Source organism: Balaenoptera acutorostrata, chromosome X (assembly GCF_949987535.1).
Source record: "Balaenoptera acutorostrata chromosome X, mBalAcu1.1, whole genome shotgun sequence".
NCBI classification, from domain to species: Eukaryota; Metazoa; Chordata; class Mammalia; order Artiodactyla; family Balaenopteridae; genus Balaenoptera; species Balaenoptera acutorostrata.
In genome coordinates this window covers 35,442,624-35,729,700 of record NC_080085.1, presented here as the reverse complement: position 1 = coordinate 35,729,700, position 287,077 = coordinate 35,442,624, and the positions used below count along the sequence as shown (strand labels likewise).

The 287,077-nt window shown below is 49.9% G+C and overlaps 1 protein-coding gene, 2 long non-coding RNA genes and 1 other non-coding gene across 13 annotated transcripts; 2 read left to right on the top strand and 2 right to left on the bottom strand.

The window, feature by feature from the left end:
- Positions 1-61,001: 61,001 nt before the first annotated feature.
- Positions 61,002-71,042, bottom strand: LOC130706437 (uncharacterized). Its single transcript, XR_009006700.1, has 4 exons — positions 70,480-71,042; positions 65,878-65,948; positions 64,798-64,951; positions 61,002-62,980 (listed from the first exon to the last, which is right to left on the bottom strand). It is a non-coding gene; the product is annotated as an uncharacterized LOC130706437 (long non-coding RNA).
- Positions 71,043-85,002: 13,960 nt separating this feature from the next.
- On the bottom strand, positions 85,003-141,605 carry LOC130706388 (uncharacterized). Its single transcript, XR_009006667.1, has 3 exons — positions 141,411-141,605; positions 139,140-139,377; positions 85,003-85,286 (listed from the first exon to the last, which is right to left on the bottom strand). It is a non-coding gene; the product is annotated as an uncharacterized LOC130706388 (long non-coding RNA).
- On the top strand, positions 89,758-89,864 carry LOC114237703 (U6 spliceosomal RNA). Its single transcript, XR_003623215.1, has one exon. It is a non-coding gene; the product is annotated as a U6 spliceosomal RNA (small nuclear RNA).
- Positions 140,404-255,467, top strand: BCOR (BCL6 corepressor). Of its 10 annotated transcripts, XM_057538177.1 has the most exons (16): positions 211,149-211,921; positions 228,647-228,710; positions 230,870-230,995; positions 232,311-232,389; positions 233,333-236,173; positions 236,834-236,887; positions 237,359-237,545; positions 243,038-243,298; positions 243,614-243,958; positions 244,562-244,887; positions 245,204-245,458; positions 250,394-250,560; positions 251,767-251,912; positions 252,328-252,405; positions 252,608-252,764; positions 254,297-255,467. In XM_057538177.1, the coding sequence occupies exons 3-16, from the start codon at positions 230,910-230,912 to the stop codon at positions 254,586-254,588; spliced, it is 5,274 nt and encodes a 1,757-aa protein (XP_057394160.1). In that variant the 5' UTR covers positions 211,149-211,921; positions 228,647-228,710; positions 230,870-230,909; the 3' UTR covers positions 254,589-255,467. The 10 variants fall into 10 exon arrangements, with proteins under 10 accessions (XP_007180185.2, XP_057394162.1, XP_057394161.1 ...); XM_007180123.3 differs by lacking the exons at positions 211,149-211,921; positions 228,647-228,710 and adding an exon at positions 140,404-140,584; XM_057538179.1 differs by lacking the exons at positions 211,149-211,921; positions 228,647-228,710 and adding an exon at positions 169,339-169,440.
- The last annotated feature ends 31,610 nt before the right edge of the window (positions 255,468-287,077 follow it).

The window sequence follows — 287,077 nt, the reverse complement described above, 5'->3', positions numbered from 1 at the left end:
ATTTTATTGGCATAAAATTGTTCATAATATCCTTTTATTATCTTTGTAATATCTAAAGGATCTATAGTGAGCCTTTTTTTTTTCATTCCTGATATTGATAATGTGTGTCTTTTCTCATTTTTTCTTGGTCAACCTTGACATGGATTTATCAATTTCATTAATCTTTTTGGAGAACCAGCTTTTGGTTTTGTTGAATGCTTCTATTATATCTTTACTTTTTATTTCATTGATTTCTCCTCTTATCTTTATTATTGCATTTTTCTACTCTCTTTGGTTGAAATTTGCTGTTCTTTTTCTACCTTCCTGATATGGGTGCTCAGCTCATTAATTTTCAGGCTTTCTCCTTTATTAATATATGTATTTAAGGTTCTACATTTCTTAGCTTTAGTACTGCTTTAGCTGTGTCTCCCAAGTTTTGGTGTATAGCATTATCATTCAGTTTAAAATATTGTTTTCTTTTCACTCTAATGTCTTATTTAGTCATTTAGAAGTATATTTCTTAATCCAAACTTGTGAGGATTTTAAGTTATGTTTTTATTATTGAGTTCTAGCTTATAAGCATTATGGCCAGAGAACATACTCCATTTCTTGAAATGTGTTGAAACTTGCCTTATGGCCCAGTCTAGTTAATTTTTGTAACTGTTTCATTGGAGCTGATAAAGAAGCTATTTTCTATAGTTGTTGGGTACATTGTTCTTTATATGTCTACTAGGTCACGTTTGATAATTGAGTTCTACAAATGTTCTGTATCTTTACTGATATTTTTGTCTGCAATGTACTAAGCAGTTACTAAGAGAAGTATGTTAAAATTTCCCACTATGATCAAGGGTTGGGTTTTCCCTTTGTAATTATAATTTGCTTTATTTGGGGGCCTTCTGATCAGAAGCATACACACTTAAAATTGGTATATCTTCTTGGTGAATCAAACATTTAAAAAATCATTATGAAATCTCTTCTATCTCTAGTAATACTTTTTCCCATAAAGCTTATTTCTTTGAGAACATAGTTACATCTTCTTTCCTTTGGTGAATATATATATATATATATCTTGTTACTTTACATGTAATATAATTAATGATCTATTTAATTTTAAGTCTATCATTTGCTGAAGACATTCTGTTTGTCCTGCAAGTTCTGTATTTCCTTTTCTCTCCTTTTGTGACTTCATTTGAAATACTTTGGTAGTTTTTAGTATTATTGTATTTTTTAGCATTATTATGGAAGCTCTCTATATAGCTTTTACTTTTTGCTTTTAATTGGTGATTTGTCATCCACAACGTTTTATTGTTTTTCTCCAATGAATCAATTGCTCCCAGAAATATCCTTTCAATTCTATAGTCTTTATAATTATTATTTCCCCTGTATCTCTTAAATGTCTGAGACATTGCACCAGGCCAATGAATTCCTTTCCATCAGTGTCCCATCCCAACTGCATTAAAAGAGACTCTTATCTCCTGCAGCCACCAGATAGAAAAAGCTGAGAGTCAGGCCCAGGACTTAATTATAAGAGTAGCAGAGCTCTAGAGAAAGTAAAATTCTCAACTCCAGCAGGTGTGCTGTACCAAGATCATGGCCCTGATTGGGAAGGAGCGGGACCCTGAGATATAAAATAGGGACATCTGGATCAGTGCAGTCAACAAAATCTTAACCTGCCATATACCCCTAAACCCTCTGGACCTTCAGAAGTGGCCTACTTCTCCATATTAAAGGCTAATGCTAGCAAAAATGACAAAGTAACAAATGCCAAAAGTCCATCCTTCCATGAAAGCAATGAAAAAAACTGGCAAAAACTGTCACAATCAACTTTTTTAGAACTCTGGAAAGTAACAAAAACGTTGTAGCAACGAGGGGAATGCTTAGTCAAGAAAAACAGGTTGAATCTCAATAAGAACAGTGAGCTTTGTGACATTTTAACTAACCCTGGTCCTATCACCTACTCCCCATTATGGCAGTGGCCTTGATGATAACAGCCTACATTCCCAGTATTAGTGTTGGTACTGGAGGGAGAAGAATGGACCTTACTCACAAAGAACTGTGGTTGTTTATTTTGACCTGTCTGATGGCTTCCTGGAGGACCAGCTCAAAGGGCTTGCCTTTATCTCATCTAACTCAGAACTCTCCCACTGTTGAGATGACTACCAGAGGCATTTGTTGAAAACATTTACAGGCAGCTATGTTAGTCACTGCTGCCTGGGGCAATAGATAACAGTTGGGGCAAACAAACAACAGACTAACTAAAAAGCATGGGAGGAAAAAGCTGTGTAATGAGGTGCTTTGGGAGTAAGGGCTTTGAAAAGCTCTGACGTATTCCTAGGATGCTAGAAGGCCACATGCCTGCCCAGGGCTGTATGCATGCTCAGGAAAGACCTACAAAGGCTCTAAGCTCTGATCTCTGAGTGACCTTCAGGCTCTGTGCAAGCAGGAAGTGAAGGCTAAGGCAGGGTTGTAAACTACTGATACCTGGCTGAGTGTTGAAGGTGTACTCCAACATACACACAGAGCTTTTTTTCCCTTTTATTGGTTTCTTGGTTCTAGGAGTTTGAAGAAATCTTTCTCCAATTCTAGTTGACAACTAAGCTAATGGAACAGTGACCTCAATGGCCACACACAGCAAAGTATACAGACTTTAAAAAATTAGTTCAAAAAAGTCTGTAAACAAGCAAACAACTACTACTACTACAACAAGCAGCAACAAAAAATCCCAGGGTGAAAGAGAGTCTAATTTCAGAGTTGCCACATTATAATATTCAAAATGTCCAGTTTTTAACAAAAAAATTTATGAGGCATGTAAAGAAACAAAAAGTATAACCCATACACAGAAACAAAGCAATAATAGAAACAGTCCCTAAGGAGGCCCTGACATTGGACTTACCAGACACAGATTTTAAATCAGCTAGTTTAAATCTGTCTAAAGAACTAAAGGAAACCATGAAAAAACATCTCACCAAAAAAAAAAAAAAGAATGTCAATAAAGAGATAGAAATTATAAAAAGGAATCAAATAAAAATTCTACAGTTGAAAAGCACAATAACTGAAATGAAAATTTACTAAGGGGCTTAACAGCAGATTCAAGCAGGTGGAAGAAAGAATCAGCAAACGTAAAAATGTGTCAAGTCAGATTGCCTAGTCTGAGGAACAGAAAGAAAAAAAGAATAAATAAAAATCAATAAAGCTTAAGAGAACATTGGGACATCATCAAGCATACTAACATGCATAATGGAAGTCCAAGAAGGAAAGGAGATAGAGAAAGAGGCAGAAAGAATATTTGGAGAAATAATGCCCAAACTTCCCAAATTTGATGAAAATCATTAATATACACATCCAAGAAACAAAACAAACTCCAAGTAGGATAAACTTAAAGATATCCACACATAGACACATAATAATCAAATTGTTGAAAGACAAAGAGAGAGTTTTTGATAACAGCAAGAGAGAAGAAACTCATCATGTACAAGGAATCTTCAATAAGATTACTGTGGTCTGAATGTTTGTGTCCCCCTGAAATTCACATGTTGAAATCTTAGCCCTCAAGGTGATGGTATTAGAGATGGGGCTTTTGGAGATGATTAGGTCATGAGAGTGGAACCCTCATGAATGGGATTAGTATCCTTATAAAAGAGACCCCAGAGAGCTCCCTCACATCTCTACCATGAGTGGAAACAGTGAAAAGACATCTGACTATGAAGAAGGAATAGGCCCTCACTGGGTGCTGAATCCACTGGCACCTTGACCTTGGACTTCCCAGACTCCAGAACTGTGAGAAATATATTTCTGTTGTTTATAAGCCACCCAATCTATGGTATTCTGTTATAGCAGCCCAAATGCACTAAGACATAGATTAACAGCTGACTTCTCATCAGAAACCATGGAGGCCAGAAGGCAATGAGATGGCACATTCACATTCAAAGTGCTGAAAGGAAAAAACTACCAAACAAGAATTCCATATCCACCAAAACTATCCTTCAAAAACGAAGGGCATTCCAAGCCTACCTGAATTCTGTGTTTTCTCTCACAAATAGAATTTATACTCAAAAATTAGTGCTCTAAATTTCTTCTGAAATAAATTCTTGTGAAAAAGAACAAATAAAAATAATTGATATAATTTTTTAATGAAGGAGAAATTAAGATACTCCCTGATAAACAAAAGCTGAGTGAGTTTGTCACTAGCAGACCTGTCCTACAAGAAATGCTAAAAGGAGTCCTTCGGGTTGAAATGAAAGGACACTAGCAGTAACTCAAATCCACACAAAGAAGTAAGAATACTGGTGAAGATAACTATACAGATTAACTCATTATTGACCAGGGGATTTTTGCAGAAAGTAACGCCTGTGCCTAGCAATTTTTATTTTGGCCAGCCAAAAATTAATTCTGTTATTTCACTAACACTTTGTGGGTTATTACATTCAACAGTTACACCTGCCACACCTGTAAAGTCTTCTAATTTTCGTGAAATGTTTTCTTCAATCCACTCTTCTGTAGAAGCAAAGGACCATTCTCCAGCACCATGAGTTTCGTTTTCACTTTCCGTATAAGAATCAATCACTAAGGTTTTCTGTTTTGTTGGTCTAATATTCACATCGTCTGAATTAGAACTATATTCTGAAGAACTATCATCTTCTGAGACACTAGTATATATGTGACTCAGACAATCAGAGAAAGTATATGCATAAAATTCACCAAAAAATTCTTCTTCACTCAAAATTTCACAATGCATCATTTTTTTTTTAATAATTCACTTTTTTTTTTTAAATTAATTTATTTATTTATTTATGGCTATGTTGGGTCTTCGTTTCTGTGCGAGGGCTTTCTCCAGTTGCGGCGAGCGGGGGCCACTCTTCATCGCGGTGCGCGGGCCTCTCATTATCGCGGCCTCTCTTGTTGCGGAGCACAGGCTCCAGACGCGCAGGCTCAGTAGTCGTGGCTCACGGGCCTAGCCGCTCTGTGGCATGTGGGATCTTCCCAGACCAGGGCTCGAACCCGTGTCCCCTGCATTGGCGGGCAGATTCTCAACCACTGCGCCACCAGGGAAGCCCAATGCATCATTTTTTAAAAGTTATTTATTTATTTATTTATTTTGGCTGCATTGGGTCTTCATTGCGGTGTGCGGGCTTCTCATTGCAGTGGCTTCTCTTGTTGCAGAGCACAGGCTCTAGGCACGTGGGCTTCAGTAGTTGTGGCACATGGGCTCAGTAGTTGTGGCTCACGGGCTCTACAGTGCAGGCTCAGTAGTTGTGGTGCACGGACTTAGTTGCTCCACGGCATGTGGGATCTTCCCGGATCAGGGCTCAAACCCATGTCCCCTGCATTGGCAGGCAGATTCTTAACCACTGCACTACCAGGGAAGTCCCTAACAATGCATCATTTTCAAAAATTTTATGTTTATAATATACACAAGGTTGGAACAAAAACCTAACGGAGCAAAATGTGAACGACAACAACAATCATAAGTTGTATAATGAACCCTTGCTCAATTTTAAGCTCTAACAACTCCGCACAGTGATGTTAATTGTATCACTCTATAAAAATGTATTGATACATCTCCGGTCAATAAAGTTCGGGTAACAAAAGACGTATTAATATGTCTCCGGTCAATAATGTGTTAATATAACAGTGAGTATTAATGTATTTTTTCAGTTATATACATATATATTCTTTTTCATATTCTTTTCCATTATGGCTTATTACAGGATATTGAATATAGTTCCCTGTCCTATACAGTAGGACCTTGTTGTTTATCCATGTACTTTGTATTTGTAACTCCTCTTTTTCCTATCTGATTTAAAATACATCTGCATAAAAAAAATTATAAATCTACTGACTATATTGATGGGCACATAATGTATAACTATGTACTTTGTGACAATAACGATATAAGAGGGAACGGAATTCTATAGAGAAAAGTTTTTCTATACTATTGAAATTAAGCTGGCATTGATCTATACTGGATTGTTATAAATATAACATGTGAATTGTAATCCCCAGGGCAATTGCTAAGAAAATAACAAAAATATATAGTGTAAGAAATGACAAGGGAATTTAAGTGGTACACTAGAAAGTATCCATTTGATATGAAAGAAAGCAGTAATAGAGGAATTGAGGAATAAAAAAATTAGAGACATACAGGAAAGCAGGTAACAAGAAGAGTCACTTTCCTGGTAGGTTTAATTGGCCTTGATCTTCAAGAGGAGGTAGGGCTGTGTTACACAATGGAGACAGGGAGGATTATATTTGGCATTCAGATGATAATCTTGGGCACTTCTTGGTAGTTCCTTGGCCAATTTTGATAGGATAGGGACAAACGTAGCCACCCTGGCCTAAAAAGGGCATAGTGACCAGGGCTCAGACCCCTCAGGGATGAGACTCTGCATCATGTTAACAGATGAGTCACCTACACTGACAGAGTTGCTCTCAAAGCATGGAGAGAATCTAGAATAGGTAGTGGAGAAAGGAGACAGTGAATATCAGTTGAGACCTTGAGGCCAGTTGCAGTACCTGGGTCTGTAGTTCGTCTCACTAACCTTCTTCTGGTAAGTTTTTCCAGGAAATAAAGCCCCCCTGAATCTTGGAGGAGTTGCTCCCCAACTTGATTCTATGAAGCAAGTGGATCTGAGTGGCACAAGGGGTGGACTGTAGTGGGTGCCATGTCACAATGCCCAAATGTCCCACTTTGGGACTGAAGCACTCATCCCCTCTGCTGCTGGGAGTGTTGGCAGCTAACAGCTGTCTGCTTTCCCTCACTGGGGACTGCCTTCAGCTGAAAATACCTATCTCATGTTCCCTTCCCAGGGGCAAGCCCATATCCAATGACCAGTCAATGTGGAAATACAAAGCCCTGCCTCCCTCATCTCAATTTGGAATAATTCTGAAGAACCATCCCAGCTTCAGAGCTCCCCATGGGATCTTCTGGGCCTTGGTTGCAACCAACCATCACAGTTAAATTTCCTCTGCCCAATTCTGCATCCCTCATGCCTCTCAGGTGGAGATGCTGAGAGCATTGCTCAATAAACTTCCTGCATGCAAATCTCAGTCTCAGGGTGATTTCCCAGGAAATCTGAACTGTGACAAACTGTTTTGCAGTACTATTCTCGGGAAGTACCCAAGTAAAATACTGGGTATATTTTCAGTGACTGAAAAGTTATTGCTTCCATCCTTACAGCTTTGAGGAACCCTCATGAGTCTGAAAAATCAACACCAGTGACTCTGAAGGACACATTTCTATTCGTCTGTTTTTCTCAAGTAATAACTGAGAGGGATATTTTACCATTGATCAACCGGACAATTCCACACTGACCTAACTGCACTCTGAGGTCATTAATTATTCTAGCAGCAGACCCCACCCCTGGCTTAACCCCACAAGTCTTTGCAAAGACTAACTCATAGGGTAAAAATAAGTGAAATATAGTTACAGACAGAATGGTATTCAGACATCATACTTATTTTATCTGTGTGGAGACAGCTGAGACCATTCTTGTTGGATGGTCCCATGGTAATTCAGCAGGACTGACTGTAAAGGTTGAATAGTGTGTGACATATGGGGCAGTGACAAACATGGCATGTCTTATGGCTCATCTTTCCAGTAATCTGCTTTAGAGCATCCTTAGCACACTGTACCAGCTTTATCATCTGCCCATTTATCTGGGGGTATGGGGGAGGATGGCCACAGTGGGATAAAGTTCCTGTCCATAAATCCTCTATACTCAACTGATGCAAAGGCAGACCCATTACCAGAGATAAGTGACTTGCAATGCCCGTGCTATAAATTGCCCATTGAAGATCTGAGCGTGTGAGAGCAGGGGTCTGAGCTAGAACAATGAGCTTATCAAGTGATTCTGCAAAGGAGCTTATCACAGTCAAAAAGTCCTGTCTCTGGATTGGTCCTGCAAAATTCTTGGCCAGGATTTCATGACCTTCTCAAGGAGAAGGTGGTGCATTTGCTGAATAGATCACAAGTCCTGGAAAGTCCAGGCATGTATCATCAATATTACTGTCTTTCCAATATTAGACTCTATTTTCATGTTTTCCTGTGAACAGTTCCCTGATATATGTACTGTGGCCAAGGTAACAATTTGACCATCTTCCTAGAATAATTGCAACTTTGGTGAGAGAGTATATTGTGACAGATATAGTTACCAATTATTGATACATTGAAACTGGAGTTGACCTTCTGCTTGCATGTTCAGCTCTTATTGAAAACAACTGCAAATACTTGGCTCGATTCTGGCAGAACTCTATGAAATAGAGAACAGCAGCAAAAACCATAGGCATTATTTTAAAAGTCAAGAGCTGGTTCTGTAAAAAGACTTTTAAAAAGACAGACCTCTGGCAAGCATTAATTAATTACTAATTAATGCTTAATTAGTAACAGTTCTTTACCTCCCATTCTTTTTAAGAACGAAAGGGAGAAGATGCGAATAAATAAAATACAGAAATATAAGGAAGAAATAACTACAGACAGAAAAGTGAGGATTAAAAAAGAGAAAAGCATTATGAATAACTCTGTACTACTAATACTGAAAATAAAAACGAAATAAAGTTCTAGAAATATATAAAATGTCAAAATTTAATCAAGGAGAAGATGACTAATTCCAGGCCAGTACGTCTAAAGTGATTGAAATGGCTGTCAAAGACATCCCCTCCCCCAAAACTTCAAGCCCTGGTGGTTTTATAGGTGAGTTCTATGAAATTTTTAAGAAACACTTAATTCCTATTTTACAGAAATTGTTTCAGGGAATTAGAAAAAGAGTGAAAGCTGTCCAGCTCATTTTATGAGGCCAGTATAATCTTAACTCCAAAATTAGTGACAAAATTTTTAAAAGATACTTATAGGACTTTTTCATTTATGAATACAGATGTATAAATCCTGAACAAAATATTAGCTAACTGAATTCAACAGGTTTTTTTTAATCCATCATAATAAAAGTTTTATCCCAGAAATTCAACTAAGGTTCAATATCAGTAAACCTAGCAAACTAGGAATATAAAGAAACTTTGATAAAGATTATATATCAAAACCTATAGCAAATACACTCAGCAGACAAACTTTAGACACATTCCTTTTAAGACTGTAAGACAAGGATGTCCTCATCACTACTACTGTTTGATATGGCGTGAAAGTCCTGACCAATGTTAGAAAATGAAAATTATTAAGAGGTTATATTAGTCTAGGTACCAATAGGATGTAGATAGATAGATGAGAGAGAGAGAGATGGAGATTTATTTTAAGAAATTGGCTCATGCAGTTGTGGGGGTTGGAAGGGCTGAAATCTGCTGAGTAGGCTGGTGGGCTAGAGACCCAAGGAAGAGCTTATGTTGTAGCTCAAGTCCAAAGACACTTTGCAGGCAGAATTCCCCCTTCCTTGGGAATGTCAGTCTTTTTATTCTTAAAGCCTTCCACTGATTAGATACAGCTCACCCATATCATTCTACTTTATTCAAAGTCTACTGATTTCAATGTTAATCATATCTAAAAAAAAACATTCACAGTAACAGCTACATTGGTGTTTGACCAATAAACTGTGCACCATAGTCTAAGCAAGTTGACACATAAAATTAACCATCACAGAAGTATTATTTTTGGAAGGAAAAAAGATTAGACTGCTATTTGCAGGTGATATGATCATCTATCTAGAAATCAGAATGCAATCAACAAACTCTTAACTCTAATAGGAGACATACATAAGTTTTCCAGCTAGAAAATCAACCTACAGAAATTAGTAACAGTTCTTTACCCCCCAGAAATAACTAGGAACTATAAAATGTAATAAAAATAAAACATCATTTATAATAGCTACAAAACTATAAAGTGTCTAAGAATTAACTTAATCAAGAATATATATAAGCCCCCTCTAGGGAATACAATGAGGTACTAGCACAAGGATAAACTGATCAATGGAAAAGAATAGAAAACCCAGAAGCAGACATACATTCAGATCATTATGACAGTGTGACTCTGGTGTACAGTGGGGAGAAAAATGATAGCCTTTTAAATAAATGGTACTGGGTTAATATTGTACCTAATGGAAAAAAAAAAAAAATCTGGATCCCTATCTCGTACCATACATATAAATCAATTTTGGAAGAAGTGCAGATCTAAATATGAAAGATAAAATAATAAAGCTTTTAGAGGAAAACATCTTCATGACTTGGTGTGGGCAAAGACGTCTTTAACAGAACACAAAAAGGGCTATTGGACTATTTGAAATTAAAAGAATTAAAAGGCAACCTACAGATTGAGAGAAGATATTGTCAGTACATATATCGGAAAAAAGACTCATATCCAGGCTATATAAAGAACATTCAAAAATTAATAAGAAAAAGACATAAACAACACGAAAGAGAAACAGGCAAAAGTCTTGAGCAGACACTTCAGAAAAGAAGATATTCAAGTGGCAATTAAATATTTAAAAGGCATTCAACTTCATTAGGCATTAGGAAAATGCCAATTAAAACCACAATGAGATACAAGTATATTCCCACCAGAATGGCTAAAATGAAAAGAAGATGGAAAATACCAAGTACTAACAAAGATGTGGAGCACCCAGAACTCTCAAACCATTCTGTCAGAGTGTAAATTGGTACAACCACTCTGAAAAACTGTTTGGCAGAAAATACCAAAACTGAACATATGTATAGCCTATGGCCCAGTAGAAGTGTATACATAAGTTCGACAAAAGATGTGTACAAGAATTTTCATAGCAGCACTATTCCTTATCCCCCAAAACTGGAAACTCCCCAAATGCCCATTAACAGTGGAATGAATGGGACTTCCCTGGTGGTGCAGTGGTTAAGAATCCATCTGCCAATGCAGGGGACACAGGTTCAAGCCCTGGTCCGGGAAGATCCCACATGCCGTGGAGCAACTAAGCCCGTGCGCCACAACTACTGAGCCTGTGCTCTAGAGCCTGAGAGCCACAACTACTGAGCTCATGCACCATAACTACTGAAGCTCGCACGCATAGAGCCTGTGCTCCGCAACAAGAGAAGCCACTGCAATGAGAAGCCCGCGCACCGCAACGAAGAGTAGCCCCCGCTCGCCGCAACTAGAGAAAGCCTGTGTGCAGCAACGAAGACCCAACGCAGCCAAAAAATAAATAAAATTTAAAAAAAAACAACAACAGTAGAATGATTATGTAATGGAATACCGTACAGAAATAAGAATGAACAAACTGCAATTAGACACAACAATATGGATAAATTTTACAAACATAATATTGAGTGAAAAATGCCAGACACAACTGAGAACATAAAGTATGATTCTATTTGTATGAAGCAAAACAACAACAACAACAAAAAACAAAAGCAAAACTAATCTATGATAGGTAGTGATTGGAGGGCTTCTGGAGTGCAGGCAAGGGTCTGTTTCATGGTGTTTTCACTTGGAAGTTCACCAAATCATTTGTGATTTGAGAACTTTTATGTATGTATGCCATACCTTAAGAAAAAGTTCAAACAAATTCTAAATAAGAGATTTCTTTTTTCAAACTACTCATGTCAGAGCCAAGGCTTTGGAGATCACCTGTGTGGAGATAAGGAAAAAAACTGATATACCAAAGAGGAAAAAATTAAAACTGGGTCCCAATCCTTTGGATTAAGAACCTTTGATATTGTGATTTATAAGAAATGTATATCTTGTTTTTGCTTTTTTTTTTTAGTTTAAATAAGTTGAATTTTTAAAAAAGAATACATTTTAATTTGTTTATAAATTCAGAAATAAATGTTGGAAGGATAAACAAACAATGACAATGACTATCTGAGAACAGCGATTGCAAGGTAGAGTCTACTCGGATGTTAAATAAGTATGAGAAGGAGACAGTCACTTAATTATGTTTAAAAAATGATAAAGAAAGAAAGAGATAGAGAAAGGGAGAAAGGAAGGAAGAAAGAAAGAGAAAGAAAAAGAAGGAGGGAGGGAGGGAGAGAGAGAGAGGGAGGGAGGGAGGGAAGGAGGGAGGAAAGAAGGAAGGAAGGAAGGAAGAAAAGAGAAAGAAAGAAAGAAAGAAAAAGAAAGAAAGAAAGAAAGAAAGAAAGAAAGAAAAAGAAAGAAAGAAAGAAAGAAAGAAAAAGAAAAAGAAAGAAAAAGGAAGGAAGGAGGGGAGGAAGGAAGGGAAAGAAAGAGAGAAAGAAAGAAAGACTTGGTCATTCAGATGATCAAAATATATTTCTCATATATATTTGGTCTTCACAGTTTCTGGCTCACAGCTCCTAAAACACTTGGAATTTCCTGTGATAAGGACAATAAAGCTCTCTTTTGTGATGTTAATGAGGTGACTTTTCGAAAGCCCTTAGGTAACCAAAGGATGGGGGCTGGTTGCCAAAAGAAAAAACCAGGTGATTAGAAGTTGCAACTTTAAGACCCACCGCGCCCCTCCCCCCACCTCTGGGGGGCGGGGTGGGGGGAGGCGCTAGAGATTGAGTTCAGTTGCCAATGGCCAATGATTTAATCACTCCTGCCTATGTAATGAAGCCCCCATAAACACCCAAAAAGACTGGGTTCGGAGAGCTTCCCGGTTGGTGAACATGTGGAGACATGGGGGGAGTGGTGAGCCCAGAGAGGGCGTGGAAGCTCTGTGCCCTTTCCTCACACCTTGCCCTATGCCTCTCTTCCATCGGGCTGTTCCTGAGTTATAGCCTTTTATCATAAACCAGTGATCTAGTGAGTAAAATGTTTCTCTGAGTTCGGTGAGCCGCTCTAGCAAATTAATGGAACCTGAGCAGAAGGTCATTGGAAGCTCCAATCTATCTGGTTGGTTAGAAGCACAGGTGACACCCTGGGCTTTTGAATGGCATCTGAAGTAGGTAAGGGGGGGCAGGAGAGGGAGGCTCAGGCAGTCTCGTGGGACTGAGCCCTTAACCCGTGGAATCTGATGCTGTTTCCTGGTAGATAGTGTCAGAATTGAGTTGAATGGTAGGACACCCAGCCGGTGTTGCAGCGAATTGCTTGGTGTGGGGAAACAATCTCCACACATTTGGTGACCAGAAGTGTCAGAAGGGACGTGTTTTGTGTGAGTAGGAAAGGAGACTCACAGGGAAGACACACACAGTTGGGAAGAACTGGGTTTTTCCCAACACAGGTGGAAAGCTGAGGGTTTTTCCTATTTAGAACCAAAATGTGAACGTTAAAACCATAAAGTTAATAAAAGAAAATGTAGAAGAATATATTTGTGATTTATGGGCAGAGAAAGACTTCTTAAATAAAGCTTCAAAGGCACAAACCTTAACACGAAAGAAGAAATGTGATTGTTTCAAAATCAATAGTTTCTGTTTATTGAAAGACACCACAAAGTGAATAGATAGCAAAAATGGAAGATGTTTGCAATCTCTAAAAGCAACAAGAGATCCACATGTCAACTATACAAGAAATACCTGCAAATTAACAAGAAGAAAAACAGCACCCTCAATAGAAAACTGGGCGAAAAAATACCTACAGGTGGTGTAGAGAAGAGGAACCCACTTGGAGAGGTGTTCAAAATCATTTGCAGCCAGGGAGATGCAAATTTTTAAAAATTAGATATCCCTTTTTGTGCATTAGATTGCAAAAATTAGCTGCATGATACCGAGTGTTATGGGGCTGCGGAGCTGTAAGAGCCTTCTGGCCCTGCTGGCAGGAACATAGACTGGTGTAGCCATTCTGGAGTATAATCTGGCACCTCTGACACAAATAAGTAAACACACAGAGAAAGACCCAGCAATTCCCCTCCTGGTATATATCCCATGGCAACTCAGAGGTCCATAGGGTATATGTAGAAGGATGTTCAATGCAGTGTTTTTTGTGGTGGAGAGCAACGCTGGGTACTCAGCACTGTGGGGTTAGGTAAAACCTGGGGGCTGCCCACAGTGGAATAAACAGAAGCATTTAGTAGCAGTGGATCAGATGTACATTTAGCCACATGGGTGAATCTTAAAGCTTATGCTTAGTGAAAAAGCTAAGAAACAGAAGGAGATACGTAACGTAAATTTAATATACATAAATTTAAACTATATACATAAATGTACATAATGTATATAATAATGCAAAATATACCTAAATTTAAACTATATCAATGGGAGAATAAATTGTGGTATATTCATACAATATAAAGAAACAAATTATTGATACATGCAATAACATGCATGAGTCTCAAAAACACATTGAACACAAGCCAGACACAACAGAGTACGCACTATACGATTCTGTGTCTATTAAATTCTAGAACAGGTAAAACTAATATCTAGTTAGAAAAAGCAGATTCGTGTTGCTTAGGGCTGGGGTTGAGGGAGAGGAGTGGCTGCAAAAGGATACGAAGGAACTTTTTGTGGTGATGGAAATGATCAATATCTTGATTAAGGTGTGGTTAAATGGGTATATACATTTGTCAAAACTCATAGAACTGCACACCTAAAATGGGTAAATTTTTTACATGTAAATTATACTCCCATGAAGCTGATTTTCAAAGTAAAAGAAACATACACATACCCAAAGCAATATACATATTCTAAGAGAAAATACAAATTAAATATTCACATTAGAAGAAAAGAATGAAGGGCTTCCCTGGTGGCACAGTGGTTAAGAATCCACCTGCCAATGCAGGGTACACGGGTTCGAGCCCTGGTCCAGGAAGATCCCACATGCCGCAGAGCAACTAAGCCCGTGCACCACAACTACTGAGCCTGCGCTCTAGATCCTGTGAGCCACAACTACTGAACCCTCGTGCCACAACTACTGAAGCCCTGGTCCAGGAAGAGCCCTGGTCCAGGAAGCCCCCTGGTCCAGGAAGATCCCATATGCCGCAGAGCAACTAAGCCTGTGCACCACAACTACTGAGCCTGCGCTCTAGAGCCTGTGAGCCACAACTACTGAACCCTCGTGCCACAACTACTGAAGCCTTCGCACCTAGAGCCCATGCTCCACAACAGAAGCCACTGCAATGAGAAGCCCACTCGCCACAACTAGGGAAAGCCCGCTCGCAGCAACAAAGACCCAATACAGCCAAAAATAAAATAAATAAATAAATTTATAAAAAAAAAAAGAAAAGAAAGATTCACCATAGAGAGGGGCAAATAATGAAAGTGAGGTATACAAGTTAAAACAAATTGATAAATTTAAAACAATAATAACAAAAACACTTGGCCCACAAGTGGGTGGGGGGAGGGAAGAACTGGGAGTTTGGGATTAGCAGATGCAAACTATTATATAGAGAATGGATAAACAACAAGGTCCTACTGTATAGCCCAGGGAACTATGTTCAATAGCCTGTGATAAACCAGAACGGAAAAGAATATATAAAAAAAGAATGTATATATGTATAACTGAATCACTGTGCCGTACACCAGAAACACAACACTGTAAATCAACTATACATCAATAAAATAAATTAAAAAACAAACAAACACTTGGCCCAGTCCCTCTGAATAAGTTACAACAAGGATTCAATGTCTTGGACCAGTCAAGGTAATGTGACCAGCTGCCAGCTTCACAGCTGCCACTACTGTCACTGCCGCCACTACCAACTTTATTGTCCCCACCACTACCACCACCATCTCATCCATCCCCACCATCTCTGGCAGCACTGTTTCATAGCGAGTAACAACTATATGCCAGATGCAGCGCTAGACATTTATATATATATATATATATATTATCTTTAGTTCTTAACCCCAAAAGGTGGATAGTGTAATTCTCGTTTTGACATGGGAAAATTGCTAATCAGAGGGATTGTCTAGTCACCCTAGAACACAGCTAGTAAAGAAAAGTTTCGAGTTCCCACCTGGCTGGCCATAAAGCCCGTGCTCGTTTAACCCCTGGCCCCTCGGCCCTGCCATCACTTCCTGGCCCCAGCCTGGTGGATTTGAGGACCATGATGTCTCAGGTATGTCATGAACCTGCCCTCCATCCTCTTGAATCTTCCAGATGGGCACAGGCATGGCCAGGCCACAGGGCTGGAATAATGGGGCCGGTTTTGCAAAGGTGGGGTGGGAGCCACCCCTGCCCTGAGTTCCCACCAGCAGGGTCTCCAGCCTTTGACCCAAAGGCTGCTCCTTTAATTGCTGCACCTCCTGGGGCTGGGACATCACTAACAGGGCCTAGCCATGGGTCACTCTGTGTGCCCAGAGTTCAGGTTCATCAAGAGGTTCTGTTACATCAACCTGCATGCGTCTCAGAACATATGTAGATCCTAAGCATCAAAGCCCTCCCCATGCTGGATCCCATCTCTGATGGTTCCATTTCTAAATAAGGTCCAAGCCCTCTTGAAACAGGAGGGAAGAGGGCAAGGCACAACTTTTAAAAGAATGACTTGGTCACTGAGGATATGATATAACTGGTTAAAACTGATTAGGCCCAAGATGGCAGAAGAACTGACTTCCAGTGGACCTTGAGCCTCATTATACGCTCATTGTAATGCATTAGCATATGCTATATGACACACAGGCGCCATGACAGTTCCAAGGCCAACCATAAAAGGCCAAAAACTGGGCAGTAGCCCAATTCCTGGAAACCCCCGCCCCTTCCTCCAAATAGTTGGAATAATCCTCCCACTCATTAGCCTATGAAATTACCCAGCCCATAAAAACTAACCACCCCATATTTCAGGGCCTCTCGCCTTCCGAGATGGCCCACGCTCGGTCTGTGGAGTGTGTTTCTCCCAGGGCTGTTCTCGCCTTTTGAGACAGACCGCATTCTGTCTATGGAATGTGCATCTCTCTCAATAAATCCACTTCTTACCTATCACTTTGTTTCTCACTGAATTCTTTCTGCATCGAGACATAAAGAACCTGAACTTCATTAAGTCCTGAGACCAGGTGTGTGATTTCAATTAAAAGACGGTGGGTTCAAGTCCCAAATCTGGGTTTCGGCTGGGTTCGAGTCCCACCCTGTGGGTTCAAGCCCTAGTCTGTTGTGCGGTTTCACTCTGACTCTAAGCCCAGAGTCCTTCACTTTACCTAACAACTACTTCACTATGATGAGGATCACGATTTCCAGGACACAGACTGAAACCAAACAGCAGGTCCAAGAGGGAGGGGATATATGTACACATATAGCTGATTCACTTCGTTGTACAGCAGAAACTAACACATTGTAAAGCAACTATACTCCAATTAAAAAAAAAAAAAAAAAAGGGCATAGGCCTTGAAGCCAGAGGTGAGAAGTCCCAGCTGAGTAGCCCTGGGTGAGTGGAAAATGAGATCAGCCATCAGTGCAAAAAGAAAATGAAGGCTGTGAGCAAACACATCCCATTCAGGGGAACTATTTAGAAGAGGAAAGCAAAATGGCATTGCCATTATGAAAACTCAAACATAATCAGCTACTTGGGGGGTCTGTTAAAGAAAGAATGTGCTGGCAGAAGGGGTTTACTTAGCAGCATTTATAAAAGGGGAAGCTCAGAGAGGCCACACGTGGCTTGGGACCAGCACTGCTCAGGGAAGTGGACCCCCTGACCTTCAGAACACTTGGGTTTGTCTGAGCAGGCAGAAGGAAATGGATGAGTCCAGCACGGAGCCTAGAACTATCTCACCCTCCCGCCGTGACTGATCTACACCCACCAAGCTGAATCCTGCCCCGTTTGACTTTCCTTCTGGCTTTGCCTAGAAGTCAGTTCACCAGATTTAGCAAATAAAATACAAGTACTTATACTAAAAAATTATTTGTTGTCGATCTGAAATGCTAATTGAACTGGGCATCCTGTAGTTTATATGGTAACTCAAACTACACAGCGGGTTGGCTGACAGTTGAGTGAAAGAACCTCCCATGTTTTCACAAAAGTGCCCAGACCGTGCTAGCATCTCGTCGTCGGCACACTTCACACATGCTGCAGTTGCCTGTTTATCTTTTGCCTCCAGGCCACGAGTTCCTTCAGAGCAAGGACGGTGCCTGATCCACCACCAAATCCTGGAGGCGCCTGGTATAAACAGAACTTTTTATAATGTCTGCATTTTATTTTTGAAATATTTCCACCTGAATAGTGTGACATTATGTCTGTGTTAGTTAAAACTTCAATTCTGGAGGTAGTCATTTGCCCTCCATCGAAAATCCCCTCTCCAGCTAGTCAGCTAGCTTTGCATCAGAAAGGCTATATCTAAATGCAAGATCACAAGGGCTTCATCAATACCTGAGGCTTCGCTAATTAGCAAAGTGAAAGTCAGAAATAGGTTTTCATTGATGAAACTGGTGCCTTGTTAATTAGCATGACGGATGTTAGAAATAGGCTCTTGCTGGTGAAATTAAAGGGATTCAGGATCTATGGATTTGCTTACGTATGTTTGAGATACTCTCCACCTTTACATGAACAGGTTTTCAGAATCTAGGAAGACCTGTAGGCTGCACCTTAGAGATGGCACCTGAGGCTTGGTCCAACCGTTAGTTTTGGAGGATTTCTGGTTCCCTGATGCTTCTGGAATGTTGCATCTGCCTCTAATGGACGTTTCGTGCAAAGAGTAGGCTGAGAGCTGGGGCTTCTCAAGCCTAGAGAATAGGTTGCAGGGACTTTTTTGTGCCTGGTTGCTAATGAATGCCTGTTTAATAAACGTTTCCGTGAACTTCCCTGGTGGCACAGTGGTTAAGAATCGGCCTGCCAAGGCAGGGGACAGGGGTTCGATCCCTGGTCCGGGAAGATCCCACATACCGTGGAGCAACTAAGCCCCTGAGCCACAACTACTGAGCCTGTGCTCTAGAGCCCGTGAGCCACAACTACTGAGCCCGCGAACCACAACTACTGAAGCCCGCGAACCACAACTACTGAAGCCCACGCACCTAGAGCCCGTGCTCTGCAACAAGAGAAGCCACCACAATGAGAAGCCCGCACACCGCAACAAAGAGTAGCCCCTGCCCGCCGCAACTAGAGAAAGCCTGCGCACAGCAACGAAGACCCAATGCAGCCAAAAATAAATAAACAAATAAATTTTAAAAATAACAAATAAACGTCTCCATGTGTGATGTTTGGGCAGAGACTTGCTTTTGTGTGAACTGGTAGTGAGGTTACGGGGAGGCGCTTAGCTCACCCTCACTCAACCTCAAACTTTTCGGAGATGTGTCAGTTATTAAGATATTGTGTCTCAGCTCCAAACCCACCCTTCTTTATGATGCCGGGGCTCTGCAGACCACGTTTCTGCATTGCCAGCTGCTCCTTGTTAGGCTCTGCCTGTAGGAGGTGCTAGAGGAAGACTCACAGCTAGAGGACGAGGAAGGGAATTGTTTCTTCCTTTGGGCATCTGCTGGCTTCCTGTTCGCTTCCTGACCCTGTGAGCTGCATCGTCCATGTTTCTTCACTCCGGCAGCAGCAGTTTCTTCCTGTAGCAGCAGCTGAATCCAGTTTGCAGTTTGCCTGACATCCACAGAACCGGCCAGCATCCCCTCCTCAGAGGTCTGGGTCCAAGCTCCATCAGATTGCCTTTCTGAGCTCAGAGACATCAAAATCAGCTGGCTAGCATGCCCCCCTCAGGGATCTGGGTCCCACCTCTATGGGCCGCCTCCTCTGAGCTCAGACACCAGCACCAGCCAGCAGGTGCCCTTCCCTCAAGCATCTGAATTTTAGCCCCATGTGATCCCCACTCCAAGCTTCTAGGTTTTAATCATTCCAGCTTTCTCCTTGTTCCCCCAGGAGTGGTAGTTACCGCCTGAAATTACAACCTCCGTGACGCCTTAGAGCTCCCTTTTTGCTTTTTTGGTTCTTTGGTGACTAGTTAATAATTCCTTATACAGGCACACCTTGGAGATATTATTGCAGGTTTGGTTCCAGACCATTGCAATAAAGTGAGTATTGCAATAAAATGAGTCACATGAAGTTTTTTGTTTCCCAGTGCATATAAAAGTTATATTACACTATACTGTAGTCTATTAAACATGCAATAGCATTATGTCTAAAAAAATAATGTACATACTTTAATTAAAAATAACTTTATGGCTCAAAAATGCTAACCATCATCTGAGCCTTCAACGGGTGGTAGCAGGAACATCAAAGATCACTGATCACAGATCACCATAACAACTACAGTAATAGTGAAAAAATTTGAAATATTGCAAGAATTACCAAAATGTGACACAGAGACACGAAGTGAGCAAATGCTGTTGGAAAAATGGAGCCGATAGACTTGCTAGAACAGGGTTGCCACAAACCTTCAATTTGTTAAAAACGCAATAAAGCGAAGCTCAATAAAATGAGGTATGCCTGTATCTAGCTAACAATTCTCTATATTAAATTTCTCTCTGTTAAAATAACCAGTGTGATTTTTGTCTCTGGCCTGAAGGCTACGTAACCTTTCAGAAAGAACTTTTGGGTTATGCATGACCAAACTGCCTTAGGTCAGCACTCAGATATTCATGGAATAAATAAATGAGTAAATGACTGGATTTCTCACTGTAAATTAATAATAACTTTCCAGGTTTTTTATACCAATCTCCAGTGATTTTAATTACCGTGAGTCAGTCCCCTGAGCCCTCCTGCTTGTGAAGGAGAGTAACAATCAGACCTAAAAAGAATAAGATACCAAAAGTTTAAAGGAATAGGAAGTGCAGGAAGCCAGGGCCACAGCAGAGGTAAGTGGACCCACCACAATCCTCTTCCGGCGATTTTCAGTTGATTCAACTGATTGAGCTCTGCACTGGAAACTTCTCACCTAACCTAAAAGTCCGCTTCCCTCTGGCCCAGACGTCCTGCTTTTCTTTGATCTCACTCTTCTCTAAGCTCAGAACCATCTGGGCTCTTTTGGGGGAAGCAGAGGGGCACCTTTATTCACCAACCCTCCACCCCATCCACACACACAAAGCTGACATCCTCAGAAGGCATCACTCATTCAAGGGAACACGTTGGTGGCTGAGAGGCTGCCCAACTGGCCTCAGGATCAAAACGATCATTCCAGAGCCGGCTAAGACCCTAGTGTATGCCTTGACTTCTGCCTTGTTCCCAGACAGCCATGGTTCAGTCTTGATCCTCTGCATTAGTGGACATTCTATCTTCCATCCCTTTGGCAACGGTGATTTAGGTGGGTTATATACTGGGCCTTGAGCTGAAGTCTGGAGATACGAAGTTGTTTCCATGGAGCTCACGGCAAGAGCAAAGATGATTGTAACAATGGCCAGAGAGGCACAGGGGAAGAGCAGCCATCGTGCTCTGGAAGGGGTGAGGAAGTCATAAAAACTGCTTGTTCTTTACTAAGAATCATTGTTGCCAATGTCAATGTTGGCCCCGGCTTCCTCTGGATACTTCTGTACTGTTTGGGGGCACCCACTGGCTTCAGTGAGCTTCTGTTACCAATAAGGAACACTTGTGTGTTCTTTAGAGTTCCTGCCCTGGGCTCCTGGAGCAGCTTTATTCAGGAGAGCTGGAAATGGCTGGAAATGTATCTCTCCCAAGGGCAGGGCAGCCTCTGCCCAGGACTGATGGGTGGGGGGAGTATGATAGCCCAGCTCCCTCACCATGGGTGGGACCACCCTGGGGTGTAGCAGGCTCCGGAGCCCCAGCCCCAGGGTCAGGCTGAATGGAGCCGCAGGACTTTATCTGAAATGGACCCCTGGCTTCTTCCCCCAACCTAAGCTGCCCAATCATCCGTGTCTGTCCCTGGGGGCTGGGGGCCTCCTTTGTTTCCCTCCCTAGGTGTCCATCCAGTGCCCGCAGGGAGCGTGAAGAGCCTTTGTTCTCAATGCATGTATTCAGCAGCAGCTCTTCTGAAGCCACTGTGTTGCCAGCCTACTTGTGTCAACTGAGGGAGGAACTCTCAAATTCCTCATGGATCCCGCCCTGACACCCCCCTTCCCTGTCCACCGGCCCCTTTCACCAGGCAGCTCTCAGCAGAAGGGGGGCCCCCGACAGACTCCCCCCTCCCCGTGCAGCGCCTACCCTCATCCGGCATCTGCAAGTGAAACCGTGCAACTCAGATTGGGACTTCAACCCACGCACTGGGACTCGAACCCAGCCAGAACCCAGATTGGGACTTGAACCCATGGTTTTTTCATTGAGGTCACACACCTGGTCTCAGGACTTAATAAAGCTGGATTTTTGATGTCTCGTCGCAGAAAGAATTCAGTGGGAGACAAAGTGATAGGTAAGAAGTGGATTTATCGAGAGATACACATTCCACAGACCGAGTGTGGACCATCTCAGAAGGCGAGAGAGCCCCGAATATGGGGTGGTGTTTATGGGCTGGGGAAGTTCATAGGCTAATGAGTGGGAGGATTATTCCAATTATTTCTGGGAAGGGGCCCACTTTTTGGCCTTTTATGGTCTGCCTGAGAACTGTCCCGGCGCCTGTGGGTGTGTCATTTTGCATATGCTAATGTATTACAATGAGCGTATAATGAGGCTCAAGGTCCATTGGAAGTCGAATCTTCCACCATCTTGGACCTAGCCGGCTCTAACCAGTTTTTGTCATGTCCTATGGCTGTCATTCTTTTAAAGGTTGTGCCCTGCCCCCTTCCCTCCTGTTTCACAAGCACTGGGGGCCCTCCACCAGCAACCACTCCCTTCCAAGCCCTCACTCCTGAACCTCTCTCAGCCTTTCCCCCTCAACTATTTCACCTGTGCAGATGACTCCGGAGCAAATCTCACATATTTAATTCAGCTTCAGGTACTGAAGGCCATTACTGTTCCCAGGAAATAGTCAACGGGGATCTTCAGCATCTGAACCCAAATACCAGATGGTTCCTGGAGCAGATGTTGCGCAGCCCATATCCCCGTGACCCACCCAGAGGGATGTCATCTGCTGACATCCCTGTGCTTGCCAGTGGCTTCTGACTTACAGTTTCCACTTCAAAGCTGTGTGACCTTGGGCAATTCCCTGTATTTTTCTAAACTTTAGAGTCCTCATCTGAAAAATGGGAATAAAAACACCTACCCTGGGGCTTCCCTGGGGGCGCAGTGGTTGAGAGTCTGCCTGCCAATGCAGGGGACACGGGTTCGAGCCCTGGTCTGGGAAGATCCCACATGCCGCGGAGCAACTAGGCCCGTGAGCCATAATTACTGAGCCTGCACGTCTGGAGCCTGTGCTCCGCAACGAGAGAGGCTGCAATAGTGAGAGGCCCGCGCGCCGCGATGAGGAGTGGCCCCCGCTTGCCACAACTAGAGAAAGCCCTCGCACAGAAACGAAGACCCAACATAGCCAAAAATTTAAAAAAAAAATTTTAAATAAATTTACTAAAACAAACAAACAAAACACCTACCCTACCTCCCCACCAGGCTACTGTGAGGACTGAATCTGCTATCATCTGGGGAGATACTCTGTAGACTGCAAAGCATATCCAGGTATTATTACTGGGCGGAGGGAGTGGACAATAGTGTGAACAGTAGGGTGGGGTCAGAAACGCACAGTCTGTGGAGGTGACAGCAAGGGAATCAGGGTGACTAAGGCACAGCATGGATGGGAGAGAAGCATTGCAGGTTAGGCTCTCTGGAAGCAGATGATGAGATGGCTTTTGAAGGGCATGATGTTTATTAGGGATGAAGGCTTGTGAAAAGAAGTGGGGGGAGGCAGGATAGGGCAGCGGGGGAAGCTGAGCTGTGGCAGGAGCCCCACAGAGCCTCAGAGCGAGGATCCCCTACTGGAGTTTTCCTGCCATAGGCAAAAATGGCCGCATCGTCATACCCTTGTTATACTTTCTACTAAAGCATACCTCTGTACTCAGTCACCGGGTGTGGGCTGCCTGGGAAGGGCATGACCTGCAGCAAGGTGGCTCTCTGTACTGAGACAGCTGGGGGCTGTCTGCTCGTCATATACCCACATACCTAGGGACGGGCAACAAGAACTTCCTTGAAGGTGGATCTGGACACGCATCTCTGTGTCTACCACAAGAGGGATAGGGGATAATACCAGAAGAGTGGTCCTCCTGAAACTGAGCAGGACCCTGTGGGGCTCCTGGACATGGAAGCCTTTCCGTGTCCCCCGTTCCTTGTTTGTAGGGAAGAGACTCCAGGCTCCATGACCTTCCCTGAGTCCCAAAGGGCAGATTCAAACAGTTGCTAATCAGGGAAGGGACGGGATGCAGAGACAAGGGAGAAGCAGTCAAGAAACAATAGTGCAAGGGCTTCCCTGGTGGCGCAGTGGTTGAGAATCTGCCTGCCAATGCAGCGGACACGGGTTCGAGCCCTGGTCTGGGAGGATCCCACATGCCGTGGAGCAACTAGGCCCGTGAGCCACAATTACTGAGCCTGCGCATCTGGAGCCTGTGCTCCTCAACGAGAGAGGCTGCGATAGTGAGAGGCCCGCGCACCGCGATGAAGAGTGGCCCCTGCTTGCCACAACTAGAGAAAGCCCTCGCACAGAAACAAAGACCCAACACAGCCATAAATAAATAAACAAACAAACAAAAAAAAGAACTAATCTACCGCAGAAGTCTTTAAAAAAAAAAAAGAAAAAAGAAGAAAAGAAACAATAGTGCAGCGATTAAAGCAGGGCTCTGGTTCTGCCTCAAGGGATACACATAACAATTTCTTTGAGCTCTTTACAGAACTAAAACCCCCAACAAATGGAAAATGTTAGCATTCTTCATTCCAGAGGAGACCACCTGAGACCAGATTAAAGGAACCAGAGAAGCTCATCAAGAGACTACCTGAGGCCAGATTAAAGGAGTGCAGGCCCTGCATACACCCTAATCTTACCAGCAACACCGCCCTTGAACCATTGCTATAAAACTCCTCATCAAATCCTCCTGGGTTCGGACACACAGTTTTTCAGGGCCCACACACGAGGCCACTGTGTCCCCCTTTGCCTGGCAAAGCAATAAAGCTATTCTTTTCTACTTCACCCAAAACTCTGTCTCCGAGATTTGATTTAGCACCGGTGCACAGAGGCCGAGTTTTCGGCATCACTCCCAACCATTACTTAATTCTGTTATTCATTTAGACAGAGTGGGCCAGTCGACAAGTTTTTATCAAGGACCTTCTCTATGCAAGGGATTAAACTAGGTGCTGTGGAAAGATAACTCAAACAAGACAAGGTACCACCATGGTTTATATTCCCTCAGAAGCAGATCCTGAGATAAGAGGTGAGTGCTAGCTAAACGGTTTACTTGGGAGGTTCAAGGAACAGCACAGGTGAGACAGGGAAGGGAAGTCAGTCAATGAAGGGTGGGCTTTACTGGCTACCACAGGGGAAACTCAGGATGATGGTATAGAGCATACGTCTCAGCGTTATCCCACCCAAGGGGCAAGGGAATTTGGGTATTTATACACTAGCTCCCATCTTTCATTGGTTGAGAGCTGTGCTCAGGAGCCATTGTCAGTCCCTGGCACTTTCAGCCTGCCCTGTGCTGCCGGACACAGAAATGGTAATTGCTGAGAGGATATGGGGCGGGGCAGGGCAGGGAACACGGGCTGTGGGTGCTACACTCACATCAAGCACTTTACAGTATTGAGGGGAAGACTGACCATCAGAACACAGCCTGACAAGTTCAATGACAGAGGCATGCTTGGAACACAAAACAGAAGTCCCTAATCTGAGAGGCCTCCTCAAGGAAGTAGCCTAACACATGAACTGAGTCTCAAAAGGCAGCAAAGGGTTGGCCTAGAAGAAGGGGCTGGGAAGGAGCCCCTGAGGCTGTGACAGATGGGCTGCTTCAGGAGTTTTCAAGTCATCCAGTGCAGCTGGAGCATAGCCAGCATGTGAAAGAAGAAGAATAGAGGGATGAGGCAGGGAGAGAAACTGGTGCTAGATCATTCAGAGCCTGAATGTGGCTTTCTACTTCCTATGGAAGGATTGGGGAGACTTGCTAGGACAGGTAAGCACAGGTATGTCATACCTTTAAGCACAGGTAGGTCATGAATCTGATATACTTTCTAGAGAAATCACTGTGGCTGCAGAGCAGAGAATAGATTTGAGGGGACAGGACTGAGGGCAGGGGGCAGGGAGCCCAGGAGAGAAATTACAAAGGTTGAAAACAGAGAGGTGGCAATGGAGAAAGAGAAGGCAATAGAATCAAGAGAGATGAAGAATGCACAAGGCTTAATGGCAAACAGGATGAGGAGCCCTCGAGAGGCATCTATACCAGTCATAGGTTCCCACCCAGAGTTTTAATCCATTCAATACCTCTGAACTTTCTAGCACACCTGGAAGGACTTTTTACTTGGAACCAGGATACAACAAGGAGATGTCTGTAAGTTTTACCACAACGAGTTCACAAGCATAAACTGTGAGTGGGTAATTGAGATGCAAGTACCAAGTCTGTGTTATTACCCTGAGAACATTCCAGGACCAAAGTCAGACAGAGGGCCCCAAAGTCTTGATTTAAATCCATTTTCAATGAGAAGATTCACCACCACGTATTTTTCAAGGCACACAAAATGTTAGCAGATTGCTAGCAGGTTAAAGGTAATCTTTCCAATTGGATTTCCCTGTGTCATATTAAACAAAAATTTTTTAATTGAAGTATAATTGACATATAACATTATATTAGTTTCATGTGTACAACATGATTCAAAATTTGTACATATTGCAAACTGATCACTACAATAAGTCTAGTTACCATCCATCACCAAACACAATTACAAAAAAAATTTTTTTCTTGGGAGGAGGACTTTTAAGATTTACTCTGTTAGCAACTTTCAAGTATACAGTACAGTATTATTAACTATAGCCACCATACTGTACATTACATACCCATGATGTAATGATTTATTTATTTTATAACTGGAAGTTCGTACCTTTTGACCCCCTTCACCCATTTCGCCCTCCCCCACCCCCCATCTCTGCCAACCACCAATCTGTTCTCTGTATCTATGAGCTTGGGTTTGTTTTTGGTTTTAATCCCACATATAAGTGATATCATACAGTATTTGTCTTTCTCTGACTTATTTCACTTAGCATAATGCCCTCAAGGTCCATCCATGTTGCTGCAAATGGCAAGATTTCCTTCTTTTAATGGCTGGGCAATATTCCATTGTGTGTGTGTGTGTGTGTGTGTGTGTGTGTGTGTGTGTGTGTGTGTGTGTGTGTATAAAACAATGTATGCATTTAACAATTTCTTTATCCATTCATTCATCAACGGACACTTAAGCCGTTTCCATGTGTTGGCTACTGTAAATAATGCTGCAGTGAACATGGGGTTGCATATAAATTTTCAAAATAGCGTTTTCATTTTTTTTCAGATAAATATCCAAAAGTGGAATTGCTGCATCATATGGTAGCTCTATTTTTAGTTTTTTGAGGAACCCCCATGCTGTTCTCCATAGTGGCTGCACTAATTTACATTCCCACCAACAGTGCACGAGGGTTCCCTTTTGTCCACATCCTCGCACTGTATCATTTTCAGCTCCTTTTTCCTCCATTGACTTTTTGATCCTCATACCTTGCCTAAAGTACGCTGTTTTGGTTGTTGTTGCGCTTGTTTTTTCCTAACAGGCACCAAAGCAACCCATGTCTAATTCAGATAAGGTAGGAAGCAAAGATGGTCATGGTGCAAAGTGTTCCTGTCTCTCCAATTGCAATGGTGTCTCCAGTAGACTCTGATGTATTGTTAAGATCAAGGCCTCAGGGGCTTCCCTGGTGGCGCAGTGGTTGGGAGTCCACCTGCCAATGCAGGGGACACGGGTTCGAGCCCTGGTCTGGGAGGATCCCACATGCCCCGGAGCAACTGGGCCCATGCGCCACGGCTACTGAACCTGAGCTCCAGAGCCCGCAAGCCACAACTACTGAAGCCCGCGCGCCTAGAGCCCATGCTCCGCAACAAGAGGAGCCAACCCAATGAGAGGCCCGCGCACCGCAACGGCAGCCCCCGCTCGCCGCAGCTAGAGAAAAGCCCCCGCGCAGCAACAAAGACCCAACACAGCCAAAAAAATAAATTAATTTAAAAAATTTAAAAAATAAAAAAGAAATAATTCCTCTCCTCCTTAAAAAAAAAAAAAGATCAAGGCCTCAAAGATAGACATTACCTGGATGTTGTATACACCCTTTCTATGTATAGCCCATTGGCCAGAACTTAATTATATGGCTGTATCTAGCTGCAAGGAAAGTTGAGAAATGTAATTTTCATTTCTAGTGGTCATATATCTAGCTGAAAAATGAGGCTTTTTTTTTAACGAGGACAAAAGAAGGGACATTGTGGGGCACCTGGAGGTCTCTGCTGTGTTAGCTAGCTATTGCTACCTAAAAAACCACCCCAAAACTTAGTAGCCTAAAACAACTACCATTTTTTTTCTCACGATTCTCTGGATCAGGAACTTGGGGTGGGGGGCGGGGGGTGGGAGTATGACTCATCTCTGCTCTGCATGATGTTGGCTGGGGCTGGAGAACCCACATGGCTCAGCTGGGGTGGATCAAATGCCTGAGGGCCCACTAGGATGTCTGGGCCTGTCTTCTCATGGTATTGGCAAGAGTCACTAATATGTCTGGGGGCTTCGTTCTCCTCCAAGTGGTTTCTCTCTCCAGCAGGATAGCCTGGGCTTTACATGGTAGCTGGAAATCCCTCCCCAAGCAAAATGGAAGCTACAAGTCCCCTTGAGGCCTGGTAATTCCACCTTTTGATGGAAGCAGCTAAAGATACTTTGCAAAGGGAAGTGAACCCTGGGAGACATGATTCTTTGGAAGCCGTGTTTTAGAATCTACCACCATATGATCCTGCAATCCCACTCCTGGGCATATATCCAAAGAAAACCATAATTCAAAAAGACACACGTGGGCTTCCCTGGTGGCGCAGTGGTTAAGAATCCGCCTGCCAATGCATGGGACACAGGTTCGAGCCCTGGTCTGGGAAGATCCCACATGCCACAGAGCAACTAAGCCCGTGCACCACAACTACTGAGCCTGCGCTCTAGAGCCCACGAGCCACAACTACTGAAGCCCACGTGCCTAGAGCCCATGCTCCTCAACAAGAGAAGTCACTGCAGTGAGAAGCCCGCTTGCCACAGCTAGAGAAAGCCCGTGCTCAGCAATGAAGACCCAACGCAGCCAAAAAAAAAATAAATAAATAAAATAAATTTAAAAAAACAAAAAAACAAAAAGACACACACACGACAATGCTCATCACAGCACTATTCACAACAGCCAGGACATGGAAACAACCTAAATGTCCGTCGACAGATGAATGGATAAAGAAGATGTGGTCCACATATATAATGGAATACTACTCAGCCATGAAAAAGAATGAAATAATGCCATTTGCAGCAACATGGATGGACCTCGAGATTATCATACTAAGTGAAGTAAGTCAGACAGAGAAAGACAAATATCATATGATATATTTATATGTGGAATCTAAAAAAAGACAATGATACAAATGAACTTACATACAAAACAGAAATAGACCCCCAGACATAGAAAACAAACTTATGGTTATCAAAGGGGAAGGGCAGGTAGGGATAAATTAGGAGTTTTGGATTATCAGATACACACTCCTATATACAAAATAGATAACCAACAAGGACCTACTGTATAGCACAGAGAACTATACTCAATATTTTGTAATAAGCTATAAGGGAAAAGAATCTGAAGAAGAATATATCAATATATATACACACATACACATATATATATAACTGAATCACTTTGCTATATACCTGAACTAACACAACATTGTAAATCAATTATACTTCAATTTAAAAAATTTAAAAATAAAAAATAAATTTAAAAAAACAATCTACCACACCTGCAATTGGGGGTGTACTAGTCTACTTGAGTTGCCTTAAGATAATACCACTGACTGGGTGGCCTAAACAACAGAAACTTATTTTCTCACAGTTCTGGAGTCTGCAAGTCCAAGATCAAGAAGCTGGCAGGGTTGGTTTCTCTTGAGACCTCTCTCCTTGGCTTACAGATGGCCACCTTCTCATCATGTCCACACTTGGTCTTTCCTCTTGTGATATTGTGATCTAAAATAAATATATATTTGGTCTTCATCCCTGTTTCTGGCACAGAGCTCCTAAAACTATTGGAGTTTCCTAAGTGTTGAGAGCAATAAAGGCATCTTTTGTTATGTTAATGAGGTGACTTTTGGAAAGCACACAGGTAACCTGAGGATGAGGGCCGGTTGCCAGGGGACCCAACCATATGATCTGAGGGTTGGAACTTTCAGTCCCTCCCCTTACCCCAACTTCCGGGAAGGGGAGAGAGGCTGGAGGGTTAATCGATTGCCAACGGCCAATGATTTAATCAATAGTGCGTACGTAGTGAAACCTCCATAAAAACCCAAAAGGATGGGATTTGGAGGACTTTCAGGTTGGTGAACCAGAATGTTTCCACTTGCCCTCCGTGCTGGGCCCCAAACTCCAAGAGGACAGAAGCTCCTTTGTTCAAGACCTCACCCTGTGTATCTCTTCATCTGGTTGTTGATTTGTATCCTTTAATATCCTTTGTAATAAACCAGTAACCTGAGCTCTGTGAGCCACTCTAGCAAATTAATTGAACCCAAGGAGGGGGTCGCTGGAACCTCCAATCTGTAGCCTGTCAGTCAGAAGCACAGGTGATAACCTGGGCTTGTGAATGCAGTCTAAAATTGAGGGGGTAGGGCAGGAAGTCTTGTAGGACAGAGCCCTTAACCTGTGGGATCTGATGCTATCTCTGGGTAGATAGTGTCAGAATTGAGTTGAATGGTAGGACACCCATACATTGTAATTGGTGACCAAAATCCTTACCTCTGTGCTCACACATCCCTGGTGTCTCTTCCTCTTCTAAGGACACCAGTCAGATTGGATTAGGGCTCCATCCTTACACCTCATTTAAACTTAATCGCCTCTTTAAAGGCCCTATCTCCAAATACAGTCACATTGGGGGGTTTCAACATAATGAATTTTGGGAGGACATAATTCAGTCGATAACAGGGGGTAATATATTAAGTTTGATCAGTCATTTACACCATTTACCACTGCTTATAAGCTAGTCTTACAGAGACTGAGAATTTCCTTTTGAATTCCACCATGTAAATACTGGTGCCTTGGTTTGGTTATATATGCATATATCAGGGATCTGAAAGAAACCAGGAATTTAACAAAACATTAATTCTTGCACTTTTCCTATAGAAGCATCTCTCTTCTATAAAAAAAAAAAAAAAAGCAGTCTGCTTAGGATACAGAATGTTGGAAATAGCACACTAGTAACAACAACAAAAATCTGGACAATCTGAAAATCACAACTTTTCTTAAACTCATCAGAGAGCTGAGGTCACAGAGCAACCAAGTGACCTGAATGCTAAGAAAACACAGGTGCCTCCAAGGTGAGACAAGATGTGAGCACCTGTTTGCCTGGGGTGGAAGCCACTGGACACTGGCCTTAGTGAAAAAAGTACAACATGCAAGATCAGATGGGTAATTTCATCAGAGAGAATAAAACCATAAGAAAGAATCAAATGACGGGACTTCCCTGGCAGTCCAGTGGTTAAGAGTCTGCACTTCCACTGCAGGGGACACAGGTTAGATCCCTGGTTGGGTAACAAAGATCCTGCATGCTGCACAGCACCGCCCGGCCAAAAGAAAAAAAAAATCTTTCCTTAAATGCATACTTGTGTTGGGTTAACAATGTCTGAGTAAATTAAGTATTAAAAAAAAAAAGAATCAATGGAAGTACTGGAAATGAAAAACATTACTGTGCCTTTAATGGCTCAGCAGGAGACTTGACACAGCTAAGGAAAGAATCAGAAAATTCGAAGATAGGTCAATGGAAATTACCCAAACTGAAACACTGAGAAAAAAATTGTAGGAGAAAAAAACAGAACAGAGCATCACAATGCTGTGGGAGAATATCAGTGTAACATATATGTAATAGGAATCCTAGGAGAAGAGAGAGAACAGGGCAGGAGAAATATTTGAAAAAATAATGGCCAAGAATTTTCCAAAATGAGTGAAGCTTATCTACCACACAAATTTCTCATGCCAGCCTCTTCAGCACTACACTTGGGGGTTACCTTAAACAGCAGAGTCACCAACAAAAAGCTCAAAAATGTGAAAAACATGGCACTAAACAGACCACGAAAAAGACATTTATAGTAGGAGAGCCAAAACAAAAAGGCAGAGCATCACCATGTTCAACCTCAGCTGGGAATGGGCACTTTGGATGACTCAAGTTTTTCACCCCTCTGCACAAGCCCATGAATGACCATGACTGTGTCATGAGTATTTACTTTGTGGTTACAAATAAATTTTAGTGAGAAGGCAAATTTGCAAATAGGGAATCCACAAATACAGGTATTCCTTGATTTTCTAAAGTTCGCTTTATGCCACTTCACTTTTACTAAAGACCTGTATTAGTACCTGTTTTCACTAACCCTGAGAAATTCGAAGAGGATTTTCGCTTTTTCAAATAAAGGTGAAAAGCGAAAATAGCGTTCAGTGTTTGTTTTGCAGCAAGCTGTTATAGAGGCAGCGCGCACCCCAAGCAGCAAGAGTGGTCCCGCCAAGCTCCTTCCCTGGGAACTACCCTCAGCATCAAGCCACCATAGCTTGCACCTGTGTCTGTGAGCATCTGCGTTTTATTTATCTCCATTTATTTTGTGCACCTGTTAGCAAGATGTGTCCTAAGGTAATTGCTTCTTTGCTTTACGCCATTTTGGCTTACAAAAGGTTTCGCAGGAACACTCTACTTTCAGAGAGCAGGGGAAATCTGTAATGAGGAGCTATTGTATTTGCACACGACTTGGAAGGCTAAAGAGCGGCAAGAAGCCATAATTATTGTTCCTCCAGCAACAGCAGGCAGACACAAAGCGTACAGCAAGTGGAAATTTTCATGGCCACCTCCAGGCACGTCTCTGAGAATCACCTACCTTGGTCCTGCACCAGCATGCAATTCACTGTACTCTCTGACGCTCTGGAAGTTTGAAGGAATCTGAGAGCTGGTATCAGCTTTCCTGGACCTTGGCTCTTCCAACTCTTCCAATTGTTTTGTTAGCACCTGATCTCCAGTATTAAATCCCTTCCTATTTGAAGCACCAAGTGCTGTTTTCCCAACCAGACCCTGACTAATACACATTCCCTAAAAAAACATACAGCTTGGAGGAAGATTGGAACAAATATTAAAAGTCCAACTTTGTATAAGTTGTCACAGCTCAGGATTTGCCGGTAAGGCTGGGGTGTGACCTAATTCAACCTCAAGGGCTTTGCGAGTCACTTTGGCTTCTTCATCACAGAGGGGCACATGACAACAGAACTGCTTTGTCTTCAAAAGTGCTGTCCCATTTCCTATTTATATTTTCCAGGGTAAACCCTTATCTTAGGCCACGAAGACACTGTGACAGGATTTGTGTGCAAGTGATTTATGAAGGCAGTGCTTCCAGGAGAGACCAGTTAAGAGAGTGAGGAAAGCAGGACAAGGAAAGGAAAGCAGTCGAGCAAGGGCGCACACTTGGCCTGACCCCGCCAGGGCTCTTGAGTGTAAATTACACTTTAGTCTTTTTCCCAACTCCAGCCAAGGGAGCTGGGCTTGCAGACTCCCGCGCAATGAGTCATTGGCGAAGTGCCATCCCAATTCCCAGGCACGGACTGAGTGGTTCTGGTAACCGGAAGGCAGACCTCTGAAGAGTGTTGCACGTGCCGTCTGTTAGCAGCAAAAGTACAGAGAAGTCAGGGAAGAGGCACCCAGAAATCAAGGAAAGGATTTGAGGAGGGCTGTGTGAAACACGCACCCTTTCTTTGCTGAAATGGAGAAGAAGCAGGACATCGGGGTGACTAAGCCCCAGGACTCGAAAGCCATTCTGATTGGGTTTAAATCCCAGCTGTGGCAGACACTGAGTTGACCCCTGATATCCATTTTTCTTAATACAGAAGCTCTGACTGTCAGCTGGGCCCATGGCTGCCCAGAATAAAAGCCATATTTCCCAGCCTCGCGAAAAGCCATGTGTGGCCAATGTGAGGTGAGCAGTAGTTTGGGTACTGACTTCCATGAAGTGTCTTTAAAGGGAGCAAGACCCTTCTTTAACCCTCCTCCCTCCTGCTGCCTGAAGTGTGGTCCTAAAGGCTGGAGCACACACAGCCATCTTGAACCAAGAGGTGGAGATAGGGTTGCCAGATTGAGTAGATAAAAATATTTTATTTTTACTTAATTTTTACTCAATTGAAAAATTTCAATACTTTAATTGTACTATGTTAGTTAATTATTTAATATGGCACAGGACATACTTAAACTAAAAAAATTGTTAATCTGGAATTCCAGTTTAATTGGTGTCCTGTATTTTATCCAGCAACCCAAGGCAGAGACCATATGTTGTTTTTCTAAGAAAGAATATCTTTCTTGTTTAAGCCACTCTTTTCTCCCCCCCCCCACACTGTCTCTGGCAGCCGAACCCAATCTAGTAACACTGGATTAAGTACAAAACTTGTTGGGTGACCTTGGAAAAGTTACCTAACCTCAAGATTGCTATCGTTTAAATGGGGGTGATTATCATAATCTACACCGCAGAGGGCTGTTGTGAAGATTAAATGCATTTCAAGTGACCAGATACAGTAGGCAGGGTTCAATAAGTGTTAGCTATTATTGAAGCAGTGGGGTCCTCCTCTCACTTATAAATGATCTCCAACACATTTCCCCTCCCCAAACAACATCATTGCACAGCATCCGGGTTCACATCTTCACCCCTGAAGACCATAATTCTATCTCCTCTGAAGGTCTAACGTCTCCCGATTTACAGAACCACTATTCGGCATCAAGCACTGCACCCTTAGGAGGTAGCTCCTGAATCTATTTCTCTCAGTCAGTTTTGTAGGGATTAAAAAAAAATTACAGAGAAACTGGGACTGACCATGCGACGCGAAGTCTCCCACGGATAAGAGTCTTTCTATCTTCGCTCAGAATTAGACACAAGAGGAAAACCGCTGGCGCATTCTCACCTTCCGTCTAAATTTAGAAATCTGAAAACACTGTTCATTTTGCCAGACATTTGGTGCCTTCCTTGTGGGCCTGAAGGTGGAGAATTAAATCTCAACACTTTCTTGCATGAGAAGAGTGTATGGAACATTAGACAGTGATCCCCAGAGACAGATCCCCACAGCGCGATCCCCTGTGTACTTACAGGACAAGACTTTTCCTGCAGAGAGAACCAGCCGAACCAGTGTAGGCTTGCAGGCCTTGCAGCCACTCGCTCAGCCCCTCCGGCTGCCTGCAGGTGTCTGTTTCCAATATCTGAACCCGTTCCATGCAGAGGTCCATTTGAAATCAAGAGAATTCTGTCCCAAAGGCAAGGGGAGAGCCCACCCAGATCTGACAACTTGTAGATTTCCTCCTGTCAGCATATTCTAATGGCCTGATTAGCAATTCTATTGTATTTAATTTGCACCCAGGGTAATTCACTGTCAGCCAGAAGAGCCATCAGCATGAAAAATGGCACCAAAATTAAAAACCAATAGTCAAATTTCAGTTGGAATGAGCTCTCCAGGCATAATGATGAAGCAGGATGAACTGGAGTCAGTGGGTCCAGCCCACGAGGTGCAAGCATGTTAGTTACTAATATGCTGCCTGGAGTTTGAGCCAGGCCTTTCTGCATCATGGGAAACAAGCAGCCGAATTAGAAAATCGAGAAGGAAAAATGTGTTGGTCCAAACTGTCAAGCCAAGTGGCTGTTTGCCATCTCCTAGCCCACTGTGGTGGTTTTAAAACATGTCCCCAAATTCTTTGACAGTCCTCTCATCAAAGGGTGGAGGAGGCTAATCCCTTCCCTGGAATATGGACTGGCTTTTCAGACTCGCATGGGATGAATAGAATATGGCAGAAGTGACGCTGCGTGATTTCCAACACTAGGTCATAAAAGGCAATACAGCTTCTGTCTGGTTCTCTTTCTTGGAAGCCCTGGGCTGATGTGTAAGAAATCCCACTGTCCTGGGACTTCCCTGGTGGTCCAGTGGTAAAGAATCCGCCTTCCAATGCAGGGGATGCGGGTTCGATCCCTGGTCGGAGAACTAAGATCCCACATGCCGCGGGGCAACTGAGCCCACGCACTACAGTTACTGAGCTCGCGCGCCTCAACGAGAGAGCCCATGTGCCGCAAACTACAGAGCCCACGTGCTCTGGAACTCATGTGCCACAACTAGAGAGAGAAAATCCCCACGCCACAACTAGAGAGAAGCCCACGCGCCACAACGAAGAGCCCGCACCGCAATGAAAGATCCCGCATGCCGCAACGAAGACCCGATGCAGCCAAAACTATAAAGACAAAACAACAACAACAACAACAAAAGATCACATATTAAAAAAAAAAGAAAGAAAAAGAAATCCCACTGTCCCAGAGAGCCCCAACTGAATCTCAAAGGAATGTCGTAAAGAGGCAGGGACAATGACACCATGGTGACAACCTCAAAGGTCTAGCAGTGACAGTGCCCTACGGAGGCTGGTGGAGGTAGGGGTGGGTGCTAGCAAGTCACACACACGCATTCCCCGCACCCACCAGAGTATTCTTGGCTACAAGTCCTATCCCCTTCTGTCAAGCAGGTCGACCACCTCACACCTTCCAGAAATCCCTTTACTACTGAAGTTGGGTAGCATTAGTTTCAGTTGCTTGAAACCAAGAAGCCTGACTCAAAACACCCTCGTCCTAGCTGAGCCCAGTACACAAGTCTAAAATTAGCAAGAGGCACCGAAGTGCTGCCGGTCTCACGAGGGAGGCCACAGAAGCTACAAGGATCCAAGACCACAGTGAGCTGTGTTACATGCCCATTCACCCCACTGGCTTCGGCATGGAAACTAACCAGAGGTCACCTTTGCAAACTATTTATTACAGGGTCATACAGTATTACACGGATAATCCAATATAAAAATATATATTCTAACTAAACCTTCCTATGAACACACATGCCACATACACACACAATTTCCTTTAGGGCAGAGGTTAAAGGCCATAGTAGCTTAGTGCCTAGGCGGATACCTAAGATAGCCTATTATTCATCTCATAGGCCTATGCAGGAGATGTCACTATCACTGTCGCTGCCCACAAGTCCCCTCACTCTTACCGCTTATTGTATCCAGGCCCAACTTTCAAATAGCAATCCCTGAGTTTCTTCACGCAGGGGCTTCTACTGATCACCAGTGCTGCTCTGCCTGTCCCCAGGCAGACTGGGGGTGTGGGAATCAGTGGCGCCCCCCCCGGAAAGAGCCCCCAGTGAATGACTGATGCAAGTTGGTGGATGAATCCCCCAGCTTCCTCACTGCCCTCCCCTCCCACCATGTCTTCACACGGTTGTCTGTGTCTGTCCCACGGATACCAGTCAGATTGGATCAGGCCTCATCCTTAATGACATCATTTTACTTTAATCACCTTGTTAAAGATCCTATCTCCAAATACAGTCACATTCGGAGGTCCTGGGGGTTAGGATGTCAACATATGAATTTGTGCAGGGCATAGTTCAGCCTAGAACGGTTGCCCACAGAGGTACCTGGCTCGCTTGTGCATCCTTTATTAACTGTCTTCCCGCATACCTGCATGCCCCTGCTTGGTGCTTCCTGCCCTTGAATCTTTGTCTCAGGCTTGCTTCTGAGAGAACCCAAACAGTACTACAGTACGGCCACTCCCTTCCTCTCGCCCTCGGCAACTTAGGCTGTCACTGTGGATGGGATCCAGCACCGGATCCATGTCAGAGCAAATTCCAAGTCCCCCACGGCCTCTCCCCTGGGCTGGGAGTGAGAGCCATCCAGCTGGGGAAGCTCAGGCACTTACACTCTGCGGTGGAGAATTCCCTTCTCGTGATTCGTTCCCCCAGCAGCTCTGCTGTTCATACCTTGGCTGTGATTGGCTGCATGTAAATTAGCTAAGCCTAATCCATTGATCGTAGTTGTGATTACTGCACACACTGCACTACCCACCCTGCTGGGCTGGCTGTAGGCTTGGTATGGATATGCAAATTAGGCAACCCTCATTTGTTGATGCTGATAAGACGTGGGATGCAAGAAGTCCTCCTGTGTGGCATCGATAAGGTGCTGAGGCTGGAACTGAGATTCGGAGTCGCAATTCATAGGCTCACACACTCCACAGAGACCATCCCAGCACACCCAGGAGCCAGGACACACTGATTGTGAAACAGTGACGGAGTCAAGACATCTAGGGGCCCGGTGGCCTTTCCTGCCTTTATAGCCGTTGTTTGGGTGTCACATCACCCCAGCCTACCAGTGTGACCCTGCTGATATGACCACGAGATTCTGTTCCACACCATCACCACCTCACAACTGTGCCAAGTGACACAGCTTACAAAATGTCGCTTCTTACATCAGCTCCTTCGTGACAAGCCTGCAAAGTAGAGGGAACAGGAATTGTCATCATCCCCCTCGATCTACTTCTGTTTTCCTCCTGAGGTCTCAGAAACTTTGCCTACGGCCCCACTGCTCAGGGACTACGTGGCTGGAGCTAGGGCCCCGGCCTCTGGCCTCTGGGTCTGGTCCTCTCCCAGGTATCACTGCACCCTGCTTTGACAAACTCAGCTGGCAACGCTGGGGCAGCCCGGGCCTCGGGTCCCTCTGCCACATTCCCGGGGAGCCGGGGGTAACAGCCTGGGTGAGGCAGGTGGAGCGGGGCCAGATTCTCACAGGTTCTGGAGCCTCACTCACACGCCAGCCTGCTTCCATCTCTCCCCAACTCCAGTGTGGTTTTCAGCTGTGGCTTTTTCTCCAATCCTGACCTTGGCTCCTAGAGGCCCAGCTGTTTTCAATTGCCGGCACTGGGGGTGGGTTGGGCAGGAAAAGTCCTATTCACACCAAATCTCAAGTGTAGCAATGGAATGGCGGGCCCTAGCAGAGCGGAGCCGAGCGCACTTTGGTGCCTCAGATGGATTTATTCAAAGTTCATAATTACCCTGAAATCTCTTAAAATGAAAACATGATTGAAGAATTAAACCTGGTAAACAAATTAGTCAGAAAGAAAACCTCCGCATAGCAAATGACAAAATCCCAAGATCCAATGCAGCAGATGAATGGGCCTGCGCTATAATTGGCAGCCAGGGCTGCAGACAGACCCAGGGCCCTGGCAAAGGCGCGGCTGGAGAAGCAGGCAGCCCCTTGGGCGAGGGTAGGCTGGGCCCCTGGGGCCGTGCGGTCAGGGCCCGGGGAGGGCTGTGGTCGGGGCCCTGCTGCAGCCGCAGCTGCGTGGGCAATTGTAAGTGCCTCCGGGCTCCACCGTAGCCCGCCTTCAGGAGCCTTGCCCTGGCGGAGGCTGGGGAGGACAGCAGCTGCGGGGAGGCCTGGCTGCAGCCTCAGGCCCTACAGCTCTGTCTGCGAGCGGGTTTTGGGGAGGGGCGGTTTCTTGTGCTGAAAGGAGCTGTTTCTATTTTCTGTGCTCCCCCCGCCCCCCCTCCATCTCTCATCACAGAACCACTGGGAATTGGGGCAGGGGTGCTGGTTCACACAGGATATATTCCCTTTGTCTCTCCTCTGAATCAGACCTATTTCTCAGGAACTGCTAACCTCCGATTTGGGGCTTTCTCTAGACAAGGAGGGGGTGTCCTGATTACTATTGCTGTGTGACAAACCACCCCCAAACTTAGTGGCATAAAATAGCCATTTTATTATCTTCAAATTCTGTGGGTTGGGAACTCACACAGGGACAGCAGGGACAGCTTTTCTTTGCTCCATGATTTCTGGGGCCTCAGCAGGGAAGACTCCATGGCTGGGGGTGACTGGAGAGCTGGGGGCTGGAATCATCTGGAGGCACGGGGTGCTGGCTGTCAGCTGTCTCAGCTAGAGCTGCTGGTCAGAACACCTACGTGGGACCTCTCCATGTGGCCTGGGCTTCCCCCCAGCATGGCGGTCTCAGGGCTCCAAAAGCAAATGTTTCCACAAAAAAGGCAGACACTACATTGCCTTTTCGGATGCACCATTGGAAGTCACGCCACATTCTTCTGGTGACAAGTGAGTCACAAGCCCATTCAGGTTCAAGGTCAGGGGCAGTGACACCACCTTTCCATGGGAGGAGTGTCAAAGACCTTATGGCCACGCTGTAAAACCAGGACAAGGGGGTTCCCTACTGGTCCAGCTCTTCTTGGCAAGACTGTATCACATTCCAGGGACAGCAGATCCTTTTTCTTAGGTTCAGGGCCCTGGTCCCCCTCTTCCCATGTGTAGTGGGTTGAATGCTGGCCTCCAAAGAGCTATGTCCACGTGTTAACCCCTGGAACCTGGGAATGGGAGCTTATTTGGAAAAAGGGTGTTTGCAGACATATTTAAAGTAAGGATCTTGAGACGGGATCTTGGATTATCCAAGTGGACCCTGGATCCGGTGACAAGTGTCCTGATAAGAGACACACAGAGAAGATACATGAAGAGGAAAAAAGGCCATGTGAAGACAGAGGCAGAGATTGGAGTGAAGTGGCCACAAGCCAAGGGATGCCCGGGGCCACCAGAAGCAGGAAGAGGCAAGGAAAGATCCTTCCCTAGAGCCTTTGGAGGGAGCGCAGCCTAGCCAACACCTTGATTTCAAACTGCTGGCCTGTAGGACTATAAGCGACTCTGTTTCTATTGTCGTAAGCCACTCGGTCTGTGGTAATTTGTTATAGGAGCCCTAGGAAACTAATACACCATCCACGGGACCTTGGCCAAGTGGCCTTAACTTCACTGAGTCTCAGTGAGATGGGGATAAAAATAGTATCTGCCTCCTAGGGTTGTTGGGCAGATTCGTGAGATGACCTGTGTAAAGTGCTCAGCCCAGCACCTGGCACTATTCTTGCACTGTTATTTATTAATAGAGTCATATAGAAGCAGGTAGAGGCCTATTTCAAAAAAAAAAAAGGAAAGATTAGAAAGACAATGGAGTGTAACACAAAGGCAAGTGATGTCTACTTTACCCAAGTGCTGCCTACCACGGTCCCTTCACACATCACCTGCCTCCTGCCCAGACTTGGGACCCTTTAGGCGAGTTTACCCATGACCTAGGACCCACCCTTTAAGACATGGCCTGCCCTGCCAGCTCTGGCCGGCTCTCTTCTTCCCTGCCTTTCTCCAAGGCTGCTTCTCTGCGCCCCTGGCCCCATACTCGCTGACCTGGGGACTGCTGCCTGGAGTTCTCTTGGCCTAAGAGATGTCTGCACCCTCTGAAGTCCCCACCCACACCGGGAGGGTCTCCAGGGCGGGAGCTGCACTTTTCCCTGTAAATGACCATTCCCATAGAGATCAAATAAGATTGGCGACGAGTTGGCAATTACCTGAGCTGGGCCATGACATCATGGAAGATCACTATATTATTCTTGCTGTTTTTGTGTGTGTTTGAAATTGTCCCCAGTAAAGCTGTGAAATACACGTGTGCGCGCGCCAGCTGCGGCAGTTTGGGTTTCCTAGGAAGTGGACTCTCAGGTGGACTTTAATAAGATGCAGGATGCTTATCAGGGAGAGCCCGTGGCACCAACCCTTGTGGAAGGGCGGGAGGAGAGCCGGACTGGGCAGAGGGAGACCTGGCAGCAGCCTCCGGGCCCTCAGCCCCAGGAAGCGCCGGAGCTGGACCCACCTTCAGAGCTGTACTAGTTTCCTACTGCTGCTGGGGCAAATTCCCCCAAACTTGCTGCCTTCCACCACCACACATTTATTCTCTTATAGTTTAAGAGATCAGAAATCCAAAATCCAGGTGTTGACCGAAGTGCGTTCCTTCTGGAGGCCTCAGGGGTGAATCCGTTTCTTTGCTTTTTCTAGCTTCCAGAGGCCACCTGCACCCCTTGGCCCTGGGCGCTACCTTCAACCTCAGAGGCAGCAGCACATCACTCTGACCTCTGCTTCTGTCCCATCTCCTTCTGCGACTCTGATCCCCTTGGCCCCCTCTTATAAGGCCCCTTGTCATTACATTGGGTCCGCCTGGATCATCTCTCCATCTCCAGATCCCTAATTTAATCACATCTGCACAGTCCCTTTTGCCATGTGAGGTGACACACGTGTTCACAGATTCCCAGAACTAGGACGTGGACATCTTGGGAGGCTGTGGGGCATTACTCAGCCTTCCACAGAGTAGTCCAGAGGTGGGCCTAGGTGCCTAGGACTCTATATCCCTATATTAAAAGGTCACTGGAAGGGCATGACTTTGACCGAGGCACTCTCTGTAGCTGAGGCACCCCTGAAGGTGCTAAGAGCCGGAGGGGGCCCCTGAAAGCACTCCACAAACCAGGACAGCAAGTGGTTTCTTTTTTTTTTTTAAGATTTATTTATTTTATTTATTTTTGGCTGCCTCGGGTCTTAGCTGCGGCACACGGGATCTTCGTTGAGGTGCAGTCTTTCATTGCGGTGCACGGGCTCTTCGTTATAGTGCGCGGACTTCTCTCTAGTTGTGGCACGTGGGTTCTCTCTCTCTAGTTGTGGCGCACGGGTTCTCTCTCTCTAGTTGTGGCGCGCGGGTTCTCTCTCTCTAGTTGTGGCGCGCGATCTCCAGGGCGCGTGGGCTCTGTAGTTTGCAGCACGCAGGCTCTCTCGTTGACGCGCACGAGCTCAGTAGTTGTGGCACAGGTGCTTAGTTGCACGGCGGCATGTGGGATCTTAGTTCCCTGACCGGGAATCGAACCCACCTCCCCTGCATTGGAAGGCGGATTCTTCACCACTGGACCACCAGGAAAGTCCCAGAAAGTGCTTTCTTAAAGGGGAACCTGGGCAGTATATTATGGCGTCCACTACCACACTCCGTCCCCAAATCTTAGCACAGAAATGGGCACCAAGTAGGCTCGTAACCTTGACTGTAGGTGCATAAGTTGCCACCTAGACACTCACCCACAGAGGAATTCCCAGAAATGGATCATAATGACAATGGCACCCACTGACTGAGCACATACCATCCATCTGCCAGGCCGTGCACTAAGCACGAGACTCACATGACCTCACTGCGTGCCCGCCCCTGCCCTATTACTCTTCCCATTTGTTTAAACAGAAAAGGAAACTGAGGCTCAGGAAAAGTCCTCTGTCTGAGGTCACACAGCCCCAGGAAAGGCAGGACTCAAACCCATGTCCTTCTAGCTGACCAGCACCATGACACAGTCCAACTGAAGTGATGCAGCCATAGTAGAATGAACTGGACACTCAGAGACCAAAAGGGTCCCCTCTACTGTCACCAAGCCTCGCCATGTAAGTCTGGGTGTGTCCTCCCTGGACCCTGCCATAATCCCTCCATGTGGAGGTGGTCCTCACCCCATCCCCATCTCACCAGCTGGTGTGGAGAGCAGTACTCAAGTGTCTTTAAAAGAGATTCTCGTGTATTGCTGGAGGGAATGTAAAATGATGCAGCCTCTGTGGAGAACAGGATGGTGGTTTCTCAACAAGTTCCACATAGAATTACCCTGTGACCCAGCAATTCCACTTCTAGGTATAGACCCCAAAAAATTGCAAGCAGATATTCGAACAGATAAATACCCATGTTTGAACACACCCATGTTCAAAGCAGCATTATTCACAATAACCAAAAAATGGAGGCAACCCAAATGTCCATAAGCAAAATACGGTTTATCCATGCAATGGACTATCATTCAGCCTTAAAAAGGAATGAAATTCTGACACAGGCTACAACATGGATGAACCATGAAGACATTATGCTAAGGGAAAGAAGCCAGACACAAAAAGACAAATACTGTCCCTTTACCCCTGAGCCTGTGTCACGTGGACCACAGCAAGATGGAGCCCAGAACACCCAAGTGTGAGGCTGGGTCTGATCTGCCTTTGACTCCATCCACACTGGCATCCTCCTTGGGCGCAGGCGGTCTCAAGGCCTCTCCAGCACAGTGGTATAGAAATAATAGGTGGTTGAAGAAATGTACACAGCTGTAACAGATGCTGTGGGTACCTCTGCATATGCCTTTGGTATGCACCTTTCACATCTCCAGCTCTTTCCCCTAGCTACAGGGCAGGCTGTGAGGGCCAAGGAGTTATTACCCTCAGGAAGCAGCCCTCAGCTAATGACTGATGGGACTAGTAGATAAATACCCCAGCTCCCTCACCCCTTGGGTAAATTCTATACTCATTCCCAGAGGACCTGTCAGGATTGAGTCTGTTTCCCATCTGCTTATTCACTCACCCTCTACTATTTTTTTCCCCTTTCCTGTCTCATTCCCTCCTTACTGATGTCTCTGGAGATCACCTCCCAAATAAAATCCTTGCACTCAGTGTCTGCTTCTGTGTGTGTGTCCTGGTTGTATGTTTTTTGCTGGTGAATGAGGTCAGGTTTATGCAAGTTTTGATAAATAAAAACATAAAAGTGAAAAAAAATTCAACTCAAACTAGGACAAAACATAGCACAGAGAACACATCAGACTTGGTCAGGTGAAATCTCGGAAACCAGATACTTTTGTTGTTGACATGTGAAACCTGGGCAGAGAACACATCTTCAACTGCCACGGAAAAAGAGGTAGGCATTTCTTTTCCTTCACTCTATGTCTCTCCCCTTTCTCTCTTCAACTTCATCTCTGCCCACTCCCTCTGGCACATACCACAGTAAAACATGCGCTCATTCCCTGAATTACTTATAGTTCTCTGCTCTTTCAAGCCTCCATTCCATTCCATGGGTTATTTCCTTTGCTGGAATGACCTTTGCCCCTTTGTCCAACCTGGAAAACTCTTATTCAGGCTTCAGAACCCAGTTCCATCATCCTTTGAGAAGGCCTTTCTTGACTCCTCCCATCACCTCTGTGCTTCTCCCTTGGCGTTATAATTGAATTTGTTTCATATCTCTAACAGGACACCCCCCCCACCAACACACACAGTGAGTTCCTTAACTGAAGAGCCTTCTAGACTCCTAGCAACTGGGACCTACAATGCTTAGCACATATTAGAAACTCAATACTGAAATTTAGTATGGCTTATTCACTTTTTGTCTTGCATGAGAATTTTGGAAAGTATTATAAAGGTGATCCTTTTAAAACCTAAGTCGAGAATAAAATATCTAGGATTAAACCTACCTAAGGAGGCAAAAGACCTGTACTCTGAAAACTATAAGACACTGATGAAAGAAATCTAAGATGACACAAACAGATGGAAAGATATACCATGTTCTTGGATTGGAAGAATCAATATTGTCAAAATGACTATACTATCCAAGGCAATCTGCAGATTCAATGCAATCCCTATCAAATTACCAATGGCATTTTTCATAAAACAAGAACAAAAAATTTTAAAGTTTGTATGGAAACACAAAAGACCCTGAATAGCCAAAGCAATCCTGAAGAAAAATGGAGCTGGAGGAATCAGGCTCCCTGACTTCAGACTATACTACAAAGCTACAGTCATCAAAACCAGTATGGTACAGGCACAAAACCAGAAATATAGATCAATGGAACAGGATTGAAAGCCCAGAAATAAACCCATGCACCTATGGTCAATTAATCTGTGACAAAGGAGGCAAGACTATACAGTGGAGAAAAGACAGTCTCTTCAATAAGTGGTGCTGGGAAAACTGGACAGCTACATGTAAAAGAATGAAATTAGAACATTCTCTAACACATACACAAAAATAAACTCAAAATGGATTAAAGACCTAAATGTAAGGCCGGATACTATAAAACTCTTAGAGGAAAACATAGGCAAAACAGTCTTTGACATAAATCGCAGCAATGTCTTTTTGTAGCTACTTTATTTTATTTATTTCTTTATTTTTGGCTGTGTTGGGTCTTCAGTTCGTGCGAGGGCTTTCTCTAGTTACGGCAAGTGGGGTCCACTCTTCATCGCGGTGCAGGGACCGCTCTTCATCACGGTGCGCGGGCCTTTCACTATCGCGGCCCCTCCTGTTGCGGGGCACAGGCTCCAGACGCGCAGGCTCAGTAGTTGTGGCTCACGGGCCCAGCTGCTCCGTGGCATGTGGGATCTTCCCAGACCAGGGCTCGAACCCGTGTCCCCTGCATTAGCAGGCAGCTTCTCAACCACTGCGCCACCAGGGAAGCCCAGCAATGTCTTTTTGGATCCACCTCCTAGAGTAATAAAAATAAAAGCAAAAATAAACAAATGGGACCTAATTAAACTTAAAAGCTTTTGCACAGCAAAGGAAACCATAATCAGAATGAAAATACAACCCATGGAATGAGAGAAAATATTTGCAAACAAAGCAACCAACAAGGGATTAATCTCTAAAATATACAAACAGCTCATGTACCTCTATATTTAAAAAAAAAAAAAAACCCAATCAAAAAATGGGCAGAAGGACTTCCCTGGTGGCACAGTGGTTAGGAATCTGCCTGCCAATGCAGGGGACACAGGTTCGACCCATGGTCTGGGAAGATCCCACATGCTGCGGAGCAACTAAGCCCGTGCGCCACAGCTACTGACTCTGCGCTCTAGAGCCTAAGAGCCACAACTACTGAGCCCACGTGCCACAACTGCTGAAGCCCATGCACCTAGAGCCCGTGCTCCACAACAAGGGAAGCCACCGCAATGAGAAGCCCATGCACCACAACGAAGAGTAGCCCCCGCTCGCCGCACCTAGAGAAAGCCCGCACGTAGCAACGAAAATCCAACGCAGCCAAAAATAAATAAAATAAATAAATTTTTTAAAAAAGAAATTAAAAAAAGGGCAGAGGATCTACATAAACATTTCTCCAAAGAAGACAGAGATGGCCACAAAGCACATGAAAAGATGCTCAACATCACTAATTATTAAAGAAATGTAAGTCAAAACTACAATGAGGTATCACCTCACACCAGTCAGAATGGCCATCATCAAAAAGTCTACAAACAATAAATGCTGGAGAGGGTGTGGGGAAAAGGGAACCCTCCTACACCGTTGGTGGGAATGTAAATTGGTATAACCACTATGGAGAACAATATGGAGGTTCCTTAAAAAACTAAAAACAGAAGTACCATATGATCCAGCAATCCCACTCCTGGGCATATATCCAGAGAAAACCATGATTCGAAAAGATATATGCACCCCAATGTTCATTACAGCACTATTTACAATAGCCAAGACATGGAAACAACCTAAATGTCCATCGACAGACGAATGGATAAAGAAGATGTGGTACATATATACAGTGGAATATTACTCAGCCATAAAAAAGAATGAAATAATGCCATTTGCAGCAACATGGATGGACTTAGAGATTGTCATACTGAGTGAAGTAAGTCAGACAGAGAAAGACAAATATCATACAATATCATTTATATGTGGACTCTAAAAAAATTATACAAATGAACTTATTTACAAAACATAGGGGCTTCCCTGGTGGTGCAGTGGTTGAGAATCCGCCTGCCAATGCAGGGGACACGGGTTCGGGCCCTGGTCTGGGAAGATCCCACATGCCACGGAGCAACTGGGCCCGTGAGCCACAACTACTGAGCCTGCGCGTCTGGAGCCTGTGCTCCGCAACGGGAGAGGCCGCGATAGTGAGAGGCCCGTGCACCGCGATGAAGAGTGGCCCCCGCTCGCCACAACTAGAGAAAGCCCTCGCACAGAAATGAAGACCCAACACAACCAAAAATAAATAAATAAATAAATAAATTTATTAAAAAAAAAAAAAACATAAACAGACTCACAGACTTTGAGAACAAACTTAACGGTTACCAAAGGGGAAAGGTGGGGGGGAAGGATAAATTAGGAGTTTGGGATTAACATATACACACTACTATATATAAAATAGATAATCAACAGGGACCTACTATATAGCACAGGGAACTCTACTCAATATTATGTAATAAGCTATAAGGGAAAAGAATCTGAAAAAGAATGGATATATGTATAACTGAATCACTTTGCTGTACCCCTGAAACTAACACAACATTGTAAATAAACTATACTCCAATAAAAAATTAAATTAAAAAATAATGAAATAAAACCTAAGTCGGATCATATCACTCCTTTACTCAAAGCCTTGCAGTGACTCCCTATTTTACTCAAAGTAAAAGCCAAGGTTCCGACACTGGTCTCCAAGACCACTGGGTATCAGAGGGTCCAAGAATCTGCCCCACCTCTCACATCTCTGCTCATATCTCCTATTCTCCCCCTCCCTCTACCCCAGCCACCCTAGCCTCCTTGGTGCTCCTGTAACACCCCAGGCAATCCTGCCTCAGGACCTTTGCACTGGATGTTCCCTCTGGCTAGAACACTCTTTTTTTTTTTTTTTTTTAAACATCTTTATTGGAGTATAATTGTTTTACAATGGTGTGTTAGTTTCTGCTTTTTAACAAAGTGAATCAGTTATACATATACATATGTTCCCATATCTCTTCCCTCTTGCATCTCCCTCCCTCCCACCCTCCCTATCCCACCCCTCTAGGTGGTCACAAAGCACCGAGCTGATCTCCCTGTGCTATGCGGTTGCTTCCCACTAGCTAGCTATTTTACGTTTGGTAGTGTATATATGTCCATGTCACTCTCTCACTTTGTCACAGCTTACCCTTCCCCCTCCCCATATCCTCAAGTCCATTCTCTAGTAGGTCTGTGTCTTTATTCCCGTCTTGCCACTAGGTTCTTCATGACCTTTTTTTTTTTCTCCTTAGATTCCATATATGTTAGAACACTCTTTATCCAGATAATTACCCGGCCTACTCCTTCACCTCCTTTGAGCCTTTGTTCCAATGTCACCTTCTTGATGAGACCTCCCTGACCACCCTATTCAATTCAGCCACCATCCCCATCTCATACTCCCAACCCCGCTTTTCTCCTCTCCTTTTACATTTTCCATAGAACTTCTCTCTTTTTTAAGAGATGCGATAATTTGCTCATGTGTTATGTTCATTGTTTGTCTTGCCCCATTCCTAGAATGTATACTTCATGAGAGGTGGATTTTTTTTTTTTGGGCCACGCCTCACAGCATGTGGGATCTTAAGTTCCCCGACCAGGGATTGAACCCAGGTCCCCTGCAGTGGAAGCGCGGAGTCTTAACCATTGGACCGCCAGGGAAGTCCTGAGAGGTGGAATCTTTTGTCCATTTTGTTCACCAATACGTCCCCAGCACCTAGGCCAGCTCCTAGCACATGGCAGTCACTCACGAAGTATTTGTTGAATAAATGAACCTAGGTTATCAATCCCTCTTGGATTAGAAAAAGTAGGCCGGCCCTCCTGGAGGTAAAAGCATAAAAGCAGCCAGAGCCCCCAACCTGTCTGCCTCCCAGGGAAGCTCAGGGCAGGGGTCTCCCTCTTTCCTGGAGATTCTCCCAGAAATGCTCCTCCATGTCTCCTATGACAGCTTTCATTTGATGAGGAAGTTCTTACCTCACAGGCACCCAGTTGCCCTGCACATCCTCAACTCTCTGAGCAGGGCTGAGACTCAGGGACGGGACGAGAGCCCAGGAGCAGGCCAGCGGAGGCCCCCATGGCCTGTGTCGGTGGCAGGGAAACCTGGCCGCCGTGGCCTGTCCTGAAATGCGCCCCAAAGGCTCGGAGAGGCTTCGCCACCTCAGCACACACCTCCCTTCGAGTTCTGGGGCCTAGCGGCCTAAACACCCCAAGGAGGAGCCCGTGGGTGACAGAGGGTCCATTCTGAGCCGTTACAACACAATCCCTCGAAGCCATCTCTCAAGCCCTAAGGAAAATTCCACAGGTTCTCCACAGTGAGCACTTACAGGAATGTCTACCCTGTTCAAAGGAAAAAGACAGGATACTCATAATGACTCCTTCCTTCACTGGGCCAAGTTCTGGGAGACCAGGCAGGCCCTGCATGTAATTAGATAGCCCAAGAGGCAGGCGTGATTCACCCGTCCACCACTTACAAGCATATCAAAATTTCAGGTTTTGCAACTGAGGCTCAAAATGAAACCGTTTGGGTTTGGCAGACCTGCTACAGTGTGCTGGCTTCAGCCTCAAACTGGTGATTTAGTAAACAACTGTGTGGTGGTAGGGGGGGAACCCCAGCTCCTCGATAGGCAAGACCCACCAGCCTGGCACAGAGGGCCGCGGCAGCATTTTGATAAGAACAGGAACGAAAGCAGAGAGAGGTTTCCGAGTTGAGAGGACTCCAGGGGTGGCGGGGATGACAGCGCGGGTCTTGAAGGCACGGCAGCAGGTCAAAGGGCCCCCTCAGGCCGAACCTGTGGAAAGTGCTTTGATCTCCTAATCACATCTATTTATCCTGGGTCCAGCCTGAGACAGAAGAACTGCCCAGAAGGACCAGCCTTTGAGGGCAAGCCGGGCTCCTGAGGACCTCTCTGAGCTCTTGCTTCTCTGGAGGTACTTAGGGTTCTGTGGGTACTTCTTGGGCAACCAAGAAGGCAGTCCTGGGATCCCTGAGCCCCAAATGGACCTGGTTTACTAGGGCCCAGAGAGCTGCCAAGGGGGAGAAGGGGGTAGAAGCCCCTGGGCCGTGACCTCTGTGGCAGCCCGATACAGAGGCGAGAGCAGCAACGTCCATGGGATTTACTTGTCCTCAGAGACCTCCAAGTGTGCGATGTGGGGAGGAGGGCCGGAGGGCGGGAGAAGCCAAGTTCGAAGTGGCCTTTCATTGGACTCCCCGACATCTAATAACAACAGTGATCACAGCACTTACTTCCCGCCTGGCCCTTTTCTTCAAACTTGCCCTTTACTAACCCATGGCCATGCTACTGTAATTCCCATTTTACAGATGAGGAAACTGAGGCACAGAGATGTTAAGTAACTCACAAAAGGTTACCCGATTTGCAAATGGTGCAACAGGAGACTTCGACCCAGGCCATCTGGCTCCACCATCCACATGCCTCACTACTGAGCCCACCGCCTCGTCACCCTGCTTTCTCCTCTCCTGCCTCCTGACCCTGACACGGTAGCACGCGGGCAGAATCAGGACCTCAGGAGCCCTGATCTGACTCTAACATCCAGGTTTACCATTTTCAACCTCCCTGGGTCCTGTTCCTCACCCATTTTGTCAAATGAAGCTTGGGAGATGCCAGGAACGTGAACACGTTAAAAAAAACAAACAAACAAAAAACACATCACCACCACCAAACGTCTATTGTTCTTTTCTTTCCTCTTCTCAACTCCTCTAGGCTTCCTGCGAGATCAAACTTATGAGAGGTGTGTGAAAAGAGTTTGTGGGGGCAGAGCTGCCAGGCAAGAGGGGGCTGGGGTCTTTTCCTGACTGGAAAGGGCTTTGAATCTAGTCTCCTTTTAGGGCCTGCCAGCAGAGCCGTTTGGCTTTAACTCCGGGAGGTGCCATTCACATAGGATACACACTGATGGTGACCCTTGGAGTCATTCAACATGCCTACCAGGCTGAGTGGGAGAAGCTTCTCGAAGAAAGGGCACATTTGCCTGGGGAACAGCCCAGCCCTGACCACAACCCCTGGGCGTGCGGAGCAGGGACTTAAAGGCCTGAGGCCTTGGGGGCCGGGGGTTAGATGAAGGGCAGAGGCCAAGAGAGGGGTCTGGGAATGCCAGGTAGGCAAAGCGGGCCTGGGACGGGGCGGGGGGAGCAGCCATGAGGGAGAAGCTCAGGGACGCCCGCACCCACACCCCCGCTGGGCTGTGGGAGGGAGACCCTGACCACATCAGGGGTGTGTGGCGAGGAAATGAGGCCTCCTCAGGAACGAGCTGCAAATGAGAACCGTATGGAGTTTCGGGATCCCCGCAGGAACACAGGGAAAGGATACAGTTGCATCCATGGGAAAGTTATTATCATCTCTGCTGAAGTTAAACATTCAGGAGGCTCTGTTTTCCATCTCCTCCGCCTGGGAGCCTGTGAAGGGGGAGGCGGATGGGAGGGCGGGGGCGGGGGGCTTGTCGGGAGGGCCCGGTGGGTCACGTTTTCCGAGGGGAGTCAGGGACAGAGAGGCGCTGTTAGAGGCGTCCCGGAGGAGGCCAGCGTCTGCTCGCTCTTTCTCCAGGGCTCGGGAAGCCGGTTTGCCAAGGGCAGGCTCTCTCTGGGAGCTGTCAGAGGCTGCTTCACCTCTGCAAGTCCCTGGGCAGATGGTGGGGAGGAGGAGGGAGAGAGGCCTTGGGCCCTGAAGAGACAAACAGGTCATGTAGAACTCGGGCCGAGCTGCAGGAAGGCGAGGGCTTCAGGCTTCTGGACAGTTTTCTATCCCTTCAAAATGTACTAGGAATGGAAGTGCTGGGCAGAGAGGTCCAAGAAGGGAAGAGGATCAGCCTCCAGCTGCTGGACCTCCACCAGCGTCCACTAATGACCTTTGGGACAATAAAGCTGCCTGAGAGAATGGTCCCCCTGCTACGGCTGCCCTCAGAGGGCACGGAGAAGCTGGGCTTTCGGGCTTCAAGGGAACAAGTGTGCTGAGCACGGGGCCCAGCGACCTCCAAGCCTGAGGAGCCCAAACACCCATCTCAGAGATGCCTCCCTCCCTACTCTCCCTCTGCCCAGGGATGTTCCTTCACTGAGCATGGAAGGCAGAACGCTGCCTGCTACCTGCCTCACAGCTGCTCCCGACCCTCTATCCCATAGCCCTGTTGAGATTTTCTGGGCTTTTCTCTCAAGGATAATAACAGGGAAAGACAGGAGGTTTTTAAAGGTTCCTTTCACACACACACACACACACACTTTCCTGGACAGAAGGATGCCTGTCTGGGTGCCAGCGAGGTGTTGTGGGATCTGCAAAGGCCATCCCAACATTGCCCAGCCTCGGAGGACCTCCCAGGCACCGTCCCAGAGACGAACAGGAAGGGGACCCCAGTCCTGTCTGCACGGATGAGAAGTGTGGTGGAGCAGCTGTGGGCTCTGGAGCCTGCAAGACCCAGGCCTTGGCCCCAGTTCTGCCACTAGTCAAGCCACATAACCTCTCAGACCAGTTTTCTCAACTGTTAAAGTGAGGAAAGTAACACTAGTCGCCAGAATGGTTTTAAGGATTAGCTGACAAAACACATCTAGCCCATGGAAGACACGTGCCAAATGAAGATTCCCTTTCCGGCCACATCCCTGACCCTGGAGACACAGGCCTTGAGGACTGGAACTGAAATGAGTTAGCAATCAAATTTAAATACTAACAACAGAGACCTAACTACAGAGGCTTACACAAACTTGGAGTTCATCCTCTCTCGTAAAAAAGAGTCCAGCAGTAGGCAGTCTAGGGCTGGTATGGCAGTTCTACAGTCATCAGGGTCCCAAGCTCCTTCTATATTTCTGCTTTACTTTCCTTAGCATGGGGCTCCCATCCTCAAGGTCACAAGATAGCTGCTGGAGCTCCAGCCATCATCATCACAGGAAGGAGAGGTTTAGGGAGAAGGAGAAGAGCAAGGGACAAAGGGGACTCTTCCCAGTTAAAAGAGCCCCTTTGAAGACTTGCCCTTATTATTATGAGCCACCTCTAAGCTTCAAGCAAAGCTGTGGATGTAGTCTTTTAGAGGCACACAATGCTGCCCCTAATAAAATCCAAGGAAGACGAGGAGAAGGCAGAGTTGATATTCACGAGTACGGCAGCACTGTTGTTAAAATAGTGAAATATCTCCATACTGATGATAAGTGGCCCCTTCCCCAAGCCTCGCTCCCAATGTCCCTCCTTGTGGCCCTGACCCCTCCTCTATCTCCCTATGACCTAGCAACCGGAGGGTCAATGCCTAGCCCAGCAGAGGACCTCAAGAACCCCGGTTCAGCACTGGGCAGGCATCTGCGCTGATTGGTCATTGCCTGTCCTATACGGCGGTGAAATATTTCAAATGTCACCCTTGGAAGGATGGGTGCCAGGCAGGTGAAGAGCCCAAATGCAGCCTAGTAGCTGCACAGGAAGACGGAAAAAGAAATGAGTGACAGCTCGAAGGACACAGAGCAATTCTACCGAGCACGACTTAGTCTGCTCTCTAGGATAAGAAGTACCCTTAGAACTGGGCAATCAAGGCCCCTGGCCTGGGTCCCATGCTCTAGAGGGCCCTGCTCTGGCCACACCCCTGCCCATGAGGCAAGGCATCCACAGGACCAAAGGGACACCCACTTGGAGTCTCTTCTCCCCTCTGGACATGGTCTGGGATCCTGGGACCCCAGAATTCCCCTCCAGACAGCCCTAAGTTCACTACCAGGGACTGCCCAGGCCTCCTCCCCTTGTCTGTCCTCCCAAGGGCACACACTGCCATCTGTTCACACCCTTAGGTGCCAGGGGTGACTGTTTGCAGGGGGATTTGGGGGAGGGCAGAAAGTGGACAGCGCTGGACCAGGTGGGTCGGAGGGTGAGCATTTAGGTGCACCAGGCCCCTCCCAGTGTGGAACGGGAACGGGCAGAGCGGGCCCAGGAGCCAGCTGTGCTCTAGTGCAGAACGCTGCGGAATCCAAGAATTCGAAATTCACACCTGGCTTTTCACATCACTGTGAAGTTACATTTGTCAACATACTTCGGGAAGGCTGATTTGAGTTTTGAAATATTTAGAGGTACAGAATGGGGGCTTCTGTGTGTCCTCCTGTCCTGGCCCCCAACCAAGTTAGGGGTGGGCGTGTCCACAATGATCAGCCATTTGTAAGTCTGGCCTCTGTATCTTGGGGGAGGGAATAATCAGAACAGGGAGCAGACCTGGATGGAGTGAGTCAGCAGCAGGGCCCGCGCTGCAGCCCCGAGAGGTACCTCCCGTCCGCTGTGGGAGCCCTGGGTGTTCCTCACAGTATCGTGAGGCAGGGCTGCGGCTCTGAGGTCCGGCTGCGTGTTGTTTAATGACTGCCCTGGTCCCTGCAAGGGACACTGACTGAGCATCTTCTGGGGCTGATGAACCAGCGAATGCAGGCGGCAGCCGAGGCGCAGGTACCGCTAGCGGTGGAGAAGATGGAGTAACCCACCAATGCCTACTCTCAAGCCCACGGAGAACTACAGGTAGAAGAGGCTGTGTGTGAGCTTAATGCTGATGGACCAGACAGACGCCACCACAGCCAGGACAGCCCTGTGAAAAGGCAGCAGATGGAAAGAGCCCAACCCCATCTCCAGAGGAACCCCCATTCTCCAGTCATAGGGAAATCAAGAGCCTTGGCAATGGTCTCAGAGCTGCCCCTTTCCCCGTGGAGCCTGCTGGAAATAGCAATTTCGGCCCATCTTTCTAGGCAGTGACAGACACAGAGCACAGCACGGTGGCTGTGATGGGGACCTGACCTGCTCCTCATTCTCACCCCCAGCCTGCAACCCAGTCCCTGCTCCCCAGGCTTTCCAGGCGCAATTCCCCAGCCTCCCGCAACCCCCCTTCTTCTCTTTCCCCGGAGCCATCTCACTACTACGCTTGAGCTTCCGGAGAAATCATTAAAGCTGAGACCGGCCACACATACCGGTCAGCCACGCTCCTAAAACCCAATGACAAATTTGATGCGTAGGCACCGTCCAGGCACTCTCTGGGGTGAGGGATGGCGGAGTCCCTAGTTTTCATGGGTCACCCAGATAAAAACCCCAATGATTTCTGGTTTCTTATGAGTAAATGCTTTTTAGTATATGTGGGTCCGGCTATCTTTTTCAGTAGGAAATCTCGTTTTGCTAACTTTCAAAAGTGTATGATAAAACCTTCCACGGCTTGGAAGAAGTAAGTTTTGGAAAGCAAAGGGGAGAAGGGGGGGGTGGGAGAGAGAGGGGGGGAGAGAAATCTCACTTCCTGAGAGAGACTTCGTCAACACCCCAAACAAAATCTAGACCCTCGGTTATACTCTCTTAGCTTCCGCATCCGGCATTTTCCCTCCAGAGCATTTATCTCAATTTGTAATTATGTATTTACTTATAAGGTAATTTGTTTTCTGGCTGAAGTTAGGAACGGTGCCTAACGGCTTAGGCACTCAATAAATATGTGTAAAATGAATTTATGAATTCTTCAAGGGAATGGTTCCAAAAACAAAGTTTTAAGAATTTGCAGGAGAGTGAGACCAGCTGCCGTGTACTCTCAAACCAATGCCAGTTATTGGTTGGGATTCTGCCCCAAAACAGAAGATCTGAGAGGAGGCTGGTACTGCCCTGAGCCCCAAATATGCACCCGAACGCCTCCTGCCCCTCGACCCAGCTGTCCCAGTTATCATAAACGGTGGAACGGATTTTCCCAAGACTTAGTAACCTAAAAAAAATAAAATAATTATGCTTACAGATTCTGCAGGTCAGGAATTCAGACAGCGGGGACAGCTTGTCTCTGCTTTGTGTTGTCTGGGCCCTCCTCGGGAAGACTCAGAGGCTGGGGGCTGGGGGATAACGTTGGTCATCGGCTGGGGGCCTCGGTTCCTCTCCCCATGAGCCTCACCATGTAGCCTCTCGCATGGGCTGGTTTGGATCTGCTCACAGCTCGTCAGCTGGGTTCTAAGGGAGAGCATCCCAGGTGGAAGCTGTATCGCCTTTTATGACCCAGCCTCAGAAGACAATTAGCATCATGTCTGACTCATTCTGTTCATGCAGGTAATTACAAAGTCCCACCCAGGATGGAGGAGGGGGACTCAGACTCCACCTGTTGATGGGAGGGTGTCATGGTTCTAGAAAAACAAGTAGGACCAGAAATATTGTTGTGGCCATTTTTGGGAAATAAAATCTGCCACGAGCCTGACACCAAAGTGCCAGTCCCAACCCTCGTGCCCTCAGATTCCCCATTCCCCACTCCCGCCCCGCTTCCTCTGCTCAGCTTTGCCTGAATGTTTACTGGCATCCATGGAAAGCCCTGGAAGGAGACTGGAGGACAGGAGGAAGGGAGAAGCCAGGGAATTCCTCCTCCTTGCTCTCTGCCTCAGTAGCTGGAGCACCTCTGTGGCCGCAGATCCCAGGGGACAGAACCGTCGCAGCTCCGGCTCCTGCCTGCTGAGCCCACTTCCGGACTCCACCGATCCAGCTCTTCCCCACCTCCCTCCAGCTTCAGGGGCAACAGACGCTTCCTGCACTTGCCTATCTCGGCGTTTTCCATCACATGTGTAAACAATTTTATGCATTAAGTTCCATCTGCTCCAAACACCTAGAGTAGTTCCTGTATCCTTGATTGGACTTTGACTGATATAACTAGCAAGGGCCAGCAAGTGCTTGCAGAAAAGCAGACAAGGTCACGGAGTGCATGTCAGAAACCCTAGAATCGAGTCTCAGCCCCATCGTCACTCAATTTGATTCACTCTGAAAAGTTTGTCTTTCTCCTGGATTCTAAAACAGCAAAATTAAACGAGTCTTTGGGACCCCTATGTTCATAGCCAGAATTTCCAATTTCCTTTTCAGACATTTAGAGTAGTTGTCTGACTTTGATAGCTCTTCACTTTCTTGAGTGTACTTTGGACCAACAGGACCCTCATTCACAAGGCCAGGAACCACAGAGCCAAAAATGTTGGCCAGATAATGAGTTACATGGTAGCTCACCTCCAAGATGGCCTCCACTGAGCCCCACCTCCCGTTATTCAGGCCCTTGTATATTCCTCCCCTGATCAACAGGATATTGTGGGAATGACAGAGTGTGACTTCCGAGGCTAGATTATCAAAGACGTTGTGGCTTGTGCCCTGCTCTCTCTTGGATCAACCTATCTGGGGTAAGCCAGCTGCCATGTTATAAGGACACTCTATGGAGAGCCCTATGGAGACGTCCATATGGTGAGGAACTGAGGCCTTCTGCCAACAGCCAGTGAGGAACTGAGGCCTATTGCCAATATCCATATAAGTGAGCCATCTTGGAAGTGGATCCTTCAGCCCCAGTCTAAGCCTTCGGATGACTGCAGCCCCAGCCAACATCTTAACTACAACCTCATGAGAAACCATGAGCCAGAACCAGGGAGCTAAGCTTCTCCTAAATTCTTGACCCAGAGAAACAGTGAGGTAATAAAGGTTTGTTGTTGTTTTAAGCCACTAAGTTTTGGTGTAATTCGATGTGCAGCAATAGATAACTAATACAGCACAGTAACATTATACTCTGAGAGCAGCTCTGCGGATAGAAACTCTGCTGTTGACCCCTGGGAGGTGGGCATCCCCACATCCAAAAGTGTATTCCAGGTAGATAGGACCAAAACTTTAACAACCTATGAAAGTACCAGAAGAAAACACAAACTAATTTTTTTACATGATTGGGGTAAAGAAAAAACTTCCTAGGCAAGCCATGAAGTCTAGAAGTCATGGAAAAGACGGACAGATTTGACAATGTAGAAGTAAAACCTTGTGTATGAAAAAAGACATCATGAACAATGTCTAAGATAAATGACAGACTGGGAGAAAATATGTGGAGGAGAAGGTGAAAGCACACACCACAATGCCACATGGAAGGGGTATGAAGAGCAGATTTTATTGGAAAATTTTTCAAGTAAATGCTCAGCAGGATGAGGTACATGGACCCTGTGCTCTCATCAGTCCACAGAAAGGAGCTGGGACTCTGGATGTAGGATGCACAGTGGGCTATGATCCACGAAGGGACCCTGCCCCTCCCCACTCTGGATGCTACCTTTCAACTGTGTAAGATTGGAGAGGCTTTACATACAGGGAACAGTCAAGACTTGGAGGTATGTGTGCTGGAGGAAGGGGAGCCCTCAGCCCAATGCAAAGTTGGGTTCAGTCACAGCCACTCCCACTAGGGGGAAGGTGGGAGTCCTCAGCCTGAGCAGGCAACAACAGAAGGGTTCCAGGAGTCATCATTGGACCATTCTGCTTGTCACTCCACAGAATGTTTGCAACATACATAACAGGCAAAATGTTACCATCTCTGATAAGCAAAGAGTTTCTGCAAATTAGAAAAAAAATAGTCCAATAAAATATAAGCAAAATAGGACTTCCCTGGTGGCGCAGTGGTTAAGAATCCGCCTGCCAATGCAGGGGACACGGGTTCGAGCCCCGGTCCGGGAAGATCCCACATGCCGCGGAGCAACTAAGCCCGTGCGCCACAGCTACCGAGCCTGCGCTCTAGAGCCCATGAGCCACAACTACCGAGCCCGTGTGCCACAACTACGGAAGCCCACGTGCCTAGAACCTGTGCTCCGCAACAAGAGAAGCCACTGCAATGAGAAGCCCACGCACCTCAACGAAGAGTAGCCCCTGCTCGCTGCAAATAGAGAAAGCCCGCGTGCAGCAACAAAGACCCAAGGCAGCCAAAAATAAATTTAAAAAATTAATTAATTTTTAAAAAATAAGCAAAATATAGGAACACAAATCACAGATGAAGTATACAAGACCCAAAAACATATGAAAAGATGCTCAATTTCACCCAATGATAAGAGTAATGCAAAATTAGGGACCTCCCTGGTGGTCCAGTGGTTAAGAATCCGCCTTCCAATGCAGGGGACACGGGTTCAAGCCCTGGTCAGGGAACTAAGATCCCACATGCCGCGAGGCAACTAAGCCCGCATGCCACAAACTACAGAGCCCACATGTGCTCTGGGGCCTACGCGCCACAACTACAGAGCCCACGCGCTCTGGAGCCCGTGCACCACAACTAGAGAGAAACCTGTGCACCGCAACAAAAGATCCCACATGCCGCAACTAAGACCCGACGCAGCCAAAAATAAAATTAAATAAAATTTTTAAAAAGGAGTAATGCAAAATAAAAACCAAAATGAAATACCATTTTTAACCTGATCCACTGGCAGAAAAATTGAAACAATTGACAATAGCTCATGTTGGTGGGAGGGTAAATTGGTTCAGCATTTTGGGGTAAAGCAACTTGGCAATATCTTTTACAACTGTAAGTGTGTAACTCCTCCTTGCTCAATATACCCTACAGAAATAAATCTTAAGGAAACACGAAAACTCAAGGGGACATGAACTAGTTCATTCCGAAAATATTTATTGCATGCTGTTCCAGGTACTGAGGGCTGTTCCAGGTGTTGGCACCTTTCCAGGTGCTAGGAGATGTAGCAGAGAAAAAACAAGTCCCTGGTCACATCCTAATGGAGGACACAAAAACCTGTGGGCAAATGAGGTACCATTACACTCACCAGGGATGCTACAAGTAAAAAGACTGACAATGTTGAGTGCTGATAAGAATATGGAGCAACCAGAACTCTCATATTTTGCTGGCGGGCATGTAAAACAATTTGTCAGTTTCCTATAAAGCGAAATATACACTTATCATATAACCCTGTATTAGCATTCAGATATTTACCCAGAAGAAAGGAAAACATATGACCACAAATCCTTGTAGATGAACATTCATAGCACTTTTATTCATAATAGCCCCAAGTATAACCGACCCAAATGTCCATCAGCAGAAGCATAGACAGATTGTGATATATCCATACAATGATAGACCACGCAGCAATAAAAAGGAATTAACTATAGGTACACGCAACATGGATGAACCTCAAAAATATGCTGAACAAAATATTACGCAGTCACATGAGTGCATCCTATATGATTCTACTTATATGAAACACCAGAAAAGACAAAAACTGATCTCTAATGGTAAAGAAAATCAGTGCTTGCCTGGGGCTGGGGGTGGGAGGAGGGGATTGACTGCAAAGGGGGCACAAGGAAAATCTAGGGTGAAAATGTTCTAGACTTTGATTATGGTGGTGGTTACATGGGTGGTGGTCACATGGGTCACGTTTGTAAAATCTCATCAATCGGTACACTTAAAATGGGTCTAATTTATCATATGTAAATATCCATCACTAAAGTTGATTAAAAGAAAATGTGTGGGTGGATTCTTGCTGTCTATGGCACAATCCCACCCACAAAACCTTCTGGAGGCAAGAGCATGGCTTCTATCTCATGGCCTCCAAATAAGGCACCAAGGGCCATGCTACAATGTGTGAGAGACACTGAACCCCACAGTCACACAGAGGAGGACACAAGGGGACACCTGGCAGGAAGTGCTCTCTCTCTCAGGAAGTGCAAGATAGTGTTTTGATCAGAGGCAGCAGATGTGAACTGAAATAGTACTGCTCTACGATGTTAGGGACTCATTGCCCTAAAGCTGAATCCAAGATTTAAAAACTATACCTAATTAGGTGTCACCCTATGGTTTATGTGTCTAACCAAAGTTGCTCTTGTCCTTGTTACCTATTGCCACATCATGCACCCAAACCTAGTGGCTTTAGTACAACAACTCGTTACTATCTCTCACAGTTCTGTGAGTTGACTGGGCTCAGCTGGGGGGCTTGCGCAGCTGGGGGGTTTTTACTCTGGGTGTCTTGTGCAGCTGCAGTCAGGTGTTGGTTGAGAATCTGCCTGCCAATGTAGGGGACACGGGTTCGAGCCCTGGTCTGGGAGGATTCCACATGCCGCAGAGCAACTAGGCCCATGAGCCACAACTACTGAGCCTGCGCGTCTGGAGCCTGTGCTCCGCAACAAGAGAGGCCGCGACAGTGAGAGGCCCACGCACCGCAATGAAGAGTGGCCCCCGCTTGCCGCAACTAGAGAAAGCCCTCGCACAGAAACGAAGACCCAACGCAGCCAAAAATAAATAAATAAATAAATAATTTAAAAAAAATGCAACCCACCCCAAATATATAGTGAGACCTCATTTTTCTTTGCTCTTCAATGTAGTTTTAAGTTGGGCTCCAACAACTTTGACTGAGGGCAAAGGTTTGAGAAAGGCAGGATTACACTGATGGTCAGCCCAGTGGTATGGAGGTCTTATTATATACACACTAACAGTATTAGGTATTACAGAAGTTAGTGCCTCCAAATAACTGTTTGCTTTTCCTCTACAGCACTTAGAGGGCTTAGTAGTGTCTCTCTTACTCCAGGATTCCCCTCTGCTGTTAGCCCTCACCCTTCCCTCAGGATCAACCTAATCCAGAAGATATTCCTCTGGGCCACACCTGACTCTACAATCACATCTCCCAGCATTTCAGTCTCTGTACACTTCCCTACAGGCATTTACAGTATTTCGTAGAGCTGGGCTGCAATGCCTCATTATACCAACAGGTGGCAACCTAACATCTGACCCAGGCTTGTACTTTAGGGAAAGGGGATGTGGGATAGGGTTGGGGAGAAAGAAAGGCAGCAAAGGAAGTATCTAACGTTCCTGTGCTGCAGTCTGCAATTTTCGAGTTTGAAACATTAATTGTTCTAAAATACCCTTTTCATCAAGCTTTGAAGTTTGATAACACCGGTTTTCTCCCGAACACAGGACATCTATGACAGCTGTACTGAATGTTCCAGAGGGAGCCTCGATAATCCAAGATTTCATCCAATATCCCGACTCGTTTTAGAGCCAGTCAGCAATCCATAATGGATAAGCCACTCTGCCAAGGGCACTCTATTAGACTCTTAAAGTGGGCCATGACAAGGAAGAAATCCAGTCTCTAGTTTCAAGGTGCCTACATGGTAACTTTCAAGACACCTCCAAGACAGTGTCAAATCAACTTAAACCTGGCAACTGAGGGCTCAGGTGTGGGCCAGTGGGAGCCCATGATTGCCCTAGCAGGGGGGAAGGGGAGAGGGGCCAACGTGGGGAGGGACAGAGTGGGAGGGTCAAAAGGAAACCGGGTGTTGATGCACACAGGATACAGTTGGGCAAAACGTCAGAGGGAAATGGGGAGAAAAAAAAAAAAAACAGTGTAAAGTGTGTTGCAGGAAAAGACAGACTTGACTTGAATGGAGGGTACAGACCCTAATTTCAAATTATAAGGGACCCCAGAGACCATCCAGCCCCAAGCTCATTAGCTAGGAGGGACACTGTCGGTTAGCAGCACGTCTGGACTGGAACGTGGCACCCTGACTTCCACATGAGGTCTCTCTCCAAGTGTTGAGCGAGGATGACGTCACACAGGCAGAGAAACAGTTATTAGTCAGAATTTCCAAGAGGCAGTAACCTCTCCTCTTTTTCACCGAGTCCAGCTCAGTTTGGCAAATCCCTGAGTGACCTCGGGGAGGCTGCTTCTCCTCTGAGCCTCATTTCCTTCTCTTATCAAACGCTTACTGTACGCTTTGTGCTATTCCTGATGCTTTATATGTTAATTCATTTTGTCACCGCTACAATTGTCTGAGGTAGGTATGATGATTACTATCCCCATGTGACACACGAGGAAACCAAGGCAGAGGTTAGTAAACTTGTCCAAGGTCACACAGCTAGGAAGTGGTGGAGAACTGGTTCAAACTGGGGCTGTCTGGCTCCAAATGTGTGCGCTCAACCACTAGGTAATCCTGCCTTTCAGCTGGCAGGGCTGGACTAGATGCCCTCCAAGGTCCCTTCCAGGGCTGACTTGGTAAGCTTCGACCCACTTGCTTCCTCTAGGACTGGTCCAGAAGAACCCAGGAGAGTTCCAGGAAAAAATCCTCCCCAAATGGCCATGTATCCTTCTGTGCTGGGGCCCATTTTACAACCCTAGACATCATGGAAAAGGCCAATGGGGACGATCAGAATCCTGAGATGAGAGACAAACGTGGAGGGCGATGGAAGAACTTGCCTTTTTCAACCCGTTCATCTTTGTTGTTGTTTCTCTCAGTGGCTGTTCTTATGCACAGAGGGTCCACTTTTCCAAATGTGATTTTTAAACTGCAGCAGAGAGAAAGCCAAATAAACACAGAATGGTCGGCCAAGGGCCCGTACTTTCTATTCCCTGGTTACAAAGTAAAATTAGCTAGCTGGTGGCCAGGGCTGGGAGATTTATTTTGGTCTGAAGTCAACCCACAGATTAACAATATTGGCAAGAACTATACAGGAGGGGAAAATATTTTGGACAAGGCTGCATATGTTTGCAGATACATCATCTGCCTCTGCGCAGCAGCCAAGGTTAAAGAGAATGGGAGTCAGGAGCAGGATGCGCTGTGTCCTTTCTGTGAACAGTCGGTTTTCTCCCGCACGATGCCAGCTCACGCCCTCTGAGAGCAGTTGCTCGGTACATCGCAGGAGACGGGGAAGGTGGCCGGGAAAGGACACTCCCCATCTTTGAGAAGACGTGCTTGCTCATCTTTTATTCCTCCTTTCCTTCCAAGACGTACATTCCATCCTGAGGGTAATTCTCAGGCAAGAGCAATTTCTGGATTCTCAAGGACTAACCGAGGGTAGTGTCAGAAAAAATTATCCAAAATTGGAAATAGGCGAAAGAGATTACTGGGTGTTCTTGCTGCACCGTGCGGGGCTGGCACCTTTGATTGATTTCCTATTGACTGGGCTATTTTACAATCCCGTAGCTGCAGAGGTTGGTTAACTTTCAGATTTTTGTCTGGTAGAGATGCAAATAATTTCTAACCTAGCTATCTCACCCTAAACTTCTTCTGTTAAACTGCCTATAGATACCTAGCCCCTCACATTCTCACTGTAACCGGTTTTAACATCTTAGAGGGTCCCCTCATTAATGAATGAGCTAAATCAAATCTTTGACATGCGGTCATTTTCTATTTGCACGAGAGTCAAGTGTTTCCACCTGTGTAAAATTCCACTTTAACACAGGAATTCCACTTTAACACAACATTTTTTTCTGGCCTCTTTGTCATCCCACCTCAAGCCCCAGGTTCAAGACCCCATACTGCGATGGGGCCGCAGATAAGACCCTGGCCCCTGGCCTCGCTCATCTCCACCCTGCCCTGGAGTATGCTGGTCCTTCAGGGAACAGCCATGGGTAGGGAAAGGGATCCAGGACCAACCCCCCCACCCCCACACACACCACCAGGAGTCACAAGGCCTCTTTTAGAGAGCTCATGAGCTTGGGCAAAAGAAGGTATCAATTCTCTGACTCTGCGGAAGTGATCTCATTCTCAAAATGGGAATAGTCATTTCTACATTGCAGATTTCACAGGGAGTTTCTAAAGTGCTTCTCAAAGTTTAACGTGCATATGACTCACCTGGGGGAATCTTAATATAGAAATTCTGATTCGACAGGTCTGGGGAGCATCTGAGGGCGTCCTAACAGCCTCTCAGGTGAGGCTGCTGCCGGTCCGCGGGCCTTTTGAGTAGCAAGGCTCTGGGGCTGCTGGGAGAGTCTGCCCTTTGAAAATCCCAGGGCACAGCAAACATACCTTTGAGGAGTTAACGGTTTACACTTAGGGCTCCACTCCCACAAGGCATAGGGCCACAGGTCTGCATAAATCCCAGGAACCACCATCACCTAAACCCATGGTGTGCCTGGGCCGTTACTCGCCTGATCTCCCTTAATCCCCACAACCAGCCCGGAAGTAATTCCAATTTTACTAAAGAGGAAACTGAGGCGCACACCAGTTACATAACAGTGCTGGCTTTTGGAGCCGGGTTTGCCGAGCTCTAACCACATTACCACACAGCTTCCTTCCTCCACCATGGCCTCGCAGGGCCGGGCTCCTCGGCCACATCTGCGGGGGCGTTGGAAAGGGACAAGGGAGAACCCGCCTTCTTACCACGTGGCCCCCATTGCCCTCGCATTCCCTGGATAGTTCCTCCACCCTCTCCCCCTGCAGCTGTCAGAGGGAGGGAGGGCGTGACTTCTGATTTATTCCACAGCAGACAAATGTTCCTTGAGAACCTGGGGTTGGCAGAGCTTGGTTCTTCACCCTGGAGAGGAATATGGAGAAATTCAAAGAACGAAAACAGATCTCAGCCTTCAAGGAGGTTAGAATCCAGTGGAGAAGCTATCATGTAGATACACTACTGCAATACAAATTCAGATTGTCCGTGCCAGCCCTTTTGTTTGGGGAGCCCGTCTCTCCTCTGGGTAGGGCCCCTGTTTATCAGCAGACCTTTTGGTCTGCAAAGATAATCCTTCTGAGTTTTTTTTTAATGGGACTGGGGTGGGGGAGGACAAGGCAGGTGGCAGATGGGGGCAGGGGGAGGGAGGTTGTGAGCGGCAATTAGAGTCTATTCGGTTAACGGTGTGTGCTCCCAGGGACCCAGGGACTGGGTGCTCCTTTGGCAAATGTAAATATCAAACCAATAAATGCTAATGTAGCATGAAAAAGTGCTGATCTGGGAGAAAGTTCCGATCATTTAGAGAGCTTGTCGCAGAAAGCATTTAGGTGTTCCGGCTGCAAGGGAGCTGGGGAGGGAGTCAAGGGGATGGAATTCGGAGCTCCCTTCTGGGTGGTAGTACTATCCTGGCCACCCATTCCAGGAAAAGGGAACCAGCAAAGAGGGTCATGGCAAGGTGTTGGGGAGCGGGGGACAGTAAATAAGACAAAGCCAGGAAAGGGGGTCAAGTTCCTGAACATCTGGCACGAGAAGAGGGAGATAGCAAAGAGCCCTGTTATCAAGGTCTCTGTGAACTTGACCCTGCCTCGATGGGTCTTTGCCCAAGGTCATTGTCATCCTGATGGGTTTCCTGAATGTGGCCCCAGCCACATCAGCCTGCCTTCAGGGACCGCTTTCTGCTTGATGGCTCTGATCTCTCTGTCCCTCACCCCCTCATCCCACCCCACCATATGCCCACACTTCTAACACACCTGTCAAGACCACCCCGCCCAAAGTCTGCCACACCTACCCACCTCATAGAGGCCCTGGAGGAACTCTGCAAATCCTTATGAACTTGATCCAATACAAATGGCCATTAAGGGACCTGTGAGATGAGAAAGCAGGGAAGTATGTTGGAGAGAAGACTCGGCTGGGTTCCAGGCCTGGCTCTGCCACCTCTTTGACCTTAGAAAAGATATCACACCTCTCTGATCCTGGAAGCCTCAGTTGCTTCATCTGTAGAATGGGAATAACAACTCCCACCTGGACAATTAAGTGAGACAGTGATATATATGCAAGGGCTTGGTAGCCTACACATCCAGCTGGTCGCAGGGCAGGTTGCCTGGGAGACGAGCAGCAGTGGGGGCCTCCACAGCCAGACCCCCCATGTGAATGACATCACACTCTGCTGGGCCCCAGGCTTGCTGGGTTCTCTTTCTGGTCCCAGGACACTGAGCAAACACCTGAAGCCTCCTTACAGCACTGCTGCCTCTGAACATCAGAGAGAAAGAATGTTCAGAGGGAAAACCACTCATCCACCGTCCCTGCCTCCTGCTCTCTAACCCAAACTGGCTATCTGATCCGGTCAAGTTTACATCTAAATATCTCTGGAACCTGCCTCTTCCCTTTCCTTACATCCCTTTCCCAGAGCTGCCGCCTTGGCTCAGATCCTCTTCACTTTTGCCCGGAAACTTGCAGGCTCCCCACTTCAGTCTCCCCAACCCAGCCCCCTCTTCTTCCTCGAGGCTGCCTCCGTTACCCCACTGCTCTGCTTCCACCGTCTTTCGGCCTCATCGGGCCCTGCCCTCACAGCCCAGCCCTCCTGCTCAGAGGCCCCAGAACCTGCTCCCGCACCTCAGGGCCTTTGCATCTGCTACTTAAACAGGACAGCAACTTTGACCCGTCCTTTTTGGCCCAGCTGGAAACCCCGGCCCCTAGGTTACCCTCAGTGGGATGTGAGCTCCTTCCCATGCACTTTCTTCTCTCAGGGTTTGCACAGCTCTCAGCCTGGTAGGACAGTTATTTGGGTTTTCATGAACATGGACTCCCTCAGAACGCACTCAGAAGCCCAAGGTCAAGCTCTGGAAGGAGAGTTTCCGGTAAGGAAGGGCAGCTGGGCCCTGAGCCTTAGCGGCTGTCTCTCCCTGATTCTTCCTTTCCACAACCTTGGGATCCTCTTTGAGACCTTGAGCCCGCTGTCGACCTAGGCAGAGGCATGAAAAGACCTTGCAGAACAATGTCAAGGGACTAGGGCAGAATCGCTAAGGCAGTTCTCAGTCTTTCAAACCCTCACAGAATGCTCTGAGCCAGGCCGAGCTCTGGAGATACAGCGAAGACCAAGGCAGACCCAGATTCTGCCCTCCTGGAGAAACCTGCTCTAGGGGATGTCAGCAACCATGGCATGAGGACGCTCAAGCAGCCCTGTGGAGGGCCCGTGTGGAGAGAACAGAGGTCCCCAGCCAGCAGCCAGCACCAACTTGCCAGCCACGTGAGTGAACCACCTTGGAAGTGGATGCTGCGGCCCCAGCTGAGCCCTCAGACAACTGCAGCCTCGGCCGCCTCTGACTGCAACCTTCTGAGAGAGCTGGGCCACAACCGCCCAGCCAAGCTTCAGATTTCTGCACCAGAGAAACCAAGAGAGTGGAAAAAATGACTTTTGTTGTTTTAAGCTACTAAGTTTTGGGGTGAGTTGTTACCCCGCAATACATAACTAATACTGTGCCACAGATGACTGAACTCAGGTGGGGTAATACCACATATCATTATAGTAGCTCTCATCTGTTGAATACCCACTATGTGCCAGGCATCCTACTATACTCCGTACACCTTACCTAACCTGCTCCCCACAATGATCCTGAGGCAGGGCTTATTATTCCCAATTCAGAGATGAGCCACTTATCCAAGGCCACACAGTCTGGGACACTGTCCTATGGGCCTGTGTGAAGAATCCCGTCTCCTAGGCTCATCTCTTCCTCCTCATGTGTCCCACTCAGCTCGGACTTGGATCAGTGACCTATGATCAGGAAGGAACAAGGACTATCTAACAAAGATGCCTGTGTGGGATGCCCAGGGCCCACATTCCCCGAGTCCCCATTGCTCCCACCCACCAAAGACAAAAGCCTTGGGAAACTGATGTGTACAGCAGACTGTATTTTCCAAGAATGGCTGTAACAATACCATCCAGCCCACATGCTCTTCTACAATGTGACACTGACATTCCCTGTTGAGAAACTGGGTCTGCCCCCTTCCCTTGAATCCAGGCGGGCTTGTGACCGCTTCAGTCAACACTTCCACTGTACGTGGACGTGATGCCGGCTGACTCCCAAGGCTGAGTCATAAAAGCCCATGCAGCTTCCACCTTATTTGCTAGAACAATCACACTGGAAGCCCTGAGCCACCACATAAGAAGTCCCATCATGCTGAGGCCACCATGCTGTGAGGAAGCCCAAGCTATATAGAGAGGCCACCTGTAGGTGCTCCATCCACCGTCCAAGCCTTTGAGTCCCACCGAGCCCAGGCACCAGACATGTCAATGATTGAACCTGCAGATGACTCCAGCCCCCAACTATCATCACTGGGCTTTGAGTCTTTCCAGCTGAGGCCCCAGACATTGTGGAGCACAGACAAGCCATCCCCCATTGTGCCCTGTCTGAATTCCTGACCCATAGAGTCCAATGAGCATAATAAAATGGTGGCTTGAAGTCGCTAAACTTTGGAGTGATTTGCTACATAGAGATGGTAACTGGAACAATGTGCCAGAAGGTGGGTGGAAGGCTGGGTCAGCCAGTGGGTCCCTCCCTCCCCATCATATACAGACCTGCCGCAGTTGTGTCTCAGCTCTGAAACCCAGGAAACTCTGCACCCACCTTATACCACTGCCCCCCCGCCCCACTTACCACTGAGAACTGAAACCACATAATTCCCTCTCCCTGTGATTCTCACCCCCAATATTAACTCCCTTGCCTGGTCACCTTCCATGTTGAACAAGGCTGCCCTGTATAACCAATAGGATATCTTGGAAAAGATGAAGTGAGATTTCTGAGGTTAGGTCATAAAAGACACTGTGGGTTCTGTCTGGCTCTCTTTTGAATCACTTGCTCTAGCGGAAGCTAGCTACCATGCCATGAGCATTCTCCAGCAGCCACATGGGAGGGGCCCACACGCCAAGGAACTGAGCCCTCCTGCCAACTGCCAACCCCATTTCACCAGCCACACAAATGAGCCACCTTGTAAGTGGGTCCTCCAGCCCTGGTAAATCTTTCAGATGGTTATTGGTGACCCGAGCCAACATCCTGGCTACCACCTCATGGGAGACCCCAAGCCAGGACCACCCAATTCAGCTGCTCCCAAATTCCTGATCTTCAGCAACTGTCAGATAATAAACGTTTACTGTTTTAAGTCACTACATTTGGGGGTGATTTGTTATTCTCTGTCCCTACGTTAAACAATTCTGGGACCAGGCATGCTTTCCGATCCCCATGTTTAAATCGTACTGAGAACAAACAAAAATAACTTAGCTCTTTGCTATAAGAAATACTTGCTCCTGGAAGATAAGACTGAACCAACTAAAATAGCTTGTTATCAAGACCAACAGCTAGCTCATCAAGACTTACTACAAGACCTCTGCCTTGCTGTGTTTCCCAAACCAAAACTACTTTGTCAGAAACTCTCCCCAACCCAGTCAGTTTCTTGCCTTGAAAGACCCAACTTCAAAATCACCCAGAGTCCAGCCTCTAAATGCTATCAATACCCTTCCCCAGGGTCCCTGCTTGGAGACATCACTAGCATTCTGTCACAGGGGTCCTCTTCCCTACTGAAGTAGGTCTAATAAATTAAGCTTTGCTTGATTGAAAAGTTTTTCTGGGGACTTCCTTGGTGGTCCAGTGGTTAGGACTCCGCACTTCCACTGCAGGGGGCACGGGTTTGATCCCTGGTGGGGCAACTAAGATCCCGCAAGCCATGTGGCACAGCCAAAAAAAAAAAAAAGTCTTTTTGGGACGTCGATAGTCAATACCATACACCCCCCAAACTGGGGCATCCACTCGTGGGATTTGGTCATCTGTCCAGATATAGTCGCCACTAGCCACATGTGGCTATTTAAATTAAATGACGTGAATCACTCTGCTGTACACCTGAAACATTGTAAATCAACGGTACTTTCATTAAAGAAATCCCCAAAAATTACATAAGGTTGAAAATTCATTTCCTCAGTTGCACTAGCCACATCTCAGCACAGATATAGAATATTTCCCTTCTCACAGAAAGTTCTATTGGATAGTGGTGCTCTAGAGGAAAGTGGATCATTTGCTTCAGAGGATGGCTACCCCTGAGGAAGCTCACAGAAGCAGGAGGGGGTGTGTGGGAGGGACTGCAAACCGGGGGCAGGCCACTGCCCAGAGGAAAGCAGACTGCCCAGCTCCTCCCGGGCTCGACAAATGCCCGCCTAGGCCGCAGGCACGGCTCCACCAAGCAGGCCCCTCCGTGGGCTGCAAGAAATCACCAAGCTTTAGACCCACAGGGCACACGGGCATGCTGATTTCTGGGACTGTGCACGATCCCTGCAGAGCGGCGCTGGCTCAGCTGGAACGCAAGACAGATGATCCCCGATCAACACACAGTCTCCCTCATCAACTCACCGGCCTGCGGCAGGGCTCCTGCTCTTGCTTCAGGTCTGACAGCAACCTGCTGGCCTGCAGAACCTCCTAGCCGAGTTTCCTGGATCCTCGTCATCCCCTCAGGTCGGGGACGTGGGGAGAAGTTCGAGAGGAAACCATGGCCTGGTATGTGGCCCTCGCAGAACAAAATCCGAGCAAAGGAGCAAATGAGAGATTCATCAAATCCTCAGACTTATTTGGCCTTTTCTGGGCTTTGAGAATTTTTATCTCTTCCATGGTAACTCTTCCCTGGCTGGGGAATGTCATTTTAAATCATTCTGTCTTTAAAACCGTGGGATGAGGGGAAAGAAAAAGTCACCTCCAACCAGGTTTTCACCATGCAAATCAAGGACATTTCAAAATGCTGGCGAGCTGCTCTGGGGACTCCAAAGATGTCCAGGTCCAATTACGCTTCATTTGGGGTGTGAATTGAGGAACTCTGGGGGAGGGGGCCCGAGTGCAACGTGTCAGGGTCGATACTGTGGTAATGAACCTAGGCCTTTGTTCCTGGGAGCCCAGCTGCTGACAAGTGGGCCGTTTCCTGAAGGGCGGAGAAGCGCTGTGTCCCCCACCAGGTGCAGGAAGCAGGGTAGAGACGTAGATGCCAGTCAAAAAAAAAAAAATCATTTTAGGGTGGCTTTTATTTTTCTTCCTTTTTAAAAATCAAAGGTTTACGACAACATAATATTATACATCAACTATACTTCAATAAAAAAAGGTTTACACAATTAAAAAAATTAAAAGGGGGCGTTAACGTCAAAATCTTGTCATGTCCTAAAATTAGCCACGGTAAGGGTCTCCTGAAATTTGACTGAATTGGGATCTGGGAAATGACTCTAACTTACGGTTTAGATACGTACCACCTCAATTTCTGTGCCTGAGTATGTTTGGATGGGCACTGGGAAAGGTCTGACAGGGGAAGATTCATCATTGAATGGTTAAAAAAAACAACAACAGCAAAAACATTTTGGGCGAATAATTTTGGTTTTGCTTGCTAGTTAGAATTGAACTGACTGCCCTCTGTGGGCAAGGCTGATGGCTTAAGGGCATTCAAAAATGATTCATTCAAGTTCTTCTAGCCCAAAAAGCCCCTCAAAAAGCCACAGCATATTCAGAAATCTCAGCCAAGACTGCTGGGTAGATTCCTAGCAGGACATGTGAGGGCAATAAATCTGCTGCAAGTGTGAGAAAGGAGATCAAAAGCTGGTCTCTCCCACTCGCTAAGATGCTTATGCAATTCATTATTTTATGTCCTTGGCTCTTTTTTCAAATGCAGACACCCTGAGAAAGGTAACACATCCAGTTACTAACACCTTAGTGCAAATGCATGCATCAGAAACATTTGGAATCGCAAAGGAATCTGGGTAAGGCTGCCTGTGAAGAGGGAATAAAAAGTACAGATGCTGAAGTCACACCCCGGAGATTCAGTTTCCTAGGGTGGAGGCCTAACAGCAATATTATTTTTTAAAGCTCCCCAGGTGATGTCAATATACGGCCAAGTCGAGAACCTCCGGGATAGAGGATGGTGGGGTGAGGACAGAGAGGGAGGGAGTGGAAGAGACAAAAGAAAAAAACAAGAGTTCTTCTCATGAAAGACCTGCTTTGAGTCCTGGCACCCAAGTTGCTGGCTGCACAATCCTGGTCGAGTGACGTAGCCGCCCTGATCTTCATTTTCTTCATCTGTTAAATGAGAATAATATTCTTCGTAAAACAGTGGCTCTCAAACTTGAACTTGAGAGGGCATCAGAATCACCTGGAGGGGTTGTTTAAACACAGATTCCCAGGCCCCAGCCCCATTGCCAAAAATCCTGACTCAGTAGGTCTGGGGTGAGCCCCCAAATTTGCATTTCTAACAAGTTCCCAGGTGATGGTGATGTTGCTGGTACGGGACAGCGTTTTGAGATCCCCTGGTATCAGGGGCACCTGAGCTGCTTATTACTCATTCACCAATTTTATCCATGACAAGGCCAGAAACCAAAGGTAACACCTGTTCTCTCTTGAGAAGGGCTCAAGAGCCAAATAGGGGGTTGAACTTGCACACAAATATCTCCATTGTTTTAGCATTTTGCTAAGATACAGCCCACATTCAAACCTCAGGCCTGAAGCCACCAACGAACCGTCATGGAGAAGACTGGAAGAATTGTGCCGGGCCACAGAGAGGCCACATTTTAAGCAACACCCCTCCTCCCCCCAAGAGCATCCCTGACATATGTCGTCCCAAAGAGGCCTGGCCTGGTCTTTCTGGAACCCACTGGGCTGGGGCATCGGCACCAAGAGCAAGTGTAACTGATTCACACTGCCCTGCTCCCTGGGGGAACGATTCACACAATGAAAGCTCCAAGCATTGAGGGAGGGGCACACATTTCCTCTTTAAAATGCTCAATGGCTTTCAGGAGCTGGAAGAGGGGCTGGGGGGCTCCTACCTTAGCTGCCCCTTAGAGCAGGGCTGGTGAGGCCAGGCTTTGAAGCAGAGAAGATCATCATTTATGCGCTCTGTCCATCCCAGCCACCCACCCCTGTTCTTCCTGTTCCAGAACCCAGTGTCCTTATGCCTCCAGCCTGGGTTTTTGGTCTCTCTTTGCCCCCAACTTCCCCTACCCTCCTCCTATCAGAAGGTTGCCAGCTCAAACTTCCTATCAGAAGGTTGCCAGCTTCAAACTTGTCAGTGACAAGATGATAAAACAGCCCAGTCTTCACATATTTGGGGGTGATAGGTTGAGGCCCTTCTCATGAATCAGAGCATTTTCCCTGGGGACTCTGAAATGGGGGCCTCTCTGGCTCAGGGATTCACAGGGGACACTGCAAGCGACAGAGGAGGCTCCAGGATCAAAATTAAAGCCAGAGCATGTCAAGTCAGGTCCAGAAGGAGACCCTCCATTGAGAAAAGGGAAAGTGAACCAAGAAATAGGAACTCTGCCCACATGGGTTACATCTTCCACTTAAGGGTCTTCTACCCCGAGTCCCACCCACAGTCACCAATTAACTAGGCATGAAGAACCTGAGATCATTCTGGCTCACCAGGGCCTCATGCCATCTCTCCACAGCTGCCACACATTTCTTGCTCCCTGGACCCTGCAGTCTGGGCCCACCCCACCCCTAGTCTGGGTCACATATGATGTCACCTGCCAAAATGGTGCCAATTTGAGTGTACCAGCTTCCTGGGGCTCCAGGCTTTGGGGGTCCAAATGATCACAACCTGATGTTATTATTTTTAAATTCATCTTATTGTTGTTTCATCTGTTAAAATGTGACACGCTCCATAGGGCAGTCACTAGCAACCTTGTTAAAGTACCAGCCCTAGCACAATAGTTGGAACATTTTGATTGTATGGGTAGATAGGTGAGTGAGTAGATGGATGTAAGGGTGGATGAATGGATGGATAGAAGAATAGATGCATGGAAGGATGGATGGATGGAAGGATGGATGGGAGGATGAGGGTGGATGGATGGATGGATGGTCAGATGGATGAATGGATAGATGGATGGGTGGGCAGACTGACCTCCACATGTTACTAACGTACTTCTCCTATAGATACCATAACACCTAGACCAGCAGTTAACAAATGTTTAGATCTTGGGACCCCTTTACTTTTGTATTTATTATTGAGCACTCCAAAAAGCTTTTGTTTATATTGACCCATGTATCAATATTTCCCATATTAAAAATGAAAATCGAGGAAAGTTTTAAATATTTGTTAATTGATATAAAAATAACAATAATGAACTTATTAGATGAGTGGTAGGCAGCCTTTGAGATGGTATCCAGTAATCCCCACCTTCTGTCACCCACATCCTTGAATATTTCCCTCCCCTTGAATGTGGGGTGGACTTACTGAGTCGCTTCTAATAGACAAGACAGAAGTGATGGGATGTCATTTCCAAAATTAGATTATAAAAAGACTGTGGCTTCTGTCTTGGGTGCTCTCTTTCACTCTCTCTGGGGAAAGCCAGCTGCCATGTCACAAGGCAGCCCTGATGAGAGGCCCACATGGCAAGGAACTGAGGCCTGCCAACAGCCATGTGAGTGAGCTGAGAGCTGGATCCTTTCTTTCCTTGGTTGAGCTTTGACATGACTGCAGCCCTGGACCATGCCTTGATTACAGCCTCATGAGAGACTCCGAGCCAGAACCACCCAGCTAAGCTGGCTGCTCCCAGATTCCTAACCCACAGAAACTGAGAGATAACGTGTGTTGTTTCCAGCCACTAAGTTTTGGGGCTATTTGTTACACAGCAATAGATAACTAATACACATGTTAACATCAATAGCACAATTTAATGAAAAAAAAGACTGTATTTTCTAAAAAAAAAATCAGGGAGAAAAGTGACATCGCTTTACATTTTTGCAAACCTCTTTAATAGCTGGCTTCATAGAAGACAGCTGCTTTCTCCTAGCTGCTTCAGCATCCAATCTGTTGTGATATGTGGTTTTGGTTGAAATACATGAAGAAAATCCAGCCTTATGGAGCTTGCAGTTAGAAAAGACAGTCTTGAAAAGGTCTGGGGTACCACAGGGATCCTTGGAACACACTTTGGGAACTGCTGACTTAGACAATCAGGGCCTCAAAAGAGTCTAACTCTAGGGCCTTGACCCCTAATGTTGCTTTCCTGTTTGGGACATTTGCCAGTTTCTCCAGGTGCTAGGGTGACCATGGTAACTGACACCACCCAGGAGGTCTTGTCCCCTGCTGGAAGGGATAAGGCTCTCCTCCAAGGCCCAACAGCAGAAGACAGTGATGAACAAATGCCTAGTCTTGACTGGGTCACGCCCAAGGTGTCACCCAGAAGGGAAAGGATGGCCCACTTCTAGCAGCCAAGGTTAAGGCTGAGGCATCTGGGGCACAGGACGGCAGAGGGGGGTTGTTCTGTGCAGTGAAGCCTTCTGGAGACTGTGGTTTACTGTATCCTCAGGCATTTCCCCCTCTTCACCCCTTTCCTGTGCACCTCCCCCTCCCTGCCCCCCACCCCAACTATAAGGCCTCTTTCTGCAGGAGCCAGTCTGATTTTCTCTGCCTATTTGGTCAGAGAAATGCATGCAGCTGCACCAAAGAATAAAAATAGCCTCCTCCGTGACCAGTTTCTTCCCACTTCCCTTTCTCTCTCTTCGTGCTCGCCTCTCTGTCCCCACCTTCTGTGGAGGCAGGAAGGTCCCCGGAGGGCGCGAGCATCACTGAGCTATGCCAGGCGCCCGAGTTTCCCTCCCAGGCAGCACCTGTTCCTGATTCTATTTTGCTGTGGCCCGCGCAGGCTGGCACTGGCTTCCCAGGGGACGGGGCATTGTCAGATGGGTCCCTGCCGGCCCAGCGTCCAACCACCTCACGGGGCAGCCTTGCTCTGCTGCACACAAGCACGACAGACATTGGCACATAGAGTGCCCACCGGCGGTGCTGGGATCTGGGGCGCCCAGCCTCTCCCGTAGCCAGCCAAAGGCCTGCACGCGAGCCTTCCAGACCTTCAGGCACCTTAGAGGTTAAACAAGATACCTCAAGCTGGAAGGAAAAAAAAAACAAAAAACTGCCCAGGTGCTATGCGCCCAGGCTCCAGGTGGTGTCCCCAGCATCCCGGGCTTCCTCTGCGCAGTGAGGATGGAATCTGAAAGTGGGCATCGGGTTTTTTAGTTTGGAAGCAGAAGCGGAGAATCAAACCAGCAGCAGCTCGACTCCCCGAGGCGAAGGTCTTGCCTGCCTTGGGCAATGGAGCGTTCCTAAAACCCCGTGCCACCGGCGAGAACCAGGGGCATGGCACGCTCAGCCTCTCTTCCCCAAGGCTATAGGGCCCTGCGGGGACAGAGGACAGGCCACCTAAATCATTTCAGCGCTGGCTTACGGGGTCCAGGGCTGTTCGCCTCACTGTACTGCAGTTTGGGAACAGAGTAAACCACCCCGGCAAAGCTGGGCGGACTTGTCCAAACCACACAAAAGTTCAAACCACACAAATGTTGGCTCCAACTGGGCTTGGAGCGCAGGGCTGGCTTTATCTGTCCCCGAGGGCTTTGCCCTGCCTTGCAATTGATTAGGGCTCCTAAAAACCACTGAAACGGTTTATCTTGCCCACTCAGCCTCAAGCCCCCTGATGGGCTGGAGTGGAGCCTGGATTGTTCTGGTAGCCAAGCCCCAGCCCAGCTTCCTCCCAGCTTCATGGCCCCCAGGACCACCTGCCTGGCCCCTCACCCCACAAAGACTCCTCATTTTGTGGCAGGAAATAGGGGCCAATGACATGACCATGAGAATGTTATTCACCACAGAAAGGGAGATCCTTCAAACCTGATGGGAGAGGAGGGAAAGGTTTTGTAAATACAAAGATTTAACTGGGAGGGGTACGGAATTAAAGTGGGATTTAACACAAACTAGCCGGTTAATGGGGGAGCCCAGGCATGGGTACGGGAGAGTCCCGTGGTAGCTGACTTTTCAGGTTCACACCAGGACACCTGCCACCTTTCCCAGCCTCCACGGCATGTCAGTCATTGCTCTAACTGTGGACAGAGAGGCTGTATTCGCCCTGAATCCACAGCAGAACCCTTTTGGCCTCCGAAAGCAGGTGACGCACACAAATTACCTGAATTCTTTCAGGCTGTCTTCTGCTCCAGCAGTTTGCGATAAAAGAACGTGTAAACAAGTGGCTCGTCACAAGGGTTTCTATCATGTTTAGTCTCCCCTGACAAAAGGGACACCCTTCCTTGAAAAACACCTAACAGACATAAAGGGCTTTACAGTTTACAAAGCTGTGTAGCACCCACCATCTCCTCTCATCCCAACAACTGTGTGAGCAATGGGGTGTGACTCCTATAGCAGTTAGGGTTCAGTTGCAGGAAACAGAAAACCTCTCCAGCTATTTTAAGCCAGAAGAGATATAATACAGGAAACTAGGTGCTTACAAAATCATTGGAGCAAGCTCTAGACGCCCGTAACACCACTGAGCTGGGCTGCCAAGACTGCTGCCATCTCTGCCATCATCAGGAAGGTGGGAAGGGAGGGGGTCAGCCACAGAGATGTTGATTTCAAGAGGACACTATTGTAGTTGCCATCCAAGGTCAGGAAGCCACTGCCACCACAACACCTCTCAACACTCACAAAGCCGGTAACTAATCAGACACTAGAATGTTGCCTCTCTCTGTCTCTCTCACACTGACACACACACACACACACACACACACACACACACACACACACACACACACACAGAGACAGTGTCTTCAGCAGCAACATCCAGAGTAGCAGGCAAGTAGTCTCTTCCCCACTGCTGCCTTCCCAACCTCCCACAAGTGCATCTCCTTGCTGGAATCTAATTCTCATCTGCAGCCCTAGCTGCAGAGGTGTCTGGGAACTGTAGTTTTTAGCCTTCCAACCTCTGCAGAACATGAAGGCGCCATAGAAACAGGTTGGAATGGAGGCTGAGTGCCTGCCACCTCATCTCCATTTTACAGATAAGGAAACTGAGGTTCAGAGATGTTAAGGAACATGTACAAGGTCACATGGCTGGCGAACCCCGATCTCTCTGACTCCAAAACCTGCGCTCTCATCTGTTACACGGAACCAATGGCCCCATTCCATTTGGGGCTTTGGCAGTCTTGGGGGCATCTTTTGGGCCAATGGCCCAGACTACAGCAGAAGCCACTACACATCTTCTGCATGCTCAAAGGCTGGACAGCAGGCTGTGAGTGGAACTGAGGCCCAGGGACTCAGAACCGAACCCAGGGTTCCTGACCCCACGTTGTGTAATGTGTTCCTGTCCTTACAGACACACACACACACAGACACACAGACACACACACACACACACACTCTTCCATCAGCATCTGGAGGAAGGGAAGACAAGCTCAGGCTCTCCCTGGAGACATACAATCCTCTAGCACTCCCTGGGGACAGCTGTTCGGCATTTTTCCAGGTGAGGTAAGTACAAGGCTGACCGGCATCCAACCCCCCCTAACGTGTTTGAGAAATTGCCCATCTTCCTAGTTGCCTCCCACCAGAGAAGCGAAAAACACCATACAATCATTTTCCCAGCTGCCACTGCAGTTAGCGTGGGCTCCTGACTTACGCTCAGCCAATCAGATGCCCCATCAAAGACTTGGAGTCAGGAGCTAGTGAAGCAGAGATGCACAGAGCACAGGAGTCCGTTCTGGTGGAGGGTGGCAGTCACCATGGCAATGACATTCCATTCCTGGGATGGCAGGGACCATATCCATGTCCGGAGGTGGCAGGGTGTCCTGGACTTGGCAGTGGGATTGTCACTGGATGGGCCTGACTTTGGCCGTGGTCCTGACTGCTGTGCAGCCTCCTTTGTTTGGCCTGCTTTCCAAACCCGATTCTCCAGCCCTCCTGGTTATTTTGTGAACTCACCAAGACCCTTTTGATAAAGTCCTTTTCTGCTTAAATAAACCAGAATTGCTTCCTGTTGCTCGGAGCCAAGAGCTCTGGCCGTTACAGCTCAGTTGCCAGATTTTGCCTGGCTTCCCTCAGCGAGACCACACAGGACACCAGCGATTCTAGATCCCTTGTGCATCGTGGCCCACTTCCTGGGAGCTCGTGTCCCAGGACGTCAGCCTGTTGGCCTTACATCAGGAGAACTGGCCTGGTTTGTCAGAGGATCCCATATCTATCCTGGGCAGCTGCACAATGACGTTCCTGGGCTCCATCTCAAGACTCCCTCCCATCAAAGGCCTTCTCACTGACCATGACCTTTCCTTGGGCACAAGTCAGAGGCCTCCCACACACACACACACCTCCCCCAGGTCTCCCATTCAGCACCCAGAGAACATTTCCTCTTCCTCCGGAGGCTTTGCTTTTTGTTAGCCTTCATTCCACGCTGAGGCAGAAGAGCTGCGGGCCCAGCTCAGACTCCACAAATGCAGGCTGGGGGCAGTGACGCTCCCGCAAGAGATAACGGCTGGACATTAAAAAGAATGAAATAGGGCTTCCCTGGTGGCGCAGTGGTTGAGAATCTTTCTGCTAATGCAGGGGACATGGGTTCGAGCCCTGGTCTGGGAAGATCCCACATGCCGCGGAGCAACTAGGCCCGTGAGCCACAACTACTGAGCCTGCGCGTCTGGAGCCTGTGCTCGGCAACAAGAGAGGCCGCGATAGTGAGAGGCCCGCGCACCGCGATGAAGAGTGGCCCCCGCTTGCCGCAACTAGAGAAAGCCCTCGCATAGAAACGAAGACCCAACACAGCCAAAAATAAATAAATAAATTAATTAATTTAAAAAAAAAAGAATGAAATAATGCCATTTGCAGCAACATGGATGGACCTAGAGATTGTCATACTGAGTGAAGTAAGTCAGACAGAGAAAGAAATATCGTATGATATCGCTTATATGGGGAATCTAAAAAAGAAATGATACAAATGAACTTATTTACAAAACAGAAACAGACTCACAGACTTAGAGAACGAACTTATGGTTGCCGGGGTGGGGAGAAGGGTGGAGGGAAGGGATAGTTAGGGAGTTTGGGATCGACATGTACACACTGCTAAATTTAAAATGGATAACCAACAGGACCTACTGTATGGCACGGGGAACTCTGCTCAGTGTTATGTAACAAGGTAAATGGGAAAAGAATTTGAAAAAGAATAGATACATGGGGGACTTCCCTGGTAGTCCAATGGTTAAGAATCCGCCTTCCAATGCAGGGGACACGGGTTCGATTCCTGGTGGGGTAACTAAGATCCCACATGCCCTGGGGCAACTAAGCCCGCATGCCACAACTACTGAGCCAGCGCTCCCTGGAGCCTGTGCGCCACAACTAGAGAAGCCTGCATGCCACAACTAGAGAGAAGCCCGCATGCCACAACAAAGACCCAGCGCAGCCAAAAAGAAAAAAAAAGAATAGATACATGTATATGTATAACTGAATCACTTTGCTGTATACCTGAAGCTATCACAACATTGTTAATCAACTATACTTCAATATAAAATTAAAAGTTTAAAAAAAAAAAAGAGAGAGAGATAATGGCTGGAGATGACATCCCAGGTTCAAGGCCCCAGCTTTGCCATCAGCTCATGATAGGGCATTGAACAAATGGCTTGTCCTTTTGGGGCCTTAAGAAGAGGGGAGAGTGAGAGTCCAGCCACAGGAAAGTGAGCAATGCTCCCTGCAACCACAAACTGGGAGTGGAAAGGACCACGAGAAGGGCACTCCTCACCTAGGTGCTGGGCCTTCAGGTCAGATCAGTGGGTGGAATTGACCAGGGCCTCACTCAGTCAGAGGCAGGCAGGAGCCGGAAGGGGCTGGATTCCTGCAGTCATCACAGTGGAGCCAACTCAAATCAGTTGAGTGTAGACAGGGGTGAGGGTAGGAGGCCTATCTCAGGAGTTGGCCCAGCCGGTGGGCAGACTGGAAGTCCTCTGGGATGACGACAATGTGCTATAAACTTGGGCTTATCTCCGTGATATTGTCTTTGTTCCCGTGACCCTTGCTTTCCAAGAAAGGGTACCCCCAAAACAGAACTGAGGTCCAGAGAGGTGTGTGTACCCTGAGGCCAGCAGAGCCAGGATGCTGCTGTGGTTGGAGAGGCCACAAGTGATGGGGCCACCTCGGTCCTGGCTGGGACTCTGAAGGAAGCAGGAGTAGCTTTCTGTAGTCAACACGGAAGGGAGAAGAACAGAAGGGGCCCAGCAGAAGAAGGGTGCTTCTCTCCCCTTTGTCAGGTGAGCAGGAGAGGTTCAAGGACATCATGGAGTGCTAGGGCAGGGTGGGCTGAAGACGAGATGGAAAATCACATCACCATCCGATTCTGGTGGGGGCGGCCACAAACACCAGCCTGCCATAGAGTCAGCCTTGGCCATGCTTTGAGGGAGAAGCACAGATTTTGGAGTCAGACAGACCTGGGTTCAAATCCCAGCTATGCCATTCAACAGCCGTGGGAGCCTAGACAAGCCTTTTTTTGGTGGACTGTTACTTGGGCATCCCCAATAAGCCATGCTTCCCAGTATGTGTGCCCTCATGTTGTCCCCTCCCACACTGACTCTGGGTTTGGGCATGTGACTTTCTTTGGCCAATAAGGACATTAACAAGCATGATGTAAAGCAGAGGCTTGCTAAGTGCTTGCATGCTGAGGCTTGTCCTCTTGGAACACTCCCTCTTGGAAGTCAACTGCCATGCTTGGGGAAGCCCAAGCTAGCCTGGCGAAAACGACATGAGGAAGAGAACCGAGGCAGCCCAGCCAACAGCCAGCACCAAGATCCCAGGCATGTCAGAGGCCCTCTTCAACCTTTCAGCCAAATCTAGCTGCCAACTGACTGTATTCACATGATAGACCCCAGCTGACACCACCTGGAGCCCAAGAACAACCCAGTTAATCCACAGAATCATGAGAAATTATCGTTCATTCATTATCATTCAGTGCTGTTTTAAGCCACTAAGGTTTTGGATGGTTGTCACACTGTAATAATTAGCTGAAATACTGTGTAACCTTCTGAGCCTCAGCTGCCCCCTCTGTAAAATGGGGTGATAATATTCGTTGCCAAAAGTTATGAGAAGTAAATTTAACACACAATAACAATGAGCATTTATTGAATACCTGCTGTGTTTCGGGCACTGTGATAGATGCCAAATGTACATAATTTAAAGCATATAATCTGCAGGGCATCTATCTCTGTGAAGTAAGTACTGTTAGGCCCATTTTCCAGACAAGGAGACTGAACTCAGAGGGGTTAAGTAACTTGCCCAAGGTGGCAGGTTAAGGTCAGAGCTGGGGCTCTAACCCAGGTCCCTCTCATTCTAATCACTAAGACCCAGCAGGGCCTCCTCCACTGGCACCGATGAATGAACGACCTTCCAGGGGAGCACCAAACCTTCCTATGCTTCAAGAACTTTGTCTCTGTCAGGTGGTTGGAGGATGGAGACAGGGGGCATACTCACAAGGCCAGCATCAAGTCCAAGTACCCTTGAGGGCAGGTTAGCAGGGCTCCGTTTGGCGGCCAGTCCCCTGCTCTTGGCGCTGCTTCAGTGAGCCCTGGGTCACAAGGGATGACAGAACTCAGAGCAAATCCATTCTCACTTCTAGGAAAACAGCTAATGGGGCTTAGCAGTACCACAGTCACAAGCAAAAGGCAGCTTGTTTCTCAAGAGGCAGGAGCACCTCAGCCACGAGTGCCCCGCCCCCGCCACTGGAAGGCCTCAAGAAGCCAGAAGCCACCCCTTTTGTCCCTCTGAGAGACAGCCCCCCTCGACACACACACACACACACACACTCACTCACACACAAAATCACAGGGGAGGGGGCAGCTGTGGGGTCCTGGATCACAATGGGGTGGGAGTGGGGCATGACCAGAGGGCCCCGCTGGCCCAGGCGGCCGCTGCCGGGAGTCTCCCACCCTCCCAAGAACTGGTGAGTGACACTGAAGAGGGTGGCAGAGGGATCCTTTCTCGCCCTCCCCAAGCTGACGGCATCACTCTCCACCCCAGAGGCCCAGGAACAACCTTGTCCTGGGTTGGGTAGGGAAGCCTGCAGCTGAAAAAACCCACACCCTCCCCCCCTTTCCTTGATTCCGCCCATCTTACCCATCTTGCCTTCACGGGGTCCTTTTCACAAGTGTTCACACATGATACAATGCGTGAAAAGAGATAATCTAAAAGTATATTGCTAGAATGCTCTCAACTTTGCTTAAAGTTACATATATATTTGAAAATTTATATATATATTTTCATAAATATACAAAAACGAGTAGCAAGAACCATCTGAAAATGTTGACAATGATTATCTCTAGGTGGTAAGATAAAGTTTTTTCTTCTTTGTACCTTTTGTATCTTCGACTTCTCTACAAAGGGCACAATTGCTTTTAGAATCAGAAAATAAACTATACTATCTGTGCTTTTTAATGAATGTGCACAGCCTGGAAAAGTCACACCTTAAAACTCTTCCCAGGGACTTCCCTGGTGGTCCAGTGGCTAAGACTCCACGCTCCCACTGCAGTGGTCCCGGGTTCAATCCTTGATCAGGGAACTAGATCGTACATGCTGCAACTAAAGATCCTGCCTGCGACAACTAAGACCCGTCACAGCCAAATAAATGAATAAATATTTTTTAAAAACGCTTTAAAAAAAAAAAACCTCTTCCCATCCAGCACCTTCATTATTGGTTCACACCTGGATTATTAGTAGTGTCTCCGGACACCTGAGTCTTCACCCAGGGTAGAGATGGGAAGGGAGCGGCCCCAATGCCCAAGGCAAAAGGGGGCAGGGCCACTGAGGCCAAGCAGAAAGGGGCGGGGTCAGTGAGCCTGAAGCCTGTGCAGTCAGTACCTAGGACTGCTTCCAGCCCTCCAGTGGACTGAAGACCCGGTACCCAAGGCATTGCAAGACTGGGCTGGAGAAGTTGCTGGAATGGAGGGCCACCCCTGCCTGGCCTGGGAGGGCAGGAAGCCCTGGCCCAGGAGTAAAATTCCGAGGCCTGGCTCACGCATGCCGCCTGGTTCACACCGGACCCCATCACTTAGATTAACAGCCCTAACTTGCAGGCAGAGCATGAATTGTAGGAGGCGAGGTGGCGCATATACAGCGCTCATCACAATTCCTAGCACACTCAAGGCACTCAATAAATGCAGCTGTGATTATTAGGAATAAACACATGCCCATCAGCACCAGCTCTCCTGGGTAAGCCCAGCACCCCAGTCATCTGGTGCCAGAAAAGGGATGAGCCATCACGGTGCTCAGCCGGCAATCCCCTGTTTTGTTCCTTGCTGGGTCCTGCTAAATATGCAAGCAGAAAATTTTTTTCCACCCCCAGAGCAGTTTCTAGATGTGCTACCTTGGCCAAAGCAAGCTGCTAATTAACATGGGTGAGAAATGCCCAGATGATACCATCAAAGGCCATTAAAGTACCCCCAGCTGGTTGTGGGTGTTTGTTTTGCTTCCCATCAATTCTGCTCAGAACGATGACAGTACCCGGCCAGAGTAGGAGCCACACAGGGCAGGGTGGGTCTGGGGAAGGCAGACACAGCTGGGAGTGGTGAAGTTCCCTCACACAGAGGAACGGACTCAAGATGAGCTCCTCTATCCTCCTGTACTTTCAGACTTGCAGTGCCCAGCTGCTCTCTCCCTGCTCTGACTTACACACTTGCTCCCAGGAAGGGGTTTTCAGTAAGTCATTTACACATTAGTATGAATTTCAGTATTCCCAGGGGCCTCCGGTTTCATCATGGAATAAAACTCTTTATTCTCTTCCCTTGAAATCCTACCATGTGTGTGTGTGGGGGGTCCTTGGCCTTAAATGAGAAAATGGGAAGGAGTTCTAATTCTGTTTTAGCCATTCCTGGGCTCAGCTACCCACATTCCCAAGATCAGAACCTTCTCTACTCTCTGAGTTCAGCAGCGTATGTATTCACCTTTATTTCTCATTAAGGAAACCTGAGTAAAAGCATGAAAAGCTCTTCTCTATCTTTAAAAGAGAAGGATTTAGAGAGTAAAAAAAAAAAAAAAAGTGTTAAACTGATAAAAAGAAAAAAAAAAAGACACAGAACTCAGAAGTCCTAAAGGAAAAGATGGGCAGATGTGACAACACAAACCTCCTTTGCAGGGCAATACAGCATCAACCAGAGCTTGCGAGCTGGTGTCCTGTTGATCCAACCCAGCCCAAACATGGCTGTCTCTTCTAGTGCTTAAAGTTTTTTGAATGAGTTGCCAGCATCTTAAAACTGGAAGTTTTCCCATAAAAGTCCATATTTCCAGCATCTCGTGAAGAATCAGAAGATCTGGCACACTGGTTCCCAGCAGAGGCATGTGCTCTCCCCGGCCTGCCATGGCCTCGGAGCCTGCTTCACTTATTCACATCGCTTGCCTCGCCTGCAGCAGATGCCTGTGATGGGCCGTAAACAAAACAAAAAAAAGCAAAAGGTGCTTCAGGAGAACATGTTTGCAACACATCCAAGGAAAAGTTAATATCCATTATATATCAATAAGAACCCCACCAACGGTTCAATGGAAGAATGGGGGAAAGTATAAACAGGTAATTCATAGAGAAAGAAATTCAAACAGCCAATAAACGTGAAACGTACTCAACCTACGGGTGATTAGGAAAATGCAAATGAAAATGAGAAGATACCTTTTTGCCAAAGCCATCAAATTGGCAAACAATCAAAAAGCTTTCTAGCACTGCTGTTGGCAAGGATGTGGGGAAAGGAGAGCTCGTGTGTGTTGTTGCTGAGCGTGTAAATTGGTGCAACCTTTGTGGAGGGTGAGTTGGCAGCTCCGATCATTAGTTTAAATACATGTACCTTTAAAGAAATGCAGGTAAATTTTTATTGAAGTAGAGCATGCAGGGAGAAAAGGATGCAAATCCTGAGTGTGTGGCTGAGACACTGAACGCACCCAGGTGACCGCTGCAAAGGGGGAAAGAGGATATTATCAGTACACAGAAGCCCCCCTGCGCCCTTTCTCAGTCAGTAAGTCTCCCCGAAGAGAACCACTATCCCAACTTCTAACAGGATTTGACTGTTTCTGAACGTTCCGTGAATGGAATTATGTAGTATATATTCTTTGGTGTCTGGCTTCTTTCACCGAATATTATATACTTATTTTATTTTATTTTATTATTATTTTTTTTATGATGCTGTTTTTAAAAAAATTTATTTATTTATTTATTTATTTATTTATTTATGGCTGTGTTGGGTCTTCGTTTCTGTGCAAGGGCTTTCTCTAGTTGTGGCGAGTGGGGGCCACTCTTCATCGCGGTGCGCGGGCCTCTCATTATCACGGCCTCTCTTGTTGCGGAGCACAGGCTCCAGACGCGCAGGCTCAGTAGTTGTGGCTCACGGGCCCAGTTGCTCCGCGGCATGTGGGATCTTCCCAGACCAGGGCTCGAACCCGTGTCCCCTGCATTGGCAGGCGGATTCTCAACCACTGTGCCACCAGGGAAGCCCTTATTTTATTTTTTAATCGAAGTACTGTTGATTTACAAAGTTGTGTTCATTTCTGCTGTACAGCAAAGTGACTCAGTTATACATATATATACATTCTTTTTTATATTCTTTTCCATTATGGTTTATCCCAGGACATTGAATATAGTTCCCTGTGCTATACAGTAGAACCTTGTTGTCCATCCATTCTATATGTAATAGTTTGCGTCTAATAACCTCAAACTCCCAGTCCATCCCTCCCCCACAAATATTATATTTTTAAACTTCACCTATGCTGTTCTGTGAAGCAGAACATTCACTTTCGTTGCTGTATAGCATTCCATTGCGTGGCTAGACGGAACTTTATTATTCTGTTGTATTGATGAAGAATACTTGCGTTGTTTCCAGTTTGGGGCTATTGCAAATAGTGCTGCTAAGGAACATTCTTGCATGTGACTTCTGGTGCCCATAGAAACACATTTCTGTCGGGTATACAGTTAAGCCTTGAACAATATGGGGGTTAGGGGCGTGGGCCCTCCACACAGTTAAATCTATCTATAACTTAGAGTCGGCCTTCCAGATATATATGTTTCCTCTGTATTCACGGTTCCAAATCCGAGGATTCAACCAACCCGTGTAGTGCTGTAGTATTTACTATTGAAAAAAACCCGCCTATAAGTGGACCCGAGCAGTTCAAACCCCTGTTGTTCAAGGGTCAACTGTATACCTCTTGACACCGCTCACACTAGGAATCTATTTTACAGAACCCCCTGAGAGAACAAGACTTCATGTCCAAGGCTGTTTATTATAACATTAAAAAAGAGTGCGGTCAACCTCTGTGTTCATTAATAACGATACGGTTAAAAAAAATGATGCAATGCTTCCCTGTGACTTGAAATAGTATGCAGCTCATAAAAAAGAGAACGAGCTCCATAGGTGGATTCTGACATGGAAAGGTGCTCACACATCGTCAAGTGAAAAACAAAATCCTGCAAAAAAAATTGAGTATAGTACGATTCCACTTTTTAAACTAACAAAAGATAAAACAGACCTTTACATGCGGAGATGTGTGTCCATTATATCCGGAAGGACTTTTCACATATGAACTAGAGAAGGGAAAGGCAGTGGGGGGAGGGGGAGGAAGGGGTGAGATTTTATGTATATTCTATACATCTCAAATTCATCTACTTTTCTCCATCCTCATTGCCGCTGTCCTATACTAGGCCACCATAGCTCTGGTGTTGAAAACACAATGGTCTCCTTACGGGTTCACCTCTCAAGTCATCTCTGCCACCATCAGGAAGGTGGGGACTCAGGGGACGGCGCATGGAAATGTTGGCCTCAAGACTCAAGGGTACACTATTGTAGCGGGGTCAGTAAGGCTGCCCGTGACACTGCCCATCAAGTGAAGAAAGAATCTTGCAAAAAAGTAGGTAGGGTATAATCCCATTTTTTTTCTAAATAAAAATTTTCAAGTTAAAACAATACAAGTGAATATATATATATGCATTAGAAGATTTGGAAGCCACGGCCAGCGTAATATCTCATTATCTGCAAAGCAGGTGACAGGCCAGTGTTCCCCCAGGAACAGCTGTACCGTGGCACCCTAGTGACCTTCCATGTATCCACACGGGTCACAACACAGGCAAAGCTTGAACCACAGCTAATCTTCATCTTGGCGGAACATGAGAAGATGGAGGTCTGTGAGGAGTGCTCTGAGGCCATCTTCCATTCATCTCCCATGTTAGTCAGCTCAGACTGTCATGCACAGCACCACAGACTGAGTGGCTTACACAACAGAAATTTAATTCCTCACGGTTCTGGAGGCTGGAAGTGCCGGATCAAGGTGCCGGCAGAGTTGGTTCCTTCTGAGGGCCAAGAAAGAAGGATGGGTTCCAGGCCTTTCCCCGTGGTTTATAGATGGCTGTCTTCTTCCTGAGTCTTTACATCATCGTCTCTCTGTGTCCTAATCTCCTCTTCTTGTAAAGACACCGATCAGATTGGATTAGGGCCCACCCATATGATCTCACTTTAATGTAATTACATCTTTACAGGCCCTGTCTCCAAATACAGTCACGTTCCGAGATACTAGGGATTAGGATTTCAACATATGAATTTGGGGTGGGGGGTGGGATATAATTCAGCCCATAACACCCCCCTATCTGCTCTGGGAGGCTTTCAGGGGATGGTTTCTCATCACCTCCTGGGTTCTGATGAGCTAGGAAATTTTCATACCACCCCCCTCAAGATAGAGCTTGTACAAAACTGCCTAGTTTTATATTTTTATACTGCCAGTCTAGAATCGGCCCATCAGGCCCATTTTGTTTTGATGTCATCCTTTTTGGGGTGAGGCAAACACCCAGGGAGCTGGCACCTCTGACCAATCTTCCTTTCACTGTTTATGTAAGTAAGAAACTGTCCAAATCTGAGAGTGGCTCACTTCATCTTTATCAGCCAAGGCAGCCAGGGCTTGGCCTTTGGCTTTCCTAGAAAGCCTTGTGTGTGCTTGACAACAGACACTGGAATGTGTTGCAAAAGCAAAAACAAAAATCTTGCTAACAGAGGTGGGAGAAAGGGAAACAAGAAGGATGGCTCCCAATTCTGTGTTCCTCCCACACATCCGGCACCCGGTGCTCTTATGCGGGGATGACCCAGGCCTCCCCACCCCAGTCTCTCGGTCACCTGTATTTGCACTTGCTTGCCATTTAGAAAATGAATTAACGAAAGATAAAATGCATGCACTGAAATATCTAGAAGAATTTTTTACATATGAACTGATGGCATCAATAATCCTCGGGGAAGGGATTTTGACACTTCATGCGTATTTTATACGACGGGCCTCAGAGGACACAGGTGACCTGCCAGAGGTGGGAAGGTTGGCCTCTGACAGGCAAAGTCGAGTCCATTCACAGTTAACATCCTGTACAGGAATCATTACTCTCAACTCTTTCCCCAACAAATAGAAGTTTAGCTAAAGAAATCAAAACCATGAGGAGAGACTACTTCACACCCATCAGGATGGCTATTTTCAAAACCCAGAAAAAACAGAGAATAACAAGTGTTGACGAGGACGTGGAGAAATTGGATCCCTTGTGCACTGCTGGCCGGAATGTAAAATGGTGCAGCCACTGTGGAAAATAGTAGCCAGACACAAAAGGACAAGTGTATGATTCCACTTATATGAGGTGCCTAGTGTGGTCAGATTCATAGAGACAGAAAGTAGGATAGTGGCTGCCAGGAGGAAAGAAGGAGTCAATGTTTAATGGGTGCAGAGTTTCAGTTTGGGAAGATAAAAATGTTCTGGAGCTGGATGGTGGTGATGGTTGCCCAACAATGCACATGTCTTTAATGCCACTGATCTGGACTCTTCAAAAAGGTTAAGATGGTAAATTTTATGTTATGTATATTTTACCACAATAAAGAAAGAGGACAGTGCTCGCTTCAGCAGCACATACGCTACAATTGGAACCATACAGAGAAGATTAGCGTGGGCCCTGCACAAGGATGGCACGCAAATTCGTGAAGCACTCATTTTTTTTTAATGCAGAAGAAATATGAAGACTAGAATAAAAATTTCCTGGGGGAGGGAGGGATAAATTAGGGGTTTGGGATTAACAGATACACAGTATTATATATAAAATAGATAAACAACAAGGACCTACTGTATAGCACAGGGAACTACAGTATCTTGTAATAATCTATAAGAGAAAAGAATCTGAAAAACAACGAGTGTGTGAGTGTGTGTGTGTGTGTGTGTGTGTATGTGTATCACTGAATCACTTTGCTGTACACCTGAAACTAAACTAAACTAATATTGTAAATCAACTATACTTCAATTAAAAAAATAAAAATTTCCTGGTATCTGAAAACCTAGCTCACCACACGCACACACAAAAAAACAGTATAAAAAAGGATCTCTTCTAAAGTAAACTTTATACTCCATACACACACAAAAGTTTAGCTCAAGATTTGAGAGGCTTTGCTGCCTGGAGATGGAATTTAAGAAAGACACCAGTTTCCTTGTTGCAGTTTTGCACGTGTTGAGAGAGGGACTGGCTTCAGCCACCTGCGAGCTAATGGCCAGAGAGACTCCCCAGGCGGGGATGGTCCTGAGCCAGGGAGGCTGGACACACCGTGGGCATGTCATTTCCCTTCTCTCTCTTCTCTGTCTACAGCCTGGGTCAGAGGACACAGGGTTAAAAGCTGAGACACGCAAAGCCTTCCTCAAATCCTCTCTGTCTCTCCCCACCCTCCTCCCATCGCATTTCTTCTGTGGAACCTTCCACGAACTCTTCCTTCCCCGAACTGCTGGAACAGTTATTCATTCCATATGTGTCTTTCAGCGTGTCTGACTTACTGTTTAATATCACGAGCCGACTTTGCACGGGTGTGTGTCTTCTGGCCCCAACTAAACTAGAAGTTGCCCGAAGGTAAAGACTGATGCTTAGCCTCCCTTGGATCTCTTTAGCTCTCCCATCAGTGTCTAGTGCAGAGGAAGCGGCATGTACATCCAGACGATGGAATATCGCTAAAGCGCTAAAGAGAGATGAGCTGGCAAGCCATGAGAAGACGTGGAGGAAGCGGAAATGCTGATTACCAAGTGACAGAAGCCCATCTGAAAAGGCTACCTGCTGGATGAGTCCAACTACTTGACATTCTGGAAAAGACAAAACTATGGAGACAGTCAAACGATCAGTGGTTGCCAGGGGTTGAGGGAGAGGGAGGGATGAATAGATGGGGCACAGAGGATGTTTAGGGGGTGAAGCTATTCTGTATGATACTGTAACGGTGGATGCATGACATTAGGCATTGTCACAATCCACAGAATGCATACAACAAAGAGTAAACCCCAATGTAAACTATGGACATTGGTTAGTAATAGTGTATCCATATGGAGTCATCAATATTGAACCAATATTCTAATGCAAGATGTTAATAATAGGGGAAACTGGGGGTTGTATATGGGAACTCTATACCATCTGCCCAGTTCTCCTGTAAACCTAAAACGGCTCTAAAAAAGAAAATTTATTATAAATATATATATATATTTATGGAAAAGAATATGAAAAAGAATGTGTGCATATATATATATATATATATATATATATAAAAAACCGAATCACTTTGCCGCACAGCAGAAATTAACACAACATTGTAAATCAACTATACTTCAATAAAATAAAATTTTAAACTAAAAAAAAATTTTTTTATATATAGTTGGATAGTTGAGTGAATATTGGACCATCCACATGGACACATCCAGTTATGAGGGAGCTGGGAAGATTTACCCAGGCCTGACATTTTTCAAAATCCAGTGAAACATAGTTGGGAGTAAACGAAAGTTTCTTCTTGAAGCCAAAGAAGAAAAAATAGGAGATAAGCATTTATTTGTGAGTTAAAATTTACGCAGAAAGTTGCTAGATTTGCCTGTAGGTGTTTGTGTTTCTTTACATTTTGCCCTAACTAGTGTTATCATACTTTGTATTAAAATCAGAACTAATTTTGACAGAGAATCAAAGTGTCCTTAGTGGGTATCTGACATCCCCTTTCCAGGCCTTCTCCAGCCCAGACCTCTGAAGGGAAGGAACAGGCCACATATCACACGGCTTTGTTCAGAGAACGAAGGAAGGGAGTTAAAAACCAAATGAACAACATTACAGCAATATCACCTGCCTACCAAACAGTTTCTGGAAAGACAGTATTCAGGGAACTGCACTGCACAGAGAAACACAAAGGCTCTGATGTCAACAGATACTTGTCAAGAAAGTGCTTGACTGAAAGGCAGCGGGCAGGATGGTCATTCCAGGTGGTCATTTTGTTTCTGTAACAGCCCAGGGCAGGTCCACGGCAGTGGCCTATGTGAACTTCCAGAGCCTTCCTGCCCCTCCAAACCCACAATACAATGACATAAACAGGTTTAAAACACTTCTGTATTTCCCAAATATCTAGCCTTCACTATACTAAGCTTAATGTATCTGCAGCAAGAGCCACTAACTAATGTTATTTTGCTGGCATCCAGGGCTCATGACCTCACAGTGTACATGTGCAGAAAGGAGAGGCAACCGAGTGCCTCCAGCGGGTGGTCCTGACACTGGGTTTTGAGCGGGACTTTCCCACTGTTTCTGACTCCCAGGTAACTGCGTTTCTCAGCTTCACACCGCACCACGGTTCCTTCTTTCCTTTATCATACTCCCCCAGCAGCCCCCCATGCCAACTTCTGATTAGAGGCTGGAAAACAGGCCCTAGGAGGGAACTAATTACTTAAGTAGGGGACAGAGAGGCCCAGGAATGGCTTGGAACACTCTCCGTGCATCTCGAGGGTTATTGCTGCAGGCCATGGTGATTAGCAGTGTCTTAGGTCATGTTCTCCAGAAGGAGAGCCCCAGACATGGATTCTTGTGCGAGTGAATTATTGAGGGAAGGGCTCTCAGGAGACACAGGTAATGGTGGGAGGGAAGAAGAACAGGGCAGGGAAAGAAGCCAAGCAAAGGTGGAGATTTGGCCAAAGCCTAGCCTCAGCCTGATCCCCTGGAGGGAGGGGGGTAGGGGCAGGGGAAAAGGAGGCGGGGCAGCATCGCAGAGTCATTCATTCCCATACCTGACACAGGGGGTGGGCCTTTATATCTCCCATATCAGTCAGTCACCGACCACAGGCCACCTCCATGGGGGGCAGGGGGGCACATAAGCCCCAAGCCATCAGCTGTGGGCGAGGCTGTAGGGTGGAGGGCTGTTCCACAGAGAAGGCTGAAGCTGTGAGCTGCTCAGCTGGGATCAATGCAGGGCATCTGTCTAGACACCACCAGCAGCCACAAAGGGCTGCCCTCTAAAACAGAAGCAGGAGAGAGGTAAGGTAGAAACAAGAAAAAGCCTCCTGAGGTGGCAGGATTCTTTAGAAGTCCTTCCAGCTGCCTGTCATTAGAACAGATGGACAGGGAACGGCCTCAACTCAAGTGGATCTTTCTAGGCACATCCAAGCAGAATGTTTGTGCAGGTGCCCTCAGAACAGACCCAATCTGAGAACCACACACGTAATCCTGCTGTCAAACAGTAGCCTGAGACCTAAGGGGCTCCCCAGAAAGCTTCCAGAATAGTTTAGTTCTGACAACAGTGGCAACCTGTACAGATGTTACTCTGCCAGGTGCTGTTCTAAGCGCTTTATGTCTGTTACCTTCACTTAATCCTCACAACAACCATAGTAGTGAGGCATTATTATTGGCCATCCCCATTTTACACATGAGGACACTGAGGCCCAGAGAGGTTCATTAATTTCCCCAAGTTAACAGTTGGAAGTAGCAGAGCCAGGATTTGAACCTAGGTAGCCTGGCTCGGGAGGGCTACACCACCGTTCTACCGCCCCTGGCTGTCTAGCTGGAGTAGATGACGCTATAAGGCAGGAGACCACCACCGCGGATGCCTTCAAAGGAGCATGTTTATACATCAGAATCACCTGTGGGTGACTATTGCACTACAGAATCCAGAGTCTCATCCTGAACCTACTCGGAAGCCAGGGCTGAGGGCCAGGTGGAAATCTATACATTTAACAAGCCCCCCAGGTGTTCTGACACAGATGGCAACTCTGAAACCCCACAGTGATTCAGATTGAAAGAGTAGAGGCCAGGTTCAAATTCTAGCTCTTCCACTTTCTATCTGTGTGACCCTGGAAAAGTTCATTCACCTCTCTGAGCCTCAATTGTTCTCAAATCTAAAATAAAACTAGGGACTTCCCTGGTGGCACAGTGGTTATGAATCCGCCTGCCAATGCAGGGGACACGGGTTCGAGCCCTGGTGCGGGAAGATCCCACATTCCGTAGAGCAACTAAGCCCATGCGCCACAACTACTGAGCCTGTGCTCTAGAGCCCGCGAGCCACAACTACTGAGCCTGCATGCTACAACTACTGAAGCCCACGCGCCTAGAGCCCGTGGTCCGCAACAAGAGTAAGCCACCGCAGTGAGAAGCCCGCGCACCGCAATGAAGAGTAGCCCCCTCTCACCGCAACTAGAGAAAGCCTGTGTGCAGCAACGAAGACCCAACAGAGCCAAAAAAAAAAAAAGAAATTTTTTAGAAAAGCTTTTAAAATAAAACTAATACTTCTCCTATTAAGATTTTGTGACATTTAAACCGTGAGTTACTGTACATCTGGTATAATTCCGTGTATACACATTTAAAACTGTGTACATGTATATCTTACACATATACATAAATATTAGACAAAAACCAGACAGAATAAAGTAGTAAGGGTGATTATCTCTCATGAGATAAGAGGGTGGGATAAAGGGGGGTAGAGAGTGAGATGGGAAAGGCTTTCACTTCTTACTCCATGTATTAAATTTTAATTTTTTATAAAGAGAACATATTGGGGCTTCCCTGATGGCGCAGTGGTTGAGAATCTGCCTGCTAATGCAGGAGACACGGGTTCGAGCCCTGGTCTGGGAGGATCCCACATGCCGCGGAGCGGCTGGGCCCGTGAGCCAAAATTACTGAGCCTGCGCGTCTGGAGCCTGTGCCCCGCAACGGGAGGGGCCGCGATAGTGAAAGGCCCGCGCACCGCGATGAAGAGCGGTCCCCGCACCGCGATGAAAAGTGGCCCCCACTTGCCGCAACTGGAGAAAGCCCTCGCACGAACCGAAGACCCAGCATAGCAAAAATAAAAATAAATAAAGAGAACATATTAAAGTTTTGTATATGTAAAATGTATTTAATCAAAACCCAAAAGACTAAAGAGAATCATCTAGATAAGTGTCTGGCCCACAGTACGTGCTCAATTAATGGTAGCTGTTGGTCTTATCATCGTCCACAAACATTTGTTGAGTGCCTATTATGTGCGAGTCATCATATTTAGGCTGCATTGGGAGGCAGGGAAGCACAAAACAAAGTCCCTGCTCTCACATGCACAAAAAAACCCCCAAACGCCCAATGGCAGTGTTTACTTTGGGACCAATGAGTGCTATAGAAAAAAAAAAGCCTTTAAGAGTTGAAATGAGAGAGATCATTTCCAGCTGGCCTCTTCAGGGGAGGTGGGGCTCGCAACGAGGCATTGAGGAAAGGGGAAGATTTCAATAGGCAGAGAAAGGGGGAAAGAACATTCCAGTGGCAAAAAAAGAGCTTGGTTCAAAGGGCAGTGGGACTTGGTGGGCATGTGCAGAAGATGCTGAGCGGACATTTGGCCCCGCGCGGCCAGCCTGCGGGATGCAATCGTGCCGGATCCCAGGCAGGCCATCGCGGGCCTCCCCTCCCACAACTGAAATAACACAATCTCTGGCCCCATCCCTTCCGGTGCTTGGAATGGGGCCAAGATCGACTTTCTCAACGATTCTTGACCCTTGTGGACCAAATGTAGAACGGGAAGAGAAGCGGCCACAGAGATTGAAAAAAAAAGTGGATCCTCTCCCCCAGCTGCTGGGCCCAAGTATATGCAGGGCACATGCTGGGGATGCGGGTGGAGCCAGGTGGGGAGGTGCGTGGTAACGTGGGTCTGGGGGCGCCGTGTGTGTGTGTGTGTGTGTGTGTGTGTGTGTGTGTGTGTGTGTATGTGTGTGTGTGAACTGACGCGTGAGCATGCACGTCGTTCTGACAGGCGGCATTTCCTGTGATTGTGTGCTGTGATCTACGGGCCTGAGTTATGAGTGCAGTGTGTGCTAACCACATTCCTGAAGGCTAATCTTTCTGAGCCACTGAGGAGGACGCAGAGGGAAGCAGGAGCCAGCAAAATATCTGTCCACGGAACACACCCTCTGCCTTCCTAGGACTTCTGCTCGGGATGAGGGTCCCAGGGAGCGTGGGTGGCACCGGGAAGAGGCAGGGAAAGGTTCACACGGGGCACTGACGAGAGCAGGACCAGAGTTGCCCCTGCCTCAGCAAATACCACACCGCGGCTGTGCACCCGGCCACCTATAAAGCACCCTGATATCTTCCTGGATCTGGTGCCTGTGTGTCTATATACGCAGTGTGTATGTAGAGAGCTAGAGATAAACACTTTTTTAAAAAGTTAAAGCTTGATTAGCTGAACACCACGAGGCCCTGGGAAATTGAGTTTTAGAAAAAATTTGGATAATTGGAACAGCAGAGAATATCAAGAATGTTAAATACACAAGTCAGCTGAGCACACAAGAGTTTATGGCAAGCTCTGATTAAGACGAAGTTTCTGATAATCAAAGTTTTAAGGGCAGAGGCTCATTTGAATTTCTTCTGTCTAAAAGGGAGATTAGATATCATGTGCACAGAATATCTTGTGATATTTTCCATTCTTCCCAACCCCGGGTGAGTCACAAACATGCTTTTTTATGTATGTATTTATTTTGTAAAAAGTACTCTATCCTTTGGTCTGCCCCAAACTACCCCAAACAGGACTTGCCACAGATGTGTTTATCAGATTGTACTGCAAACGCTCGGAGAGGGCAAGTCTGCCTAACGTCTAAGTGATTTCAAAATCAAAGCCATCCCAGACACACCAGAAGCCTAAAGCAGCCAAGAGATAGGCCAAGTTTATAAACTTCCATAATATGTTTATTGCACGGATGGCAATTACCCAATATCCCTGCCCTCCTGGGTCTTAGATCAGAATAGTTCCACAAAAAGAAATCTGTGTTTGACTGCATTTAACCAGTCATAATTCCAGATGTCTGGAATATTCCAACACCAGGCGTGGGGATGGGGAGGAAGAAAGGAAGCTGTTGATCATTCGGCGACAGTCTTGTAGTCTGCGGTGGCGTGTCTAGTGGGGCTGCTTGTGCCGCTTCCTCTGTCCCTAAAGGAGAGGTGTCACAGGAGCAGTCATTGTATTTAGGGGAAGTGGCTGTCTCCAGCCACAGGCAGGCTTTTCTGTCCACCTCTGGAAACCCAATGTGTCACATCAGAGATATAATTTCTTAATGAAATGGCGAGAGTGTCCCTAATTTATGCCAGGACGGAAAACGCTGACGGGGCAGAAAGGACACTTGTTTCTGCTGTAACAGGGAGCACGTGTGGGCCACGTCACTCAGGAATGAATCAGATCAGCGTTCTGGGGCAGTCTGCTAAGAGAATTGCCTCCTTGCGAGCTCCTGTAAAGTGTTAAAGATATTTACTGTGTGCATACATGCCAGTCCATTCCAACCCTTTCATTGGAACGCAGACTTATGTGAGTTCAATCCTTTGTCCCAGACCCCTTCCTGAGCATGAGTAAGAAAAGTTGGATTGTGCTATAGAATCATCAGTGCGATTCATTCTGCCCTTTCCTCTAGGGCTTTTCTGGCAAACATTAAACATCACGAGGGACTTCCGTGGTGGCACAGTGGTTAAGAATCCGCCTGCCAATGCAGGAGACATGGGTTCAAGCCCTGGTCCGGGAAGATCCCACATGCCGCAGAGAAACTAAGCCTGTGCGCCACAACTACTGAGCCTGCATGCCACAACTACCGAAGCCCGCGTGCCTAGAGCCCGTGCTCCTCAACAAGAGAAGCCACCGCAATGAGAAGCCCGCGCACCGCAACAAAGAGCAGCCCCCGCTCACTGAAACTAGAGAAAGCCTATGCGCACAGCAATGAAGACCCAATGCAGCCAAAATATAAATAAATAAAATAAATAAACATCATGACACCCCCATTAAAGGGACGCGAAGTACTCATTTCACAGACGGTAAGACTGACACACAGGTTTTGCCTCCGTGACACCTTATAGCCAATGGGATAGATTTTTTTCCCTCTCCAGCAAAGCGGGTGTGAGATGCATTGATGAACTTTTAAAAATTTTATTGAGGTATAGTTGATTTAAAATGTTGTGTTAATTTCTGCTGTACAGCAAAGTGATTCAGTTATTCATATATATACATGTTCTTTTTCATATTCTTTCCCACTATGGTTTATCACAGGATATGAATACAGTTCCCCGTGCTCTACAGTAGGACACTATTGTTTATCCATTCTATACATAATACTTCGCATCTGCTAATCCCAAACTCCCAATCCATCCCTTCGCCACACCCCCTCCCCCTTGGCAGAGATGTGTTGATGAACTTAACCTAAGGCTTGGGTATGGTGTGGCCAAAGAGGTCAGGGCTTCTCCTGACGGTCGTGGGGCTGCGGCGGGGTCTGAAAGTCTGGAGCCTTTGTCTCCTGCTCAACACTGGGCCAAGAGTTATCAGTCATGGCCAGGTGCAAGAGAACTTTCTCTACGCCAGAAAGTCTCCAAAGTGGGGGCACACACACCCTAAGTGGTACACAAGACAATTCTTTGAGGGGTAGTGTTAATGGGTTGAATTATGTCCCCCTCCCCAAAATTCATATGTTGAAGTCCTAACCTCCAGGACCTCAGAATGCAACCTTATTTGGAGATAGGATCTTTAAAGAGGTAATAAAGTTAAAGTGAGATCTTTAGGGTGGGCCCTAAAAAATATGACTAGTGTCCTTAAAAAGTGGGGAAGTTTGGACAGAGATACACATAGAAGGAAGATGATGTGAAGAGACACAGGAGAAAGACAAGCCAAGAGGAGAGGCCTGGGAGAGCCTTCCCTCGCAGCCCTCAGAAGGAACCAACCCTGCCGACATCTTGATCTTGGACTTCCAGCGTCCAGAAGGGTGAGACAATATATTTCTGTTGTTTAAACCACCCTGTCTATGGTACCTTGTCACGGCAGCCCAAGCAAACTAACACAGATAGGAAGAAGATACTAGAACTTTAGAATTTCTGTTTATATCACTGTGGTGGTTTGGCTTATGGATCCTAATTCATCACCTGAATGGAACAGAATTAATACCATTTGCCATGTCACTTTGCAGTGCTTCCCACTGTGGGGGGGAATATACTCCTCCCATGCCAGTGATGTTGCACTTGACCAAAGGAGCATTAGTGGATGTGGCTTGTGAGCAGGGCTGTAAATGTGTTGTGTGGTGTGTGATTTGCCCTCTTGAGCTTCTGCCATCACTAAGAGAAGAACAGGTCCTAGGTGGCTACAGTCACATCAGCCTGGGCTCCAGACCTGCACAAAACCTGCAAGCTGGAACCAAGCCTGGCCAACCTGAAGCCTGAAGTCGCCCAGCCCAGCCAAGATCCATTAAGACCCCGCAGGACCAGGAGTGACAAAAAACCATAAATGCCTATCGTTGTAAGCCGCCGAGTTTCAGAGTGTTTGTTTTGTAGCATAATTGCAGGAAGAGTTGACTGTTACAATGACCAATATGCAACATGTAGATTGACCACATGGCCTCACTCAGGCTGAATGTCACTGCTCGGCATCCAGTGTGACAGGCAAGGAATGCCAAGGGAAGAGTGACAGTCTTGGAACTTGGCTGGCATCCGCCTCGCATGATTTTTCACCTCAGTAAATGGCCTGTTATGAGTGCCACGTCGAGTGATTTGCAAATTATATGATCTTGCTCTAACTAAACTAATCATCACAAAATGGGCAAGGGGCTTGAGATGTCTCCTCTAAAGAAACCATGGCTTGCAGATAATACTGTGAAAGCAACTATCAGCTAGGAAGGAACTGGCCAGCTCTGGGTTCCAGAGCTCTGCCAGCCCGATTAGGAGGAAACAACATGATCTGAATCAGATTTGACAAAGAGTATGTTTTAAAAATTTCAAACTTCAGAAGATCATCTGAGATGCAGATTTTCAACTTCTATTGTTAAGAATGGGCCTCGCACACATATATATGGCCTTATGCTCTTAGCAGAAAACATCAGCACATGAATGTGATTTGTAAGTAAATAAATATACTCAAAATGTGCAAAAAATGTTTCACTAATCGGGTCGAGACCACTTGAAAGTCGCTTGAAAGTGAGTCCAGCCTATCAAACTGATTTATTAACCTTTTGGGCGAGTTCATTGTTTTTAATGTTGAGGAATGATTAGGGTGCCATCAGTGAACATGGGAAAGACCCGTCCCCTCGAAGTGCAGTGTGCAGAACCCATGGGCTCTCCAGTGTTTGGCTGTGTTCACCCTGTTTCTAAAGCCTGGGGGAGAAATTGACGTCACGGGGAAAGTGAGGACGCACCTCAGTGCCGGGCCTAAGGAGAACCTTCCAGAGCGGGGAGCTGATGCGCTGTTCAGTAGAGAGGGTGCCCGGGGCAGGGGGGCCCTGCTTTGGGCCCAAAGACTCCTCCCAGCTTCGAGAAGTCCTGAAAGGGCCCAGCTCTGCTGCCCCGTCCCGACTCCAACACCACCATTCAGGCATGGAGACAAGGAGACACACCCGACTCCCAACCAGAATCTCACTCTGGGCACAGACACCGGGCAGCCAGACTTCATGCCCAACTCTGATTAAACCAGAAAGTGTCAAATAATGCTGACCACTCCCCCCACTCCAGAAAATAAATATCTTCCTCCCTTGAACTCTTGAGCTGCATCGTTTCTTTTCCTTTTTCTTTTTTTTTTGGCTGTGCCACATAACTTGCGGGATCATAGTTCCCCAACCAGGGATCAAACCCGTGCCCCCTGCAGTGGAAGTGCAGAGTCCTAACCACTGGACCGCCAGGGAAGTCCCTGCATCGTTTCTATCTTCCCTATGATGCTGACCCCATTTTGTCTTCAAGTATTGTCACTTAGACTTCTGCATGGGTGCGTCCCATCTCAAGGATGTGGGCCGGGCCTTACGGAGGTGAGGACCCCATTTTATATTGCTTTGAGTGTAGAACCTATTTAGGGAGCTGGGTGTATGAGTCCCCGGGTTTCTCTCTGGGCTGCTGTGAGCATAGGGCATTGCGTGGGTTACGGGTGGAGGGGAGGGCACTGCTTGACCCTGAGGTCTCTGTTCTGAAGAATTTTCATCAATTCACAGGAGGCCACCCATGCCCGGGCATTACTATGAAGAGACTGGGACAGAAAGGATGAGGAGGTTGTACCAGTCGGGGCTGGAGTAGGGACGCAGACCACGATGAGGATTATGGAGGAAGGGCTTCATAATGGAACAAGAGCCGACCCAACTGTGGGAGAGTCTCGGAAAGGAAGGGTCCAAAGGCGAAGTTGGAGGGTCCAAGGAAAGTCACTAGCCAGCCCTCCTGCAGCCAGGTGCGAGCAGCTGCCAGAGCAGGGCCACGAGGGGGAGTTGGGGGAACAGCCCACAGAAGATGTGTCTCTATGTCTGGTGGCATGGCTGTGGCTCAGCAAGGCCTGCAGAGCAGGAGAGAGCAAGGACAAGCTGGCCCCTTCTGGCACCTCCTGTCTTTTATTGCATCTAACCATGATGGCCAGAGAGGAGTAGCAGCTGCTTCTCTGCCACCTTCCAAATGTTGTGCAAATTTCTCTTCTGACCACCTCTAATGTGGAATCATAAAAGGAAGGGAATTCTGGAAAAGGCTCCAGCTTAGCTGAGGTGACACGACACAAAACCACCACAAGATTTGAGCTGTCACAGGGTCTGCCGTGGCTCTTCTGCACAGCTACTTTAGAAGTGAGGACTACGCTGCTTGTCCTCAAACATTTCTGTGCCCAGGCTTGGCAGGTGGACTGGGCTCACGGAGGGAAAGACCTTTATGGAGCAGCACCTTCCAAATCTCACCAGCAGGTCAAGCTCGACACTGTCCTGTTGACCCCCTTATCACTCAAGAAGGATGATTTCAGCTTGAGAGACTCAGAGAGGAAAATAGCTAAGGGCCTGTGGCCGACTGTATTTTCCAAGAGGGACTGAACTGTGTCCCTGCCCCACCCCACCCCACACGAATCCGTATGTTAAAGCCCTAACCCCCAATATGACTGTATTTAGAGATGGGGCCTTTAAAGAGACAAGTAAGGTTAAGTGAGGTCATAAGGGTGGGGCCCTAACCCATTAGGATTGGTGTCCTTATAAGAAGAGGAAGAGACACCAGGGACTTGCATGCACAGAGGGAAAAACCACAGAGAGGGTGCCTGTCTGCAAGCCAAGGAGTGAGGCCTCAGGAGAAACCAACCCTACCAACACCTCGATCTTGAACTTCCAGCCTCTGGGACTGTGAGAAAACAAATGTCTGTTGTTTACGCTACCCAGTCTGTGGTATTTTGCTATGGAAGCCCAAGCAGACAAATATAGCCACCACACTATCTCCCATCCCACAGGCTCTTCTTCAATGTGACAATGACACTCCAATGACAATACTTCCGATGGTGGTGTCTACACCCTCTTGCCTTGAACCTGATCAGGCCTTCATGACCGCCTCAACCAATAGAATACAGCAGAAGTGAAGCTATGTGACTTCCGAGACTAGGTCCTAAAAATGCCATGCCCTTCTACCTTGTTCCCCCAGGACACTCACTCTTAGAACCCAGCCACCATGCTGTGAAGAAGCCAAGAAGCCACGGAGAGGCCACGTGGAGAGGCCACAGCCAACAATCCCAGCTGAGGTCCCGGCAGCAGCCAGCATCGACACTAGATGTGTGATCGAGGGGGGCTTTGGGTGATTCCAGCCCCCAGCCACTGAGTCACCCCCTACCCTTTGAGCCACCCCAGAGGACATTCTGTCCCCACTGGCCTTGTCCAGACTACAGATTTGTCAGCAAAATAAATGATTTGTTGTTGTTTCAAGCCACTGATTTTGGTGTGATTCATTATGCAACAGTAGATGACCAGAAGAGAGGTCCTCAGAACAAAGGCATCCAGGAGACCGCCTAAGAGAAAATGGGGCCAAGCCAATATATAGGCTTGACCTGTTCTGGGGGGTATTACAGTGATTTCAGACAATCAAAGCGGTGCAAACCTCCGGCATCAATGCAGAAAAACAGGCTGTCAGATGAGCGGTCCTCTGAAGATCACACCCACTTTACGATTCCTATTCATTTTCCCGCAACTCTGAACATCTTCCCAAGGAGATTTTTTTATTCACGTTGATCAAGCTCTGGACAGAGTTTAAAGGAAGCGTGTATACAGAAAGAAAATGGTGGAATCGGGAGGTTAAGCTGGAGGCTAGAATAATTAAAGGTTAAACTCCAGGTTTGCATTTGGTATTTATAGAATTTTCCATGCTTGGTGTGAGGGTTTTAAAACCAGGCTGAGCAGGGAAGCGCCTTTCAGCTCTTAAAGGAGGGAAAGGATTCTAACACAAGGAATCCAACCTGCCTAGTTCAAAGTTTTAAAAGGCAGGATAATTAAGCTGCTTTGTGGCTTCAGGTGATGCTGTTAAGGTGAACAGGGCTGGGAAAGGAGGCTCAGTGAACAAAACAAAGCCAAACAAAACATTTCTTTCCCTACCGGGCACCCAGGGCTGTCAGCAGCGGTTCCCTGGGTCCTCGAAAGCGGTTTTCTGCCCCTGTTGCTCCCTGCTCGGAAGGCGCGTGAGTGCTGCTTATAGCATTTGACACGAGCCAAGGCAAGCATGGGACAGCAGTGTTCCGGCAGGCGCATTGTGGGGGTTACCAAAGGATGCGCGCGAAGGATGTGGGTGGAGGCGGAGGTAGCGGGGACCCGGCACCCGGTGCTGGCTCGCGCACAGCTGCGCTCTGAGGCTGAATGGGCCTGCAAGCTTCCTTGGGAAGCAAGCTTCCTCTCGCCTCCTTTATCTCCCTCCCATTTTCAGTATAGAACTTCAGAGAAACTCCTCTGTCTTTCAGCTTGTTGTTATCTGTTTGCGGGACATGGTTGTCTCTTTTTGTTTCCTGAAGCTTTGATGGGGCTGGGGATGAAAGGTCAAAGGAGGCGAGGCCAGGGGTGTCTGCACTACAGGCTCAAACTGCCTCTCCCAAGAGTTTTCCAAATGCATCCTGCTCCCAACCTTCAAAGGATGCGGGATGCAAAGGCTTGTGAGAACTTGTCTAAACTGGCACTGCATTTCTTTGTGAAAATCTAGTTACTGAGACAGACTATAATGCAGCTATTGAGAAGGATGATTATAAAGACCATGTGGCAACATGGAAAAGGCAGGCGTGACATAACATTAAACGAAATAGTAGAACTCCAAACTGTGCCTGAGGTACTGTCACAACTATGTTCAAAGTGGATTAGGAGCAGGGACTCAAACAGATAACTTGTACGTCAATGTCCATAGCAGCATTATTCACAATAGCCCAAAGGTGGAAACAACCCAAGTGTCCATCGACGGATGAATGGATAAACAAAATGATCAAAAATTCCTTTTTGACCTTAAAAAGGAATGAAATGCGGAGACCTGCTACAACATGGATGAAGCTTGAAGACATTATGCTAAGTGAAATTAGCCAGTCGCAAAAGGATAAATACTGTATGATTCCATTTATACGAGGCCCCTGGAATAGTCAGATTCAAAGAGACAGACAGTAGGATGGTGCTTTCAGGGGCTGGGGGGAGGAGGGAATGGGGAGTTGTTGTTTAATCGATATGGAGTTTCTGTTTGGGATGATGAAAAAGTTCTGGAGATGGATGGTGGTGATGGTTGAACAACACTGTAAAAGTACGTAATGCCACTGAACAGGACACTTAAAAATGGTTAAGGGGCTTCCCTGGTGGTGCAGTGGTTGAGAATCTGCCTGCCAATGCAGGGGACACGGGTTCGAGCCCTGGTCTGGGAAGATCCCACATGCCGCGGAGCAACTGGGCCCGTGAGCCACAACTACTGAGCTTGCGCGTCTGGAGCCTGTGCTCCTCAACAAGAGAGGCCGCGATAGTGAGAGGCCAGTGCACCGCGATGAAGAGTGGCCCCCACTCGCCGCAACTAGAGAAAGCCCTCGCACAGAAACGAAGACCCAACACAGCCAAAAATAAATAAATTTATTTAAAAAAAAAAAGGTTAAGATGGTAAATTTTATGTTATGTATATTTTACAATAAAAAATTAACTTTTTAAAAGTGCATTAGGCAGATTGGTGATTGCCAGGGGCTGGGAGGAGGAGGGCATAGGGAATAACTACTTAATCAGTACAGGGTTTTATTTAGGGATGATGATAGTGTTTTAGAACTAGATAGAGGTGACTGGTTGTACAACAGTGTGAATGTACTAAACACCATTTTTCACTTTAAAATGGTTAATTTTATGTTATGTGCATTTCATCTCAATTTTTTTAAAAACTGGATTAGGACACTGAAAGGGAATGTGGAAAAATGAGAACTGTTTAATGCATTAGGATGGTTAGGACTATGGGTGGATTCATTTTGATTTCTGAAAAAATTGTTAAAATACAGTTTGTGCAATGTATTTTTTACATATTTAAGAAAAAACTGTCAGATAGAAATTCTGTTACAAAAAACAGAATGTATACGGGATTAACATATACACACTACTATACACAAAATAGATAACCAACAAGGACCTACTGTATACAGGGAACTGTGCTCAATATTTTGTAATAACCTATAAGGGAAAAGAATCTGAAAAAGAATATATATATGTGTGTGTGTGTGTGTATATATATATATATATACATATACACACATATATATATATAAAAAACTGAATCACTTTGCTGTACACCTGAAACTAGCATGATATTGTAAATCAACTATACTTTAATAAAAAACAAAACAAAACAGGGGAATTGCCTGGCGGTCCAGTGGTTAGGACTCCGTGCTTTCAGGGCCGAGGGCTCAGGTTCGATCCCTGGTCAGGGAACTAAGATCCTACAAGCCGCATGGCACAGCCAAAAAAAAACCCAAAACAGACTATTAATCAACTAAAGCAAAGTTTCTTACTTTTTCTTAAGACTTGTGGGGCAAGATTGTACAGAGAAAAACCATAGGGAAAGAGAAATTGAGGACTGGGCTAAGATAGTGCTTGTCACTTTTTAGTATGTGTTAATATATACTCTGTGTCATGTATTAATGTGTTAATAATAAAGAATATATATTAATGTAAATCAATAATAAAGACTATAAGAGATAATCACAGTAAGTCCTTACCAATCAATCAAATATATATATGTTTAATATCCAGTGTCCCCAGCATGATGCTGGGCCCTGTGGGAGGCCCAGAAGATGAGGCAGAGTGTCCTTTTGGAGCTGACACTGTAGGGCTGGCTTGTATGATGCTGATGGCAAGTGTGTGAGGTCAGAAAGAAGCTGAAGCACACAGAGAGGCTGCCTAAAGGGAGTGGGGGCACCTCGGCTGGACTTGGAGGGATGGCAGGGTCTGCACAAGCCAAGGGGAGAGAGAGGTCCTTCTAGGTGTGAGGGGACAGGCAGGGGGCAGGAATGCCAGTGTCTGTAGTCAGGGGAAGGAAGGGGAGAGCAGAGAGGTGTGCTGGGCGAGTTGAATGAAGCCCAGTTAAAACACCCCCCTTGAGGGATAAACACTGTAGACAGTGGGGAGCCATGGTTGGCTACTGAGCAAGGGATGGAAGCCATATTTTCAGATGGGGACTCTGCCAGAATGACAGTAGGCCTTGGATCCCCTTTCCCTTTCACTCAGGGGGCTCAGACAGGCCAAAACACAGCCAGACACCCCCAGCCCTCACATGGATTACAGTAGCAGCAGCAGGGAGCAATTCTGGAAACTCTGTTCTCTCATTGATGGTTTCTAGTTCCTCGTCCCCAAAGGGAACACTTTTAGAGAAAAATGATATGTCTGGTTAAAGATTGAGGATTGAACACATGCGTCCATCCCTCTGCTCCAGGCCAAAACTTCACGAAGATGATAGTAATGGGATTTTCAAAAGGCATTCACCTGCAAGTATAAAGAGAATGAGAAAGGAGAAAATAGCCAAGAGTTTTGGAAGCTGGAAAGCAGAAGGTTGTTTGGTGACTAACTTATAGCAGGGCTGAGAAAGCTGAATCTCAAACTGGCTGTGGGGAAAGCTGAGAAGTGGCCTGAATGGATGGCATCGCAGAACCTCTCCCCGCTCCAAAGACTCAGAAGTGGCAATGCCAGGTACTTCTGGAAGAGGAGGTGAAACTGGTACTAAGAACAGGAGGATCAACTGAAAGTCCATTTAAGAAGCAGTCAGGAGGGCTTCCCTGGTGGCACAGTGGTTGAGAATCTGCCTGCTAATGCAGGGGACACGGGTTCGAGCCCTGGTCTGGGAGGATTCCACATGCCGCGGAGCAACTGGGCCCGTGAGCCACAACTACTGAGCCTGCGCGTCTGGAGCCTGTGCTCCACAACAAGAGAGGCCGCGACAGTGAGAGGCCCGCACACCACGATGAAGAGTGGCCCCCCGCTTGCCACAACTGGAGAAAGCCCTCGTACAGAAACGAAGACCCAACACAGCCATAAATAAATAAATTAATTAATTAAAAAAAAAAAAAGCAGTCAGATGTTCGGATGCCTTTCCCTGTGCTGTGAACCTAAGTGACTGTCCCTTCACTCCCTCATCCCCCATCTCAGACAGAAGATTGGACTTTTATTTAGTATCTGGAGAGGGTTTTAAAAAGGGTCTTTGCATAGAAAACAAACTTATGGTTAACAAAGGGGAAAGGGTGGGGCGGGGGATAAATTAGGAGTTTCGGATTAACAGATACACACTACTGTATATAAAATAGATAAACAACAAGGACCTACCGTATAGCACAGGGAACTATATTCAATATCTTGTGATAATGTATAATGGAAAGGAATCAGAACATATATAAAACTGAATCACTTTGTTGTACACCTGAAACTAACACAACACTGTAAACCAATTATATTTCAATAAAAAATAAAAATTTAAAAACTTAAAATTAAAAAAATAAAAATAAAAAATATCTCTTTATTTTTGGATAGAGATATAAAGCATAGTTGAAAGTAGGATGCCCAATTGAAAACAGGGAGATTATATATAAGTTTTTTTTAATGAACATTGTACCCCCAGCCAAGCTTCCCTGCTCATTCAACTCCCAGAAACTTGACATTCAGGCTTGGACCCTCTAGGAAGGAGATCGAATACTGACATCAGAGATTTGCCAATTAAAAGGCTTACCCAGATCACCATAGAGTGGTGGTTCTCAAACTTTAGCCTGCATCAGAATCCCCTGGAGGGTTTGTTAAAACACAGACTGCCAGGGTTTCAAATCCAATAAATCTGGAGTGGGGCCTAAGAATGTACATTTCTTAGAAGTTCCCAGGTGATGCTGCTGCTGGTCCGGGGACCACACTTTGAAAACTGCTGCTTTAGAGTGAAGTCTGCAATTGGCAAGCCACATCCCCACACATAGAGATTTCCAGCAGCTTTTTAGTGCCCTGCTGTAGATGTGCACACATAACTGGTGATCACCAGACATCCAAGGGAAACCTCTAACATGAATGACCAAGACCAAAACAGATGAAGCAGGCTGAAGGAAACAGAAACTATGCTGAGAAATGTAAATTTCACACACACGTGGCACGCACACACACACACACACACACACACCTACCTATCAATAATGTCCCAGAAGAGACATTATTTTAATAGCATTAAAAAGAAGCATTCAGGGAACACAAAGAAACTTTTAGGGAGTAAAAATCGAGCTACTGGAAAATTAAAATATGACAGCAGAAATGAAGAAAATAGTAGAAGGGTTGGAATGTAAAGTCTAGAACGTTTTCCAGAAGATAGAGAAAAGAAAAGGAGATGAGAAATAGAAAAACAGTTTTTAAATGATTACTCTAAAAGTCTAAATAAAAGGAGTTTTAGAAAGAGAGAACAGAGAGACAGAGGGGAAGGAAGCATCAAAGAAATAACAAGAAAATTTCCCATACCTAAGGGACACGATCTTACAGATGGAAGGGACCACAGAAGTATCTAATACAATGGATGAAAACAGACTCACATAAATACATATCATCATGAATTTTCAGAACATTGGAGACAAAGACCCTTACAGCTTCGAAAGAGAAAATATACATTATATACAAAGGATTGAGAACCTTTCTGGCTTTGGACTTCTTAATGGCAAGTCTGGAATCTGGGAGAAAATAGAAAAATGCCTTTCAAAATTCTAAGGGAAAGTAATCCAACTTAGAATTCTATATCCAGCCAAACGATCAGTTAAGTGTGAGCATAGAAAGAAAACTTCTCTGACATGCAAGGTCTCATAAAATTGCTGCCTGTGCATCCTTTCTCAGAAAGCAACTGGAGGAGATGGTCCACCAAAATGTTGGAAAACATCAAGAAAGGGGAAAACGTGGAATCCAGGGAACTGGGGATGCCACCCAAGATAGAGTCAGAGGGAATTTCCATGATGAAGGAGGCAACCCCAGGGTGACGGCTGAGCCCCAAGCATAAGGAGCGGCCAGCCTAGGTAGGAGCTGCTCAGAAGCCTCTTGATAAGCCAAGAAGAGGGACTTGAGGTGTTTGGACACAGTGCAAATCTAGTAAATTGACAAAGAGTTTGGGTTGCAGCAACCTTCTTAAAGCAAAGGCAGCCCGAAAGGTGGTAATAAAGCTCAGTGACTACAGCCTGAGCTGAATTCCAATTTTCCATACAAAGATGAAAGGTCCTGGCTCCCGCCTCTGCCTTCCTCCACCGACAGCCACATCCCCACGCATATTTGAGAAGGCAGAAATATCTAGGCCAATTTTATCATACTAAAAAGGAAGAAGAATCATCAAAGTTCAAACTCTCCATCATCAGACGATCTCAGAGTCTCCCCGATGTGAAATTCCAAATGTCCGGGTCCAGGTGCTCTCATGTGTAGAAGGGAAACTGGTGATTGGCAATGCTCATTGTTTTATTGAACAAGAACTTGCTTGCTGGGGTATAATTAGATGACACAGATTCCTTTTTCATTTTTTATAGGGAAGTATTTTGCCGTTACCTCGGAGTATGGCATGATATGTTTTATGGCCAGGGATTTTTTTCACCGTGTAGTCTTTCTTTCAGTGGTTTATTTAAAGTCGAAATGACACCAAAATGGAGAGCGAGTGGTTTGTGTTCTCACCCCAGCCCCACCCCAGAGCTGCAGCACAGGTAAGTGTCTGTCACCTTGAGACAGGCTGGGACCTAGGACCCTTTGCTGCAGTGCTGGCACCTGGACCTTCGAGCAACAGAATACATAAAAAACTATAAGGGACTAAAAATAACTGCACGCATGCCCAGTTGGGGCAAACTAGGAACAACAAGATACAAAAAGAGCAAAAACCCAACTGCCACTTCTGAGGTGTCAGGAGCAAAAGCAGGGGACTGTGCATGACCCCTGCACACAGCACCACCAAGGGGGTGGGCAGACCACCCAGGCCATCCCTCTGGCCCGACCCCTGGACGCGCCCCTATCCTCACCCCATTTAAGGGACCAGCTCATCCCCCCACTCAGGGAGCCAGCAAGGACACCTGCACGAGTCCCATTAAAGCCTCGCCTGAATTCCTCCTATGGCCTCTTAACAATTTCTATTGATTAAAGAGTCCAAGAACCTAGGTCGGTCACAACCTAACACATTTCCCTTCGGTGGAATTGGCCACCTTTAGTGGTTCACATTAGGTAATGCAGTCCCATTCTACAACTTTCGCGGCATAAAATGTAGGACTAATCAGGATAGGAAGATATCTCAACAGGTTGAAATAAATAACAAGTCCTCTGCCTATGGCCTAAAAAAAAAAGGCACCAAAACAATCCATCCCATTGTTCCATGATACAACCAAGAGTCCTCCAAAGGAGACAAGACCCTGTGGACCAGGCTTTGGCCCCGCCCTGCTGCCTGTCATGATGCGCCCCCCCGCCATGATGAACAACTGCCCAACACCCACTGTAAGGTCCTTCTGGGAGTCTGGCAGACCCTCTCCAGCTTCCCCACCCCACATCTCCTCTCTCCAGACCAGGGGTCCCTTCCAGACTGAGTCCAGACAGACCAGCAGCACTCCTACCTGGTCCCTGTGCCCCCTACCCACTTACTTAGGTACCTTTCTCCCAGCATCCCGGGACTGACCACTGCCCATCTCTCCTGGCACTGTGGCCAAGGGAGGGTGGAAAATATAGATGATTCATCTTTGAATCTGAGCACCTAGCAGAGTCTGGCATGGAATCATGCTTAATAAATACTTGTTGAATGAATGGGTCAATGAACAAAACGAATGTATGGATAAATATGACTTAGGGGCTTTGGTAAATGCCACATGAATTTCTTGTGTCATATGACCGCCCCCAAAATGCTAATACCAAAGGCTTAATGCTGTAGAGTCGTGGTCTTTGACACTCCACTGGGGTGCATTGACAGCTTTCATTTCTCTCTTATGTTTTTAGGATAAAAAAAACTACATAAAGTCATAATGTAAATATTAGTGGAGATTAATTTCTTTTTATTTATAGGTTAAAATCAATGTGACTAGTCTCTATGTTTAGCGTGCAGATTGCCACTTACGAATGCCCTTACCTGGCCAGTAGGACTGTGAATTGCAGTCACGGGTGACACGCACGCGGCTTCAGGAGAAGAGCGGGAGGCCCACTCCGTCCTCCACTGTCAGCATATTGTGACGCACTGCAGCTTACAGGTGCCTAGTGATGTGGATTTACTGATCATATGACCTAGTTTTAGCTTAACTCCCAAATGAGCCATAGGGCTTAAAAAGATTCCTGCAAAGAAACCATGTGTTAAAAATAATACTAATAATACAAGCACGCTTGAACAAGACGGAGGCTGGGCAGATGTTTCTTCTAGTATGAGCTCTTTGTCAGCCACATCATGTGGCAAAAACAGCCATAATCTAATCAGATCTGAGCCGAAGTCAGCCCCCAAATTGAAATTATCAAGAGACAATTGGAAACATGAGTTTCCCATCACCGCTGTCTTAATGACAAGCCTGGCCTTGAGTGTATATGGTATATTGGGACTATCTAGTGAACGTCACAAGCCTCCAGAACAGAGGTCCTTAACCATAAATAAATACATCGGATTACAAAGGATACCAAGGAGGTTGAAATCATTATCAAATTATTAAAACAAATTTGTGTTACAGATATGTATGTATGGGCTTCTTTAGTAAATCATTAAGTAACAAGACCCGTGGCAGATCTGATGACCGCCACCATTTCACAGTGTTGATGAGCATATGTGATATTTTAAGATATCTGCTAATACTACTGAGATGTGTTGCCTATGTAAGTAATTGAAGGATATGCTAAGTTGTAGTTAGAGGCTACTGAAAATGGAGATGCCATTTTTCCCCCATCCAATTCACAAACCCTGTGAATTCTATCCTTGAACCTCAGGTCAAGAAATGCAATCTAGGGCTTCCCTGGTGGCGCAGTGGTTGAGAATCTGCCTGCTAATGCAGGGGACACGGGTTCGAGCCCTGGTCTGGGAAGATCCCACATGCCGCGGAGCAACTAGGCCCGTGAGCCACAATTACTGAACCTGCGCGTCTGGAGCCTGTGCTCCGCAACAAGAGAGGCCGCGATAATGAGAGGCCCGTGCACCGCGATGAAGAGTGGCCCCCGCTCGCCGCAACTAGAGAGAGCCCTCGCACAGAAATGAAGACCCAACACAGCCATAAATTTAAAAAGTAAATAGATAAATAAACCCAAAGTTTAAAAAAAAAAAAAAGAACTGCAGTCTAGTGCAGATCAAAGGCTATTGGTCCCATCTCGCACAACCTTGTTACCAGGTGTTCTGTTAACAACCATTTAAAAACAAAAAATCATAGCCAGCCTCCAACTGAATCAGAAATCACACATAAAAACGTTTATTACAAGCAGGCACAAAAACCAGTTACGCAATCTGCTCTTATAACTCAGTGAGGTGCCAGGTCTCTGCGCTTAGGCACACCAACAAGTCCCTTGGTTAAAAGCTACGCTGAATATAGAAGTGACAATATTTAAGTGGCAGGATTCAACTAACCCTCCAGTTAGAACAGGCACAATGTCCTCTGTTAGGTGGCAGGCCATAGGAGTAAACAAAGTCTGTGGCCTGGGATGCCACACCCCAGGGTATCTCCCCTCTGGGTTCCTCAGATTCATAGACCCCATTCAGGCAGCAACAGAGGTGCTCGTACAATATTTCTTGCCAATTCCCATGTCTTTTTTTTTTTGAAGTACAGTTGATTTACGATGCTGTGTTAGTTTTAGGTGTACAGCACAGTGAATATATATATATTCTTTTTCAGATTCTTTTCCCTTAGAGGTTATTACAAAATATTGAGGACAGTTCCCTGTACTCTGTAGTAGGTCCTTATTGGTTATCTATTTTATTTATAGTAGCGTAGCCAAGCCCCATGTCTTGAAAACCACTTATTTTGTCAATAAAAACTTTCTTCTAACATTTAAAAATGCTAATCAGCGAACCCTCTGGTACAGATTTAGATAGCCGATGTGTAGTAGGTGTCTTTGGACTGTGGATTTCCGATTCAGGTTTTTCGAATGTTAACTAACCATCCCAGAGACATTAGTGTATTTCCTCGCACAGAAACGAAGACCCAACACAGCCAAAAATAAATAAATAAATAAATAAATTTATTAAAAAAAAAAAAAAAGAAAGTATGATTAGCCCCACTTTACAAATGAAGAAAGTGAGATTCAAAAGGTTAAGAACTTCACACCTAGCTAGTAATGGAACCAGAATTTGAATACGGGGCTCTCTGGGTCTTTGTTTTCTGTCATACTGCCTCCCTGTCTGTACTAGGGTTCTCCTGAGAAACAGAACCAATAGTGCATGTGTGTGTGTGTGTGGAAAGAGAGACAGAGATTTATTTTAAGGAATTGGCTCACATGATTATGCAGACTGACAAGTCCCAAGATCTTTAGTCAGCAAGCTGGAGACCCAGGAGAGCCGATGGTATAGTTCCAGTCTGAACGTGTTCAGGTTCAAAACCCAGGGACAGCCAATGTTTCAGTTGAGTTCAAAAGCAGGAAAAAACAGATGTCCCAGCCAGAAGGCAGCCAGACAGGAGTTCCCCCTTATCCCCAGGAGGGTCAGCCTTTTCGGTCTCTTCAGGCCTTCAACTGATTGGGTAAGGCCCACCCACATTACAGAGGGCAATCTGCTTCACTCAGTCCACCAATTCAAATGTTAATTTCATCCAAAAACACTCTCGGAGACTTCCCTGGTGGTTCAGTGGTTAAGAATCTGCCTTCCAATGCAGGGGAGACAGGTTTGACCCCTGGTCGGGGAACTAAGATCCCACATGCCGCAAGGCAACTAAACCCATGTGCCGCAACTACAGAGCCCACGCACTCTGGAGGCCATACGCCACAACTAGAGAGAAGCCCGTGTACCACAAGGAAGAGCCCATACGCCGCGACGAAAGACCCTGTGTGCCGCAACTAAGACCCAATGCAGCCATAAATAAATAAATAAATAAATAAAAACACTCTTAAAGACACACCCAGAATACTGTTTGACTGAATATCTGGGCTCCCGTGGTCCAGTCAAGTTGACACCTGCAATTAGCTATCACACTGTCCTCCATGAACTCAACTTGCTTATCCTTGCACATTTTTAGTTTGTGAGACCAGTTTTGCTCTTGCTTGGTCTGAATTTTATGCTTTAAGGAGTCCTGCACTCACCCATACATAATTCATGTATTTTTACAATTTTATTGATGTTGATAATATCTCCTCTTAAATTAGGTGGGGGAAAATAGATAGAAGACAGAAGGAGTGTTAGGGTATCCTAGTTCTAAATACTTTTTCTTAATAATTTGGGGAAAAATCAATGAAAATACCTTAATAGGAAAAAAATAGGAAAATACTTTAATAGTCTATGACAGTTCTTAAATTATAAAGTGCATCAGAATCACCCATGGGCCTGTTAAAACACAGATGGCTGGGCCCCACCCCCAGAGTTTCTGATTCAGTAGGTCTGGGATAGGGCCTGAGAATTTGCATTTCTAACAAGTTCCCATGATCCTGATTCTGCTGGTCCAAGACTACATTTTGAGTAGGAAAATGCTAGGGGGAAAAGCGTGTCCATAATGTGCCCAGAACTGATATGGCACTCGGGGACCTGTGTTTCTGCTATCTTGGTACACTTCACCATTCTATGCCACCTCACAGTCCCAGATGGCTGCCTGAGCTCCAGCCATCAGGACTAGATTCTAAGCAAATGTTAGAAGGAACAGAGAAAGACCACTCCTTTTAAGGATACTTTCCACTTCCCAGAAGTTGCATGCAAGACTTCCACTCACATTCCACTAACCAGAACTTAGTCATATGGCCACACTTAGCTGCAAAGGAAGCTGGGGAAAAAATTTTTTTTCTCCAGGAGACTATGTGCTCAGCTAAAATTCTATTACTTTATTACTTATAAATAGCGGGGGTGGGGGGGCGGGGAAGAGCTATTTAGGGACAATGAATGGTCTCTGCCATGGGGATCTTGCAGCTTGTTTGAAACACGAAATAATTCGTTCCTATGTCAGTAACTTGGGCCTACCTTCCCTTCTGAGGCAGCGGCACAGTCCATGCAGCTCAATGAATAGCACTTAGAACCTTGCAAAGCCTAGTGAGTAAGGAATTACCAGTCTGGCCTATGTCACATGTTCTCCCTGCTAACTGCTAGAAGAATGAAGATGGAACTCCAAAGCTAGATACGGGCATTCCCGTGTTCCCTCTCACTGGTTTGGTTAATTGGTTATCCTGTTAACTGGCAGAGGTTTTGGTTTCCTCTGGATCGCTTGCCTTCTGAAATCCGGTAAGGACCAGACGTCAGCAACTTTAGGGGGGAATGTCCTCTGGAGGAAAGACCTGGAACTCCAGCAATGCACATAATTACACACGCTTGGTTCTAGAAAGGACATAGAATAAACAGGCTTTTAACAATCCCCATAGCCGTGCCAGACGACAGAGGTTTTTCTAAGACCCCTCCGCCCACCAAATTCTGGGCTCCAAGGTGGAGGATGAGCCCACAAGATCTTGGCCGCTAAGAGGAAAGGAGGCGTGGGAAAAAAATGCTGCCAGAGTCAAAGCCCAAACAGACATTTTCTTCAATGTTTGACTCAGTGGTTTAATTTTTAAATGCAGCTCTGGTTGATAAAACTGAGATGCAAAAAGAAACTGTTGTTCCCTGATTAACCCTTCTAGCCACTGGGTGCCACTATTGATTTGTTTGGTTAACCAAACTGTAAAAAAACACTTTACTATGGGGGGTGGGTATTCTCAGTGTAGATTACTTTTGTAAAGCAGGAAGTGAAAGCTGGACCAAAAAAAAAAGTCTGTATGTGTATATATATATTTCCTTAGATGTATGGTTATTTTTTTCTCCTGACTTCCTCTCACCAGACAACAACATACTTTTATTTCTCTGTAGTATCTCCTCCTTGATCTCATAATGAATTTCAGAGTAACGCTTGAAGTACTGCTTCAAAAATTATATTTTGTTTCCTAAAGTCCCTTACCGCTCTCAGAAAAAGAAACATGTACAAACTCTACTGCTTCATGATGTTTGAAATCATTTATACATGTCATCATCATCAATAACAAATGTTTATAAAGTACCTACTATGTGCCTGGGGCTGGGGAATAGAAAAACCAAGAGGTTCCTGCCAGCAAGGGGTTATATACTCTCTCTATTCATGGAAATATGACATACAGTCAAGAATATAAAGGTAGGGACTTCCCTGGAGGTCCAGTGGTTAAGACTCCACGCTTCCACTACAGGGGGCATAGGTTCGATCCCTGGTCGGGGAACTAACATCCTGCATGCTGCCTGGCAAGGCAAAAAACAAAACAAAAACAAAAGAATATAAAGGCAAATAGGTAGGTAGGTAGGTAGGTAATTGTGGCCAAAACTACAGGTTGCTTATCCAAGGGTCCATTCTCTCCTTCTGTGCCCTCAAGGTCACTGCATCTTCCTCGACGGCCAAGCCCAAATTTTGTTCTGGTGTTCATCCTGCAGTGTGGTCAGGGAAGGGGACCCCCTCACATTTCTAGGGGGTGGGTTATGCTCGATCCAAGCCAACCATGATGACCTCATATTCTTTACCAAAGATTGGTGGAGCACGGCCTTGTGACCCAGTCCTAGACAATGAGACTGGAAGTAAAATGCACTACCCACAGAAAAGGAGGTGTCAGTTTCTTTAAACTGAACCTGTGATGTCTGGAATTGCTTTAGTTGTCTCTACACCATGAGGATCGTCACCTCCAACAAGCCGAGGGTAGTGGAGCAGAGAGATGCTATCCCCGCCCCCAGCCCACCCCCTGAAGTGAACCTGCCTCAGGAGTTCTCTTGTGAGACACAGTCCCGTTTTGTGAAGCCACTCTTAGCTGGGTCTTCCGTTCGTCGCAGCTGAAGGCACCCTGTCCGAAGCAGTGGCCACGTATGCTCGTTGCTTCACATACGTTAGCTCACTGCTGTCCATCTGCCTGCGAGGAAGACATTATCAAGCCCATTTTAGGGATGAAGCAATGGAGTCTGAGAGGTTAATACCACATCCAACGTCACACTGGTGGAGCCCTATTTTACACACAATCAGTGCTCAATAAAGGTTCGATGGCGGGGGGATCCATGGCCCAGCATGGGGTGCAGCTGAGTGGCTGAAGGGCACAGCCACTTGGTGGCCGGGAAACACAATCCTCTGTGGGACGCACCCTGTTCCAACCTTCAGACAATTCCTAGACCCTCCAGCCTAAGCATCTCCCAATTCAAACCAAACAACAGTTTTCTGGGTTTCACTGAAAAGCCTCTAATCGAAATCCAGGGTGAAGACTATCCTTCTGACCTGGAAGTCCTTCCTAAGATCTGACCTCAGACTCCCCCGTGGGAGAGCACAAGACAGCCCTGCCCTCTTCCTTCGCTTTAGCAGGAAGGAGAAACTGTGGCCTTGGATTCAGCACCCCGCCCTCCAGGCAGAGCCGTGACTGTGAAAAGAAATCTCTTTGGAGACAAAGACTGCCGGCTCCCTGCGGCTGTCAGCACCGAAAGTCCGAGAGCTCCGTTTCCAGCGTCCTTCACGCTCCTTAGCCAAATGGAAAGCCCGCACAGCAAAGCGATGCTTATGCTTTCCTTTCTTTTGTTCAGCGTCCATTACAGGACGGCGATGACTGCTCAGCGGGCACATTTCTCTCTGGCTCGCCACCCAGCTCCGAAGCTGGGACTCGAGGGCTGTCCTTCACCCAGCGCCACACCGCAGCCCATCCCAGCCAGCTTCCCGAGGGCGGTGTCCTAGGCGAGGAAAATTGCTCCCGAGATTGCTTAAGGCCCCTGGGGAAATGACAAGGAGAAATTAATCTTCCATTGCTAATCTTCCTACACGGCTGGATCAGAACTGTTGCCTGCAGGAGATCGTCGCCTGGCTCCTGCGGGGCCCCGGATCCGTCCACACTGCCGATGGGCAGAGGGCAAGGCAGAGGAGGTCAGAAGGAGGCCCGGGGTGTGGTTGTCACACACCTTGCCCTGTGTCCCCGTGCCAGAATTCTCCACCAGTTTGAACCCAATCACTGATATGTGACCTTGATTGTCTGCCTACACTTAACCCTCCAGGTGCACAGGATCTGGACCCCGTTCCAGCCTCCACTTAGGTGCGCTCCGTCTGGGCTTCAGCAGCCCACCCCCTTCACACTCCAAGGCCTGGACCTGGGCCAGGCCCTCTGCCTGGAGTCCTTATTTGTCACAGGTGTAATGACTTTCACGTCCTTGTCCCTGGCAGACCATGAGGACAGGTGCCTTATCTGTCTAATTTGCCACTGTACCTCCAGCACCTAACACGGCGCCTGGTATGTACTGAATACTCATAAATAGGTGTTGGGTGAAGGAAACTGTTCCTGGAGCTTAGAATGTGCAAAGCACTGCCTTGGGCACTGTGAATGAACACATAACTTTCATCATCATCATCATCATCACGGCTAATTCACTTAACTTGCACCAATGACCCCAAGGATTAGGTACAATTATTCTCTCCATTTTACGGAGGAAGAAACTGAGGCACACACAGGTTAAGTATCTTGCTCGATGCAGGTCATCCGTTCCAGAACATATGTTCGTGGACCCCTATGCTATCATGCCTCCTGAACTATAGGCCCTCTTGGGAGGCTCCAGACGCCTCCAACTAGACTGTGCCCCGTTTTAGGACAGGACAGGCCTTCCATCTCCTTGGTATTTTCCCCTAGCCCGGAGCAATCCAGGCTCTCAGTTAGTACCAGTGAACAACTGTACACGATTCAGTCAAAAGAAATCACAAGCCTAGTTTTCACGGGCTTGCTTTCTAAGACAAAATGAGACAGAAAGTAAAGAAGAAATGTAAATTACAGGGGAATCAGGGAATTGTCCCCCTAATTGGATAGATTCTTATCCTTTTGCTTCAGAGCTTGCTCTCTCTGTAAATCTGAAGTGAGAAAGAAGGAAACAGAGGCTGGAAGGTGAGTGACGCAGGTCAGAGACTTGCCTGTGGTCTCCGAGGCCACCTGCATTCCTCAACCTTTAAGTCTGAGAATTCCCAAGAGGGGCCTTGTCCATCCCGCTTGGGAGAAGCCGTGGAATTTGGAGAGGGGCAAGAACAGGACTGGGAGTTGGCAGGGCAGGGGCGGCTGTGAGCAGCTTGACTCACTGGCTCCACGACTTGAAAATCTAGGTTGCAGCCACCACTGACCTTGGCACCCTGAGCAACTGTTATCAGTTAGGTCTGCATTAGGGTGCAAGTAACCAAGCACTCCGTGAACGGCATCCTCAACAAACCCGCGGGTTATTTTCCTTACAAAAGAAGAAGTCTAGAATTAGCTGCCTATAGATGTGAGTTCAGTGACTTAATACATAAGGGACATCAGCGTTTCTGTTATCCTCTTGGCCTTTCCTTCTGGTCTCAAGACAGCTGCAGCAGCTCTAAAAGCGTGTTCATGGTCAAGGCAGGAAGGTGGGGGAGGTATTCCAGCACCAAAAATATCTGTTCCTTTTATAAAGAAGTGAAAGCTTTCCAAGAAAGTTTCCAAAAGACTTTGGCTTATGAGCCAATACCTGGCAGTGGGTCACGTGGCCACCTATAATTGTGATGGGAGCCGGGAGAGGGAGCTTTCAGCCCTTTCACCTTACATATCGGGGAAGGGGGTCGGGAATGGAGAGTTGGCTGAGGTTCCCCCCAAAGCAGAGCCTGAGATGAGAATTTGGGTGCAGGTCGCTTATTTGGAAGGTGACCCCGGGAAGCATGGTGAGGGAGTGGGGAGGTGAGATAAAGAGGAGAGCCCATTCAGGGGGTGTTGATGAGTAAGTTACCACTGAGGGCGGCTGCTCCACCCCACCCGGGACCCCCTGAGAGGCCACGTGGGGCACACATCAGAACACATCCCCCATTCCAAACACCCAACTTGGGGTAGCAGGGTTGAGAATTTCCCCAGGACGCTGACTCCGTGGCATTTCCAGGTTGCATGCTTCCAGCAAGATCCCTGATGCCAAAGAAAGTCCATAGGCTGAGAAGAAAAGAGAGACGAGGGGCTTCCCTGGTGGCGCAGTGGTTGAGAATCTGCCTGCTAATGCAGGGGACACGGGTTCGAGCCCTGGTCTGGGAAGATCCCACATGCCACGGAGCAGCTGGGCCCGTGAGCCACAACTACTGAGCCTGCGCGTCTGGAGCCTGTGCCCCGCAACGGGAGGGGCCGCGATAGTGAGAGGCCCACGCACCGCGATGAAGAGCGGTCCCTGCACCGCGATGAAGAGTGGCCCCCACTTGCCGTAACTAGAGAAAGCCCTCGCAAGAACTGAAGACCCAACACAGCCAAAAAAAAAAAAAAAAAAAAAAAAAAAAAAAAAAAAAAAAAAAAAAAAAGAAAAGAGAGACGAGCCCTGCAGGCTTTCTAGAAACAGCTCAGTGCAGCTGTAGGTGAACTCAGAGGCGGGCTGAGGGGATGCAGAGATGGGCATCAATAGGGTCGGCTCCAGCCACCGACACTTACTGCCAGAGTGACTCATTGGTATCCCCTGCTGTCCCTCCTTGACTGCACACCTCAGGGCCCAGGGCTTGGTGACCGTGCCAGGGGCCCTCCCTTCAGCCCTCTCCCTGATGGGTCCTTCTCTATATACATCCTCTCCCCTCTACCACCTACCCTCAGATTGGCCCTTTGGTACTCCAGAAAGAGTGTGATGAACTTACACCAATATTGTAACAATATCTCAATAACAATAGTGTATATAAGGCTCCTTAGAGTTCACCATGAACCTTTACACGCATTATATTGTTTAAAACTCACAACGTTACCTAGCAAGGAATCTGAGACTCAGAGAAGTTAAGAAATTTGCCCAGGGATACTCAGCTAATACACTGACCAAACTGGGTACCTTCTAAATGCTAATACTCCAAATATCAAGCTATTCCTACCTTCCCACAATGCCTTCTGTTTTCCTGTCATGAGTAGGCGCTCAATAAATATTTGTGTTGAATGGACTTTTGCACCAAAAAAATAATTGCTAATTCTGGGAACTGTAGACATCAAAGAGTCTGTTCGGAAACGTGTTCTAGAATAAAATCCAAACTACTAATCCTAGGCAACATGGCCCCACATGGTCTGGTAGTTACCCGCCTTTCCTTTCATCTCATCTCTCTCCTCCTGTCTACCTGCCCTCACTTCCACAGGTCACATCCTTCACTAATTACACTCCTGTACCTTGAATAGGCCATGCTCTTTCCTGCCTCTGAGCCTCTGTTTTTGTTGTTCCCTCTGCTTAAAATACTCTTCCCCTGGTTCTATCATTGCTGACTCTGACTCACCCTGAAGCTCTCAGGTTAAATGCTGCCTCTGTTGTCAAGATAGGAGCTCTCCTGAAAAACCCATTCTTTTCTCCCTTGATAAAAAAAAAAAAAAACTTCCAATTTTTCACTGAACCCATGGTTTGACAGAATAAGGTCTACATTTCCCAGTTAGATGTGGCCATGTGACAAAGTTCTGGCCAATAAGGGGTAAAATGAAACGGTGGATACAATTTACAATAAATGTCCTTAATGTGGAGTCTGCCCTCAGAAGAGTAGCTGCCTCTTCCCTGCCGGCTGGAATGGGCACCAGAAGGCTGGGGCTCAAGCAGAGGAGACCAGGGATGGTTGGAAGCTACACGGAGAAGCCTCACATCCAACGTGGTGCCAGAGCCACAGGGCAGCTACGGCCCAGGAGGCCTGGAGGCCAACAGTGTTCTCCAGCATGAGGAAACAGAGCTGTATAAATGTTTCCATCCCCAAGATGGGCACAGACATGGCTGTGAGGCCGAACACCAAGAGGGCTCTGCATAGCGGTGAGGGAACTAGAGTGGACTTAATGAACCAGAGATGGTGGCAGCTCTAAAAAGATCAGCAGCCGATGCATGGAGAAGAGAGGGTGTAGCAGACCGTATTTTGAGAGTGGCCTCTACAACATTTATGAATTCACATGCTCTTCTAGTATTTGCCATTTCCCCCCTCAAGAGGTGGAGTCTTCTTCTCCACCTCTTGAAGTTCAGCGGGCTTTTGTGACCACCTTGACAAACGGAATGTGAGGAAGTGATACCACACGATTTTTAAGGACTAGGTCATGAAAGGCAAATTGGCACACCCCTCCCCTCTCTCTTCATTACCCTTAGAACCCAGCTACCATGCTGTGAGGAAACCCAGACCACAGGCAGAGGCCATGTGTAGGTGTTCCATCTGACAGCCCCAGATGACACCAAGCAGCCACTGTCTCAGGCGGCCTTGGAGACATTCCAACCCCCAGCCTTCGAGCTACCCCAGCTGACACCAAATATCTGTGAAGCCCTGCTCAAATTGCAGATTTCACAGGAAAAATAAATATTGTGTTTGTTGTAAGTTTTGGAGTGGTTTCGTATGCAGCTGGAGATGAATAACACAATTGGGCAGAAGTCAACGAGTACCAGTGGTGGCCTGTGGGCCCCTTCCTCAGGCCGGGACCAGGGGTCAGCCCTTGATTACCCCTGGGAGAAGGGAAGGAGGACGTGAGGATGACGGAGTGCCACATTTACCCGGAGAGGGGCTACCTTTAAACAGGAAGTGCCGAGCTGGGTTGAATTGGCACGCTGACAGTATTCACCAACAGTGGAAACGAGAGCTCAAGAGCGAAGGTAATTCTAGTTAATGCTGGCGCTTGGGCTTCCCTGGTGGTGTAGTGGTTAAGTATCCGCCTGCATTGACAGGGGAAACGGGTTCTGTCCCTGGTCCGGTAAGATCCCACATGCCGTGGAGCAAATAAGCCCGTGCGCCACAACTACTGAGCCTGCGATCTAGAGCCCGCATGCCACAACTACTGAGCCCGCGCGCCTAGAGCCCGTGCACCGCAACAAGAGAAGCCACTGCAATGAGAGGCCCGCACACCGCAACGAAGAGTAACCCCTGCTCGCCGCAACTAGAGAAAACCCGCGCACAGCAACTAAGACCCAACGCAGCCAAAAATAAATAAATAATAATTTTAAAAAAATACATAAATAAAAAATTCTGTCATTTTATTACCAATAAAGCAGAATTCCTTCACCCTGCCCTGCCCTGCCCTGCCCTCCACTCCTCTCCCACCCTTACCCTCCCCACACTAGTATGGATGCTTGTTTTTAAAAACTCATGTTAACAAAAATTTAGAGGCTGCAAAAAAAAAAAAAGAAAAGAAAAAAGAAAAAGGAAAATAAAGAGCATTAGTGTCTGCACACCAGACTTTGTGACCAAGCAAAAATTCCTACCCACTTTACAATTTGGGGCTGGATGCTTCCAACCACAACTCTGATTCTAGCCCCCGAGCAGACATTAAATTCACACATACAAAGACTCAGTCTGCACTGTCCCTTCCAGCAGGCAATCGTGAATCAGCGGTATCAAGTCATGGTTCCTGGAACCAAGTGGATCTCTGCTAAGTTCATTCCTCTACCATCCCAGCCCACCTGAGGCTTCTGGCAACGGGAGAGATGGGGAAAGATTTGTGCTGGGTGGAGAGCCCCATCCCAGCTCCATTCTTGGTGGCGGTAGGGAGCACTCATGGCCAAGCTGCACCCCCACCTGTTTGCAGCCCCTCTTCTTGGCCTCTGCACAGAGGGCCACATGCTGGCCCAGTGGTTTTGTGGACAATCCAGGCAGAAGGCAGCGGGATGGGCCAGATGTGCCTCCAGGCATCCCCCACCTTCCAATTACGAGACAGACGTTTTATGACTCAATAGTTTGGGGAAGGCAATCTTGCTGCAAGTCCGCCTATGGTAATATCTACAACTTAAGTTTTTACAAAATGTATCTTTTTTACTTTGAGATACCTGAAACAGCTCTCTGTCCCCAAACATGCCTTTGGAACTCTTTGGCTTCCTCTGTGTACTAGCTGAGCAGCGCCGTATTTTTTTCTTCCTCCCACAAAGTAGGTGCATATTCTCCGGAATAACACATGGTTGCCATTAACGCTCGTGATGTTTGGGGTCTGGTGTAAACCCACATTTTATCCATTGAACTATTTCTTTTTTCCAAAATAGTGAAAAGAAGTACAAAACACAAAAGCAATTACATGACTTAACTTTCCATCTCTGTCAAGCTGTGATTAAAAGTGGAAAATAATACTAGCACTTAGGTTTCTTTCTGGAAAGGCAAGAAGAAAAGGCAATTTGTTGTGATGGTTGTTTTTTAAATGCCATAAACTAGCAGTGAAGAGGAGTGGAGAGAATGATGGGGGTGCCTGAGAGCACAGGAGCTAAAACGAAAGGCCTTTCTCGTGAGGGACGAGGGTTTGGTGAGCACCCAGGTCCTAGAGCAATGGGAGATGTTCCCCATCATGTAGCTTGGGATTGTCGTTTAGCCTCTCATGGCTCATTCTGCGCTGGTAGAGTCCAAGAGAGATTCACTGTGATCTCGTAATTTATAATAAGAAATACAGATTTGGTCTGGTCCCTTTCTGGCACAGAGCTCCTAAAACCCTTGGAATTTCTTAAGTGCTGAGAGTGATAAAAGGTGTCTTTTGTTATGTTAATAAGATGACTTTTGGACACCTCGTTAAGGATGGGAGCTGGTCACCAGAGGAACCAACCCTGTGATTAGCAGGTTGGAACTTTCATTCCCACCCCCTGATCTCCTGGGAGGGAAGAGGGGCTGGAGGTTGAATCAGTCGTTGATGGCCAATGATTTAATCAATCGTGCCTGTGTAATGAAGCCTCCATAAACACCCAAAAAGACAGGGTTTCGAGAGCTTCCAGGTTGGTGAACACGTGGAGACATGGGGGGAGTGGTGAGCCCAGAGAGGGCGTGGAAGCTCTGTGCCCTTTCCCCACAACTTGCCCTATGCCTCTCTTCCACCTGCCTGTTCCTGAGTTATATCCTTTTATCATAAACCAGTGATCTAGTGAGTAAAATGTTTCTCTGAGTCCTGTGAGCTGCTCTAGCAAATTACTCGAACCCAAGAAGGAGGTCGTGGGAACCTCTGATTTATAGCCAGTAGGTCAGAGGCACAGGTGACAACCTGGACTTGCAATTGGCATCTGAGGCAGAGGGCAGTCTTGTGGGATTGAGCCCTTAACCTGTGGGATCTGACGCTGTCTCCAGGTAGATGGTGTTAGAATTGAGTTGAACTGTAGGACACCCAGCTGGTGTCCCAGGCACTGCTTGTTGTTGGAGCAGGTGGGGGGGGGGACCCCTCTCCCTCCATGCATTGGAATTGGAATCTGGACACTTTCACTCACCAATAGTCTATACCAATGAGGAGGACGAACTGGCTCCTGGTTCACCAGCCAAGCCTGTATGATCTCCCCTGGATTCCCTGAAGATTTTTTAAAACAAGTTTGGAGAGGTCCTCCCACGGCCATTTAGCTCTACTCTACCTACTTTCATCTGTCCTGATTTGGATCTGTTGCCCTGGCCACAGTTTAGGCCTTCTGAGGTCTCCCACATGCCCATGATCCTTGGGAAGGTGGTAAAGGAACATCCTGGTAAAAGTAAAGAGGCTTATATAATTCTGTATCACACAGGACTGCATTCAGCTGCCCATAAGAGAAACTCAACAACTGTGGTTGTTGGCTTAATGGTAAAGGCACTGATTTATCTCAGGCAGTAAGAAGTTGGAGTAATAGAGTCCAGGTCTGGAAGGGTGACCCACGAAGGCCAAGAAGAAGCCTGTCTGTCTCCCCCTCCTCGGAACGTGGCAACGACGGGTGCATCTCCAGCCCCGGCCCCTCACTCCAGCCAAAGGAGAAAGCAGTGGAAGAGGCAATGATAGCTGACTTCTGACTGTGTCCCACTGGCTGGAATGGAGTCACACGGCCACCTCTCTTGCACAGATGTCTGGGAAAGCGTGTTATTGAATGTAGAGCCTTGCTCTAAAGGACTGTCAGCAAGAGGAGAGTTGAAATGGGTGTTTAGGGACCCAACAACCTACCATACCTGCCCTGGTCTCTTTTGGACTGATGGTTTCTTTCTGTCTTTCTTTTTTAAATGAGATGTAATTGACATATAACAGTATATTAGTTTCAGGTACACAACATAATGATTCCATATTTGTATACATTACGAAATGATCAGTACAATGTAAGTCTAGTTAACATTCATTACCATACATAGTTACACAATTTTTTTTGTGTGATGAAAACTTTTAAGATCTATTCTCTTAGCAACTTTCAAATACTGCAATGCACTATTATTAACTATTATTAATGTAGAGCATAGTCACCATGCTGTACATTACATTCCTATGACTTACTTATTTTATAGCTGGAAGTTTGTACCTTTTGAGCCCCTTCACCCATTTCACCCACACCCCCATCCCCTGCCTCTGGCAACCACCAATCTGTTCTCTATGAATTTTGCTTGGTTTTGTTTTGTTTTTTAGATTCCACATATAAGTGAGATCATACAGTATTTGTCTTTCTCTGTCTGACTTATCTTACTTAGCACAATGCCCTCAAGGTCCATTCATGTTGTCACAAATGGTAAGATTTCCTTCTTTTTTTTAATAGCTGAATAATATTCATATATATATATGCCGCACCTTCTTTAATGATGGTGTAGTTTCTGTCTACACTTTGCTTCAGCCAACAGGCTGGACCATGTGCAATTCAGAAATAGATCCTAACCAAACTCCTCAGGGTGTTTCTTAAGTCTTATTTTACTACTGACATAGGGTTAAAAAACAAAAAGGTCGTGTTCGTTTTGTTGTTTGAGGAGCAGTAGTAGGAGGGAAGTATCCTATCAAATATAGGGGCTGAGAAACACTTACACAGAATCTCCACACCTCTGCCAATCTCAATTCTCATAGTAAGACTATTCAGCATCCAAAGAATTGCTGAGCTAATTAACCTGTAGAGTAGTAAAAACTGCTTTCCATGATAAGACATAGAAATCCCCATGGAAACTGGCTTACATACTAACTGGGGAATGTACTGGTTCACATAACCTTAAAGTCCAGAGTTAGATCTGGCTTCAGGAAAGCCCTGACCCAGCAGCATCATGATATCTCCAGTGGCCTAGTACCCCCTCCCCCATTTCACTGTTCTACCTTCCAAGGCACAGGTTTCTTCCTTACGTTTGCTCCCCAAGGCAGACACTATTGATGCCCCGTTCCTTACACCCTTGGCCTGCCTGAGTTCGCAGGCAGCTATGTGAGACAATTCACTGTACTCTGACAACTTCCTTCCTCCAGCATCCACATAGCTTTGATGCTGTGCCTGGATACCTTCTCCTGCAACAGGGGAGCTGATGCTACTGCAGGCTGGGAATTGATACTGCGGAGACACCGCCTTTCTCTGCAGCTACATATGTGGCTTGCGTTATATTTCTATTGGACAGTGTTGCTATAGATTCTGTGCAAAGTACAGCCTGTGCACCAAATCTGGCCCACTACCTGTTTTTATAAATAAAGTTTTATTGGAACCCAGCCACACCCATTTGCTTATATATCGTCTGTGATTGCTTTGGCTGCAAGGGCAGAGTTGAGTAGTCACAACAGAAACTGTCTGGCCTGCAAAGCCTGAAATTTTTCTTCTCTGGCCTGTTACAGAAAAAGTTTGCCGATCCCTGATAGAGAATATTGACCCTAAGGATATTTCTAGGCTGCAAAAATATTACTGGCTTTCAGGAAAGAAGAAAGGTTTGGTTATTTTTGGAATATATGAAAAATACATATTTAATAGGTGTGTGTGCACATCACGTGTGACTGGTGTGTATGTGTGTGTATTTTGGGGTGGAAAAGGGAAGACGGAAGCCATGTGGAAATTAATGCAGACAGCAATGTGGACACTTCAGCAGAACATTGAAGTCCCTGCTTCCAAGTGATGACTGACCTGACGTAAATTTTGACTAAAATGAAAAGCGTTTCTAACACACTCTTAACAACTTGCCAGAGAAGTATAAAAAAAAATTCTTATTAGGCTCAGGGTGGCAAAGTAACTTGCTCAAAGTCACACAGCTTGTGGTCTCCGATCTTCTTTTAAAGGAAACTATCTTAAACCTCCCCTTCCCCCCCAGAAAAAGGTTACCAAATAAAGTAAAGGTGACAGAATATAGCTATTATTTCAGTCTGCCCAGAACACATTCTCATACCCCTTCTTCTGATACCACCCCTACCACCTTTGATGAATCACTGTAGCCCTAGGCGTCTGGTATGTGGCCGTAATAACATCCCTGCCTACTCCCCCAGAAATGAACACATAAACTAGGCTAGAGCTACTCTACTTCCTCCTGGACAGAGCAGTTGGCTCAAGAGGTAGGCATGTGACCCAAGCCTGGCCAATTGGAGACCTTTCCCAGAATTTTCCAAAGAGTGGTAGCTGTAAGAGTGTAATCCTGGGCTCTTTATTCCACTTACAATCGCTATGGAACAAATTATGTCAAAGCATAGTGGCATAAAAGAACTATTTATCATGCTCACAGATTCTGTGGATCAGGAATTTTGACAGGGCACCATGGGGAGGACTTGTTCCTGTTCCCCAATATCCGGGGCCTCAACAGGAAGGACTCAATGGCTGGGGGCCAGAGTCATGTGGAGTCATCTTCACTCACATGTGGTGGCTGATGCTGGCTGTTAGATGGGACTTCAGCTGGGGCTCTTGGCCAGAACACTTTCATGTGGCTTCTCCATGTAGTTTGGGCTTCCTGACAGCATGGCAGCCTCAGACTTCTGCCATGGCAGCTCAGGACTCCAAAGGCAATGTTCTAGCAAACAAGGCAGAAGCTGTATCGTCTTTTATGACCTAGCCTAGAAGTCACATAGTGTCACTTCCACTGTAGTCACAAGCCCACCCATATTCAAAGGCAGAAAACACAGACCCTACCTCTCAATGGGAGGAATGTCAAAGTCACACTGTAAGATGAGCAGCTGGGATGGGAAATATTGTTGTCATCACTTTTGGAAAATATAATTTGTCATTCTCTTGGTAGTCATTTTCTCTGCAAAAACAAGGCCAAGTGCCTCAGTGAGGGACCATGGAAAGAGGATCTGGCAGGTGAGGCCCTGGTTCCTAGAATCACTCTGTAGATTTTAGAAACTACCCCAGTCATCTGACCCCAAAGATTTCCTTTTTGCTTAAAAAAACTTTAAATGGGTTTCTAACACTTGCAACCATGAGTCTGGCTGATAAAATAAGTAATTATTGATTTTGAAACTGAGAGAAGATTTCATTCATTCACCAAATATACATAAATATGTACACATGGTAATCTGCTAAGTACTGTGGGGGAAGACAACACCATGAGTAAGACACAGCCCTGAGTCACCCACAAGGGGTTTACAGGCTGTATTAGCTCAGGTTGCCATAACAGAATACCACAGACTGGGTGGCTTAAACAAGAGAAATTTATTGTCTCACAGTTCTAGAAGCTGGTAGCCCAAGATCAAGGTGTCGGCAGGTTTGGTTTCTTCTGAGGCCTCTCTCCTTGGCTTACAGACGGCCGCCCTCTGGCTGTGTCCTCACATGGCCTTTCCTCTATGTGTCTAAATTTCCTTCTCTTATAAGGACACCAGCCAGTTTGGATTAGGGCTCCCTTAATGGCCTCATTTCAACTTAATCACCTCTTTAAAGGCAGTATTTCCCAATGCAGTCACATTCTGAGGGATTGCGGGGTCAGGCTGCAACATATGAATTTTGGGGGGACACAATTCAGTCCGTAACACAGGGCTTTTAGGGATGATAATTGTGAGACTGTAGTATTGTTCAGCCCCCTCCCTCTTGGGCTGTTGAGCTCCCCTGCTCCACTGACCTTGGGCTTGACCCTGTGACTTGCTTTAGTCAATGGAATGTGAGCAGGTATGATGCCAGCAAAGGCTTTAAAGGTGCTTGTGTTGTTTGGCCTGCCTTTTGCTCTCTGGTCATCTGCCATAAAATGAGGATGCTCCAGGAAGCTGCTGGGCCAAGGAGGATGAGGAGACATGTGGAACAGGCCTGGACCCAAGCTACAGAGTACAGCCAAACTCAACTGAGATCATCAGAACCCCAGCCCCCGACCTCTACCCCATGAACAGGAAATAAACATTTTAAGCTGCTGAGTTTGGGTGTGCTTAAAACTTTTGTTACACAGCATGATTGCAGCAATAGCTGACTAATGTGATAAGTAATAAAGTAAATTACTGTGCCATGTAGACAAAAAGCTTTTCCTCTATGCTGAATTTTATTTTACCAAAGATTTCGAATAGACAGAACTCCTTTTTTTTCTAATGGTTAAACAGATGGGGGCTTCCCTGGTGGTGCAGTGGTTGAGAATCTGCCTGCTAATGCAGGGGACACGGGTTCGAGCCCTGGTCTGGGAAGATCCCACATGCCGCGGAGCAACTGGGCCCGTGAGCCACAACTACTGAGCCTGCGCATCTGGAGCCTGTGCTCCACAACAAGAGAGGCCACGATAGTGAGAGGCCCGCGCACCGCGATGAAGAGCGGTCCCCGCTTGCCGCAACTGGAGAAAGCCCTAGCACAGAAACGAAGACCCAACATAGCAATCAATCAATCAATTAATCAATAAATAAATAAATCTTAAAAAAAAAAACAGACGAGCCATAAATTAGTTTGAAAATCTAACGTACTTGATATGGAGGAGATTTTTCTAAACACACTGCATATGTTTTTACTTTCAAGAGGATTATTACTATTTCGTTGAGGTCAGCAAGGCACTAAGTGCTGACCTGGGATTCCAGGAAGCACAGTTCATGCCCAGAAACCTCAATACTGGAGTCACCTAAGGACCATCAGACAGATGAGGTCATAAGCTAAGAATTTCTTAAATATGTGAAAGGATTGTGAGTGATTATGTAATTATGCTGGTGATTAAAAGACCAAGTTGGCATACCTTCAGTCTCAGGTATGGCTCCCTACATATTTCCAAATTGAAATTTCTCAAAGCTTGCACGGCCCTGGTATGTCCAGTTTCTTATTTCTAATCCTAGGAATCTGCTCCCAAGGTTGGAGGCTCATCTTACACCTAGTGGGGTCCAAACACTGGAAGCACCATTTATCCATTCTTATTTTCCTGATAACCTGCCAGGATCTAAGATTTATAATCAACTGCATGGGATTTTGAACATTAGTTGAAATTACACTTTATATGGCCTCCGGATCATCTGTTTTATTTCATTTAGGCTCACCCGTTTCCATTGCATCTATAAGCAAAGGTCATGACCTCTTTTGAAAAGGGCTCAACGGAAGGGAAAATAGCAAGTCTATGTGTTGAAGTAAAAGAATTTGGTTCATAAAATAAAACTAAGGCGACAGAAGGCAAAGGGAGTTTCCGCTCTTTGAAAAGGGGCTTTCTCAGCACAAGCTTGGAAAAAAATGTTGATGATTTATGCAAATTAGAGAGGAAATGTGCCCCGAGGGATCTTGGCACAGAAGCTCAAGTCGGAATTCTGGATTTGAGGCTGGCGGTGTCTCTGATTCACTCTGTGACTGGGGCTGAGCCATTGAACCTCTCTGTTTCTAAATACCCTCATCTATAAACGCGGGCTAACAACCCTGTTCTTCCTGCCCCTGAAGGGGAGGCAGTAAAAATGAATGCAATGTCGGGGAATTACTTCTAAGAGCCATCGATTAGAACTACAGCATATGGTCTTAATGAGAGCTTGTTTCTGCCGCAAATTTTTCCCTGCGCCCTATGATCACTCCAGCTAGAGTGCCACAGAAATCAACTTCTCTCTTCAGCTATCTTCACATGCCGCTCTTAAAATCACAGAGGTCTTTAAAACAGAACTCCTGCCTGCTCTGGGTATGCATTACGAGGCCATGGCTCCTGGCTCTTTTCGACACAGAGCCACGCAGCCCAGATTTTCCGAGATGGTGGTGATTTAAAATATTCTGTCCCATTGTCAGACCATGTGTCGTAACATGTGTCAGATCATGTGTCCTGATCATTGCTTCACAAAATATGGTCACTCACACCTTCACGGGAAAGGAAGCACCTGCTTGTTGCCTAAAGTCCTCTTTGGAGATGGATGGGAATAAGCAATAAAGCTGTAGGGACCAACTGATTGATTGAGCAGTGGATATATAAATAGTGGAGGGGGAGGGGGGAGAGTGTTAATTTGACTCAATCATTACTATGTGCCAGGGTCAGGTGGGGCGAGTTGTCTGCTTATTAAGTAGCTAAGTTTGTGCTGGGCACTGGGCTAACGACTGCAGTGACAGAAACTGATAGACAACATCCCTGGCCTTGGCAGCTTGCAGTGCAGTGAGGGACAAAGGCAGGTAGCAATTAACAAACCAAGGGCGTGCTTTCAGGCTGTCACGAGAGCAAGGACGGTTTGTGGCAACACAGGGAGAGCTTCACAGAGGCGGTGACACCATAGCTGAGTACTGAAGGATGAGCAGAAGCTCGTGGCGGGGCTGGGGGGGGCGGCGCGCGGTGGGGGTGTGTGTGCTAAGAAGGAGCAGGCATTCCAAGCAGGGGGGCCCTGCAAAGACCTAACCGCAAGCTCTGTTGGTGTCCCACCCATGTCCCTCCACCCAACCCGGAAGGCACCTGAAAAGATTTCCCAAATACAATGAGGACTTCCTGAAACCATCAGAGGGAGTTCTCGGGCCTCTGAAGCATGCTCAGCTGGCCACCATATGGGCGAGCAGATCCTAAGTGCTTAGCTTCCCAGAAACAACCCTCAACTAATGCGGAATGAGAGCTGGGGTGTGCTGGAGCAGTGGTACTAGCTCTGGAGAGCCTGACTGTTACATATTCAGAAAATTTGCAAGCCAAGTGTTAAAACATTGGTAGCTTCCAATCAGCCACAGTGGGAATATTTATATCGTGGCCACTGGCAAACACTACAAATTGGGACTTTCTTTGTTCTCCCAGAAAGCTGGTTTACCAGCACACCACTGGATGGGAGTTGGTGGATAAATACTCCAGCTTCCTCACCCCTCACTGGGGCAGTGCTGAGGGGTGTGCTACACAGGATCTCAGAGAGGCACCAGCAGAATTGAGCCCCAGTTGCCCATATCGGTAACCTGCTCACAAACGTACCGTATATTGGCCTTCCTCCCTTCCCTGTCTTGATTCTCATTCCCTCACTGTGCTTCCTGGGATCACCTCTCTTATGGCCCCAAATCCTTGGCTCAAGGTCAGCTTTGGGAGGTACCCAAATTAAAACAGGCGTGGAAGCAAGAGCCGTGATTGCGGAGGGCTATTATACCAGGCAGAGGATGTTGAACTTAACCAAGGTGTCTCCGGTCTTGAAAGAATTTAAAGAGGGAAAAGACAGCAAGATCAAGTTTGTATTTGAGGAAGGTCCCCTCCCACTGGGGCCTGTGTGACAGATGGAAACAAAGGGAGCAAGACTGAGGCAGGAGGTTGGTAGTGATGGTTTCGAAACATGAATGTACTTAACACCACTGAACTGTACACTTACAATGGTTAAGATAGTCGGTTTTATGTTATGTGTATTTTACCACAATAAAAAAAAATGGGGGGAAAAATTGAGGTGGGAGAACCAAGAACTAGGTCAGCGGGAGAGTCCAGGGAAGAAATGATAAGAGTGTCGGACACCCATGGGAGGTGCCACCCACAGAGAACACGATGAAGTTGTCCTTGCCACAGCACTGCTTGTGGATCAAACACTGAGCACAGCCGACGTTGTAGGAGCAGATACCAGAAGAGGAGGACGAGACCCAAAGGGGGATTGTATCAAGGAAGACAGGGTAAAGGGAATGTCAAGAAGGAAGTGTCACCAGGGTCACAGGCCAAAGAGAAGTGGTTGTGAGGATTAAATAGGTAAGGGGTTAGTAGCTGATACAAACTTCTCATTGACTCCTCACCAGAACCCTACATTAAATTCAGTGACCTTGCTGAACTCCCTTATTAATTCTAATAGTTGGATTGTAGGTTCTTTTGGATTTTCTATGTGCACAAGCATGTCATTTGAGAATAATGACAGTTTCACTTCTTCCTTTCCAATCTGGATGCTTTTTCTTTCTTTTTCTTGCTTTATTGCACTGGCTATGACCTCCAGAATAATAATGAATAGAAAGAGTGACAGCAGACATCCTGTCTAGTTCCTGATCTCAGGGGGGAAGCTTTTAATATTTTACCATTAAATACAGTGTTTGTTGTAAGTTTTGTTTGTACATACTCCTTATCAGATGAAGGAATTTCCATTCTCTTCTAATCTTGCTAAGGGTTTTTACCATGAATGGGTACTGAATTGTATTTCTGTATTTCTCTGGGTGACCCTGGGAAAGTAACTTAAACTGTAAACTGTAAAATGACCTACTGCTTTTGCATTAGATATATCTGGTTTCAAATTCCAGCTGTACCATTTTCTAGCTGTGATTCTGGGCAATTTAATTAAGTTTCCTCACATAGAAAATGGAGACAATTATAACTCCCTCATAGGAATCTGAGATTATTTTTTGTAAGTTCAAGAGCCCAAGAGGCTGGTTTTGAAGCAGGACTAGGATTTAACATCCAGAGCCTATGGAATTAGCTCTCTGCAGAGGCTGATGTTCCCAAGAGCCTTTCCATCTCCTGCCCCTTGCTGAGGATTTCCCAGAATACTTCTGATGATGAATGGGGATGGACCTGAGCTCTTCCAACCATGTCCTTGCACTTTGCCCCCCAGGACTAAGGGAACAAACATATAAGTGGTTGGTCCACTGTGATAGCTAGTCTCCAAAAATGCCCCCACCCATGACCCAGGCATCCTGGTATTCACACCCTCATGTAGTCCCCTGCTTTGGAATCTGCGTGAGCGTCTAACTCTCTTGTAATTAGGTGAATCCACAGAAGTGATACCACATGATGTCCAAGGCTAGGTCAGAAAAGGCTTTCCAGATTCTATCTTGGTCTTTTGGAACTTGGGCCACCATGGAAAAAGTGATACTATCCTAAGACCACCATGCTGGAGAGCCCACAGATAGGAACCACATTCTACAGTCCCAGCTGAGCCCAGCCTTCCAGCCATCCCCACCAAAGCACTACACTTGTGCATGAAGCCAACTTGGACCCTCCAGACCAGCACATCCACCACCGGAGTGCCACTGAGAGCCCCTAGCTGACCCCACATGAAGCAGAAGAATCACCCATCCTAGTCCTGTCCCAATTCCTGGCCCACAAGATAATGAGATACAGTAACATGGTTGTTATTTTGAACCATACATTTGGGGGCTGTTCATTGTGCAGCGATAGATAACTGGAATATCTACCTTATGTGTTTAGTCTTTAGTCATGGAAATACGCTAAGCAAACCTGTCTAGTGCTCAAACCTATGACATCCCTCTTGTTTGACCCTATTCTAACCACTTAAGTTAACCAGATTCAAGTATGCAGTATTTAAGTACTGAGAAAACAGTCAGAGAAGGAAGTTGTTTCACTCAAAATTCTCTACATGCCTTTGTGTCTTAAATCTTTCTATTAACAAGAAGGGGTGTAAACAGATAATCCTTACAGCAACTTACAACGTTGGTACCATTAGGTCCAGCCATTTTTTTAAGGTTGAAGAAACGAAGCCTCAGAGAGAATAACTAACCTGCCCAGGGACTTCCCTAGTGGTACAGCGGGTAAGACTCCACACTCCCAATGCAGGGGGCCCAGGTTCGATCCCTGGTTGGGGAACTAGTTCCCACATAGCATGCCGCAACTAAGAGCCCATATGCCGCAACTAAGAGCCCATATGCCGCAACTAATCATGCCACAATGAAGATCCTGTGTGCCGCAACTAAGACCTGGTGCAGCCAAAATAAATAAATAAATATATTTTTAAAAAAACTACTCGCCCAACATCACACAGCTAGTTAAATGGCAAAGTTGGGACTGAAACCCAATACTATAAACTGCAAACCAAGCTTTTTTTTTTTTTTTTTTTTGGTCTGGGTTGGGGCACTTTTAGTTGGTAATCAGGGGAATCCATTCATAGTAGCACAAGGAACAGAAGGGAACTGATGAGAAGAACTCAGGAGCAGTACAGGCAGGCCCCCACAGGGGGCAGGAGCCGGGCACTGGACGCCCTTCAGGAACCCATCTTTGCCCTCTCTGGGGCCCTGTGTTTCTGAAGGCACTCAGTTTTTTACCGCATTTCTTTATTATTCTCTGCCTTTCTGCAGACTGGCTTTCCCTGGCCTGGCATCCACAGGCTCGAACGCAATGGCCCCGCGGTCAGGCAGGGCTGACTACATAATTTGTGGGGCCCAGAACAAAACTAAAATGCAGGGCCCCAGCCAGGGGCTGGGACCTCACTCTCCCCTTCCCACACGCCCACTGCCTCCACCCGAGGTACTCGCTGGCCTCCAAGGGATCACGACCTCCATGCTGGGACACATTCGGTGCCTGCATCCTCAGTGGAGGAGAGGGCCCTGCCAAGTGTCCGGCCAAGAGTGCTGCCACCTTGCCCCACCCCCAAGGCGCCGTGAGGCTCCCCAACCCTGACCTTCCCAAAGTCAGTACCCAGGGGCAGAAGGTGGTAGCAGCCCAAGGCCAGGGTGGTGTGTGGGAGGCCAAGCAGGGCCAGGGTCACAAGGAGGTGGGGAGCTGGCATCTGAGGACCCATCATCTCAGGAAGGTAAGCCGGGGTGGAGGGCGGGAGGTGGAACCATGCATGAGCTGAGGCTCCACTGTCCCACTGGACATCACCTACCGAACACAAATTTGAAATAATATTATTCAGAACGTCAAGATGGCGACCGCAGAGCATTAAATCCCAAGGATGGGGCCCATGACACAGGGCAGCGTGACTGCACTGGTCAGGCACCACGCAGCCAGCCCTGCCCTGACTGACCAGCTTTCTCTCTCCTGATCCCCCATTTCCAGGGGAAAAAAAAAAAAAAAAAAAAGAACAGAACTGGCTCAGCTAAGGGCAGATTCCACCTGCACCTACAGCAACATAAAGGCTGCTGGCATCCCAACCCCACGGAGGAGATAGACGGCAGCTCCCAGAAAACTGGGATGTGAACCAGGAACAGAGCCCAAAAGGTCCCTCTTGAACCCTCTCCTACCACCTACTAAGTGATGTCATACTGTCTGTCACATACCCTGTGAGTATATGAGCAGAGGTGGCTGGCTGACTACCCCAGTAGCCATCCCCCCCCTTCCTTAGTAACCTGAGGCAGCAATGGCCTCAAGCTAAAAGGTACCATTCCTCAGCCTCCCTTGCAGCAAGAAGTGGCCAATGAGACATAAGTAGAAATCACTAGGTGGGACTTCTGAGAAATCTTTATAAAGGAGGCTGACTCAGCTGGATGGGGGTGTCCTTATCTCCCCTTGTCTCTCCCCTTCTTGCTGCTTGAACGATTCAAAGCAGTGGGTGGCATGATCAGATGGAGGAGGCGAGTTTGGGGAGGGTGGGTTCCATTGTCCCATGAGGAGTCCTCAAGGATCTGAATTAAGGATGGTCGGATGAGGAAGAGCCCAGGATAGACGTTAAGGAGGTAGGACCTACAGGATTCGACGGTCAGGACCACATCCAGTACCTTTCGTGTGCCAAGCGAAGTAGAATATAAGCTCCATGACGCAGGGACCGTGTCTCTGTTGCTTACCATTGCATACCCTGGGCCAGCACAGTGCCTGGCACAAAGTGCGTAATCCCTAAGTGTGTTCCAATAGATGAATGAAGAATGAATGAAACTGCTCCAGGAGTCATTTGGGGGCTTGACTCCTAATTGTTCAGGAGCATCCGTCCCCAGGGAGCCCCTTGTACCCATGGAATGATTCCCAAGTACGACTTCTCTTGCTTTGTGCCACCTGTGAGCGCCCACCATCCCCATGCTCAGACCCAGGCTGGGTTTTTGGGGACCTGGAGGATGAAAGCCATAGGAATGCCACCCTGCTCCGAGCTTTTCCCAACTCTGGCTCTGATGTGGTTTGCAGGCCAAGTTAATGCCCCTGTTTCCACAACATCACTTCCTCTGCAGCGTGAGAAAAGAGGAAGAAAACTCGCTCTGTGACTCTCCTCTTCCCCCAGGGAAAGCACAAAGCTGTTGGAAACAATAAAAGCAGCCCTGTGTAATGGGGAGACTTTTGTCTGTGCAGTCAGGGGTTGCTGCGCCCGCGACTTCCTGCAGGGACATTCGGCAGCTTTGCAGATAAATAAATGCTCACATTCAGAATGACCAGCCTAGAACACTTTTATGAGCCTTTTCTCCTCCCCAGGCTGTACACAGATAATAAATCATATTAGCATCCTGAACCTCTGGTTCAGCATCACTTGTCACCAGTTCCCCCTGCACGAGGGGTAAGTGAATTTCGGCAAGACTGTGCTCAGCTACAATCCGGCCACGTAGGATTGAGGCCTGTGGCCTCCTTGGAAATCACTTGATGTTTCCAACCTGGGCTGGCCACAAGCTGAGGTCACAGGGTCCGGCTGGTCACTCCAGACCAGACTGTAAAAGAGGCAGCTGAAACCCCAGCCTTCTAATCAATATTGGGTTGTTACTTAGAAAATAAATGCTTTCATTTCTTGGTTAATTATCATAGGAACATGAGCCAAAATAGACAACTGTCAGAAAGAGAGAAAGACAAGGAAGGAAGGGAGGGAGGATGGGAGGGGTAGAGAGAGAGAGGGAGGACAGACTATATCACTAATCAGAAACAGAGACTAGCCATTTTCCTCCTCCATGTTCTGCCTAATATAGTGACTTACACCACAGAGGCATTCAACAGATGTTGGAGGAATCAAACTGGAAGGGAGAAAGTTTACTTTCAGGTAACCGGAAATGAAATTTGTCCTCATTTCAGGCTGCCCAATTAGTGACACAGAAGGAACAACTGGTTAGGTTTAGAAAACGGGTGGGGGTGGGGGGGAGACGGCGGATGACAATATGGATTACCTGAATATATGAATTTTTAAAAATCGCATCCTCTCTTTGGCTACCGGAAGGAGCAGGACAGCCCAGAGCACCAGCGGCAGCTCTCCAAATGGCAGATATGGTCCCGCTGCCCAGCATCTCGGAGCTGTTGGTTGAGGTAGATGACTGCCTTCCAAGAGATGTGACCTCACAGCTGGTGAGGGCTGGGACTCTGGAACAAGCTGCACAGATGCACGGATCATGGTGTTCCTTATGTGGTCTGTGAATTAAAAGATAACCACTGAGCTGCAAGTCACGCTCCCCCCACGCCAACACCACCACCACCAGCCTGTGGAAGGGAAGCCAATGAGCCATGTTTGGTGGGTGTATACTCCTTTCCTGTGATATGTTCAGAATCACTTCAAATGCAGCTCCAGGCTGCCTGACCCTGAGCAGAAGCCTACGGAGAAGGAACAGGGTAGGGAAAATGGCTGAGATCAAGTAAAAGCTGCTTTGGGTATGTGCCCTAGCAAGTTCAAACGCTGCCAGGCTGACTGGCTGGGGGGAGGGGTGGGAGGTTAATATATTTTTGAATAAGAGTTTCCTGTTATCTGCAAACAGTCACAAAACAGCTAGAGATTTTATTAAGGTAAAACAGTCCTCTTAGAAGGAGCAGTGGTTGGGGCCGTTTTCTCTAAAATCACTTGCCATCAGTGGTTCTGTCAATCATTTATTCGGACACCCATTCATTTCACCATTATTTATTAAGGCCTACTGGGTGCCAGTCACTATGCAACGTGGAAAATATGTAGCCGTCAAGTGAACACTAAGTTCTGTAGATGGGTCTGTACTTTTGATTCCAAGGTGAACACTAGCATAATGTTTAACCACCCCGGACTCTGGGACACCTGGGTTCAAATTCCTACTAAGTCATTTAGCTTGCTGGGTGACTGATAGAGTCAATTAACTGACCTTTCTCTACGCCTCAGTTTCCTGATCCGTAAAGTTCAAGGGCTTGTAAAGTACTCGGCACAGCGCAGAAGTGGGAGTTACTATTACTATTTAGCGCAATCCCTCCACCCCACCCCAGCTCTGATCCGTGCCGCACTCCACCGCTCCGTGGTATTTCGGAGGCTGTCCAGGCCCTCCGCCGCTGGGCCGTGACCCTGGAAATCAGGTCAGGCGCCAGTCAAGGCGGCGTGTGTGTGTGTGCGTGTGTGTGCGCGCGCGCGCGCGCGCGTTGGGGTGGGAGTGGGGGGGGGTGGCTTTCTTTGCGCGCGGCTTTCCCCAGGGCCTCTGGACAGTCTAAAAACTCACTTGGGAGGAGAGGAATGAGCGTGAAGTGGCTCTTTCGATCTGAGACACCCCCTCCCGGAGAAATCACCCCCTCCCCCCAGCCCAGCGCGGAGTGAAATCTTAGAAGCCGCCGCTGCCGGGTTTGAACAGAATGCCGGAGTCGGTGGAAGCCGGAGCTGGTCGGCCCGAAGGTCAGCGAGTTGTTTTGAGTTCTCGTACCCGGAAGGGGGGGGAGGCAAGGAGGAGAGGACGCCGGGGCCCGAGAGACCCCGCGTCAGAGCAGAAATTGTTTGTGCTCCGGAACAGGCAGATAGGCGGAAGCCGCGACGGGGGCGGGTCACGTGCGGCGGTGGCGGCGCAGCTGGCGGGGGAGCCGGGCTGGGACAAGGGCCGGGCCGGGCGGGGGTGGCACGGGGCGGCGGCTTTCGCAGCCGAGGGTGGAACCGGCGTACTCCGGGCGCTGAGAGCGAGTGGTGCCCCGAGCCCGGGGCGAGGGAGGTGCGCGAGTTATGGAGGGGCTGGGGTGGGAGCCAGCGTGCTCGGAGCTCCGCGTGGTGCCGGCACGGGCGGGACGAGGGATTGCTGGGGGGTGGCACGGGGTACGGAAGCGGGCCCCCCAGGCAAGGGTGGCGATAGCGGGACAACGCGGAGACTGCGCGGGCGTCTCAACCCCGAGAATGGAGGCGCCGCTCCTGTAGTCGCCGGCCTTGTTGTCTTCTTGCACGCAAATCCCGGAACGACCGGAACCGCCATCCCTGCCTGCGTCCCAGGGGTGCCCCATTACGCGCGGGGAAGGCTGCATCCCGCAGGGCGACTCCGGGCGGGGCAGGCTGCGGAGGTGGCTCCGCGGAAGGTGCGGGCCGGAGTCGTGGTGCACACGACCCACACGCCTCCCCCTCCCCCGGAAGAGCGGGCGAGGGAAGGCGCGGGCCATCCGTGGGGACTCCCCGGGGCTGTGGGAGCGGTGCGGGGACCGCAGAGCGGGAGAGGGTGCTGTAGAGAGACCATTGGCCCTACCTTAAAGACAGGGGTGGCCTCGTGGCCGGGGTTGAGGAGTCTGAAGCTTCCCCAAAGTAGCGAGCGCTACTCCGGCGTGGGATGGAAAGAACACAAACTTGGCCATCCGCCAGAGCCCTTGGGGACGCCTGACTTCGGTGCCACCCTCCGAGTGGCCCGAAGTGTCCCCCTCCGCTCCGTAGTCCACGAGGTTGAGGTCCGAGGCCTAGAAAAGTGGGAGGGTGTGGTCAGGCCTCGGACGGGAAACCCACCCAAGTTCCTCTCCGACGCCACGCGAGAAAGGCGCGGAACAGTCGTCTCGCAAAGTTTCCCGCCCCCCTCCCATCGGGGAAGGGCAGCTCTTCCGGCGGTGGGGGCGGGGGAATGGCCTTGGCCCGGGGAGCGGTGCTAGTTTGTTTTCCCGCGACCAGGTCGCAGGAGAGGGGCGCGGGCCGCCAGCGTGTTCGCGTTCCCAGAGTGGCGGCGCTTGGCCCGCTGCGACGTCTGCTCGGAGTCTCGGCAGCGGGAGCTGTGCAGAGTCTGGGACGACGCGAGACGCCATTTGCATCCCCCCTCCCTCCTGCAGGTTGGCGGGGGCCGGGGTGTCGCCCGCCGCGGAAGCGTATTCCTGGCAGTGACACTGATTAGATGCTGTGTCGGTACGTGCACAGAATCGGGTGGGCCTTCACCTCTCCTGTGCGCATACACTTTCTGTTGGAAAAGTTGCGGGTTATTCCCCACCCCACCCCCCCTGCGCCGCACAGCTGCTGTCTCCAGGGCGGAATTTGGAGAGCACGTTTGCTCAGCCCGAGGGAGAGAGGATCGCGCCGGCGCTGGGAGGCCGCCGGGCCCAGGCTGCGAAAATCCAGCCCTGGCTTTGCGTCGAGCTGCCGAGTGCGGCGCTTACGCGCGCCCGGCCAGCCGAGGCCTGGTTTCCATCTGCCCCTTTTGCCTCCGTGTTAAGTTCGCCGGGGAAAACCCAATGATCCGTGCAGAGCCCCTCGGAGGAGAACACCTCCCCGCCCCAAGCCCGATTCTGACCGATGGAAAAAATGACAGTATAGGTCAGAACAGGCTGCCCGCGAGTATTAATGCGGCCGTCTCCGTTCCCGGTGCTTGGGGAGGATGGGCGCCAAGCCAGGAAACCGCCGAAGGAGGAGCCTGCCCCTTCCCGGGCTAGAAAACGTGGATTCTTAGAGAGACCAGACAAACATGGGCAGACAGCTGAGAGAACTTAGCCCATCTAAATACAGGTTGTTCATGTATCTTTCAAGCAAGATAAATCTTTTTTAAAAAAATCAAGTAAACGTTGAGTCAGTTATAAATACTGTGAGAACTAGTTGATCTGTAGATGAAACTCCGCTCTCTGCCTGCTATTAAACGTGTGTGCAGGAGGTGCCGGGCTGAGCATGATGTATCTTAGCACAGCCCGTGTGTGTCCTAAGAAACCGCGGTCCCCTGTGCACTCCACCTTCGAGGACTCTTACTATAACTCTAAACGGGGATTTCGTTTAGTTGTAGTTTCTATATGGGGGTTGCTTGCTCCTTGCAAACTCCCTCCTGAGGTTGTTTGTACTTCAGACTAGATGGTCCTGGGTTTTGGCTTTTATAAGCCCACATTTTTCTCTTGCCTTTTTCTTTAACCTGCGTTCGTGCTGCTGGGTGCCGGGGAGTCCCCGCCCCCGGCCCCAAACGTCTGCTGCCGCCGCCCTCGGACTCTCACTCGCGCACCACGCAGCCTCGGAGGAGGGGAAAAGTGAACGCTCCGGGTGGCGCTCGAGAACTGGAATTCTGACTTAGGGCTGCGGGTTTGTTCCGGAGGCTGGCCGGCAGCGGCTTGAGAGCCAGAGGCTGTGAAGGGGAAGCCCCGGAGGTGACCCTGAGGCTTCGGGAGCAAACCCAGGAGGCACCCGCGTCTTTGTCTTTCGCGGGGCTGGCCGCCTGGCACGCACAGTTCCGATAAGGATCAACTGCAAGAGCGAGAGCGCACCGCCAGCACATTTCAGTGATTAGGCGAACGCCGGCAGCCACGTAAGGGAAAGGCCATTTGCGTTGTCTTTGAAAAGGAAAAGGCTGTCCCACCTAATGAATTATGAGTGACCTGGGAGAGGCCAGGCGGGGAGTGAGTGGCGCCGAGGCCTCCTCGGGGCGCTTCTTTGCCCCACCTCCGCCCCATCGCGCAGGAGACCCCATTTCAAAGGAAATGGGAAGCTTTTTGAAATTATAAATCTGACCCATTCTATGTACGTAAATAGTGGTGCATTTGTGAGTCCCTGAAATGAGACTCACCAGCAGCCCAGGGACTGGGGCCTGCCGCCTGCCAGCTCTGGACCAGTGTTAAAATCTGGCTAACTTACATCCCCAGAGGATGTGGCTTTTGCCCAGCGCCTCTAAGAACTGATTTATAGGAGGTGGCCTTGAGCCATCAGAAAGGGTGTCCTGGAAGAGTCTACCGGACGTCCTCTAAACCAGTGCTGTTCGCCCAAGGCCTCAGGGAGAGGGTGGGTAATTGTGCCTGAGCCCTAGCAGGAGCTTCCCATTAATCCAGTCTAAATGAGCACCATTAAAGCAAAGTTCCCCCTTCCATCCCTATCACACATGAGGGTCTTTAAGGGAAAATCTAGTGGAGACAGTTTGAGCCCATTTTGCCTTCTTAACTTTTGTGGGCAGCAGTGCCCTTTCTAGCCTGTGCAAACCCTGCCTTCAGCTGCTTCAACCTGGTAAGAGGGTACCAAATCCTAACAACAAACATTGTAGCACTGTATGCCAGGCAGAGTTCTATGCACTTTATGTATTAACTCTTATCCTGAAAACAACCCCGTGAGTTAGACACGTTATTGGTATCATTTTACAGATAAGGACACTGAGGCCCAGAACTGTTAAGCGGCTTTGTCGCACAGTTTGGGCTATGGCCAGGATCGCCCCCGACTGAGGAATGTAGGGCTGTGCTGCCCCCCCCGTGTTGTGTAGTGAAAGTGAGCTGTTTGGGGGGTGTTGGACCCCCCACCTTCCAAAGGGTTATGGGAAGAGATGAGGAAGCCTGACATTTGGCCCTTATTTTGCACGTTATTGTGGCTCCGCGGCGGAGAAGGGACCAGGGAAGGCAGTGCAAAGGCCCCTCGCCCCACCTCGCCACATAGCATCCGGCGGTCACGTCCGCCGGAGGTGACTGGGGACTGGGGACAGCCGATTGCCGAGGAACTCCTTATCGCCGAGAGTCAGTGGTCCCGGGAGGCGGAGCTAAACTACCGCCTGCGGGGGCGGCTGGGTCACGCCAGTCCCTGGGCTCCGGGCGCGCCGCCGGGCTCCTCTCGCGGAGCTGGCCGGACGCCCGGCAGCGCCTTCCGCACCTCCTGGCTCCCCTCCGCTTGAGCCGCCAGCCCTGGGCACGCAGCCTCACGGCCGGGGGCTGGAGAGGCCAGCTAGGCAAGTCCCGATTGGGACGGCTGGTTCCGGGTTGCTCACACTCACCCTGCCTCCCCCAAACACTCGTCCCCCTTTCCGGGCGCGCGCGCCTGCGCGTGTGTACACACACACACACAACGTCTCAAGCGCGCAGCCCGCCTCCCGGGCCTCCGCCTTCCCTTCCTCCTCCCCTCTCCGGCGCTTCGGAAGCCCGTGGCGGTTGTGTGCTGCACGGGGGAAGAATCAGGGTGGAGGGGCCGCGCTGCCCTGCTCCTCCCCAGGGTCCGTGCACACGCTGGCACCCCTGGGACGTGCAGCCAGGCCTGGGGATCCCCAACTCCCCCGGGAAGCGGCTGGGGGGGGACCTGTGCGCTCTGTGTTTCATGATGGCCCGGGGGGGTCAAAGGGGAAGGCTAGACAATGGGGCCTACGCGTGGGTGGCGGTGGCGATAAATCCCCTCTCCGCGAAGGCTGGCTGGGTCTCGGGCCACCGCTACTGGGAGTCTACCCTGCATGTCTTGTATTGGCCGCAGCTTGACGCCCTGCGTGCCCGGGCCAGAGTGTGGCCCTGTGTGTCTTGGGGCGGGGGCTGTTGTGATCGGAGGCGGCTGGGCGATCAGCTCCCCATCTCACATCCTCGAGCCTTTACTTTTAGCTCGCGAAGACCCACGGGCCCCCGCTACCCTAGCCACCGCCGGGCCCGAGGAGGGACAGGCTAGCCTGGCGGCAGGCTGGCCTACCCGCACTTGCGGGCGTTGAGAGAGGCTCCGAGACCCCGGCCGGCTGCCGAGCTGAGGGAGGGAGCGCAGCAGCCCGCGCGCCTAAGGCAGAACACACGCCTTTCCCGGAACCTTGAAACCCAGGGGAGCCGCTGCCATCTTCGCGTGACGAGCAGCGAGACGCCGGTGATTAAGTGCTTCTTTCCGGCTCCCTCTCCGGGTTGCGGCTCTCCTCCTTGCCAGGGAGGGAAGGATAAAACCTGGGGGGAAAAAAAGCACACTACTGCGCTCTCCACTCGTCCTCGATGTCCTCACTGGTCTCCCAGGGTGCGTCTGCGCGGGGCGCCCTCCCCCCTTGCACCCCGCCTTGCCGAGGATCGAGGCTTTGGGGTATCCGCATACCTCAGTTTCCATCCGCCTCGGCCCAGATCTGGGAGTTTAATGGGGGGGGGGGCACACATTGCCGTAGCCACCCGTCCCCCATCTCTTCTCCTCCCGTGGGGATTAAAGTTTAATACAGGAATCCCCCACCCACACCAGGGACTAATCCTGCCGCCCCTCCTGGGATTAACTCGGCTCACAGGTCCATAAAACACTTCCGGCGCGGCCAGAGGGTCTGTCTGCAGAAACACTTTAAAATTGTCCTCCCGGGCCTGGAGTCGGAATTGACCCGGTGGAGGGAAGTGAGTAAACAGACGGTTGTAAGAGACTATCCCGTGCGGTTTGCAGGCTGTGGAAAGAGGTGCCTAAAATGTGGGCCGTCGGGGCTGCTTCAACCCGGAGGGTGGCTGGGGTCTCAGTAGACGCATCTCAGAAAAGGATGCAGCATTTGCTATATGACATTGATCTGGAGGAGGATGGATGCAGGCAGGAGCTGGCAGGTTTCAGCTGGCTTCTGGCCCCAGTTCAATGAGGAAGACTAGATTCCTGAAACTTGGTGGGGGGGAGTCTGTCTCCTTATCTGTAAATGGCAACAGTAACACTCATCCTGCCCCTCTCAGGTGGGATTCTGAGAACCAAAGTCTTCAAGCACTTTGTAAACGGGGCCTGACCCCCTGCACATCACTGTGACTAATGTTCAATCTCCCTTACTCTAGAAAACACAGTGATTTGCTGATTAAAAACCAAAACAAAGTAAAAACCAGCTCTTCCTCAAATCCATGCAGGAATGTACAGATAAAGGGAATCCAAAAGCTGTTTAAGATTTTGAACATCCTTTTCATTTACATCACTTCAAATTAAGTTTCTGAGGTAATGGGAGAATCTTTGGAATGCTCTAAGAAAAATCCCTGTCAAAAGTGGGGTTAAATGGAAAGAAAAAAGACCTCTAAATTGGGTCAAATCACATTTTAAGGAGACGAAAACGGGATGAAGAATATAAATTCTGAGTAGCTTTCTGGCTCCTGTATCCTTCTCTTAGTCTGGAGAGCAGATGCTATAGATAGCCACGCCACCCCCTAGAAGCCCGGAAGTAGGCCCTGACTCGGGCTTGATCAGCTAAGGGCGAGGTGACTGGCGTTTAGGGTGGGGACAGTGACGAAGGGCAATAATTTGCTTAAAATGAACATAAGAAAGACCTAGGCCTGCCTCTGCGTCCTGAAGGCCCAGAACTGCTAAAACTGTGTGTGGGAGGGGGCGCCAGGTGACCTCCTTCCCCGCAGATGGACTCACGCAGCGTGACCGGCCCCAGGTGGCGCCCAGGCGCGCTGGGGATAGAGGCCCAGGCTGCGCATTCGCTTAGCCTCGCAGACTGCAAGCGGGGGCCTCTGGCTGGACCGCCCACCGACCTTTCTCTCCCCGGCCAGGCCCCGAGGCCTCCGGGCAGGGTCTACTCGCCGCCACCCCAATGCCCCTCGTGCTGCGCCCTCCCCTCCCTGGCACCCGGCCCAGATCCCGAGGCCTCCCCCGCCCGCAGCCGCCGTTCTTCCCCTTGTGATTCAATTAGCAACGGTGCAGAAAGCCTGTTTACCTCTGCAGGCCAGGGCGACTCGATCTGCGTAAAAAGCCCTAACGCCAGCGCCGACCAGTAGGGGGGGATTGTCCTATAGATTATTTCTCCTCCTGGGTTTTTTTTTTTCTTTTAAACGAGAAGGCTTGGTTGGAGAGGGGGTGGGGTGGCGTGTTGCTGCTGTTTTTTAAAACACCGTATTTGAAAGAGAAACAAAAGCCACACAAAAGCCGTTTAGGAGGTACCAAGGCTGTTTTTACATATAAAAAGTGCAGCGAATACCAAGGGGCCCCCAGCAGTGATAAACTAAATGGTTGGCCGATTTCGACAATTAGCAGTTAATGTGTTATCTGCGATCTGCAAACAAGTTTTGAGGCTCGAAGGACACCAAATTCCTGTTCCAGTCGACAGCGTTGTACTCGAATCTGTCGGGCACCTCCGATGCTCTCGGTTTCCCTGAGTGCGAATCCAGCTTCGGCAAACGTGGGTTTCCCGAGTTGGAGTACAGACTTGGGTCTCAGAAAATTCACTTGGGCAGCCGAGAAGCCTCCGCCTGCATCGCTCCTCCGGCCCGAGCTTGTCTCTTTGTTCCAGTTTCTCCAATTTTTTTTTCCACTCCCCCCTAATTTCGCAGACCTCTTAATTTTGCACGTAGTAGGCCTCCAACAAATGTGGAATGAGTGTCAGAAACCAAAGTGAGTCTCTTGGCCTGGAAGGCAGCCTGGTGCGCGGCCTCGCCCTCGGAACCCCATTTGGGTGCCCAGAGCCCTCTGGCCCCCGCAGCCTGCGCGCCGCTTTGCCCTGCGCGGGCCGGAGCGGGCGGGGGAGGCCGGGAGGAACGAAGCGCCCGGAGCCTGCACGATGATAAATATTGCGCAGACAGCCCATAAATAATTTGCATTATGTTCAGCTGACAACGCAGGGCGATTAATTTTAATAGCTACATATTTGCCTGGGCTGCTGCTTTCGTAGGCCCGGTAATGAAAGGCGAGAGGCCGCCCTGGCTCTGTGCTCGCGGTCCCGGAAGGCAGCCGGGAGGTGCGGGAGAGCCCGACACGGCGTCTCCTCCAGGCAACCTCCCGGCGAGTCTCAGCCCCTGGGCCCCCCTCTCGCTCTCCGGGCCGTGTAGACGTGGGGTGCGCGCGCGCCGCGGGAGCACCCCCGGGGCCTCGAGCAACAGGAACCACCATAATGACACTGCACATTTGTCTATATGGGGAGAGCCACTTGTGGACCAGGAGACCCTCCCCAAGGCGATGCGCCCCACCCGGACCAAGTCCGGAGTGAACTCCGGAGGAGATTTCATGTTCCAGTTTTGGTGGGGGTGGGGAAGTGCTAGTGCTAGCCCGCCGAGTCACCGGTGGGCCCCAGCGCGGCAGAGGCTTTTCCGCCCTCGGGACCCCGGCAAGGGGCAGAACAAAGCCCAGCTGCCCACGCGTCCTCTCCGCGCGCGTCCTGAGTCCTGCGGTCTTGCGCCCCGCGGGAGCCCCCTCTAAAATGCTTCCCGAGCTCCTCGATTAAAAGGACCGCACACATAAAAGACGGAAGAAGGGATTTGGAGCAGCTCTTAAAAAGAGGGGGCGGGGAGGGGAGCGCAGCGAAGAAGCACACGGCGCAGCGGCTGCCGCGGTCCCGTGGTGGCCGGGTGCGCGCGTGTGCGTGTCTGTGTGTGCGTTCCGATGACAAAGCCCCGCCGCCGCCTGCGAGCTCCAAGCTGCCTGAGCACTGGTGGGGGAGGGGAGGGGAGGAGGGGAGCCAGCGCTCGCGTAGGTAGCGGGGAGTCGAAGCTTCCCGGGAGAAAGAGTTCATTCATAAGCTGGAGGAGGCCTCCTGGTCGGGCCAGGTGGAGCCTCCCGAAGCCAACACCTGTGTATTTTCTTATTTGAAAAGGGGCGAGCGCATCGATCATTACCATATTTTAATTGCCTTTCGCAAAGGTCATCTCTAATTATGGGTTGCGAGGAGGGTTGGCCAGGGTCTGTAAGCCCTTTATTATGTGTGTGCGTGAGTGTGTGTGTGTCGCCGCTGAGACAATGCGCCCAGCTTATCGAAATGCCAATCCGAGGGTGTCCGTGCGCGCCTGCGAGGCGGTCACGACGTGCTGGATCCACGCAGACAGACCAGGCTGCGTGCACAATAAAAGCCGAGCAGGCGGCGAAGGGCCGCGCAGACCCACGGGTTTTCTTTTTAGAAACGGTGGTGCGAAAAGACTTGACAATAATAACACGCAGCAGAATTAAATCAGGGCGGGAATAAGAAAATGCATTTTTGTTTCTAGAACCGCGTACTGTGTTTAACCCATCCGATCCCCCAAGAGCTTTTTGTGCCCACGTGGAGGCCCGCGCAGGGACAGGTGCGGGGCAGAGAGTGGCTTTGGGACTGCCTGGTGATGGTCCAGGACAGCCACCTTATTTTAAAATAATACTAATCTCTTCCTTTAATTCAGCGTAGTTGTCAGCTACAGTGAAGTGGAATCCTTAACGATGTCTGTTTTATGGGGAATGATACCCGGCTAGTTGAAAAGGAGAAAGAAAACATTAAGGGTTTTTTTAACTTTTAAAAGTCTGCATTTCCTTAGTTTTCATCACTTGCGGAAACCCTTGAGGCAGAAGCCTATTTTAACTTCGTCTGAGGGAGCAGCCGGCAAGGTTGTTGGAGGGTCAGGGGTTCTTAGGAGGCTATTTTGGAGATGAGGGGGTGGGAATCAGTGAAGAGCTGTTGGTCAGGGGTGGCCAGCAGCCACTCTAAACTTGACTTTATCAAACGAGCCTGACATCTCTGAGCCACCATGCTGTTTCTGGGAGTCCCGCCTGGCAGAGCCATGGGCTGGGGTCAGAAGCCTCAGAGAGTTAGAGGGTTTTGTACCAGCTCTGCTTCCTGCTCTGCCCCCCACACCTGGCCTCCTGGCCTCACCAGCAGCCTGCTCTGCCCGGAGGAAGGCAGAGCCAGATGACTGGTCCAACCCCCGAGAGACCGCCTGGCTTTCTCCTCCCCTGTAATCAAAACCAGATGCACTTAAGCGCCTTTCATCAGAGGAAGCCCAAAGCCCTTTAACAGGCTTCAATAAAAGCCTTGCTAGGGCCTACCAGCCTGCTCAACGTCCAGGCCCCTGTGCCCATGTCTCACCTGAGGAAGCCTGGGGTTGCAGACAGGGTCTCGCTCCTCCCAGAGGGGCCCCAGAAGCCAAGGACATCTACCCAACCAAGGCAGCCTTTCCAGGCAAGTAGGGTGCCAGGATCCCTGCCAGGTGTATGAGTACGGACTCCGTTGATAGGAGAAAAGAAACAGGCGTGGAAGAGAAGCCAGCAGCTAGTGCTTAAGGAAGGATAAGAGCGGCCTTGTGAGAAGAAACCAGGGGGGGCTAAGAAAGTAGAAGTGAAGTGAAAGGGTGATGACGATCAGATCAAGATATTCAGAAGGGCTCCACGGTACTTGGACCACCCCGCATTCAGAGCCCCTATCCTACTGTATTGCAGTGTTTCTGTCTCCCCCACTAGACTTCAAACTCCCCAAGGGCAGAAACTGTCTTATTTATCTTTGCAAGCCTGGCACAGGTTGGCACAAAGTACGTGATCAAAATGTTTGGGAGATCACAGGTGTGGTGGAAAGCTCTGGAGCAAGACACATCTGGGCTTAAGATGGAAGCTCTGCCCCCAGGGGTTATATAACCTTTTTGAGCCTCAGTTTCCTTTTCTGTGAAATGGGCATGAGAATGCCTGCATCACCAGATTGGGGAAAGATTTGGTGAAGTAATTGCATGTAAAGCAATAATAAGGTTTTAATCAATAATAATAATAATAATGTTTTAATAAATGTTTTATCCTTGTTCTTGAAGGAGTGAGGAAGGGTTGGGGCTGATATTGTTTGAAGCATACGAAGAAAGGTCCTAGCTGGGCACACATCTCACTGGCCTGGGATTTGGGTCAGCAGAGAGAATTGTTTCTAAAATGTGTGTTGCAGTAGCCCTGTGAATTGGAGCTGCAGGACTCCACTGTCCAGCAGGCAGGCAGCCCCAAAGCTGTGAGCTCGGGGAGCCGTGCCAGCCTTTGGACTCAGGCTCTGGGGAAGGGGTAGGTCCCAGGCCCTTGGGTGCTCCTCTGCCCATTCTGGCCTGTTCAGTAGCTCCTCACCTCTCACCTCCCCACACCACGCAAAATGTGGCCTATTTTTCTCCACATTGCAGGCGACTTGTTCTTTTCTCCTGCTCCTTGGCTGCTGTGCTTATTGGGTGTGTGTGTTGGGGGATGGGGATTAGGACCTGGCCCCTCCATCTTCTCCTCCTCAGTCTTCCACATTCCAGATGTCTTGCAGTCCCTCCCCAGGTCTCCCCTGAGCTCAGCATTTCCCCAGGAGGGCAGGCTGTAAGTTAGGGTCGGTGGGCTGCCTGGGCAGCAGGGGCCTGTGAGTACCTGCCTCAGGGGAGGAGAAAGAGGGGGGAGGAGGAGGGAGAGGCCAGGGGTGCTGCTGGGTGATTCTGTGGGTGTGGCCAAGCAAATGTGACTCTGAGTATCATGAATGGAAACGTATTTGTCTGGACTGTGACACAAATGGGGTAGTTGGGTCCCAGGGAGTGAGAAGATGTGGGGTTTGTGGAGGAATTGGGAAGAAAATGAAGTAAGCTGATCCCTCTTCTGTATTCCATCCCACCCCCTCCCCGACATGAGAACCTTCAAGAAGAGGCAAGGAAAATGTGGGGTGGGGAGGGGAGGGAGGAGGAAAGATGGGAGAGCAAAGCTAGGCCGGTGGAAATGTTCGGTCCCTCTCTCCTGCCCCGTGAACTGGCTCCCTTGTACAGCCAGCGCAGGTCAGGAGGCAACAAGTGGGGTCCTTTCAACCAGATCCTTTAGGGGAAATGTGAGATCAGATCTGAGGAGGAGACAGGTCACCGTCTGTCCTCCAGGGATTCCATAAAGAACAAGGCGTTGTGTCATCCAAGGTGGAGGATTTGGGTTGTGATGAAATATGTCCTGTTCTCCACACTTCTGTTTTTAATCTGCTCGCCTTCTTCTATGGATTTCACAACGTGTTATAAAACTGACCTCCCCTACTGACTGTGGCAAGTGAGGGTCAGAGCTTGTCAGCTGCAAGGGAGCTAGTGTAGAAGCAATTGAATTCTGCTTGTGGACTCAGTGGGTCCAGAATTTGGTGGAAATTCCGGGAGGTGGAATCATCTGCACGCTGCCTCCCCCGCCTGTCCAGCTGCTGGCTGAGACCTCAGCTGTGTTCTGCAGCACAAGCACAGGGCTCTCTGTGTGGCTTGGGCTTCCTCATAGTATGGTGGCTTAAGGGTAGTAGGACTTGAAGTTACATAGCAGCAGCTCAGGGCTCCAAAAACAAGCATGCCAGCATCCCCTCTTCCAACCCACCCTCAGAAATCATGTGGTGTCATTTCTACTATATTCTACTGCCTGCCATGAGTCGCAGGCCCACTCAGATTCAAGGGGAAGGGACATAGACCCTACCCCTCATTGGGAGGAGTGTCAAAGAACTTATGGCCACTGAGAAAAACAAAAAGAAAGAAAGAAAGCCATGCCAGGCACTCTTGAGAGCTAAGCCTAATTAGCACTGGCTCTAAACAGAATAGTCTATGTTATAATAGGAGCTTGTACCCTCAAGAGGCTGTATAAATTATATGGGGGGTGAGGGGGAGACAGAGAGCTAAAATTAGGCCAGGGTAAAAGAAATAGAGCCGTAAAGCAAATATGGGTTTTATGAAAAATAGACGATATCAAAGGACAGCTCTCTCTGTGAGCTTGTGAAGTGTGGGAAGAACTGAGGAAGAATTGGTTGGTGGAATCAGCTGGGTTTTAGGCCCTTCAGTGTTGAAAGGGAAAGCAGGTAAAGGACAGGACTGGGAATCTGGCCACCACCATCCTTCACCCGCCATCTTGGGGGGATCTGTGGTAAACCCTTCATCGCTTCAGGCAACATTAGTTTCACGATTTGCTTGCAAATCACCTTTTTTTTTTTTTTTCAACATACAGATATCTTTCTGTGGTACAGAGCTGGAAATGTAGTCAGTGCATTTACTAAAGTGTGGAAAAAATAATACATTACTCTAATAATAAATTACTCTAATACTTACTGTTCGTCCCCTACCCCCAGGTGTGGTTTTAAATATCCAGCATGGATAGTGTTGTGACTGAAAGGAGCTGGGTACATCTCTAGGGCCTCGGGTTCCCATTATCCTTGTCTCTAACCCCTGAATGGAGAGTTTGACTTCTAATTTCATGCTAGGGGTTTCACAGGCAACATAATTGTATTTGCCTCTGCCTTTGATCTGCTATTTGATCTGCTATTTCATTGTGGCTTGACTAGGAGACAGAGATAGCAACGTAGTGGAAAAACACGATTTTGCTTTGCTTCGGAATTGGCAGTTATTATTTTCTCTGGCTCCCTTAACGTGACACACCTTCCCTAAATCTGAAATCTAATCATTTTCCCGTTTTTGAAATTCCAAAAGGCATGTGCACCCTCTGGCCTGCTTTCCTTTTTGCTCATGAAGATTTCATTTTCAGCAAGGCTTTGGGGCAGGATGCTCATGTTTTTAAAAGATCTCAATGAACATCGAAGTCCCAGAGTTAGTGGAGAACTCCTGGGTGAACTGGGACCTACCTGCCCCTTTCCTGACCTCACCCCAACTTCCCAGGATGCAGCTGGTTCACCCCAGCCTCTCTTCAGGTGATTAGGGTCTGTAGGGCTGAAAACCAGGTCTGCTGTGCTGGAAACCAAAGAAACCCAGATGCAGCAGGAACCTTGCGGGTCAGAATTGAGCAACCTCCAGGGTAGCCCCCGAAATAAGCTGGCTTCTCGAGCAGGGTCACCACATCAGGTTGTGTAGTTTGTGCACTACACTAAGGTTCCCAGCCAAGACGGGGAGTGAGGACTTGGAATTCAGGCCCAGAGGCACCTTTCTCCAATGCTCCCAAAGTCACCAAGTAGGCTAGTGGCAGTTCTGTTTTCAGGGCAGAGGAGAAACAGATTTTCTCTCTGATCAAGAAGAAAAGAGATGGTGACACAGGGCAGGACGGGGGTCAAAAGGGCATCTTGGGAGCAGAGCGGGCCAGCCTTAGGCTGCAGATCAAGCCAGTGTTGACCCAGCAGGTTGGAGCAGTAGGCCCGTTACTCGCTCTTTGTTTTGTCCCCTCTCATCTGCAGGGTCCAGTGTTCATAAATTACTGAATTACTAGATCCCTCCTAGGCTTTATTTGGCGTTTTAAAAAAAGACAGGGGTGTCACTCTACCTATGTGTCTTGTTTAGCCAGCAAGGTGGGATTTGAGGGGGTGATGTTTTCTTTGTTTTTGAATGTGAAGCCTTTCAGGGATGTTGTTAACTGCAGGCCTTTATGTAGTGGGTGTAGGCATTTGAGTGTAAGACCCTAACAGGTGGTGCCATAGAGTTGGACGTCCTAACTGGTTACCTGTGAACTGAAATTCACACTAATGTGTAATGGACGAAAACAATTTGCATTTAAAAGTGGAGGATCATCCAGAGAAAGCAATTCCTAGTCAAAGTTAACTCCAAAGAGGGATTTTTCTGGTGTCAGCAGTAGGGTCCTAGGGGAAGCCTTTGGAAGCCTTCTAAATTAGCCCTGGAAAGCTTACTCTTGTTCATTTCTATAGTGGACAGTATGGGTATGTGGAATTGCATTAATATTTGGGAAGGTATTTTCACAGTAAGGCCAGAAATGGCATCTCTCCTGAGAACAGCAAATTTGCTCTTCCTTTATAACTAGGAATGTACAGGCCAGGAGCTCCAAATCCATTCGCCTCCCTCCCTGTTTCTTTCCACACTTTGGGTAATTGGAGCTGGGGATGTTGAAGGAAGATACTTTCAAAGAACATTAGTTACGTCATTGTGGCTGAGAGTTCTCAGAGTTTTATTCTTCTAAATAAGTGTGTGTTTTTAATTTTAAAAACTTAATTTGTATTTTTCACAAAGGACTGTTTACCCAAAGTTTATGAAGCCAAATAGTATGTAAAGGCTTGGTACAAAAAAGCAGTCCCCCGGGGGCACCTCCCTCTCTTGTTCTGCTGGTTTCTCCTGGTAGATACCATCATATTTGTAAGTAACACGTAGATGTGGCCTTCTCTGAAATAATCCATAATAATAATATCATCTGTTGACCTCCTGCTACGGTAGAGGAGGATTTTAGTCCTCTGCATCATATTTCCCCTCCCCCACTCTCACAATAGAACTGTATCATAATTTCTTATTAAATTCATATCCAGTGTTTACTTTGTGACCACATATAGATTGTTTATTGATGAGGCAAATGAGCTTCAGTGATTGCATTTCCTTTCTTGTACGATTTTTTTTTCCTGGAGTTAATAATTGCCTCATTTTTTATTTGCTTAATTTTCTTTGACCTATGACTAATTTTCCCACACTCTCCAACCTCTGTACAAATCATCTTGGGACAGTTTTCTGCGTTCACATCTTGGAGACCATCTGCAAATAGGCTGATCTTTTTTGTTTTGTGTGTTTCTTTTTTTTTTTTTTTTAAGCTAAACTTGAGTTTGTACTGATGTCTCTGACTCTATTTCTTTTATTGATTGATTGATTGATTGATTGATTGCTGTGTTGGGTCTTCGTTTCTGTGCGAGGGCTTTCTCCAGCGGGAGCGGGGGCCACTCTTCATCGCGGTGCGCGGGCCTCTCAACTATCGCGGCCTCTCTTGTTGCGGAGCACAGGCTCAGTAATTGTGGCTCACGGGCCTAGTTGCTCCGCGGCATGTGGGATCTTCCCAGACCAGGGCTCGAACCCGTGTCCCCTGCATTGGCAGGCAGATTCTCAACCACTGCGCCACCAGGGAAGCCCCTGTGTGTTTCTTTTTTCATTCCCATTTTCTTTAAGTCTGAAACCTTTTTTAGAAGTTTCTAATCTTCCATTTAGTTTTATTTTCTAAAACTTTTCTTTTTATGAAGTGTGGTGGGAGTTTTACCGATTTCAAAGCGGGGGAGGTAGGAGGTGGTGGTATTGTGTTTGGATGGAAAATTGCATCTCTACAGCTCAGCTTATGTCAGGAGCTGAGAAATGAATCCTAAGTTTCTGAATCTTGGTATTTTGCTTAGTTTAAATAAACTTTCACCATTTTCCCTAAACATCAACCTTTCAGAAGTGATGACTGTTATTCCCTGGAACCCTGGAACTATTCAGTGTTAGCATATTTTTATCCTCCCTTCCCCTCCCAGAACTGATTCTACATTTTTAGAAGTAAAGGTTATTTTAAAAATAATTAATTGGCCCTTCCCCAGACCATTTACTGCAGGATTCATGCCCTTTGTTTACATTCATTTCACTGTTGCCTTTTATTTGTGTTTAGTGAGTCATTTACAAGTCTGCCTTCCCACCTAGATTGTAAATTACCTGAGGGCCAGGGGTGCCTTTTTACAAAATTCACTTTTGTACTTTTGGATTCCCCTAGGGACTAAGCCAGTGCCTTGCCCTTAGCAAGCTCTCCATAAACGCCTGTCAAAAAGCGGACAAGTAGAGTGACAGTCTTCTCCAATCAAGATCCCTTAAAGAGAGGTAACTTTCAAATCCTCTCTTGCCCCGAAAGCGGCTTAGAGACCCCTTGAACGGCGGGGACTGTGCTGCAGGCCTCGCTCCCCGGGATGAGAACAGCCCAAGTTGCGGGATGCGCGGCCGGGCCGCTGGGCGCGGGAGAGGTGATAACGCGTGGACCATTCAGGAGTCCGGGAACCGGAGGTCGTTTCTCCAGATTAAAATCCGCTCTGGCGTGGCGGCCAGGGGCGACTACAGGCCGCGTTTTAACCAGGAGCGGCCGCCCCAGGCCAGGGGTCAGCCTTGACCCGCTGCGCGGAGGGGCCTCCGGAGGGAGCGGGCGTGGCGCTCCGGGAACGCCCGCGCGGCCGCCTCGGCCCGGCCTGCGGCTCTGCGGTCCCACCGCCGGGGGCAGCGCCGCCCGCGCCGCCCGGGCTAAGATGGCGGCCGGCGTGCAGCCCGCGCCCGGGGGAGAGGCGGGAGCAGTCCCCCAGGAGCCGGCGCGCCCGGCCCGAGCCCCCAGCGGGGAGGCCGCTCCTGCTTGGCCTACGGGGACCCCTGAGGACCCAGTCCTGCCCCTTCCCCAGACAAGCTCCCTGCCCTGCGTCCTACCTGGATGGTTCCTAAAGGGATGTTTTATCACCCAACTCCCCCGGATTCCTGATAGGGGGAGGTAGGGACAGGCCCTGGCTGAGATGAGGACTGCGAGGAGGATGGCTGTCAGACTAGACACAGTGGACAGAGGACCAGTGGGTACCACTGGGTGCAGGCCTCACCCCCAAGCCATTTCCTCCCATCCTGGCAGCTCGGCCGCTAAGGCATGGGACACAATACGCACAGTTACACAATACCCATGACCGCAGGTCGCGAATCCTGCCCGATTAAGATACAGGGTCCAGAGCTCTTGAAATCAAGAATGTCTGGGAAAACGGGGTACATCCGGTTGGGAAATCCATAATATAATCCAGTAAAGGCTACAGAATGTGAGCCGCCTATCACATTTGCACTGACATCAGTATGCGCACTGTGTAGGCTGCCTTCTTCCTAGGACACTCCAGAACCTGAGGCCCAATTTACCAGAAATGGCATTGATGAATACTGTCCATTCTGAGTGATCTCACCTTGGGCTCAGGTGGGGAGGTCAGAAGGGCCACCCGAGGGAGTAGCTGAAGCAGGTAGAATCACAATGGTAAGAACGGAGAAGTACCCGGAAAAGCTTCCCATTGCCCTTTGTAAACTGCAGCCTGACACCTCCCACTGGTTCAAGATTCCATCCAAAGTTTGCAAGTTGCTTATCAGCTCAGCATGAGAGGCTGAATGTGAACTTCTTTGTTTTGTTTTGGTGAAATAAAGTCGTTCTGCATAATGTTTGCACCGGCTGGTTATTCTCATGGAGAACACTTCCTTCACCCACCCAGGCAGCAGCCACGCCAGCCTTTCTTTACTTCTGCAGCCCCTCTATTAATTACCTCTCTCTTGCCCCAGTTTAGGCAGCCCCCGGTGCTTTGTTCAAGTACAGCAATAAACCCAAGACTGGGCCTAATCCTCCCTGGTCCTGACCTTCCTTCTAGCGGGCCTGGAGCCTGTGGGCCCTCCTGCCCACCCCCCCCCCCCAGCTGATTAGGGCCAAGGACCCTGCTTGTTGTGTTTGTGTTTTCTCCCCTCTGCACACTTGATACTTTTCAGACAGACCGCTCCACCAAAAAAAATAAATCGTGTACAAGAAAAAGTTCAAAGCGGCCCTTTGGAGCCGGGCCTGCAGGAGCCAGCCTGCCACCTAGCCAACCATCTGATTTCTAAACCGTAGCCCGCGCCAACGGGTTACCGCAGACCTTGCACCCACCGAATTCCTCTAGTAGCGCCAGCTCGGGTGGCCCGGGGGCACCCACCTCCAGCCTTGTCCAGCCCCGTGCCCCTCCCGGGAGGCGCAGTAACCATAAACGGTACGACAGGCGCCGGCCGAACTGGTTCGGTAACGGCTCCCTGGAGACCGCCGCCTCGAGCGGCAGGCCCCATCTGCAGTGCAGCTGAACGAGTTAAGCTGCCCCGGGTGTCAGCGGCCCGGGGTGGGGCCTGGACGAGAGAGAACCAGCGGCAGCTCCGGGCAGCCTCGGCCTCAGGATCCCCCAGTTACAGAACTGGATGGACCTGACTCCTTGCTCCCGAAGGGCTGCGTGGGAGGCTCGGAAGACCCCAGGCAAGGGTTGGGGCGGCGGCTTCCGAGCGGGTCCCGAAGTGTGAGGCAGCGCTGGGGACCTTGGAATCGGAGGGGAGATGCACCCTCCTGGGTCCACCCCACCCCCCGCCCCGGCGGGCGGGGAAGACCCTTCTGCGCCAAACTAGCTGGGAAAAGTTGCAGCACCCGACCCTCAGGCTCCTGCAGCCGAGATGAGCCCATGATACAGGCAGGCAAGGGAAGCGCGGCTGTCCGCGCAGCCCCAGGTGTGCTAAGGTTAACTGGCCACCTCCGGGACAGCCTGCCCCCGCAGTGCGGCCTCTGCCTTCCATCCTCGGGCGCCGGCCGGATCCTGGGCAGCACGGGCCACCGCCCCGGGATCGCCGGGCTCAGCCCAGCGCGGCTCCGCCTCGGCCTCACAAAGGCCGCGTGCGGCTGGAGCAGACGAGGAGCGGCCACAACTCTCAGATCTTTAATTACGCCCCTACCCTTCCCCCCACCCCATCGCCGGCTTCCAGCCCTTTAATCAATTTCACGATATTAAATATTAATTTCCCGCCAGCCAGTCTTTCTCGAAGGAGGGGGAGGGGACGGGCAGGGCAGCTCCGAGGAAGGGACGGCTTTGTAGGGTGTGACCTGGATAGTAGGGCGTGAGGGCTCTTAAGTGACCTGTGCCGGGAACGCGGAGCCACCGGGTCTGCGCTTTGCGGCTGGGGAACTTGGGGAGTTATGAACGCCGGGATGCAGGCCTCCCGGAGGGGCAGCTAGGTGCGCCGAGAGTCCCAGTGCGCTGGGCGACAGCCTCCTGCTCCCCACCCCCCAACCCCCAGCCCCGAGTCAGCTTCACGCGGGCCCGCGGCGCGCAGCGATGATGGATCGCGCCTGGCGGGGGTGATTTGGTGTTGATCGCACATTATCACTGGCAGGTTGGACTGGTTGCTGATGGACGACTTCTAGCGGCTGCAGCAGCAGCGTCTTCAGACACCGCGTGGGGACTCGCTTGCTCTGCGAGGGTCTCTCTTTTTCCCCCCCCAACTCCTCCCCCGCCCCACTTCCCAGAGACAGGAGGCCCTGAGAGTCCGAGCGGGATCTTGCGGCACCCAAGGCCGCCCGCCCCGGTCTGGGTCCTGGTGTGGGCCGAAGGCCGGGCAAGGAAGGGAGCCAGGACGCCTCTCCCACTTCCTCCCATTCCTCCTTCCCCGCCTGCTCCCCCCCTTCCTTCCTGCTTCCCCATCGAAACCGGGAGGGCCTGGGTCACTCGCCGTGCGGTTTCCCCGCTGCCGGGTCCAGGCCGCAGGCGGCGGGGGGGAGTTACCCCGCCCCACGGCTCCCGCCCCTCTCCCGGGGCTCGCAGCACCGCGGCGCTGCAGTGCGCCCCTCCTCGCCTCTTTTTCTAAAGTGCCTGCAGATACAAAAGCGGTTTCGTAATGCCTTCCGTCTGCGAGAGCCGGAGGACCTTGGCTGACCTTTCGGAAACTGATTGCAACTGCCTGTTAACAGCCCGTACTGACCGCACCGAGCGGAGCGGAGGACAATCATTTAAGTGACAGACGGCGAGGTGGCCTCGGCTCAGTCGAGCGGCCTGGTTAAGCCCGCTCCGCCCCTCCCCCCGAGTCTCTCCCCACCCCTAGCTTCGGGCGCACTGCGGGCTGTGGCGGGCGCTCGGGCGGGCAGGGAGGGCGCGCCGTGCGCGCGCGCGTGTGTGAGTGTGTGTGTGTCCGCGATTACCGGCCGACGGGTTAACCCTTAGCCGAGCGGCCGGCCCTTTTGAGGCCGGACGCTGCTGGCTTAATCTGCCATCTGCAAAAGAGGAATAAAAGGGCCGCCTCCGCCGACTTTCCCTAATGGGTAAACTGTCCCCTCTCAGCGTGACCGGGGCTGCGTCCCTCCTGCTGCCGGGGAAAGATCCCGACCCTCGGCCCTTCCGGCACGTCCCTGGGTCCCCTCCGTGCGCCCCCTCCCTCCCCCGCACACACACCCCGACACGGGGAACAGCACGGGGACAACGCGAGGGGTCCAAAGGCTCCGAGAGACTCGCGGTGCAGTGGACGTGGGTGTTCCCAGTGTTTTCTGTTTTGGAAACTGGAGAAGGGTGGGGGGTGGGACCGCACTGGGAAGGCGAGGTGGGGGAGGGGAGGCTGGTGACAGGGCACCTCGGGCTGCGCTCGCTCCCTCTCTCGGGAGAGATCGCCAGCTGCTCTCCAACAGGCAGCGCCCTGAAATCTATTTAAAGAGAGGGAAAGGGGAGGAGAACAAAGGGGGAGGAGGGGGGTGGCGAGCAGAGCCAGGGCGAGAGCGAGCGAGCAGGGAGGATCCGCCGCTCCGCGGGCACATCAAGCGCTCACATCTGTACACTCCGCGATCGATGGGGAGAATGGATAATATTTGTCAGCTGCAGACCTTTCTCTTCCCGGTTCCCGGGGAGGGGAGGGGGCGAGGGAGGGGGAGGGGGAGGGGCGGGCAGACCAGGCGAGAGAGGCCGCCTCAAGGACAGCGCGCTTCCCGCTGCAGCCACACGGAAACCCAGAGCCATGAAAGCCCGGGGATTTTTCTCTTATTATCATTATTAATTATTTTTTATTATTCCACAGCAGCCAGCGAACGCTCGGCGGCGCCCCTCCCCCGCTTGCCCGCCGCCTCCCTTTGTTGATTCTCAGCTGCGAGCGCGGCGGGCCCGAGCCGCCGCTGCCGCCGCCGCCGCCGCCGAGCACGATCTGCTCTTGCGCCCTCGGTCGCAGCTGCGGCCCAGGAAGCCTGGGCTGCGTCCCCGCCCCCCGCCCCCCACGGCGCGGCTGCCCCCGCACCCCCCTCCCTGCTGCCCGCCACGAGGCCGCCCCAGCCTCTTCGCTGTTCCTCGCTGCGGCTCCGCGTCCCCAACGCCGAGCAGAGGCGCTGGCTGCTGCCGCCCCGAGCCTCCGGCCGCGCGGGGGCCTTCGCCACCCCCCACCCCGCGGCGGCTGCACTCTGATGCCGCCGTCCCCACACATGGTCTTCATTTCGCACACTAGCTGCGTGCTTCCTCTCCGCTCCCCTCCTCGGGGCTTTTCGGAACGAGGAGGGAGGTTTAGAGGAAGTTGGAAACCCAGCGAGCCCAGGGGAAAGGGGGAAAACCCTCGCTCTCGTTCTGAGCTTCCGAGGCGGAGGGGAGCGCCCCGCGGAGGGTGGGGCAGAGCCTGGGTGTCCTCCCCTTCCTCAGGTGCAGGAAGGGCGAAGTGAGGGGTGGCGGTCGGGGGAGGACAGGGAGCTGGAGAGCAAGAGCTCCAGGTCTGCTTTCGCTCCGTTCCCTCGCCCGCACGCACCGGCCAGGGCAGAAGTGACCCGCCCCCTCGCAACGGCACAGCGGGCCTGGGAGCCGATCGGATTAGCGGTCATCAAATGGGACCAAAGACACCTCAGACTGTCCCCCACCTCCCGCGCGGGGGAGCTCCCTAGGCCTTTGCCCCCTCCCTCCTCCAAGATTGAAAGCCCAGAGCCGACGCCCCACAGGCCCGGGGTCCGGGCCCACTCTGGGGGTGGGGGGGAATTGTGGTGCAGAAAGTTCTAGTCAGGGTTTACTTGTAGCTTTGCGCCCCCCATCCCCGTTGTCCTTCTGCGATTCTGGGCCAGCCTGCGGCGGCGTCCCCGACTGCTCCGCGGTCCTGGGCAGGGCAGGAAGCTGGCACGGCCGCCGGCTGGGCCGGCGCCACTTGGCCGGGCTGGCTGCTCGCTGGAACTCGCGCGGCACCTTCGCGCCGAGTCGGGTTCCCGGGTCTCCCGCCCGGTCACCCTGAGCGGCTGACCACCCCCACCCCCCCGTCCGTCGTCCTCCCTCCGGAGTCTCCCTGTCTCCACCCGCCCTCTCAGCTTTTCCCCTCCTCGGTCTGTCTCAGGAGCCCCGTAGCGCAGTCAACCGCCCTTCCCGAGATTCAAAAAGAAGTTTTGTGTTTCCCCGGGGGCAGCAGCCTAATGCTTCCCTTGTTTTCCGGAACAAAGCAGACATTCAGTGGGGAGGGGGCAGGCGCTGACTCCTTCCCCTCCCCGCAGCACCCCGCACCCCTGCAGGTTCAGAACGCTCGCTCCCGGGCCACGGTGGCCTGGGGGTGGGGTGGGGGCCCTCCTTCTTCGGGCTCGGCTACAAAAGCCTCGCCCTCGGCGCCTCCCCCCTCCCCCCCCCCCCAGCCTCTGCCGGGAGCCGGAGAGAAGGCGACATGGTGTTTGGGTGAGGTTCCCAGCCTGGGCGGTGGCGGGGGGGGGGCGCACGCAGCTGTTTACAGTGTGCCTGTGCTGCTGGAAGCTCACCCGCCGCCGCCTGACAGCGTGGGGCACCCGCGCGCTGCCAGCTCAGAGGAGGCGCGGGGCGGCGAGCCCTCCGGCACTCGGCCCGAGGCCTCGGCAGCGCCGGGGCCCGGGCGCGCGGGGAAGCTCGAGGTCTCCAATAGCGCATTCCTCTTCTAGCCCACAGACCGTCCCCGCTTCCTCCCCAACAATGGTCTGAATCCGGTAGTGTATCAAAGGAACTGGGGGGAAGGAGTGAAGAGCTCGCAAGGGGCGCTCAGAGCAGTCTTTGCGCCCGGCTTCTGGGCACTCACTCCTTCCCCTCGCCGGGGGTTAGTTCTCCGGCCAGAGTGAGCAAAGCACACCACTCTTGCGACTCGGAGATGCTTCTCCCTCCTGATAGCTCTTCGCAGGCCCACCTGCCCTGCCCACCCTGCCCGATGGACTTCCCCTCGCCCCACCGCCGGGGGAACCGCTGCACTAGCTGTGCCCACGCGCGCCAGGCCTTCTTGTCCGCGCAGCGCTGCCTTAGATCCCGCTCCAGTTCTTCCCCTCTCCCGGGCCTGTGGCCGGCCCCCGGCGCCTCCAGCGCGGCCTGAAACTTGATCCCGTGTCGGAAGGACAGTGTGTAAACACCAGGCGCGCTCCGAGAGCCCGCGGGAGGTGCCGGGCGAGGGCCGCCCGGGCAGCTCCGAGGCCCCGCGCTCCCGCCCGCCTGCTCGCCCCGGGCACGATCGGCGGGGCCGCCGCCTCGCTCTCTGCCTTCCCAGTTGGCTCAGCTAATTGGAGCCGCCGCCGCCGCCACCGCGGCGGCCTCTTGTTGAATTTTCTAGATCGTAACCGTTCAGTCGTGGCTGCTTGCGGCTCCCCTCCCCCTCCCACAGCTGTTATCTCCGCCGGCAACTTGTTGGTGGTGGGGACCGTCCCTCCGCTGACCCTGGCCTCAAGCTCGGTGTACACCCCAGCAGTTCGGGGGTGTGTTTGTGCGGGGCGTGGGAGGGGAGGTAGAGTCTTATCCGAACTGTGAGGCTTCGCGCCAGAATCTCAAGCCCCTTGTTTTGGTGAATGCAAATACTATCCAGGGGATCCTATGGGCAGAAAGCCATCGTCCTTGCTGTCTTGCACCCGGAGGTAGTGGTAGTCCCTGAGAGGCTTCAGGAACAACTCCACTAGCAGTTTTGGTTGGTTCCAGGACAACGTTCAGAAGGGCGGGGTGGTGGGGAGGCCCTCCAGTCCGGGGCTGCCTACCTCCTCCAAGCCGAATCAGCTCTGAGCTTGCGCCAGGAGGCCCTCCTGGGCCCTTGGGTCCCCCCAGCTGAGCCTCCCTTCTCCCTTGGCCAGCTGTCTCATACCCTAGTCACATGACCCTGCTAGGTGCAAACTGTGGGGTCTGCAAACTGTCAGGTCTGCATGGGTCTGGAGGAGGCCCAGAGCCTGGCCCGATGGCCAAGGTGGGAAGGAGCCAGGGAGTTTGGTAGTGCCGAAGGACTCAGGAAGACGTTGCTGACGATGCTGGAGCAGTTGCTCTATATCCAACATCCGCCTTAGAACGTCTTTTCCTCTGAAAAGAACTTTTGCTAGTGGGTTTCACAGGCCCAGGGCCCGGTGTTGTAAAAGTGGCTGCACCCCCAGCCCGGAAACGCATAAATACAGGCAGGCAAACTCCCAGGGGGCTGGGTCTGTGAGCCACCACCGAGGGGATCTATAGCAGCCAGAGAGCATCAGCTTTTCCTGTGACAGTTCTGAGAAGGGCCCCTGTTCCCTCCCTTTGATGGTTTCTCTGACAACTGTTAGGGAACAAAGAGGCAAGGCCACTGGCTCATTAACTGTCATTTTCTAACACCTCTTTCCTTCCCTTCTAACTTTTACCCAAATTGCCACTTTGGGGTCTTCCTGAGGTGTCCTTTCTATTTATAACCAGAGCAAGATTTCTGACTCAATCCATGTTGATTTAAGCTATGATAAAAACGGGAATCTATAAAACTAATATTATAAGTTAGTGTCTGGGATGGCACTTCAATAGGTCAAGTTCACCTAGTTCTTTGGCATCTATAAACCTCCAGGCCCTTCCAATCAGATAACCTAAGTGTGTCTCCCACTGTTAGTTTCTCTTCTCTTTCTGTAGTGGAAAAAAAGGAATCCTTTCAAAGATGTTTATTCTTCTTCACCCCTTCGCTATCAGTGTGTGAGAACCTTGTTTCTGTGTAGGGGAAAGTGTATTTCTGTGTTTTGATAAAGAAGAAAGTAATTTGTGTTCCTCTTCAGGCCTGAAAAGATAATTGTGCGTCCCGGGAGCTCGCTCTTCTCCTGGCTGTTTAACAGACAATCTGGATTCTTGTTCTGTAGCAGGAGTACTTCAATGTCCCAGCCTCCTTCTCATCGTCATCCCCTTCTCTGTCACCAGCCAGCCATCACCAGGCCCTTCAGCAGGTCACATGGCCGAGGGTTTCTGTCTTGAAGGCTGGTGGTGCCTCAGAAGACCCTGTGACTCCGAGCCTAATTCACATTTCTTTTACTGTGCAAAGAATATTCTGAGCCATTGGAATTCCCAGTCCATCTCCCTGAAAGCTTATGCCAAAAGCTCCCCATGGGGCCTATCGGTGATGGATGTCATGAGGCCCTGGGAAGGAGCCATTATGGTGGGAAGTGTTGAGTGCTTGCCTGCAGGACTCAGACCTGAACCAAACTGAAGTGCAAATGGCAGCAAAAAGGGCAGCTCCATCCACCTGGTAGCTTGCTTGGAAATAAATCCTACCCCATCCCACTCCCCAGCTAGTAAAGCCTGGGAGCACATCATTCCTTTGGCCTCCCTTTAGCGTGACTTAGGAATGGCACAGTTCAGCATATCAGGAAGCCGAGACGCATCCACTACTCCTCACTTCCCTGGCGCTGGGCTCAGCTTGGCTGAACTTGCCGTTCCTGTCTCTTTAGAGGAGCTGGTTGTGTTCCCGAAGCAGGATCGCACTGTGCCGCCTCCCCAGGGGTCCCCAGCTATTGATTTTTAATATCTGTATTCAATATTGTGTATTAAATATTGAATCCATGCACGAGAGGATGTGATGCAAATCACCAGCCGTGCCTGAGACTTTAATAGTTGTTTTATTGCCCGGAAACCACAGTTGGACGCAAGGCATCCTGCAGCCGAGGCTGGGGGCGGGGATGACAGGCAGAGAGGAGAGCTGAGCAGACAAGCAGAGCGGGGCCTCCCAAAGATACAAGACCTCTGGAATAGCCACTGCTGAAGGCACGGCCAGGCACCGACAGCTCACCCCTGGGCAGGTGGGTTGGGGGCCAGCTCGCAGGCTGCTATGGAAAGAGCGGAGGCTGTCGGGTGAGACCTGAGTAGAGGAAAAGGTGTGAGGCTGTGTCCTTCCTTCCTGGACTCCCCTAACGGGACTGTTGGTTCCCGTCCGGCCATCCCCCTTCCCCTCCACACAGATATTCACCCAGACACACACACACACAGCTATTGAACAGGAAAGTGAACTTGGGAGCAGGAAACCCCAGGCCTGGGGCCTCCTCCACCACTCTTAGCTCTGAGACCTTGGTGCAGACCTCTCTTAACCCCTCTGGGCCCCATCTCTCTCCTCTGCCAGTGGGGGTAACGCTATCTGCTCTACCTCCCTCACAGCCCGGTGGTGAGGCCGGTGCAAAGGAGATAATATTCAGGGAAAAGGCTTTTGTAAACTGTCAGGCCCCACATAGGCTGGCTGAGGGATTAGTGTTGGCTTTCCCTTTATGCTCCCCTTGTCCTCCAGGCTGTGGCTGCGGGCTGGCTTCTTTTCTCTCAGGCGTGCGCCCCCTCCCCTGTTACGGGACCTCTCCTCCTCTCCCCTGGCCACCTCCGCTTGGTCTCCCGGGCTCCCCACTCTGCCGGGGCTCTGCACTCAGGCTGTGCAGTTAGGTTTCGAGGACGCCCAGCAGGGAGACAGGAAGGGCGAGAACGACTCGTGTGTGTGTGTGTGTGTGTGTGTGTGTGTGTGTGTGTGTGTGTGTGTGTGTGTGTGTGTGTGTGTGTGTTTGTGTGTGCGCGCGCGGTGGGGGTGGGTACAGCCAGTGTGCCGCCAAGCCAACAGCCGCGGGAAAGCGCTCAGCTTCATTCGAGGAGGAGAGGCGCGCTCCGCGGCTTGCTGCCCCGGGCTGCGGAGCCAGCGGGGGGGAGAAGTGGGGAGGATCAGTGAGTAGGGGGCGCTGCTGGCCCAGTGGGGGTGGGGTGGGAGGGAGCGGCGGAGAACTTGAGGCTGGGGGTCTCTTCTCACATGACGCTGTTCCTCCTGGCGGGAAGTCCAGTCTTGATTCCCGATTGTTGGAAAGTCAGGGCGTGGGCTTTGCCGTAGGGGTCTTGCGATCGGGAAGTTGGAATGTCAATTCGGTCGAGGGTGGCGGCCTCCCAGCGCCTCCAAGTCAGATAAACAGTTGCCAGAGGCCCCCCAGGGTGGAGACTCGAGGGCTGCACTCTTGCCTTGAGAAAGTGCGGAGCTCCTCAAACCCATACCTTTGTCCGGGGGTCAGGGAGGGGCGGGGACCAGAGGGGTACCTATCATTTAAGCCCACTCCGTGGACCCCACCATCTGCTGGGAAGGTCCAAGCTGACTCGCCGAGCCAGCACAGGCCCAACAGAGACCAGCTCTGGCAGTAGGCCCTGCCGGGAGTCCGCGTCGGCGTCCCTGGGCGCGCAAACCGGGGGATGCCAGGCAGGGCCTGGCTGCGCACGCCTCCGCGTCGGGGCTCGGGCATCTGCTGCTGCCTGCGTTTCCGGGTCTGCGGCTGAGCCTCCCTGGCTCTCTCCTCCCGCTTTGTTTCGCTGCCAACTTCTCGCCTGCCCTCGCCAGTCTCCTGGGTCGGCCGGTCGCGCTCTGCCTCTCCGAGTGCGTCTCAGCTTTTACGCTGCCTCGCTCTTTGCGCACGTGTGTGACCGCCTTCCCTCAACCCAGGCTCAGCTCGGCCTCTTCTCGAGGGCTACTTGGCACTGCCCTCGGAGTGCGCACCCCTGGCGCCCCCTCCCCCGCGCCAGGCTGCAGCGTCCGGGGCTTGGCGACCTCCGGGACTGAAACATGCCGAGGTTCTGGTTTAGCTCCCCGAAAGTAAACCCAAGAGGGCTCGGAGTATCCCTCACTGCGCTCCTCGTTGCTCCCAGCCCTAGGCAGCAACTGGAGGGGGACTTTCATGAACCTACTTTGCAGAGTTAAAGGGAACCACTTCTGCGGCCGACCTCGCGCCGTCTGTGGCGTTCTGCGAACTCTCGAGACTGTATGCCTCTGAGAATTTGAGTACACGGCTATGCCGCTGACCCGAAAGTTGGCCGGACGTGTGGGTCCGGGTGGCGGTGCCCGAAGTGCGTGTGCATGTGCGGATCGCAGGGACTCTCGGTGGATTAGCCGCCACAAAGGGAGGAGGAGGGGGCGCAGGCCTTGGACGCTGGGGCTGGGGGCCAGCCGGGGGCCTGCGAACACCCTAGGCCGCGGGGCAGGTGAAGACACCCTTCCGAGCCCGCCCCCTCCCCCTGGGACCCGTGCGCGGGCGGTCTCTGAGGCGGAAACACCGTCCAACTCCTTGAAAGTAAACTTGCCGCGAGGGGAGCGAAGGGGGGAGGGGGCTGGCGGGGGTGTCTGCGTCGGGAAGGCTTGTGTCAAGTTTCAGCCCCTAATGACTCGCGGTGGCAAGGTGCCAGGGCCCTGGGAACGGCGGCAGGGGGAAGGGCGGCGGGGGGTCGGGGTGAGAGTGACCGGACTCGCGAACCCAGAGGCGCACCGCGCGTTCTCCGGCCGGAGGAGGCCGGCGGGGCGGGGGCGGCGGGCGGGGAGGGGGCGCTCCGAGAGCCGCCTGAGCCGAGAGGAGCGCAGGCATCTTCCGCAATCCATTCATGCACTGAAGCGCGTGCAGAGCTGCTGATCGCTGCCATTGTTACTCGCGGGCGGTGTGGGAGCCGAGCCTCCACTCTGGCGAGAGATAAATGGCCTCTGACAGCCCCTCCTCGCCAAGAGAGCTCCTCGGATTTCACCGCGCGGCGGCTCTCAGGTCTGTGCCTCGCTCGCTTCCCGGTGAGAACCTTTAAATCAGCCTCCCGGCCCTCCCTCCTCCCGGACGCTGCCCCCCGCCTGCTCAGGCCCTGGCAGGGCCCCGGGCTCGCTGCGCGCAGTCTCCAGCCCCCTCCCCACCTGGTGGGGAGGACAAGGTGGGGAGCTCCGGGCGGACCCGCGGGCCGCCGGGGGAGGCGGCTGGAGCCCCCCGCCCCGGCTCCGCACCTCCCCCGGAGCTGAGCCCCGCGCCCCGCCTCCGCGCCCACAAGATGGATCAGGCTACCGTGCGGAGAGCGGGCTGTAAATATTTAAAAAGTCTCTCGCGCGCCGGCGGTAATGGCTTTCGCAGTCGGAATGTGTGCCGGGAGAAGAGAGGAAGGGCGATGCGTGTACTGTGTTGCGAGATGGGGAAATTGTTCCTATTCCTCCCCCCCATCCCGCCCTGGTCCGGGGTGGGCTGCAGGTTCCGGCTTCCCGATTTCCCGCCCTCCGTTCTCTGCCGCCGCGTCCCACGATAGCGTTTGAGAACGCCAATCGATAGGGAACTTGAGCATGGCACGGCGACGGAGGCTCGGACGAGGTGACCTGGAGCCACTCTCCCCTTCAGGGTCTCCCGAGGTCCTAGGCTGGGACTGGTCCAAGACCCCCGGTCCAGGTCCGCTTCTCCCTGATGCACAGGGGAGGGGGGGAAACGCACAGGTTGAAGCCCCCTGAGTTTGGGTGGTCGCTAAAGCCCGGACGGGGGTCTCTGCAGCGGGGCCCTGAGCCCTGTTTGTGCCTTTGCTCCCCTCCCCATGCCTCTCTTAAGCCTTGATGCACTCTAAAGGAGAGCCCTTCCCCCGCCCGCCCCCCCCCTTTTGAATCGGAAAGTAGCTTTGTGGCTGCTGGGACCAAAACCTGGGAGGAGGCAACGCGGAGAGATTGGGGGGTGGGGGGAGGCGGCGGTGCCTCGAGCCCAGGCTCAGTGGAGGTCACTCGTGGATGTGGAGGGGGATCCTTCGTACTGCTTGCGACTGTGGGCCTGGGATCTTTAAGGCTGAGCCCAGCCGGATGGAAGAGGTGGGGGAGGGGCATCCAGCTTTCTCGGCTTCTCGGCTGGGAGAGGCTTAATGGGCCCACCACAGGGTGTGTGCCGGCTGAGGCCGTCGCCTTTGCCAGTGGCCCCTCCCTGGCAGGGCGGGGGCGCCGAGTTGCCCAGAGCTGAGGCGGGCCGGGCGCCGCGGGTTCGCGCGGAAGGTTGGAGGGTGTGGGCCCAGGCTGGGGCTGCTCCTCTGCACCCCTCCGCTCCGCCCGCTCCGGGACCAGCCAAAGTGTGGGTGCTGGCGGCATGTCAGGGCGCGCCAGGGCTGCTCTCCGCGTTCGAGCGCGTGGAGCTCCCGACTCCTGGCAGCTCCGCGCACGCCGCTTCCAGGGGCTTGTGTTGCGCCCTACTCGCTTGTTTGTCTCGTGTGAGCCTCGTAAACCGCCCTGATTTATTACCCAGACTAAATGCTTAATTTGTGAATATGAAACAGATTAAAAGGGGCGGGGGGGAGGGGGCTTGGGGTCGGCATATTTTAGCAATCAGACCAAAGCAGACCGGCAGATGTTTCAAATTTGTCGACATTTTCAGGCTCATGTGGAAAGCCAGCCAGAATGGTCAAGAGGTCCTTTCTCCTTCCTTCAACCTGAGAACTTGACAATGATCAAAAGGAGGTGATTAGTAGCTACAGAGAAAAGACACCAGCAGGCAAGGAGTTAACAGAGGCAGAGCCCTTCACCTCCAGGATGGGAATGGGGGTGAGGGGTGAGAGCTGGTCACAAAGGCGAGAGGGGTCCGGACTAAAAAGGCCCAAGTCCTAGAAGCCAACTTTGAAGAATAAAGTAGAGGATCCATTAAAAGTTAATTCAGCAAATAAACTTCATTTGCGATAATACAAACAGGAAAGATGGAAAGGCCAACTTAAAATAGCCAAAAGATAATAAAAATAGTTTTTATGCGGCCTGTACATGTGCTTCGCTACGGTGATCTGCAGCGGCATGGGCCTCTCCCGAGCACCCTCTCCCTTTGAAAAGCCCCCATGTATACAGGCAGTGTTTGGGTTGGGTTTTTTTGGCATTTGTCATTTTGGGGCAACTTCACACATCAAAGGCGAGCACGGTGTTCTTATCAGCTCCCTGGTTTCAGCCGCCCAGTGAAGCAGATACAGTTTCTATAAATTGGACTTCTCCTCTGGGTTTTGATTGATCATCACCATATGAGATTATTGAAAGTCTAATGTCTCATTTCACTTTCTCCAAGGTGTGAGGAGGGGAACAGTTTATTGGAAGTCAGGCCACGTGAAGATTCTGGTGTTGTGCAATAGTAATTTCCATTATCCTGGGTATATCAGCCTCTGGAAAGTCCCATGCATCTCCTGCTGGTTCCTTGTACCATATTCCCCCTACCCCCTCCAGGTCTCAGCTTCAGTCACTGTTAACAGGTACAGTACAAACTAGAGCCTTCTGGAGCCTTTGTAGTTAGAAGGAGAAAATGGCTGTTGACTAAAAATAAGGCAAGAAAAGATTCATTTTTTAAAACGTTTATTATTAACTCAAGAATCCCCTCTTGAGGACTGTTTCCTACTCCAAACTTTTTTGTTCTCCTTTTGCCTCAATACCGTCTTTCATTTTATTAAAGTTGATTATGGTCCCTCTGTCTTGTCCTCAGCCAGACAAAGGCTTAGGGAAAGTCAGAGAACGTATTAATTATATGTTTCTTGTAAACTGACTTTTCATTTCCCCCTAACACATTTAGTTGGCTTGGTGTTTAGTTCAGCACTCAATTGCTGCAAATATGCTGCTTAAAAATGCTGTCTTTATTAAAACAAATAAATGAATGCAGAGACCTTTCTAATTTCAACTCGCGTGGGCTAGAAACAGAACAGAAAACCGAAAGCGAGAGCAAGAACGAGGGAAAGGCAGCGGGGAGGAGAGAGAAAAGAGACCAGGACACACACACACACACACACACACACACACACGCAAGCACACACGCAAGCACACGCACGCACGGAGCTTTCCTTCTGCCATTCCTCCCCCCACCCCGCCCCAGCCCTGTTAAACTGGTCCATACAATTGTCCCTGGCCGCACCCTGCAGCTCGCCAGCCCGCCTGGATATTCCATCACTTGGCGCCTAAGGCGATCATTAGCTGAGAATGGACAGCCTCCTCTACCTGCTGGCAGCCCATCACTTACCAGCCAGGGGGGAGGCTGGCTGCAGGTTCCTGCGCCTGGGCTGGGCCCCATTTGCTCAGCCCGAGAGGGGGCCTGGGTCCTTGCCCCTGGGTGCATTGGTGCCTAATTAAACTCTATCCAGGGCAACGTGCACTAAATATATGAAGGCTGAGAGGAAGCTGGGGTGGGGTGGGGTGGGGGGGAGGCGGTCATTACCTGGGCAGAGAAAGTGAATCTTCTGAGAGAGACAGGAAGGGATCCCCCGATCACACTCTCTGTTTATCCTCAGCAGAGCCTCTGAGTGCACATTTAACTCTCATGCTGAAATCAAGGAGACATGGAAATGAGGAAGAAAAAAAAAAATCCAGAGCCCACACATAACTAAACAGGGCCTGTGTCACCACCAGGCAGGAGGGAGGTCTTCCGTAGCTCCAAACAGACAATGCTAGCTGCAGAAAAATGACTCGGGTGCCCTTGTGGCATTGGAGTTATTGCTCATGTGCCACGGCCCCGTCGCACGTGGGAGCTGGAGCTGTATAACTGGCTGTGAGGACAGAAAGGAGCAGACGTGTCAGGAGCCCAAGGACCAGGTGTGTATGTTGTGAAGCTAAACGGACCGTGGAAAAGCAGAGGAAGCATCCTCAGCCGAAGGCCAGGGACCCCACTAAGACCCGAGCCCTGGCAGGACGGAAATGGCCAGACCAGGGCTTAAAGCAACAGCTGGGAAAACAGGAGTGCGCGCAGATCTCAGAGCATAGCCGCCAGGGCTTTGATTGAGCCCCCATTTAGTCCAGCTGAGGAAATCGGTTCAGAGCGTGACAACGCTAGCTCAAGGTGACACATCAGTGCCAAAAGTAGGACCAGAACCCAGAGCTCCCTGCTTTGGGAATCAGAGGAGGAAGAGGACTTCTGGTTAGAGAGGGACCCAGGGTGATCTTGGTCACTGCAGAGCCCAGGTATTTTTGTCACATAGCATTTGTTAAGCGCTTGCTGTGTGCAAAGCGCTGTGCTGGGCCTACGAGACCACAGTGCTAGGAGCCCTCCAAGGCCCGAGCAGGTGAGTAGGGGGTAACACAGGCCATGAAGGACGGTGGGCGAGGGGGCTGGGGAAGAAGGAAGCTGGCCGGCCACTCGAAGGGCCACAGTGAGGTTTACGGGAGGGCAGCCTGGACATGAGGCCACTCTCCCAGGGGTGGAGGTGCGAGAGAGGCCATCTAGACCAGGGCCTTTCACTCCGCTGTCATCGGAGGGCCTGCCGGCAGTTTCCCAAGGCAGGCCAGGAAAGTGAGTCTCGTGCGAACGGAGAAGGCAACTTTTCTAGCTCGAGCACTACTTGCAGCTCTCTCTCTTGCTCTGGACAAATACGAGAGTGTAGCTTACCCCCCAAAGGCTCCTGGATAAATGGAGGCTCTCTGGGGGAGCTGGTAAGGGAATACCGCCTCCCTTAACAAAATAAACCCGAGACTCTCCAAGGTTTAGCACTGGAAACAGTCTTCCAGCAGAGAAAGGGGGCTGGCTTAAGTGCCCCCACCCCCCGCTCTGCGCCCCCTGGATTCCACCTGCCCCTTGGGGCGCTCGCAGTGTGATCACAGGTGCCCTCCCTGCAGCCATCTGGCCTCCGCCCAGCCTCTGCTCTTGGTTTCTCTAAGCAGAGGCGAAACACGCTGGAACCTTCAAAGCACATTCCTAAACACTAAGGGAGAGCGGTGGGGAAGCGAAAACAAAGGCCCAGGAGCGCTGGAGCAGTTCAGCTTACAGAGTCTGTGGGCCAACAGGGCTGGCCCAAGTTCAGTCAGACTTCCTGGCCGCGGGCCAGCTGGAGCTGGCAGCCTGCCCCGTCCAGCCCACCACTCAGGCCCACGTCGCCCCCCAGCCCGGGGCACACCCTCGCATCTAGCCCGAACCCCAGAAAACCCTGCTGCCCCTTAGCAGTGCCCTCGGCCCGCCCTCTCCTCATCTAGGTGGCTAGCTCCAGACGGCCAGCGAATGGCCCCTGCAGCCCTCCACCCAGAGCTTGCCAAGAGCGACGGGCTTGCCAGTGGGCCAGACCCTTGGGGTGGCCCGGTGGGTCTGGCAGGGGCGGGGGTAGCTTCAGGTCTTGAGCAGTCAAGTGCAGCCGTTGTGAACACTTCGTCGCTGTTTACCCTTGTGCGTCATAAAAATATCATCACGTTCTATGTGTGTCAAGGCTGGGAAGCACTGCTAACTCGCGATAAGTGTGACATCCAGGCCCCAAGAGGTACCCATACATATCACGGGGAGAGTATCGGGCCAGATGGACCCTGTCCGAAGGTGAGCACGGCTCATTCATTCCACAAGCACTCCATAGAGCCCCTTCTGTCTGTTGAGCACGGTGCCTGCGACTGTTGGGGGTGGCTGGGGGAGACCCCAGGCTACCAGGCTCTGGGTCCCTCCTTAGAGAACTTACAGTCTCCCCGAGAGATTTAAGCCCCATGTGGCTGAAAACCTCCCTGTGCTCACAAGTACCTAAAGCCGGCAGAAAGCTGCCCTTGATTTTCCTCCTCAAGCTTATATTTTTCAAGCCAAAGAGTGGATGGAGTGTTTCTGCCCACTTTCCACTTACAGCTGGATAACCAAAGATTCCCCCACACTCTGAGCAGCCAGCCTGCTGGATAGGGACTTGGGAACCGGGAGTTCTGCGCTTTCTTTCCTGAGGTTCCACCCAGGCGATGTCACGTGCACGGCAGATGCTACGGATAACACCTGCCTGTGGCACAAAATTCCGAGAATATCAAGGGGCGCCTCTCCGATGTCCCACCACACCGTTCTTCAGCCACCCAGGCTGCCTCTCTATAGGCAATCACCACTCCCGGGTTCTTGCTTACCCTCCCCAACATAGTCTATTTTCTTTTTTAAAAAAATTTTGGCCTTGTCCCACAGCATGCAGGATCTTAGTTCCCTGACCAGGAATCGAACCCGTGCCCCCTACAGTGGAAGCGTGAAATCTTAACCACTGGACCACCAGGGAAACCCCCCAAGATAGTCTATTAAAGCTAATTCTTTTTATTTATTTATTTTTAATGTATTTGTTTTATTTATTTATTTTTGGCTGCGTTCGGTCTTCGTTGCTGCGCGCGGGCTTTCTCTACTTGCGGTGAGCGGGGGCTGCTCTTCGTTGCTGTGCGCGGGCTTCTCATTGCAGTGGCTTCTCTTGTTGCGGAGCGCGGGCTCTAGGCGCGTGGGCTTCAGTAGTTGTGGCACGAGGGCTCAGTAGTTGTGGCTTGCGGGCTCAAGAGCGCAGGCTCAGTAATTGTGGCTCACGGGCTTAGTTGCTCCGTGACATGTGGGATCTCCCCGGACCAGGGCTCGAACCCGTGTCCCCTGCATTGGCAAGCGGATTCTTAACCACTGTGCCACCAGGGAAGCCCAAAGCTAATTCTTTTTAAAACATTTAAATTTTATTTTGAAAAAAAATCCAAAACCCACAGAAAAATGTAAAGAACAAGTACAATGAACACCCATATAGGAAGGCAGGTTTTTGAAAGCACTGTATTTATTCAACACTCCTACTCTTGGAAAGAATTCAAAACCCTTTCAAAGATCTGAATTAATTTAACTTTATCTTAAAATGTTACTTAGGCCCTCATGGGTACATTGCTTGTACAGGGTGCTCCCCCCATAGCCCCCAGCACCTTATCATTGCGCTTGGTTCATGGGAGGTTTCTGGGATTCAATAGCCAAGACAACACAGTAGCTGGTAGGGCACAGCCAGTCTGCCCTGGTTCCTTCCAAACCTGGCTCGGCCACTTGACCAGCTGCGTGGCCTTAGGCAATTGCTCTCAGTGTGGCCTTGGGCAATTGCTCTCAGTGTGGCCTTGGGCAATTGCTCTCAGTGCCTCACTTTGCCTGTCTATAAAATGGAGGGGGGGGGCTTCCCTGGTGGCGCAGTGGTTGAGAATCTGCCTGCTAATGCAGGAGACACGGGTTCGAGCCCTGGTCTGGGAAGATCCCACATGCCACGGAGCAGCTGGGCCCGTGAGCCACAGCTGCTGAGCCTGCGCGTCTGGAGCCTGTGCCCCGCAACGGGAGGGGCCGCGATAGTGAAAGGCCCGCGCACCGCGATGAAGAGCGGTCCCCGCACCGCGATGAAGAGTGGCCCCCACTTGCCGCAACTAGAGAAAGCCCTCGCACGAACCGAAGACCCAGCACAGCCAAAAAATAAATAAATAAATAAATAAAATAATAATGATAAGTTTAAAAAAAAAAAAAAAAAAAAAAATGGAGGGGGGGGCAGATAAAACAACAGATTTCATAATGTTGGGAGAATTAAGTTAGTTTATGGAGATAAAGCAAGTAAAATAGTGCCTGGCATATAGAAGGTGCTTAACAGGTACTGGGGAGACAAGACAAACACATTTGGTATCAGCTTTGCTTCGGTGATTGCACGTGAGTCATTTGGCCCTGAGTTCATGGCCTCCCAGTTTTCATCAGTAACCGCGAGAGAGGCCGGAGGAAACCCAGAATGTGGCTTCATAATCCTTCCCAGCCTGAGAGAATTGCCCTGGCTCAGCTCTGCTCGGAGCCGGGGGCTTCCCCTGGACAGTTTCCACAGTCATGAAGAGTTTCTAGCCGTGCTTATTAAAAAGACATTTGGAGGGAAAGCCTTTTTTTTTTTTTTTTTTTTCCTCCCCATTTTCTAGCCTGGCTAGTTGCTTCCCTGCTGATAGAACCATCTTCGAAGAAAGAACTAGCGTTTACTTTCGGGACAAAGCCAGGAAGAATACATCCTTCTCCCTCAGGGAGTTCCAGGCTCACAAAGGCCCGTTTCAGGCCCAAGTTGAGGGTCAGACGGGGGCAAGTGGGTACGATCCCAGGAACCACCCCCCCACCCCCGCATCTGACAAGCCAGAGAGGGTCTTAAGGACCCTCAGACAAAGTTGTCCGGGATGCTCTTCACATGGGCAGCGTCGAATGGCAGATGTCTGACGAGCCAGAGGCAAGAGACGACACGGGAAAGATAAGGAAATTTGTTTAAAGGTATACTTTGCTCTGTGCTATAAAATACTGCGCCTAATGTTAGGCTTTGACGGCTGTAATGTCTGACCTTGACATTGTGGTGTTTCTGCCATATAATTTAATTAACGTGTGATGCTGGCCCAATGCCAGGGAGTCAAATGTCCTGACGGCTCTTGGAAGCCACATCAGTCCCTTTGAAGTTCCCCCCAGTGAACCGACACACACAAACCTCCTAAGGCTGAGGACAGCCCCTGAGATGGGCCACAGAAACTTAGCAGTGTCGTGGTTCCACTGGATGGCGCTGGCCAAGCCACCTGCTGACTTGTCACAGTTCTGGAGGCCTGCTGTGGTTTCTGAGGGCCCTGACCACGGGGAGCGGCTCCTTGAGGAAAAAATCCCTCACCCCTCATCAGGGACAATATCCGGTGATCTGCTCACAGATTTTTTTTTCTGCACAAAATGTTTTCTTCTTCCTCAACTTTGCCTATCACCACGTCGTTGAGCTTCACAGAGGAACACAAATTAGACAAGAGGCATATTAATTGAAGGCAAAAAGGACTATCCATCCATTCCGTACATAATTATTTAACACCTGCCACGCTCCTACTAGGGCTTTGGGCGTTTACAGCAGGGAACAAAACAGTATCTTGGCCATAATAAAACTATGTTTTACTTGAGAAACAATAAGTGCATGAGCCATATATATATTTATTTTTATATATATATATATATATAAAACATTTCAGGTTATGATAAATCTATGAAGAATTAAGAAGGGTAAGGGGAGGGACTTCCCTGGCGGTCCAGTGGTTGAGACTCCACGCTTCCAATGCAGGGGGTGTGGGTTCAATCCCTGCTCTGGGAACTAAAACGCACATGCTGCACAGCATGGTCAAAAAAAACAGGGGGTAAGGGGAGAGAAATGAGATGTTCTTTTAGATGGCAGATCGTGCATTGATGGAATAAAGTGCTCAGGTGGAATATCAGTCCACGCTTGCTGCAATTATGCTGTATAACGAGCTACTACCCCCAGACTTAGTAGTTGACATCAGTAAGCATTTAGTTCTCACATCGGTGTCTGTGGATCCCCTGTGGTTAGCTGATCTAGACTGTGCCCGACTGGGCTTGACTGCAAGTGTGGGTTGGGTCCATTCTGCTCCATGGGTCTCTCATCCTCCAAGGACGAACGGGCTACTTGGGACACGGCCTCCTGGCAATAGCACAAGTGCAAGAGGGTAGAGTAGAAATGCAATGACTCAAGTCCTAGACTCAGAGCTTGTACACTGTTACTTCTGCTTACATTCCACTGGCTGAAGGACATTCGTGGCCTGACATCAATGGGGTGGGGGTGGGGGGGCCACTCCACCTCTAGAGGGATGAACTGTAAAGTCACGTGGCAAAGGGCGTGGATATAGGGTGGGGTGAAGATTTGGGAACAGTAATGCAATCTGAAACAGATGGTTCAAACCAAAACTATGTATCTCTAGCTGAGACATTTATATATACAAATACGTATATGAAATGATATGGGGCTTCCCTGGTGGCGCAGTGGTTGAGAGTCTGCCTGCCAATGCAGGGGACGCGGGTTCGAGCCCTGGTCTGGGAAGATCCCACATGCCGCGGAGCAACTAGGCCCGTGAGCCACAATTACTGAGCCTGCGCGTCTGGAGCCTGTGCTCCGCAACAAGAGAGGCCGCGATAATGAGAGGCCCGCACACCGCGATGAAGAATGGCCCCCACTTGCCACAACTAGAGAAAGCCATCGCACACAAACAAAGACCCAACACAGCCATAAATAAATAAATAAATGAATAAAAATTAAAAACAAAAAAAAAAGTTTAAAAAAAAAAAGAAATGATATGACTGCCTTTGCTGGAATCCTCTGTTTTAGATTACATTAAATCCATGCAATAATTACACATTCACATCCCTGAGGTGGTTTATTATGGGACCAGAGGCTTCTGAATCATGGCCGCCAACCTCAGGAAACCTGGGAAGATGGACCACAGGCCATCCCAATGCTGAGAAAGAACACTATGATGGAGACCTTTCTTCTTGCCTGGGTTTCTTACATAAGGATGGGAGTGTAGGTGGGAAAAACCAGAGGAGACCCGAGACCTAGCAAGTGTCCTTGCTGGCCTCTGAGCATGTGTTGGAGTGACACAAATCTGGAGTAAGACCCAGGAAGTGTCACCACTGGACCTCACTCTACTACCAAGTAGACATTCTAGCTAGTCTCACTGGCTGTCTAGGACAGGCCTTCTTCATGCATTGATTGTTTAAGGGAATAGGTCGAAAATTCCAGCTCTTTCTTACAGCTCCTTTCCCCCCCATCCTGCCCTGCCTTTCTCATGCCATCCTTGAATAGTGTGGGAGGGATGCCTAATGTCTCTTCAAAAAGTGATGTTGTTTAAAATCGGGCCTCCCTTCAATGAATTCCTCCAGGGCTCTGCAGTAAGCCAAGTACTGGAAACTGGCCCTTCCCTTTAGGAAGGAAAGCTCGCTGTTCAATTGATTCCGACAGCTAATGGAGTATAATCACCTTTGCCCAAAGTGATTCCAATCAAAGGAATCCACTGTATAAAAATTCAAGGTGGCAGCATCGAGATTTACATCTTGTAAGCAGAGAGAATGGAGTGTTGGGGCAGGTGTTTAATGGTGGGGCCCCATGAGGATTCAGACCATCTCTTATTTGGGGGAATTCTGCCTCCTGTCTCCAAAGGTGTGTGAGGTGATCCATCTTCTGTAACTAATCCTAGCCTAGGTCTGGAGAGGGGACCAGCTGGATGTAATCGCCTCTTAGACCAGCCGCCATTATGGAGCGTGTCGGGCACTCCTGAAACTGCAACTTGCTCTCTGATTTCACTGACAACTTTGCTTGATTTAACTGGGTCCATCTTGAACTTATCCATGTCGGAACGTCCCTCGGCTTTGTTTCTTTGTCACTCTTCATGCAAATCTCTTCGCAACTCTATCCCAGAGGCCCTTCTGTGCCTTCTGCCTTCATTCCCCATTAGATGATGACGATGACAATGGTAATGATTTCGTTTTTATTGACGCAAAATAGCTGTACAGAAAAGCACACAGATCATTAGCGTCGGGCTTGATGAACACACCCATATATCCAGTGCCCAGATCAGGAAACATCACCAGCACCCCAGAAATCATCTCGTGCCCCCTTCCAAGTACTACGGCCCCAGAGATAACTGCTAACCTAACTTCTAATAGCATGATTAGCGTTGCCTGATTTGGTACTTTATAGAAACGGAATCTACGATACGAAATTTTTGTGTGTCTGGTTTCTCTTGCTCCACGCTGTGCTTATAAGATCCATCCGTAGTGTGTGCTGGATGGTTCACTCATTCTCTTTGCTGTGTACTATTCCATGGTATGAATACACCACATTTTATTTCTCCGCTATTCTCCTGTTGATGGGTACTTGGGCAGTTTTGCTTTGGGGCTATTCCTAATAGTGCCACTATGAACACTTATGTTCATGCCTTCTAGTGAATAGATGGACACGTTTCTGCTGGGTGTCTGTATACCCACAAGCTGAGTCGCTGGGCCTGTGTTCAGCTTTCATAGATGATGCCAAACCTTTTCCAAAGTGGTCATGCCAGTTTATATTCCCAGAACTGAATAGGAGAATTCTCCTTGCCAGCACTTGGAATTTTCTCTTTCCTTTTAGGCATTCTGGTGGACCCTATGAGATTTCAAGCTCCTAAAGGGCAGAAACAAAGGATTTTTCTTCCTTGAAAATTCTCCCAAGTGTCTCCTGTAAAACCATCCTGGGGAAAATGTTAGCTGATGCCCTGGGAAATAAAAGCACATGGTTTTCTTTTACTTTTCAGGAAAAGCTGAAATGTGGTCCTTGATCTTTAATGACAGTAGCTTTTGGAAACTGAGAAAATAAAAATCTGGATCGAGCCTCAAATTCCCACTCCCACCCTCCCAACCACCACCAATCTGGTCCTGCTCTACAGTGGTTTCCATGTGACACAAGCACACCTGCCCGGCAGCCCCAGGCTTCCCACTGCCCACCCACACCCTCTGGCCCGCTCTGCTCCCTGAGGGAGACTCAGCTCCTGGATCCCCCACCTGGAATGATCTCCTTGCTCACCTTGATGCCCAGCTCCAGGCACACCTCCTCCACAGATCCCTCCCAGACTACCTTTAAGTTGAAATCTCCCAGGTGCCTTTGTGCTTATCGTCACAGCCAGAAAACTTATCCTTTGTTTTTTCGGTTACACCTTATCTCCTCAGCTCAGTTGTAAGTTCTTGGACGGACCACGGTGTCTAGCAAGGTGTTCTCACACACCAGTTGCCTACGATGTGCTTATTGATCAGATACATGACCATTAGGTTCTGTCTCTTAGTTGTGTGGGGCCGGAGAAGACTTCTCAGATGGTAAGATCAAGAAAGTCTCAATTGACTCATGAGCACATGTGGTGAGTGGTGTCCTGACACTGGGTATATTTTGAAGAAAAGCTTGCTGGTCCCCTCTAATTGTCTCTGATAACCTGGCTGAGCAGCGGGGCCTGCTGCTTGGTTCACTCACCAATGGTCTCAGTATCACCTGGGGTGTCAGCGTAGAATGCAGTGTCCTGGCCTTACTCCTTAGACCTGGGGTGGGACCTGGAAATCTCTATCTTCACCTCTCACCACAGTCGATGCTGATGCACAGCCAGGTTTGGAAACTAATTGATTCTGAAAAGAATGTTCTCTTCTAGGAAGTGAGACAATGTCAGGGGGCATGTGAGGAGGGGCTGTGATAGACGGTTTGGATTGAGAAAGGCAGAGTTTGAGTCTTAACTCTTCCACTTGCCAGGCGTGTGACCATGGACAAGGCACTCAACCCCCCTGAGCCTCAGTTTCCTCTTCTGTGAAGTGGGAACCTCACTATGGATCTGGTTTTGGTGCAAAAATTACCCCAGATTTGTTGGTAGGTAATTTATCAACAAATTACTTTGCCCCTTAAAACAACTTTTATTTCGGTCACAATTCTGTGGGTCAGGAGTTCTTGGAAGGGCTCAGCCGGGTGGTTCTTTTTGGGCGTTACAGTCAGGTATCAACAGGGGCTGCAGCCATCTGAGGGATGTCCGAGATGGCACGCCCATGCGGCTACCAGTTGTTGCTGGCCGTTGTCTGGGAGCTCAGCTGGGCTGTAAACTGGGGCATCTACCTGTGACTCCCCAGCATGGCCATGACTTCTTTTTGACTTGTCCCAGAATGGGTGCCCCAGAAAGCCAGGAGGAAGCTGCATGGCCTTTTCTGACTTGGCCTTAGAAGTCTCACAGCATCACTTCTGTTGCATTCAGAGCAGTCATGAGCCCACCCAGATTTCTAGGAGTGGGATCACCGCCCTCACCTCTTGATGGGAAGAGTGTCAAATGACCCACAGACCTGTTTAAAACTGCCACGGTATCTGATGGGGTTGTGATGAGGATTAAGTGAGATATCTTTGAAGTGCTGGACAAATGTGAATTCCTCTTCTTCTAGTTTGAGACCCAGGAGCTCCCAGGGCAAAGTCAGTGCCAGGTGCCAGGTTTCCAGTTGCTTTTGTTCATGTCTACTGGGCTGTAAGGATGGGGTGAAGGGACAGTCTTTCTCAGTTTCTTTTTTTGGGGGGGGGGATCTTAGTTTCCCGACCAAGGATTGAACCTGGGCCACGGCAGTGAAAACGCCGAGTCCTAACCACTGGACCACCAGGGAACTCCCTCTTTCTCAGTTTCTAGTCATTTCTAGTGCCTTGGGATAGTTAGTACAGGGCAGCAGTGAGGTACTTTCTGATTCCCCGATGGGGGTTGTTGGATACACAAGGTCTCCTGTGGTCCCCTGAGACCCCGTATCAGCCCCAACCGAGTGCCTGGGCTCAACTGGAACCTTCTTGGGCTCCAAATGGGAACACCCGGCTGAGGACACAATGTCTTCAGGACAGATGCCCTGGTGTGGGTCCCTTGGGAGGCCCACACGTGTTGGGATGGGGAACTGAGTGGCAGCTGAATAGAAAGCAGTCAGAGAGTGGCTCTTGGGGGCGTTGTTCTTCCTTCTCTTGTTCAGGAGTGGGTCCCATCTCTGCCCTTGCTTTCTTCACCCCAGGTCAGGAGAGAGTCGGGGGGCTGAGGAGAGGTCAAAGGGAGACCATTGGGCCAGCTCCCGGGCTGCCAGGGGAAGATGGGGGATGGCTTGCCTTCCAGAGCTGCATTCAAGGGTGCCTCCGGATAAGGCAGCGTTAAGAGGGAGGCTGGGTTCCAGCTGGTGCCAGAGTGGGTAGGATTTGCCCAACAGGGAAGGCAGGACAGAAGAGGCAGGAGCCTTTATGCGTCTGCTCCAGTGAGCTGCTGTCCTTTGGGAAGGTGGCCGAGTGCCCTCCCTGAGGAGCTCTCCCATGGACCCCTCTTGCTCACACTCTTATTCTGGAGGAAGATGGCGGGACCTGTGTTTGGCAGCCTGAGGATGCTGCTCCCTTTGGTCCTGCTTTTCCTTCTGGGGCTCCCTCACCTTCTTCATCACCACCACCAGCCTCACCTCACGTTGGGCGACCGTGTTGTTCAGAGCAGGGCGGGGTAAGGCTCAGAACCGCACAGCCGTGCAACACTTTAGCCCCCAGAGCTCACATTATTGCGCTCCTACGTGCCCAACACCGTGCTGAGGGCGAGGAATGGCCCACAGGCTTCGTGATGCCGGTCAAGGAGAGCAAATTGATGAACAGGCACCACGTGCCCAAGTGAATGATACACGTGTGGGAGCACCTCAGGAATCCATGGCCGGGCAGCTCTCGGAGGGCTGGGGAGGCCAGGAGAGGACTAACTAGGCTAGGCCATAATGCAGGCTGCTCATCCTCTCACGGCTCCGTGCCTCAGTTTCCGCATCTGTAAAGTGGGGATAACGAGGTGCCCACCTTGAAGCGTCAGTCATGAGGATGAAATGAGGGGATGCAGATAAGCACTTGGCAGGGCCCCGGGCACACAGTCAGCCCCTAATCAAGTTGGTCTTCAGGTTAGGGATTTGCATAAGCAGGAGTGAGGGAAGGAGGGAGGGCAGAGTCATCCAGAAGGAGAAACCAGCGGGGAGCCCGGAGGGAGGTGGTGGAGGGGCGGCCTCCTACAGGGGTGGGTTCCATCCGCCCCTTCCTGCCCCCAGGTAAGGACAATGAAGAGCTCCCCACGCCCCCCACCTCCACCTCCCCAAGGCCTCCCAGCTCCTCCCCCCTTCGGACTGCGTCACCTGCTCCCTGAGGCTTTTCCAGGTGGCTCCACCCTGGTTCTCCCTTGCGAACCTGGCCTGGCTCCTCCTTATAGACCAGCTCCTCCTATTTCTATTCACTGCGTGGTGGGGGGATCCCCATTCTCCTTAAGCATCAAACCTTGGGGGAGAAGAAAGACCGTCACTTTGCAAGTCCAGGCCCACTAGCTTTGTGACCTTAGGAGAGGTACTTAACGTCTCTGAGTCTCAGTTTCCTCATCAACAAGAGGGTAATCCCTGTGACTAGTGACTTGTTCTGCCCACACTTCTAGGAGAATTAAATAAGAGAATGCATTAAATATGCACCTAATATTAGTAGGTGCTTAATAAATGGTGGCTATTTCCATAGTGATTCTACTGCTGTGTATCCAGAAGGTGTTCGGTTAAACGACATCTGGGGATTTGACTGGCATAGGCAGCCGCTCCTTGTTGGCAGATAAAGAAATGGAGGTCTTCCTCTCTCTTGATTCAGGGAAAGCGCTCCCTGCCCCCTTTCCCTCCTGAGAGGTACCCCATGCTGTGCTTCAGAATTGGAAACAGCAGGCACAGACACAGTGCGGGGTCAAGCCAGAGGTAGCTGAGGGAAGAAAGAGTTCTAGATAAAGATTTTTCTCACTTAATGGAGGGCTTTGCCCAATAGTCACGAAAACATAACTTTCTTCTAAAACTCTGGGATGGAACCCTTTCTATAGTACGTTTCAATGAGCTGTATTAGTTTGTTATTGCTGTGTAACAAACTGCTCTAAAATTGCAGTGGCTTAACACAACAACAATTTCTTCTTCCTCACCATTGGGTGGGTTGGCCGGGCTCGTTCATGCAGCTCACTCATCTCAGGGGAGGCCCAAGATGGCCTCATGCACAGTATGGCAGTTGGTACCAGTTCTCAGCTGGGGTGAACAGTGAGTGGCTCTCCAGCCTGTCACCTCGAATCCTCTAATACACAAAACTGGCTTCCTTATGTGGCATTTTCAGAACTGCCTGAGAGAGTGAAGCAGGTTGCTGCAAGGTCTTTTAAGGCCTTATCTCTGAAGTCACACAGTATCACTTCTGCCACATTCTGTTGGTCAGAGCGAGTCACCAGGCCAGCCCAGCTTCTAGGGAAGGGGACACAGATTCCACTCTGTATTAGTCTGCTCTGGCTGCCATAACAAAAGTACCGCAGACCAGGTGCCTAAAACCACCGAAATATACTGCCTCACAGATCTAGAGGCTGGAAGTCCAAGATCAAGGTGTGGGCAGGGTTGGTGGCTTCTGAAGCCTCTCTCCTTTGGCTTGTAGATGGCTACCTTTTTCCTGTGTCCTCACATGGTCTTCTCTCTGTGTGTCTGTGTCCATATTTCCTCTTCTTATAAGGACCCAGTCAGACTGGATTAGGGCCCACCTGTGTGAACTCATTTTGAATGACCACATTTTAACTTAATTACCTCTTTAAAGACCCTAACACCAAATACAGTCACATTCAGAGCTACTAAGGCTTAGGATTCCAAAATATGGATTTGGGGGGACACAATTCATCCCATAACACACCCTTTGGTGAGGAGAGCTACAAAGTTGTGACCATCTTTTTTTTTTTGTGGCCATTTTTAATCTATGACAGGAGACTATAGTAAATGCTCAAACATGCAACTGCGAGTACTGTTATTTCTGCTATTTTATTACCTGCCCATTGTGAGGTTAGTGAGGAAAAACTCCAACTCTAGGTCCTTAAACCCTCCAGATTCACTCTCTCCAACAAACACGCATCTTTCCCAGGGCAGCTGCCCTAGTACATCACTGCAGGCGCTCAGCAGGCTGCAAGGACCTCACGTGCCTGTGCCACTGGCTTCCTGGCTTTGAGGAGACTGTGTGGGCAACCTCCCAGAACACGACAAGCCAGGCTGGCCTCACTGGCCTTTATCACCCCACACCCCAGGCCCCAGACAAACCCCTCCATCTTCCATCTGGCCTGCCGCTTCCCCCAAGTGCCTGGGGTGTCTTTTTCAGGGCAGTCTAGTTCCCATAACACCTGACTTATACATACGGGGTGTTTAATAAGAGTTTGAAGAATAGAATTGAGTTCGGAATCTTCGTGGTCCCCTTAACCCCTAGCTCAACGATTCCCCCCAGTCCTCATATCTCAAAGTCACCAAGAGCCCAGTGGGGATTTGGAAGGTTTCTCCTATCGCAGCTTCTCTGGTTGTTATTCCTCCCCTCTCAGGCCCCTGCCCCTTCCCCCAAATCCATTCCACAGCTGCCTTTCCTCACCACGTGGCATCCTCAAAGACTCAGGGTTTTGACATTGAACCTGACTTTTATCTGCTGTGGATTGGTGGAATGGTGATGCTGGGAGAGAGGAAACATTTCTGCTCCCCCCAGAACCCCCTTACACACACACACACACAGACTTCCGGAGCCAGATAAATGCAGGAAAGTAAGACACAGCTGCAGGTCCAGCCACCCCAAGAGAAATGAGAAAGTGTGGAAGAAAACAAGAAGAAAAGGTGCGGAGTTGAGAGAGGTCAAGTGCCATATTATTTGCAGTTCTGATGGGCACACAGCGCAGCTCAGGGATGCGGTGTTGGTAGCAGCCCAGCAGAAAAGGCTGACAAAGCCAACACCCATTGCCAGAGCCGCAGCTCTGCGGGGCGGCCTGATGAGTTCTGCCTCTGAACACCATTGTGAATGGACGGGATGGTGAATGTGCAGAAACCTTCACCCCCAAAATGCGATTAACTGACTGTAGCGCCCCTACTGACTACACTGCCCTCCCACCCACAGTGACCCTCCACCCCCGTCCCCACCTGCCACTGCACACACAGCTTGGTGGCATGCCAGGTGTGAGGTACCCTCCAGGGTGGGAGAAACCGGTTCATCCAGAAGCGGAATTCACCCAGGGATTTCAGGAAAGAGCCACAACGGGGATTTCTGATCCCCAGGACCCCCTTTTTTTTTTAAAAGTTGCTGCTTACATGGATGGACCTAGAGATTATCATACTAAATGACATAAGTCAGAAAGAGAAAGACAAATATCATAGGAGATCACTTATATGTGGAATCTAAAAAAAATGATACAACTGAACTTATTTACAAAACAGAAACAGACCCACAGACTTCAAAAACAAACTTCTGGTTACGGGGGGAAGGGTGGGGAGAGGGCTAAATTAGGAGTTGGGGATTAACATATACACACTACTATATATAAAGTAGATACCCAACAAGGGCCTACTGTATAGCGCAGGGAACTCTACTCAACACTCTGTAATAACCTCTATGGAAAAAGAATCTGAAAAAGAGCAGATATATGTATATGTATAACTGAATCACTTTGCTGTACCCCTGAAACTAACACAACATTGTAAGTCAACTATACTCCAATATAAAATTAAAATTAAAAAAATAATAACGGTAAGAAACGACCCCAAAAAATTGCCTCTTGACCCACAGTGGATGCCTTTGACCTGTAGAAAGGAAGGTCAGCCAGTATCTGAGACTCCCTGGCCTCCGAGTTGCCCCAGGGCCCAGGCAAGAGGTCAGAGCCACACTAACTGCCCTGCTGTGACCAAGAGCCCCTGCTGGGCTGAACAGTTCCTGCTAAGTCAGAACGCGTTCTCCCAACAACCTGGCTGCTCGTCAGGCCCAGGCGGCAGTGAGCAGCCCCTGGCTGAGTGTGACGCTGGGCTGCGGGCCTTTGAAACAAGCACGCTTCGCTTCACTCAACTCTGAGTTGTCTGCTTGGAAACAGAGAACATCTTGGCCCCGGCGGTGAGCGATCTAAGCCCTGGTGGCAGGGGAGTTGAGATTCTTGGGATGACCGGCTGAAGGCTGCTAAGAATATCCAGCCACAGGCCTGACCACAAGCCAGTGAAGGCCCCACGTGGCGGCTTCCGTGGTCCTTCAGGCGTGGGAGGAACGAGCTGTCTGGGCAGCCGGTGCTCGTGGGGTCCCTCAGTTGGAAGTGTGTAGACGCAGAAGTAAAGAGTAAGGTCAGGTAACATTTTAAAAAATCCAAGAAGCCCATCCTGCCCCCAGGGAATGCATAATCCCAGGAGGAAGGACATCAGCCACAAGGGACTTAGTGCGCGTTACAGGTTAAAGCGAGGACAACCAAACAGAAGGGGCCGGCGGCAAGCCACCTCACATGCGTCTGTGAGGCTGCAAGTGCCAAAGAGAGAGCACCCACACCGGCTTCCTGCAGCCAGATCAGGTGGGTCTCGTGGCCTAGCAGCTGGCGGCCTGATGGGGAGCCCGGGATACATGGTCCGTCCTCTAGACCTCAGTTCCCACATCTGCAAAGCCAGGGATTCGGGTCACTGTTTCATAAACGTTTTGAAAGGTCAGGTCTCAGACCTTCCGGACTTTGATGCATGCGCCCCCTGAAAAATGGACACGGGCACCAAGGCCACCATTTTTGCACCATTTCAAGGGGTTGCCTGGCCCCAAGCTGACCATCCAAGGATCTCAAGCAAAGGTTCTGAGGTTTTGGCTTAGGGGAGGAAGTATTCTTGGAGGTCTGGAGAGGACTGGGAAGAGTTCAGGGATAAAGTGGGATTGAAGGAGGGGCAGAAATGAAATATCTACTCCTTCATCCAACAAATGTGGTGAGTGGCAGCTGTGGGCAGGCACAGTGGGTGCAGCCACAGAGGAAACACAGGGGTCCTGGGTCTTGTGGGAACGCCTTTCTAGCTGGAGAGACAAGCCCCTTCGGCTCCAGCCACACAGGCCGTCGTTGTTCCCTTGCTCAAATAGTTCAGGGGCAGTCGTACTTCAGGACCTGCGCACTTACCCTTCAGCTGCCTGGAGCTCTTTTCCCCTTATCCCCAGACAGCTGGTCCCCTCTCAGCTCAGAAGCCATGCCCAGGATGAGGCCTCCCTGGCCATCCCCGCCCCTCGCAGCCACGCTGCCCTGTTTCATCTTCTTTGCAGCTCATATCATCATCCGAAGTTATCTTCTCTATTTGCTTTGTGTTTATGGTCCGTCTCCCTTAGCACAGGGACCCTGTCAATCTTGTTCTCCACGGTGCCCTGGCGCCCAGGACAGTGCTCGGCATAGAGTAAACACCTGTCAGACATGCGATGAACCAAATGAACTAATTATAGACTTAAAGATAGATTGCTGCAAACTGGTGAGGCCTGTGGTGTAAGGCTAAGGACCAGGTGGTTTGAGAGGGTGAAGCTGCGGGACTAACCTGGCTCGGGGGAATGTGTCTTAGAGGCAATGCTGTTTAGATAGAGCTCCAAATGACTAGGAAAGTGGGGTGGAGGGAAGACGGATCTGGGCAGTCTCCTGGGATGGCCCGGATGTGGGAAGGGGCTGGAAACAGAAGCCGAGAGCAAAGGTCTGAAGGGTAGGGCCTGGTGAGCTGGCTGAGGGTTTTCATCTTCCTCTCAGTAGTGAAAGCTGTAGGGGTACCATTGCTCTGGCTCCAGGGCGCTGTGCCCCCTATTACCTCTCTGATCCATCCTCCTGCTTTACACTCTGGCCACACTGGAATCCTGCTTGTTCCTTACACACTGCAGACACCCTCCCGCCACAGGTCCTTTGCACTGGCTATGCCTCTGCCTGCAACTCTCTTCCTCCAGAAATCCTCTTGGCTCCCTCACCTCCTTCGAGTCTTTGCTCACCTCTCACCTCCTCAAAGAGGATTCCCCTGACCACCCCTGAATCCTGAAACCTTCTCCCTACCCCCTGCCCTCCTGCTGGCCCTTACCTGCTCCCACTTTTCTTTCCTTGGTGTGTATCACTGTCTACTGTCCGAGGCAATTTTAAGACCCGTTACCTTTATTGTCTATCATCCATCTCTCTCCTGCTGGAATACAAGCACCTCAAGGACAGGCATCCGTTTTGCTCCCCAGGATGTGCCGAGTGTCTGGAAGGGCACCTGGTACCCAGTAGCAGTCGAGATTTGCAGGGATGGTCGTTGCTGTTGGCTGCTGTGCTGGAAATGGACGGCAGAGGGGCAGAAGCGGACCAAGGGGGCCAGTTAGGAGGTCACTGCCAGGTCTTCGGCAAGAGATTGTGCTAGGCAGGCGCTGGATGCAGAGGGAATGGATGACTCCTAGAGCTGCCAAGAGGACAGAAAACAGGATTTGGTGATGGGTCAGGTTGGAGGGGTGAGATGGTCAGAGAGCTCAGAGGTGACTCCCGGGTCCCTGGACTGCATTCTGGGCATAACTGGGTGTCATGACCAGGTGGTGTGTGGGAACCAGGGAGAAGAAGCAGGGTTAGAGGAAAGAAGGGAGAAAGGGGTTCCCGGAGGGGAACAGTCATGGGCACCAGTGGGGGAAAGGCTCACCTGTCTAGGGGAGAGTGAAGAGTGCGGTTTGGCTGGAGTGGAAGGAAGTTCCTGCGGAGGAGAGGAAGATGGCAGGAAAGGCCGGATCAGGGGGCCTGGCCATCCGCTAACGCTGCCTACTTGCTGCCCTTGCTCTGGCATCCTGGGCTGTGGGCAGGGTGCTGTGAATCCTCACCCTGAACATGGCCCATCCACCTGGTGCATTGCTCTCAACGACTTGCTTCTATCATGGAGCAGAAAGTTTGCTTCTGTTCCCGTGATTTTAAACCGTGCTTCCTGGCTGTCTCTAGAAAAACCTCACTGCCCTGCCTCCCCACCCCAACTCCACCCAGAGTGTCCCCCACTCTCCTGCAGCCGGGTCTCCTGCCCAAGAGCTCGCATGCAATTATAAGCCTTCTCCTTCCCCAGTTTGTTTGCGTATTTTTTAATTTATTGTATTTTTTTTTCTTTTTGGCCACGCCCCCGCGGCTTGCGGGATCATATTAGTTCCCCGACCAGGGATCGAAGCCGCGCCCTCGGTAGTGAAAGCATGGAGTCCTAAGCACTGGACCGCCAGGGAATTCCCTATCTATTGTATTTTTTATTTTGTTAACATTCTATTGAAGTGCAGCACACAGACAGAAAAGTATCTAAATCCTAAATGTACAGCTTGATGAATCTTTACAAGCTGGGCACACCCGTGTAGCCAGCATCCAGATCAAGATGCAGCGTGTTCCCAGGCCCTCCACCCCGAAGTCCCTGTTGTGCCCCCTCCCAAGGGGCATGCCCCTCTCCATTGTCCCCCTTCCTCCAAGGTCACCCCTAGGCTGACTTTTGACACCTTAGATTGGCTTTGCCCACTTTAAAACTTGAGGTAAATGGAATCCTATTGAGAGCGTGCTTTTGAGGCGGGCCTGCATTTTAAAATCAGTCTTCCTGGCGGCCTTGAGGCGAGTGGTGTTAGGTGCTGGAATTGATAAACAAATGGAAAATGGGGTTAGGAGGGAGTGAAGGCAGTTGAGACTGGATCTGGAGAGTCAGGCGGAGTTCTAAGAGGATCTTGAACTGTAGGAGGAGGAAGGAAAGTAGCTCACACCTGAGGGAGGGAGAGACCCCTGCCTCTCAGAAGTGTCTCTTTAGCTAAAGATCAGAAAGGGTTCTTGCCTTAGGGGAAGAGATCATTCAAGTTCCATTGTTCCAGTGTCCGGGAAGATATATATGTATGTATGTATGTATGTATGTATGTATGTATGTATGTATGTGTGTGTGTGTGTTTATGAGAGAGAGAGAGAGAGAGAGGTATTCCTGGGAACCCATTTCTCTAATAGTAATTCCTAGGGGGCCTCATGCTAGATGGGCAGTACTGGCTTCCACCTGCGTGATGGTGATGATGGTGGCGGGGAGGCCTCAGAGATGGGCAGAGACATTTGAGGATTTTAGAATCCAAAGTCCAGAGAGGGTGAGTGACTTGCCCAAGGTCACACACCGAGGGAACCAGCATTAGAAATGGGATCTCTTGTGCCCTCCCCGGTCCTTTCATTACTGTGTACCACCCCCTTGCTTTACAAAGAACCTAGTGTTGCCACCAAAACAGCAGAATTACCTCATTTTTCCTTTTTTATAAATTTATTTATTTTTGGCTGCGTTGGGTGTTCGTTGCTGCACACGGGCTTCCTCTAGTTGCAGCAAGCGGGGGCTACTCTTTGTTGCGGTGCGCGGGCTTCTCATTACAGCGGCTTCTCATTGCGGAGCACGGGCTCTAGGCATGCAGGCTTCAGTAGTTGTGGCGCGCAGGCTCAGTAGTTGTGGCTCGCGGGCTCTAGAGCGCAGGCTTGGTAGTTGTGGCACGCGGGCTTACTTGCTCCGCGGCATGTGGGATCTTCCTGGACCAGGGCTCGAACCCGTGTCCCCTGCATTGGCAGGCGGATTCTTAACCACTGCCCCACCAGGGAAGTCCCAATTACCTCATTTTTGAAAGGCGTTATGAACTCAGTTCTATATGTGGAATGGGGCACAGAGGTTATGAGTGGGCATGACATTATAATTCACGTCCCACTCTATTTATCTTTGCTGGGTTTTGTGTATCTTTGGAAGCAGCCTTAAATCATTATTGGAACAAAGTAGGGAGAAAAATAATAATATATAATTACAAATGAGGACTAGACCGTATGAATCCTAGTAATTGCCTTCCCTGCAATCCTTAGTTTGGGAATTTTCAGAATAATTAAAAGATTAGGCTTTCATTGGTGGAGGTGGTGGGTTAGCGCTGAGCCCTAAACAGTGGCATCACCTACTCCAGGGATGGCCCCATGCCACCTGCTGCCTGGGACGCTTTCTGAGTAACACCAAGGGCTGTGCTCCAATCTCCGAGTATTTACTCTCTGCTGAGGAGAAACTCTGGCAACGGCTGTGAAATAAACCCCAAAGCCAGGGAGAAGCTGAAGAAAGGAAATAGTCGGTGGCGCATTAATCATTGTCGGCAGAGCTAGAGCAGAGGACAGAGGCTGGTTTGAAGAAAGACAGAACCTGAATTATCTTGGAGATTGATCATCCCTCCTGCACGCTCCCTGTGCCAGCAAATAGGTCAGGAAGGTCCCGGCGCAGCCACTGGCATTGAACTGGCGAGGGCATCCACCGACTGGCCAGCATGCTTTGTCAAAGAGACCAGGGCAGGGATGACCACACTCTGTCACGGGGATCATCCCAGAGCTTCTGCTTACCCTGAACAGGCTGCATCTTGGAAAGCGACAGAACACAAGAGGCATCTCAGAGAGACCTTCGGGACAAATTCACTGCTGTCATGTCCTCAGAGGGCATTGTTGGCATGCCAGCATGCAGTGAAGGCCATTTCCTTTAGATCCGAAGAAAGCACCCAATTATGATGCACCTGTGGAATTGGCAGAGTAATGACGTTGACCACAGGTGCCTGGAGAGTTGGAAAGACTGCATGGATCAAAGTTTAGGCTCTAGGAATCAGGCAATGAGTGTCCAGGCAAGCAGGCAAGTTAATTATCCTCTAAGCCTCAGTCTCCTGATCTGTGAAATAGGGATAATAATAGTACCTTTATTATGGGATAGTTTTCCCATATGTGAAATGAGATTAGTAATGCATATAAAGTGTTTAGAATTGTGCCTGGTGGATAGTGAGCCCTTAATAAATCCTAGCTATTGTTCTCCTAAGAGCTGAAAAGGGCTAGTGGCCCTCCTCCTCCCCAAATTCAAGAACTTCAGAGGGGCTGTGTAGTGGGTTCTCCCAATATCCTCTCTTCCCTGCTTTAGCTCTCCCCATGGTAAGAGCAGAGTAATCTTTATCAAAGCCGAAAGCTGGGAAAAACGTTGCCCAGAAGTCTGAAAGGGCAAGGTGGTTTATAATCTCACCAAACACTGAGCCATAATTTAGTACTGGTGGAGGTGCAGAAACTTTCCAAACAGAGCTACACAATCTACTTGTTCTGGGGAGGAAGTCCTTCCCTTGAACTTGGCCCCTCATTTTTTCGAAGCTTACTTGAGAGGAAGGCAACTCTTCACATAGATGATAAATTCTTAGGTTCCCATGGTGAACACAGCAGATCAGCCAAGACCTGCTGATCCCAGAAAGAAACAAACTCCTTTTATGATATTTACTCCAGTTGGCAAGTTGGCAAGACGACCCCAGAGGGACAGGATTGGAGAAGCTATGTAAGATCTGATCCCAGAAATAGTTTAAGGTTTGGGGGAACAGTGCATATGCATGGGAGACAAACAATTACTCTACTGGAAAGAGCCCAGGTTTGGAGTCAGGTAGAATCCCCATCGCCAAACTCAGTTAGATTAGCTATATATATGGGGAGGGCAATTGTGAGCTTCAGTTTCCTTAGCTGTAAAATGTGAATCATAATACTTAACCCATAGGGTTATTTTTGGGGCTTTGGTGAGGTAACTTGGGAATCTACCTAATAAAGTAACTGAAAAGAGCGAAGGCCCTCAATAAACAGTAGCTATTTTTATCATGGAGGAATTATTCATCCTTAAAAAAGACTTGCTTTGCTATCAAATGCATCATAATGACATAGTTACTGTTCAAAGTCAAATGGCGGCATGGGACTGAGAGAAGAACTCCGACTGCTCAAGGTCACCTGTGACCAGAACCCACTCTTCTGGTTTCTGAGGGTCTGGAGAGGAAGGGTGGTCTCAATCTTTTGCCACCAAGTAAGGACCAAGTGGTTGGCAACAGGCAAAATACTCTAAGGAGCTTTGGGTTCTGTCTTGTTCTTGGCTAGGACGTCCCTCTCTCACCTCCTGGGGCTGATATTCTGTGGCACTTAGCAAGGATAGGAACGTCCAAGGCCCGCCCTCAGCATGCACACCCAGGAACCCTGGATCCTCTGACAAAAACCTGTATGCTTGCATCCCATGCTCCCATGAGCCTCTCCAGGCGATAATGGCTCCTCTGGCCTCATGCTTTACTTTCCTAATTTCTTAGGTCTCGATCCTCACCAGAACTACAGAGCTACTCCCTGCAAGCCCAGACACCCAGCTTTTCCTGAAGCACATGCCCGTAATTATCTTACTCTCTCTTTTTTAAAAAAAAATTTTATTTTTTGTGTATTTTTTTTTGGCCCATTTGCACCAAAAAAAGTGATTCATGTGGGATCTTAGTTCCCCGACCAGGGATCAAACCCGTGCCCCCTACATTAGAAGGGCAGAGTCTTAATCACTGGACTGCCAGGGAAGTCCCTTGTTTTGCTCTCTTGAACTTGGTTTCTTCTCTGGCCATGATATAGAATATTGATTAGAGTTAGCAAAAACGTATGAAGCATTCAGTGACTCATTTACTGTTTATCAAGTATTTTGGGGGGAATTCCCTGGCGGTCCAGTGTTTAGGACGCCGCACTTCCACTGCAGGGGGCACGGGTTCGATCCCTGGTCAGGGAACTAAGATTTCACATGCCGCATGGCGAGGCCAAAAGTAAAAAATAAATGAAGTGTTTTTTTAAGCATCTATATGTGCCAGGCATTGTGCCACAAATGTGCCGCAAACAACATTATGAGAACAGTATGTTTCTACATGTTCGTTCCTGGATATTGATGCAAACTTAGTACACAGTGATGGCGCACCCTGTCCTTACAGAGCGTACAGTCTCGTTGGGGAGATGACAGCCCAGGGAGGAGTGCTCAGAGCCTATTAACAACAGGGCCATGTGTGCTGGCCCTCAGAGGGTGAGGCAGGCAGTGGCAAGGCATGAGGTGGCAGGGATTGGAAGCCTTGTTAAGGAGTTTGGGTTTTGTTCCAAGTACAGTGGGAACTAGTGGGGTAGTGACATGTGACATGCTTTTTTTTTCTCAAAAGACCTTTGTAGCTGCCATGTGGAGGATGGGTTGGGGGAGGGTGAGAGTGGCAGCACAGAGAACAGTGGGACTAGTAATCCTGTATGCTAATCCAGGCAAGAAGATGGTGCCCTGGCCAAGGTGGATTTGGGAGAATCCGAAGAAGTAGGTTGACTGGATAGAACATTTGGAAGTAGAATCAGTTAGCCTTGCCATCAGACTGGAGGAAGGCGAGGTGGGAGATGAAGGAGACAGGTCTAGAATGACCCCTTCCCTCCCACCCCCAAGATTCTGCTTTAAGCACTTAAGTGGCTGAGACATTTTCTGCCATAGGGAAGGGAATTGGGACAAAGGGCAGGTCCCAAGGGAAGAGCAGGTCTCTTTTTTAAGGGACAGTTTGTCCTGCTTGCCACTCTTTCCCCAGGACCTGTTGCAGGGCCTGGCATTTAGTAAATACCCCTAAATATTTGTAGATTAATTGATTTTTTTAAAATTCAGTTTTAGGTAGGCTATGAAGCAGAGTGACAAAGAAAGTGGACTCTACGACTGACTGAGTTTGAATCTTAGCTCCACCATTTTCCGAGTGACTTTGGGAATGTTCTGTGACCTCTCTGCCTTAGTTTCCTCATCCGTAAAATGTGGATAATAATTCTACCTGCCTCAGAGGGTAGTTGTAAGGATTAATCGTTAATTTCTAGAAAGTCCTTAGAAGAGTGTTGCCAGCACTCTGTAAATGTTCACTATTGTTATCATGAAGCTGGTCATAGATGGCCAAATTGAGATGTCAGGTCTGCAGTTTGATATGGGGGTCTGGAACTGGAAAAACAAATTGAAGGGTTATCAGGTCATCAGCAAGTAGGTGGTATTTAAAGCCATGAGCCTGGATGAGGTTGGGGCAGGGGGGAGAGAAGGAAGGACCCAGGCCCAAGGCAACTAGTAGAGCATAGAGAAGAGTCCAGAAAGAGACTGAAAGAGACTCAGAGGTAGGATGCAAACCATGTGTGTGTGGTATCTGGGAAGCCAAGAACAGTTCAAGTGGGGAGTGGTCAGGGGTGTTGAGTGCTTCCAAGGCCAAGGAAAGCTTGACACCCCACCCCCGCATCCCCACCCTCCAGCAACAAGGAAGTGGCAGGTGATCTTGAGCCCTTTCTGCAGAATAGCTAGGGAGGGTGGAGGTTGAAGAGTGTGGGTTGAAGAGTGTGATAAATGATGCATCTACACAGTGAAATTCCACAGGCCTTGGCACAGACAGAGCCCATCTCCAAGTGCTGATATAGAAAATGATCTGTAAGATGTAGCAATAAGTTTTATAGGTGAGGTACAGAACAGCTTGTGCAGTGTGTTCCCATTTCTGAAAATAAAGAAAGTGGTGGTGAGGGTGGTGAAGATGTTTAATCTTCCCCAGCAGTGTTGAAGATGTTTAATGTACCGACAAATATGTGTCTGTATCCCCTCTACGTTGTGTTTTACACAAACTGTAAGGTACTCAAACTGTAACGTACTATACACACCCATTCTGCACATTATGGTTTTCCCCTAACAATAGACCTTAGGGGTCATTCCCTATCAATACTGCAGAGCAAATTTTTATTTTTTAAAATAGGTACAGAATGTTCCCTTGTATGCATGAACCATCAGTGTCATTGCTGGACATTTAGGTTGTTTCTAATCTTATGCTGTTACAAACAAAGCTGTAATTTATACCAATATTTTAGAATAACTTCAAAACGAGCTGAGTTTTAGAGGGCACACAAGGTAAGGAAATGGAAATACTAATGGACGTAGACACCTCTTTTGAGAACTACAGCTGTGAAGGGGAACGGATAAATAGGGAGCTGGGGAAGGAGATGTGGGGCTAAAGAAGGGCATTCTAAAGATGGAAGACGCTTCAAGGGAATGAATACAACAGAGTAATTCAATAAAGAGTGCATGAGGGTGGGGGAGGGAGGCAGTCAGGAAGAGCCTCTGCCAGTGATATTTTAGCAGGTGTAGGAGGATGACTTAAAATGGTATGAGGCCCTGTGCTGAGTGCTGTGGGAACAGCAGGTTGGATGAATGGACACAGGCCTTCAGGAAGGTTCCACTCCAGCAGGGAAGCTACGATGTTTCACAAATCAGTTGTGATATTGTTAGAAAGTGGTTGATTCTGTTACTGAGGTATAAAGGTCTATAAACATCCCACTGGGTGCCTGCTGGTGGAATTTGCTCACACTTCCGGTGATTCCCTGGGTTTTTGATAAACCATTAGCTGGAGGAGAGGAGAATGATATTTTGCCTGGAATTTGTGGATTTTCCTATAGGGATTAAATGACATGCACGCCCTGGAAGGCTGAAAGAAAAGAAAAGGAAAGAAAGAAAGAAAGGAAGAAAGGAAGGAAGGAAAGAAGGAAGAAAGGAAGAAAGGAAATAAATAAATAAAAATCCCAAGAATTTATATTCCTGATGGCTTTGCTGATGGTCGTGTAAATTGTATATTTAATCAAAGGCACTCGAATGTCTCTTTTTTTTAACTATTGAAGAGCCATTTAAATGTCAACATAAGTGATTCCCTCCCAAATAGTGCTGTTTATACATTACTTCCCCTAATAGACCATAATGATTCATAAGGAGGCATTTCGCGCCTCTAAATTGTAGGCCTATTGAAATATAAATTAAGATGATAAATAATTTGACCTTACCTGAGAGTACTAAGTATTTACATGTGTCAAATACGAAATTACCCTGAATATCAGGGTCCCTAAAAAGGCAGCCTTCCTCTCCTGGCTGAATTCAATAAATGAAACGGGTTTAAATATCTCCTTTAGAGTGTGGAGAAAAGAGAGGGGCAGACACAAAAGAACGGGCCGGGGACCCGGCCGTCCCCGCCCTCCAGACTTCGCCTTGGCCTGGGGGCCCGGGACCCCTCCCCGGGAATGCAAGGCGGGTGCCGGTCGCCCCCGCGTGCCCCGCGCGCCCTCTTCGCCCCCTCCTCCCGCGACGCCGCTGGAGTTTCTAAACATGGAGTTTCTACAGGAACTTTGCCAAGCCGAGCTCGCCGCTCTCCCGGGTCCCCGCAGCGGGATTCACCGAGTCGGCGGCGCCGCGCGGCCTCCCCGCCCCCACGCCTCCGGGGAGCCGCTGACCTGGCGGCCTCCAGCTCCGCAAAGCCGCTCCGCCAGGTTCATAACCCGAGAAGGCGTGGAACCTCCCGGGCCCTGCGCCCCCGCCCGACCCTGTCAGGGCCCCGGAGGGTGGCAGCTGGGCGCCCTCGGCGGGACCCGAGCCCAACCTGCCCGCTGGGCCTGTTTGTTGGCGGCCGCCTGAGCTTGGGGCCCGGGGCTCGGCGAGCTCTCCGCTCCCCGGACCGGGGCCGAGCCGCGGGGGTCGCCGAGGCGGCGGAGGGGCGCAGGCCACGGAGGGCCCGGGCTGGGTGCGTTGACCGCTCGCGCCGGGTTTTTGTTTTGTTTTGAAGCCGGGCGTGGGGGAGGGGCAGCACCTTGTCAATGAGAAATTTCCTGTTCGGAAGACTCTTCTTGCAGAGTTTCTGTCGTGCCCTTGAACTGACAAGTGGATCTCCGCAGCGCGAGCCCCCGAGAGTTCATCCAGCCGCGCCGGGCGCGCGCAGGGGTGGGGGCGGGGGCACCCGCGCCGCGGCGCCGAGCCCCCGGGAGCCCGGTGGAGCGGGGCCGACGCCTGCCCTCCCGGTTCCCGGGCGCACCCGTGAGCGCCCAGCCGAGCGGTGACTAATCTGCGGCTCTGGGCCTCTTGGCGCGCAGCCCGGGCTCGCCTCCCGCCCCCTCGTTCCATCCCCCTCCCCGCCGGCCTCCCGGCCCCGCCGCGCCGAGCTCCGCGGAGAGAATCGCGCGGGCCGCCGCCGCCGCCGTCGCGTTCCCGGGAGTGTGGGAAGCGGGTCGAGGCAGGCGGCTCCCAAGCCGTCTCTCCAGTCGCTCTTCTTCGACCCAGTCCCAAGTGTGCGTGTGTGTTTCCTTCCCCGTAAGCACTTTGATCAGCGTTTCCTCAGCGCCGCGGAGGAGCCAGGGCGAACCGGAGCTTTTAACCCCCTGCGTGCCGCCCCACGGTGGGCTCCGTGGGGAGGGTGCCGCTGGGAGACTAGTCGACACGGGGGCGATCGGTTTGGTTTGGCAAGCCAGTGTCTGGAGGAGCCCGACCGGATCCGAGGAGCTTGCCCAAGCGCGGCAGGCTCTCCTGGGGAGAGCAGGCCGCGAGGCCCGGGGCGGCTCGTTAATGTTCCAGCCTGCCCCGGGGCCGCACAGTAACCCGACCTGACTGGCGAGGCGAGGTGCGGGCTTGAAAGGCCCGGCAGGCGGAGGCTTCTGGAGGGGATCTGGAAGCCCCGGGGGGACCCACTTTCACGCACCCTGTCCGCTGGCGCGTGGACGGCTCCCAACCCGGGGTGGGGGCCTCGCTCTCGCCCCGCGGACTCGGCTCTGGCCGCCGCTCCCTCCCCTGGCCAGGCCTCGCCGGGGAGTTAATGATTGATTTACTGGCTCCGCGCGGCCGGCGCCCTCCCAGCTATTTGTCCAAGCTGAGGAGTTGCTGGCGAGCAGCGCAAAGGCCGGGAGCGCGGGGGTCGCGCGGGAAGGGAAGCCGCGCTGCTGACGGGAACGAGCGACCACTTGATTAGCCCCCACTGAGCGGCTCTAGCCGTGTCCGGGGCGAACCTGCTGGAGGCCCGGGCCGGGCGAAGGGAACATTGGGAAGCGCCACACGTAAACGGGTTGGCAGCTGGTGATTAGGCCGCCCGGTTTTATGAGTCATAATGGGTCGCCCGCCTGGCCCTCAGCCTGCTCGCTGTGGACTCGGCGCGCCGGGGTCCAGGCGGTGGACCGTTCCGGGCCGTGCAGAGGGGGATGCTCTGGGGGGGCTGGGCCGCCGAAGGCGTTGCGCAGGATTTCCTCTCATTTCTCGCGGAAGGCAACACAAACACCCTAAATCAAACCGCTCCGACAACCGAGGGCTCCACACAGACACATCAATAAGAATTTCGCCTCCCGCGTTCGAACGCACTGAAACACTTGTCCTATTTTTATGCAAATGACACCACACAAATAGATCTCGCAGGCCCGGGAGTGGGGCGAGAGGAGGAGGGGCGCCGCCGCCCCAGCCTGGGGGCTGTGAAGGGGGGAGGGAGTCCCAAGCCCGCACCCCGGGACCCGCGCCGGCTCGGGCAGAGCGGGTCTGGTACTGGCCAGGCGGCCCGCCCCGCGCGCAGTGGCTCCCTGCCAGCGCCGCCAAGTCGGCCGCGTCCCCAGGCTGCCTGCAGAGGCGGATTAGGGAAGGAGCGAAGCGAGCCTGTGACTAATCGCGGGGCCTCGGACCGGAGCACCAAGGCCATGTGCGACTGACAGGATCGACACTAGCAGAGGACACGGCGACGCCTCGCTTAATTGCAGGCTTAAAAAATTGCCGCCTGAGCAGCTCCGGTGCGGAGCCACGGCATGCGCTCTGGGCTGGGGAGCGCGCCAGGGGGACCTGCGCTCTCGCCCGGGGGAGGGACGTTTGGCGTCTCCTGGATCGAGGGACCCGGCCCTCCTGTCCGTTCCCCACTCTGCAATGTCCCCCCACCCCGCTTGCGGACCGGGCTGTAGCTGAGCCGACCAGCAGAGTAAGATCCAGCTCCCAGGCCTAGGTTTCTGACCCTTTCCGCCGTGGGGCCCACGTTCCCCCTTCTCGCCATAGATCCTATAAAAGAGGCTATACAGTTGGAGGTGAGAGATTCCAACAAACCCTTAATATAAAAACCACACACGCGAACCACTTTCTTCTCTTCCCTCCCTTTCCTTCTCCATCGGCTGATACAAAGCCCCGAATGACCAAAGGGAGGGAGAGGCAAGTCAAGGCTTCAAGGAGCGAGGTCACCGAGTGCCAAAAACTCGGGGCCCACGGATACGCACCCTAGGCTCTTCACCCCTGGTCACAGTCCCTCTAGCCCAGACCTCCTTCCTGGAGCGCTGAGGCCTCTCAGGGGGAGAAGGGGGGAAGCGTTGGTAGGCCGACTGGCCTGTGTGTGAGAGGGGAGGGGGGAAGGCGGGGTGGCGGGGAACCCAGCGAGAGAAGTTTCCACCACGCTCTGGTCGGCTGCTGCCAAAATCCCCGGGCCCCTCCCCGCCCGCACCGCCTTCCGTTGCCACCACAAGTTTGGTTTAACGAGAGCTCGGGACAAAAGCAAACGTTTTCTATAGACCCCGAAAACAAAAGGGAAAGAGACGCGCGGGGCGGCCGAGAAGCGGCTGCTAGCGTAATGGTGCCGGGCGGACAGCAGAGCATTAGAACTGCAAAAGCCTCGCGGGCGGGAGGAAGTGCGAGGCGGGAGGCGGGAGCGCGGGGAGGGCGGGCGGGGGAGGGGCGCTGCGCCATGTTTCCGTGTCACCCGCCGAGTCGCCGGCGCTGGGCTCGGCCGCCGGCTCCCGCCTGCCTCCGTAACAGCAGAAAGCGTGCGATTAGCAGCCAGACAGGCGGGGACTCCGGGCCCGCGGGGCCGCCGCACACGCCGCCCGCGGCCCGGCCCCGCGCCCCCCCGCCCGCCGGGTAATCATCCTCCTCGCTGCAGCGCTGTGTGCACTCTCATTAGAGCAGGGAGGCTTTTCTCTGCGCACTCGCTCGGCTCCCGCTGGCAAAACAACGCCTTCCCCGGCCGGGCCCTGGGCCAGGAGCTCCGGGGAGGGCGGGACGGGGGAGGGGGGGGTGAGGCAGGGCAAGCGGCGCAGGTCATCTCGGCTGCCCGATCTCCTCTGGGCACACAGGAGATGGGGAGGGTCCATCGGCCCTGCCCACGCCGAGTGGCAAAGTCCGAACCCCGTACCAGTGCCGCCATGACCTACTCTCGTCCCCCGCCGGAGGCTAGAATGGGGGCCGAGGGGAGATGAGTGTGTCTGGTTTGGAGAGCGGGGGCGGACACCGGGAAGACTCCCAAAACAGGTTTTGCCCCATCTGTCTTGCGAACGACCTCCTGAGGCCAGAAGCTGGATCCCAGGGGTGGCGGCCCTTCGACCCTCAGGGAGACCCGAGTCCCCGAGCTTCGGGCTTGATCGCACAGAAAGGGTGGGAGTTGGGGGCGGCCAGGGCGCGGCTGCGCCTGGCCCTGAGCTTTGGAGCCCCATTTTCTCCTCCGCGATCTCTGCACACAACAGTAGACAGCCTCTCCCGGCACCACGCGCCCAGCTGCAGGGCCCGGGAGCAGGTGTTCCTGCCCGGCCGGAGTGGCGGCTCCGCGCCCCTCCTGTCCCAGCTGCCGGGGGAGCCGCGCTGATGGCGGTAATAGAGGAAGGTCTCGCTGGACCTCGAGAAGGGTCCTCCGGGTTTAAATGGGGATGCCCCAGGTCGAGGGCGGCCGCCTGGGACTAGGAGGGATCGAAGGTGACGCGCGACCAGCCCTCGTCTGGAACAGCCCTAGGGGCCAGCGGAGGCCGCTCGGGGCGGCGCAAGGGCTTCCGGTCCCGGTGACTGCGGCGGCGGCGGCGGGGCGGCTGGGAAGTTCCCGGGGCGGCCGCGAGGAGCACCCTCCCCTGGCTGCCGCCGCCGCGCAGCTTTCGGAACGGCGCCCTAGAAGCCTCTCGGCGTCTGGCAGCGCCGCTCTCGGCCGGCGCGGGGATGGGGGCTGCGGGGTGGTCCGGACCCAGCCCCCCGCAGGGCGGGGGAAGGGGGGCCGGAGACCCCGCGGGTGCTGTGGCGCGCCTCCCTGCCCCCGCTCCTCGCCGCTGCCGCCGCCGCCGCCGCTGATATGGCGGGCACGTGAAGCGCAGCTCGGCGCCTCGGCGCCAGCCAGGGAGCGGCCTGCCCCGCCGGCTCAGCTTACCCGCGGGCCCAGGAACGCGGAAACGAGCCCGGCCGGGCCCCGCAGAGCCCGCGCCCCCGCCCCGCTCCCAGCTCGCCGCGGCCCCGCACCCCCTCCCCGCCCGCGCCTGGCCTTGGGGCCGCGCCAGACTGCTCGCCCGAGGGGAACTCAGGCTGACTAATGGGACGCGTGTGGGCCTTACGTGAGGCCCGGCTGTCAGCGGATGCCCGTTTGCTTGGCGCCTACGCCGGGGCCAGGCTTTTCGCGGAAGGGCGAGAGGAGGGGTTTCCCCGCTCGGCGGTTTCGGCTCCCCGGGGACTATCCGGCCGCGGCTAGCCCCGGGCTTTAGATCGTGCCCGGAGAGGGCAGACTCGGTGTGCGCCCAGCGCCGAGTTGCGAGCCCGGGATGGGGGGTGAAGAAGTGGGAGCTCGGGAGCTGTAAGCCCGAGGTGGGCGCAGAGGCTCATCAACTCAGCCTGGGGCGCCTGCCTTGATGTTTGCGATCTGGGGCCAGCGGCTGGGCTGGGGGGGATTTACAGGCCGCCCTGCGGGCCTGGAGTTCAATACCGAAACCTCCCTCAACAAATACAAAGCCTTCCGGAAACCCCTTGGTGAGATTTTTGTGCGAGAAAAGAATTTTATAAGACTCCCCGAGAGTCCGGTTCGGCTGAGAGTTCTCGGGTTCCGGGGCGCATGACGCCTTTTCCTTCCTTTACAGGGGCCTGTAAAGATCAGCAGAGTTTCTTATTATTTCGCATTAACAACCGCTTCGTGTTGACATAGTTATATGATCCTCCCAAATATAACTACCTGTTTAGTTTTAACACACGAGCGCGATGGTGAAACACAAACAGCGATCAGGAACTCAGAGAAGGAAAACCCGGCTGCGAGCCTGGGGTTGGATGCAGGATAAATCCTCATCACGCATCCCTGGTTTTATTCAGCCTAATTACACTAGTAATCCTGCCCCCCACGAGAAAGCCTGAAACCCTGTAGTCAAGGTGCGACTTTTCCTGGGGAGCCCCGCGGATGGGGAGGGGGTTGCTGGTGTAGAGGAGGTGAGTTTTAAATGTCAGTTCCAAATGAAAATGCTTTCCTTCAGCCTTTTTCTTTTTTTGATGCAGTTTTCGAAAGGAGCATTTTTGTGAGATAAGAAGTGACCGATCAAAATCGCTGAGGGGAGGTTGTAAGCAGCCGCTTTGCCTCAGCTTAGCGTTATCTTATCTTTCACACTTGCATGGCGGAAAAAAAAAATTGGCTTATCTTTATCCCCACCCCCTTCTCGCCTTAATTGCTAAAAAACACTGGTGTGTTAAACGGGGAGGAAGGAGGTCTCTGGATTGTCAGTGGAAAGGGAAGATTCAAAAATGTGGGCGCCTGGGGGGAAGCCGGGGTAGTAGGGTTTATTCTTTCCCCCAGGCCTTTCTTTTTAGTACAACGAAGAAGGTCCAGTCCGGGGTGGAAGGCTCGATGGCCAGATTTTAAAAAAAAAATCTGGGGATGGCCTTGGGTCGTGTGGCTTCTCTAGGCCTCACTTTCTCCTTGGTGCATTTACCAACCTCTTCTCCCCTTCATCCCTCAGAAGCTAGCGGTGGGTCTCGGGTTGAGGCCTCTCACTCTGCCTTCATTCCTACCCCCCCCATACACGTCCCCCTTTTGGGGAGCGGGATGCAAGGCTGGGGCGCACGGCCTGCTGGAAATCATTAAAATATATGCGAGTGTCTGCAAACACACACTTTTAAATCATGGCGTTTCCCCTCCACGCTGGTATATTTAAACTCCAGAGCGAGCTGGATCTCCTCCCTCTCAGTCGTTTGTCTGTGTCACCGACAGGCCGCTAATGGCCGGGCTTCCAGGCGCTGTGCATTATGCATTAGCCTCCTCCCTCCGCCGCACACAGAAGGTTCTGTCAGGCCTCGCAAAACAAACCACCCTGCGCACCCCCCCACCCCGCCCCGCGCTCGCGGCCGGGGGCTGCGCGACTGCCAACGTGCTGGAGACGCCGGGATGGGGGGGAGCATCGCGGGCGAAGGCCGAGCAGATTGGACCCGGAGGGGGGAGAGGGGAGGGGGGAAGTGCAGCGGATTAGGCCGTTTGGAATCCCCAGCCCTGCGCTAGCCCCAAGCTTTGCTCCCTGGCTGACCTTCCCGGGGCAACCGCCCCGCGCCACTCACCTCTGCGCCCGACTTTGTGGTGGCCTCAGAGGTACTTAGGGACAGGCCAGCGCCGCGTTTTCATCTGCTGGGCGGTACTCCCTTCCTGCCCCGAGCGAGGGGCTGGCGGAGCCTTTCAGATCCCTCCAGTCCCCGGGATAGTGCCCGCGAAGGGGCTCAGGGTGGTGCATGTCGGCAGGGGTCCCGCGGCCACCGAGGAGGGAAGCTGCAAATAAAACGGCTCTGGCGGAAGGCCGCCCTGCTGGGTCTGCGAGCGAGGAGTTGGTGTTCTCCGCCCCCTCTCCCCGCGGTTCCCACTCTCTGACCCCGACTGGGTAAAATATGAGCTGGAGGCACCTCGCTAAATAAGCAGCCGGGGCGGGACGTGGCGTCTGAGTTTATCTACAGGAGCATCCAGCCCAGCTCGGTGGCTTCGAGGGCTCTTAAGCAGGGGCCAGGTGGGGCGCAAGACGGGGCCTCCCCAAGCCGCCAGTATTTGTGCTCATTCGGCTGACATCCGTCTACCCAGCAAGCCCCTCAGTGTCAGCGGTAGTTCACCCACCGGTGCCTGGTCAGAGCCTGAAATCTAACCCAGACCAGAAATTCTGAGAGGCAGTTGCTACTACCATGTTGGGCCTGCCTTCTGGACCCTCCTCCCACAAACGCCCAGTAACCGTTCAAAGACTAGACAGAAAGAGCAACCGTCTTCAACCTGGAGACCCCTAAGTCTAGCAGACTCCTACCAGGGAAGGCAGCTACCTTTAGATGTTTCTAGATAGGTGAAATCCCTGGGACAAGGATGCCTTGTGCTTGGGAGATGGGCCAGTGGGTCTTCTAAGTGCCACTTGGTAAGCCCAGAGCTCTTTTGCAAAGTGACCAGGGAAGACTGTTATTGTAGGTTTGTGTGTTTTTAAAAATAGTTAACATTGACAGGCTAGCTCACACTATATAGAGTAAAAATGCATTCTCTGTAATCACACAAATCCCACCTATTCCGATAACCAGTGGCATAGACGTGAGAACAGCCTCTGAAGAGCGCCATCGGGGCCTACAGAGCTTTATGACTTAGTTCCTGCAAGTATGTTACAAACAAACCCCACGCACCATGTTAGGGTCCCAGGGTCCCCCAAACACCAGGTAAGAACCGCACCACGGGATGCATGGCCTTTCCCCTAGGCCTTGGGCAGTGACTGAAGGTGTGGAAGAGGGCCTGGCAGACCTTACACAGTCAGCCTGGCAGGAAAAGGGCGACCAGGCTCCAGGCCTGCTCCCCGGAAGTGCCAACCTGCTTGTCCAGTTGCAGAGGCTGGATAGAATCCGCAGCAGGAGAATGCCTGAGAGCCATAGGTTATAACTAGGAGACCCTTACCAGGGGACAAGAGGCAGGTGGGAGAGGAGTGGTCCTGCGGCTCAGTTGGAAGCACCTCGCCATTCTGTGCCTATTTCTCCGCTGCCTGTGCGGCCTCCCCTCCCTTGCGCTCACTCGCTGGCTCTCTCCCGCCGCCTCCTCCTTTGCTTTCATTGAAATCCTCCCCTTGCTGAGTGCCGAGTGTAGCAGCCTGACCCCCAGGTCAGCTCCTGAGGGACTCGTGGGAGGGCAGGGGAGGAGGGAGCAGGAGTAGGCCCGCACAGGCTGCAGGCTCCACAGTGTCCCCACTCCCAGAGCCCCTTCCCAAGTGAGGACCCAAGACGGGACTGCCATTCCTGAGCTTTCCGCTTCTCCTCCCTGGAATAATGCCAACTAACTGGGCCGATAGATGTAAACTCCCTCCCCCTCCTCCACCTTAGAGCACCCCAGGAAAAATCTCACATTTTAATCCCCAGTGAGTCATGAACCCCCCTCCCCCCACGTACATTCATGCCTCTTAGGACTGCCTTAATAAGATATTTTTTTTAAGTCCCACAGAGTTGCAAAATATATCCCTCGGAGATGGAAGAGAAACCTTTTAATCCCACCAAGGATACCACGGAGGCAAGACTCCTTAAAAAGGGTGTGTGTGTGTGTGTGTGTGTGTGTGTGTGTGTGTGTGTGTGTGTGTGTGTGTGTGTGTGTGTGTGTGTGTGTGTGTGTGTGTGTGTGTGTGTGTGTGTGTGTGTGCGCGCGCGCGCGCGCGCATGCTGCAAATTACGTCAAAGGCGAATTTACTGGTCTGTTTGTCTCCAGCATCAAATTTCTCCCACAGTCAGCCCTCCTCTGGCCCCTTCGCATTTACGGCACCGCCCCCCTCCCCAATTCATTTTAACTTTTAAAGTTAGACAAACAGGCCCCTTTGTCAGCAGCCCCGGGAGGCCACAGGACTCGGAGAGGCAGCAGACTCCGTGTTTTAACTTGGTTCCTGGATTTTCCAAAAGTTCTGGACTGTTACACGCAACTTTCAACTCCGGGAAAAGCCTGTGCCTGGGGGGAGAGTTGGGGAGGCATGGGAAGGGGAGAGAAGGTGGCCGGGCATGGGGCCAGGGTCTCTGCGGTGGCCTAACTGAGCCAGAAGAGCCTGGCACGGCTCCGCACTCACCCAGGCCAGCTCTCCCTCTCGGCCCACAGTGGCACAGCGGCCTCCTTGCCTGGAACCGCATTCAGAGTGTTTCCCCACAAATACCCAACTTCAGTCTTCCCGGTTATTTTAGATTTGTTTTGAATAAAAGGAGTTGCTTCAAAAAGAAATGTTGCTACAACACACAACCAGAGGCCTTTTCTCCAGCTGTGTCTGTAACTTGCATGGGTTCAGTCTAATAACTTTTAATGTCTGGCCCTAAAATGTCTTTATAAAAAATAGCTTTACAGCGTAATAGTCCAGGTGTCTTTCTGCTTGTTACCGGAGATTAAAAAAATGTGTGGGTTAGCCTTCAGAGACATTCACCTCCAGAGAGACCAGGAAGAAAAAGGCGTACATTCCATTATGCAGGCACGGGTCCTGGAAGCCGTGGCGGCCCAGCAGGGCTGGGAACTGCTCACAGGGGCACTTGCCCGCCTGTCTTTTGCATCAGTTGTTTTAAGCAGCTCTGGAGCATGAAGATTTAATTCTGCCCGAAGTTTCGGGTTTCAAACGGTAGAGATGTTTCACTTCTGCTTTGAAAAGGGCTGTTTTTATAACTATGTACTGAGAACTAAAACAGAATAAATAAAATCGCACCTAACACCAGTCCCGCAGTCAGTATTAAGTCTAATTTTTTAAAGGGATCTGCTAGCTAGAGCTGATTTTGGCCTTGACCTTGACTTAGCAATCAACTTGAGATGCTTTTGATTATTTTTGGCATGGAGACACTCCAGGATATTTTAAAACTTTCCGTGTGGATTTACAAGCCACCTCCATTTCGGATTGATGTTCTCATCGAGCCTGCACCATCTTGTCCTTAGGCAGAAAGAGACTCCCCCACGTTCAGCATAAAAAGACCCTATCCAGCAACGGAGTGGGGTCACCTTTTGCGGCGGTGTCCGGGCCCGGTTAGGCCGGAACACCCCTCCCCCACTCCCACCCCTTCCCGCCCGCTTCACGAACTGGGGCTTCTCGGCTCGCCCTAGAGGCTCTGCGCTCTGGGGAGGCCGGAACCTCACCTCTCCGCTTCCCCCTCTCGCCTGCCTGCCCCCGCCCTCCCCCCGCGCCCAGCGCCGCGCCGGGTGCGCTGGAGAAGCTCAATACGTGTCAATTGAATTGAACTGCTGCGGGCGCAGGCTGTACGCCGCCGCCGAGCTCCGATCAGCACGACGTTACCGAGTGGAAATTTATGGAGCGAACGGTGTAAGCCAAAAGTTGCTCCCTGCCAAGGAAAATAAAACGCGGGAGATAATCTCCCGAGGCAGGGGTGAGGGGCCAGGACAGACCCTCTAATCATCTGAGATGCAGACTGTGAAAAGCCCGAGAACGGGGAGAAATTCTGGTGGATCTCCACTCCCCTACCGCTCCCACCCCCGCCTCCTTGTGCCCCACGGGCTGCCTCCTCCATCCCCCGCCTCTCCAAACAATTCCCACACAATCGAAACGTCCGGGGAACTCGGGCGCGGAGTTCGGGCGGAACGGCCACCGTTGCCCAAGGTGGTGTTTTCAAGTAGCTCTTGACACCGAAATGGGAAAGGGCTTCTCCGGGAGGAAGGGGCGACCCAGGGTGGGGATGGGCACCGACGCGCACTCGCCAGGCTCTGCTTGGTCTCGGAGGGGACGCGCGACCGGGAGAGCGCAGCGCTGGTGGCGAGAGGAGGCAGCGGCGGCTGCCGCTGGGGTTTGACAGCTTTGGCTGAGCGGAGTGCTAGGCGCTTTATGGTAATTGCGGTCCTCCACTGGCCTTCTGGGTAGCGAGGGGAGTCTCGGCGCGCGGCTGGGAGAGCCACCCCCGCCGCCCCCCATCCCCTCGGCTCAGGATCAGCGGGCCGCCCGCGCCGCCGCCGCCGCCCAAGTCGGTCTCTCGCTCGCCCAGGACGCGCGCCCGGGCGGGGTGTGCGCAGCCAACTCGGTCCGAGCGGGGGAGGGGAGGAGAAGGGGCGAGGGGGACGCCACCCAAGTGGTCTGGGGTTCGGACCCAGAAAGGCGAAACGCGCCGGGAATCGATGACGGCTGGGGAAACTCGGGCAAACCTTTCTTGGGGAATCACCCTCCGAAACCCCACCGCCCAGGCGCCGCAACGGAGGGTGAGCGGAGGCTGGGGAGCTCAAACTTGCGAGAGCTGGAGGCGGCGGCGGGCGGGCGGCTGTCGCCCGAGCGCTGCGCCTGCGGGGGGAGGGGAGGCGGCTGCTGGGAGGGAGGGAAGGAGGGAGGGAGGGCGGGCGAGAGGGCGGAGGGAGGGGGAGGAGGAAGAGGAGGGAACCAGGGAGGGGGGACGCGTTGGGATCGCGGCGTGCGGCGGCAGACGGAGCCTGGGCTCCCAGCGGCGAGGTGAGGCAGAGCTACGCTCCTTGCTGAAGGCGGACCGAGCTCGGCGGCAGCGGGGGAGACGCGCCGGAGCCCAGACCGCGACCGAGAGCGGGAGCGAGGCGGCAGCGGCGGCGGAGGGGGAGCCCACGAGCTGCCGGGCGGGGAGCCCAAGCCGCGCTGTCGCCGCGCAGGGAAGACTTGGCCAACACACTCACACACACACATTCACACACCCAGCCCGAGCGGGCGCTCGCGGCGAACCGTCAACATGGCGCTGGGGCTCCTGCCCGAGCGCGGGCGGCAGCAGCGGCGGCGCGAGAGCTGCTGAGCCCGGCCGAGCCCGGCCCAGCCGCCGGAGCCCGGAGGATCGCGCGGGGCTGTCGCCACCTGCCCGGAGGCTTTGAGCCCGCCCCGCCCTGCCCCGCCCCCACCCGGCCCAGAGCCCACCCCTCGGCGGGGCCGACCCCGAGGGCAGCCGGCTGGCAGCAGACGGCGAGGGAGGCGAGCGAGCGCGGCGCCGCGAGCGGGTTGCGGGCAGCGGGGGACGGCAAACTTTGCTGCTCGCCGCGCTTCCCCGGCCCGGCCCCTTCTCCCATCGCCAACGTCGCCACCCCACTTTCCTCCAACCCCGCACACCTCTCCCCACCCACCCCACCTCCCCTCGCTCCTCCTCGCCGCCTCGACTCTGCTCCGGGGAAAACTTCAAAGCGCCGGATCGCAGGCTCCCTGCTTACTCCCCGGCCGGGGATTTCAGGTCAGTGCCCGGAACACCTTTCCCCGGGGAGGCCGCGCGGGCTGGCGGGCGTGCGTGCGGCGGGCTGCAGTCGGCCCCCTCCCTCGGGGCCCAGACTAGCGGCGGGTGGCTCCTCTGACTCTCGCGTACCCCTCGAAGCTTGTGCCTCGCGCTTCACTTTGGCTGCCTTGCTCGCTTTCGTTTTTATTTCCTAGCTGTAAGTTATTAAAAATGCAGCCAACCTAAGCGGCCCCGCGTGGGCTTCGGGGAGGGAGGGGCGCGGCGGGGGGGGGCCTGCCGCCCCCCTGGGGGCTGGGAGGAGAGCAGGGAGTTCGCGGAGTGGAAGTTTGCAGGCAGTGTGTGCCTGTGTGCGCGGGAGCGCGGTCGTCGCTGAGCGTCGCGAGTCGGGCGGGGGGGCGGGGGGGGTAAGCTGGGCTGGAAGCTGGGAAGCTCGGCTCGGCGTTAGCTCGCTAGCAGGAAGGGGAGGGCGGCGGGTTCCCGTCTGCTTTCTTTTTCGACTCGGGAAAGAACTGTAAAAACCCCCAGCCGCCGCTGCCTCGTCTCGCCTCTCCGGGGGCAGCTCGTTCTTGCTCGTGGAACGACGGCGTGTGCGTGCGCGAGGGTGTGTGTGGCGGGCGCCCCGGGCCGAGCCGAGCTCGACCTGCCGCCGCTGCCGCGCGACTCGGGAGGGGAGTCCCGGTTTTTTTGTTTTTTGGGTTTTTTTTGGCTTGCTCCAAAGCGTGAATCACGTGGATTTAAAAAAAAAATACTAGGAAATCGAGCAGAGCGAGGGGTTCCGACTCGGCCCGCCCGCCAGCCAGCCAGCCAGGTCAGACGCTTTGTTTTGTAAATGTTCTTTTAAAATTTTAATCTGCCACCCTGGTCCACCCCCAACCTCCCCGCGACGTCGTGGGGTTGGTTTTAAGTTGTGAGACCCCAGGGGTGGGGGTAGATCGTGCGGGGGCGGCGGCGGGCGGGGGGGCGAGACCTGGGTCGTCCTCTGGGCAGCGAGGAGTCTGGTGGAAAGCCCTGTAGGGCGTGTGCGAGTCTGCGGCCGGAGGAAGTTGGTCCCACTCGGAGGGCGTGCGGCGCAGAGGCTGAGGGCGAAGAGGAACTTGCGCACCCGGGCGCGATCCTCGGCCGAGGCGGGGAGGGCGAGGCGCCGCCGCGCCGCGGGGCCCGCGCTCGGAGCTGGCGGGTGGCTGCGCTGCAGAGCCTCCGCCAACTAGGGGGCTCGGGGCGGCGGCGACGTGCTCCTGCTGTTTACCAAGCAAGCCCCGGGGCGCCGTGTGCGGAGTAGGGCGGCTCGAGGCACGCGTGGTCCCGGCGGGCTTCCCGCCGCCTGCACTCTCGAGTGGGCACGTCCCCGGGTCCCTGAGACGGCTGAGCCTGGCCGCGTGTAGGCCGAGGCCGGGGCGAGGCTTAATTTGCTGTTAATGAATCTTTTCCAGAAAGTCCGCGATCTCCAGCTAGAGGCTGTGAGTGCCCGCGCGCGAGGGCGCGCGCCGCCGGCGTCTAAAGGGTTGGGGGGTTGGGGGGATGGAAGAGCGAAGGAGGGGGGAGGGTTATGTGTATTTAAAAACAAACCTTAAAAAAAGAAACCAGCGCGCTTCAAATAGGTATTCGTATAGCCTCCTGTGTCTAGAGTAGACTGCTCAGGGTTTTAGCTGTTTTTTTTTGTTTGTTTTTTTCTTTTTTGAGAGAAGGCCAGAGGAGGGGTAGTGGTATTTGATTCTAGGGGTAGTCTCTGGAGAAAAATCCTTAAAATGACTTGGGAATAAAAACGAGGAGGAAATGGCCCACCCCAGAAGGTGGTGGGTGGTGAACGCAGACAGACTTGGGTATTTCTAGCCATCTGACACTTCCTGTGGCACTGGAAACGGACACCGCGGGCCGAAATCAATCCTTACGAGGTGTTGGATTCGGTTTGGCCAACAGAATTGCTTGTGTGGAAGGCATTTTAATTGTCGGCCTCCGAGACTCCTGTACGTGGACACTTGGAAAATACGTTTGCTTCTCGACCCTTCCCACTCCACCCCCAACCTGTTATCTGGTCTGGGCTTTGCAGTGTTGGTTCCCGTGTTTATTTTGGGCACGATTTCACCGCGTGGAGGAAGGGGGGAGATGGCGGTGATTAATATGCCGTCCAGGTTTAATCCGAGGCTGGTCTTTAGTGTGCGGGTTTACGCCGCCACTCACCGGGATTGCCTGGGGTAGTGAGGGGGGCGCGCGGGGTTCGGGCGCCAGGCGCTCCGCGGGCAGGTCGGGGTTGGGGCTCGGATGGCCCCAGCGCTGTCCTTTGAGGCGCTGTCACCAGTAGGTGACTGAGAGTTAATTAGGAAGTGTTCTCCGGATCAATGGGCCGCACAGCTCATTAGCGATTCTCTCCAGCCCTTTGCAGGGCCGGCCGGGCCTCTGCCTCCCACACAGGCCGGGGCCCCGCGGCCCGGGCTGCGGAGAGCGCCGCTGGGAAGTGGGGAGGGACGGGCGGCGAGGGGCGACCGGGAGGCGAGTGTAACTTCGCCGGGCGGCGCGTTGCGTGCGGCGCCTCGAGGCCCGCGCAGCCCGCTCTTTCTTCCTGCTCTCGGTCGCCTCGACTGTGTCTTTAACTCACTCCCGCTCGCGTCGCTGCCTGGCTGCTCCTCCCCGCCTCCCTCGCCTATCTCTTGTTCTCTAAGCACGACGCCTGTGTTCCCCGCCCAGTTTGGGATTAGACAAGATAAAAATAGGACTGCCCAGCGCGCAGAGCTGTGACTGTGCCCCGGCTGCCGGGCTGGCGGGAGCGCTGGGGGCCGGGGCCGGGGCCGGGGCGGACCCGCGGTGCGCTTGGGGCAGCCCGAGCCCGTAGGTTCCCACCCCGACCCTGAAGGCGCGGTCACGCTCCAGGGTTCTGTCCGCCGGGAACCGTGCGGGCAGGGGGACCTGGGTAGGGTCTCCGCACTCTCGCGGGTGTTGTTGGTGTGCCTGTGATAGATCGGTCTAGACAGGCATGCAGGCTCCCTCCCGGCTGAAGGACGGGAAGGGGGGGGCGGGCCGCGGAGGCGGCGGCAGACTCCCGTGAGCGAGCGAGCCTGCGGGCCCAGCGACCAGGGTGGAGGGAAGGCTGCGAGGGTTTCTCTTAACCCTTTAAAGACGGTAGGGAGAGTGGGGGTGGGGAGTGTAGTAGAAATTCCTGGAGGCAAAGTAGCCCCCTGGGGAGAGGAGGCGGGAGTCTGGGCTTAGGGTTTTCCTTTCTCTTCTGTGTATGCAGTCTCACATCCTGGTACATTGGGCTCGATTCTTCGACAAACCAAACGCAGCTGCTAGGTGATCTAATTTGACCCGATACTTCTCAGTGGGGGAGGTGTGAACACACAGTGGGCACCCTCACTTAAGGAACTGAGTTGGGGAGATGCAGAGGTTAGACCTTAATGTTCCCAGCGGCCCAGTATGTGAAGGTCTGCTCAGAGCTTTAGTCGGTGGGGCCTCTGATCGAGAGTGCTGCCGACCAGAGACCCAAGCCTGAAATGCCTGGCCAGTGTGTACAGGTATGCATCGGAGAGAGCAAAGGGGTCCTTGAGTTGTCTATGTAAATAAAAACACTTTTAACCATGAACTTGTGGAGAGTTCAAATAAGATATGTGCAGGGAGGCAGCCTCCAAACAGGAGTTGGACAATGATGTGTACAAGATCGATCACTTGTATACACATACATGGGGTCAACATTGAATTGGTCTAAAAATTTAATACAACTCTGCAGGCATTGGTCTCGTTCTTTCCCTGAGGTAGAAATTGGTGGGTGGGTTACCCTATAGAGAAATGAATCATTAGTCACACTCCTCTCTCCTTCCCCCTCCTCTCCCTTTTAGGGTTTGTAGTCTTAGGGGATCCTCTAGTTACATTAAACTGCAAACCCATATTGGTCTAGGAACGAGCCACATTATAGGCAAAGCAAGAATGTAAGTCGTGGGGAGGTGTACGTGTTAGACAGGAATGCACAGATTAAGATGTGTGCCTGAATGACATGTGCTGAGACAAATCAAGACACTTGGGCTCTGATGCCCACATGGAACAAGAGATACAGAAGAGATAAAGAACTGGCCGCGAGGAATGTAAACATGGGTATGCAAATACTGAGACCTAGAGCGAGATTCTAGGAGAAAATCCCAGACTTTGTTGAGCTGGAAACTGGAGCAGAATTTCTGCAAGTTCGTTCCAGAGACAAAAGCCCATTTAAAGGTGTGAAGAGGGTCACTTGGAAACACAAAAAGCATTCACATGCATACATCCATGCTTAGATACACAGGCTGAATGACAAAAACTCAATGCCTGATGAAAATTTTCCTGCCCAGTGAGACCGAGCCAGGGCACGGAAGTGTGGGCCACACAACCACATTCGCACACTCATTCACTGGGAAATACTGTGTCTTTGGCTAGAGGGAAACTGAGGGCAACGGTGCCTAGCTAAGGGTGGATGGCCCTTAGTTACTAAGATTGCTTCTGGTTATAGTTTCTTCCCATCTAGAGTGGGGAAGAGGGTATGTCTTGAGCAGGTAGGAGGATTTCTGAAAGGTTTTTGAGTTCTTGACCCTGAGAGGATGGATGGTGGAGGAAAAAGAGGAGTAGCTTTGCACTCTGGGTCGGGAGCAAGGGATGTTGCGCTCCTCTAAGTCCTGTTTGCTAAGGTGGCGCAGGGCCTACTGAACTGATAGAGACTGAACCGAAAGAAGTGCGAAGTTCGGCCTCTGGGCGGAATCAAGGGGAGGTATGCTTTCTTTCCCTTTTTTTTTTTTCCCCCTTGAGGAGACCGTGCGGGGACGGCCAGCGTAGGGAGGATTAGCAGGCGCCTCTGTGACCCCAGACGCGCGCGTAAACTCGGCTTGGGTTTGGTTTGCCCGCGGCGTCGATTTGCCGCGGTCCCTCTTTGTCTGAGCCCAGCCCGGAATTCCAGCTTTTATTGGGAAGACCGCACTCGGGTGGAGCCCGCGCTGGGTCGGGCACGACAGCCGGGCCGCGGGGCTGGGCAGGAGGCTCGCCGGCCTCCGAGCCGCCCGAACCCCAGGACGGTCCTCGGGAGTGCCCAGCGGCCCCGGCAATGCCACCTCGGTGGTTTCCTCGAGGGCGCTGGGCCCGGCCGACCCAGCCCGGCGGGGCGGGGGGCCTCACGGGTCCACTTGAGCCGCCGCACCGCCCCCCTCCCCGCTGGCCCCACCCCTCCCCCGCCAGCCCGAGGCCGAAAGGAGCTCTGAAGGCCCTTTGTTAAGCTCCAGGGTCACACCCGTGCCCCGGGGGCCGCGCAGGGGCGGGAGGACCTTCTCCTGGCTGGAGGCCTCCAGCCCTCGGCTCACACGGTTCGGGCCTGGAGGGGCCTCGCCCAGTCAGGGGAGGGGAGGCCGCAGCCGGCCCCGGCCCGACCGGGCTGCTTCGCCCGAGTGTACAGCCGGCAGGATTCTGTCTGTTTGCAAGGCTGGCTGCGCTGCCGGGGCCTAGATGGTGGCGCTGGCTTGAGAAGCAGCCGGGGCAGGAGTGGAAGGTCTTCTCAGGCCACCCCCGTGGCAGCCAAGCCGCCTGTGCGCCGAGCACTTGGCCGGGGACGTCTCCCAACCTCCAGCCCGGCCCGACGGCTTTCGCTGGTTGCCCCCCATGTGTTCCTCCGGAAGGGATAGCTGACTTTCTGTTGGATGGGAATTAACCAACGAGCTTTTCCCCCGCAACGTTTCTGTAGAAGGCCCCCTTTCCCAGCGCAGGCTCATTTCCGCCTGCCCCTAGTCGAGGGTGTTGGAAGTGGGGGGGGGGGTCCCCGCACTTTGTTATTTCTTAGAACCATGTCTCCCCGGCCAGCCATCGCCCCTCAGCACCCATGGGCTCCGGCGCCCCGTGATTAGACTAGCGGGGAAGTCCGCTAGGAGAAGATCCTGACAGCATAAAATATAATTTGATCTAAAAGACAGTTTCCAGTATAATCTCATTATGCATCACAGACTCCCGGTGTTATTTTGTGGAAGGCGGACAATGATCAATTTACATTGACCCGGGGCTGGGCGAGCTTTTAGATGGTAATTGCCATATTGATTTGCATGCAAAAAGGAGACCTGCTAAAATTAAAGACCGGAAGCTAAATTAAACTAAATTTATTGTCTAGGTGCAAACCAGAGGAACTACTGGGGGGAAGAGGGTGAGTCAGGTCAGGGTGCCAGGGGCAGAGCAGGTGAGAGGCCCAAGAGCTTCGGGAGGTCACAGATTTGGGAGCGATCTTTGCCCTGGTGATTTCAAAACGTGAGGAGGGGGCTTGTTTAGGGTATGGGGACCCAGCAGGGAAAAGTTATAAACAGGCACTATTGCATTGAAGGCACTGGGATCTTTTAATGCTAATAGTAACTGCGAAGGGGGAGGAGAGGTTTATAGGGTTATAGGGGTCTTCCTGCACCATTTCCGGCACCCCCCATTTCTATTGTTCTACCCGAGCGCTCATAACCATGCCAAGGGCACCCAAATTCTTGCATCTGAAGAGTTAAATTTTTTAAAAAAAGACAGGCCTTAAACTCTCCCCCCCCACCCCCGCGTCAGGTCTTTGGGAGAGACCGAGAGAGTAGGGGGCGGTTCTGCATGCCGCCGCGGGCAGGCCCGGACCTTTGGAGGCTGCGGGTTCCTCCCCGACGCAGCAGCAGTCCCAGACTCGGCCGGACGCCGATCGCTTTGAGAAGCGGATCGCTCCAGGTGGCCCAAGTGGCGGGGGCGGGGGAGGGTCTGCCGGGGCCAGGGACTCACGGTGCCTAGGGGCGGGGGTCACCTCACTGGAGGTTGGAAGGGCTTGCACGGAGGGGGTGGAGGAGGGGAGGCGGGGGCTGGAAATCCTGTCCCAATCGACGGTGATCGCCAAGGCCGGAAAGTTTAAAAAAGAGAGAAAGCCACTGGCTGCGAGCCAGGGGCTGCCGGGCCACCGGGGCGTGTTTGGCTGGCTAGAGGGGTGAGGACCCGGTTCCGCCATCGCCTCGGTCCCTCCCGCTGCCGAGGCCCTGGCCCGCCTCAGGCGCTCCTGGAGCCATTTCACACATCCGGCGCCTCAGCCACTGGAGGAGCCTCCCGCCCGGGGCCGGGAAGCCGCAGGGGCGGCTGAGTGTCCGGCGCTCCTGCCCGTTCCCCTTCGAGCTGAGCTGGAGACAGCCCTCGGTCGTGGAGCCTGTGGCCTCTGTGGCATCGGGTGTGGATAGTTCCCGGAGCTTCTGAAAGCCCGGGGCAGACCAGGAAATTGAGGATGGGGTGCGGAGGGGATGTTGAGCTGCTGGGATGAGAAGTTGGGGAGAGGAGAGATAACCCCAACCTCTGGCTTGTCTCGGGACTTGGCTTTTTGTGGGGACCCCCAGGAGTCCAGGAGGGTCTAGCATCTTGCAAGCCGCTTCCCCCTCAATTGCCTCCCCAGCCCACTTTGGTCCCTGGGTTTTTCATTAAAATCCTAGGAAAGGTAGATATAGGCACTCTTTCCAAAGGGCTTTTGCTCTGTCTAGATAATTTGATTTATTGCTTTATGTGGCAAAACTAGGGTGGCAAGCCTTGTTCTAGTTCCAGGTGTCAGCACTTTTTACAGAGACCTAAGAGTAGCACCCACCTCCCACTGCCTGTTCTGGGCTCCTGGAGGAGGGGGAAAGTGGGGCCTTGTTGGGATCCCTGGCCTCACACCAGGGTGTTCCAGTGTAGGGAGATGGGTAGGATGTTGGCAGAAATTTCGAAAGACTTCACATGGACCAAGAGATTTCTGGGTGTAGGAGAAACTAGGGTCCAGGCTTCTTGTGGACCGAATTTCATAGGTGTTAAGTGCTATTCTTTTACCCTGTGTTGGAGTACAAGGGCTTAAGGAAGCCTTCCGAACTTCTTGGGGATTCCGAATGGCACAATTTGACCAATAATTGGCTCCTCTCCGCAACTCCAGGACTGAGTTTGACCGTGGCCCATTTTTACTAGCTGTGTGACCTTGGGGGCAGGTTATTTATGGCCTCTGAGCCTCAGTAAGTTTCTTCATTTGTAAGACTGGGAATAATTATCCACCTTTAGGATCAAAGAATACTTGGCACATAGTAGGCCCCGAGGATTAGTAATTGCTTTGAATGACTGGTCAGATTCCTATAGGTTGCTTCTCCGTTCCCCACTGCCCCTGAGATGCCCGCCCCCCCCACCCCCACTAAGACCTGCGTAGGCCAGTGTCTGGGGACCAACCTGCAGGTTAAGCTCCCCTCCAAGGGTATTCCTCAGGCTATTCTTCCAGGTCTGCCTCCGTGGGTTCCTCTTTCCCTTTGTTACAGTTCTTTGCATTCTGGGCTTTAAAAGATTCCATATGAAAAGGCTGGGTTTTTTTTTTTTCTCCCCCTAAGTGGGATCATTTATATGGTTAAGAATTGATTCCAGAACCGGTATCTAGGTGCTCTTTGGCAAGTCCTCCCGCCATTCTTTCGGGGGTAGGGAACGGCAGCGGCTGGAGGGGAGAGACCTGGTGGGAAGAGGTGAAAGGGTCTGGCCCGCTGCAGAGGCCAGAGGTGCTGTGGTTTGTTTGATAGGGATTAAGTCCGGATGTTATGAGGTCTCAGTGTGGTTTTCAATAAAGTCTGTCAGGGATTGCTTCTTTTATATCGATATGTATTTTTAAAAATTACTAGCATGAGAAGAAAACCAGACCTGTATGGATCCAGGCCGGTAGTAAGCTACTGTGATTAGGTTTCCTACTAGACTCCCAGAGGGGAAGTCAGCGTTTGATTGAAGCTACACTTGGTTCTTGACTCTCTGGGGATGCCTGCTCTGAAACAGGAGCCCTCCCTTTCTTTCCTCCCCCCACCCCCCTTTTCCCTTCTTCCCCTAAAAGCCTTTGTGCTGAAAGAGCTTCAGTAGGCATGAGTCCCTGGTCCCTCTCTAAAGAATGCCTTCCAGCCTTTGCTGACATTGTTTGTGAACAGTGGGTTTTACCAGGCCAGCAGTTTTCCCCCCATCTTAGCTCACTATTTTAGAGGTTCGAGTATGCCCAGGATGCGCCCAACTGCAGTGCTTTCCAGTGTGTGTAGCCAGGGCCTTGCCTGTAATCTGAAGACACCTTAACCTTTGCCCTAGGTGCCCCCCCGGGGGGGGGTGGTGAAGGTGGGGAGAGCAAGGACAGGGGATTGTTTTTGAGTGTCTGTTTGTTTTCTCCAGCCACAGAGGCAGAGGGGGGTGGAGTGGGGCGAGGCCGAGAGTACGTTCCAGCCTTGGGTCTGATTTAAAACTTGGTTTAATTGGAGAAACTCTTAGGCATTTAACAGTTCTGTACAAATGCAAACTTGAAATAGCTCTAGGCCTACGTCATTTAGGAAAGAATAAATGAAGTACAGAAATGTCCAAACTATGTAAATCCTAGAGTTGTCTGCCCTCCCATAAACACATGACAAGTGCCAAGGCATTTCCAGTCAAAACACCCATGGAACCAGCAGCCTCCATCCTTTGTATTTATTATTTTATTAACAGCATTTTACACAGCATTTAACAAGCACAGCCTGCCTGCTTTCCACCACGGCTCTCAGCAGACTGAGGGGTGGAAAACAGATGGGGGTGGCGAGGAGTGGTCTCTAGAAGAGACTTTTAAGCTGGAGAAATCTCTTCAGATGGGCAAGGAAAAGGAACGTTTGGGGTTCCTTTCTCCTGGCCCCAAAGAGAAGACAAAAGTAATGCTTTGGAGGAAGAAATCCCCTCTCCCTTCTCCGGAGGAAAGTTGTGCAGATGTGGTCTGTCTAGTCTCCACTTTGATCCCAGAAGGTGTGAAGCAGGGTCTACTTTCCCAATACTCTGCCCATCAGTTATTGGTGCTTTTCAAAGAATAAGTATTTGTCTGCCATCATTATTCTGTATCCTGGTGGAAAGTTTATAACGAAAAGTAATGCCTTTCTTAAGTCATAAAATGAGCCTTGTATGATTATTTAATTAAAATCTATTTAAGGACCGATTAGGCGTGTAATTTGCGCTAATAATGACGATTATGGAAATGTTCGACTTAACCAAAAATCATAAAGGAGACATTTTGATCAGTGGGGCGACCAGGAAGGATTCAGGGAGTTGGACGGTTTTCCAAAACACACGAGGCTTTGGGCTGCAGAAAGTGCTGAGCTGCCTAGCCTCTGGGACACGGTAGAGAGGGCTGCAGGACCCCAGGCCTGGCCGGGGCAGGCCGACCCACGCTTTGCTGAGCAGAGAAACCGACCCTGGGAGTCTGAACAACCTTTATTCCCAGCTGAGGAAATGGGGGAGGGGGCCTGGGAGGAGGAAACTCTGGGAGAGAGCTGATGAACCCCACAGAAGTCTGCGCGAAATGGCTGTGTTCTCTTGCTTTAACAATCAGCAGCGACACACGCATTGCTGCCTCGGCTAGCCTTGGCTGGAGCCTGGAGGGGTGGGGGGAGGGGGGTCTCTTGTTCCGGAGAAACCTGCCAGCTGCTGGGCTTGGTGCGAAGGCAGACACAATGCTGCTGTTGTTGGTTTGATCTCTAACTGTGGATTGTTAGTCTGGCTTTAACTATGTGGTAAGGGGGGAATGTGAAGGCTGTTTACAGCGAGTGCAAATAATGTGACAGCTGTTGGTGCACGAGCAGCGCTGTGCCTCCTCGGCGCTCACACAAAGCGCGCACTATGCAGGCCCGCGGAGAGCTGCAGAGGTGGCCGCCGCTTGCTGGCCCGAGAGCCCTCGGATGCGCTGCGAGAGAGCCCTCGGCGGCGGCACCCGCCCCCCCGCACCCCGCGACACGCATCTTTCTGGCTCCTGGGATCGTGGTGGACGTGCGCGCTGGTTGGTGTGTTGTGGTTTAGGGAACTTGTTAGGCAGAGGTGGCAGGAGAAGGCCTGCGGGGTCATGAGTGTCAACTGTCTGGAGGGGTTTGGCCGGGATCTGTTGACCTGGGGCCTCGGCGGCTTGTGACCGGGTTGTTAAGATTTGGGAAAATAACTTTCCGCCCTAAAGCAAGCCTGTTGGAAAGAATGTATTATTAACTGAAGGCTTTCTGGAAATTGCAGAGGCTCTGAAGGCCGTTGTTTTTCCTCTGAAATGGCCCTGTTATTCAGACAAGTTCAAGAGACAGGCGGCCGCTGTGTTCTATGCCCTCGGCCCTGTTTCCTGGATTGGAAACACAAGTGTGTAGGTTCAGGACCCGAAGGGGGGTGAATGGGGGTGGGGAGGGGTGCAAGTCGGCTTTTGATTACCCACCTCCCTTTGCCTTCCCGGTTTTTAAGAGCGCACTTGCCTTTCAGCTGCAGGACCAACGGTGCTGTCTTGAGGTCTGCCCACAGCGCCACCCACTCTGTGACTTAATCAACTAGATGCCCACAGCCCGGCCTTCTCTGAGTTCCTGGTCCTCTGCCAGGCACTGCGGGGAGGCGCCAGGGTGGGAGGGAGAACAGTTGGTGGGTGGCAGCAATACCCCGCTGGGCCGGTCCAAGCTGGCGGGCTCAGGATGGTCCGGAAGATGGGCCTGCCCCTGGGCTGTCCTGGGGCAAGCTGGGTGTAAAAACCACTCCCCCCAGTCTCAAGGTTGAAGGCTTCGCAGCCCTGGCCCCCGGGCTTTGGAGGATCATTTAGAGCTGACTTAATTCTATATCCTGCCCTTCTGTGTGACTTTGGCCCCTGAGTGTACAGCTTGCAGGATATCTGCAAATTATGGGTTCACCTCCCCCCCACCACCCCTGCCCCCAGATCTACTCTCTGAGTTATAATGTGGACTTCTACATCTAGTTGGGTTCCCTAGTGGGGAGCTGGGAGATGCTTCTGGAATGATACATGAACTTCGGTGCCAGTTCTATAAATTGGTCTCTTTTTATGACGTGTGCCATTTTCTGTAGGAATGTTGCTTGCAAAACGAGTTTCGCCTTGGAGGAAAGGCGGAAAGATAAACAAGCCTGCAACGCCAAAACACTGGCAGTCTTTCCCTCCTTCCAGCTCTCTTAAAGCAGCCGGGCTGTATTTCCAGGATTAGACTCGTGCTTGTGAAGAGGGACTCTGGTTGGCTTTTTTTTCCCCCCAAGCAAATGCAAATTAGAGAAAAATAATTTTCTTTCAACGATATGCAATGTATTAGTCACTTGTTATCGTGCTCCGAGGCAGGCCTCATTTGCGCGTCTGCCAGCTCGCTCACATCTGCTCGGCGCTGTTTGGGGCATTTTAACCTTGGCGGTGTCGTGTCTGGTCCCACAGATCAAGGAGGAGTAATTAAGCTCTGAACGGCTAGAAAAATTCACGGGCCCCCACGTCTACCGCAGTTTTCCCACAGCTTTGTTTGGGGTGTTCCGGGTTCCAAGATGAACAGACGTGGGGTTCCTATTGTTCCTTGTAAAGAAAGTGGGAGCCCCTGTCCTCCCCTGACCCTCATCCCCAGCCTTCCCAGGACTCCCAGGCTGCACACACTCAGCAGGGAACCCGGGTGCAGATCACAGGACCCTGTGTTTTATGCATCTTTTATTCGTAAAAAGTTCCTTTGTGCTTCCTGTGTGTACTAATGATAGCTGTCGTTAATAGCCTTATGGTATAGCTTGTTCCTTGTGGGGGGAGGAGTTTGCAGTGAGTTCACTTTATTTCTACAAAGCCCTGATGGAGGCTGCAGTGCAGTGACACCCCCTCTAGAGTTGTGGTCTATGGATCGTTTATTCTGGATTTGCCTCCAGGTTGTGTAGACTCCAAGTGGGAACCCAGCCTGTAGGGACCAGACCCGAGGGGGTGTGGAGGGTGGGTTGGCGGGGAGGAGAGGAGTAAGGTTGATTAATTGCATTCAACCTAGGTTTCCTGTCCTGGGCTGCTGCCTCCTGTTGAGGGACACCAGCTTCCAAATGGGGCCCCCTCTTGCATACACACCGTGAAAGAAAGTGAAAGGAACAAAAAGCCGAGGCCTGGCGTCGGGGGGCGGGGGGTGCGGGGAAGGGGAAGTGTCTGAGGTTGGTCCAAGAGCTGACGGGGGGCAACGGCTCTGTTTTTGGGAAAGGGGGTGTGTGGCGGGCAGCCCCGGTTTGGCAGCGGCTCTCCCGGTCGATCCTTGCTGGTGCCCCCCTCCCCAAGCCCCCGAGCCCCCTTTTACAGTTGGCTACACCTGGCTTGCATCTTTCAATCGGGGAAGGTGAGGGAGGCGTCCACGGAGAGAACACTCCAGACTGGCCGAAGGGAGCGCAGGACGATGGCCCGGAGCAGTCTCCAGTCAGGGCCCACTCCACTCCCCTGGGGCGCGCCGCCGCACATCCTGGGTTCTCCGTGCGCCCACCCAAAGTTGCTTTTTGTCAGAGATTCAGCGGCAGGCGCCTCGGAAGGGGGAGCCCAGAGGAGCGCGCGGGCGGGGTGAGCTGGGGTCGAGGGCTGGCCGAGAGAGCGGGGGTCCTGGAAGGTCAGGCGGGGGTGCGTGTGGGGGGCGGCCCCGCGCGGGGACCTGGCGGAGGAGGGGCGAGGAGCCTGCGGCAGCGCGGGTGTGTGTGGTGGGAGAGAAAATCCCTTTGTTGCCGACCGATCGCGCTCGGGGCTGAGGCGGGGGAGGGGGCGCCGCCCCTCCCCCACTCGCAGCCGCCGCCGCCGCTGCGGGCCAAGTTCACTCCCAACTGACCCGAGTGGCTCGCTGCTCTATCCTGGCGCCCTGGGAGGAGGCAGGGAAGGTTCTGGTTGCTCAAAAGGTCAGGGCTGGCCGCGTGAGTTTCCTGTCCCCCACCCCGTCACACCCCTACTCCCGCTCCGCAGCTCTGTTACTAATGCAAAACTTGGGTCGTGAGTGGGGACGCCTCTGGAGGCGGCGACAGCCATGACTTGGAGTGTGCCAGGAGACAGCGCCTGGGCAGGCTGGATCACCCCTCCCACCCCCCCCGTCACCCCCATCCCCGTCACCCCCACCAGCACCCATGACCGGCTACAGGACCCAGTCGGCGACCTCCTTCAGCCACACCCCAGAAAGCCTGCGACCCTCCCCCCGACCTGGGGGCATCCTTGTGGTCCCCCTCTCCCCACTGCTACACATACTGGGGAAAACATCCCAGGAGGACTTGCCCCAACGCTGCACACCCTGGACCGCTTTTTCTCATCTCCCACCTCCTTGCGGCCCCCAGTCCTAAAATAGGAACTTCTTCATCCCTCCCTTCCTTGACGCCAATAGAGAAGTGCCTGTGTGTGACTCAGTCTGCGCTTGAGCAGTCCCAGGAAGGGCTCCCGCGCCATGAGCTTTGGGCTTCCATGAAAGCCACACACTCTGCAGAAGGTCACCCCTCCCTGGCCCCCTCTGTGTCCCTGCCTCAGCCTTCCCTCTGCCGCAAAGAAACTATGCAGGCATTCTGGGGTTTGTTTGTTACATAGTATGTTTAGTGGAGTCAGATGCTGTTTAATGGGTTAGATGTGGCCTGCACCAGCTATTGCCAGGCAGAACTCAAGTCCATAGTGCAGTTTAATCCTCTGGAAAACACGGTGCCAAATATTTACAGATGAGGGGGCCAAAGTTGAAGAGGTCCGGCCACCTGCCCAGAGACACGCCGTGGATGAGAGTGGGAGCTGGGAGGCTGTGGTGACTGCGGGCGCGCGTGTCCTCCACAGAGAACCAGCCATGCCCATGCAGTGAGGGACACCCCTTCCCTGAAGAGGTCCCCAGCCTACGGAGGACCGTGGCACATGGCATGCTGGCTGGGAGCCCTGCCGTCTGCCCGGCCTTCTGAGCCGGAAGCTCCCCAAAACCTGTCCAGGTCTTCTTGGTCACTAACTGGATAAGTGCCTGATGTGGCAAGGGGTGCCTAGAGAGTGAGGCCCTAGGAAGGGGCACCGTTAGTATTGGAGTGGAGTTGGGATGGTTTGGTGGCGCTGCTTCCCATTTCGTCGCTGCCACTTGACAAGCGTGCTCTGCAGACTTGAACCAATCCATCAGCCGCCTCAAGGGCGGAGGCAGTGGAAAGTGGCCTGGTGCCAGGAGGAGCTGGGGTGGAGAGAAAGGAGAGGTGCCAGGAATGGCCTGGTGCTGCCTTCCTCCCTGCACTCACGCCAGCCTCTCACGGCCACTGCTCCTTCCTTTGCAACCTGTTTGTTGTCTGCCAAGGGAAGTCGCCTTTAAAGAAAAAAACAAACGTTCTCTCCTTTTCCTCGTTCCATAATGGTGTCTTCATGGCAGGAATCGGCAGAACGGTGGTGGGTGCAGCTTGGGACCCGTGTGCCCCCTCGTGTCTTTTCACAGAGGGCCAAGGTACCCTCACTCAGGGATGCCGAGGTTGGGGTGACAGCTCCTAATCTTGGTCCCTCTGACCTCTTTCTGCCAATCACGCTCTTCTCCCCAGTGTCCAGGCCAAGCTCGGATGCTAATCATAACTCTTGGCTCCCGGACCAGATGACTGCCCAAGTCTGTCGAGGGAGACTCAGGCTCTCCTGTGCTTGCCCTTAGGGCCAGACCGAAAGCCGGAGACCACGCGGCGAGTCTGCGTTTTTGCAAGCCGGGTCTCTCCCAGAACTGGGTGTTCAGCGGGCAGCCGCCACAATTCCTGGTCTGTTCTTCAGAAACCAGACGCTCCTCCGTCTCCCCAGCTGATCCCTTCTCTTGGCCACCTTCCCTCTTCATCCCTGTCCCACATCCTTGCCCCCTTCTCTCCACTGCTGGAAAAAAGGGTTAAAACCCAGAGCCAAGGTGTAGCTTAGCAGCTCCCACTGGAAACAGGTTGGTGCTTGTAAAGTGCTTTTCGTGACTGACTTCACACATCTTGGCGCTTCCAGAAGCATCACCCACCTGTGGAAGAAAAGGGGGGGGGTCGTTGAGAAATAAGGGCAGATGAGCCTCTTATATACAGCAGCAAAGCGCCTGCTCTGTTTGTCATCTAAATCACGTCATTTGCCCCCTGCACCATGACCCACAGCCAAGGGTCAGGGAAGTCACTTTTGAAGAACTTTTCCTTGGAGGTTAAAAAAAAAGAAGTAAGAAAGACCCCCAACTATTTCAATAGCCGCTTCTAGAAGAGGAGTGAGCATGGCTGTGTCTCTGACCCTGTCTCTGTGTCCCTTACGCCCAAGATCCCCTTAGTTAGTTCTACATCCCAGAGAGATGGGGGGTGGGCCCGTTCTTCAGTGATGGTGGGGCGTAAGCAGTATGGCCTTTGCCCAGGATTTGGGCTGTCACTCTGGAGAAGGGCCTCATGCCAGGCAGGGCCCTGGCTCCTTGGCCCTTTCCGCTCAGGTCCATCTTTGGCCCGGAACCTGAAGAGTTAAAAGTCTTTAGCTCGTTGCAATGAAATTATGGCTGGCAGTGGCGCCGCTGTTTGTTCAACAGACCTCCACTTTTAAACAGTTCACAAAAAGTTCATGGGGCAGCTAAAGATTATAAGTGTGTGTGTGTGTGTATGTGTGTGTGTGTGTGTGTGTGAGTAGGTGTAGTCAGCAGGATCCAATACTGAGCCTTGCCCCTCCTCCTCTTGTTTCTTCACGGCCAGCCCCCCGCCCCCGCCCCCACTCCCATGACACCCGACCATGCTCGGGGCCTCAACCCTCCATCTGACCCTGTGCACGTAAGAACACTTCATCCTGACACTGGGTGTTATTTATCTGTGCGGCGTTAATATTGAAAACCCCACCAGACAAGACCTGGAAGGGCGGGGAGAGGCTTTGAAAGCACCCAGTGGTCCCAGGTGTCTCTAAACTGCATTCCCCTCTCATGCTAAGTCCAGGCCGCCCTTTCTAAAGAAAAGCCCTTTCAAGGGAAGGGGGCTGCTGGCCCTTTTTGAGGGGAGGGGAGAGGGCTCAACAGGATGATTGTGGCAGCGGCCTTTCTGTTTCCTCAGTCAGGTGCTCAGAGGTCCTTGTCCCAAGGTGACAACTAAAGGAGACATGTAGGAGGCAGCTTGTGTAAGTTTTGAAGACTGGGGCACCAGAAGATTGGGGCTTCGAGGGCACACACGCTTCTTCCCTCATCCTTTTCTTAAGGGTTTGATGGAGTGACCCTTTGGCTTCTGGTGTAATGTGCAAATTTCATCATGACACCCAGCCAGGGGGTGGCATGGTGTGGCCCTCCCGCTGCAGCCACGGCCAGGACACTTGCACCGAGGAATGTTGCTCCTCCACCTTTTAGATGAGGCCTCCCTGGACACCTTCCTTTTGGTCTTCCTTTCGTTAGAAGGGGCGGCAGGGGTTAGGGAGGGGACACTTTGCTGAACGTGCCTTCTGGTCGGCCCTGCACTAGTGGTGGCCTGCCCCCAACTTGATTTGTATGTTTGGAACACGGAAGGACAGCCCGTGAGCCCCACACAGAACCTTCCTTGATACCCAAGTCCATCTGAGTCCACCTTTTCGGGGCACTGTGGCCAGCCACTGGAAATGCCCCAGTCTGTCTAAAGAAAGGGGCGCTTCCTAAAGAAATAGCTTGTCTAGAATCCCACCAGGCCGGACACAACTGGGAGATCTCTGCCTCTCCTCCAGCTTCATTGTTGAGCTCTAACTACGCGCTGTGTGTCTGCGCGTGCGGCTCTTGATTAACAGACGGTGTTCTCTTCTGTATAGGGGCCGACGGGGGATGCTGGTGGACAAAAGCCTGTGTTAGGACAAAGAAATGCAGAGGGATAGCCTGGCTGGCTTTGGGATTCAGGTCTCCCAGGTGCTCCCCGACCCCACCCCTAGTCACTCTCGGAAAAAGAGTCCCCAGTCCTGGTGGCTCCCACCCAACCGACCTGGCAGTCAGCTCTGTGTGCTAAAGTGTAAAAGCAAGCATTTGCATATTTTTTCCTGCTAACAAAGGAAATGTGTCGACTTAGGGAACATTTGGGCTTTCGGAAACTGTGTGGGTGGGTGTGTGAGGGAGGAGAAAGAAAAGTTCCCCCATGAGCTGCACACCAGTGATTTCACACTCAGGTTTGGGTCCTGTGTAAAGAGGCCGTGGCTGGGGGGGACCTCCAGGGGGACCTCCCCCGCCCACCCCCCGCCCCCCCGCCCCGGACAAGGGAGTCTGCGAGCAGGGGAATTGCCTAGGGCCATCGGTCCCAGGCATTAAAGGCTCCCCTACTTATTAACCCAGCATTTAACAGCAGGATATGGGGCTGAAGCGCAGTCAAAAGAAACGGCTCAACCTCCAAAGAGCAATTAAAATCCTGCACGAGGATAAATCACGCGCCGTGATAATCCTGTTAATAAAATGCAGCTTGTCCTGACCCTTCACTCATGCAGCAAACTAGAATGTGATGTGGGTGGGGCTGGTGGGCCGGGAAGTTAAGGAGAGGGCGGGGCTCTCCCCTCTGCCTCGGCAGCCTCCCCCCTCCTCCCGGTAGACGGAAAACGGGTGGCTTCTGCTTGCTCCCCGCGGGCCGGAAACTTGCAGCCCCAGCCCCAGCCCGAGCCCGGCAGCCTGGGCTGCTACGACTTCTGCACTCGCTACTGATTGCTGGTCCCCTGCGAGCAGGCGTCATTGAATTACTCAGCCGCCTCCCTCTGCAGCTCCCAGGCCAAACCACCCAGGTTTGGGGCTTAATCTAATCTAGGGCTCGGGTGGGGTGGCTCGCCAGCCCACTGACTCTTTTTAACCCTCCATCTGTAAGTCACACGCGCTGCAGCCGTGGAAATGAGTCGTAGTTTGGGCTGCCACACCGGACTGTTTGTGCCTTTTATACCACACCCCACCCCCGTCCCCAATCCTTTCAGCCCCAAGAAGAATCAATGTGGGGCTCCCTGGAATCCAGCACCGTCCGCTTTCAATCCAAGTGTGTTCTCCAAAAGGCTGGGAAAGGGGAAGGGAGAAGGGCAGGTGCAAGGTGACATGTGCTGTACCTTGAATGGTGTGGCCTGTGGCTCTTGAACCCTCTCTGCATCCCCAGCGCCTCCTGCCAGGGAAGTTCCATCTCTCTCCTTGAACCTCTGGCTCAGGTGTGTTCCTTTGCTCCTGGCCATCTGTAGAACATGGAGCAGGGTCTGCCTTCCCAAGTGCATTCTGTATGAATTGCCTAGAAGGAGGGTTTCTCTTGTTCCCTCTTTGGCTCCTTTTTTATTCAACCTCCTGGGATTCTTTTTGTTTTAAACAGACTAGACGCTTGAAGAAAAGCTGCCATCCAAGAAGACGACATGCTTTCAGCAACCCCCCTGTATGGGAACGTTCACAGCTGGATGAACAGCGAGAGGGTCCGCATGTGTGGGATCAGCGACGACAGGTAAATGCGCGTGTCTGGCTGAGGCCTGGGGAGAGCGTGGGTCCTTCCCCAGGGCTCCTGAGCAGAGCCCCCCCTTCACGTCCTCACAGCCAGAATGGGCCCAAAGGGGGTAGGGGGGAGATCTCCTGCCTAGCTGGCGGCCCTTGATTTACAGTTTTAACAGGCAACCTGGCTCAGCGAAGCATTGCCGCCCTTTAAGAGATTAGCCCCTAAAGCGGCCTTTCAGTGCACTTTCGTCCTTAATTTATTATTTCATATTTATGAAGGAGAATTAATCCCAGCCTATATGCTGCTTTAACTCTAAATGTCAGGAGTGTGGGCCCAGGTGGATCGGCATTCGATGTGCTTTTAAAACAAATAGTTTGCTCAGTAATAAATGGGGCGATAGCCACCCTTCACATCATTGAAGCCCAGGGTTTCTCTGGGTCCTCCGCCGCCTGTTCAGCGAGGCCACTGGCTCCTGGTTTCAGTCACCCGACAGCTCTGTTATGCTTCCTAATCAGTAATTTTGGAGTGCGAGGTAGAGGCAGCTAAGCAGTAGATAATTGAAGCTGCTCTTCCGGGTAATGATGAAACTTTTCTCTGCGGCTTGTCAGTGATTTTATCCTGGGGATTTGGAAGTTGGCACCAAGCACTTTCTTTATCGATGCTCTCTGATAACAAGTTCCAGGGCAGCCGCAGCAGCCTGGCACAGATGTGCGGCTTCCCCTGGAGCAGCTGACATTTGTATGATATTAGTGTGTATCCCCCATCATTTTGATAGAGACAGTCAAATGTGGCTTCATTATCACCATGGAAACCAGTTTCGTAGGACATGGTACCTAACTTTGTTTGGGGAAAAGTTTTGAAAGCCTGTCCTCACGGGTAACACAGAAGTGATTGATGTAGCCAGCTCGCAGACTCCAGCCTTGAGGTCCCCCCTTTGGCTTTGGCCATTGTATTACTTCATGCCTGTCCTCAGGTAGAGCTTATAAGGGTCTGCTAGGTCAGCAGAGCCCAGACTGCCCTGCCCGGCCTCTCTAGAGAAAAAATTGTGAGGGTGACGTGGTTGTGCAGAATTTCTGCCTTACCCAACTCGAGGACGTGTTTGTGATTTCACATCCCTGTTGCCCTGCCTTTCCTTTGTTTTCCCCAGTACGGTTGAATCACCATTTGGGGACAACTTTCAATATGGGCCATTGGGGAGGATTTTTTTTTTTTTTTAAGGGCAGTTGGAAAAATGGAGTTATTAGAAACTGGTCTATTCTGGGGCAATCTATGAAAGATGGATTAAGTGAGGAATGCTTTCATGAAGTTGGTGTGTCCTTCTAAATAGGAAAATTCCTGTAAACGATGGTGACGCTTCAAAGGCCAGACTGGAACTAAGGGAAGAAAATCCCTTGAATCACAACGTGGTAAGAGATTAATGGCTTCTGTTGATGTGCTGAGTATCAGTGATCTGTAATCAATCGTGCATTCATTTGCATACCATTAAAGGGCCTTTGGGGGGCAGGGCGGGGTGTTTCAGGGCAGGGCTGAGTAGAAAGCCTAGGCCGAAGGACGAAGCCTCACCCAATTTCTTCCTGGCTTGCTTTCTTGGCTGTGCTCGCCATTTACGTCCTCGTCCCCTGGTGACTGGTGGGATACGTGCCGCCTTTTCTTCGATAAGCTACGCGCCACATCAGTGCTCCCAGCTGGATAAATTTGTAGCCTCCAAGTAGACCCTTAGGGTTTACCTTCCCAGTAAAATATGAAACAGAGCTGTCTTCAGATACCAGGGAGAGGAAGTCAAAAGACACAACTACAGTTTGACCCATGGCCTCTTTATTGATTTAGAAATGAGACAGCTCAAGTCCTTCATTCCTTACTGTCCCCCTGAAGATGTTTTTTTGTTATGTTAAATAATGCCTCGCTACATCCGGGAAAAACCACAGTGAACATCGCCCCGCCACAACCTGACAGGGCCTGGGGAGGGTGAGTCCGAGTTCTGTACCCCACGAGGGTGGTTCTGAGAGCAGTGGAGTTGGTATCACCTCAGTTGCAGCAAAGAATTTCTGCTGAGAAGGTGGATCTTCCAGAGTTAATAGATGACTGAATTAATGCAGGGGCCTCAAGTCTAAAGGGACCAATGTTTTACGTGCTTTCAGGATACTAGTTGGACAAAGGTGAGACGGCAGGCAAAGGAGGGTTCTGGATAAGCGGGGAGGGGGCCAAAGACCTTGTGAATCCTTTATTTTTTAACCCTTTTGGCTCAGATGTTGAGGCTGATGTCCTATTGAGCTAGTCCGCCTTTTCTCTTTGGGATGGGCTGCTTTGAAGGCGTGTCCTCGGTAATACCCATTTTCTTCTTCTGTGAAGGTGGACGCGACCACGGCCCATCGGATCGATGGCCTGGCAGCGCTGAGCATGGACCGCACCGGCCTGATCCGGGAAGGGCTGCGTGTCCCCGGAAACATCGTCTATTCTAGCTTGTGCGGACTGGGCTCAGAGAAAGGGCGGGAGGCTGCCACAACCATAGGTGGTCTGGGGTTTTCTTCCGAAAGAAACCCAGAGATGCAGTTCAAACCGAATACACCCGAGACGGTGGAGGCCTCCGCTGTCTCCGGAAAACCCCCAAATGGCTTCAGTGCTATATACAAAACGCCACCCGGAATACAAAAAAGTGCTGTCCCCACGGCAGAAACACTGGGCTTGGACAGACCTGCCAGCGACAAACAGAGCCCGCTCAACATCAATGGTGCTAGTTACCTGCGGCTGCCCTGGGTCAATCCTTACATGGAGGGGGCCACGCCAGCCATCTACCCTTTTCTCGACTCGCCAAATAAGTATTCCCTGAACATGTACAAGGCCTTGCTACCTCAGCAGTCCTACGGCCTGGCCCAGCCGCTGTATTCTCCGGTCTGTACCAACGGGGAGCGATTTCTCTACCTGCCGCCACCTCACTACGTCAGTCCCCACATCCCGTCGTCCCTGGCCTCGCCCATGAGACTCTCGACGCCTTCGGCCTCACCAGCCATCCCGCCTCTGGTCCACTGCGCAGACAAAAGCCTGCCCTGGAAGATGGGCGTCAGTCCTGGGAACCCGGTCGATTCCCACTCGTATCCCCACATCCAGAACAGTAAGCAGCCTAGGGTGCCCTCTGCCAAGGCGGTCACCGGCGGCCTGCCGGGGGACACGGCTCTCCTGTTGCCCCCCTCGCCTCGGCCTTCACCCCGAGTCCACCTTCCCTCCCAGCCCGCTGCGGACACCTACTCCGAATTCCATAAGCACTATGCCAGGATCTCCACCTCGCCCTCAGTCACCCTGTCGAAGCCATACATGACGGTCAGCAGCGAGTTCCCCGCAGCCAGGCTCTGCAGCAGCAAGTATCCAAAGGCTCCAGAAGGAGCCGAAAGCACCCAGCCAGCTCCCGGGCACACCCGGAAAACAGCAGGTCAAGACAGAAAAGATGGCAGCTCACCTCCTCTCTTGGAGAAGCAGACGGTTACCAAAGACGTCACCGATAAGCCACTAGACTTGTCCTCTAAAGTGGTGGATGTAGATGCTTCCAAAGCTGACCACATGAAAAAGATGGCTCCCACGGTCCTGGTTCACAGCAGAGCTGGAAGCGGCCTAGTGCTCTCCGGAAGTGAGATTCCGAAAGAAACTCTATCTCCTCCAGGAAATGGCTGTGCTATCTATAGATCTGAGATCATTAGCACGGCTCCCTCGTCCTGGGTGGTGCCCGGGCCAAGTCCTAACGAAGAGAACAATGGCAAAGGCCTGCCGCTGAAAAACAAGGCCTTGGACTGGGCCATCCCGCAGCAGCGCAGTTCTTCGTGTCCCCGCATGGGCGCCGCCGACGCCGTGGTCACTAACGTTTCGGGGTCGGTGTCGAGCGCCGGCCGCCCAGCCTCTGCGTCGCCGGCCCCAAATGCCACCGCCGAGGGCAGCAAGACCAGCAGGAGCTCCGTGGATGCCACGCCATCCGTCATCCAGCACGTGGGCCAGCCCCCGACCACACCTGCCAAGCACAGCGGCGGCACCGGCAGCAAGGGCGCCAAAGCCGGCAACCCAGAGCCGAGCTTCAAAGCGAACGAGAATGGCCTCCCGCCGAGCTCAATATTTCTCTCACCAAACGAGGCGTTCAGGTCCCCACCAATCCCCTACCCCAGGAGTTACCTGCCTTACCCAGCGCCCGAGGGCATTGCCATAAGTCCCCTCTCCTTACACGGCAAAGGCCCTGTCTACCCTCACCCGGTGTTGTTGCCCAATGGCAGTCTCTTTCCTGGGCACCTCGCCCCAAAGCCGGGACTGCCCTATGGGCTACCCACGGGCAGGCCGGAGTTTGTGACCTACCAGGACGCGCTGGGGTTGGGCATGGTGCATCCCATGTTGATACCTCACACGCCCATCGAGATCACTAAAGAGGAGAAACCGGAGAGGAGGTCCCGGTCCCACGAGAGGACCCGCTACGAGGACCCAAGCCTCCGGAACCGGTTTTCTGAGATGCTGGAAGCTGGCAGCACCAAGTTACATCCAGAAGTCCCCGCGGACAAGAACCTAAAGCCCAGCCCCAGCTGGAATCAAGGGAAGACCGTCGTCAAGAGTGACAAGCTCGTCTACGTAGACCTCCTCCGGGAAGAGCCAGATGCGAAAACCGACGCTAACGTGTCCAAACCCGGCTTCACAGCTGAGAGTGTCGGCCAGAGTGCCGAGCCCACCAAACCCCCGCCTGACCCGGCCCTACAGCCACACCGGGATTTCATTGCCCTGAGAGAGGAGTTGGGGCGCATCAGTGACTTCCACGAAGCCTATACTTTCAAACAGGCTCCGGGCCAGCCAGTCTTCGGCTTAAGCAAGGAGAATGTTCCAGCGGGAACCAACAAGGAGAACCTGGCGATGCCGGTCTCGACTCCGTTCCTGGAGCCGGCCCTGGGGAGCGATGGCTCTGCAGTCACTTTCGGGAAAACCCAAGAGGATCCCAAACCATTTTGCGTGGGCAGTGCCCCACCGAGTGTGGACGTCACCCCCACCTATACCAAAGACGGAGCTGACGAGGCAGAATCAACCGATGGCAAAGTTCTGAAACCGAAGCCATCTAAGCTGGCAAAGAGAATCGCAAACTCCGCTGGTTACGTGGGTGACCGGTTCAAGTGCGTCACTACCGAACTGTACGCAGACTCCAGTCAGCTCAGCCGGGAGCAGCGGGCATTGCAGGTGAGCCCCCCACCCGAATTTCAGGAGCCTGACCAGTTGTCAGGTTTTTTTAATGTGTGAAGAGGAGGGGGCCGGGGGTATGATAGGGCAGGACACCGGGCTGATTTGGTTAATGCAGCTTATGATAATTTAAATGTTTGAAATGTGTCCAGTAAGGGGACATAAGTGGATACTTTAAGTTATTCTGTAGATTTTAAGCGAACTCCACTCGAATGCTGATAACGGAAGTTTTAATTATTGCGAAGGATGTCTAAAAGACTGCATGACATTTACCTATCAATCGCTTTGATTTCTCTGCCGTTACTGTACGTTAACAAATATACCTAAAAGCGCTGCTTAGAATGCCTTACGTGATACTTGGTGGAGGTGTGTAGCGGCCGCATGTCTGTGAGATTTGTGCAATTTTTTTTTTTCACCAAAAAAAACAAACCAAAAAAAAAAAACAAAAAAACAAACCTTGCTTAAAGGGATAGAGTATGTATTTAACTTGCTAGTGAATGATAGATGTTGTATAGGAATTTCCTTAAGATATTTTACTTTTAATTAAAAGATAAATAAAGCCAAATTGTTTTGCAATGTTAAGAAAAAAATTGGTTTATGCTTATAAAAATGGATGAAGTTATCTAAATGATCCATTGAGTGCCCATTTTAATTACATAGATGGAAGGATTACAAGAGGACAGTATTTTATGTCTACCCGCTGCTTACTGTGAGGTCAGTTCTTCAAATTTTTATTACTAGAATCTTACATAAACCTTTTGAGTTAAATTTCATTTCCAAATATACAAAGGGAAGTTTGTGGGCCATGGTCGTCTTTATTCATTGTGCATTTGTTTTCTTTTCTGTTGTGTTTTTGTTTCGCTTTCTTTGCGTTGTGTTTTTGTTTTGTTTTATTTACCTTCGAAAGAGAATGTCTGTCTCTATGCCACAGCGTATGTATGGCTATACATACACACCGCATATATCTCTACATACATATGGCTTTATGAACAAAGAGTGTGTGACTACTTACATATAGACACTCTTACATTTTTATCGTTAAATTTTAAAATATCTCAGTTGTATCATAAATTGTGGTTGGTTTTGGGCAAACTTTTCTTTGAAGATACTTTCCTTTAAGGTAAGGGCAGTGAAATAGCTTTGGTGGTAAGGTGTGTCTTTTTTCCATCTCCGTTCTCTTTCTAGCGTGCAATGATGCGCTTCTCAGAGTTGGAGATGAAAGAGCGAGAAGGTGGCCACCCCACGACCAAAGACTCCGAGGTGTGCAAATTCAGCCCCGCTGACTGGGAAAGGCTGAAAGGAAGTCAGGACAAAAAGCCAAAGTCGGTCGCCCTGGAGGAGGCCATTGCCGACCAGAACGACAGTGAGAGATGTAAGTGAACCCAGGCGGCTCGCGTGTGGTACCACGTCGGTGGGAACGGGGCGATTCCGCTCCCAGTGCTGAGGGAGGTGAGAGGAAGCAATACGCTTCCGATGGCCCAGCATCTGGGTGGTGGCTGTTCGGAGAACGGGCTGCTCTGGCCATCCTTCCCAGCTGTGGATTGCAAGGCTGGTTGTCCTTTTGAGCATTGCGGCATCCAGGAGTGAAGCACCTATGAAATGTTGTTTCCTGGCACGCATCTCCTTTTTCCGGAGAAATGCTAGTCCTGTAGTTAGTAATAGTCTAATACAGCAGAGCAGAGGAATGGCAGTGCAAGACCTCCAGCGTAGCAGGTATGTGTTCTGTTTTGTAGCAGGTACGGATACGGGTTTTTGGTAGCAGTGGAATGACACTTGCAGCCAGAGCCAGACCCTCCAGAGTGACAGTCTCCTATGGGAGGGAATGGAGAGTACTCGGATTCTCCCTCCAAAGGCAGAGGTTTCGTTAAAATGAGATGAGGGCTGATGAAGGCACCAGAAAGATGAGCATAATTATTTTCTGTGGCAGGCTTGTTTGCAGTCATTAGGAATTGACAACACGCTCCAAGGGCGTGGGATAAACGAGGGCGTTCTTCCTACCAGACGGGGTGTATTATGTTTTGGAGGCAAAATTGGAGAGAAAGCTAGCGTTTGCCTCGAGTCACACTCTGCGGTCCCAACAGCTGCTCCCCCACTGGGGTTGACTTCGGGCTTTGCCCTCGAGACTTCCTGGGCTAATGAGATGTGTTGGCAGGAAGTGGAGGTCTTTCTCCCGCTTTCTTCAGTGTGCGTGCTTGTGGCCTGCAGCCTGCTCCTGACCCCAGAAACCTCACCGGTGATGGTGAATGAGGGCATCTAGGTGAACGTCCAGGACAGGGTGGGCGTGACATCCTCCTGAGACAAGACAGTCGGGGGTGGTGGGCACGTTTGGGAGGTCCGGGCCCTTGGACCCAGTCGTAGGGTCGACGTTCCCCCGCACGCTTACGTCGTGGGTGCCTGATGCAGTTCGGGAAGATTGTGGTCAGCAACAGCGTGTGCTTCTCTGCTGCTTGGAGCACCGCCTTCCCCCAGCTCATCTTTGGGGTCAGACAAAGGCCTGTGGCCAGGGTTCTGGGTAAGCCACACCGGGACCGGTTTGTCCTACGTGGCTCCCGTAGAAGGGGATTTCTGTGGCTAGTCAGTGGCGGCCTTACCCGAGCGATGGCGCTCTTGATGTGCCTGGAGTAGACGATTCCGAGCTCCTCCTCCTCGGGATTGGAATGAAAAATGGAGGGTCCAGGCCACCCTGGAGTAAAGCAACAAGAAAGCCTCCCTCCTTGCCTATGCTCACAGCTGACACGCAGCCCTTACCCTCCTGAGTGGCCTCATAACTCAGCTCTTGGGGAAGTTTCTCAGAGAGATCTGATAAAAGTGGGCAAGGCCAAGTTCACGGGGATGCACTTTTCTGAGGAGGGGATCTGCCTGTTCTGGGTGGATGGTGAGGGAGACTGGAGGAAGGGAGCGGGAAGTTAACCGGCCTCGAGTCTTCTTGCCCTTTTTTCCAGCAACATGGCCAAACCCAGGGTGGCCGCTGCCTTTCATGTCTCAACGGCCTCACCCTGCCCTTCTTCCCAGAGAAGTTTGTGTGTGTCCTTCCCAGTCTTTCCTGCTGAGCGTGGAGACAAGAACTCGGTGTGGCTGATGGGGAGCAGGGCCTGAGCCCCAGATGATTCCGAAAGCCCCCTCCCCCCACTGCCTGCCTCCAATCTCAGACCGACCGACGGGTCTCTTCCTGGAGCACCCGGGACATGGCCCAGTGAGCCATGAATCGCCACCATGGGAGGGCAGGAGAAGGGTTGGGGAAGGTGAGGGGCTCCGTTTGAAAGATTGGGGCAACGGAGGTGGGTTCACCATCCACCCTCTGTCTTGTAGAGACTTGTGGTTTGTAAATAGTTGGTCAAGAAAGGTCACCTAAAGGAGCCATTGTGCTTACTGCCGCCTCCGCATCCAAGGCACAGCAGGTGTTCATTCCATTCAGCTGGAAATTAATGGGTCTTCTTGTTCTTGGGCCATCATGTCTTGAGCTGATATGGGCTCAGGTCCTTCTCATGGGTGTCGGTGTGGCCGAGAGCCGAGCTGTGAGCACATGGGAGCTGGGGCGGGGATTTGGGGTGGGCAGGGGTCACAAAGAGGGTCCAGGATGCCTTCAAGATGCCTTCCCCCTTCTGAGGCAGCCCCTACCCATGGAGGGACCAGGAGCTTCTAAGATGGTGGGTGCTGTTTGCACGGCCCTGGTTGTCCCAGTGCGGGTGCATCTTGTTGCTAGGTGCTTGTTTAAAAAATGAATTAACTTGAAAACACAGTGGCCGAGATATTCCTTTATTCTTTATGATCACACGGGTGGCTGAGTTAAATTTTTATTTTGGAAGTTCACCAAATGAGTTTGGAGGTTCCTCAGACTTGGAAGTTCATTACTAGGAACCCTCAGTGGCATTTGAAGATGGGGTGGGGCAAGGAGGCATTGGTCCCTTCCTTCTCAAACTTGGAGTAACCATCTCCCTTGCCAACCACTTGGCTGGGACAGACCTAGGACCTGCTCAGTGGCAATGCCTGGCCAGAAGCTGGAGGAAGCCTCAGTCAAGGGGCTTCATGAAACTTCTTTGCTCAGGGAACTTCTCTTCCAGCTGAGCACCCGCACGTTTGTAAACTACTCTGGAACAGAGATCCCCTGCACTCCTTCTGTAGAGGGTGTAAGTTTTAACAAGGTTAGCCCTTACTGGAGGTGCTATAGTTAAGCTACAGAGAAGGGGATTTTAATCCTGGGGAGCCTTCCAACAACTCAGAACCCTCTCGCCTTGTTTAGGCCTCACTGGGCATGGCTCAACAGTGGTGAGGGTGCTTTTTTGCCACGGTGACTTGTAAATGTTGTTATGGTGATGCTTCTGTGAGGTGATGCTATGGCACAACCGTAATGAATTATGGGATATATGTGCTGTGAGTCATATGACCATGCTGCAGAGAGCAAACATTAAACCTCAAACAATACAGCCACGTTCACATCTTGCTTAGACTGGGTGACCAAGGGCACGTGGCTTCCCGCTTTTAGAAGGGCCAAAAGTAGCAGTGATGGCAAAGCCTGATGGTTAGGATCCCCGTGTATCTAGTTATCTCCCCATCTCCTTTGTCCCCAAGGTTAATCCTCCTGTGGGTCGTGGTTAGAACAGTCATTGAGAAGCTCCAAGTGACACGGAGCCTCTCCCCCATAGCTGGTGGCCATGGGTATCTTGGGCAGTCGGGGTGGGTGTCCTTCAGGGTTATTACTGGCCTGGGTAAGGTCACACTAGCGTAAGGTCTTGGGGGGCCTTAGCTGAGGGGAATTGAGATCTTTGCCCTAAAAGGCTCCGGGGTTGGGGGGAAGGGTGGATGGACCTAGTTTGGAAAAAGAAACTTTAAAATTGGACATGGGGGTTCTTAAGGTAGCCCTTACATTCCTCCGTGGATCCCCTCCCATGGAGCTTTTAGGGAAGGCTGATTGGACCAGAGAAGTCCAATGGTGTAACCAGGGGGGCTCACCTCTTAAAATTTCATACATTTTAGGCCTGAAATTCAGGCTGGTCTGAAAGTCTTGGCATCTTTTGGTTAAAGGGGTTTTTCCACCCTTTATCTGTGCTGAGCCCGGCCCGTGATTATGAAGCCCACCCCCGGGAGGAGGCTAGCAGTAACATTCCCACTTTACAAGTGAAGGGGGCCGAGTTGTAAGGCGGCGCCATTCCTGCCCGAGTGTTTAAGAGGGTCACAGAGCAGCCGGAGTGAGAGTTGCAGCGCGCCCTCTTCACCGGGCCTGCGGTAGCCTGGGCTGCATCACCCGTAAGCACAGGCCAGGAGTTTGGGGTTTCTCCTGCTGCCATGACAGGAGACCCTCGCGGTTGGGGTGATTCCACCATTCTGGCAAGAGTAGATGGGGATCTGTCCCACCTTGGGATACCCTTGGAGAAAAGGTAAGTGGGTTCCACCATTGAGAACACAGGTCAGGCTAGCCAAGGCCAGGGTGAAGTTCATCCCCACAACTGACTGCCATTAAATGCTGGGAATGCCCTCAAGAGAGGCTGATCAGGGGACCAGCCGGCTGGGCAGAAGTGGGAGTGATACTTGAAGTGGTCTAGGGAGAGGAGGAGGAATGGGTGCAGCATGTGAGGGGTGTGTCCATGATTTCATCTAGAAAAACGGGCTGTGGGAGCTTAGCTCAGGTGTTAACGAAACACCAAACTCATACACCCACCCCCATCCCCGGCCGGTGATGGACAGGGTCATCTTAGGGGAACTCTTTAACATCACAGTGATCATTATGGAATTATTTGTGTGTTAGAAAAAATGTGACCAGCAAAGCAGTTGAACTGTTTCTTTGGCTAGAGCAAAAGTGAGGAGTGATGTTAGGCTGGGCTGATTGGAGGAAAGGCCCCAAGTGGATGCTAGGTTGAGCAGAGGCAGCGGAAGCAACACAGGCGGAGCTGGGGTGTGAGCAGTTTAGCCCAGCCCCGCCCACCCTGCCCCCTGCCCCCTGCCCCCCATGAAGGGGGTTGGAGTCTTGTCTTTGGAATGTCCTTAGATGCTTGCCTGGGAAGGAAGGCGTGGAGAAGTGCCAGGTGGGGTGACTGGTGTCCCCGTGGGTGTGCCTAGTGTCACTGAGGGCATTCTTCCTAGACAGGAAATAGGAGCAGCCCTTTGATGGCAGTGAAATGCTTTTCCCCCCACGGGTGTGGAAAGAGGACAGACGGACTTGTGGCAATCTGGTTGAGTTCTTTGAAATTGCCCTTGACCCTTGTGTGTGCACCAGGAAGCCTTTCCTTTATCTTTGCCAGGCTCCTCTTCCCTTGGTCTCCCAGCTTCCCAGCCTCCCACCATTCTTTCCCTACCCTCTTTCTTCACCCTCGCCCCTGCTGACCCAAGTGAACATTGGTGCTATCTCTGTGTAGATGACATTTGGGGGATATTTGGTCTCTTTAGGACATCAGCCTTTTTTGTTTATTACAAAATAATGACCTCAGCAACTGTTTCCATAGTAATTTGTAGCTCAGCCCTGGATTGGTTGGATCTTACTGTGAGGTCACTCACCCTCAGCTGAACAGGACCCTAGAGGGGACCTGACTGCCAAAAAGTAAACCACCTTGGAGGTGGCAGTTAGGGAGTTATCTCACGTACCTATAGAAGGATAATCTTGACGCCTCACCTTGACTCTCCTGCTCCAGTTACGAACAGGAAGATGGGAAATTGTGGGCTACACGCCTCATTTTCTGCTTTCTTTGCTGATTGTCTTCAGCTGCCCTTCCTTTGGGACGTTGTCTTTCTGAGGGTTTTGTGCTTCTAGCGTGTGAGGCCCCTGGTCTCCGAAGGAGGGTCTGTTGGTAGCAGATTGCCTTGGGCATGGGGGTCCTGCCTGCTCCTGGTGACCTTTGTTCCCTCCTTTCCGGGTTGTCTCCCCTCCCCTAGGCGAGTTTAGTGCTGGAAGCAAACACGACCCCTTCGAAGCCCCAGAGGACAAAGATCTTCCCGTGGAGAAGTACTTCATAGACAGGCAGCCCGCCAGCGAGCCCCCCGCCGACCAGGCGGCCCCGGACGCGCCACGCAGCCCCACCCTCCGGCTGGACAGAAAGCGCAAGGTCTCTGACGACAGCAACCACACTGAGACCACTGTGGAAGAGCTCCCGGAGGACCCTCTGCTGAAAGCCAAGCGGAGACGGGTCTCCAAAGGTGAGCTCGGTTTGGCTTCGGGCCCGCAGGGCCGGAGCAGTGGAAAGTTCCAGTCCCACCCTGGAGCCCTGGGGGGAGCCACTCACACCTCCCCACCCCCCCACGCCCCCACCCCCAAAGCCAGGTGCCGGGGCTGGAGCCCAAAGATGGCCAAGGGCAAATAGGCCCCCTCCCGAGACTTGGTGACAAGTTCCAGCCAACACAGTGACCATACCCCTCCCCTCCCCCACCCCTATTAGTGATGTGTAAGACAGTTTGTTCCCCACCCCCACCCCGGGGGGCTTCTTCATTAATTTGTAGTTATTTCTCCATTAGATGACTGGCCTGAGAGGGAAATGACAAACAGTTCCTCTAACCACTTAGAAGAGCCACATTATAGTGAGCTGACCAACCTGAAGGTGTGCATTGAATTAACAGGGCTCCATCCCAAAAAGCAACGCCACTTGCTGCACCTTAGAGAACGGTGGGAGCAGCAGGTGTCGGCAGCAGAGAGCAAACCTGGCCGGCAGGGCAGGAAGGAAGTGACCCAGGCAGTTCAGCCTGCGGTCACCCCCCAGGGCAATAGCATCTCCGAAGAGAAACCTGGCAGGAAAAGGGCAGAGGCCAAAAGCAACAGAAGCTGGTCGGAAGAGTCCCTTAAACGCAGTGATGATGAACAAGGTACGCACGGGGCGGGGGGCGCTCCTGGAGACTGGATCACCCGCCCTCTGTGGGAAATGGCCCTGGAGGGGACCTGAGCGCCATCCAAGTTGACAAGAGTAGCGTGTGGCAAGCGGGGAGTTTTCTTCATGAGGTCCTTTCAGCCTGCACGCTTCCTTATGGAATGTACAGTGAGGCAGGAGCTCGACTTCCTGGGCTGCTCCTCACCCAGCCCGCGGCTGGGCAGGAAGGGAAGTCTTGGGTGACCCCAGGCGCTTATCAGCGCCCTCATTCCAGCCTCAGGCTGTCTCCAGTCGCCCTGTCCCGAGCACCCAGGCCCCCCACGGGTGGGGACGAGAGAGCAGGAAGGGCTGGCTTCTGCCCTCTCTTGCGGCCCTTTGAAGCAACTTGCCATTTGGCATTTCGTGGGTTAACCTATTTGCCGGTTGAATGTGGGATAATTAAAATATTAATGCTTTGAAAACATAATTGGTATATCTTTAAAAACTGAAGCCGCTCCAATGATCAGTGCTAACAATGGGCTTTTCTTTCCTCACCGGCTACAACTGTGTAACGCCCGCTTCTTCTCCCCCTGCCTCCCGCCCTCCCCCACTGTGGATTCAGCCTTGCCTGTGTTCTCCGGCTCTCCGCCCATGAAGAGCCTTTCATCCACCAATGCAAGCGGCAAAAAGCAGACTCAGCCAAGCTGCACGCCAGCCTCAAGGCTGCCTACCAAACATCACAAAGTTAAAGAAAGCCAGAAGACAGATGTGCTGTGCACGGACGAAGAAGAGGATTGCCAGCCTACGTCCCTGCTGCAGAAATACACCGACAACAGCGAGAAACCATCCGGGAAGCGACTGTGCAAAACCAAGCATTTGATCCCTCAGGAGCCCAGGCGGGGCTTGCCGCTGCCAGGGGACTACTACGTGGAGAATGCCGATGGCAAGGTACCTCTTGCCCCTGGCTCTCCCCCGCCCCCCGGGCCTTTGCGAGCACATCCCGCCTGCCTACTTCTCTGCTTCTGGGGACAAAGTTTTCCTTTTCCTGAACCCCTCCCCCAAAACGTCACTGCCCCTTCCTAGGGGACCTGTCTCCTGGGTGGTGGTGAAGGTTCCAGCTAGTAAAAATGCAACCCCTTCCTCCCACCCCGCCTCCCCCAGACAAAGAGGAGGAAAAGTGCTTTCCTCCATTCAGGGAGGAGGGGAACCAGGCGGGTGGTGGAAGGACAGCCTGAAGTGTGTGCGCTGCCTGGTTTCATGATAGGTGACCGTCCGGAGATTTCGAAAGCGGCCTGAGTCCAGTTCCGACTATGATCTTTCGCCGGCCAAGCAGGACCAGAAGCCCTTGGACCGTTTGCAGCAATTGCTACCAGCTTCCCAGGCCTTGCAGCTGCCATGCTCAAGCTCCCCTCCAGAGACCACGCAGTCCCGCCCAATGCCACCGGAAGCACGGAGACTTATTGTCAATAAGAATGCGGGCGAGACCCTCCTACAGCGGGCCGCCCGGCTTGGCTATGAGGTGAGCATCCTTGTGGGTGCCCCGGATTCAGGATCCGCGGGCTGCTGCTCCTTGGGTGGGGGACACGCTGGCTGGGGACGGGGGGCGGGTCTCAGAGCCCAGCCCCCTCCACGTGGCGGGCTGGGCTAGGTGTTCCAACAGGGTGTTTGCGTTGGCCCCGCTCACACTGCCGGCTCTTTGGTGGCTTGTTCAGTCGTGGTGTGAAAAGAAAGGCAGGCCTCTCTGATGTTCCGTTCACGTTCAGGCAGGTAGGCTGCTTCGGCCATTCCGGCTCACTTATCTCTGATATAAAATCTGACCTAACCCAGGGCTTGGCGACTAGGGGAATTTTAATGAGCCCTTTTGGATTCTGAATAGCAAGAGGGAGAGTAGTTATTAGCTCTATTTTGGGTTACTTGTGCTGTTTGGGGCAGAGTGGTGCCCCTGTGGGGTAGCGGGTGGGAAGTGTCTGTGCAGAGCAGGGGTGGGAGTGGGGCAGACCTGAGCAGTCTCTTTCTGAGAGGGCACAGGAGCCGAGGGCTGATGGGGGGGGAGCGGGGGTTGAGCCTTGCACAAAACTCCCTGTCCACACCGCTGTATCCCAACCCAGCACAGCTGATGACAGTGATAGCCTCTATTGCTAGAGCAACATAGACAGAAAGATAGCTGATATCTTTCTAAGCCCATGTGATCTGTAGTAACTCCTTTCACCCTTTTAACATCTTCACGTGGGAGTAACGAGTACTAGCCCGCTCTTGGATGAGGAAACTGAGCCTCAGAAGGGTTAGCTGATACCCGTACAGGTAGCAATCCAGCAGTGCTCCACAGCCCACCACAACCCACCACGCTCCTCACCAAGACTGGCTCACATTGCAATTGCCCTTTTTTACAAGTTCAAAACCTCTGTGAGACAGATTACTCCCTCTGCCCTGTGCAGTTCCCCCACCATACTTGTCAGTAGAAATTGTGATGTAATAGCCCACAGGGCAAAGGCATTTTTTTGTGCTGGCATCAGCCCTCTGGGAGTTGAATGGTGACAGTAAAATGCGGCTCAGCAGGCTGAGCGTGGAGGTGTGGACGAGCACTGGGGTGGCAGGACCCAGGCTGGCCCGGAGCCCTGGCGCCCACACCCTCAGCCAGCTCTGTGCCCCTGTCCCCCGTCCCCCCCTCCCATGTTGTCGTCGTGTGTCCCCCCCCCCCCCCACCGTCTATAGTGCCGTGAGCCCTTCTTCAAGGTGTGCCTGCCTTGGCCCTAAGGCATGACTGTGGGTGGGAAGTTGGAAGCGCTAGGTCTATGCTTAGTTTGGGAGTGCTTTTTTTTGTTGTTGGTTGAATGTGCTGTTGTTTATATCTACACGTCTCTTGGAGACCTCTCCATTAGCTAGAGAGCACTTTCTGGTAGTTAGCGCAGTTACTTGCAGGTGAAGTCCAAGGAGCACCCAGTTGGTTTCCCAAGAGCTGAGAGCAGCAGCGCCTAGGAGGACAGAGCAGATGTTGCACATAGCGCTGAGCTAGACCCCCCGTGGTTGAGAAAATAGACTCCTTGCTTCCAGCAAACGCTGGAGGTGGGGGGGAGCCCCCTAACCCCAACTTTTGGGTTAGGGTTGAGAAAATAGACTCCCGCTTCCAGCAAATGCTGGAGATGGGGGGGCTCGGTGCTGCTGCACCCACCGTGGAGGGCGGGGCTCCTAGCCCCACCTGTGAACTTGGCATCATTTCCAGCAGTCTCCCTTTGGGACCAGAGACCTCAAAAGACCCTCGTTGGTCCTCTAAGAGAGTTTCCATTTTGGTTTGGTGGGTCTGAGGCCTGGACCAAGGGGCACTTGATCCATACTTTTTTAGGCTACCTGGCCTTTGATTGCACAGGAAGCCTTGGGAATGTTTATGGTCGGATTTGTTTTTTTCTTCAAACGTAAATTTCAATATGTAGATTACACAGATCACCGGTTTTGATGCTGAACATTGTGACGACTAGATGAACGCTTTCAACTTTGAATCCAACTTTCTGGGATTTCTCTGGGCAGAAGTTTAAATGTTGGGATGATGGCCCAGTTGGGGGATGTGGCAACTTAAACCTTTTAAAATTGAAGGACAGTTTGCTTAACCAGATAAGGGTGTGGTTTGAACATACAGTTTGGGAGGGTTTTCCTGAAGTTTTGTCTTCAGCATTCTTGGTTATTTTCTTCTGCTTAGCCAAAGATACCATGTGCAGTAAAAAGGCTGTCTGAGCTTTATGTCATGATAATCTGGTTCTGGAAGTTTAGAAACACACTCTGGCTTCAGATCCGCGTTAAATAGATCACTTGCGTGGCCAAAGACCTCAAACCTTTCCCTCCCGGGAAAAAGGCTTCTCTTTCTTAGGCTAAAACGCCAGTGTGCAACCACATGCTTGTGCCTTTAGCGGTGCTGGTTAAATTTTCTATGAATTGAATAAATCATGTTTTTTAAAAAGTGAATGAGGCATTTAATTAATTAACAACGTCAGGTTTATGGCCTTTATGGTTACATTTTGCGGGTAATGGCATTCGGCTTATAGCTGCTTAACAGAGAGTTGTCCAACAAAAGCAGTTTGATTTTGCTTGGGAATGGGTGGGCTGCCCTTCAAACACTCCCGTTTATTTCTAGCGGAGAAAATAAACCAAGAAATGTGTTGCGTAGACAGACTCGCCCGGCCTCTCACCTTTCAGTTAGAGAAACTGTTGGTGACGACGGTTGCCATCCATTTAGAGGCCATCACCCTCCCAGCTAGGAGAGTGTAGTTAGCCCACTTGACCCCCAACAGAGAAGGCCTGTGGGATGCTCGTCACAGCTGGATTGCATCCCTCTAGCTGGGGCCCTCTTGGGCCTTTTGAATCTTCCCAGCTGACCAGGTACCAAAGACCTGAGTTATAGGTCTAGTACTTCATGTTAACTGAACTTGGGGTTTAATATCTCTGGGCCTCAGTTTCCCCAAGTGTTGAATGAGGATAGTACTACCTTCCTTTCCTGATATCTCCTGGGTTCCTGTGGATGACAGAAGATGTCCTCATCTGGGGAAATGAGAAGCACTGTGTAAATAGTGGTATCAACGTGGTTGAGTTAGGACAACCCGTGGCAAAAAGTCTGACCTGGCCGTGGGGCTACTGCTGCCTTTGCTGCCATCTTCCAGGAGAAGAGAGTTGACTTACCCATCAGCTTGGACGGCCTTTCATTTCTAGGTACCCTTGAATCGGCCCTAGTAGTGATGAAGGTTGCCAGGTGAAGGCCATGATTGTCACAGCAAATAAACCCTGGGTTGAGTAAATTGATCTGTGCACAGCAGTTGGTGGCATTCAGACCTGATCCCAGAGCCACGTGACAGGGCCTCTCCCTGGCTGGGGCACACAACTCATTAGCTTGCAGCCGTCCACTCAAGTCTGGCTAGTGAGGGCCTGCTAAAAGAGCAGCAGCTTCATGCGGTATCCTGGATACCAGGGCTCGGGGCAGGTGGCCTGGGAGCCCAGAGGATTGTGGGCTTTCTGGCAGGTTGGGATCTAAACGGAGAAACGCATTCGTGGGCGTGCCTTTTCTCTTCCTCCTCTTGTTTTGGAAGGGAGCTGCCGCAGTGACCTGAAGTAACAGGGCACCGATGGCCAGGTTTACCAGCATGCCCCATTAGGTTCACGTGGTGATCAAATGGAACATTCTAGTTCGTTCCCAAGTGAGTGGTCACCTTTGATTGACGTGTCCTCCAAAGGGCATAAAAGGTTTTACAGAACCCATCTCGCACTTATGGGTGGCTAGAATGACCCCCGTTTTAGGTTTAACAGATGAGTTACCTGAGAGATGTCACAAGGAGGCCTGATGGGAGACCCCATCCCATCCCCCCTTACCCAGCAGACCATGTGTTGGGCCACATGCAAGCTCTGCCTACTCCCAGCTCTCAGAACCTGACAGCTCTCTGCTGGGCATGACTTACCCAGTATAAACAGTATAACGTGTTTTCTGGTGGCAGATGCTTTCGATGTGTTTGAAAACTTTCTTAAGGTAATAAAACATTGAATAAATTACTGCTGTGCTTACTGGGAGTGGTTCATATTAATATTTTAACAAGCCAAAGAAATAAGATTAATAACAGTGATTCTAATGCACAGTGTTGACACAGAACCCTTTTGGGGGGAGGGGAGGGTGAACGTTTTATTTGATTCTTGAAATGTGGAGGTTGCGGCATGTGGTATATCAGGTTCCTGTCATTAACCTGAGTAAATATGAAAATATTAGACTGATTCTGCCCCGAGAGGGTGGAGTGAGGCAAAATAGAGGGTGGGGTTATTTGAAGCATTTTGTGTCATTCCTCGAGGATGGAGAGAGAGAGCTTCTCTTTAACTCTACTTAACATACAAACAAGAGCATCTGAGGCCCAGGTTCTGATTTGGGGTCTTAACAGGCGGTGCGAGGATGTAGCTGACCTGGGTGTCCCTCCTCCTCTAAGCTGGGGAATGTTCTCCAGCTGATTTAAGCTCTCTTTAAGCATTGGTCATCCATACTTTTATCTAAACTTGTGTTATCATCCACTGCCACCGACTGAATGGACCCATCAAGTGAGAATGGTCTGTACTTGGCAATGTGTCATCTAAGATGTTAGCAGCCGTGACACCTCTGTACTGGTCACGTCAGCCCCTGGGCTGAGGGCTTTCATCGCTATCCGAATGCGTCCTCTCAGCAGCCCTATGGAAGCTTGGAGAAGTTCAAGGGTAACTTGCCCATGGCCAGGCCACTGGTGCATCAGAGCCTTAGACAACACTGTCTGCATCTCCAAGCCCTTCGCACGCGCTCTTGCCCCCCACCAAGATGCCTGCCTCCTGCCCGCGCCATAGTGGGCTTTTGGACCCAAGGATGTATGCCTTTGAAAGTGGGCACCGCCAAGCTATGAAGAGGTCACCCTTACAAGGTTCACTGTGTGGTGGTCTGATGGCATCTCCTCTCCTCTCCCCATAGGAAGTGGTCTTGTACTGCCTGGAGAACAAGATTTGTGATGTGAACCACCGCGACAACGCGGGTTACTGTGCCCTGCACGAGGCTTGTGCAAGGGGTTGGCTCAACATTGTACGACACCTCCTTGAATATGGCGCCGATGTCAACTGCAGTGCCCAGGATGGAACCAGGTCAGTGGCGGTCTTGCTCTTGGCCTGGCCCTGCGGGGGCATAGGCGGTGGTTCTCAGGGTGTGCGGGGAACCCCAGAAGGAAAGATGGAGAGTGAGTTCCATGTAAGCACACTGATGGCGGAGTCCTCTAGAATGGAATTGAACAGATCTTTCTGGCAAATTTACATAGAACTGTAAAACTTTGTCACGCTATCATGGACAGAAGTCCCTGAAAATGTTGAGCCTGCATGAATAATCAGGGGTGTTCTCTTTTAAGACCCTGGACTCTTCACCAGCGTCTGTTGAATCACAGTATTTAAAATATATGTGAGTTGCAAGTTCCAGGAGTACAGACAGGTCCAATGGCGACTGGCTTGATAGGACCTGCCGTGTCCACCCACATCCCCGGGCCTGGCCCCCACTCTGTCCTTGACCTCGCTTTATTGGCCAGAGGCCCAGGCCTGAGTCAGCCCAAGCATCTTCCTGGTTGTGCCTGGGATGCTACCACGAGGCAGGGCACTGGGGCTTTCCTGACAGTCATAAAATTAGCAAAACCGAAAGGTATTTGGTGGTTCATGGTTTCCAAAAAGCATTCTTTCTGGATGGCACTGCGGACAGTGTTCCTGACCCCAGCGGACATGGGCGGGAGGACGCTGTACCCTCCTGAGAACTCGCCCTGCCTGTCGACTGCTTCTGGGCGAGAGGGTTGATCACTCATCTCCAAGTTGGTTTCAGGAGAGGTTCCACTTTGCCCCTAGTTTCTTTTACAAACTGCACTTGTTTTGTTGTTTGTTTTGTCTGTAACGGTATAACAACTGCTTGTCGTATTGGCTTCCATGATGCTGGGATTCTCCCCCCCCCACCCCCACCCCACTGTAAGTTATCTTCTTACAGTCTGTCACTATTTAAGTTCATTGGAAACGTTTTCATTTTGGCCTGAGTTCCTCCTTGGGGGGTGCATTAAGAGAGATTTGCCTTTAGGAATTAGGCCTGAGATAGTCCCTTCACCTGTCCTGTAAAGGGTTATGTGTCAAAATAACAATTTGTCGCTTGACCATGGGCCAGTCAGTGCCTCAGGTTCCCTATGTGGAATGGCAGTGACCGTATACTCACCTCCTCGGTGAAATAGCACGCCTACGAGGCTTGGCCGCACACGCTCCATTTTGCCCTGTGTCGCTAGAAGCAAGCGTCGCGTGCACAGGTGTAATCCCCCGCACCTCTCCTAGGCCTCTCCATGATGCTGTCGAGAACGACCATCTCGAAATCGTCCGCTTGCTCCTCTCCTACGGTGCTGACCCCACCCTGGCCACATACTCAGGTAGAACCATCATGAAAATGACCCACAGCGAACTTCTGGAGAAGTTCTTAACAGGTAGGACAGAGGTCAAGAAACGGTCTTGTTCAAGCATCTAGACGGTGACTTCATAGGCTTTCACCTGGGTTCCCCCTACCCCCACCCCCCGTTTACCCTAATTGACACTTTACTGGGAAAAGTGGCCTAACGTTATTCTGTCAAAGAAGAGATACATACTTTGAGTTTTGCAAGGGAGGGCTGGAAAACTCTTAGCTAGCCAGGCTAGCTTTTGTTTGGCAGGCTGGGGCGGTGAGGCGGGCAGTCCCTCAGGAAGGCGGGTGGACGCGTGGGTAGGTTTCAGTCAGATACCTGGAGGCGTGTGCAGTGGGACTTGTCGGGAGGTGACACCAGCCCCAGCGTGAGATGTTCCCGAACTCCAGCAGCATTTGCCTCTTGCCAGCAGGCGTTATCTTGTTTCTCTCTCTCTCTCCAGACTATTTAAACGACCTGCAGGTTCCTGATGACGGTGACCCCGGTGGCTCTTGGGAGTTCTACGGCAGCTCTGTGTGTGGTGAGCAGCCTTGTTCGTTTCAGTTGGGCGGGACGTGCATGAGCTACAGAACGTTTCTCTCTGGTGCGGGCGAGGGCTTGCGGGGGTGGTGGTGCTGTGAGCAGGGCTCGCTTGGGAAAGAATTTTTCCAGGGTCCTTTTTGGAGAACAGCTGGAATCTTGCTCTAGCTTACTGACCTCTCTCTTGTTTGCCCCCCGGTTAGAACCAGATGATGAAAGTGGTTACGATGTTTTAGCAAATCCCCCAGGACCGGAGGACCAGGATGACAGCGACGAGGCCTACAGCGACACGTTTGAATTTGAATTTTCAGAAAGCCCCCTTTTGCCGTGTTATAACGTCCAGGTGTCCGTCGCTCAGGGGTGAGCGTGGCCAGCGTGTGGTCGAGAACCAGCCCAGCTGCTCTATGGGGTGGCAGGAGTTAGAAATCCCCTTCAGCAGATGAGGGTGGATGGGTGGGGGGGGGCAGGTGAGTGAATTCCTCACCAAGTGTCCACCGACCTCACATAATGCAGTAGAACTTTTCCAGAAAAGTTTGGGGGGTGGGAGGTCTCCCTAGCAAACTGCCCTCATTGGAACACACCCCTAGAGCCCAAAGGACACGGGAGTCAGTGACTGGAATTGCACAGTTTCAGTCACTAAACTCTTGGGGAAGGGATCCTCCCCAAACGGCTACCGTAGGGGCCTTCCAAGGCGCGTGAGGGCCACGGGACGATACTGATGTACCCTCTTCTCGTATAAGATTAGAGAAAGCCATATGTGGCACCTGGGATCTTATGTGTCTTCAGATTTGCTTAGATCGAGTCTTGTCCCCACGGTCGGGCCACTGTGCCCCATGACCAGCCCTTCGGAGTGAACACGTCAGGAGACCTTGCTCTGCTGTGTGTTGACCCCGGTGCTTAAGGAGTAGCATCCTGCTTGGACTCTGAGGCTGGGAACGTGTCTGCCTTTGTGGTGACATTCTATTCGGGATAGAGATCATAAAGCGTGGCAGGGTACCAGGAAGGATTGTACCACCTCCCTTCTCGAAAAAGCCTCACTTCCGGAAGCATTGAGGGGCGGGTTGGAGGTGTGGGAAAGGAAAGGAAAGCCAGGTGACCTCGAGTGTTTCTCGTGCTCTCTCCGTGAGGGCCGGAGGAGAGGAGAGATCAAAGAGGTGTTCGCCATCTCCCTTGGGTTGGCATACAGACTGGTTTTCCCCAGTGACTAGAACGGGATGCATCCACTTGGAGAGGGGTGACCTGAGTTGTGGCCAGAGCCAAGGCAGCATTGGGGTGGCCTGCAACGAGCCTCGTTCAGGGGCGCTGCTCCTGCTTTTGTCTAAGTTGGCTGATCCGCCCTAGATGGTCTCTTAACACATGCACATGAGTCCAGAGTTCCCCTGCTAGAAGTAGATCTTCCGGGCTTCCCTGGTGGCGCAGTGGTTAAGAATCCGCCTGCCAGTGCAGGGGACACGGGTTCAAGCCCTGGTCCGGGAAGATCCCACATGCCGCGGAGCAACTAAGCCCGTGCGCCACAGCTACTGAGCCTGCACTCTAGAGGCCGCGAGCCACAACTACTGAAGCCCGCATGCCTAGAGCCCGTGCTCCACAACGAGAAGCCATAGCAATGAGAAGCCCGCGCACCACAACGAAGAGTAGCCCCCGCTCGCCGCAACTAGAGAAAGCCCGTGCGCAGCAACAGACCCAACGCAGCCAAAAATAAATAAATAAATAAAACTTTAAAAAAAAAAAAAAAGAAGTAGATCTTCTAAGGACAGTGAGAAGTGGGGTAGGGGTGGGGTAATCAAAGTGGAAGTAACGGGCCCTTTCACCGCCAGGAGACGGGTAGTTCATAGTTGGGAGCGCTTCTAATTTTGCCGGAAACTCAAACCACTGTCCTTTCTCTGGTTCAGGCCTCGGAACTGGCTGCTGCTTTCAGACATGCTCAAGAAATTGAAAATGTCCTCCCGCATATTCCGCTGCAATTTCCCAAATGTGGAAATTGTCACCATCGCGGAGGCCGAGTTCTACCGGCAAGTGTCAGCAAGTCTCTTATTCTCTTGCTCAGAAGACCTGGAATCCTTTAATCCTGAAAGCAAGGAGCTCTTAGATCTGGTGGAGTTCACGAACGAGCTTCAGACTCTGCTGGGCTCATCCATGGAGTGGCTCCACCCCAGCGACATGGACTCAGACGACTACTGGTGAGCTCGCCGGGGCCCGCCGTGTACAGTGTGTCATAGTGTTAATCCTTGTGCATATGTGTCATAATACGACTATTTCTGTAAAGAAAGGACACTATTACATATGAAAATATCTCTTCTTTATATAAGAGACACGACTCCAGTCGGAAGGACTTAGAAACATGTTTTTTTCTTTTTAAACTTTTAAGTCAGTTTTTATGAAATTGTTATAATGTTTCTTTACTTTTCAATGCACACATGCTTTGGGATATGTTTGTTTTTACTCGGAACAATTGTTTCTTTTCTTTTTTAAGGAGAAAAAAAAAAATAAGGAAAAGGAGCTCCACACTTTGACTTAATTTCATACAAAGCTCCGATGACAGAGGCCATAACTGTTGAGAGAGTGTGGTCAGAACCGTGTGGTTGGTTTGGGGGGTTGAATTCGGGGAAGGCACTTGGCGACGTTGTAACTTTATGTTTTGTTTACAGAGTACCTGCTCAGGCCAGGTCAATGCTATTGGATGTGATCCAGTAGTGTGTAATATAAATTCAAACCATATCCACACACAACAACTAATTGTATGAAACTTTTATATCCTAATTTAAAAGCTGTGAAATTAGTTTTCACGCATCAAACCGGATTGTTTATATGTTTAAACATTTTATGCTCTTATTTAAAGAAGACTTTGAGCTATTTTTTTCTGTACCCTGTAAAATACTGAAAACTAACATAATATGTTGAGGTTGCTTGAAATTGTACATAAAACTAAAATTTTCTGAATTGTGTGTTTATGTTTGAAATCTGTGTTTTAACTTTGTAAGTAAATTCTCTGCCTTTGTATTTATATTTTACAAAAATTTTCTTAAAAGGCAATAAACCTGTTGAGGAAAGGAGAAAATTGAAGTACCTTGTTTCCTATGTATTTTCCTAAAACATTACTGTTATCACAATTTTTTTTTAAAGTGGTGTTGATGGTCGGTTCCCTATAGATAACTTCAGGGCAATTTATAGTCTCTATAAACTGAAACAGACTAGAGGATTTCAGGAGAGTGAGACTCTGAAGACAATTTGAAGTTCTATCCTGAAAACTCAATTCATAGACATACATGTTGATGTTTCTCAGATCCTTCTCAGCCTTATCTCCTCTGATGCCCTAGTAGGCTTTTACGTTGCCTTTGACCTTGATGGACTACGGTAGCTTCATCATGGCCAACCCTTTATCTTTAGGAATATTTTTTTCCAGAAACAGGACTTTCATTGTGTCACTTCTCCCTCCATACCTCATGTTTTTCTGTGACCTTTTAACATGAAGTCCAAACCTGCTTGGCCCAATAGTCAAGGCTTGTAGTTTTGACCACTCAGCTACTCTACTGCTCTTAACTTCTTGCAGCAGTATCCCTGTTGGGTACTATCAGTTGGCACTCAATTTCCATCCTACATCCTTTTAATTCCTTCTTTCATTGCAGAGGCTAGAAACCTGAAAACTACTAGACTCATTTGCTGCTAGGATTCTGAATGGTCGGTTTGGAAGGCAGAGAGCGGTAGAAGCACCTTCCTGCTCTACTGGCTGCTGGTAAGAAGGGTTAGGGAGACATGCTGGCCAGCTGTAGTGACTCGACCAGCCTTCCAACACTGGGTCTTCAGCTTTGTGGGTAATGAGACACAGGAGTGATTGTGGTGATGCCTGGATGACAACCTCAGCAGACTGTTCTTAGATCCAGTGGTTCCGGTGTCATCCCTGACTCACATTCCTCCAAGCCCTCCCAAAGATTTTATAAGCATCTGATTTCCTTGTATCAAATCCATTTGGGATCAGAATGCCCTTAGTGCTTTTCAGTCTCGCAATGAACCCTGAGAACACCTAGGCAGAGCAGACGGAAGGGGCCATGGAGATGATGTACTTGAGTGGGGTCGTAAAGTCTGCAGAGGGAGGGGACCTGCAAGCTCTGTGACCTGGCAGGTGGGAAAAGAGAGCCGTGTTTGGGAATGGGGAAATCCAGCAGTGTCAGAGGTGGAAATGAGAGAGGGCCCATTGTTGGTGAGTACCAAATGATGCTTGGGATGTATCCTGAAGACAAAAGGGAACCAACAGTGTTCTTGATTTACTAATTTTTTGATCATAAAAAAATACACTTTCATTCTTTTTTTTTTTTTTAATTAAGATATGTGAGGTACATCCTTAACTTTTTTTAAAAAATTTTATTAAAAAAAAATTTTATTTATTTATTTATTTATTTATGGCTGTGTCGGGTCTTCGCTTTTGCGCGAGGGCTTTCTCCAGTTGCGGCAAGCGGGGGCCTCTCACCATCGCGGCCTCTCTTGTTGCGGAGCACAGGCTCCAGACGCGCAGGCTCAGTAATTGTGGCTCACGGGTCCAGTTGCTCCGCGGCATGTGGGATCTTCCCAGACCAGGGCTCGAACCCATGTCCCCTGCTTTGGCAGGCAGATTCTCAACCACTGCGCCACCAGGGAAGCCCCTACACTTTCATTGTTTTAAAAAAAATCCCAGCATTTCAGAAATAGAGGTTCTTGTCATCCCAAGCCAACCCTTCCTCCCATTCCCCACTCCAGAGTTAAAACCAGTGTTCACAGTTTGCTGAATATTGTTTATTAGGAAGTCATCTCAAACAACAGGAGAGAAAGACAAAGTAAATGACAAGCAAGACCTGCAGAAACGATCGAAACGAAAGAGCACTGGTGAGCCTGAACTACTATAGGTAACAAGGGGCTCCCAAGAGTCCAAATAAAAGCAAAGAGTAACTCCAAGGTATTTGGCTGTTTGTATTTGCATTTGTGCTGGAGGTACAGGGGGGGCCCGAGACCAACTGAGGTTCTATCCTGGATGAAGGTGATTTTATTAATAAAGCCAAGAAAATAAGTGGGAGCCACAGGTTTAAGGGTTGCAGAGGAAGTAAGTAATGGGCTTGGTTTAGGAGACATTTAAGGTTGTGGTTTATGCAGTTGGAGGAGCTGTTGTTGAGTTAGAACATTTATTGTAAGAACCATCAGGGTGTTAGAAAACGTGGACAAAGAATAACTAGGGTATCTGACCCAGGGTATAGATGAGCTGCCCATGGCCTAGAAAAGTTTGGATGTCAAGGAATTCCCCATGGGTAAAGAGGAGGTACCATAGGTGTAGATGCCCCCCCCCCATGGGAGCAGAGGGGGCACACCCACAGTGAAGATACGGTATAAATGAGGTCATACTGGCTGCAGTGGGCTCCCAGGTATAGATTCATTCATACTGCTTACCAAGGTGGAGAGTAGAAGTATGGTTCTTCTGAAGGTGCCTCTAAAGGGCAAGGTCATTCCCTTTGTCTGGTCCTACCTCCTGGCTACAATGTGGTTGTGGCAGCTATAGCCACAGCACCCACCCTGGACCATGAAGCATGGAAGTCAAGCACTCAATGTATTTGGAGGAGCCTGGGTACCTGAGGACCTAGTGGCACAGAGCCACCATACCAGCCCTGCCCTGCTCTACCTGCCTTTTATGTTTGAGAAAAATAAACAGTTCTGTTGAAACCACTGTTACTTTGAGTTTTTCTACGACTCCCACCAAATCTAATCTTAATATGCTTATCATCTGTGTGCACTTGGGCATCTTCCTCTTTCAGCCTCATCAAATTGGCCCAATAGTGTAACAGCAAAGGGGTGAAAACACCCAAATCACCATCAGCCGGGCCCTGTCTGAAGTAACAGTGGTACATCTGCACAGTGGGTACTATGCAACTGTACAAGGAATTGAGAGCTAGCTCTAAATTGCTTTAGAAATGGTTACCTCTGGGTAAAGAAGAACAAGCTGCCAGGAAAAGGGGTGGAAGCTTCACTTCTCTGAATGTTCTTATAATATCGATTTGACTTTAGAGTTTACATAATTATAAACCAAAAGCAATGTCAAATCAAAAAGCAAAATGAAACTGACCTTAACTATCCAGTCGGAAGCATAACCACACAGAAAGGAACTACTTTAAGTGACTTTAAAACACAATAAAGTGATTGTATAATCCCTTGCCCTAAGGACGAAAAAGTACAGAAACGGTTTAGATTATTTTCACTAATCCTATCCTTGGCGATAGTGTCAGCATTGTGATGCTGACACTGTCCTGTTTGTGTCATGAGATGAAGCAAAAAGTATTTGGCATGGTTGAGAACTGGGATTTTTAGCCTGGGAGAGAGGAGATGCAAATATAGGATTGGTGAGGTTAAATAGAAATTGTGTAGTCCTTGGGAATTCCCTGGCAGTCCAGTGGTTAGGACTCTGTGCTTTCACTGCTGAAGGTGTGGGTTCGATCCCTGGTTGGGGAACTAAGATCCCGCCAGCCACGTGGTGTGGCCAAAAAAAAAAAAAAAAAAAGAAACGAAAAGAAAAAGAAATTGTGTAGTCCTGAACTTGAATTAGAAGTATCAGTATGCACTCATGATGAATTAAAAAAAAAAAAAAAAGGTTTCCTTCTGTCCACTGAAAATACCTAGAAATAATAACTAATAGAAATGAGCACCACCAACTCCCAGACTGTGGTTTCTAAATACCTTTTCTCACTAAAGAGAATGGCGGTTCCTTTGAGAAATGGTTGATACCAGTGAGAGTTGGCAGGGAGTATGGACATACACAATATGAGCTGGTAGGGCTGTGTCGGACTCAGTAGCCAACTTGGAGAAGCCCCTATAAATATGGGCCACTTTTAGCATCAGTGAGGATAACTGCAGTTTCGCTTTCTGAGGTTTCAGTTACCCACAGTCAACCTTGGTCCGAAAATATTAAATGGAAAATTCCAGAAACAATTCATAAGTTCTAAATTGTGCACTGTCCTGAGTAGCATGATGAAATTTTGCTCAGTCCTGCCCAGGACGTGAATCGTCCCTTTGTCCAGCTTATCCACGCTGTACATGCTACCTGCCTGTTAGTCACTTAGTAGGCAACTGGGTCATCAGATCAACTGTCGCGGTATCGTAGCCCCTGGGTATAGGGTTTGATACTGTCTGCAGTTTCAGGCATCCACTGGGGCGTCTTGGAACGTATCCCCATAAGGGGGGAGTACGGTAAACATTAAATATGTTCAAATCCATGAGTTCATAATGAATGGTATATGTAAAACAACAAACTCATTGATCTCTTTGGAGGGATGATAGGGAAAACCTCGTCATTTGAAACTGGCAAATATAGGGGAAAAAATGAAGCATTTCCCTGCCTTTCCTACATGAAATGTTTTGCTTTACAACAGTATTACAGCCAATATAAGGTGTTACCAGGTTACAACCCTTAATGAAATAGTAGATCCAGGCAATGACCATTCATGAAAGCCAACATTACCGAAAATAGAAAAAAAACACAAAAAGGAACAACCAGGTATTCTGAGCCTCCTGATAAGCAAACACTTCACCTCCTATGAAGTAGTCTTGCCAAAAAATTGAACCTGAAACTGATGAACCTCCAGACCAGCGCTGCCCAATAGAAATATGTGTCACCTGTGTAATTTAGAATATTCTAATAACTACATTTTTTATTTAGAGGTGTTTTGGGTTTTTGTTTCTTTTTTTTAGAGGGTTTTTTTGTTTCTTTGTTTGTTTTTGGCCACGCCACACGGCTTATGGGATCTTAGTTCCCCAACCAGGGATTGAACCCGGGCCCTCAGCAGTGAAAGCGTGGAGTCTGAACCACTGGACTGCCAGGGAATTCCCTAGTAGCTACATTTTAAAAAGGGAAAAGAAACAGATGAAATTAATCTTAATATTTTAACTCAATATATCCAAAGCATTACCATTTCAACATGTTATCAATATAAAAATCGTTATTAATGAGATAGTTTACTTTTGTTTTTTTCTACTAAAACTTTAAAAAAATCCAATGGATATTTTATAGCACTTTTCAATTTGGACTGGCCACATTTCAAGTGCTCAGTAGCCACATGTGGCAAGTGGCTACCATACTGGACAGTGAACGTTTAGGATCTATTTACAATTTACAGGAAATACAGGGGACAGAAGAACGTGTTAGGACATTATGGGTATGCATTCAGCAAAAGCCAGATTGAGGCTCTGTAAGGCACATGATTTGGTTTCTTCAAACTGTAAGTGGAAAAAAACAAAAACAAAAACAGATCGAGGGGGGAACCTATAGACTAAAAGATTTAAGAGAAATACCAACTGCAAAATATGGATCTTAGAGTCCAGTTTGAACAAACTAAAAAAAGAAAATATTTGTGAAAAACAGGGAAATAGGAACACTGAACATTTTTTTGGTAGAGACCTTATCTTTTAATAATACATGCTGAAATATTTATGGATGAAATGATATCTGGGATTTGCATCAAAATCATCCAGGAGGCGGGGGAAGGGGGTGGTATGTATAGATGAAACAAACCTGATCATCAGTGGGTAATTGTTGAAGTGGGTGATGGGTACATGGGGGTTTATTTGCACTATACTCTTCTACTTTGGGGTATATTTGAAATTTTCTACACTAAAAGGTTTTTGTTTTTTTAATGAGCACCAATACTTGTCTTTCAGAGCTGTGAGGATTAAATGAGAGCACCAAGCACAATACCCAACAGGTAGTAGGCACTAGATAAATGCTTAGATTCCCCTTTCTAAAAAGCTTGTATACTTAAAAATAAATAAATAAATAAAAAGACCCTGAAATGATCCTGTCTCTTCACATACAATTTGTAAATTCCTGCAGATTAGATTTGTCTTCCTTATCTCTACCATCTGGTGATGACCTGGTCACTGGGAAAACTGGCAGAGAGAGAAATTATGGCAAATGCTAGTCCTCAATGGCAAAAGCTCAGTCAGGGGTGGGGCAAGACTCTGTGTACACCTGTTATATAGTTTTTAATGTTTTAAATATTCAAAAACCAAAAACAAAAATAGATGAATAAAGATAAATGCTGAATTTGAATATAAATAGGAACAAATGAAACTTTGTATCCCATTGACAACATTACCACACAGAGTGTACATCCTTAGTGGAATATATTCTCAGGACAAACATAACTGCAAAGATATCATGAACTTTACTTAGCAGATCTCTTGTAGTGATGTTTGTATTGAAATTGTATTTTATAGGCATTATAAGATAGAGCAAATGATAAATACATTGGTAATTTTGGGAACTTCTGTGTGAGAAGGGAGGTATGAATAGGGAATGTGCAGAAGGGAGAAAGAACCTTGTGATGTTGGATTTGAATTGTCAACTCAGTATTTAAACAAATATAAGCTCTGTCTGCCCACTAAAAGGGCCTAAAAAACATTGATACTCCAGTAGCAATGAACACATCCAGGACCAAGTTCTTGGTTTCTAAATACCATTCTCCACTATCAAGAACCAGGGGTTGCTTGAAAAAATGGATGACCCTGAGTCTGTAGCAGGGAACGTACAAGGTGAGCCTCACCCGTAGAGGAAGAGACTGGCACCATATGCCTCCCATCATGATGAATAAGAATAAGAAGGACACAGCATCACCTCTGCAGTGTTCTTGTCAAAAATTCGGAACCTGAATCCAATCATGAGGAAATGGATAAATCCCGAATGTGGGATATTCTGCAAGACAAGTGGCCTGGCTTTCTTTTATTTCTATTTTTTAATCACTGCCATGAAAAACAAAAGCAGGAGGGAATGTTCTAGATTCGAGAAGATTGAAGAGACAAGACAACGAAATGCAATGCATGAACCTTGATAGTATCCTAGATCAGGGAAAAAATAGTTATAAAACACTTGACTAATAAATTGGATAATAAGCAAAAAACAAGAACAACAACAACAACAAACCACTTTTGAGACTACTGGGGAAATTTTTAAACTCAATCTCATTGAGGTATAATTTAGATACAATAAAAGACACCCGTTTTAAACCAAAAAAAAAAAAAAAGACACCCATTTTAAATGTATAGTTCTATGAGTTTTGACAATTTCATACCCATGTAACCACCACTCCCAGTCAAGAATCTAAGTTCCTTTGTGCCTCTTTGCTTTCAACATTCCCCTCACCCCAGACAACCACTGATGTGGTTTCTATCACTACAGAGTCAATGGGGAAATTGAAATAAAGACCATAAATTAGAGGATATTATTGAATAAATGTAAATTTTCTTAGGAGTGATAATGGTGTTGCAGTTATGTAGGAAAATGCTCTTATTCTTGGGCGATGTATGCTAGGGTGTTTAGGGGTGAATTATCATGATGTCTGTAATTTAGTTTCAAATGATTCAGCAAAAAGAGTATACACACAGAGATAACAAAAGCGTGGCAAAATAATAATTGGTGAATCTAGGCAAAGGGTATATTAAAGTGTTCTTTCAACTTTTTATAGGTTTGAAAATTTTCAAAATAATAAGTTTGAGGGAGGAAAAAAAGAAAAAAATGTAATTTTCATCTCAGACTTTTTTCAATGCCTCTCATAACTGCTTCCGCAGAGAGAGATGAAACGAAGACAGGTTAAAACACTCTTCTTCCTTTTCTAAAAGGTCTTAGGATTCTGTCAGAAACAGAAGGCCCAAAAGGTTTTGCAGCCTCTCCCCACTAAGGCCCCTCCCAAAGCCCAGGTTCAGAGTTTGGGGTTTGGATTTGGGTCTGGTTTGGGGGAGGGGGTGTCTCTCCCCCTCACACTGAAGTCACTCCATATCTTAATCTGTTCAAGCTGCTATTTTAAAAAGCCATAGACTGGGGACGTTATAAACAACAGAAATTTCTTTCTCACAGTCCTGGAGGCTAGAAGTTCGAGATCAGGGTATCTGCATGGTTGGGTTCTGGAGAGGGCCCTCTTCCAGGTTGCAGATTGCCAACTTCTCCTTGTATCCCCACATGGCAGAAAGGGGCTAATTAGCTCTCTGGCCTCTTCTTATAAAGGCACTAATCCCGGTCATGAGGGATCCACCCTTATGACCTAATCACCTCCCACAGGCCCCGCCTCCAAATACCAGCACATTGAAGGTTAAGCTTTCAACATATGAAATTTGAGGGAGACACCAACATTCAGTCCACAACACCCTCCTTCCCAGAGCCCTCTGGCTTGGACAAACGGGAGGATTGATCAGCCAGGCCTCACCCTGAGATGAAGTCCCTGCAGGCAGGCAGCCAGAACCAAGCTGCTGGGGAGGGTTGCTGTGCCGGCCATGAGAGCGCACTGTTCAGACCTGCCACTCAGGGAGCATATTTCATGGAAGGCCCCAGCTGTCTTTCTCCTCTGGAACCACTACCGCGTTCAGGCCAAGGCCACATTTCCCCAGAGGGCGGAGGCTGTTCCAGCCAGTGACTGCGCACAGCAGCAGTGCAGAGGCCGCTCATTCTGCCCAGATGTGGGGTTCCTCCAATGGTCGACTTTAGCTCAAGACTCTCCACAGTCCGGCTGGAGATTTCTTGGCACTACACTGCACTCTGAGAGTGTTCCTTCCCCTCTCCTTCCACGAGTGTCTGACCTGATTGAGGTCTGAAAGCTCTCCTTTCATTTTCCTGCTTCCTTGCCGACGACTGGCTTTCCTATCTAATCCCATCTTGGCATCTACTTCTTGGGCGACCCAAACGCATACAACTTTCCCTCTGCCACACATGCTATAAAAGAGGACTAGGACCAGAGTTAGCAGGCGCCCAGTATGATTTTGGAAACTGCTTTTTTCCCTCAAGGTGTTTATATTAAAAGTAGGCAGAGGAGGAAGAAGAAGAAAGAAAGAGTCCGCTTTAGATGACTGGTCAGGACAGAGAGGGCCTCTCTGGGAAGGTGGCGTTTTGAGCAGGCAAGTGAATAAATAAATTGGTTTATAGTCAACCAAAGAGATACTAGACCCCAGCTACACCAACCAAGACAGACGCATGTCACAAATGTAATATTGACCAAAATAGAAAGCGAGTTACGGAAGAATGTGTACAGCATGACATATTTCTCTAACATTTCCAAATAGGCCAAGTACCGTGTTATACTCTTAATGGATTTCTGACCAGTTACTAAAGATATAAAAACAAGAAGAGTGATACATACTTAGTTCAGGATAGTTGTTACCTCTGTGTGTGGGGGGGGCAGTGGAGGAAGGGAAATGGTTACTAGAAGGAGGAGGGCATGGGAGGGGAGAGGAGAAGGAAGAGGAAGAAGAAGGAAAGAGGGAAGGAGGGAAGGAAGGAAGGAAGGAAGGAAGGAAGGAAGGAAGGAAGGAAGGGAATGCTAAGGATATGAACTTTGGAAGCAGAAATTTTTTTTTGACTGAAGCCTGTGTGATGTTTAAAATAAAATAACAAATAGTTTCTGGTCTTCAGGCACATCCTATGTCCACAATCCTAGAAGGAAAATTATAAGAGTTTGCAATTATAGCTTATCTGTCTGGCTTACCTCTACAGATTAATCTCGCTAGCAGGTGGGATCATCACCCTGAACACGTTTTGGAGGTAACTGTGAGCCTGGTTGTTTGGCCCGAGACTGAACTTCTGCCTCTGTCACTCCCATCCCCAAATCTGCTAGATTTGCAAGGTCTATACAAGTCCTAACAATGCCCCCAGCCAAAGGCTTCAAGCTAAAAGGATGGGACGGAGAAGGACAAGCCTGAAACCTTTGTAAGTTGGCCTACTTGTTCTGTTACACCACGAGATTGCAGTTCCCCAGAAATGAGCAGCCTTCGTGGCCCATTCCCTGGGGTCGGAAGAATCTGCTTGTGCATGTGCAAGGCTGGCAAATTTAAGCAAAAGATAGGCTTAAGGAGACTCAACAAGGAGCAAGGAAGATTCCTGTCTCTTCTTCCTTCAGCCACCTTTCTCCTCCATCTTACACTTGATCTCTTCTAGTCACTCCCCTCCTTGCTTCCTCCCTGTTCCAGTTACTATGGCTGCATAACAGTCACTCCCAAGCTTTATGGCTTATATTGGCATAAGGACAGGTACATAGATCAATGGGGTAGAATAGAAGAGAGCCCAGAAAGAAACCCTCACATAGATGGTCAACTGACTTTCAACAAGGGTGCCAGGACTATTCAGTGGGGAAAGGATAGTCTTTTTAACAAATGATGCTGGGAAAACAGGATCCACCTGCAAAGAATGAAGTTGGATCCCAACTTCATACCATACCAAAAAAGAAACTCAAAATGGAGCAATGACCTACATGTAAGAACTAAAACTACCAAACTTTTAGGAGAAAACATTGGAGCAAATCTTGGTTAGGCAATGTTTTTTAAGATATGGCACCAAAAGCATGAACAACCAAACAAAAAATGAACTGGTGTATATATATATATATATATATATATATATATATATATATATATATATATATATATGAATCACTTTGCTGTACACCTGAAACATTGTAAATCAACTGTACTTCAATTTAAAAACTAAAATAAATGAGGTTAAAAAAAGAGAAAATGGGCTTTCTCAGGATTAAAAACTTTTGCGCTGCAAATGATACCATCAAGAAAGTGAAAAGAGGGACTTCCCTGGTGGCGCAGTGGTTAAGAATCTGCCTGCCAATGCAGGGGACACAGGTTTGAGCTCTGATCCGGGAAGATCCCACATGCAGGGAGCAACTAAGCCCATGCACCACAACTACTGAGCCTGCGAGCCACAACTACTGAGCCCGTGAGCCCCAAATACTGAAGCCTGCTCGCCTAGAGCCCGTCCTCTGCAACAAGAGAAGCCACCGTAATGAGAAGCACGTGCACCGCAACGAAGAGTAGCCCCCACTCGCCGCAACTAGAGAAAGCCCGTGCGCAGCAATGAAGACCCAACGCAGCCAAAAATAAATTAATTAATTAAAAAAATAAGATTGGAACTTAAAAAAAAAAAAGAAGATATATCGATATAAATGGCCAAAAAGTACTTAAAAAAATATGTTCAAGATCATTAGCCATCAGGGGCTTCCCTGGTGGCGCAGTGGTTGAGAATCTGCCTGCCAATGCAGGGGACACGGGTTCGAGCCCCGGTTTGGGAAGATCCCACGTGCCACGGAGCAACTAGACCCGTGAGCCACAACTACTGAGCCTGCGCGTCTGGAGCCTGTGCTCCGCAACAAGAGAGGCCGCGACAGTGAGAGGCCCGCGCACTGCGATGAAGAGTGGCCCTCGCTTGCCGCAACTAGAGAAAGCCCTCGCACAGAAACGAAGACCCAACACAGCCAAAAATAATAAATAAATAAATAAAAATAAAAAAAAAAAAATCATTAGCCATCAGGGAAATGCAAATCAAAACCACAATGAAATACCACTTCACACCCATAGGATGGCTCTAATCAAAAGACAGAAAATAACAAAAGTTAGTAAGAATGTGGAGAAGTTGGAACCTCTGTACATTGCTGGTAGGGATGGAAAATGATGCAGCCACTTTAGAACACAGTTTGGCAGTACTTTAAAGTGTTAACTAGAGAATTTTCCATATGCCCCAGCAATTCCACTCCTAGATATATACCCAAGAGATATGAGAACACTTCCACAGAAAATCTTGTACATGAATATTCATAGCAGCATTATTCGTGAGCGAAAAAAAGTGGATATAGGGATTTCCCTGGTGGCGCAGTGGTTAAGAATCTGCCTGCCAATGCAGGGGACATGGGTTCGAGCCCTGGTCGGGGAAGATCCCACATGCCAGGGAGCAACTAAGCCCATGCACCACAACTACTGAGCCTGCGAGCCACAACTACTGAGCCCGTGAGCCCCAACTACTGAAGCCCGCTCACCTAGAGCCTGTGCTCCACAAGAGAAGCCACCACAATGAGAAGCCCATGCACCACAACGAAGAGTAGCCCCCACTCGCCGCAACTAGAGAAAGCCCGCGTGCAGCAACGAAGACCCAATGCAGCCAAAAATAAATAAATAAATTTATTTTAAAAAAATGTGGATATAAATCCAATGTCCATCAACTGATGAATGGATAAATGTGAAAATGTAGTCTATCTATACAGCGGAATATTACTTAGCCATAGAAAGGAACGAAGTACTGACACCTGCTACAATATGGATGAACCTTGAAAACATTATGCTGAGTGAAGAAAGCCAGACACACAAGGCCACGTATTACACAATTCCATACATATGAAATGTCCAGAATAGGCAAATCCATAGAGACAGAAAGCAGATTAGTATTTGACAGGGGCTGAACAAGGGTGGAAGGAGCATGGGGCTTTTTTGGGGGGTGATGAAAATGTTCTAAAAGCGATTGTGGTGATGGTTGCACAACTCTGTGAATATACAAAAACCATTGGATTATATACTTCAAATGAGTGAAGTTTATGATATATGAATTATATGTCAATAAAGATGTCAAAAAGAAACTTCTTGTTTCAAAGCAGCAACAATTATTTTGCTCATGAATCCATAACTTGAGCAGGCCTCCTTTGGGAGAGCTTACCTATACTCCACTTGGCATCCCCTGGGGTGGCTCAGAGGTTGGGGCTGGAATCTTCTGGAGGCTCCTTCTCTCACACGTCTGGCGTTTGAAGCTGGCTGTCGGCTGGGGCTCCAGCGGGGGTCTGGCAGCTGGAACACCTACACTCTGCATGTGGCCTGGGACGCTTCCCTCCACAGTGTCTGGATTCCAAGGGCAAGCATCCTGTAAAAGCGGGGACCGCTCTGAAGCTTTCCTTTTATGATCCACCTCTGAAAGTCACACACTGTCACTCTCCCCACATTCTATTTGTTAGAAGCGAGTAACCAAGGCCAGCCTATATTCAAGAAGAGATGGATTAGACTGCGCCGCGCGGCTTGTGGGATCTTAATTCCCCTACCAGGGATTGAACCCGGGCCCTCGGCAGTGAGAGCAAGGAGTCCTAACCACTGGACCGCCAGGGAATTCCCTGGACTCCATCTTATGCGGGAAGAGGATCAAAGAATTTGGAGGCATGTTTTCAAGCCATCACATTCCCTCTGCTCCATACGTGCTCCAAATCTTTATGGAAGCGAAACCATTCAGTGAGTGTAAACCAAGGAACCCCACTGAATTTACGTTTCACAAAACGGCATAAAGGAGAAGTTTGGGCCAAATACTCAAACGCGCCTGACTTGGGGTTACACCTGATTGCGACACGGGCTATGAGAACCATTGGTGCCCTGTCTGAAGGGGCAGTGCGGCTCTGGAATGGGCTGTTGCTGCGATCAGACCCTGGATTGTCAGGTCTTCTGACCTTTCAGAAGAGAAGCCAGTAATCTGGAGTTTTATGTGAACTCTCTCTAGCATTCATGACATTGATAAAACACTGGGTAGGCCAGGCCAAACAAAACCATCCCAGGGAGGCCCCGGGCCCACCAGTTTGCAAACTCTGATGTAAATCCATGGAGGTTTTCGTTCACTCACACGAAAATATGGAATACAAATTTCCAGAATTGCCCATGGTCTGGATGATTCACCCCCTGTCGGGGCGGGGGCGGGCAAAGAGACAATTTCAAGAGCCTCTGCTCCAAACGTCCCCCGAGAAGCAGTGCAGTGAGGCTTTTGAGCCTGGGGTCTTGGTTAATTTCCTGGTAAATAAATAAGTGAATCCAGTATAGAGCGTGAACTTAAAAAATTCTTTTAATTTAAAATTTTTAAATTTTTTATTACGCAAATGAACTGCAAGCCCGTGGGTGGGGGGAGACAAGGTTTTGGTGAATAGCCTTTCAACTTTCCTTTTCTGTTCATATATATGTTTTGTTTTGTTTTTTCATATCATACAGGTGGTTTTTTTAAATTTTTAATTTAATTTAATTTATTTTTGGCCGTGCCACACTTGCGTCTTAGTTCCCCGACCAGGGATCAAACCCATGCCCCCTGAAATGTAAAGTGTGGAGTCCTAAGCACTGGACCGCCAGGGAATTCCCATACAGATTTTTCTTCTTGAGTTCCCCTTCTCACTTTATTATAAGAATGTTAGTCCCGTGAGTCCTGGATCCTGTTCCCATGGTCACCCACTACCATCACCCTGACACTTCCCACAGCTTAAGAGCAACATTTCCTAGACCCAGCAGGTGGGTTAAAGACCAGACACGGCCACAAACTGGAATGGAGGCCAAGGACATGTGGTGAGGCCTCACAAGTCCCCCAAAGTCCCCTCTTAAAAAGTAGCCTCTTAGATTCCATATATAAGTGATAACATACAGTATTTGTCTTTGTCTGTCTGACTTATTTCACTAAGCATCATACCCTTCAGGTCCATCCATGTTGCTGCAAATGGCATTATTTCATTCTTTTTTATAGCCGAGTAGTATTCCATTGTATATATGTACCACATCTTCTTTATCCGTTCATCTGTTGATGGACACTTAGGTTGCTTCCATGTCTTGGCTATTGTAAATAGTGCTGCAGTGAACATTGGGGTGCATGTATCATTTCGAAGTAGTGTTTTCATTTTCTTCGGATATATACCCAGGAGTGGAATTTTTTGAGTTTTTTTAGAAAGACTCTTATCTTGAAGGAATTAGAATTGTAATGAACAAAATAAACTTTGAAACAGGCTAAAAAAAAAAAAACTAGCCTTAGGCCCCTTAGGCCTGATGGATCTGTTGATGTCACCTGGGTCTTCATGTAAAAACTTCTGCCTTCCCTTAAATTTCTCCCTTCCTCTGCCTTCCCCTGTCCTCAGTCCCTGACCTGTCCAAGCCCCTGACTCTCCCCCAGAATCTCCAACAACTGGCCCTGCTCTCCTGACTCACCTTGCTTGGGGAGGGGGGGGGTGGCGGAGATAGGGTGGAGGCAGATATTCTGAGCAGATTGGACACCCAGGAGCCCTTAGCTGAGACACTTGGTCTCACCTCAAGGAGCTCTCTGGAGACTGGAAGAGCGCCATTTTCCACACACTAGGCCCACATGCTTCTAGCTCCCACTTCTCCCTGGCTGAGGCCCACGTGACACTCTGCTGACTGAGACCCCTCTCCCCTTCCCAGCTTCCCCCATCCCACTTCCCAGCTCCCTTTCACAGCCCGTCCTTCTCTCAACCCCCAGATCAACCCGTGTTTGCTACCATGTCCCTCAGAACCACTCTCCTCTTATTCCCCTGGTCCAAGGCCAGAACCCAGGCTAGTCAGGGCCCAGCAGCAAGTCTGGGTAGCCTCAGATATCACCCCTGCCCCTAGCCCTCTCTCCCTCCAAAGCATCCAGGGCTTCACATTCCCAACTCCCCTGTCAGATCACCACCACCGACCCTCCCCTTCTGCACCAACCTTTCCAAATCTTTCCTGTTCCCAGAGCTGTGGCTTCACCCTCACAGCTGCCCCCTCCTTTAGCTCTCTCAGAAACCGTCCCCTACAACGCAGTTCTAAAAGGAAATAAAGGGACTTCCCTGGCAGTCCAGTGCTTAGGACTCCGTGCTTCCACTGCTGGAGGCCCAGGTTTGATCCCTGGTTGGGGAACTAAGATTCTGCAAGCTGCGTGGCACGGCCAAAACAAAAAACAAACAAACAGAAAGGAAATAAAACAAATGAAGTAAAATGTAAGCCACCACCAAAAATTCATGATTAGAATGAAGCTTCTGGAAACGCAGGAGGAGCTTATGTCTTTTCTGGTCCCTGGAACAGAACAGGCACACTATATTTCTGCCCTGTGGTGTCGTAAGTTCCTTGAGGATAGTGGCCAAGGTTTTTTGTGTCCACCTGAGTATTGAGTCTCCTCAGAAGTCTGCTAGGGCTTCCCTGGTGGCGCAGTGGTTGGGAGTCTGCCTGCCAATGCAGGGGACACGGGTTTGAGCCCTGGTCCGGGAAGATCCCACATGCCGCAGAGCAACTAAGCCTGTGTGCCACAACTACTGAGCCCGTGTGCCACAACTACTGAGCCTGTGCTCTGGAGCCTGCGGGCCACAGCTGCTGAAACCCTCGTGCTTGGGGCCCGTGCTCCGCAACAAGAGAAGCCACTGCAATGAGAAGCCCGTGCACCGCAACGAGGAGTAGCCCCCGCTTGCCACAACTAGAGAAAGCCCGCACGCAGCAATGAAGACCCAACGCAGCCAAAAATTAAAAATAAATAAATTGGGCTTCCCTGGTGGCGCAGTGGTTGAGAATCTGCCTGCCAATGCAGGGGACACGGGTTCGAGCCCTGGTCTGGGAAGATCCCACATGCCGTGGAGCAGCTGGGCCCGTGAGCCACAACTACTGAGCCTGCACGTCTGGAACCTGTGCTCCACAACAAGAGAGGCCGCAATAGTGAGAGGCCCGCGCACCACGATGAAGAGTGGCCCCCGCTTGCCGCAACTAGAGAAAGCCCTTGCACAGAAACGAAGACCCAACACAGCCATAAATAAATAAATAAATAAATAAAAATTTAAAAAAAATAATAAATAAATAAATAAATTAAAAAAAGAAAAAGAAGTCTGCCCACCATGGCCCCTCTGTCAGCGCTCACTCCGTATACACCAGCCACTTTGGATTCGGGCAATCTACCTGTAAGAATTTGCATTGTCAGTCACTAAATTAAGCTGGAGAGAATTTTCTTTGTATTCCCTCAGCCTGAACACCAGGCCTGAGTCAGGGCAGGCCCTGCCTAAATGTGCGCAACTGTACCTCTTTCCCCCCATCAGCAAAGAGAAATGACCCAACCCAGGAATCAGTGTTCCCTCAGGGAAACCTAAAGCAGAGGGGACTATGCTTTTGTTTATTCATTTATTTATTTTCTAGTTAATTAAACTATCCAGCATCTTTCTGGACACAAGAGGTCCAGCGATTTCAGAATTGAGGCCACCCCCATGCCAGGGCCTGTAACCTTGGAAGCCTCATGCTACATTGTCCTCAGACAGCCGTCCCCTTCCTGCTCATCCATGTGCTCCTCCAATTTTTTCTTTCCTTTTTTTTTTTTTAACTTTAAAAAAAAACACATTTATTTATTTATTTCTTTGGCTGCGTCGGGTCTTAGCTGCGGCACGTGGGATCTTTGTTGCAGTGTGCGGGCTCTTTGTTGTGGCACACAGGCTTCTCCCTAGTTGTGGTGCACGGGCTCCAGAGCGTGTGGGCTCAGTAGTTGCGGCGCCTGGGCTTAGTTGCCCCGCGGCATGTGGGATCTTAGTTCCCTGACCAGGGATCGAACCCGCCTCCCCTGCATTGGAAGGCGGATTCTTAACCTCTGGACCACCAGGGAAGTCCTCTGTATGTCTTTCAATGGAAGAGAAATAAGCATCTGTCTTGTCAAATAACTATGAGTAGTAGGAAAATAAAACTAAAGAGAATATGATCAGACCTGTCTCTACAGCCCAAGTACTACTGCAACCAAATTTTCCCTCAGAAAGCAGAAGCTACCCCAGAGGTTATTCATAGAAACTTTTTTGGAAGTGTAACATACAAAAAAGTACACAAATCATAAATACACATCTTGATGAATACATGAATTTTCACAAGCTGAACACACCCATCTAAGCAGCACCCAGATGAAACAGAATGTGGCCAGCACCCCAGAAGGCCCCTCAATGCCCCCTTCCAAGCACCTCCCCACCAAGGGTAACCCCTAGTTTGTCTTCTATCACAATAAATGAGTTTGGCCAGTTTTTATATTTTATATAAATGGAATCCTACTGTGCCTATTCTTTTGTGTTTGGCTTCTCTTGCTCAACATTTAATTTGTGAGATTCACTCATGTGGTTATGCGTGGTTGTAGTGTGTTCACTCTCATTGCTATGTGGTGTTCCATTCTGTGAACTGTCCACAATGTATGGATCCATCACAATGCACTGATCCATTTGCCTGGTGACAGTTACCTTGTATTTGAGTCCCAGAAAACTCTCTTGATTTGGATGACACTCTCAATGACTTTATTTCCAACAACAAAGTGGTGTTTAGGGAAGACCCATTAACCCGAAATGGCCTCAATCGATGCTGGTTTGCAATGCTTAGAGAGGTCACCTAGCAGAATTGGTTTATTAAAAAAAAAAAAAAGAAGAAGAAGAAGGAAGGAAGAAGAAAGAAAAGGAGGGGCTGTTCAGGATGTTATAACAGAATACCATAGACTAGGAGGCTTAAAACAACAGACATTTATTTTTCACAGTTCTGGAGGCTGGGAAGTCCAAGATCAAGGTGCTGGCAGATTTGGTGTCTGGTGAGAACCCATTTCCTGGTTGATAGACTGCTGTCTTCTTGCTGTGCCCTCACATGGTGGAAGGGACCAGGAAGCTCTCTGGGGTCCCTTTTATAAGGGCACTAATTCCATTCATGAGGGCTCCACCCTCATGACCTAATCACCTCCCAAAGGCCTTGTCTCCTGATGCCAGGGGGTTTGGTTTCAACATATGAATTTGGGGGGGACACAAGTATTCAGTCCTTTGTAGAGGCAAAGAAAGTTAACCAAGATTTAGTCATTATTCCTGGTTACAACACAAATATTGGATGCTGTTTTGGATAAGCCCTTGAATGCCTGCTTTCAAAAGCAACACAGTCAGTGGTTCTGTTGTGGAGTCCACAGATGCACACAGAAGGAAAGCATGAAAGAGAGAACCTAATGGTTGGACAACAAGTGCTTATAGCTTTGGATAGAATTTCCACACAGAAAGTGTAGGGTCTCAAACTACTCAGTGAGTAGTGCAGATGAAATCACTAATGTCAAAGATTTGTGGAAAGTTTAATAAAGTGGTTTTGGGCTATGACAGTGGAAAAGGCAATACAATCTCAACTTATGTGTTATTTTAATAATAAGTTCTTCTAAATAATAAAGGTAACTGTGATGGTTTTAAAAATACATTCACAAATTCTTTAACACTCCTCCCTTCAAGAGGTGGAGCCAAATCCTCTTTCCCTTAATGTGGGCTGGACGTGGTAATGAGGCTTCTAATGAATAGACTAAAGGGTACATGATGGTGTGTGTCTCTGGAGGTTAGGTCATGAGGCACTGTGGGCATCTGGTTGCTCGGTTTCTTGCTCTCTCTTGGATCACTATGTCTGGGGAAAGCCATCTGCCATGTTGGGAGGGGCCTGAGGGAGAGGCCCACGTGGTGACTGAGTGAGGGAGGCCTCCCTCTGGCCATCGTAAGTGAGGAACTGAGGCCTGCCAACAGCTATGCGATTCTCCAGCCCCTGCAGCCCTGCAGCCCTGGCCCACATCGAATATTCTAGGCCTAAAAGTTCAAGGTAGTCACAAAAGGTGTTCGGGGACCTTCTCACTAGGACAACATGGGATCATTTTATATTTGGCCATCAAAGACATTTCATTCATTGAACGGATGGATGGATGGATGGATGAATAGATGAAGGAATGAATCTGGGCTTAAAGATGGCATTTTTTTTTTGGCCGTGCCACACAGCTTGCGGGATCTTAGTTCCTCAGCCAGGGATTGAAACTGGGCCCTCGGCAATGAAAGTGCAGAGCCCTAACCACTGGACAGCCAGGGAATTCCCAAGAAAGGATAGATTTTGGAAGAAGGATTTGACATGAAGAGCCCAATGGCAGAAGCCAATCAGGATGCTATTGCAGTGGTCCAGCAAGAGAGGATGGGAGGGACTTCCCTCGTGGCGCAGTGGTTAAGACTCCGCACTCTCAATGCAGGGGGCCTGGGTTCGATCCCTGGTCAGGGAACTAGATCCCACATGCGTGCCGCAACTAAGAGCGTGCATGCCACAACTAAGGAGCCCCGTGAGCCACAACTAAGAGGAACCCGCCTGCTGCAAGTAAGACCCGGTGCAACCAAATAAATTAATTAATTTAAAAAAAGAATAAATGTTTAGTTAATAACGTGCTTCTTTCAAAATAAATAAAGACTATGCTTTAAAAAGAAAAAGAAAAGAGAGAGAGAGGATGGGAACCTGGGCCAAGGCTGAGGCTGTGGGGAGTGGACAGAAGGAGGATGCTTATAATCAGAGGGACATTTTGAAGCAGAGGTTCTCCATCATGGACCCCTGTGTCGATCTGATAAATCATATAACCCCCTTCTCAGAATCGTGCTTTACAATGCATAGAATAAAACAACAGGATTACAAAGGAAACCAATTATATTGAAATATGCTATCAAAATACCAAAACCCCACTAATTTGTGATATTGTCACTGTGGCCACAAATCTTTTGACACTTCCCCCATTGAGAGGTGGGGTCTTTGTCCCCTCCCCTTGTATCTAGGCTGACCTTAGTATGAAATTTGCTTGACCAATAAAACGTGGCAGAAGCGACATTCTGGACTTCCTTTTTTTAACTGAGGTACGATCGACATATAATATTCTATTAGTTTCAGGTGTACAACATAATGATTCGATACTGGTATATATTATGAAGTGATGACCACAATAAGTCTAGTTACCATCCCATACATAGTGTCAACATTTTTTTTTCCTTGTGATGAGACCTTTTAAGATCTACTCTCAGCATCTTTCAAATATGCAATGCAGTGTTATTAACTAGTCACCATGCTGTCTATTATATCCCCAGGGCTTATTTATTTTATAACTGGAACTTTGTACCTTTTGACCCCCTTCATCCATTTTGCCCACTTGACATTCTGGAATTTCCTTTTTTTAAAAAAAAAATTTAATTAATTAATTTTTGGCTCCGTTGGGTCTTCGTTGCTGTGCATGGGCTTTCTCTAGTTGCGGCGTGCGGGCTCAGTAGTTGTGGCACAAGGGCTCAGTAGTTGTGGCTCATGGGCTCTAGAGCGCAGGCTCAGGAGTTGTGGTGCATGGGCTTAGTTGCTCCGCGGCATGTGGGATCTTCCCGGACCAGGGCTCGAACCCGTGTCCCCTGCATTGGCAGGTGGACTCCCAACCACTGCGCCACCAGGGAAGCCCGACATTCTGGAATTTCTAAGGCTAGATCAGAAGATGTCTGGCAGCTTCCTCCCTATTCTCTGGAACACTCTTTTTGGGGCTGTGAGCCACCATGTAAGAAATCTCACTACCCAGAGGCTGCCCAGTTGGGCAGAGGACATGGGGGAAGCTAGGAGGCTGCCTAGAGGTGCAGAGAGACAGAGATGCATAAAGGAGCCCCCAGTCATTGGGATCATCCGATCTGAGGCCTCCGACATTGCCTGGAGCAGAGACAGCCCACCCAGCCCTGCCCAAAGGGCAGGTTCAAGGGCAAAAGAAATGATTGTTGCTGCTTTCAGCCATTACCTTTTGAGGTAATTTGTTCCAGAGCACAGATAACCAGAACGCTAATGGATGGGCCTATTTAATTATGAATTAAATAGTAAGATCTAACAGCAGGCCTAACAAATACCATAATTTCAAATTAGTGATGAGTGTAATCAGTGTATTGAGGTATCGGCGTTGACTATACTGTGATATGAAAATATCTGTGATTTTGAGTGGTGACCAAGTCACAGGTGCTGCTAATACAATGATAATGGTTGCCTACATGCAGGGCTGAAGGAAATGCTAAATTTCAGTTAAAGGTTAATGAAACGAAAAATAAAAAGATTTCCCATCCAAGTTCACAAGTCCCCTGAATTCTATCTACGGATCCCAAGTTAAGAAGCCCTACTTTAGAGAGAAATCGGGGCATCCCTTTGATGACTGATTCTGTCCTTCTTAAGAATTCAGTGAAGCAGCTTTTATAGACAGCTGAACAGACTGTATTTTTAAATGTGTTTTACCGGAAGCTTTAAAAATACCCCTCCTTTCATTCTTCTCCCCGCTCTCTGATGTTCTCTCTCATTTTTCTCCTACAGCAGCTCTTGCTGTCTCCTTAGTGTTCTCTGCTCCTCTCCATCCCCAACACCCAGCTGCCCTGGTGCCCATACTCCTGGCCTGGACCACGCAGAAGGTTCTCTCAGTCCTGCCCGGTGCCACCCACCCACTGCCCTCCTGCCTGAGAGAACTTTCTAGAACACAAATGTAATCCTGTTCTCTCCAGCTCCAGCTCCCAAGTCCACAATGGTGAGTGAGAGGGAGAAAAGCTTCTCTGACAAAGACAAGCCAGAAGCAGGCCCCTCTCTCCTGGCCACTGTTATTCTACAGCACTTCCCTTATCGTTCCCCAGCGCTCAGGCTGCTTCCAGCCTCCCCGGGTTTGCTTTTGCATTTCTGCCCTCTCCCAGCATCTTCCCGAATTCATCCCCAAGGCTAAGGCAGGTATACCTGTGAAAACTAGGCCAGCATCACCTCCTCCAGGAAGTTTTCATAAGCTCCCCACCCTAAGAGTAACTAACAATGCCTTCCTCATTGGCCCACCTACTTGCTCAAAGGGTGGATTTTTTTTCTTATACATTTTATTGAAGGACAGCACACATACAGAAAAGTGCATGTGTCATAAGTGTATCACTCTATGGATTTTTGTGGACTGGAGAGACTTGTACTTGTGCGTAAGCAGCTCCCAGAATAAGGAACAAAACTTTCCCAGTCCCCCAGTGGTCCCCCGTGCCTCCTCCCAGCCACTACGCCCCTCCCCACCTGAGGATAACTATTGTCCAGACTTCTAAGTGCAAACACTAGTTTGGCCTGCTTTTGAACTTCAGATCTGTGAAATCACAGAGTAGGTGCTTTTTTTTTTTTTAATTGAAGTATAGTTGTTTACAGTGTTGTGTTAGTTGGTGCTTTTTGATGTCTGGCTTCTCCCACTCAATATCATGTTTATGAGATCCCTCCCTATTGTTATGTGCAATTGTGGATTGTTTATTTTCACTGCTGTATAGTATTCCATTGTGTGAAGACACCACAGTTTCCTTCCCCATTCTGCTGTAGATGGGCATTTGGGTAGTTTCCAGTTTGGGGTCATTACCAACAGCACTGCAATGAGCCCTGCCTTTTGAGGAACATGGGTACACAAGTCTGGTTGAATATATTCCTAGTAACCTACAAAGACAGGTTAAAACAACTGCAACATTTTATTGCAAATAACTATAATTTTTTTTTTGGTTGCACCGTGCAGCACATGGGATCTTAGTTCCCTGACCAGGGATTGAACCCATGCCCCCTGCAGTAGAAGCACGGAGCCTTAACCACTGGACCATCAGGAAGTCCCAACAAATCACTATAATTTGTGTCTCTGTTTCCCTCTATTAGACTGTGAACATCTTTTTTATTTATTTGTTTTTCAAATAGCATGTTCCAAAGTTTAATTTTACGGTTATTGAGAGTGCCACAAAGAACTGTTTTGTTTTTATTTTTGTTTTTGGCTGCACTGGGTCTTCTTTGCAGCTTGCGGGGCTCTTCGTTGAGGACTTCTCTCTAGTTGCAGTGCGAGAGCTCTCTAGTTGTGGTGCTCGAGCTCAGTAATTGCGGTGCTCAGGCTTAGTTGCCCCAGGACATGTGGGATCTTAGTTCCCCAACCAGGGATCGAACCCGAGTCCCCTGCATTGGAAGGCAGATTCTTAACCACTGGACCACCAGGGAAGTCCCTAGACTGTGAACATCTTTTTTTTTTTTTTTTTGGTTGCATTGGGTCTTCGTTGCTGCGCACGGGCTTTCTCTAGTTGCGGCGAGTGGGGATTACTCTTCGTTGGGGTGCACGGGCTTCTCATTTCATTGCTGTGGCTTCTCTTGTTGCGGAGCACAGGCTCTAGGTATGTGGGCTTCAGTAGTTGCAGCACACGAGCTCAGTAGTTGTGGCTCGCGGGCTCTAGAGTACAGGCTCAGTAGTTGTGCTGCACGGGCTTAGTTGCTCCACTGCACGTGGGATCTTCCTGGACCAGGGCTCGAACCTGTGTCCCCTGCATTGGCAGGCGGATTCTTAACTACTGCGCCACCAGGGAAGTCTCCGACTGTGAACATCTTTAACAACGGGCTGTGTCTTACATATTTTTGTCTCATCATCATCTAGCTTAGAGTCACCATTCAAGAAGTATTATTTAAATGAATGAATACTGAATGCTGATAAATTGCTAGGAGAAAAGTATTTCTCCTATGGCCTTCATATTGTTTCATCCTTCTGTTCCTAGATTCTCCCAGATTCTGTTATTTACTATTTATATTTTTTGATCAGTTTGTTACATTTTTATTAAAAATTTACTCAAAATCCTTTGTGGAAGAATGTGAGACACACACACACACACACACACACACACACACACACACACACACAGCTTCCTTTTTCCTATCTAAATTCAGAAAGCAGTGGGACTAATTTGACTATGTGATGGTCTATCTACTCTTTTCTAGGAGGAGAGTCTTAGCTACCTTAGGAAGTCCCTGTTCCTGGGACAGGAAGCAGCTTGAGTCATTTAGGTCACACTCCAAATGTTTTATCATTTCAGTTGTTGAAAAATACCATGCACACAGAAAGGAAGTTATTTTATCTTTAAGTAGCACTTCGGGGCATACCTATAGGAGATTCGCTCCTCTAGAACTTAATCATCCCAGTTTAGCTTTTCACACTTTTGGTGACTTCTTGCAGGGTATGAGTGTGTGTTTTGTTTCGTTTTGACTCCATCTCCAAGAATGGTTCCTCTCTGTAAGTTAAAACAGTAATGAATTCTTACAAAGATCTGACTTTCAACTACAAAGTGATCAAAAGAAATATTTAAAACTGTTTTACTGCTTCTGCTAGTTTATCATCACTGTTATTGCTGGACACATTAATTCGCCATATATTTAGTTCACTCTTTTCTCTCACTCCCCGCAGTGTGATTTAGGTTATTTCTCGTGGCTTTTAGAACATGGTTCTCAAGGTTGAGAGTTGGGTGGGTGTCTTGCTTTGGGGGTTGGCAGAGGCATATCCATCCCCCTAGGCAAAATAGAAATGTGTTTAGTGTTATTAGAATGGTTTAGAGCTGTGTCCAAATGCAAGGTTGACTCATGTATTAGTTACCTATTACTGCATAACAAATTACCCCACAATTCAGTGACTTAACAACAACAAAACATTTATTATCTCGCAGTTTCTGTGGGTCAGGAATTCAGGAGTCAGGGGCCTTCATGAGGTTGTATTCAAGATGTCTGTCCGAAGATTCCACTGGGGCTACCAGATCTGTTTCTAAGATGGCTCATTCACATGGCTGTTGGCAGGAGGCCTCAGTTCTTGGCTCACCCAATAGGGTTGCTATGTGCCCATGACATTCAGGAGGCTGAATGTGCCCATGTCATGGCAGCTGGCTTCCCCAGATAGCAATGAGGAAACCACAATGCCTTTTCTATCCTAATCATGGACGTCACATACAGTCACTTCTGTCACATTCTATTTATTAGCAGTGAGTCACTAAGCACCGCCCACAACCAAGGGAAGGAAAATCAGGCTCCACCTTTTGAAGGGAGAAGAATCAAAGAATTTGTGGACATATTAAAAAACCACCACAGGCGGTAAATATGTTAATTGAATCCAATCAAATGTTGAGGCAACATGGGTGGTAGCTACATATTTCTCTCTCCTTCAATCAGATGACAGGGCAGAGAGAGATCAGAGGTTAGAAAAGAATCAGGGTAGGATTTACCTTGAACTGGGAACCTGAGATTAAGAAAAAAAATTCCACCTGAAGGGTATGGCCGTGGATCTTCAGTTGTCATAGCAACTATAAACAGAATTAAGAAGGGCTCTGGTTGTCTGTCTGGGGTGTAAGCAAATTCTCCTTGGAGATCTGTAGGGCCCATATCCTGCATCTTGGCCTCCAGTTTCTAGCCAGCCACTAATGTTATCTATGTAGTGTGATGAACTCTTGACCAACGTTAAAGGCTGTCTCAAAAGAAGGCAAAATCATGACTCTCATACAAATATAAAATGAACACATCACAGGTTTTATATAACTCATTAATTAAATGAGGGAATGGGTGAGATATAACTGGCTCAAAGGAGCATCCCAAGAACAGAAACATTTGTAGGTCGGGAATACTGAAACAAATTTGCAAATGGAAGCAAAACTGGCTTTTGGGGTGGGAGTAGGGGTTCTCACTGCCCCAGAGAGAAGTTATTTGCTTATCTATAGGCGAGAAGTATCCACAGTGCTATTAGTTCTCTGCATCGTATAGAGTTGTAAAATAGCCTGGCAAAGACAAAGGTTCATTTTCTGTAGGTTCAGAAAATACCCCCACCGTCAGGCTCCAGCATTCCATTGAAAGAATAGCCAGTAATCTTTTTTGCTTATTCCAAAGCCTTACATTTTTCCTTGTATCAAGTAACCTCAACTCTCTTGAGTTGGCAAAACACTCCTCAGAGGGTGTCCTTTGAACCTTGGGAAGGTTGAGAATTGAATACAGAGAAGATGAAATCAATCAAATATACTGTAGTGATATTTTGGTGTTAAGTTCAGGAACAATCTATGCATGTGATTTAATCTGTAGTGTTTATGACAAGTTGGGGGTAGTAAAGAATCTCACAGGTTAGCCTTATGATTCCAACTTAAAATTGTATAATAGACTTTAGACTTGCAATTTTAAGGTAAAAGGAATTAAAATTTGACTTGGAAAGCAAGAGTTGCAATGTTTAAGCCAACTGGATATTCACTATATTTACACATTTAACTGATTCGATTTTGCTTTTGGTCGGCCCTCTGTATCTGCGGGTTCTGCATCTGAGGAATCAACCAACTGCGGACCGAAAATATTCGGGAACAAAAAAATTCCAGAAAGTTCCAAAAAGCAAAACTTGAATTTGCTGCACGCTGGCAACTATTTACATAGCATTTACATTGTATTTACAACTATTTACATAACATTTACATTGTATTAGGTACCATAAGTAATGTAGAGATGATTTAAAGTATATGGAAGGATGTGTAGGTTACATGCAAATAGTACAACACTTTATATAAGGGACTTGAGCATCCTTAGATTTGGTATCTGAGGGGTGGTCCTGGAACCAATCCCCTGTGGATACTGTATTAGGTTCATAAGTTTGCCCATTCAGGCATTCGAATGCTTAAAAAGAAAATAAAACAAATTATATATGTGTGTGTGTGTGTGTGTGTGTGTGTGTGTGAATATATATAAAATGTTTAGGGAAATTTAGCTAAATTTATAAAGGGATGGGACAGTTTAAGAGCATTTAGTCTGTTCAACTTGTCTTGATTGAGCCTTAATCAAACGCCTCTCTGAAAATGATTGCTCTAATTTTGTATAAAAATAACAGGGTTAATAAATGCAAGTTAAAGACTTGTGAAACTCTAGATTTAAAAATCTGGAACTTGAAAAAATCAATAGTAACTTAGCACCTGAAATTGAATGGTTTTTTTCTATATACACCCACACGAATTAACTGGGATATCAAATAATTCCCATTGATGGTTTGGAGGAAAGAGATGTGGAAGAAGGCAAAGGAGGGGTAGGGGGGACTTCCCTGGCGGTCGGTCCAATGGTTAAGACTCCTCGCTCCCAATGCAGGGAGCACGGGTTCGACCCTGCATGCCACAAGGAGGGGCCGGAAAAAAAAAAAAGAAAAAAAAGGAGGGGTAGGACATGAAGCAAAAAATGAAGTTATGTGTTCTATTTTCATTTAAAATAAGATAGGTGGCAGGCTTTTGTTTTGTTTTGTTTTGTTTTGGCCACGAAGCCCTGCTTGTGGGATCTTAGTTCCCCGATCAGGGACTGAACCCAGGCCATGGCAATGAAAGCGCGGAGTCCTAACCACTGGACTGCCAGGGAATTCCCTAGGTGGCAGTCTTAAAGCAGAGCCCCAAAATTCTTTGACACACTTCCCATTGAAAGATAAAAGGGAGGGGTTGATGTCCTCTCCCCCATTGAATCTGGGCTCTGTAACTGCTTGACCAACAGAATATGGCAGAACTGACACTGCTAGTTTCCAGGCTTAGTTTCCTTAAGTAACTGGCAGCTTCCATTTCCTTGCTTCTTAGGTGCTCACTCTTGGCACCCAGCCACCATGCTGTGAGGAAGCCCAAGTGATCCTGTGGAGAGGCCCACGTGGAGAAGAACCAGAGCCAGCACCAACTTGCCAACCATGTGTGTGAGCCATCTTGAAAATGGATTCTTGAGTCCCAGTTGAGCTGCCCCAGTTGACGCAGCGTGGAGCAGAGGTGAGTTGTTTGCCAAGCCCTGCCCAGACTGCAGATTCTCGAGCAAAATAAATGCTTATTATTGTTTACACCACTAAGCTTTGAGGTGGCTTTACACAGTAATAGATAAACACAACAAAATATAACTTACACATAGTAAAGCATACAAATCTTAAATGTACAGCCTGATGAATTTTTATATTTGTAAATAATCAAGTAGTCATCAATCAGGTTAGATATAGATATTTGCATCTCCCCAGAAGGTTCCCTAGTCAAACAGCTTCTTGAAATACTAACCAGGCACCTGAACTATTAGCCCACAGTTCTGGGCAGCTCAGCATTTATTTTTCTCAGAGATGTTTCCAAACTTAACTGGATTAGAAACATTCTCTTCAGCATCCATCGATGGAATAGAAACAGGCTCTGATGTGTAGGCCAGAAAAGAGCAAAGGCTCGAATAGAAGACGACCAGATTTCAGTCTGTAACCTCTGGGAAGTAGGTCGGCAGGAAAATGAGCTGATCTGCTCTTAAACCTCCCATCAGCGCATAGGGTGCTTTCTTAATACCTGTAGTCAGGCCTGTGAGGCCTGATTTAGTACTTAGAGTCCTAACTCTGTCCAAAGCAACAGAGACCAAAAGGGCTTTGGGGAATCTTTAAGCTGGATGGAGGAGATCCCCCCAAATCTGCTTCACCAACTGCTTTACTTCAAACTGTGGGCTGATTTCCATTAATCACACTTGGCCCTAATTACCCTGGAACAGCCTTTCTTCCTTAGGCCTGGAGCAGGAATTTTAAGGGGCTCCTGACAAAGCAGGTCCCTGAGACCAAACAATAGTGGTCTCCAGGAAAAACCTGGATGAGGAAGTGTTCATCCCCACTCCTGTCCTTCCTGGAGACCCAGGTTCTAGGCCTGCTTGTGATCTCCCCAGGTAGAAACCCGAGTTCCTCCACTAAATAGATTTTCCTTTTGTTGTCACATTAATTTGCAACTCATTAATAGTGACAGAAGTGAGGTACTGCACCGATGCCATTTGCATATTCATGAGTGACTTATTATTAAACAAATAAGATTTTCCTATCTTCGCGAGCACCCAAAGTAAGGCTGAACAGTACATTACGCCGGCCCCGATGCTTTATTCTCTCTTTAATATGTTAATAGATGCAGTTGATTTCTTTAAGTAAATACGCATCTGTAAAACAACACGTACTTTATAAAAAAGAAATCATTTAAGTAATAATCTATTAGCAAAGTTGGCAACAATTTAAGAGGAACAACCCGTTAATACCAACTCGTGAGAATCAATTTGCGAATTTTAACTCGGTTGGGTGGTGGGTTGCGGACGATCGAGGAGGAGGACCTGCGAGAGTGTGTGCGCGCTTAAAAATATATTTTAATGAGTTTCCGGAGACAAGCGCTCGAATCCTTCGCATCTTTCGGGTGCCGGCTCCCAGTAGGTCGAAAACCGCCTGCGTCCTGACCCGGATCAGCGTTTTTCCGACATCCGCAGGGCACTGGAATCGTGATCTGAAAGCAGGCCGGAGCGCCACGTCTACCCGGCCGCTTTCACCGTGCCCACCGGCCCCGCATTAGCACCGGGTTAAGCCGGGTGGGGGCGGGGCAGGGCTTGGGCTCCCGGCGAGACTCCCCCACCGGGCCGGGACTGGTGGCCTCCCCTCCTATCCACCCCCGCTGCGGCACGAGTTTCGTCACAGCCGGTTCTTTCCTGCCGGGGTCAGGGCGGGTTCCCCCCGCGGCGGCGCGGAGCGCGGGGCCAACCGCGCACCCTTATCTCGGCCGAGTCAGACACTCGCCGCGCGGAATCTGTTGACATTTACTATTGTTCGCAGGAGTCCGGAGCACGGGGCGGGGGCGGGCGGGCCGAGACTGGGAGAGGGAGGGCGGCGAGTGTGGGGCCTGCGGCCGGCCGGGGTGTGTGTTTGTGTGAGCTCGCGAAGGGGAGGGGGGGCGATGCGCCGTCTCCACGGAAAAAAAAAGTGGCTCGCGGGCCCGGAAGCTTCCAAGGCGGCTCACTGGCCGGTGGTGGTTGGGAGGCTGCACAAGAAGAAAGACGGGGCAGCCGGCGGTGGGGCCCGCGGATGGAGGGGGTCGGCTCCAGCCGCACGGCCCCCGGTGACCCGCAGGACACAAGTGCATTTGTGCCCAGCCGTGGCGGGGATTAAAGTGCCATACGGCCCGAGCGAGGGGGGCGAGGCGGGTGGAAAACAACTCCCCGCGCGCACAAAGCGCGCATTGTTCCAGCCACCTCCATTATGCCGCGCTGCAGCCAAGAGCCCGTTTCGCAACTGCCCGCCCGGCGCTCGCGCGCGCGCGCGCGCGTACACACACACACACACACATACACGAATTCGCCTGGGCCTAGGCCGGGGGTGGGTGCGCTCCGCCGGGACTGGGAGAGGCCGCTGGCGCTGGGGGGCTGGGGGGAGAAGGGGCTAGCAGGCGTCTTTTTCAGCTCGGCTGTTTGTCTATTCAGGGCTGGGCTTTTTAATGTCTTCTCTCCCTAATCTCCTCCCCGGCACTTTTCCTTTTCTCCGGTTCCTCGGGCCTGCCCCGAGCGCACCCCGGAGCCTGGAGCTCCCCGGGAGAGGCGGCGACAGTGGGGGGTTGGGGAGGGAGCGCTCTAAGCCGCTGTCACCCGCGGATCGCAGCCCCAGGCACGCAGCGCTTGCCTGCTCTGCTGAGGACACGTGCTCGGGAGGAACCGGGGAAGCGTCCCGCCTTCCAAAGAGAGGCTCCCGGAGCGACTCCATCCCGGGCTCTCCAGGACTTCCCCGGGACCGGAGCGGGAGCTGCGGAATCCCGCGCCGCACTGACGGGCCTGCCGCCGGTGCGTGCCAAGTGGGACAGCCCGGCCGCCCCTACCCTCACCAGGCCAGTGCCTGGGCCCTGTTCTCCACTCTCTCCAGCCTTCACGGCACTAGATAGGTTCCCCGAGAGGAATTTAAGGCTTGCCAGCCCCTTAGGACCCTACCCTTTTCTCCCCCGGGAGCGGAGCTGGGGTGGGGATGGGGGGCAGGGAAAGAACCGAGACGCCCCACTCGCCTCCCGCCGCGCCCTCCTGGTGGGCAGGTGGGGAGCGTAGGAGCCCGAGCGCGGCGAGCCAGCGCGGTCTGGTTTCCTTTACGTTTACAAGCTATAAATAAACTTCCCCTTGGGCGGATGCGCGCTGCGTCCAAGGGTGGCTTCCCGCCGAATCAGGCGGGTGGTTTACCATCCAGGCCGGGAGCTGGTCCTAGCGCGGCCTGAGCCCAGGGTGGGGCGCTGGCTCCGGGAAAGCTCAGAGGTCGGCCAGGAGTGGCCGAGTGACCCTCCATCCCTGCGGGCCTGGGGCGCCTCTGCGGTGTGACCCGAGGGTGGGGCTGGGTGATTTATGAGCCGTCACCCACCCCGCCTCTCCCGTTTCACTTGTTTTCCTCGCCTTCTCCAGCTCAAACCCCATTCCCAGAGCCTCGCCCCCAACCCTGCCAGGCGACGATTTGGCAATTGCAGGCTGCTAGAGCGCCAACCCCGGCCCCGGCGGGGCGCGTGTCCGCAGGGCGTGGGTGAGGTCCTCGGTGCTTTCACCCCCGCGCCCCCGCCCGGCGCGAAGAGGGGGCGGCCTTGGCCGGAGAGGCGGGGAGGAAGGGCTGGCCGCGCCACTCCGGAAACCGCGGGCCTGCCGGGTGGATCACTGACCCTCAAGGTCACGCGGCGCGGGGAAACCACCGGCCCACGCCAGAGCTGAGGCCAACGCTCCAGTCGTAACCCTCCTGGGGGGTGCGCAGCTCCGCAACGGAGCCC

Excerpts from the sequence above, each read along its gene's own strand:
- BCOR (XM_007180123.3), top strand. The coding sequence starts at position 230,910 with ATGCTTTCAGCAACCCCCCTGTATGGGAACGTTCACAGCTGGATGAAC. Across the intron at positions 236,174-236,833 it reads GGGAGCAGCGGGCATTGCAG|ATGGAAGGATTACAAGAGGA; the intron begins GTGAGCCCCCCA and ends TTAATTACATAG. Across the intron at positions 252,765-254,296 it reads CAGGTGTCCGTCGCTCAGGG|GCCTCGGAACTGGCTGCTGC; the intron begins GTGAGCGTGGCC and ends TCTCTGGTTCAG.